At 41.7% G+C, this 288358-nt stretch overlaps 4 protein-coding genes, 1 long non-coding RNA gene, 1 other non-coding gene and 1 pseudogene across 12 annotated transcripts in view; all 7 read left to right on the plus strand.

Annotated features, from left to right (window-relative positions):
* ATP2B1 (ATPase plasma membrane Ca2+ transporting 1) overlaps positions 1-36324 on the plus strand; it is a 123971-nt gene extending 87647 nt beyond the window's left edge. For 2 of the 4 annotated variants that reach the window (XM_059402363.1, XM_059402364.1), the window contains exons 9-22: positions 510-724; positions 3109-3351; positions 4692-4933; positions 7407-7644; positions 11999-12178; positions 12891-12978; positions 13350-13456; positions 20341-20532; positions 20795-21008; positions 21449-21660; positions 25334-25441; positions 27377-27559; positions 27950-28036; positions 33018-36324. In XM_059402363.1, the coding sequence (XP_059258346.1) occupies positions 510-724; positions 3109-3351; positions 4692-4933; positions 7407-7644; positions 11999-12178; positions 12891-12978; positions 13350-13456; positions 20341-20532; positions 20795-21008; positions 21449-21660; positions 25334-25441; positions 27377-27559; positions 27950-28036; positions 33018-33329 (2621 nt within the window). In that variant the 3' untranslated portion in view covers positions 33330-36324. Of the gene's footprint in view, positions 1-509; positions 725-3108; positions 3352-4691; positions 4934-7406; positions 7645-11998; positions 12179-12890; positions 12979-13349; positions 13457-20340; positions 20533-20794; positions 21009-21448; positions 21661-25333; positions 25442-27376; positions 27560-27949; positions 28102-33017 lie in introns of all 4 variants that reach the window. The other 2 variants (XM_059402366.1, XM_059402365.1) reach the window with 2 other exon arrangements.
* An 11070-nt stretch (positions 36325-47394) lies between these two features.
* Positions 47395-63234, plus strand: LOC132020254 (small ribosomal subunit protein eS12-like; annotated as a pseudogene).
* Positions 63235-98443: 35209 nt separating this feature from the next.
* POC1B (POC1 centriolar protein B) lies at positions 98444-196212 on the plus strand. Of its 4 annotated transcripts, none has more exons than XM_059402370.1 (12): positions 98444-98961; positions 99552-99636; positions 120619-120790; positions 125229-125408; positions 143500-143607; positions 143736-143851; positions 144992-145125; positions 147186-147254; positions 147962-148114; positions 156060-156137; positions 190393-190614; positions 194636-196212. In XM_059402370.1, exons 1-12 carry the CDS (start codon positions 98890-98892, stop codon positions 194738-194740), a joined length of 1494 nt encoding a protein of 497 aa, XP_059258353.1. In that variant the 5' UTR covers positions 98444-98889; the 3' UTR covers positions 194741-196212. The 4 variants fall into 4 exon arrangements, with proteins under 4 accessions (XP_059258353.1, XP_059258351.1, XP_059258352.1 ...); XM_059402368.1 differs by having other exon boundaries at positions 98760-98904; XM_059402371.1 differs by having other exon boundaries at positions 98915-99204.
* GALNT4 (polypeptide N-acetylgalactosaminyltransferase 4) lies at positions 99905-105258 on the plus strand. Its single transcript, XM_059402367.1, has one exon. The coding sequence runs from the start codon at positions 100167-100169 to the stop codon at positions 101901-101903; it is 1737 nt and encodes a 578-aa protein (XP_059258350.1). The 5' UTR covers positions 99905-100166; the 3' UTR covers positions 101904-105258.
* Positions 196213-212762: 16550 nt separating the features above from the next.
* Positions 212763-215522, plus strand: LOC132020527 (uncharacterized). Its single transcript, XR_009405013.1, has 3 exons — positions 212763-212806; positions 213404-213513; positions 214553-215522. It is a non-coding gene; the product is annotated as an uncharacterized LOC132020527 (long non-coding RNA).
* Positions 215523-232944: 17422 nt separating this feature from the next.
* On the plus strand, positions 232945-233049 carry LOC132021022 (U6 spliceosomal RNA). The gene has a single exon (XR_009405205.1). It is a non-coding gene; the product is annotated as a U6 spliceosomal RNA (small nuclear RNA).
* An 18252-nt stretch (positions 233050-251301) lies between these two features.
* On the plus strand, positions 251302-255662 carry DUSP6 (dual specificity phosphatase 6). The gene is made up of 3 exons (XM_059402372.1): positions 251302-252001; positions 252608-253045; positions 254140-255662. The coding sequence occupies exons 1-3, from the start codon at positions 251602-251604 to the stop codon at positions 254445-254447; spliced, it is 1146 nt and encodes a 381-aa protein (XP_059258355.1). The 5' UTR covers positions 251302-251601; the 3' UTR covers positions 254448-255662.
* The last annotated feature ends 32696 nt before the right edge of the window (positions 255663-288358 follow it).

The following is a 288358-nucleotide window of genomic DNA, read 5'->3' on the forward strand; positions in this document are numbered from 1 at the left end:
GATAACAATTGAGAGAAATAATTTTTTTAATAAAAAACATAGGGTTGAATATATTTAATTCCAGATCTCCCCATCAATCAGATTTCTACCAGCTTCACATTCAGCAGTAAGCAGTTACTAGCACATGAAGTACCCATTCATTCTAAGCTTTTGGTATTTCTTTGTCATTACCTGTTATTTTGTCTTAGCTTTAGTAGAAGGCCGAAGATACAAGTAAGTCTAGGAAAGAATCATAAACACTTTTCTACCAGTTCTCCTGGGGACAGGGCTATACTTGGAAGCAGAAATTAAATCTGATAATGCCAAATGATGAGTTAGTTGCAAAAAAAAAAAAACAAAAAAAGTAACAATTTCTCAGAGACATTAAAGTAAGTATTTTCAAACCAGTGGTAATTTCTTCCAGTTGCTAATACATAATTGACAATGGGGAGTGTCTGGACTACTGAAATAATGACTTTTTTTTTCTTTTTCTTTCTTTCTTCTTTTTTTTTTTTTTAATATACGGAAAGGTTTGTTGATGTCTGCCATCACAGTTATCATTCTAGTATTATATTTTGTCATTGATACATTCTGGGTTCAGAAGAGACCATGGCTTGCAGAGTGCACACCAATTTACATACAGTATTTTGTAAAGTTCTTCATTATTGGAGTCACGGTTCTGGTGGTTGCGGTTCCAGAGGGTCTCCCCCTGGCCGTCACGATCTCCCTGGCTTACTCTGTCAAGGTAAGCAGAAAACGGTGAAGTCGATTTACTAAGTTTAAAGCTTTAGTTGGTGGAGAAAATTGACACCTGTGGTGCCTCTTTTCTTTCTGATTCTGAAAGTAGGAGTCTTCCAGAAATGCATAGTCTCCTTTAGAAATGCTGTCACAGGTCCTGCCCCTGCCCAGAGTTGAAGGTCTCTGACACTTCCGGACGTATATGTTTCCTTGCAGGCAGCCTTGACCCAAACTGAGCACAGCCCCGCTAGGCAGTGTCTAGCTTAAGTTTCACTGTATGGCCTCCCTTTTCCCCATCTGTAAAATTAAAGGAAGAATGCATAGCATTGACCTGTAGAAACACAGCATAGAGGCGTCTCTTAAGTCCATCTTTTTCAGGGCTTCTTGTTTCTGCTCTTCTAACCTCATCACAACAAAGCCAAACTTCTGCATAGTAGGCGGACGCCAGTTCCTGGAATAGGATTCAGATCTGTCATTTCCCTGTGTAAAATGCCAGTGACTTCTCGTCACACTTAGAAAAAAACCCAAGCTCCCTCTGTCCCTCAGGGCCCAGCCAGTGTGGCCCTGCAGACCTCTCGGTGCTCCTCTGGTCCAACCTCACCAGCCCCCTGACATTGTCACATAGTCCAGGGCCAACTCTCTCTGTCCTGTGAATCACCGGCTCTTCCTCTTCTGTCTCTTCTGGCGTCAGTTCCCAGTTGCCGAGTAGAATGCTGAAAACGAGCTTTGATGGTTTTGCTCACTACTGTTTGCTTGAAGTTGTAATCTGGTTAAAAATTACTAATTTATTTTAATTAATTTTATATCTTATATGGAAAAGGTGAATTGGATTTTCAAAAAGGATTATTAGCTTTTTGGGCAATTTGGATTTTTCAAAATGGCTTTGCAGGTAAAATCATACTTAACGGGCAGAATGCCGCTCTTGTCAATTTTCTGGTGTTAAATGAGCAGTTCTTAAGTAGTATTCCTGATGGTGCTGAGCCGTATGAACAGTCACGGTTTCCGCTGGCGCCCTCTGATCCTGCGAATTCCAGCATCTTACACAGTTAACCTGTCAGGATAAGAATATTTTTTGCTTATTGTTATTTTCTTTTCAGGCATTTAACATTTTCATTTCAAATGGCAGATGTTTCAATATGATGAAATACAGTGCAATACCTATTTGTCTTTTTTTTTTTTTGATGTTTTGAAATAATTAGTAGTAATTGGGAGAAACAGTTATCGTTTTATCAATACTGTCCGTTCATCTTGAGTAGTCATCAATGACATTAATTTTTCAGTGGATCAAAAAAAATAGGCAGAATTAATTTACATTCATAGGAAATAGATAAGAGCATTTTAGCTGCTGTCCTTTAATCTCTTTATTAAAAGTGTTTAGCCCAAATGTTACCACTTAACGTTGTTCTTCTTGGAGGTGTGTGGTCTTTCTGGATCCTTTATTAGTACTTTGTGAAATTGAGCGTTTTTCTTTTTTCACTATAGAACTTCATTCTTTTAATCTTCAATATTCATATAAATCACAAGTAATTTGAGAGGTACACCTCTTCCCCATATTTATTTCTTCAAAGGAACCAGTTTCTGCAGTATCTTGTGTATCACTAGTCACAGGCCACACTTTATAAACTAGCTCTGTAGTTTTTTAACCCATTCTACATTTTTGAAAATGAATATCAAGCATTTTAACTTAAATGCCTTTTGGGGCTACTGTGAAAACTCTTCGGAGTTTTTTAGAGACTATTTTGTTCTTATAAATAAGAGGAAGAAATTATCCTAAGGATGAGAATGCCAGGTGTATCAGCATATGGAAAAGATAAAAATGACCCATTCTGGTTTTGATACATTATCTTAGTCTATCAGAGTAAAAAAAAAAATCAGATAACTGTATGCCTATCAGTTCTGTATTTTAACTGATAAAAGCTATTTTTTCCTTGGTGATTTGTCTTTCATCTTATAAGGAGAAAATTTAATCCTTAAAAGTCATATATTTTTACAATGCCATAAGTACCTCTGTAGGTGGAATACAGATTGTCTTTGCTTTTACATAAGGTGAAGACACTTCACAGAAGCTTTTGGAGGAGTATAGTCAACATAATTTGCGTATGAGTACAAGTATCTATATTCATGTACTAAATTTATGTTATGCATTGGTTAAAAAAAAATGTAACCCCAGAAAGCTAATATGCTCTTCAGCTTATTCTAATAGGTTAAATATACCAAAATTCTTCCGGTATTAAATTTATAAATGCTTTATACTGTATATCTGTATATAGCTGGGAGTTTTAATTCTTAATTTAAAGTACTTTGCAATTTTATGTAATGAGGTGATTGGTTTTGTATGTGTAGCCTAACTAGGTTGGTTTTTTTTGTGGTTTTTTTTTTTTTTGTCTATAGAAAATGATGAAAGATAATAACTTAGTAAGGCATCTGGATGCTTGTGAAACCATGGGAAATGCTACAGCTATTTGTTCAGATAAAACAGGAACATTGACAATGAACAGAATGACAGTTGTTCAAGCTTACATAAATGAAAAACACTATAAAAAGATTCCTGAACCAGAAGCTATTCCACCAAATATTTTGTCCTATCTTGTAACAGGAATTTCTGTGAATTGTGCTTATACATCAAAAATATTGGTAAGGTTTCTTTAATAATTAATTTGTATATGAAAAATTTTATATAATAGATTATGTGTAGTTCTTCAGACCTATCCTTATTATATATAAATTGGAGAACTGAATCTGTTTTTAGAAGTTACATAAGTTAGATAATGTATGTAAGTTTCTGTAATACAATTTGTGTCACAAGTAAGACTTGTTGATCAGCTTACACCTTGTTTACTTGCATTTTCCTCCTCCTATATTTTGAATTTCCTGTGTTCAGAAACTCTCAAGCCTTATAATAAGTTCTTAATTTTTAATTCTTATTAAATTTATTTTGTGAAAGACCAGGCTATCTTATTGTAGAAAGTCAGCTCTCAATTTTCTAGAGAAAATTTTGAAGCCAGATTTCAACTTAAATGAATATGTTCTTATCTATGCTTGCTGTATGCTCTGTTTGGTTTCTCAGTATACCCTGCCAATGCCATCATCCTTAGACTTTTTGAAATTAACTCAATAAACTAATTCTAGACTTTGTGCTGCCTTAGAATAAAATATTTTTAACTTTGCAAGTTAAAAGTCTTACTTGCAATATAAAGTATGGAGTTGCTTGAGTTGATACGTGTTCTGGTGATTCATGGGTCAAGACCATGAACCAAATTAATACTACAAATTGAAAATGTGCATGAATTGGATTATTAGACTGGAAAGTTATGAATCCCGGTTCTAGATCTGGCTTTGCCTTTTACTAGCTGAAAGTCTGAGCTTTACTTTCATCAGTTGTTAAGTAAAGATGATCACATCTGGCCTTATTACTGTAGTGATAGTTATATATAAGGTGGTATTTGTGAAGATATGATGAAGGAAATAAAGCTTTTGTATATGTTTAAGGCAACAGTGCTTTATTTTAATGCATATACTTCTAAGTTTAAAAACTTGTATAGTTGATTTAATTTTGAACTGTGTAACATAAATGTTTAATGAAAATAGGAAGAGAAAAGGAAAGGAATTAAAATTTATTAAATCTCACTGTGTGCCAGGAGCCAACTTTAAACTTGACATGCCTTATCTCACTTAATTCTTGGGTCATAAGTGTACCTGTTTTCCAGATGCTGAAGCCAGGGACCACAGCAGTGGGGTAATTTGCCAAAAATTCACGTAGCTAGTAACGGGCAGGGCTGAGATTGGAATCCATGTCCTTCTCGCCCCAGAGATCATTTCTACCGTACCTTTTTGTGTCCCTCTTTGAAATGCTGATATTACTAGAAGTTTCCTATGTAGTTTTGTTTTAGAATGTCACATTCTATTTACATTATAAGTTAAACTGTCATAGAGAAACAAGATGATACTAGTTTCTAAACCTTTTTCTCTTATAGCCACCAGAGAAAGAGGGTGGATTACCTCGTCATGTTGGTAATAAAACTGAATGTGCCTTGTTGGGACTTCTTTTGGATTTAAAACGAGATTATCAGGATGTTAGAAATGAAATACCAGAAGAAGCACTGTACAAAGTCTACACCTTCAATTCTGTTAGGAAGTCCATGAGTACTGTCCTGAAAAATTCAGATGGAAGTTTTCGAATATTCAGCAAGGGTGCATCTGAGATAATTCTGAAAAAGTAAGAGTAAAATGCTTAGATGAATAAATTGCTCACTGTAGTTGCTTTATGGAATACCTACTATGTTGTTATTGTTGCTGTTTCCTTTTTTGTGAACATCAGGCATTTGATAGGACCTCAGAGCTTTTCAGCATATTTTAATTGTATCTAGGTATTCGCCCATGGTATCCTGCCATTTCTGTACTTCTGTTTCTTTTATTTCATAGTTTTTGCTGGAGGGAAAATGTGCCCATTACATTAAGTCTGATAGACTTAATAAAATAAACCTCAATCTTTGCTTTTAGACGCGTTGATTCCGTGGTTACAAAGGATCATGAAAAATAAAGGCCTCCTGGGAAGAAAAATTCAAGTCTAGATCTTCAACACCACATTGTAGATAGTGAGCTCGAAAAATGTGATGAATGAATTATAGATAAGTTTTTAGAATAGCAGAGCATTAACACTAGATCTTTAGAATTCTCCTTTTATATCAGAATGAGGTTTTTTATCTGTGCTGCTGCATTATGATACTTAAATATCTTCCTGTCATTTTAAATGATCATATTTCTCTTTTACTGTCCTTTTACAGACCAGTAGTTTCAATTTTGACATTACACACTTAAGTAAAATTTCTCTGATGTTTGTATGTTCTTAATAGGTGTTGAAATTAATTTGGTTTCCCTAATTCCAATAGAGAATTTAAAAACGTAATGTAAGAGCAGCCTTGGAGAATTAGAGCTCATTTGAACTTAGGCATTTAAAGTATTTTTACTTTTAATTTGCTTATATGTAGATTATAATCCAGTGTTATCTTAATGAACACTTGACAGATTATATTCTAATAGGTTTAAGAGACGGGTCTATAAATAAATCACTGAAACGCAGCACATGACAGATGGTTACAGAGTCTTAAGATGAGATCATTGTCATATGAAAGATGTGGCACTTCAGCTAGGTTTTGGTATGAAGAACATCAAGGTGAAGGAAGCCACATCAAAGGAAAGGAGGTGGGAATACACAGCCCATATCGGGGAGGTAGCTGGTCGCATAGTTCATCTGGGTAGTAATGGGCCTTTGTGACACACAGACCACATAGAGCCTTCTTTTTATTGAACATTTGGTTATCTGATGTCGGTGTGAAGGTTAGAAATCTGTCTCATCCATGCGTTGCTGAATGGCAGATAGGTGATCCAGGGAAGATTTTTGTACCAAAACCAGTCAAGCCTTTTGCCCACCAGCTCTGAGACAGTGAAATGAAAGGACACATGTGAAACACCTAGCTTGGGGTCCAATAGCTAGTAGTCCCCCAGTAATATTTACATTTTGTTGTAGGGGTTCTTACACGTTAGGTAAGTGGGTCAGAGGATACAACTGGAGTGGTTTCTTTCATCAGGTGGTAGAGGAGCAAATCTGTGATGGAAGATAATTCTTACATCAGGATGAAAGGTGGGTTGGCAGCAAGGAGAGGACGGACTAGAGACAAATGATTTAAAAAGCTATTACAGTAGCTCTAGCTTGAAGTAAGAGCCAGGAGAAGGCAGTAGCGGAGTGGGAACAGAAAGGAGAGGCAACATTGAGGAGACTGTTAAGAGGTCCAATATGTGGGACTTAGGAGCTGATACTGTGTAGGTGATGGGAAAAGGAAGTGTGCAGGTGGGATTTTTAGATTTACGTGGAAATGAGTGGGGCGGGTGTTGATACGGAGGAGGCAGCGTTTAGACTTGCACGTGATAGGTCTAAGGTGTTGCTCCAGCATCCCTGTGGAGCTCCTCAGCAGTAATGGAGAGCTTTGGAAAACCATCAAAACAGAAGACGTGGATTTGGCCATCACCGCCTAGAAGCAGAAGGAGGTGGCATCACAAAGGAGAGGGGCAGACAATGGAGTCATAAAAAATAAACTTTAGGGAAGTACATCATGTGACTTCTGTTCACTACATAATTAAAATTGTGTAGTTAGTGTCACTGAAGATAATACTATTTTGGCATTATGTCTCTCGTTTCAATAGAATGCTTACTTTAACAATAAGTTATTATTTTATTTCATGGCTAAAACAATATAGGTGATGAAACAACATCTCAGGTAAGGGGTTGATTGAATTTGGTATTTTACTTTAAAAGAAGAATATTTATGAATTTTGTGTTAATGCCTGATTCTGTACCAGGATGGACAGTTGTGTAATTTATTCTCCTCTGCCACTAGAGGTTCTTTGTGAAATTTTAAAAGCATTGCATTTCCAAAAGAGAAGGTTTAGAGAATATCTAGAATAACTGATAAGGCGGAGAACTGTAAAACGAGAACCATAAAAACTAGATCTGTTGTATAAAGGGAAAGGTAAAAAGCCAGTGTGATTTAAGTCTGTGGAAATGCAGCATACATAATTCTCTAAATTCCTAGTATCAGATCCCATGATTTCTAGCCCTTCCAGTTCACTTAAATGGCATTAACCATTATATTTGTTAATTATTGATGTTTGGATTCAACATTTCCTTTTAGGTGTTTCAAAATCTTGAGTGCTAATGGTGAGGCAAAAGTGTTCAGACCAAGGGACCGTGATGATATTGTAAAAACAGTGATTGAACCGATGGCATCAGAAGGCTTGAGAACCATATGTCTTGCATTCAGAGATTTCCCAGCAGGAGAACCCGAACCAGAGTGGGATAATGAAAATGATATTGTCACCGGCCTCACGTGCATTGCTGTTGTGGGGATTGAAGACCCTGTGAGACCTGAGGTGGTGAAACGTTCTGTGCTCTGCATGTGCGCAATCTCTAACCCTAGGGGATCGAGGCACTGGCTGGGACCAGCTTTCTAGTAACATTGGTGTTTGTGATTTTATTGTTTTTTCTTGGGTGAATCCAAAATAGGTGAAAAAAAACAGTGCTTGCGATGTATATGCTACTTACTGATGGTTTTTAATTAGACTGCTTCTCTTTGGGATTTTATGTACTGATAGCACCATAACCTAACACGGTGCCTTGAGCTGGGTAGGTTTTTCAGTTGATATTTATATTAAGTAACAGATGTATTAAGTTACTTGTTTTCATGGTCTCTAGACCAGTGTTCAGTAGAACTTTCTTGTGATGATAGAAGTTTTCTATATGTTAAGTTTTCTATATGTTCTCTACAGTAGTTCTTTGCCACATGTGACTTCTGAGTTTTGGAAGCATGGCTAGTTCAACTGAAAAAAAAATGAGTTTTCTGTACTTTATTTAATTTGAATTTAAACATCCTAGTACCATATTTGACAGCATGCATCTATACACTTTGCTTGGCTTCTTTAAATTGTTTATTTTAAAGGTTATTGAGCAACTGCTAAAAAAATGCGCCAGGCATTTTACTAGGGTAAAGATTTTTGAAATCCAGTCCCTGGCCTCAAAGAAGTCACTCTTGGGTGGGGATGCACAAACATGTAAACATAATCCAGGATGTTAGTGCATTGTTAGGTTTATCCAGAGCATGTTATATGGGCACAGAACATGAGCCCCCAACTTTGTTTAAAGCAATAACATCTTTTTAATGAATTCTGTGTGCCAGATACTAGGCCAACTGCCTTACATATGTTACTACTTTTAATGTTTACCTCTGTGACATTACTCTCATTTAACAGATGAGAAAAAAAAAAATCAAGGTGTATAGAGGTTAGCTCTAGACCATAGAACTAAACTATTATGTTTAAATCTGGCTTTGTCTAAAAGGTGTACTGAAAACACTGCTATGCTCTGTGAACCACTGAAGGGGTCACGTAAGACTTCTTGGAGGTTAATTACCTATCTGAGTCTTAAAGGATGCGGTGTTAGCTGAACCTCGAGGGACAGTTGTAAGCACATTCTGAGCAAAGCAGCAACATGAGTAAAAGCACAAAGGCAAAAGCAGCTTTTGTTCAATGACTCTCAGCTAACTGATTCAGTACCCAGTGTATTATATTAAGTACTTCTTTTAGGAACTGGAAATAGTGCAGTAAACAAAATAGTCATGATATTTGTCTTCTAGAGAAGACAACCAAACAGACAAAATGATAAATTTTTGGACAGTATGCCAAGTGAAAATATATTCTGTAAGGAATAAGACTTGGTCCCTGCCCTCAGTGGTTTTACATTCTGGTTGGCATATGGGGGTAGTTGGGAGGGTGATGCCAGATACGACAATTACAAGAGTGAAAAGGGCTATAAAGGGTATGCTCAGGGTGATGAAATTACGTGACTTAGACACATTAGGAGATCTCTGAGGATATGACATTTGAACTGAGATCTGATGGCGGAAAGGGAGCCAGCCATATTAACAGCTGCAAGAAGAATATTCAGGCAAATGGAACAAAAAATTCAGAGAGAGCAAATTTCAAAGTTAGAAAGGAGGCCAGTATGGCCGTAAGTGTCGACAAGAAGGGACAGATAAGATTATCTTTGGTCTTACAAAACATATGGGTTGTGAATTTTATTCTAAAACTCAGTGGGAAGTAATTAAAGAAATTCAGGCTGGGAAGTAACACAATTTGTGTCATTAAAATACTCTTTGAGGTACTGTGTAGGAAATAGAAGAGGAAGTAAAGCAGAGAAGGGATTATCACACTGATCCCAGGAAGAGATGATCATGGCTTAGCACTACATACAGTGTGGCAGGGAAGACAAAAAGAGAGGGATGATTTCAAAGTAAATGGAGGTAAAACCAATAGGAATGAATCTGTTGGGTTTGGATATATGATTCTTGACATTTTTTAGGTGTCTGAATCACCCTAATGTACATCCTGTAGGCATTTGGACCTAGTAGCCTGAAAGGAGCCTAGGCTGGGAAATTCACCCGAGGGGCTCCAGGAGCTCTCCTGAGGAGAGTCTAGCTCCACAAGTAGATGTCTTACAGAGGAGAGACAGTCAGTCTTCCATTACTAGCTGAGGGGTAGATGATATTATTGAAGGAGTAGGAGAACCAAGCTGCCATCTGTTCAGAAATGATGAAATACCCAGGTGGGTGATGTTTGCCTTTGGTCAAAAGGAAACCAAAGTTTTAAGCATTGATTTATGGCTTAGCTCTTACCTAGATGTAGTATTAGATCAGGGTGTCTATAGCTTTTGTCCTCTGAAAGTAGATTGCTGTTCTCATGCTTTTGGCATTGAGATTGATTAAGAGTTTCATCTTTTTTTTAAACATGAAAGTGGCACTTAATTTTTGTTTTTAGTATCACAATATGAGATGGATACTTTGAGACTAATATGAAACAATGTAATATAAAACAGCTTTCTGTGAGTGGGTATTGTGGACTGCATTTCTGATACAGAGAATTTTGATTAGATATCTAGAATAAATTCAGCTTTATTGAATTTGCGTAGGTACTTGAGCAAGGTAATTGGCTTCTCTTCAATTTCTTATTGTAAAAGTGGAGATGGTTTGTGGGCTTTATTTGAAGATATTTGGTATGGTTAGTGGGCCATTCATAAATGTTAGTTTGCCCTTCTTTAATATTATTTGCCGCATGGTTTTAACCCGACACCAGTTTCTGTCTTTTATTCATTGTCCCCCTATTCCAAGTGATCTCAGGATACCACCCAATTATTGGACAATAATAGTGGACAATTTTGGGTTACTTTTCATCCAAATGAGATATCTGGATATACATTACATTTTTTTGCTAAGCAATGTTTTCAAAATCAAATGTTGATTTTTTTTTAAAATAATAGATGCATGTGCTGTATGAAGACACAATTTTGTCTAGGTAGGCCATGAAAGCTGTTCAGAGACATTACATTTAAACTGTATTTACAGTAGAAGTCATAAACCATCAGTCTGCAAGGCCAAATTTAGCCTTCAGTCAGATTTTCCTTGGACTCTGTGTGTGTGTGTGTGTGTGTGTGTGTGTAAAAGTATTATGTATTGAGAGAGCATACACAAATGTAGCTTTCTACTTTCTCTTAAAGTCATAGGTTCTATCAACATTGGGCATTTATTTCATCATAGCAAAAAAAAAAAAAAAAATAGGCTAAAGCCAAGTAGCTTTCTCATTAGGCATTAGTTTGGGGTTCTGTGTTTTTCTCATTTATGTTACCCACATGGCTCTATAGATGTTTGCATTTGTAGCCTCTGCTCCAGAGGAATCAGTATGGATATCTTGATTAGAGAAGAGCAGGAAGTATTCTCTAGGCAAAGGGAATTGCCAGAAATAGAGAAACAGAAACAATATGTATTTAATTCATCCATCAGACTGTCTTGTAGAGAAAAATTTTAGATAAATTTAGAAATTACTTTGAGGTTCAATGTGAAACTCTGTTATACTAAGAACTTTGCGGCTTAATAGTGTAACAGTTGAGAAATTGTCATGTATTTTTAAGAAAATCTATTAGAAAAATATATATCAGGTGTTATATCAGATGTTTTACAGGAGAAACAAACATAAAAACAGGGATACCAATTAGAAAGCTATTTTGGTAGTTGAGGCAACAAGCAGGGGAGACAAGGTGCAGGGAAGGTTTGAGGTAGAATCCACAGGACTCATTGTCATTTAAAGATGGGTAGAATAAGAGATTGGAAGAGCTCAGATGACCCCTAGGTTTCTGTTAGGTAGGTTTTAAAAAACCTGGTCTCCCTGTCTTTGGACTCCCAGATTCCTCTGTTCACTTCTCTGATGAAATTATGAACTCAGCATTCACAATGAGGTGGGAGAAAGATGTAGATTGGGAAAATTATTAGCACAAACAGGACAGTTAAATGTACAAGAATAAGTAGGGTAATCCTTAAAAGATACAGAGTGGGAGGGGAAAAGTGAGCCACCTTAACCCTAAAGAGCACACCCCAGCATTTTACTCTGGTGTTGTCTGGGCAGTAAAACCAGAAAGCCAACCAAAAAAGAACCTCATAATAGTTGGGGGGGGGGGGCATTTTAATGCAAACAAGTTAAGTAGGATCATAACTGAAAATGAAGCCTGAACTAGGACTGTGGCAATGGAAGAGGATAGAAGAGATTATTGGGAGTAATTCAAGAAATATTGAATATCTTGAGATGAAAGTAAAATGGTCATTGTTTGTGGAACTATGCTGTAATGCATTATTTGGAAATACTAATTTTCTTTTGTAATATGAATTTTTTTTTTGTAAACCAGGTACCAGAGGCAATAAAGAAGTGTCAGAGGGCTGGAATTACTGTGCGGATGGTTACTGGTGATAATATTAATACTGCTCGGGCTATTGCTACCAAATGTGGTATTTTACATCCGGGGGAAGATTTTCTATGCCTCGAAGGTAAAGATTTCAACAGAAGAATACGAAATGAAAAAGGAGAGGTAAGGGCTTCTTTAGTTTTTGTGTTGATGTATTTTTCATATATTAGGAATTTCATTCAACCAATAACATATTGAATATGCACTATGGGTTATGTATCACAAATGAGGGAAAGCAGCCTACACCTAAGAAGCAAAACGTTTTAGCACGTGAAAGAGATTAGTGATAGAGAAATTTGTCCTAAAGGGAGTGAGCACTTCTTTTTTTTTTAGTCTAGGCCAATTTCAGAAGTATAATATATATAAGTGAGTATGGGAGGAAGAGTTGGGAAAGGCTGATACAGAGCATATTTTAGGACACCTCAAATTCTTTGCTTTTCATACTGTTTTAAGGTGTTTTTATTTTCATAGGCAGTGGGAAGATTTTCAAAATTTGATCTTATAATGGTGTGTGTGTGATATATAGATATATATATACATATACATATATATATATATATATAAAATAGTGGTTCTCAACCTGGAGTATACATTAGAGTGACCCAGAGAGCCTTTTAAAAACTGATTGCTAGGCCCCCAACCCAGAGGATTTGATAAAATGATAGGCTTGAGGCCTTGCTTAAAAAGTCTGCATTTCTGACAAGTTCCCTTGAGTTGCTGATGGTGCTGGTCTGTTAACCACGCTCTTGAGAACTGCTGATACATATGCCAGATAGCTAATTTGGGAATTATAAAACTAATTTGGGTACATTTTAACTTTCACGAATATTTATAGATTGAGCAAGAGCGGATAGACAAGATTTGGCCAAAGCTTCGAGTACTTGCCAGATCATCTCCTACTGACAAACACACACTGGTTAAAGGTGAGTGGATTTTATGGCTAATTCACCGTTTGTTCATACAGAAATGTGTTCTGTTTCCCAAAGTAATAATAGATACTGAACAGTAGATTGGATCTTGGATATTATCTCTTCCAGTAAAATCTAAATACATTTCCTTTTGACACCTTCCGTGAACTGTGTTTATCCTCATTAAAACAGGATATTGCTCTTCGTGTAACCTTAGTTTCTGGACTTGGTCCTTGTCCAACACCTCAGCAGTTTCCATTTCTCTGTATTTGTTTGTTTATTTTTAACATCGAGTCTGTAAAACTGGCTGGTCAGGGTCCTCTGCAGAATCACCTTGTTAATTAAAGGGGATATTTTTACAGCACAAATATTTACTTTTTTTTCAGGTATAATTGACAGCACTGTGTCGGAACAACGCCAGGTTGTAGCTGTAACTGGTGACGGTACAAATGATGGCCCAGCACTGAAGAAAGCTGATGTTGGATTTGCAATGGTATGAACTTAACCTGTTTAATATTCAGAAGTAATTTACTGGCTAAGTTGTTTGTTACTAGATTGCAACTTTTTTCACTTATTTGAGAGTGAGCGCATGAGTAGGGGAAGGGCCAGAGGGAGAGGGAGAAGCTGCTTCCTGCTTGTGTGAAGCCTGACACAGGGCTGGATCCCAGGACCCTGAGATTGTGACATGAGCCAAAATCAGGCGCTTAACCCACTGAGCCACCCAGGCGCCCCACTGTTGATTTTAAACACTGTCCTTTAAGATTTGAGTGAAAATAGTATGTGCCTAAATTAGTTTGTAAATCTGAATAGTTTGTAACCATGTTCATTTGATGCAGTGAAATCTGGCTAGAAGGTGACTCTTGAAGAACTATAACATCAAGCATTTACCTTGTACTCTGCAAAATATATAAATACCTGTTGTCTGATCTGAACCTTACAACAATCTTCTTAAGCAGGAGACAGGCTTTGAATAAAAGAGAGAGAGAAAGTATATGTGTGTGTGTGTGAGTTAAAAATATAATTGAGAATCTTCTGTTCCACTGAAGATGTCTGTTAAGAGTAACTGAACATCATCATTTCATGTATAATAGCTATAGTCCTTTTTTGATTGTAAAAAAAACCTGCCCCCCCAAGTCTTCTATTTAGATTCGATTATTTAAAGTGCTAGAAAACTTCAGCATTTCATTTTTATATTCTTTTACACTAGCCATAGTACTGATGAAGTATTTATTATAAAATTGATATCATGAAATACAGATGCTACATAAATGTTTAGTGCCTGAAATTAGGTTGTTTTATATTTCTGAATCGATTTCTTATAGCTTTTCAGTGTTGGAATGAATCTTTGTACCTTCAGTGCCATAGAAAACAAATATTCTAATTTTAACTTACTTTTTTGAAAGTACAGGTCTATAATCACAATTCCCAAATCTAAAAATCTGAAAACTGAAATTTCTTCCCTAAATTTGCAACACTCTTTTGACATCAAGACATAATTCTGAATGGATGTGAGGACTTTTTGTCCCACTTACCATGAACAATCATAGCCATTGTATAGATACTAATGTTTTTATGGGGTGCTGATCCCCTCTGGGAAAATTTGTGGTGGGATATAAGTGCGTCATTATCTTTCTAAAATGTGGGAGACTTGAATTCCGAAACATAGTCTGGGCCCACAGGTTTCAGATACAAGAAAACATGTGCGTACCAGGATTTATTTGTATAGTTTGTCCCCCTGTTAGTGTGTTGCTAAGATAGGGAGGTAGCAGAACCATCACCATGGTGGCAGGCTTTCAGCAGGCATGGGAGGGATACAAGGAGGAAATTATGTGGGTGAAGTGCTCTCAGCCCCTAGCCGTGAACCCAGAGCTCCCCACCCTGCCCTACTGCAGACTCATTACGGCTGGCAGCACATCTGTCTGAACTTCTGAAGATTTGTGCGAAGTAGCTTAAGGGAGAAGGAATACTGAGGTCCTGTCCCTTTGGCTGTGGGCACGTAGGATTCTTGTTCATTGTAGGAACACACGATCACTCTCTGCTGCTCTGAGCACTTAGCAGGACTCTGACTTTTCATTGGGACAGCTGACCAAGAGGGCATTGATTTACAGTTCATTTTAAAAAATAAAAAGCTTGCTTCCTAGACCTTCAGTGTTTTAAGGCAGATGCTAAGGACTTTCAGTGCACACAGGTAAATATAGTATTACAAACAGAAACACAGTACAGTGACTGCCTTGTTTCACTTGGAAGCCCTGACGTTTTAGGCCCGTGGTACCACCTTTTTTTAAAGTAGCACGTCAAAAATCTAAATCTGTTTTAGAAGACAGAAGGAATGACTTGAATGTCAAAGCACTCAGTCAAGCCTGGGTTTACTTTATGTATTTATTCAGTTGTCCAAATTCATATTTTAAAACTGCAGGACAAAATTATTTGACTTGAGTTTTTAATAAATACCTGCAAGAAATTGCTACTGGTTAGTCCCTATTAAATTTCTCTTCCTTTGCAGGCAGAAATAGCATTTTAGAATACTATCTGTATATCCTCTGTGTGTGTGTGTGTGTGTGTGTCTGTGTGTCTGTGTGTATATTTATACACACTATATATACTTAGAAAAGTCAACATTGAAATAAAATTTTTGACAATAAAATAAGATTTGCAGAAGGCCTCTAATATAAGTATATGATTAGGTTGCAAAGAGGTCTGGCTTTATCTCTGTATAGCCGCTTGCCATAGATTCCTTTTGATTTGCAAGCTTTTATGGGTACATTTAAAATAATGACTATATTATGTTATTATATTATTCTTACCAAAATTCAGCCAACCATAACATACAGTTATCTCTGTCTTCAAAGCCTGAATTCCATGATGGATTTCTATAACCAAATACATCTTTGGTAGTATAATCTTCCCTAAGGTAATTAAAATACTGTCTTTTTAAACTTTGGATTAATAAAGGATTTGTTTGTTTATTCTCCACATATTAAGAAGTAGTTTTCAGTATTCTGGTCCAGAAACATTAGAAGTGAGTAGTTGTCTCCTCGAGGTTCAGCACACAGGGGAATAAGTAAGTACTCAGAGCATAGTGGCAGCCAGGGAAGGACCAGACACAACACAAGGTGTATGTCAAGGAGGGAGACTCTGCCTGGAGAGACTGGGGAAAAGGTTAAGGGACTGAGAAGAGGAAATGGAGAAGTACAGTGCAGGGACCCTCGTGAGCTACAAGAAGTTGAACTTGTCTAGAAGGGGTGTGCTGTTGGAGGAGAATGGTCCATGAAGTCGGTTAGATCGGCAGGCAGCACCTGCAAAGAGCCTTGAATACTGACATAAGGAGTTTGTTCTTTTATCCAGTACATCAGCCCCACCCAGACAGTCTTCTGATGGAGTAAGAGAAGTTTGGAGACTTCCCATGCATGGTGGCACACAACTCAGAGCTCATAAAAAAAGCTATTTAACTTTTTCTGGTGGAAGTTCCCCAGACTTACTTGATAGTGGAACTCATTTTTATTTGGACACCAATTAACATCTCAAAATTGCTTCTTATATTTTGAAGGATTTTGAACAAGGGAGTGATGAGATTTGCATATGAAAAAGATGGGAAATGATTAGAGGCAGGAAGACCTGTGAGGTTTAGATGTGTTAAATATGTTGTACATTAAAAGTAAAATATTCTGATTAGAAGCTAGAGGCTAAAATTTTAAATTTAAATTGTTCCCTCATGGAATATTTTTGAGAAAAACTTGAGCTTTGTTTTTGTGTCATCAATACACTAAATGGATTTAAAAAGTCAAGCCATTTTATAAGACTTATTGCTTAAGCCCCCTACTTCTTCCAGTTTTTTGTTTTTTGTTTTTTGTGGGTTTTTTTGACAAAAGGAAACCAACTATTTTAGCTCTTTGTTTCCCTTAATTGTTTGCCTCCATATATTTAAATTACATGATGGTGCTTTTTTATTTGTTTACAATAAAGCACTTGCTACTGACATCTCACTGGTGAAGACAAATATTTGACACTTCGACAGGCACACCAGGCACAGACCGCTTCCCCTCCATAACGCATACTACACAGGACCTACCCTGTCATTCTTGCTCCAGAATTAGATCATAATTTCCGATAGACCATACAGTCCTTATTGCGACTGTAAATGCTGTTCTTTTTTTTTTCAATATTTTATTTATTTATTTGAGGGAGAATGAGTGAGAGAGCATGAGAGCTCTCCAAGGAGCTGGGAGCCCGATGCGGGACTCGATCCTGGAAGTCCGGGATCATGACCTGAGCCGAACGCAGTTGCTCAACCAACTGAGCCACCCAGGCGCCCTATAAATGCTGTTTTTTTTGTTTTTTTTTTTTTTTTTTTTTTTTAATTTTTTTTTTTAAGATTTTATTTATTTATTTGACAGAGATCACAAGCAGGCAGAGAAAGAGGAGGAAGCAGGCCCCTGGCTAAGCAGAGAGTTCGATGCAGGGCTTAATCCCAGGACCCTGAGATCATGACCTGAGCCGAAGGCAGCGCCTTAACCCACTGAGCCACCCAGGCGCCTCTATAAATGTTTTTCTAAGCTGAGCTGTGTAGTCTACCATCCTGACTCTTACTTCCTTGAACAACAACTTGTATTCCCTATAAATTGTCTCATTCCCTTTTTAAAACTATTTATTTTAAATGAGTTTTCTTTTTTAAATGTGTTCACATTTGTGCTTAGTTTTTGTAGATGCTTAAAATGAGCTCATCACCAAATTCTCCATTCTTTACATCAGAATCATCTAGCACTTCTACATTTTTACCTCCTTAGAGATTCCTCTCCCAGACCTTCTGACATGCTTGAGTGTGGCCTCTCCCAGGCCTACTACCCAGCTGTCTTGTTGTTCTCCATACCTGAGGATTTCCTTTTCCTCTGTCATGTTGGATCTGGTCTTTCCTGGACTCAATGTCATTGTCTGTTCTGATTTACTCCCTCGTGGAGTAACTGTCTCCTCCATTAGCTTTCTGAGAAGAAAAGTTTATGAGAGTTAAACATTTTCGTAACTTTTATGACTGAAATCTCCATCCTCTTTTTACTCTTGAGTCTTAATCTGACTTGGTATAGAAGTCTCGTTTGAAAATCAGTTTTTCACTCAGAATTTTGAATTCATTCCTCCATTATTATTACATACCATTCTGAATTCTGAACCTCTTATGGGTTTCTTTTTTTTCCCCCCTTTCTGGAGATGCATATGTCTTTCCTTCGTTTCCAGTCTTTTGAAACGTAATGATATTTTGTCATAGAACAACTCTCTACTATGAAATAAACTCATATTCTTCAGTTTTGTGAAATTTTTTGATGCTAGGCTTACTTTGTCTCCACCATTTCTTCTTCTTCTTTTTTTTTTAAGATTTTATTTAGTTATTTGACAGAGACCACAAGCAGGCAGAGAGGCAGGCAGAGAGAAAGGAGGAAGCAGGCTCCCCGCTGATCAGAGAGCCCGATGCGGGGCTCGATCCCAGGGCTCCGAGACCACAACCCAAGCCCAAGGCAGCGGCTCAACCCACTGACCCACCCAGGCACCCCTCCACCATTTCTTCTTTTGGAACATCCACCACCGTCCCCCATCCCATTTCTTGAACTGCTTGGACTCATTATCTTGTGGTGTTTGTTTTTTTTCCAGCTTACCATACCTTTATCATCTTGCTATATTTTCAGGGACATTTCCTTAGTTTCTGAGTTGTTGTTGTTGTTGTTGTTAAGTTTCTGTGATCATATATTTATTCTCCAAGAGTTATTTTTCGATCGCTGACTTTTTTGCCGTTGTTTTAGTATTGTGTTCATGTTTCACTGATGTGCCTTTTACCTCTGTAAGGATTTGGCTTCTTAAATAAGCTTTCATCTCGGCAAAGTCTGTTTGGGTTTCGTCTTTCGTCCGATGTCAGGGGGTTGATTCTTGGTTGTCTCTGCGTATTTACCGGTGGAAAGCTGGAAAGCCTCGGGGCTATGTGTGGGATTTGTCAACGAGAAGCTTCTCGGTAAAGTGATCTGGCTTGGCTATTTCACTTCCTTAGTGTACCTTGAATTGTAGTATTTTCAGGTCTTTTCTCTTCAGATGATCAAATTTCCCAGAAAAGAATCTTCAAATCTGTTACCTAGGGGGCACTCCTGAATACTGGTGTTCTAGAAAACAAGTAGGGAAAAGGAGGTGGTGGTCTCAATACTCATTAAGCAGACTTAGCCTTAACCCCCTTTTTTTTTTCAGTAGCACACCCCTGTACTCAGCAGTGCTTGGTACTTCCTCCCCGCCTCCCCACAGTCTGCACTGTCTTTGTCATACCTTCTCGGATAAATTACCAGGCAGTCTTCTTCCAGGTCAGAGGGCATGGCAAATTGCCACTTGGTTGCATGGACCTGGGAACAGGCCTTGAGAACTTAGCTGCCTTTTCCTCTAATTTTGTGGTTAACCTAAAACACACATACAGAAAACCCGTAAGTCATAAATGTACAACTGAATGGATTATCACAAGGGAGCAAGCCTGTTCTGTGTAAGGCGAGAAATAGATTGTTACCTGAAGCTTCAATCACGCTGTCTTCTAAACATTGCCCTGTCTCTCTGCGAAGATAACTAGTATTCTGAAGATAACTTTTGTCTGTTTCCAAACTGTGAACCTGAGAATCTTACATGTATTTTGAGTCCAGCATCCTTTCTTCATCATTATGCTTATGAAATTCATCTGTGTTGTGTATCACTGTAGCTCACTCATTATTAATCTACAGCTTGCTAACCCATGCTATTCTACTCTTGATGGACAGAGTTGTTCTTAGTTTGGACCTTCTGGGTACTTCTTCAGTGTCTTTGCTAGACTTTTAAGAAGTCCTTCAATTTTTATTCACACTTTTACCCCTCCTTCCAGTGCTGCCTGGTGCTGCCAAGTACTGAGCCTTATGTAGGAAAGTCTGTTGTCCAAAGAAAGTTTCCTCTGCTTTCCCTACTCTTGGCGTGGGATTCCGTTCTGTGGGGTCTGCCAGCCTACTTCCTATTTGCTTATCTCCTCTCCGGCCTCTTAAGATTTCCTTGCAGTATGTCCTTTCCCACTAACTTGGATTTTGTTAAGTTTTTATTTTAATACACCTTTTTGTGCGACTTTTAGGGAAGAACTTGGGTGATGCATTCTTTTTTTAAACCCAACTTGAACTTTATTTCCCATACCTTACTCTTTGTTCGATTTTGGTTTAGGTAAAATCGCTTTCTGAGAGATACTGTAGAATAACTAAATTACCTTTTTTTTTACAGTGAATGTCAGTCATTAGTCATTCAGTATAATGGCAAATTTTGGTTTATCGCATACTGCTGCCCTTTTGGATACTTAAGCGTGGTATTTCAAACGTTTAGTCTAATTCACAGCATTTTTCTTCTTAGGGTATCGCTGGAACGGACGTAGCTAAAGAAGCTTCTGACATCATTCTCACGGATGACAACTTCACAAGCATCGTTAAAGCGGTGATGTGGGGACGAAATGTCTATGACAGCATCTCCAAGTTTCTTCAGTTCCAGCTCACTGTTAACGTGGTCGCAGTGATAGTTGCTTTCACGGGCGCCTGTATTACTCAAGTAGGTTCACGGCTGTTCTTGTTGTAGTTATTGTTGTTGTTTTTCATTAAAACATGTTTGTTTTAAAGCAAAAATGTGTGTATAAGCTACCGTTTTAAAGTACTTAAACATTTGAATAACCTGAAGCTTAACAATGTAGGTTAATTAATATGAAAATGTTATCCTGTTCTGTTCTTTGAGTTTTTAACTACAAAAGGCTTCCTGAGAATTGCTGAGTCCCTGAATAGTTGTGAATTTCTATTAGGAAACCTATCTTTTCTAGGATTCACCGCTTAAGGCTGTGCAGATGCTGTGGGTAAACCTCATAATGGATACGCTCGCTTCCCTGGCTCTGGCAACTGAACCCCCCACTGAATCTCTCTTGCTTCGGAAGCCTTATGGTAGAAATAAGCCTCTCATCTCACGCACCATGATGAAGAATATTTTGGGTCATGCATTCTATCAACTTGTAGTAGTCTTTACACTCTTATTCGCTGGTAAGAATTCAATGCCTGATAAAGCTTCGGTTGTTTTTGTTCCAAGCTAATACCGTCCTAGATGTTTGAATGTTGCAGATTCTTCAAGAACAAAAGTTCTGTTTCTGACTGCCCATGTATCTTTCCTTTCTCTTCTTTGTCAGTGGATGTTGCTTAGGGAAGCACTATGATAGACAGTGGGAGGAAGTAAAAAGATTCCTGATTTTTTTTTTGGTCCTGGCTCTGCCACTAACTTAAATATCGTAGTTTTGGGGTTTCGACGTCCACATCTGTAAAACAATGGAGTTGTACTAGATGACCCCAGGTTTCTTCCAACTTAACCCGTGCTGTTATTCAAGATCAAATAAAGCTCTGGCTAGGTTGTATTATTGCATACTTTTCTTGAAATGTTAAACTGTTTTGTATGATAATTACAAAGTAGTAATTTTTCATTCTTTCAGGAGAAAAGTTTTTTGATATTGATAGTGGAAGAAATGCTCCTTTGCATGCTCCTCCTTCGGAACATTATACTATTGTTTTTAATACCTTTGTGCTGATGCAACTTTTCAACGAAATAAATGCCCGGAAAATTCACGGTGAAAGAAATGTGTTCGAAGGAATCTTTAATAATGCCATCTTCTGCACAATTGTTTTAGGCACTTTTGTGGTACAGGTGGGTAATTGGAAAAGATAGTTTCAAATTTGATGATCATGTAGGAGATATTAGATAAACAGCTTGTTCCCAGAAATTGTTCGCTGCATGTGTGGGGCTTCTTTATATTGTCTTAATGACACCCTAAAAGATTTTAAATACCATACGTCAAGTTAAAATATGCTGTATCCTGAAATCCCACGTTGAGTAGAGTATATAAAGCTAATACTATTTTAATTGCACTACTGATTCTGTGGTTGTGGTACTTTACACATAAGCTGATACCGATTGTTTATATCATTATCAAAACTCTTATAATTTTCATGTTACTTACTTAAGGCAAATCTTACTGTTTACCAGTTTCTAGCCTAGCTAGAGTGATCACTTATTGGCTTCGAGCAATTGATAGTAATTGTATCTACAGTTACATTTATTAAATAATAGTACTTGAAATGAATATTCTAAGATTCACCTGATTCTGAATGCTGCTTCCTGAGTTGGTACATGCTAGTTTTTGATTTTGTAATACAGCTGACTCTTGAACAACACGGGATGGCGGACCAACTCCCACCCCCTCCCGGCCCCAGCCCACCCCTGCACAGTTGAAAATCTGAGGATAACTTTAGAACTTCCCCCAAAACTCTTAATAGCCTACTCTAGACCAGAAGCCTTACAAATAACATAAAATAGCCAACACATATTTTACATGTCATATATATATTCTTATAATAATGGAAGCTAGAGAAAAAAATGTTACCAAGAAATCATAAGGAGAAAATACATTTACAGTACTGTACTGTGTTTGCGGAAAAAAATTTATGTATAAATGAACTTGGGCAATTTAAATAGTGTTGTTCAAGAGTTCCCTATACCATCAAAACAAGATTTAAAATTAAACAGTGAGCTTGAAGGGGTCAGGCAGTGATGGAGCTTGTTTTGAAATGAAGACTGAAGAATTGTAAAGTTTATTCAGCCATGGCTTATGTACTCTAGGTACCAAAACCCTAGACTTAATTATTTCTGTTTTAGCTTTCAATTTCCATAAACTTTAGGGAAAATGTTGCTTACTTGCAACAAGTATTTGCTGGAAGTATTTTATTCAGGTTGTAAAAAAATATCGTTCATGACATGTTAAAATTGTAGCTTTTACTTGCTATAAAACTGGATTTATTTTATCTTCCTAATATATGAGGACTGCAGAAAATTTAACTGCCTCTCTATCAAGCAAATCTGGTAACTTGGTTCTCAGCAAAGATTGATATACCCAGAAGAGTTTAATGGGAGGGTATCATTCATCAGTGCCTTATATATAAGCCAGTACTACTCAAAAGTATAGTCTGTGGACCAGCTCCTGGTCCGTTTATTACAAGTCCACAGTGAGGTAAGAAGCATGTGTCAGACTATAAATCAGCAGCTTCATTAATCACCCTGTGTTTCAAGGAGGGTTTTTGTTTCATTGCTGGAGGTGTGTGTTTGTAAGTAATAGCAGCGGTGATTCTGCTAAGCAAACATGCATCGATTTGTACACTAGTGCCTGTTCCTTATCTTCTTATCATGGGGTGGCACTTTGAATAGCACTTTTGTAGCCAGTTTTAGCTTGGTAGGAAAACATGGACCTTGATATACACATATCTCGTTCTGTTTACTTCTGAAACAGTCTAGCCAGAGTCTTGATTGTAGAGCAGAGGTCCCTGAAGGGCTTCCTATTATAAATTGTATTCAATTTAATTTCTGTCTCTTTCACTTACTAGCTGATTTTTCTTCTTGCCTTTTTTTTTTTTTGACAGATCATAAAGTACATAATAATCCAGAATTCTTTGTAAATATTTTATCTCCTACTTTCTAGCGATTAACACAGAATCAGTGTTTTCAAAATAACGTTTCACGAAACATTGGTTCCTTCGGTTGCTCTTACATCCTCAGATAAGTATAGGAAATATTGCCTATGTTACTACCTGTTGTAGTTTATTAAAGCAATATACCATTATAGTAACAAGTACAAACTGACGAGTCAGTCATGGGGTCAGATCGTTGCCTCTTAGTAACCGTGTGACTCTCTGACAGGCTGCAGCTTCTTCATCTGTGAAATGGGGATAATACATATATGAGGCCGCATCACAGAATTACTGAGGCATTAAGGGAGACTGTACACTCGGGAAGATCTGAGCTTACTTCCTGGGAGGGAGATATTCAAATGCTGGCTGCTTTTTTTCTTTTTTTTCTTTTTTCTCTTTTCTCTTTTTTAAATTAAATCAAAGGCTTTGAGAAATCCTACAGTTAAGAAACTTGTTGAACTCTGTTTAATGCTACTGCTTCCAAATTTTAGAAGGTAGCACCTGATGCAAGGCTCCCTGAGCACTCATTTTGGAAAATGGATCTGTGCACACTTACACAGTTCTGTAGTATCCTGTTGATCTGAGGGATATATTAAAAGTATGTGGAAACTTAGTCCTTGTTCTTAGAAGTAAATGCCCTAAGTAATTAGGAAGTTTTATTCCTTACAACTCTAAAATAAAAGATTATTATTTCTTACAAAACTCAATCAATACAGTCATATCAGTCATTGATCATTTGCCCAGCATCTTAATACACCTTTCACGTCCTTATTAAGAATACCAAAAGATAAAGTTTAAATTTAAAAAAAAAAAAAGAAGAAATGGAAAACACTCAAATAAATAAATGTTGAGCTTTTGTGCTTGTTTTCTTGGTTTACCAAGGAAAATTATTTTAGTTTGATATCTCTATTAAAATCCAAGGAAGACTGCCAAATTAGTTATGATTGATTGGAAATCCATTGGTACAAGTGTAGAAATAATCCTGACTAAGAAAAACAGTGGAATTGACAAATACATATCACTTGAATTTGAAGTCTAGTACCGCTACAAAGATCGGAGTCCGTACCTTAAAAGTTTTAAAATGTTAACACCAAATTGATTCTCTTTTACTTCAGTATTAGGCAGCTACTCACTGCCATGTCAAAGAGAAGCCTGTCAGACTCACAAGAGGGTGAATGTTGGTACTTAATTCTTAATATTCCTATGTATGGTCTTAGGTCTTTGAAAGTAAGGAGAGAAGCATAAGCACTGGATTAAGGATTTTATCTATGCCGGTCATTGGACTTCCCTCTTTATTTATAAGGGGGAGCAAATTTCTGAGAGTGTACCACCTAAGTAAGCACCGTATCTCATAGAATTTTACGGATCACTTGTCCTCGTCCACCATTCCTGTTTGTCCGGACATCTAAATGTGAACTAAGAATGAACAGCTGTGTAGGTGGGAAACAAGAAAGATTGACTACCATGTTCCCTTTTCATAATATCTGGTCTTTTCCACAAAAGCGCACTGTCTTTTACGGAAAAGCATAAATTATTCAAAGAATTATATAATACAAGGGAATATAGTTACTTGAATCATACTGGAAACAACGTAAAGTTATTTTCCTGATCAGGAGAATTTTTTTTTTTTTTAACTGAACATAATCATGAAATATACATGCATTTTAAATTTTGATCAGAGATTTCAATTTATTTTCATCTGTCTTATTTTCAGCTGTGAATATGACAATACACGTCACCATCAGGATAATCATTATTCAGCTTGAGTTTTAAAGGATACAGATTTGGGTAATTTTTGAAGTGTATGAAATGTCAAGTTTAAAAGATTTAAATAAATTTACTCTTGATTATTCCTCCAGATAATAATTGTGCAGTTTGGTGGAAAACCTTTCAGTTGTTCAGAACTTTCAATAGAACAGTGGCTATGGTCAATATTCCTAGGAATGGGAACGTTACTCTGGGGCCAGGTAAAAAGCTCATCATTTTTTGTTCAAACCTATAAAGTGATTTTTTTTCTTTTAAATTTCCAATGTGTATTTTCTTTAATCAATTCTGTTGCTTAATTCTAAGTAGTTGCCATTCTGGGTGAAGAAAGGGCATTCAGGGATATGTTTTTTTGTTTTTTTAATGTAGTATCTGTTCTCATATTATTATTATGGTTATGCCTATGTAATAAAACACTTCAAATTTCTTACATAGTTTTTTAATTTATTTTTTAGAGCAAGTTTTACAACAGTTATTAAGAGGATGCATTTTTAACTGCTTAAGATGCTGGTATCTCTGTCTTTTGCTCTATGACCTATGTTTGCATTTTCAGAGAAAACATTTTTACAAAAATATTACGATGTTATACCTGAGACGTTTCATCGTTTTATTATGTAATTTAACCCAAAATATAGCTAAGAAAAAAAAAGCTCGCGTTTCAGTTCACTTAGAGGATGTTTCCATGAAAAAATAGTGGTATCTGGGTAAATGGGCCACAAAATGACATTTTCAGCTCTTTGGATTGACTGTAACAATATACGTATAAAGTACAATGCATGAAAAATAAGATATAGTTCATGTTTGGTATAGACAGCTGACACGAAGGCATGTCATTAGTTTAAAAAGATAAGTGGTGTTGGTGTGTGCAGTGTTCATTTTAAGTCCATTGCCATTACTATAAAAGTAACTGATCGTCTACTAACATTTTCATAAACGAAAGTTAACATATGTTATGATGTGTACCTGGTGTAAGTTTATGCACTGTCATTCTGCAAGTCAGTCTAAGTGAATGTCCAGGTTTTACTGAAACTTAACTCAATCTTTATGTGCCTTACCTTTTTCTTAATTAAGTTTCTAGGTTCTGAGGTTTCTCTTCTTACTCCTATTGCATGACTCATTAATAGAGATCTTCTTTTAAGTATTGGGATCCATACTCGGGCCACCTTTCTTAATTGATTACCATTCTAGTTATTTCATAATGTTCCCGCATAGGCAAAACAGAATCCCACAGCCTCCCAGACCATCTGGCTAATTGCAGGAAGAGGAAATTCAGTACAACCAACATACCCAACGGGGATCAGCTCCTGGCTTTGGTTGACATTGCCTATTGATTTTACGTGTGTCCTGGTAGAAGGAGCACTGATCTTGGTTGTCAGGAGACCTGTTCCACCTTTGTGAAATGAGCTGGTTGGACTAGAAGGTCTTTAAGCAGTTCTGATCCGGACCACGTGCTTGTTTCCTCCTGATAAGCCTGACTTCCTAAAGGAATGGCTATTAACACTCACAATTTAGTACATATTTATTACTATTTCTTGTCCTCTTCATGTTTCCTGGGGCATCTGTTCCTGTTTGGTATCATGATCAATCAGTACTAATCCAGTTTTAAAGAGTTTCATCTTGTAAAAAAAATAAATAAATAAATGCATTTAAGAAACAGAAAAACTATGTTCAGTTTAACCTTCAAGATTTTGGGGGGGATTTTGGTATGTTTTTTCTCATGGAGCTCTTTCAGCACTAATGAAAAATAAACTTGTTTTGCATCCAGTGAAGACCACCTGCCATTTGGTTTTATTTTAAATAAATGTAATTAATTTGAGTTTAAAACTGAATATGTGTTTCAGAGCATGTTTGTGCACTTGACTGTCTTGAATGTCTCTCTTAAAATATGAAAGCTGTAATCAGGTTATTTCCACTCAGGAAAACTTCTTACCATTCCAACTTCAATCTTTTCTGTAGTTAAGAAGAGAACGTATTTTGTTGTTGTTCTGTGAAAGAAAGCCTAATGGACAGGATCTCACTGCTTCGTGGTAACAGTAGTGGGCCACACTTGCGACTTCTTAAGCCTTTTGTATTGCGGTTGGTTGGTTTAATTTCATTCGGTTTTGATTTATTTCTAAGTTCTTTCCCCTGTGTTGTAGCTAATTTCAACAATTCCAACTAGCCGTTTAAAATTCCTAAAAGAAGCTGGTCATGGCACACAAAAGGAAGAAATCCCGGAGGAGGAGCTCGCGGAGGATGTGGAAGAGATTGACCACGCTGAAAGGGAGCTGCGGCGCGGGCAGATCTTGTGGTTTAGAGGTCTGAACAGAATCCAAACGCAGGTATGGGCCTGGTAGAGAGGTAGGAACGGTGACGGGAGCCGGGGGCCAAGGGCTCTGGGACCTGGGGAGGAGGTTTGAATGAGCTCCTTAACTTCCTTTCTAGCCTTCCCAACCCACAAAACGTATTCTTTTGAAAAAAATAATACTGGTGCCTGGAATGAGTGAAAATTTTAACTGATGGTGAAGGAATGTGTCTATATGCCCCCTCAGCTCCTTTTTTCCTAGCTTTTTCCCCCCACTCCATCTCAAAATGCTACTCTTGCATATTTATCTGCTCTGTAAAAAGTGCCTTTTTCTTTACTTTTTATATGTTGATAGATGGAATGGTCCTTTCTCTTGTTCTCTCTCTCTCTTGCTGAGCAAGCTGTCACAATCTCTGATTCCTTGCAGATGGATGTAGTGAATGCTTTCCAGAGTGGAAGTTCCATTCAGGGAGCTCTAAGGCGGCAACCCTCCATCGCCAGCCAGCATCATGATGTAACAAATATTTCTACCCCTACACATGTAGTGTTTTCCTCTTCTACTGCTTCTACTACTGTGGGGTGTGAGTGTGTGTTCCTAAGTGCATGAAATTAACATTTCCTACTTCACACACCTAACGTTTCTCATTTTCTCCTTAATGTTTGAATTCATCGTTCAGGCTTTTCATAAAGCTTTCTTTTCGTAAAGTGGATTGAGACCTCAAAGTGTTGTCGTTGTTGTTGTTTTATTTCTTAGAGGGTTAGATAGGAGGTGGAACAGTTCAACCAAAGATTAGATAGGAAACCCGTGAGCTTGTCTCTCTGCTAACTCTGATAGTTAATACGGGGAATAAAACTGTAGCTTAGAATTTGTGAAACTACTATAAATTTTTGAGTATATGCCTTTAAACATGTTTGTACTGCATGGTTTCGAAAAGCATGTGATTTGAAACTGATCTGTCAGAACCAAGGAATTATATTTTTAAAGCTAAAAATGACTCTAACATTTTTGACTTTTCATCTTGTTTAGTTGGCAAAGTTAAGTTGGTACCGTGAAGAAATGATCTCAGTATATGGCCCGTTGTTTGCCTTCTTAGCCTAGATTTTGTGGCCGTGCTTTGAATTTACTTATTTATTTACTTACATATTTGTTTTTGAGACGGGGTCCCTGTGTAAGCTTCAAAATTCTTTGGTTTTTTAATGGGGTTTTTTTTTTTATCTATATTACCAGTTTAATTTAAAATTACATCTTATATAGAAATGTTCTATTAAGTTTTCCAAGGAAGTAGAGAAAGTATACCATTGATTGATTCTTAAATCTTATGACATGTCATAATTTCTGTTAATTGACTAGAATAATACATTTTCTTTCAGGTTTTCAGTAAATGGCAAATTCCCCAAAAGTCTTCTAACCTCTTGTCATCCTTACTGTGCACAGTAGATTCTCAGAATATTGGAGGCACTAACGATACAAAGCCCACCCCGTCATTCAGCCCATGCCTGAAATCCGCTGGAATACTTGTGCTTAATCTTGTATTTGGGCAGAGCCCCGTCTTTTCCATCTGGTCCTCTGCCAGTTAAGGACTAGGAAACATGAGAAAGCTAGAGAGAGGGTAAACTGAAGAAGAAAGCAGAGCTGTTCTGAGGAGGACAGTTTACTCGTTGCCTGTTTGTTCACTGTTTGCATAAGCAATTTTCATTGGTCATTTCTGACAGTGTTGTAAAACAGGCAGAACAGGAACTGTGTCCCATTTTGCAGGTGTGAAAACTGACTTGGAAGTCTAAATGACTGGTCCATGGCTAATAAGCAGAGGCAGCATGATGTAGAGCAAAGAGTAATCAAGTACTCCTAAGGACAAAGGACTCTGTTCAGCTGGGCAGGATGTTCCGTTTACATACGTGGACAGATAGGAATCTTTCTTTTGAAAATTACCCTGCTTCTGTGCCTGACCTAAATGAAATGGTGTATGTAAATTGCCTGGCATGATGCCTAGGACAGCTGATGTCAGGTATACCCCTCCCTCCCTGGATCTGTGGATCTCCCATCGTTCCTGGCTCTTGAGGGTTTATTACCATTCATCCTTTCATCTACTATTAATTAATGTTTCTGTGGTTGCAACGTGTAAACACGTACAGAAGGCCTGCCGTATGCCAGAACTGCGCTTGAAGCCCCAGACTTCGCAGTCTTGTATAGGAAACAAGCAAGCAGCTGAGGATTTCTACATGGTAATGAAACATGGAATTTTACAATAGAGTCCTTAACCCACTTTGGGAAATCAGGAAAAAGTACCCAAAGGAAGTAACCCAAGCTGACCTTTGATAAAAGTTTACCAGTTGAGGAAAGCAGGCCTCAGTGACAGGTACTAAAAGTAATAAAATGTCAGGTGTTGGCGAGACTGGAGTGGAAAGCAGGGATAGGGCTTCTCTGGGTACCCTGTAAGAAGGATGCAAAATGAGACTTTGTCCTGAACGATGCCCCTCAGAATTTTATTTTTCAAAAATTTCTAAGTGACAGACAAGTAGAAAGATGAATACCTGAATACCCTTCACCTGGATTTACCACTTAATCGCTTAGGATGTCTGCTTTATCTGTCTCTATATATTTATACTTATATTAGTGTATACATGTTTTCTGTACCTTGAAAGTAAGTGACAAATATCCTGACATTTCCGTCTCTTAATCCTTCATGTACCTCCTAAAACTAAGTCTCCTATATAATCATACTGTATTATCACATCCAAGAAACTTAACATTGGTATCTTTCTGTTGTGTGCAGTCCCTATTTGGATTTCTCCATTTGCCCCCCCAAAATGTCGTCTATTAGAGCGATTTTGATCCTTTTTCTCTGTATGTATGTATGTATGTTTTGACATTGATTTTTTTGAAGAAACCAGGCCAGTTGTCTCATCCGGCATTATGGATCTAATTGTTTCCTCATGATTACTTCGTCTTAGACTTCCTAGACAGATGTAACTCGTGGGTGCTGCGTATTCATTTTTATTTCAGCAAGATCTTGGATAATTGACTCTTCCTTTGGAGGTTGTCACATGACCTTAGGTGTGCTCTCTTTACTGTATTTCTGTATAATTGTGTTCCAGACTTTACATTAACTGTCAGATCACCGAAGGCCCCTCCTGACTCAGAATCTGCAGTTTAACAAGATCCCCAGGTGCTTCGCATGCACATTAAAGTGTGACAAGCCCTGGCATGACATTGATACTTGTGCACTAACACGGTTTTAAGTTTGTACTTGTATTAACTCACTAATGACTCTCCCGTGACAACCCTGTAAGGTAGGTACCACTGTTACTTCCCATTTTATAGTTGAGGAAATCGGTTTGTCCAGGGTTCCTCAGCTGGCAGGTAGCAGAGCTGGAATTCACACCCAGACCTTTAACCTCTGTATTCCTCGCTTCACCATGCTACACTCTTCCTAGAGCTAAGTGAGCAAGAAGTAAAGCAGCCTCCAGCAGGCAGGGCTTGGTAAATGCAGGAAGATAGCTTTGAGGAGAGATATTTTAATCAGTTTTAATCAGAACTGAGCGTATGTTGTGTTGCAAATGGTAGAATTCCCTTCTTAAGGCCGAGCAATATTTCCTTGCACATAGGGACACCTGGGTGTGGCTCAGTCAGTTAAGCATCTGCCTTCAGCTCAGGTTGTGATCCCCAGGGTCCTGAGATGAGTCCCACATCAGGCCCCATGCTCAGTGGGGAGTCTGCTTCTTCCTCTCTGCCATTCCCCCTGCTTGTGCGCTTGCTCGCTCACTCTCTGATAAATAAATAAAATTTTTTAAAAAATTCCTTGTATGCATATATGCCACATTTTCCTTACCTGTTCATCTCTCAGCTGACACTTAACATTTCCATATCTTGGCTGTTTATAATGCTGCAGGGAATAAAGGAGTGCACGTTATCTCTTCAAGAACCTGATTTTATTCCTGTGGATACATTCCCAAAAGTGGGAATCTAAAATAGTGAAACTCCTAGAAATGGAGAGTAGAATGCTGGTTAGGGGTAGAGAGACATGTGGAAATGTTTATGAAGGGGTACACAGTTTCAGTTCACGCAAAGACCCGTAAGTTCTAGAGATGTAATGTATCTCATGCTGACTCTAGGTAACAGTACTGTACTTAACATACCTGTAATGTGCTAAGAGGACAGAATCCTAATTATTCTTACCACATACACACAAATGGTGACAATGTATGGTGATGGATTATGTTAATTAGCTTGACTGTCATGATAATTTCAGTGTGTATATGTCTATCAAATCGTCAACTTGTACATCTTAGATATATACAATTAAAGAAAAGAAGTGGGCCTAAATAAATGTTACCATTTAAAAAAAATACATTCAAATATCATTTGAAGAAATGTGTTAATTTTTTCATCACCATTGTCTTAGAGATGGTTCCGATGTGATGGTCTTTTTTCTGGAATACCAGTATTCATGATTTCTCTTAACCTTATGATAAATGATGTCTTCATTACTAAACAAGATTCATTAGAATCAGTGCAAAAGCAAACACTGTGTTTGAATTGATACTGAGTAGATACTCAATTCTTTGGATTTTGCCCCTTTTTTTGTTTTGAAAGTCTGTATGACACTAGGTTAATGAGACCTAATGTCAGTGTATACAGCACTGTTTTTGCGTTAATTGTCCATTAACCTCTCTTCCTCTGTACAGCAAACTTTTGTATGGGGGGGCGAGTTATTGGGCTGTATGTTTATGGGCAAAAATACCAAAAAACCTTGTGTTTTTGCGAGATTGTTGACAGACCAACAGCAGGGGATTTGGACTTCTTGTTTTAAATCTGTTCTTAGTGAACTCTAGTATATAAAGTGATTCAAGTTTTAATGTATTACAGAGAAAAACACTAATGCTTTATAAACAAATGGCATATACTCAAATATTTATAGCTGTTTAATGGCATTTTATAGATACTTATTTGGGTTTTGTCTTTTTTTATTTGGTAATTAAGGGAATAGCGGGGTAGATGTGAGTTCATTGTGGCATTCAGCTTATATTTGCTTGGCTTTTTCATAGTTGGTGACACCCTGATTCCTAGCATGATGAATAGTAACCCTCTGTGCTTGACTTTGTTTAACTTATTTGAATTGTTTTCAAGACTTACTTTTTTTTATTATTTTAAAAATCAGCTAAAGCTTGTGTATGATGAAGTTTCTGTTTCGTTTGTTTGTTTTTGTTTTCGTAGGGAAAAAAGGCTATTAAATTTTTAGCCAGTGACAATGAGATTTTCTCAGTATTACTTTGAATTCTATAACTCTTAATTCTTAGCGTATGTGGTTTTGTTGTTCTGTAGTGTCCTACTAAAATATTCATTTTTTTTACAGTGTATTGCAAGTTCCACTGCATTACATGCAAATATGATTCACTCATACCTAGCTGTTTGTGGATTCAGACTCATAAATGAGCCACTTTTAAATTAAGCGAATAGTATCCTGACGTCTTTCTGTGTTTTCTGATGTTTACAGATTCGAGTGGTGAATGCATTTCGTAGTTCTTTATATGAAGGGTTAGAAAAACCGGAATCAAGAAGTTCGATTCACAACTTTATGACACATCCTGAGTTTAGGATAGAAGATTCAGAGCCTCATATCCCCCTTATCGATGACACTGATGCCGAAGATGACGCTCCTACAAAACGTAACTCCAGCCCTCCACCCTCTCCCAACAAAAATAACAATGCTGTTGACAGCGGGATTCACCTTACAATAGAAATGAACAAGTCTGCTACCTCTTCATCCCCAGGAAGCCCACTACATAGTTTGGAAACATCGCTCTGATTGTAAGCCGAATGTTAACACACTAGCTGCATTGTAAAGAAACAAATTGAAACTGGGTCTTTTCACATATTGTGATGGACAAGATCGTATTCTTGTCTTTGGACTTCAACAGAAGACACACTTGTACGAATGTAGATTTATTTTTTTAAAAAAAAAAAAAAGCAAAGCTTTCTGCCAGACTGAGGGTGCTTTTTGGGGGGTGGGAGAAATGAACTGACAGATAAACAGTAACAGCGTATGCTGCTGACCTGTGGATCATCAGTAGTACCCAAGAGTGGTCCTGACCAGTGTATTAGCAGACCTTTGGTTTATTTCAGTCCTTGATGGGAGAGGGGGAGGAGCACAGCTGGGCAGGCAAGCAAAGAGCCCTGGATCATTGAATTGATACTTTAATTTCTGCTGTTGGCTGTTAATAATTTCGATTATTTATGTTTATAAATGATACAGATCTGTTTACAAGGTTTGTAGATACTTTTTTTGTTCCTGTTCATAGATGGGAAGCTTCCTTATAACTGATGCAGAGAAAAATTAGTCCTTCAAATACTGCTGTATTTTCAGGAAAACAAAAAAAGGGGTGTTTCTATTGAAACTGTACTAAATTTTTGCCTACAATTTACCTTGTTAAATACTGTAGATAAATTGCTAAGACTCATAGCCAAATAGATAACACTAATGCTTTGTTTAAAAAAAAACCAAAAAAAAAAAAAAAAAAACCAAACAAAACAAAAAAAAACATGAGCAGTGGTGTTTAATGAAGTTACGGCATCTGTCCTAATTAGTTTCTTAAATACATTTACTACTTAATGGTTTTGAAACAACTGTTTAATTTTTAAAATTTTTGAAAACTTGCTAATAACCTTTGTTCAGAATTTAGTAGACTGTTTAATGTGGGACATCAAGTACATAATGAAAGATGCTTGAAATGCTTTTGTTATTTCAGGCAAATCAAATTAAATCAAACTATCAAACTACAAGAGAACCTTAGTCCTTTTTGTTTTTGTCTAAACATGTTAGCTCAGTGATGTCTTGGTGAACTGTGAGTGAACTGTATTGATTTTTTCTAATAAATCCTTAGAAACCTTCATACAGCATGAGGGCTGTTGGCATTTTGAAAAAGGTTAACAGGTAGAAGCATACATGTTTTCCTTTTGTTTTTGAAACTTGTTTGTAAACATAAATATGCCCTTTTATTAAATAAATACATGGCAATTTTTTAAAAAGAAAAAATAAATTTCAGCTTCTTTACTTAATTCTGCATATTTGGTGCATCAGTCTGTTCTCTTTAACCACAATTGGAATAAATTTCAAGATGGTAACAGCCCCATGAAATACCACTTTAATTCCCCTGGTGGTAAATCTAATAGAATCACATTAAGAAAATCATTGCAATTTCACTGTTTGACATACTCTTCATAGAATTTGGTTTATCTAAAGTAGTCTCATGGTCTAAAAATAATAATAATAATAATAATCACCATCATCATTGATACATCTATTTTAATTTGTAAGTGGCCAAATAACAAATTAGGTAAAGTGAAATTATGTGGAATGGTGGAAACGGTCCTAAAATATGTATATTTAGATGTAATAATTCACCATGTGCTTTCGGAATGCCCATCTCTAAGCCAATTGGGTTATTTAAGTCTTTGTTTCTTTCTTTCGTCGACCTTCTCCCCTTTTTTTGCCTGTCTTTACCTTTTAGGAACTGGCATTGTGTTAGGGCCCAGATTTCACCAGGAATACGGTCCTCAGGCTGACATAAAGTTTATGAGGACTACGACATCTGAGCATGCTGACTGAGCAAAGAAATGTTTAGTTGATGGTGCTTGGTATTTTTGGTGGGCGGGGGAAAATCTGTTTCTCTCCATCAGTGCTTTGCAGTAATCTTCTGCAAGTCTTAGAAACACATTGGCTCTGCCAGCAGTTTGTAATTGTACATTTATTCATCAGGTATCTATAGCAAACCATACTGTAAAAAGAGGTAGCATGAGATGCTGGAACGCATACGGGACTATAGGAGTCGCCACCTGGCTTCTGGTCTCGGTTTTGCCATTAACGTGCTGCATGACCTTGGGAAAATCATTTACCCGAAATGAGGGTGGTGGACTAGACTATCTTGAAGAACCCTTTCAACTCTAGAAATTGACCCTAGCAACTGGAGAAGCCTACAAGGCATAGGGAATAGAGAAAAGGGAAATGTTTTCAGTTTTCTTTTTTATTTTGGTGATGCTTAAATATGAATGTAATTTCCAAAAGATTTAGACGTGCATGTGCTTTGGAGGATTTGTATTGAGCTTTTTCAGTATTCATTTTTCAACTCAAGGCAATGGCTTTTTACACCAACTCTAATCCATAAACGGGTCTTATGACATCCATGAAATAGTAGCAAGACATGCTTAGTGTGTATTTCTCCCTTTGAGACACTGTAATTTCTACCAGAAATTTCCAGAGCATTATGTAAGTAGAAAAAAATGCAAGCAAGCTGTTAAAGATCTTGGATCCCATTATATAGTATGTATAGCTGAAATCAGCATCTGTAATTCAATCACTTTTTCTCTTTTATCCTCTAACCAAAAAATTGTTTAATTTTGCATCCCAAATGTTTTTAATCTTTGTATATTTTTTAAAAATCCTTTTCTCCTCATCATTGCCTTTTTTGTGGTTGTAAATAGACTTACTTGCACTTTGAAGATGAGTTACTCCTTGTCATCTTACAAATATGTGATATGGTAATTTTCATAACAGATGTCAGTTTTGAACCAAGAAATGGTGATTTGTTTATAAGAAAAAAAAAAAACTGGCTTCATTTCTGTGAAATTGCTCTTTGAAAATTTCTTTTTACACGTGTAAGCCAACTGAGATACCGTGATGGTGTTGATTTCTTTCGATGATGCTTACCATCTATTTTAGCCACTGAGCCTTTTATTATTTGTCTATTTGTAAAGTTTATTTGTCTTAACTCATTTAATAAATATACTGTTTATCTGTTTCTGAATGGGGACTGAACTTTTTGAATATTGAAATTGATCAGAACATCATATTTTGGAATTACTTTTTTCTACATGAAATTTTAAAAATCAGGTGGATGACAATTCTATAATGTACTTGAAATGTTATGGCTGTATTATAGTGAATCGGTGTCCTTAATATGCATGATCTTGCCCCTAGACCTAAAGTGGGTATATTGTTGTCACTTTCTTTCCCATAGTCTTTGATCTGTACAGCAACCCTAGATCATTTCTACAGTCTTCTGAGCATGTAATGTTTTGGTCTTAGAAGAGATTTGTTTTTCACAATAATTGTCAGAGCTGCTGCTTTTTTTTTTCCCTTCATTAAATGATCCAGACCTGTCAATAGCAATTATCTGAACTCTGTGGTAACAAAATTAATCAAATTACCCTTAGTTGGTTTTTATAATAAATTATTAATATAAATTAGCAACTTTGTTGAAATACTGACTGAATTTAAGTGATTATGAATACCATATTTTTCCACTTAGCAAAAGTTATTAGTAAATTATCAAGTCTGTGTAAGTACCACATATATGACATGAGAGATGTTTTCCATTTCATTAAGTGGAGTTTATATATGTATTATGTATTAGGATTAAATTTTGAATGAAGCTCCCTTTGTAAAATGAACTGCATAAGAGTTTCTGTAAGACTTTGCTCGTTGCCATTTTTCTTTCCCCATGTGTTGAGAGGACTGTCCTATCGCAGCTCTGCTTTCTTCCAACCTCTACCACCGTCCAGACTCTTGTTTCCCAAACCCTGTATCAGCCTTTATGTTTTCAAAACACGGTGTTGCCTCCATATACCAAAAATAAAAAAGATTCTTTTATTAGCATAATTAATGCCACCTAACTAGAAGTAATCTTTGAAACATTCTTGAAAGATAATCTTTCTTATAAAGAATAATCATTTTAATAATACCATAAAGAGTGCTTCATGCAGGAAGGGAAGTTTTGACTGTATTCCTGTATTTCTCTCATCAGTACGTGTCAAAAAGAAAATTGTCTTTATCCTTATAATGTAATTTCCTTCTCACCAGACTGATAATTTTGTACCTTAGACTCTCCATTGGGTGTTTACGTTCGTGTTTTTTGTCTTAACTACTTTAACACTTTCCCTTTTTGTTAGAAAAAGACTTCGGCCTACCGATGTTACACTAAATGTAGGCATAGCTAGTCTGTATTCTCTGAATTCAAAGTATATCATTATTGAGCTGTATAATATTAATAGTTCCAAACTGGAAATTAAAGTAAGAAATGTGCATATATTCTTATACAGTCCTTGACACAGCTTTCTTAACCACTGTATCCTAGGAAAACTGGTTCCAGAATCAGTAACCCAAGTCCCGGTGTGGGTTCCCTGCAGGAAGATCCTGAGATTCTCTTAATTTAAGGCAAAGTTGCAAGGACCGCATACTATCCAACATTAAGTATAAGCACTGATACTTTCCTTAGGCGCTAAGAGGAATATTGTCACAATAAATTACTATTTACAAGTTACTGGATACATGCTAAGCGCTTTGTGGAGATTATGCAAATAGCCCCGTGTGCTGCTGCTGTCATGTTCTGTACAGGGAAACAGGCTTAAGGAGTTGAAATAGCTTGCTCTGTCTGGGTCCCAAGACAGAGCTCAGGAGCCCAGGCTGGTAGCTGGGTCCCAAGACAGACCTCAAGAGCCCAGGCTGGTAGCTACCAGTCTTTTCTGCAGTCTGAGCCCCTCACCATCTTGAGTCAGGGCCCCATACCTGAAAATCTCTACTTGCTTTTAAGCCTCCTTCATTGTGCTTTTCTGATAGCAAATGCTTCAGAGAGAATCTGAAGAATCTTCGTGAGCTTCCTGGAGGACAGCTCAACCAGAGACTGAGGCAGAGGGTCCCCGACTAAACTGTGTAACCCAGGCTTTCCTGAGACCTCCCACACCTGAAGTGTCTCTGTTAAACTCACTAGAAGGGTGTTTTTACTAGCATACTTGATTAGAGAATTCTGTGGTTCATTAGTCTTAAAATAGATATATATTTATTCTAAGTTCTGTAGATAACCTATAAATTTAACAGGCTGTTACTTTATTTCCTAAATAATTTGAAATGAAAATCAATTTATCACAGGATATAATCTGCATTTTTCTTGAAATCTGTGAAAGAATAGGACCTACCTAGTTTTGCGTTTTTTGAAAAACTAGTTTGTCCTTTTAAAATGTGCAGTAAAAATTGCAGCCAATATTTCACTACCGTTTTAGTACAGCTTTACATCGATGATGTTTATGGTTTATGAATAGTCAACTGCCTCCCTTATAGTCTTAAAAAGGAGATACTTGCTGACCTCTATAATCTTTAAGGTAAAATGTACCTTAGTGAATAAAGATAGAGTCTATTAAAGCAATCTTTCTCTTTAAGACTACTTTTGAGATCATAAACATTTAGTCTAAGTCATACTTTCATGAATAGCTTGAGAATGAGTGTGAAAAAGTAAGAATGAGACCTTAGGGAGAACTGTGATATCTGAGGCTAGCAATTCAAGTAAAAATGCTTCCTTATTTATCTAGTATTTGAACTCTTTTAACCAGTAAGCCTGCTCCTCCCTTTCGCTTCAGACCTCTGAGAGGGTAAGTGTGTACCAACTAAAATTTTTAATCTTTCAACTTTCTCGCTGCTGCAGACTTAGACAGGGTAGTAATAGTTCACAGCCTCAGAAGTGTGATGGGACAAGGGGGAACAGTAACAGGTGTAGCCATACCAAGTTTCTGGAGTCTGAAGGCTGCTACTAACGCTACCTTAGGGTTCCCCTTTCTCCTGTACTCAAAATTACCGAACTGCCAACTGCTTTCATGCCTTTTACTTGTCTTCCCTTGTCCTCCATTGATTCATTCAACAAATACTTGATACCTGGCCTGGGGAATTCATACTGTTCTGGACTCAGGAGAACCAAGCACTGTCCTCCTCCTCAGGTAGTGTATGTTCTAGTAAGATGGAGACCTCGGTCACCTGGTGGAGGGGACGATACTATGTTATCTATTTAGTTATTTAGTGTGGTCAGGGAGGTTCTCCGATAAGGTGACTTTTCAGCAGAGGCATGATAGAAGTGAAGGAGCCAGCTGCTTGGTTGTCTGAAAGAGTCCAGAGAGAGGTTCCTGTAAATAATGCTTAGCAGTTTGAGGGACATAGGAGGCTATTGTTGGGAGAGCGTGAACCAGCAGGAGACTAGTAGGAGACAAGCTTAGAGACCTAATGGGAGACTTCGCTTAACTCTGGCTTTTATGCTGAGTGAAACGGGAAGCCAGTGGAGGACTTTGAACAGAGCAGCAACATAATCTGACCTCTGAAAGGATCATGGGCTGCTCTGGAGAGACAGAGAAATTGGAAGTTAGGAAACCAGTTAGGAAGCTAACGTTTTCTGACTCATTTCGTTACAATTTAGTTTCTTCTGCTTTCTCAGTAACCCTTTTTTAAAGAGCCTTTGGACCCCTTTGGACCCCTTTAACTTCATGCTAGTCCTGCTCTTTGAGATGACACAAGACTGACATTTTTATAGTCAACCCTGAAAAACCTACCTACTCTCATTTGCTTCAGGCTATATGCAGTTTCCCACCGGGATCACAGTGGCCTCTGTGTTTGCTCTGTGTTACTCAGCAACATGGTCCCAAACAGAAGATGGCCATTTGTCAGCCGTGGGTCTCCAGGATTATAGTTGGCACTCTAAATTTTCCTTACTTTTAGAAGGTCTTTATACCGCCTAACTTCTTTATACTAATCGGTATGATTGCTGGTCTCGTGATTTCCTTCATCACCTTCCAGTCTTTGAGCTAATACCCTTCACTCATTCCATCCTAACCAAGGCCCTCAAGCTGGCCCCCTCTTTCCTGTTCTGTCATTGTGGTTTGCCTCCTGGCGTTTCACTACCTTGGTACCCAGATCTGAGTCACCATTAACTTCCTATCTGTCCGGAGTTGTCAGAGGGCTCACAGACCCGCTGGTGGCCGAAATCCACACGCATTTCCCGGCTTTCCTCACTGATATTCAGACCTTTAATTTGTATCTTGTTCTCTTCAGGGTCATTCTTCATTGCATTCATTCTCACCTTTGCATTTTTCTCAGAACCAGGATTCACAAGCTGGTTTGTCTGACTCGGTCAAACACACCTTTTCCATTCTGCCTCTCACAGTCAGTCCTATGGGGTCTTTTCACATATTTTATAGGGGACGCCTGCCTATCCTAGTGCTTTTCTTGCTGGTTTTGGGTCCCAAAGAACAAGAGATTACATCTATCTGCACTAAACTATTGCCTTAGCCCCTATTTGACTAATAATTTTTATCATCTAGTTTATTCTCAACCCTTCCCAGCAGTGATTTGCTTTCTTTCTGCCCCTTTATGGAAATCGCTATTTCACAACAAAACCAAAAGACATACATAGGACAGTCTGCCAACCACCCTTGGCCTCACTTTGCACTTTATACTACCTATTAACATACAACAATGTACATTTAATCAGTCATTCAACTAATTAGGGATCACTAATTAAGTGTTTTTCACCTGGAGTGCCTGACTGGTGCAGTCGGTAGGGTGACTCGATCTCAGGGTCACGAGTTCAAGCCCCACATTAGGTGTGGAGTCTACTTTAAAAAAAAAAAAAGTTCTTTACACACAAATACCATCAGATCTAGATGTCCCATTGAAATGCCTACTACCTCTCCTACTTTGCTATACATAGTTGTTCCTTGGTTTCAAGTGCTTTTTTAATAGGTTTTTTGTTTTTGTTTTGTCTTTTTCACTCTTGCTGTCCTAGTGTATTGCCTCTTTACCTCAGATGCACAGCATACACTTCGGTTTCTCAGTGGCTCTCTCTACATCACTACCTTCCACCTCCCTCATCGCCAACACATAATCCAAGCCTTCCCCAAATCACCACTTGCCCACATCATCTCTCCCCTCCTCAAAAAATAGATGAGTAAATAAACTTTTAAATGGCTTTTTATTTGCTTCTTAACAACTCTTCGGCCTCATGTAGTTGTCCCCTGCCCCGCTCTCAGCCACGGCCATGTTGTCTGTTTCTTCCCTTACCTGGAAATGCCTCCTTGAAGCCCGTCTTCTTCTTGGCCCCTCTTTTGTCTTTCTCCCTCTTCACAGTGAACACGCCATGCAGCCTCCCTCAACACAACCGACATGCAAGGGGCAAATGGTGATGTGGCTTATTTTCAGGGGAAAATCGCCTGGCCGGGACCAAGGGCTGAGGCTCAAACCGTGGCTCTCTCTTTAGTTAGAGGCAGTATTATATCCAACAGCATTAGCCTATGAGTCAGCAGACCTGGGTTCTGGTCCCAACTATGCCTTGTACCAGTTTTTAATACTTCAAAACTTCATTTTCCCAACAGGATTGTATTACAATTCCTGCCCAGCTTTGGGTGTTCAGGTGACCTTGGAAACTTAAAAGCACTTTACCAATTATAAAGGGCAATGCAAAATGGTACTATTCACTCAATAACAACAGAAACAATCCCAGGAAAATCCGTTCCTGCTTCCCCCCAAAACTGATTTAAGTAGACATTTTCCAAGTCGAAAGGACCCTTAAGCCCCAGCTTGATTTGTAAATACCCAAGGCTTTATGAAGATTACCCTGGAGAGTCATCTCATTAGCAATAAGTGTTTGCTTCTGTTTCCTTTCTGACCCTGTGTTTTTAGTCAGTAGAAACATTTTCCCTTTTTTTTTTCTTTGTTTTTTTAAAGATTTTATTTATTTATTTGACAGACAGAGATCACAAGTAGGCAGAGAAGCAGGCAGAGAGAGAGGAGGAAGCAGGCTCCTTGCTGAGCAGAGAGCCCGATGCGATGCGGGGCTCGATCCCAGGACCCTGAGATCACGACCTGAGCGGAAGGCAGAGGCCCAACCCATTGAGCCACCCAGGCGCCCCAACATTTTCCCTTTTAAAGAGAAGCGCCTTGCTTATCTCTTGCACATCTGGGAAGCGGAGACCAGATGAGTGAGCTAGTGACCCAGGTTCTTTAAACTACGTATCATTCAGCCAAACGCACTGGATGCTCCGAAGGTGAGGACTATTACCTAGTTTTTTGTTTTATTTGACGGAGATCACGTACATGTAGGCAGAGAGGCAGGCCAGGGGGGCTGGGGGGGCAGGGGGAAGCAGGCTCTCCGCTGAGCGCAGAGCCCTATGTGGTGCTCGATCCCAGGACCCTGAGATCATGCATGACCTGAGCCGAAGGCAGAGGCTTTAACCCACTGAGCCACCCAGGTGCTCCTGTTACCTTTTAATTGCTTTTTTTGTTCCTGGTCATATCTATATCCACAGATTGGACCATAGGATAAATGCTCATTTCCCAAATGGCCACATACTGGGGTCACCTGAGGAGCTTTATTTAAAACACACAAACTCCAGACTCTACCCTGAGGCGGTATGGGCAAGAATGTGGCCAGTCATAGGGATTTTTTTTTTTTAAACTTCCCAGATGATTCTAATATGCAGCCCAAGTTTGGGAACTACTGATTAAGCAGAGGGAAGCACTGAGAACCATGATGCTAAAATGCAAGTAGTTAATGAAAAACATAATAATTTTGTAAATTGGCTTACTAAGATGATGGTCAGTACAAGAGTCTGTTTACTTGGACTTCAAAAATCAGGTTGATTTTAATATTTTGAAAATCAACATTAAAAAAGAGTGTATAGATTATATTCAGTTTAGTGTTTTAAACTTACTTCGATTAAAAACTAACTCAAAATGTATATTTTTGGAAATGTGCTTATTAATAAGCTAAGAAACCTCTTTATCTCATTATTTGAAAAACAAATTATAACCGATTCTATAATAAGCTAATTGGTTTTGTGAAAGCAAAATGAAAGGATTTCAAATATTAGGTCTTATTGCTTACCTGTTTTGAAATTCCTAGTCTTTACTTGTAGACAGTCTCAAAATCAAGCAATATGTCATTTTAAAATGTATTTCTAGCACTTTATGCTTTTTGTCTACATATTTGAAAATAAACAGCATGTATCATGACAGGCAACTGTCATTTATGATGAATATTAAATTATAGTATAATATCTAGGAATATACCTTTTTAAGATTTTAACTAAAATCACCTTATACCTGGAAAAAATTTAATTGATTTTTTTCTATTTCTAAGAACAATTTCTAAGTTAAATTAGTCAAAAAATGTTGCCTCCAACCATCATTTAGTTAATCCCTAAAAGATCCTATAACATTACCCACTTGGTGGTCTGTTCCTGTGCTTGAATATTTCCAGCATTAGGTACAATGCATACATTAACATTGATTGAGCCTCTCTTCAGGGTGTTTACCTGAGGTAAACACTTTCGTGTTTACCTCAGTAAATCACTACAACTCTATTCCCCCTTTTATAAGAAAGAGGTTAAGAAACTCGTCAATGGCCACAAAGCTACTTGGCATCATCTGGGTTTTGAATCTGGAACTGCTTGACAACGAGACACACAGACCATTGCATGCGACCGTAAAGCCTCTACGGCATGGTCCAGGCACTCCAGGTGTCAAGGAATTAGGATCATCTCAAGCCAGTTCTTCATGGAGGTCTTCAGATGCCTCAAGGCAGCTTGCGTGTCCCTCACCTTCCAACCTTCCCCAACCTTCCATGCTCAACCATCTCCAGTTTCTAGCACTGTTCTTCACAGTAGGGTAACCATATGGACACCCCAGGTTAGCAGGGTGTCTGTGTACGAGCCCGCCACCCCAATGTCAGTGTTCAGAGCCCCCCCACCGCCACCTTTCACTCAAAAGTGTTCTAGCCTGAATGATAAAAAATTACATATTTTCAAGTTGCGTTATCATCTCAGTCCTCTTCCGCTCGTGTTTATGTCTGCCTGTGTCTGCAGCATGGCGGCTGTTACTCAGAAATTGTGTTATTTGGGGTTCTACTGCTCTGACAAGTGGAATATTGAGAAAAGATGCAGAGCCATTTTTTGTCCTCCGTAGAGATCACAGAGGGACTGCAAAGTATATCCTGCTAACAGGATAGCTTTCAAAGTTCAGTTCATGGATCTCCAAATCTCCTCAAGTTTCTAGCTGAGGAGCCCACCGTTGCACGTTGTGCCGTTCTTCAAACCAAGCTGTCTGGGGGAGCCTGCCTTCTTTCCACCCAGGAGGCTGAGAATGTCCTTTGGGACCTAACTACTGATGCAGGGGGAGATTGCTTAAATATCATAAAAATTCACATAGCTGATCTGAATGCCTATATAAAGTTCAAAGAAGCTCTATGGCTTTTAAAAAATATAAAACTCACTTACCAGCCGCATTATGAGTCAGAGACCCCTTTGGGCACAGCATCTAGTAAAGTGACTGACGTATAGGCTGTCAGCTGATGATCCTAAATAAATGAATGAAATCATGTGATTAAAAAAAAAATTTCCCTACATGATTTTAATAGCAATTCAAGTGTTTAACAATAGAGAGTTCTATTAGCATATATTCATGATAGAATAGTCAATCATTAAACATGTTTTTAAAAACAGTTTGAACATCATATATACTTTATATAGCTGCCCTTTTTTTCCATTCAGCCTAATATTGTAAATGTTTCCATGTCAATATTTTAGATGTGATTCTGTAAGAAAAATAAGTTGTGTGAGTAGGACATGTTATTTGGTCTCTAGGAACCTTCCTTCATTCTGTAAAACTGGGATCACAGTATATCTACCTATCCCTCAGGGTTATTGTGACAGCCTAGTAAGATGAAAAGTCAAAGTCCTGGGCACAGAGCACTGCCTATAAAAAAGAGCTTGGTAAAAATTCTGTGGATTATGATAGTAAGATTAAAGTGGTGTGATTAGCAAATTATGCAATATGGGCTGATCCCAGTACAGTGAGGAAGACAAAGCAGATCAGGTATTGTAAACTGGTAGCCTACACCCCCTTCTGACCCACCAAGGTGTTTTGTTTGACCAACGGTAATGGCCCACGGGGGTTTTGTTTTCTTTAATGTTTTCAGTTGATTACCTGCACTGACCATTAGATTTCACTAAAAACTCCCAAATTCTTGGCATCAGACATTAGACCCTCAGTCCCATATGATAATATGGGACTTTACCCTCTCTAGTTTGCCACGGTCCCCACCAATCCCTATGGTCTCTACACCCCTGTCATTTATTAGTGTTGGTGACCATTTATTACTGTTTCTTTTATAGCAAAACGAAGAAGGAAATGAAATATTTTTATTGATATCAAGTGTGAAATAAGGAAAGCTTGCTAATATCAGGATTCCCCTGCAAGAAAAATTCTTCTCACTCTATAGTCTTTTTCACTGCTGTATATTACCTGCCTTGACCAGAGGTCTTGGGGTGGAACCCTTAGCCTCTCAAATTCTAGCACTATAAGGAACAAGCACGCTGGACCAGACAATCCTATCTTCTCTTCATTGTATAGATGAGTGAGTTAAGACCCCCAGGAGATTGTGATTTGCCCAAGGTTCTGGCTGAAAACAAAGTTGAGGCTGAATCCAGCTGTAAAGTGTTCTCACTCTAATATTGGGCTTTTCAAAGTTTTATTATTGTCTTAATTTTTAAATAATGGAAATGAGTGTAAATTAATTTCCTTTGGAGTAAACGAACCCTCAGTACCTCTTCCCTCTACGAAACATGTAATTCACAGTTTCTAAATGCAGATTTTCAGCATATTCTGTTAACTTCAAGCAACTTTTTCTCTTCATATGCTTTAGTTTTGCTACAATGCTTGTAGCAAATTTAAAGAGACCATTTCTCTGAAAAGTATTTGTGTTTGGCATACTGGTTTTCCTTTTTTAAAGAACGGAGAACTTTGACAGAGTCTGTCGCTTGAAGTCCACACAGCCTCGAAACATGCATGTTGATCTGGAAAAGTCTGCAGTGGGTCTTGATTACTTACAGAACTGGAAGACCCAGGAATAACAGTTCCATGCGTATATACGAAATTTAACTATTAATTTCAAGCTTTTCCAACACATTGCTTAATACAAATAACAAATGGCTGAATTATATCCTTTTATTTTTATGCTCTTTTCTTCTCCTCTCCAGTTTCTGGAAAGGGAGACAGTGCAAAAGAGTTGGAAAGCAGATGACATGTGTAATTCACAGTCGGATCTATACTGAATAAATGAGGCATTTTTAGCCTGCATAAAAATATAAAGGTCTTGTCGGATTTATCGTGTGACGGAGTTAATTTGAAGGCAGAACAAAAGAATGATGGCTGGTCGTGTTAGTAAGAAAACAGCACTCATGCTTTTCCTTTTGGAACATTACCTCTTATCGTTGGATTGGAAAATGTATATGGGATTGGAGATTCTATTTGTTATGAAACGTTTGCAAATATAAATAGCTTTGGTCTTCATTTTAAATCCTGAGAATAATCCACGCTCATTATTAAATAAGGGAAGCACGTAGTGACAAGGAAAACTACCCTTAATCCTATCACCCAGGTTTAAGAAGAAAAACAACCCCATGGAGAAGGCGTGAGGTAGGGCACATCCGTCTCCGTGACCGGCCGGCTGAGGGGAAGGGAGCAGAAGATGTGGGTTCACAGGAGGCCCCCCCCTGAGGAAGAAGGAAGAAAAAGTGCAAAGAGCTGTGTGATCGAAGGCCCAGCAAGGAAGCGGTAGAGAGCCTCCCTCGGGAGGCCTGTAGAGTCAAACAGCAACGGCCCAAGCCACTCTTATGTGCGACCTTCTGAAGTTGGGAGAAGGACATTAGCAAAAACGCCATTTCTCCCTCAGTTGGAGAGAAGGAGATGGAGGTAGGCCTATAGGGAAAGGTTCAAGTGATCAGATCCCCAAGACGCAAGTGTGGAAGACCCAAGCCGAGCAACAGTGAGAGAGCAGAGCAGTGCGGCGGTGATAAGCAGGCTCTTCTTCACAGGAGTAGCTCGAAGTCATGCTCTCAGTCCCAGTCCAGAAACCTCACTGGGCATCTACCCTACGCAGGAACTCTTCTAGGCAGACTTGCTACCAAGATGAAAAAGACACCATCCTCAGTCTCTGCGATGGACAAAGGAACACGGAGAATAATGCAGGAAGTGCAGTAGCCATGCCGGACAGGTGTGTTGGAGGATGGATTCCAGCAAGAATGGGAGATCCGGGATTAAAGAATGCGGAGTGGAGAAACCGCTAGGAACCCAAGACACGGACAGGGCTCCGCCAGAGACAGGCCATCCTGAGAAGACAGCTTGGGACAAAGGAGCAGTGCAGACAGACAATCTCTCCATGCTCTGCAAGCTCATCAGGTAAGCAGTAGGTCTCGGTTCACCACCCTTTAAGATTAATTGAATTACAGACGTTTAAAATACACTAAGACTCTCCCTAGAACAGGCTAATGGGAAAGGCTTATCTCGATGAACTAGATGCTTTTGAGATGTGGGGTTGTATTGTAAAGGCATTCAGATGAGAATAACTGTTGGATAATAGTTTTTTTTAGAAAATGACAGTGAATGCTTCTAAATGCATGCTTTTAATGTGTTCCATTCTACTATTTAAATCTTTCCCCTTGCAATCTTGATTATACTATGAATTTGCTAACCCCGCCTTCCTTTTGCTACCACCTAAAGCAACATAAATCCTGGGTCAGAATAATAAATACTTACTGTACAATTTTGTGGGGAAAAAATTGGGGGAGTTACAAAAAGACGTTCTACTCTTTAGAGAGTACCTTACCTAGTAAATATTTTCTCATGGTTTGATTTGGTGACAGAAAGGACAAGAAGACTTAAAGATAAACATCTTCAAAGTTATTCCTGCACTGCCAACAGTACAAATTCGTGCTGAGATCTAACGTAAATACAAAACATAAATTCTCTTTCTTATGCCAACATAACTGGTTCCATGAACTTTGAATTATCACTAGACTAAAACTGTTCCATAATTTCTTTTATCCAGGCGTTTTAACTATACAGTACATTTTACTGCATCCTCAGTTTTATGGAATGTGGAGGCAGCATCTGATTTAATATTTTCTATTCGGGCTGTTTACTTTGTAGTCAAACATTCTTCAGAAACATTTTAGTCCCCCGCACACCACCCCCCGCCCCATTTTCCATCTACGGCTGTCAGTTCTTATTTAGAAAGGTTAATTGAGACTTGGAGTCTCCAAGCCTCTGATACAGAAGCAGCTTTTTCTGGCCTTAATAGTTTTCTTTGAATTTACTGCCAGGTCTGATTCCACATGTAAATATTTGCTTGAATTCGTTAAAAAAAATTTTTTTTCCACAAGAGTGGGGAAGGGAGGTTACCATAATGCAATTCGTGATATGAAAAAACTAACTTTCATTTCTACCCACTTCTTTTTGCTAATTCCTTTGGTCACCGTCAAATCTGCAGATATCTTCATTACTGCTTTCATTAAACTTCTAGCCTCCTTTGCAACTGCTGAATCAACCAGGAAGTAACACAGCACATTAACAGGAGCCCATGCTGTTTTAATTAACTCCCCTTGAAGTCACAGAAGAGGCTGGGTCAATGAGCCCTTCGCCGTGACCCTTAACTCTTGAAAAGCGAGCATCTTCTTATGAGAGCCGGCTTTGAGCCACAGCGCATGGACTGCTGACACGCTCCTTTTTCACCTCTGCAAAAAGCAAAGCCTGCCTTGGAACATAGTGGAAATAACCCACCACAGAAGAAAGAGTCTGTGAGCCCAAAAACTTGCTGTGGATCTTGGCTTCTTGCTACAGCCTTCTGCCGGGAAGGAAGAAACCTTGTCTCTTTCCACCACCTCACATCCTCTTTCCACCCAGAGGTCACCCGCCCAGATGAGACAGAGGAAGGGAGCTGATGAGACAGGCCCTGTGCTCCCTGATCTGGGCCTGCACTGTCTGACAGGCATATAACGTGAGCCACTTTGATCAATTTAAATTGTCTAATAGATACATCAAAAAAAAAAAATTAAAAAAGGTAAAAAGAAACAGAGGAAATTAATTTTAATAATATGTTCTATCCCAACATACCCACATATTATTTCAACATGAAATCAGTAGCAACTTTATTGATATTTTACCTTTTTTTTAAAACTGGGTCTTCAAAATGTGCTGTTTATTTTATACTGGGAGCCTATCTCGACTCTGCATTGGAGAGAGATGTTCCGTTAACTACATTTCACAAAATCCACAGCCGAAAAGAGAGATTTATAAGCTGTTCCAAGTATACTAGAAATTCTTTTCCAATAACTAACCAAGTATCAGGGTTCAAAAGTTAATTGAAATTAAATAAAAGTATGCCTTCCACTCTTAGCTGCCCTACCCCGCATTTCAAGGGCTCGAGAGCCCCTGTGGCGGGGAGCCACCATACTGACAGCACCAAACTCCGACCTTGCTAAAACGCAGTCCACAAAATGACAGCGTCAGCATCAGCACCACCAGAGATTTTATTAGAAATGCAGAATCTCCGACCTCATCCCAGGCCTAGCAATTCAGAATCTGCATTTTAACAAGATCCCCAGGTAATCCGTATGTGCAATAGAAATTGGAAAGCATGGATCTATTTAACACGACCAAGAAATTTGGTACTTATTGCATCCATTTTACAGATGCACATATATATACTGCAGCTCAGAGAGGGTACAGAATATGCCTAAAATCACAGGACTAAGAAGTGCAGGGGCTGAAATTCAAACTCAAACCTTGCTCATGTTTAAGCCCACGGTCTTTCTAATATTTATCACCCCGAGCATAGGTTACTAACTTGCAGTGGTGTAGAAGTTAATTTTAAATGGTGCCCAGAAGGGCGCCTGGGTGACTCAGTGGGTTAAAGCCTCTGCCTTCAGCTCAGGTCATGATCCCAGCATCTTGGGATTGAGCCCCGCATCGGAGCCTGCTTCCTCCTCTCTCCCTCTCTGCCTGCCTCTCTGCCTACTTGTGATCTCTGTCTGTTAAATAAATAAATAAAATCCTGAAAAAAATACTAAATGGTGCCCAGAGAGTGTCTAATAAATTAATAAATAAATAAATAAATACAAAGATTAAAGATTTGTCCCTTTTCTACTGCCTTTTAATTTTTCTAAGATCAAGGATGAAGTCTCTGATTGGTGCCTTCATTTGCTCAGTACCAACCCCCGATGAAGCCAGCCACAACCTCAGAACCTCCAGCACAGTCTCTGGCTAGATCCAAATGGCTTTGTTTCCCTTCATTGTATTTATTCTTACTTTCACCTGTTATTTATGGCAGATGATGCTGACTCTCCATTCACAAGAGTCCTACAAAAAGTAGATGTATTTTAGTAGAAGAAAGTGGACATAAATGCAGGTGGCATGCAGGTATGGACCCGTAGGGGAAGAGGCAGAGGAAGGACTGAGGTGTGGGAACGGCTCTGGCTGAAGGTGCCTCCCCAGGAGGCGGGGGGTCCCAGCAGCTCAAGCCCTAAAGACGACGAGGGATCACCAAGAATTTTGTGCCCTTCTGCATAAAGCACTTTAACAGTTGTTATTCCTCTTTATTTCCATGTGTCGTCGATGTGAACTGTATTTATTGGATTGGTTGTCCAGCATTTCCTACTTCCCAGCACAGAAAACAAAGTGTCTTCTTGTGAGCTCCTCAACTTGACGTCAAGGCTGCGGGCGTAAGGGCAGCCACTGGGTGCTTCAGCTCCTGGATGAATGTAGAGCAGGTGCCACGAGGAAGCTGGGGCAGCTTCGGGCTCATCGTGGCCGTGGTCCTGTAGGGGCAGCTGGGAGGCCCTGACCCACCTTGGACCTGGATCAGGAGCTGAGGCTCCCTTGGTAACTCTCTTTCTACGAGCAGTGGCTCTCCGGGTCTCCTGGAGTGATCCGTGGGAGATGCGGCATCATTCCAAGATTGCCTCTTCCCTTTATGATAACAAGAGTTGGTTTTTGTCTTTTGCAAATAAAATCCCTGGTTGTTACAATGGGATGATTTGATTATCCACGGAACCCACCAAACTACCAAGTCCCATGAGAGGAGAGTCTGTGTCCTCTTGTACAAGTGGCCCAATCCCTGGGGCCATTGTTTCCAGCAAGGCCGGAGCTCAAAACTTATTGATGAATGAATGAGTGTTGAGCAGGTAGGAGATGCCAATAAACAATGTCAAAAGGTCATACTGCGCTTTCTCAAAACAAGCTAAAGGTATTCTAGCTTTCATTCTTATTTAAGACAATCTAGCTATGAAAAATTCAGTTTTCGGAGACGAATAATAATAACCCTTTACTTCCTCAGCTGATTCACCCAGGGTTCCTTCTCTTACTTTCCTAGTGTGAAGTTTTGCTTCCTAGCCATAAACTAGTAGAGGGACTTCAACACAAGAGAGCGTGAAGGGAAAAGTTTGTACGTCGTGAATGTGTAATGATTTCAAAATTAAAGGAAATAAATCATCAAAAAATAACACATTCAGAGCCACCGGCAAGAAGACACGGTTCAGCTACGACACATCCGAAATGGAAACGTCACTCAGAATTTTCAGGAATTGGTATGTGGTTTGCTAAATCACAAAAGCACGCTAAGCCATTTACCAACATGGTTATGCTTCACAACAACCGGAGTTACGGACTTCTGTGGCCCTTTGCCAGATGAGGAAACTGAGACACAGCAGAGAAACTAAGCACTTCACCTAATTTGCCTTAAGTCAAAGACCTCAGAATCACAGTTAAAGAGCCAGGATTGAAACGTCAGCCTGACTCCAAAGCTTAAGATTTTAAGCACAGGCTAACCCCATTGCCTATAGATTTGTGACGTGTATTTGTAATAAAGACTTTGACTTCATTTTTGATGTTTGACACCTGACAACTTTCAGGTTCCCAACCCTCCTGCTGCTTTTTGCCTTGCATCTGGGCGAGTCCTATGTGGAAGTCTGTCCCTTTCCTCTCTTGGTGCAATCAGGGGAGATCCCATCACTCCAGCCGGAACTCCGACCTCCTAATCACACACACAAAACCCACTCCTTCCTTGCTTCTCTCCGGCCAGCTTCAGCCCAGCTTGGGTGGCTCCTTGATCCCCCTAGAAAGCCTCAGTGTGTGAGTAATAAGTTTCTTCAAATTCTCATCCAAACAAATTCTGGGGCAGGGGGTGTTGATCCCACCCTTCATGGGACAACCACACTCCGGTATTAAATTAAAAAAATAAAATAAGACTATCTATGAAACTCCTTTTTGCGTTTACTGCACACACCGAGAAATTCATTTATTTCCTTGTCTAATTTTTGTGAATATTACCGTCAAGGGAGGGGTAGGTCTGTCTTCTTTCCCACTTCAAGCTCATTTCTGTTTTCCCCTAGAAAGCTTTCCAGCTCAACGAAATAGGAATTAGCTATTGCGTATTTATTAAGCTGAAGTTTATTAGTGGGCAGGGTCACTGGAGTGTGAAAGTTAGCCCGCAGGCACAACACTCTTCTGCTTTTTGTCCGCTGAAACATTCAGGGCAATGATCCTACAAAGTTTGTGTTGTCTTTCATCCCTTTGATGTCTCCTCACTACCTTCCCTGCTCAGTTTGAGTTCCAGGGCCAGCCGTCATAACCCTCCCTTGCTTACATCTACAACTCCATTACCATGTCTCGCTTCGTCATATCCTGTTTACATCCACCTCTCTGCCTCCTCATACCTGTCCTTGAAGGGGGCTGGAGAACCATAAAACAGGTGGTGCTGAGCAAAGCACAGGTTGCTGAATGTAAGACAACAATCCTCAAATGGTCCCCTGGTGCTGCCCGGAATTCCTACCCTAGGTCCCTAATGCATTCACTCTCCCATTTGCTGTAAGATACTTATTCTATACCTTTTCCTTTTCCTCAAACCTCTAACACACCCTCCCACACTTTCACTCTTGGCTGATGATCTCCTTTCCTGCTTCACCAGAAACATTGAATCCGTTGGAAGAGAATTTCAACTGACCCTCAACTGGCCCCCAATCCTGCGTTGATGTATCAGCATCTGCATCTACACACTGTGCCTTTCTGCCTAAAATCAGAGGAATAATATGTGCTCCCATGAAAACCCCTGAGCCCCAGACCCCGTCCCCCTCACCTACACAAAGACATGATGGCAGCCATTTACCACTTCTCTCCTAAATCATCAGTCTTTTACTTTTTACTGGCTTATTCCCATGGGCATGTAAATCTTCTCTTGAATTCATTTCCCCTGATGGTTGCCCCAAAATTCTTTTACTCCTTTTTGCACTGAAAATCCTCAAAGAGATAGCCATGCCCTCTCTAAACCCTCTCCTCATGCTCTCTCTTAAAACCACTACACTCAGCTTTATGATTCCATCTAAACTGCTCTCATCAAGAAAAACCAATGACCTCCATATTGTTTAATCCAATGGTCAGATTCTGGATCCTTCTTTTACTGAACTGAGTGACATTTCCTCCATGCCATACTTTTTCATTTCCTTCCCAGACACAACATACCCCTCCCTTTTACTGTTACTTCCTCTCTGTCTCTTCTGATGGTTCCTTCTTAATGTGGGAGTACCCCAGGGATTGGTCCTTGATTCTCTCCTCTATCTTTTTTTTTTTTTAAAGATTTTATTTATTTATTTGACAGAGAGAGATCACAAGTAGGCAGAGAGGCAGGCAGAGAGAGAGAGAGGGAAGCAGGCTCCCTGCTGAGCAGAGAGCCCGATACGGGACTTGATCCCAGGACCCTGAGATCATGACCTGAGCCGAAGGCAGCAGCTTAACCCACTGAGCCACCCAGGCGCCCCTCTCTTCTATCTTTATTCACATTCTTGGTGATGTCATTATGACCTGAAATACAAATCTACGTGCAATCATACCCAAATGTCTATTTCCAGCCCAGACCCCTTTACTGAGCTCCAGATGTGTATACCCAAGGCTTTCCTGACATTTCTACTTAGATGTCTAATAGACATCTGGAAATCAGCATTTCCAAAGATAAGCTTCTGATCTTTCCGCCATCCATAGTCCTCTCAATTGACAACTTTATGCTTGCAGTTTTACAGGCCAAACTTTGAAGTCATCCTAGGTTTTCCTCTTTCTCTGACACTCTATTTTCATTCCAGCAGGAAATTGTGTTAGCTCTAGCTTCAGAAGTGTTCGGAATCCAACCACTCTGTATTACCTCCATGGCCACCACCCTGGTCCAGACCACCATCACTTCTGTGTAGCAGATTACTGCAATAGCTTCCTGACTGGTTTACTTCCTTCTACCTTCATCCTCTGAAGTCAATTCTCAACAGGATAGTCCTGTTAAGGGAGATCATTTCAAAATACAAGTCAGATACCTTCATCACTCCATGCTCATTCAAATTCTAGCCATGTCCTCTGGGTTCTTTATAATCAGTCTCATCTCTCCTCCCTTTACCTCACCATCCTCTTCTTCTATGACTCTCCAAACCACTCCTCCATTAGCTATGATGGTCCCTTTGCTGTTCCTTTGAAACACTAAGTATGGTCTCATTTTAACATCTTTTCATTTGCATTAACTATTACCTCCAGCTGGAACATTGCTCCCACAGATAGGCCGACTTCCTCACCACCTCTAAGTTCTTGTTCAAATTTTACCTTCTCATTGAGATACCCTGATCACCTGTGACAACTTCTGTTTTCCAAATGAGGCCATAACGATACTCTCATCCAGAAACTCTTACAGTGTCATCTTACTACTCCTCCATTAAGATATGGAGTCTATGTCCCTTTTGCTTTCAACCTGGGTGGACCTTTGTGACTCAACCAGCAAAGAGAAACTACATGACTTCAGGCTATGTCATAAAAGGTGATACATTTTCCAATAAAAGAACCAGGGCTCCTTATGGAATGACTGATATTAGGGGATAGGGTAGAGAAAATACAAGAGGTCCTGGAAACATCCATTCCAGAATGTAAGGAAGTATAAATCAAACAGATACACAAATACACAGAATGCTAAATGTCTCTGACAGAATTAGTGCCCAATAGATGATTTACCTTGGTCTTTGCCTGTTACTTAGTTTTACTGAGAATATTAGATGGCTGCAGTCCTCTCCATGTTCTACACTGACAGATTCCAGTAAATGGCACCATAAGCAGAATAAACACTGTTGAATCCCCTATTGCCATTGGTGTCCATTTAAATTAGAGGTGGGCTCCAACAGGATTTCAAGGAAGCCTTGCCCTCTTTGACCTGGGCCAATCTGTTGAGTATACTACAACTGTGAGTACGAAAAACTGGTCTCCTGTGGTATGCATCTTGAAGAGGGAATGAGAGGACCTTGTCAAAATCATACCACCGGTCAGCTTGAGGCTTAAGGGGAGAATATTTATTTGCTAAATTGCTAGAGTGAACTCTATACATTTCTGTAACTCCAAGCCTTTAGTTTCTCCTAAAACAAATATATCATCAGCTTGTTATCCCACAAGGTAAAATTCTACATAGTGGAAAATTCTTGTTCTTTGGTCGAGTTGTTTTATGAGAAAAATAAGAAACCTTGCTCAGGCTGTCAGAATAATATAAGACAGCTTGTGGGTTTTTTGCCTTGAGTTTGCGTGGGCAGGAAATTTATTCTTTGCTTGGTACATCTTTGAGCTGCACACAGCTGTGTGAGATCCCAGTTCTTTACAAATTGCTAATAAAGAAGATAATGCCAACATTTGCACTCTCCTCAAAAGTCAACCACTGAAGATTTAAATCAAGATTTCTGGATAGAAAATCTTAATCTTTTGAGTCATGTTGCCATCCTTTTAAATTCGCTTCCTAACACTGAAGTGAACTAAAATTAGAATTTGAGATAAGGCAGAAGCAATGCAACAATTTTCTCATTCATGTAACATGTACTTAGGAGCATTTAATCTGTGTGTATGCATTTAGAAATTTTTTGAAAATCACAAAATGGATTTGATCTCCAAATACAAGGATTCTGTTAAGTTCTGCCAAAGAAAAAGAAGGTAATGAATATTTGGTTAGTCCTTACTACGTGTCAGCCCCTTTGCTAGGGTTCCAGAACTGTTGTGGTATGAACATTCTTGATCCCATTTTACACATGAGGATACTGATGCTATGTCAGTAGTAAGTAAGCAACCAAGTGGGATTTTACCCTCAGACGAATTGATTCCAAGGCCCGCTGTATCACCTTACCTCCTATAATCCCAAGTTTCATCCTGACTAGAAATTTTTTTAATTTTACTTTTTTTTTAAATTTTTTTTATTTTTTATAAACATATATTTTTATCCCCAGGGGTACAGGTCTGTGAATCACCAGGTTTACACACTTCACAGCACTCACCAAAGCACATACCCTCCCCAATGTCCATAATCCCACCCCCCTTCTCCCAACCCCCCTCCCCCCAGCAACCCTCAGTTTGTTTTGTGAGATTAAGAGTCACTTATGGTGCTTAAGTGGGTAGAAGAAGAATTTTACTTTTTAAAAAAATGTCCTCACAATTATTTTCTTTTCACTTAAAGCAAATGTGATTCATTTGAAACCACAAAAAATAAATGACTCTGAAATAGATGTTCATTTTCTCTAAGTTAATGTGATATTGGCTGTGGGTGTGGGAAGTTGGGTCAGAGGAAGCACTGAAACGAAGGCCTCTGCTCACCTGAGGTCGGTTCAGCGCTGACCCCCCCACCCTTTCTCTCCTCCCTCCCTCCCTCCCTCCCTCCGTTCATCCCCTCAGTTTTGCTCCCCTTTCTAGGAGCTGGGGCCGGGCACTGGAATAAAAAGAGGAAAAGAAACGTACTTCAATCCCAAAGAACTTTCAGGTTAATGGGTAGGAAAAACAGCTGAAGTAAGCAATTTAAATACAATGTCCTGCTGCGGAAGGAAGGATGAGAGGCAGGGGATCTTGGAAGGAGGGATGCTTTTGGAGGAGTCAGAAAAGGGTATTTGAGGTTACCTCTGAAGGAAGGATAGAGATGAACAGAAGACATTCTGCTTCCATAACAAAGAAGTGGGTTTGGACGAGACCAACTCCTACATCCATGATGACTCACGCGTCAGCAATCCCCACTGTAACTAACCTGAGGCTAACGGCTTTGCTTACCTTTCACAATCCCAGCTCCCACATCCGGATGCCAACTGGTAGGACGGCCAATTCATATCTTGTCCAGGTTCAAGGCAAGCTTTACACTCCACCCTTGGGGACTTATTCATTTTCAAATGCAGGCTGGAACATATCCAGGAGCTCAAAAAAATCCTGATCCAAGAATATTCCAAGAGTCTCCCAAATTCATGGGGATACCCATGCCAACGAATGTGGTGGTGGTGGTGGGGAAAGGGGAGAATGGTAGAGTTGTGTAGTCACTCTCAAAAGTGATGCTTCTCAGCTAAGTTCTGTGGACAGCCTGACTGTAAACACACCAGGGTGCTTCCTAAAGCTGGAGTGTCCTGGTCCTACCTGCCACTGAGGTAAAATCTTTGAGCATGGGACCCAGAAATCTTCCCAGACCCATAGCATTCTGAGCTTTTGGGTCCCATGTTTCCCCAGAACTAGTATAAGAAGACTGCTCATTGCCACCATGTGAAACTGCTTATTCATTAGAAAGAAAGAAAGACAGACCAACTCATTATATACAAAGTGCTGTAGCTATGGCATGGCCCTTCTCTCAGGGAGCTTGTGTCAGGGAGCAGATACCATGGCAGAGTCAGGGAGCAGATACCATGGCAGAGGCAGGAGTCTAAGCGATCTGCTGTGGGTGATGCCTATGAATGATTAAGGGGAAAGGAGATGGAGTCACCAGCGCAGGCCTTTCCACCACAGAGCAAGTCTGAGGTCTCCAAGTCTCCAAGTCTCCAAGTTTGGAGAGAGTATCTTTTCATGTCGTGGCCTCAAACACTGTGCCAAACCCCAAAGTTGCTGCAGCTGGAGGCCATGGCCTGACGGCACCCCTGGTGACCGTTCCGTCCTGAAGGGAGTTCTGAGAGGGGCACCTCCACAGCTGCCCCAGAATGTGTTCCCAAAATAGAGATTGGGGGTCCGAGTCTAATCAGTGGAATGCCAGGAAGACAGGATGTGGCAAAGAGTGCGGACTCAGGCATGTCTCTGGAGCCAGGCAGGCCTAGACCGGAATCCTGCAGGCTCTTTGACTTAGTGTGTCACCTCAGGTAAGTGACCTAACTCTCCATAACTGTCTCCTCATGGTCAGAGTGGGCTGGTCTATGGAATAGGGTATTTGGGGATGGCTAATGACAGTACAGATAACATCTTTCTTATTCCCTAATGATACACACCCACACACTCATACATACACCACAATTGGCTTCTTCATTTGGATGCAAGTTTTATTTGCTAACAGGGAAGAGAAACCAGAAAACAGAAAAGGCAAGCCCTGAATACGGGCACAAAGCTTCTTGTTGACCTGGTCCAGACTGGATTTGCATCTCCTGTGATTGGCACGAGGTTAAGAGGCTCACGGGCATGGCAAGACGTGGTATTTACAGAAAATGGTACTGTAGGCCACAGTAGGGTTCATGATATACGACTACTCAAAGCTGGATGGCAATGCTGGGGCTCATCACCCCAGCCCCATCAGGGTGTTCCAAGGACTGGGGGACTTGATGTGCTGTGTAACCTGTGTTGAGGGACACAGCTGGGAAGCTCTACCATTAGTTCTTGAATCTCCTCAGAGATTACAGAGGCTCTGGCCACACGGAGAAGTGCTAAATGACCAAGTTGACACAGAGGGAGAGGAGACTGTCTTTTCATCAAACACAGAGATGTTTGAGCATCCTGAGGACAGAACGTTTGGTAGCATCCGCGGATGGACGGTTGGAAACAGCTGTTGTCATTTCACGGTATGGAGTGACGTCTGTGATGAAGAAAAAGAACAGAAGAGACTGTGTGTGGGGACTGGGGCCAAAAGACTGAGTAATGAGGAAAAATGAGGGCAAGGTTGTGACTCACAAGAAATACAATACGGTCATCCGGATGACCAAAGATCTATTTCTCATGTGAGAAATAGATGTTTGGTCTTTGTCCATGGTTCCTGGCTCACAACAACCAAAATCTTTGGAATTTCCTGAATGATAAGAGCAGTAGGAGCATCTTTTGTCATAATAGTTGGACTTTTGTGCTTTGTTCCTGAAATTGCTTCAGACAGTAAGGTGAAATGGGTCTCTTGTTATCTCTAAGAAGCCCCTTTCCACCACTACTGGGTTTATGTTAATAAGGTGACTTTTGAAAAGCATATGGAGGAGAGGAGAAGGTCTGGAGGTTGAGTTCATCACCAAAGATGAATGATTTAACCAATCCTGCCTGTGTAATGAAGCCTCCACAAAACCCCAAAGGCCAGGGCTCAGAGGGCTTCAGGATTGGCGAGCACGAAGAGACCCAGGAAGCGGCACACTTGGAGAGATGATGGAAGCTCTGTGCTCTCTGCCCAAACTTTGCCCTGTGCCTTTCTTCATCTGGCTATTGACGTGCCTCTTTTAAAATCCTTCGCAATAAATTGGTAATCTAGCGAGAAAATGGGTTTCCTGAGTTCTTTGAGCTTCTGTAACATATTAATTAAACTCAAGGAGGGGGCAGTGGGAACCTCTGGTTTCAGTCAGAAGTCAGTCAGTCAGAAGTACAGGTTAACCACCTGGGCGTGCTGCCGGTGTCTGAAGTGGAAGGTGATCCTGCAGGACTGAGCCCTCTGTTTGTGAGATCTGCAGCTCTCTCTGGGGGTTGGTAGTGTTAGAATTGAGTCTCATGGTAGGACACCCAGCCTGTGTCCAAGAAGTGCTTGTTGGTGATACAGGGAAACCTCCACTATAGGTAGTTGGCGATCAGAAACTCTTTAATGAGGTTCTCCTTGGGGAACACCCAGAAAAAAACTGAGAGGCACTTAGAGGGAGTTATTGAAAAGAACTTTTAAGTCAAGAAAAACTTGGGTCACAAGAAAACAAACTTCTCAGAGTAGTTGCGAACATTAAACGAGCTAAGTCCTATGGAGTCGGGCACACACACCACAACTCTATAAGTGTTAACTGGGATTATGGGTATTGGGTCTTCTCTTAGTTAGGTGTCTTTGGTTGTAAGTAACAGAAGATAACTTGAACGTGCTTAACCCAACAAAACTGTGTGCTTGTGCATGCATTCGCGACTGTTGTGTATGTGGTAGTTATTGAAGAAAATATAGGTATCTCGTAGGAACTGAGGACAAGAATCTACTTGGCTCTCAGAAGGAACTAGAACCAAGGACTGAGAAATCATTAAACCACACAACTTCCAGAAGTGAATGTCACCACAGACCAACTGTCTCTGCTTCTCAGTCCACTTCCTGTGCAAAAAAACCACAAGTCCTGAGTCCATATGAAGAATTTCTTAAAGCAGACTTCTGTAAGATATCTGATTGGTCTAATTTGACTCAGGTATCTAAACATCCTTCCAGTAAACTTTGGCCTAGAGTGTGGGACCCCAGAGTATAAAGAAAGGCCCTTGGTGTCCCTTCCGGGATAGAGGTGAGCAGATGCCCGGTGCATCTCTTGCCCTGGTCTGATGGAGTTCAGGGCAAGGAGAATACTCTTATTTTTGGAAAACTTGAGGAAAATGCAATAAAAGGATTCTTTACAAAGACATGGCAGGGTGTAGGGAATAGTGTCAAATAGGATCAAAGAAGTACCCAAAACAGACTCTTTGCACCCAACCAGAAGAGGAGAAAGAGCTCAGAACCAAAGGCTGGAAGGTGCTGTGAAATTCTTGTGTGGGCTGCAAAAGCCCAGAGGACCCTGGAAGAAGGAAGCCAGGCAAATAAACTCCCTCTTCATGCACTCCTTTCCGTGGATCTTTTACAGGACACCCTACTGGACAAACCAACAGGTAAAGAGAAGATCCTTGACAGTAGTCTCTACAGGACTTCCTGCCAGGGAGGAGAGGAAGAGAAGAAAAGTGGAGGGTGTGTCTGGAGGGCAGAGAGATATATCTGGCACTGATACTTTTCACATTATTCAGTGACAGCAAAGAAAATCGCCCTACCTAATTTTTTTTTTTAAGATTTTTAAATTTATTTATTTATTTGACAGACTGAGATCACAAGTAGGCAGAGAGGCAGGGAGAGAGAGAGAGGTGGAAGCAGACTCCCTGCTGAACAGAGAGCCGAATGGGGGGCTCGATCCCAGGACCGTGGGATCATGACCTGAGCCGCAGGCAGAGGCTTTAACCTGCTGAGCCACCCAGGTGCCCCCGCCCTACCTAATTTTTAATGGCTCTCTTTAGAAAGCAAACCAGGGAGCTTATAGCATCACGCTATCATCGAGGCCAGACAACTGTAATTTCCACTTCCATCAAAATAGGCTATTGCCCATTCTACTTACTCCAAACCCCTATTCCTTGACCCCCTCCCCTGCCACCTCACCCCACTTACCCATCCAAGACCAGATCCAAATCCCGCCTACTTTCTAAGGGCTTCCATCTAACACTCTCTCCCCTCTCTGATTTTTGTAAACTTTGCATAGCTTGGCCCTGACTCATTCCCTAATTTGTGTTATAATTTTTGTTCAGGTTCATGTTCATTCATTTCTGGATCCAATGGAGAACTTGCACAGACCATTGCCCATAGAAGACGCTCAGGAATGTCAGATGAGTTGTTGAAGGAGGTAGGAAGAGTCTGGCAAATCTCACTTTTCCTAGGGCGGTGTCCCTTCTTTTAAGATTGCTTACTGGAGCCTTTAAGTTTAAAACTTGGAAAATACACAGTTCAACAAGTTAGAACATTTGTGAAAGGGTTTATGTTTACCTCACAAGGCTGGCACAGTTCAGCCATTACCCTTGGGTTACTCTTGAAGAACTATTATTTACATTTTAACTATTACTGAGAAAGGGTGGATATTAAGTAATACAGAAATGAATCACTCTTCTATTTCTTAAAGAGATAAGAGATGGAGCTAAAATTATTAAAACCTATGTGAACTACATCTTAAGATGGTATTAACTTAAAAGGCAAATCACACAAGATAAAATTGAAAGTGATATAAAAATAATCTATTTTATATCTTTTAACCTTATTCCAATAATTCATTTGGGGTCTGGAAAACTGCCCGATTTTCCAAGTGGGACACTAGAATCAGACAAGAGTTCATCCTTTCCAGTCCCATAGTCTCACGATCACCCTTGAGATTTCTATCTTTACACTTCGAGACCCTTCCCTGAATGCGTAGTTACGATTCAAGGCAACACTACTAAATTGAAGTCCTTAGCCTTTCTTGTCCAACCCGTCTTCTTTCCGTCCTGTTGCTTCTGCTTTGAATTCATTAGTGTTGATTCTCCCTACTCATCTCTGCTCCCACATGCAATCAAACACCACACACATCTCTCCTGTCTGCTTCCAAGGTATTGTACTGTCTTGAACCCAGATCTCTTTCCCTAAGTTGGGAGTAGTTAATGAGAAACCACAGGAGAGTCAAGTAGGAGTTCAGTGATGCGTGTAATGATACCTGGAAAGTTTTGTGAAAAGGATTAAATAAGATGAGGAGCTCTTCCCCTGCTGCCCCCCCGGTAGTGCACCAGGAGAGGTTTGGTGTAGTCAAGATTTCGCTGCATCTATAACCTACCATCACAGCCAAGGAAGGCATAGCTGCTGGAGGTATAATGGACATTAACACTGCTGTCCAAGAGGTAAGGAAGACCGCCCTCATCCATGACCACCTAGCACATGGACATCCCCAGACTGCCGAAGCTTTAAAAGAACGCCAAGCCCATCTTTGAGTGCTTGCATCCAACTGTGATGAGCCCGTGTGTGGCAAGTTGTTGGAGGCCCTTTGTGCTGAACTCCAAATCAACCTAGTTAAGGTTGTTGACAAGAAACCAGGGGAGGGTATGTGCTATGGTGAGAAAAAAAATTTTTTTAATTAAAAAAGAGAGAGAAAGAGAGAGAGAGAAACCAGGGGAATGGGCAGCCCTCTGTAAAACTGACCGAGAGGGAAAACCGGGTTGTGTGGTGGTTGAAGATTATGGCAAGGAGTCTCAGGCCAAGGGTGTCATCGAGGAATACTTCAATCCAAGAAATGAAGGAATAAAAAATTGGGTTCTTTTCCCTCAGTAACTAGCTAAATAAAAAAATAAGATGATGCATGCAAAGCAGCAGCCCCTAGGGATACATGGTAAATTCAAAATCAACAGTAGCTCTATAGTTCTACAAATAACGAGAAACATGGCCTCCTTCCCCAAGAGTACTCATCAGTGGAGACCAGACATAAAACTGGCATGGCAAGCTGTAAGCACTGGGATCACTTAACACCTCCTCTCTATACTTCTGGGCAGGACTGGCTTGGTTGGTGAATAAGCAAGTTTGGAAAAGAACAACCTTGGACTCCGTGAGCTCATGTTCTTTTGCATCACCAGCGATAACATCTGAAAAACAACAGTAGTCACCTCCTACATATCCCCACGAAAACACTTAGCTGTTTCTCACTGACAGATTTCTTCTCTCTCCCAGGGTTCTAAATTCTTAAACTTTTGGGGTCAAGCTTCTGCTACAATCCTAAAGTTTGCCTAGGCAGCCCTACAGAGAGGTAAACAGTGCTAGAATAAATCGAGAGACAGGTGAGCAAGGAAACTCTCTTTCTGGCCTCGGGAACCAGTCTTCCTGGAAAAATACCAGACCACTACAGAAAAACTCAATCCTGAATCCCCAGCTTATAAGACATTTTGTTTCTTCTCTTTGAATTCTCCAGTCCCCTTCAAGTATGCCACTGACCTTATCTTCCCTCTCCCCAAGCCCTAAAATCCTGTCATGAGTTATAATAATAACAGTATATACCACCGATCACATCATAATAAACTCTTGGCATACACTGTCCCATTTAGTCCTCATATTAACTCGATGATGTAGGTATGAATATTATTCCTATTTTATGGGTGGGCTACTGAGGTTCAGGGAAGTTAATATTGTTCATCAAATCACTGGCAAATGGTGAAGCCAGAACTTAAACCCATCTCTGAATCCAAAGCTGGTACCTTGAATCTCTGTACCTAACACTTCCTGGTACCTGCCTTCACCCTAACCCTTTATTGTCATGGGGCCAGTTTGGAGGATGTCTTTGGCTATACTCATTTAAGTATATGCTTCTGTCTTTTAGTCTACATTCATATTTAGTTCAGTTTTTTTTTTAAATTTCTTTTCAGCGTAATAGAATTCATTGTTTATGCACCACACCCAGTGCTCCATGCAATACGTGCCCTCCATAATACCCACCACCTGGCTCCCCCAACCTCCCCCCCCCCCCCCACCCCTTCAAAACCCTCAGATTGTTTTTCAGAGTCCATAGTCTCTCGTGGTTCATCTCCCCTTCCAATTTCCCTCAACTCCCTTCTCCTCTCCATCTCCCCATGTCCTCCATGTTATTTGTTATGCTCCACAAATAAGTGAAACTATATGATACTTGACTCTCTCTGCTTGACTTCTTTCCCTCAGCATAATCTCTTCCAGTCCTGTCCATGTTGATACAAAAGTTGGGTATTCATCCTTTCTGATGGAGGCATAATACTCCATAGTGTATATGGACCACATTTTCCTTAACCATTAGTCCATTGAAGGGCATCTTGATTCTTTCCACAGTTTGGCAACTGTGACCACTGCTGCTATAAACATTGGGGTACAGATGACCCTTCTTTTCACCACATCTGTATCTTTGGGGTAAATACCCAGTAGTTTAATGCTATGTTGAGCTATATAATAGACACAAAGAGTTCTGCTCTTAGTTTCATTTAAAACTTAGCTTTCTTTCACCAAGTGAATTGTAGGTCCATTTGGATAGTAAATCCTGGCCTTACTTCCTTCTCCATACAAAATTAGTGGACACATTAGTAAAGCACTGGGCATGGGGCATTAATCCTGAAAAGCCCACCAAAATAACCTCTTGGTCAAGCAGAGCCAAGTTCGTGGCTTATTGCAATAAGGGAGAGTCCATCTTGACAAAATTTTAGTGTGTTTCAGAAAGCGGACTTCAGGAATGAATATTTATAAGGTTTAGGCAGTCAGGTTTAAAGTGGGATTTTCGGCATGGGGGCCTGCTTGTGACTGGGTCAAGTTTGTGATATCATAGTTTAAGACTGGTGAACTCAGCAAGGCTTTGGTTTTGAAGGAACTCTTGATAAGTAAACAACACTTTGATAAGCAATCTGGCTTTCACAGTTGGACAGTCTATTCTTCAGATAAATGAATTCTCAAGATGTTCTTGAAACAAATATTTTGCAACTGTATCTCCTTGGGCAAGAACTTCCCATTATAGAAAGTTATGCTAAGGTAGCCTGTCTTATTTCATGTAGTTACATGCGGCTTTTGCTCAGTTCTTTATGTCTCCTCTCTCTAAATAGAGATGATTATAGCACTTACCTCACCGGGTTATTACGAGGTTTAATGAATTAATGGAGGTAAAGAACTTAGAAGGGTGCCTGGCACCCAGAAGGTGCTATGGATGTATTTATTATCATCTTTACATCTTCTAGGACATTTTAATTAGCCTTGCTCTTGCCAGGCTGAGGAAGGCTTTCAATCTAAATGGATTTTTGAGGATTTTTCTCTAATAAAGTCAGATTTATAGCAATGATAGTCACACAAGAGCTCTGCATTACTTTGATTTTGAAGTCATTCTGAATAAACTAAATTCACAAAATGTACTTATATTGCCCTAGCTTTTATCGCCCCTGAATTCCAGATGCATATTTCCTGTTGAAATTTAGTTTTCCTACTCTTCTTTCCCACTTTAACGGGACTGAAGACAAAATACAGCTGACCCTTGAACAGTGCAGGTTTCAACTGCACTGTCTAGTCTTATGCCGATTTTTTAAAAAAATGCTATAAAGTACTGTAAATGTATTTTTCTCTTCCTAATGAGTCTCTTGTCCCTAGCTTACTTTATTGTAAATATGGTGTGTAATACGTATAATCTACAAAATATGTGTTCATTGAATGTTTGTATTGGTAAGGATTCTGATCAATAGCAGGCTGTTAGTAGTCAAATTTGGGGCAGTCAGAAGTTATATGTGGGTGTTCAACTGTGCAGGAATGTCATGCCCCTGACCCCCACATTGTGCAAGAGTCAACTGTAATCTATGATTTCTTCTCCATTTTCTCACCCAGCCTCCTGTCCAAGGGTCTCAATCATTCAGCAAATATTTGTTGACTACAGTTGCATTCCAGGAGCTGTAACAAGTATAGGGAATAAAATGACAGGCAAAACAGACATGGAAACCTTCCCTCACAGAGCACAGAGTCTACTGGCAGAGATGGACATTAATCTGATGTAAGTTGTGCTGCCACAAGAGGTACCAGGGAAGGGGTGACATAGCATAGGTATATTGTGAGATCTGCGATTGCTTGTATGCATTCACCTTCAATAGGGACTAAGAACTAAGGCCACCTATGTCAACATGGCTTGATTATTTGTTTCAGGAGTGCTTGTCCAGGGACCCGAGGCTAGTAAAGACTCTTATTGTTTGCTTTAGGGACTTTCTAAAAACCGATGTATCTGAACTTCAGATGCTTGAACAATTTCTCAGGGCAATAGATCATGTAAATGGCAAACTGCTCATTCATCAAATACCTGTTTACTTATCTTTGAGATTTACTTAGCTTAGAGACTCCTTTTACCCTAAATTCACTGATCCTAAATTTTTGTTTCAAGAACTTTGCCTGAGCTCAGTCAGATCCTCTTAAAACAAAGTTGAGTCTGGACCTCAAAACCCTTTAAATATCAGCTCCTGATTTCTGAGATATTGCTAAGGTTTACTGGATCAGCAGCTTATGTTAGTGGTCTTTTGGAGAGTCTATAGTCAATAACTGAAAACTGATAGGTGCCGTGGAATGAAAACACAGGAACAAGAGTGGATAGCAAGGGGTTTGATTTAGAATGAGTGGGGAAAGAGAACTCAGGGAAGGCTCTGGACGAAATGATACTGGAACTAAGAATTTAATATTGAGGAAGAAGTAACTGGACAAAAAATAGAGGAGGAAGAGTATTCCAGGCAAAGGCCTTTAGTTGGTAGACAACTGTATTTTTCTAAGATGAAATGAAGGCCATTATGACTAGAATGGAGAATAGGAGGAAATGAACCCCTGGGATGAGGGTGAAGTCAGACCTAAGGACCTGGCATGTTATGTTGAGGATTCCAACTAGAATCCTTGAAAGTAAAGAGAAACCACTGGAAGGCTTAAGGCAGAAAAGTATTAAGTTCTGATTTGAGACCATAACAAGATCATTCCGGCTGTTGATTGGATAGTGGATTATAGAGGAGCATACATTGATGGGAGAGATGGTTAAGAGGTGCTGTAAGACTACAGAAAAAAAAAAAAAAAAAGCCTAAAGTGGATGTGACACTGGTATTGTAATCCAAATTCATCCTATTTACCCTGCCCGATGTAATATAATTTAGGCTTTTTTCTTTTCCTTTCTCGTTTATTTAGGCTTCCTTTAGGCTTCCACCATAGCTTCTTAACTTAGTCCACGCCAACCCAGATCTACAACCCATCTGGCTCTCTGCTCACAGTCTCCTGTTTTATAAAATGGGGTAAGTGATAACACACATGTTGCTCACTTCATTCAATAAATAGTTTTGAATACCTGTTATATGCCCAGCATGTGCTAAGTCCCAGGAATTTACTCATGAGCCAGAAAGGTGTTTTTTGGTTTGGTTTTAAAATGTCAAAACATCATAATAAACAGAAAATTTGAAAATCTATATAATCCCTAAAGCTTTACAGTTTTCAAAGAACTTGTTATGGTCTCAAATCAGGACTCACCTGGGAGCATGCCTTTGGTATACAAGCTAACCAATCCAGACCCATACCTCCTCTATCTGGCCCTAGACCCCAGGAGACAGTATGCTTTTGCCTTAATCATCCCGGGGCCAGATGTTGGGCAACTTGAGATCATCCAAATAGTTTAGAGCCTGCTGAAGTTATTCAAACATTGTAGCCAATCCTAGACTGTTTATATACTTTGCCCAGCCCTTCCTTTTTCATGGAAAGCCCAAAAAGTCTCTAGCCTCAACTTTCCCTTTGCTCTGGTCTGGTCTTCCAGACCAAAACCTGGTACTTCCTCTGTGACCCTATGTGGCAAGAGGTGACCTTGCTATATGATACATATTATACATATAATATATATTATACATATCATAAATATATGGTAAATTTTGTTTTCTGTATATATGTCCCATATATATATGTATGTATGTATGTATGTGTGTGTGTATATATATATACATATGTATATATATATATGATAAATTTTGTTTTCTTGTTCCTTTTCTGTGTTTCCTTTTGTGGCTATACTTGACTGACCATTGCATAAAAGAACACAGACCACCACACTGGAACTCTTGATTTCAAGTGATAGAAGCACAAATCAAATGACACAAACAAAAGGGTTATTTATTAGCTTATGTACCTGAAAAGTCTAAGAATAGCCTGATCTTAGGGATCTTTGGATCCAGGAGATCAAGCAATGACATCAGGGACCCATATCTTTCTCCATCTCTTATATAGATACTTCCACATGGCAAACGAAATGGCCTCTTGCAGTGCAAGAATGATCTTTCAGAAAGGGTCCATCTTTCATAGAACTCCAAGAGGAAAGTTCAGGGTAGAGTTCAGATTGGCCTAGCTTCAGTGATGTGCTTATTCTGGCAACCTGAGGCCAATGCCAACCTTGATGTAATATTCTGGCCAGGCCTGGATCATGTGCCCACTCCTGGAGGAAGGAATTGGGGCAGGGGGAGTCAGTGCTCCTGAAACATACATCCTCAACATTGTTTCTACTGGTTGATGTGGGAGAACTTTGGACCCCCAGTGGAATGTTTGCTGAGCAGAGAACCACAACAACATGTGCCGAGAGCGAAGATGTTCCAAACAAATAGTAGGCTCTATAGTTAAGACCCAAATATCTGACGTCTCTCTCATGATAGCTTTTATAGCTCTCAACTCTAAATACAAGACGGGAAGGAAAAAGAAACATGAAGACAATAAGAAAAGTGGAATAAATTCTAGAGGATGACACAACATGGGTGAACCAGATGATTTCAGGATGAGAGACCTGAGATGTTTTTAGTCTGGGAGAGGTAGAGTTAAAAACACCAGAGAGAAAGGAAAAACCAATGGAGAAAATCGAGGAAGACAGAATAAAGAACATAGGACAAGGGTTTTAGTCTTGGGGAGCAACAGCTCATCTTTCACCATAGGAACAAAAGAGGTTCTGATGGGCGTGGATTACCATACTTAAAAATGGTCAAGTGTTGAACCTTGAAAAAGGTTTATTTTCACCTTGAGACATCTCTTGTGTAGGAATTGTCTTTATATTGTTTCACAATATTTTCTTAGGGTTATGTGAAATAATGGTGTTTCTTACAATCAGTCCTCTCGTCGAGTTGATGCAATTTGGTCATTACGCCAGTAATCGGAGCACCTCCATGCTCTCAGTTTTCTGAGCGAATGAAATAGGGGATGAGATGAGGTAGTTTGCCCGTAGGGATGGGGCTGGAATGTGGGCTTGGTCAGTACACTAGTGGGGAGGGGCTGACTCTTAGCTCACCAGTGACTAGCATCAGGGTGCTGGGTCACATGGCTTTCTCTCTCGAAGCTTCAGTTCTCTCATCTACAGAAGAATAGTACTTAACCCCTATGTTTGAGACAAAGACTAACTGAAGTGGATGTGGTGGGGGAGGGGAAGAAAAAGAACTTAGCACGTGGGCCTGGGCCATCGAACGTGTGAATAAAGCTCAGTCGTTGCTATTGTTGTTCATATTAGTTTTGGCTCAGTGAGGTGTGAATGTTTGGAAGAGCTGCCATGGCAGGGCTGAGAACCCCTCTGAGAGGTGAGACAAGAGAGCCACAGTCTGCCCCTTGGCGGACATTCCTCCAGCAGAATTCAACGGAGCAGGTGTAAGTGTGGGGACGGCGGGCTGTACCGCCCGATGTTCAGCTGGGCGAGCGCCCCAACATGCCAGTCCTGCTGCCGCTGCCGGGCTTTTGCTTTCCCTGGTCTCTCGCCAGGAACACTGTTTCCCTGTAGCCACATGGCTCACCTTCTCATTTCACTCAGATTCTTCCTCAGATGTCACTTCTCCAGCAATGTCTCCATGGCCAGCCTACCCCAAGTGGCATTCTCCAACCCACCCTGCTTGGTATTTTCATGAGCACAGGCTGGCACCACGGGAGGAAAAAGAGCTTACTTCTACCCTCTAGGTCTGGCAACAAAAGACAGATTAGTGAGAGGAAAACAAACAGAAGTTTTTTAACAGGTATGTCTCATATATACAGGAGAAACTCAGGGAAGAGTAACTCCAAGAGGTGGATTGAGATATGGGCTTAAAGCCTCGTCCTCAACTAGCACAAAGGAAGAAAGATGTGGAGGCAGGGAGAGGCGAGTTATGGGAAAGTGACCAGGATAAGTATGATAAACAGGGGTGGATTTTGTTATGCAGATTATGTTGGTGCTCTCTGCCTGGATGAGAGTCTCTTGTGATTCAGAATCTTGTGATTTTTTTTTTTAAAAGACTTTATTTATTTGACAAAGAGATAGAGAGCACAAGTAGACAGAGAGGTAGGCAGAGACAGAGGGGGAAGCAGGCTCCCTGCTGAGCAGGGAGCCCAATGTGGGGCTCGATCCCAGGACTTTGGAATCATGACCTGAGCTGAAGGCAGCTGCTTAACTGACTGTGCCACCCAGGTTCCCCTGGAATCTTGTGATTTCATCCTTCTTTTCCCGGATCAGAGAGGGAGACACCCTTACAAATGGCGATGTATTTTATAAATGCAAATTTCCCTAACAAGAAGATAGCTTCTATTCTATCTGCTGTTTTTCAAAATGATCTGTTCAAAATAATTCTTATGCCAAAGAGGCATATTTGGGGGCGTATTCTGGTCACCTAACGTCATACTTTGGGGTGGCTTATCCTGGTATCCTACAGTACTTAACATTATAGCACATTTTCCCTCGTTTATATATTTATTGCCTGCCTTCCTGGCAAGTAAGGAAGCAGTTACTGAACTGTGCTCCTTGTTCTATCTCCAATGTCTGGTACAGAACGGACACATGAATAGTTGTCAAACAGACAAATGAATGAATGAAACGGGTGATTGGAGTAATTATCAGAAGCTGAGTTCACAGTGGAAGGGAATGAAGCCAACAGGCAACTGACATACATGCAGTCATTCATTCCAAATGATTGTTTGAACACCTACACTGTGCCTACACTGTTCTAGGTGCCAGAGACAGATCAATGAAGAAAACAGACAAAAGTTGCATTCTCCAGGGTTTCTATTCTGCTGAGGGAGAGCAAAAACAAGCAAGATCAATAATTAATTATGCACTGTGTTAGAAAGGAAAAGTAGAGCAGGGCAAGCGGAATCTAGAATGCAGGGGAAGAGTGAGAGGTTACAGTTTTAAACTGAGCCATCGGGGAGACTTGACTGAGACGGTCCTCTTTCAGCACAGACTGGAAGTCGATTGTAGAGTGCATCTTGAACCTACACGGCTGAAGCTTTTTGTAGACAGAAGGTACAGCTATTGCAGGGGACCAGGGGTATAAGCACACCCACATCGGATGAGAAACAGCCAGGAAGCAAGACGGGGAGATGGCCTGGAAATGAGGAGGGTACAGACACTGTTCAGGGCACTGGCAGCTATTCAGGACTTGGGATGTGATTCCGAGCAATGGGAAACCAGGTGGAATTTTAGGTCATAGAGTAAGAAGGTCAGGATTTTGTTTTAAACAAGCTGAGAGATAATTATCTTCATTTCATAACTAAGAAAACTGAAGTTCAAAGGGCAAGGTTATTTTACTCAGAAATTACAGAGCAAGGGGCCATACTGGGATTTAAACCCAAGACAGCCTCATTCACATTCTTGGTCAACACATGCGCTAGCTCCCCCCGCAGGGTGCATATAGCGCTGGTCGGGCGCCGCAACCACCAGGAGAGCAGCATTCTCTCTGTGTGTGCCACCTGAGGGTCAACAAGAACTACCTGCTACAATCTTTCTGTGTGAGTGTGTCCCTCCAGCTGAAAGAGAGCCACTTCTATTGCTTTCCCCTGTACCTGCTGTGTAATATGAAGGAATAAGAAGAATGGCACCAAAGCACTGTCAGCCCCAAACTCTAGATGTCAACTCCTGCCACGCACACACTTGGTGAAGGAAAAGGCATCACTCCCAGCCCCCGATATTTTGTGCTGCATTCGTGCCTTGTGATCCCAGATACAGGCATTCATGACCCAAGGGTAGCCCATCCATTGGCTAGGCATGATATACTACCCTAGGCCCATAACATTCTATAACCCATGGGAACTAGAACATTCTGAGAGATCTGTTTGTCAGTAATGTGAACAGGAACAGATGTATAAGCAGAGGACACTATTAGGTAGAGAGAGGGAGCAAATACCTGAGCACAGCAGATACGCCGAGACAGCGCTGGTGGTATCTCCATTCCTGAGCTGACTGTTCTCTGAGATAATGCAACACTGTACTCTTACAAAAGTGCCCCCGCCTTTCCTGAAGTAACACAAAAACCAGTTGAGCCAAGATAAAGCAAATTGGCAGGTCACTCCCGATGTGTTCAAAAGATACCGCCTTCGGGTCCCCATGAAACCGGTGAGTCTCCGTCTCCACCTGCCGGTTCTAGCCCCGGGATGTCTGCTCTGTGGGCGCTGGAGAGCCAGACCCCAGACTGGGGTCAAGGCCAATTCCCCCGACTTACATTGGTGGGATTCTGGATGATGCGTCTCTTTTCTTACTTGGAAGGTGACATTCTTACCATGAAGAGCATTTCACCAAAACCCTCATTTTTTTTTTTCTACCAGGTATCTTCCTTCTATTTTTACCATGGCCATTAACCTGGTCTGGAACTAAGGATCCTAAAATAATCTTAGCCAGTTAGAACTACCATCTAATATTCAATTGGATCCAATAAACACTGAATGAACACCTATTATGTGCTGGATATTGGGACCAACCACACATAAGGTAGATAAGATCTCAGGAAGCATTAGTCTATCCAAAAACAAAAACAAAAACAAATACAAAACACCACACTTGTAGTCTTGTTTTGAGTCCATGGCACAGTTCTGTTGCATACAGAGATTTGCTTGAGGCACATAGAAAGGTAATGATTGCTTCCTTGTGAGCTTAAGAACTTGAAGTTAGTCATTTGCAGACCCAGCACTCTCTTAGAACATCTTGCAGGAAAGGCTGATTAAAAAGCTTTAGCATGTCTCCTTGTCTCATGGACTGAATACTTCCATTAAGTTTGAATGTCCTCCTTGTTCCTTTAAAAGATGGCATTAAGCCAAGTCATTAACTTTCTGATAGCCTGTCCTTTCCCCCAGCTATCTGCTCCAGATCTGTACTTGGTGACTCAAGTTTCATGGATACTTTGATGGACGTTGGGAATGAACAAACATGTAGAGTATTAAATCTGAAAGTATATTGCCTAAACTGTTTTCTATCCAAGAGAAATGGAAAGGGAAAATTGAGTAAAATGATGATTTTCTGCCTGCTTTTTATAGCTCTGTAATCTTCTCTGTTTTTTTTTCTAGTTTTTTTAATTAACACACAATAAAATTTACATTTTCTGTATGTGTGACTCCATAAACTTTAGTACGTGTATACATTCAAGCAACCATCACCAGGATCAAGATACAGAAGAGTTCCATCAGCGCCCCAAAACTCCCTCTTGTTATCCCTTTGCCATCACTGTCTCCCTCAACCCCTAATCCCTAAAAGATCACTGATTATTTGTCTGCTGTCCATCATGGATGGTTCTGTCCATTAGAGAATTTCACATAAATGGGGCTATTTCGTAGGTAACCTTCTGAGACTGGCGCCTTTCACCTGGCTTAATGCCTTTGAGATTTATCCAAGTTGTTGCATGATTCAATAGTAGGTTGCATGGTATTGTTGAGTAGTCTTACATTATTTACATGTACTACAGTTTATCTGGTTATCAGTAGGACATTTGGGTTGTTTCCCATTTGGGGTGATTATGACGAGAGCCGCTATACTAACAATTTTGGACAAAGGGGTTTGTTTTTGTTTTTGTTTTTGGAAACGCATTTATTAAATACCTAGGAGTGGGATTGCTAGATACAGTGGGTGTAAATATGTTTACTTTTATTAGACACTTCCAAATTCTTTTCCAGGCTGCTGGTATCATTTTGCATTCCCACCAGCAAAGTAAGAGAGTTTCAGTTGCTTACCACCACTTGGCATTTTATTTTTATTTTAGCCACTCTAATAGATGCATAATTATGGTTTTAATTTGCATTTCTTTAATGGCTAATTTTGTTAAACATCTTTTCATGGGCTTATTTACCATGCTTATATCCTCTTTGGTAGAGTATTCAAGTTTTTTGTCCGTTTTAAAATTGGATTGTTTTCTTATTGTTGATATTTGAGGGTTCTTTATATATTTTGGATAAAAGTTCTTTGTTGGAAACGTGATTTGCAAATATTTTCTCCAGATTTGTTACTTGTCTTTTCATGCTCTTAATGTCCTTTGCAGAGCAAAAGCTTTTAATTCTGATAAAGTCCAATTTATCAATTTCTTTCTCTATAGATCATAGTTTTGGTGTTTTGTGTGTGTGTGTGTGTGTGTGTGTGTTACTCTTTAGACTGTTAACATGGTGGATTGGTGGATCGTGTTTACTGATATTCAACCTTGAACCAATCTTGAATTTGCAGGATAAATTCCACTTGCCATGCTATATTATTGTTTTTACTTATTGTTGAATTTGATTTTGTTGAAGATTTTTGTATCTATTTCCATGAGGAATATTGGTCTCTGGTTTTCTTTTCTTGAACTGTCTCTTTTTTCATCAAAGTAATGCTGACCTCATAAAATCAATTAGGCAGTATTATTTCCTCTTTTGTTTTCTGGAAGAGATTTTGTGTGATTGGTGCTGTTCTTCTATATATGTTTGGTAGAATTCACAGTGAAACTATCTGTACCTGGAAATTTTCTTTTTGGATGGTTTTTAGCTAGGAATTAAGTTCTTAAATAGTTATAGGACTATTCAGGTTACCTAGTTCTTCCTGGCTGAGTATTGTTGTTGTTGTTGTTTTTTTCATTGCTGTACTATGAATTAATCAATTTATATAAAGTGCTGAATTTATATATGTAAAGTTGCTCATATTATTCCTTTATTATCCTTTTAATGTCTGCTGAGTCTGGTGTTACATCTTTCCATACTTGATAATGATAATGTGTCATTTTTCAGTCATGTTAGAGGTGTGTGTGTGTGTGTGTATAAAATATATTAAAAAATATATATCTAAATATATATCTAGTCTTTGTAAAGAAAAAGTTTTGTTTTTTTGGACTTTTCTATTGCTTCTCTGTTTTCTTTCTTTTAAAAAAATATTTTTAAAGATTTTATTTATTTATCTGACAGAGATCACAGGTAGGCAGAGAGGCAGGCAGAGAGGAGGAAGCAGGCTCCCCACTGAGCAGAGAGCCTGATGCAGGGCTCAATCCCAGGACCCTGAGATCATGACCTGAGCCGAAGGCAGAGGCTTAACCCACTGAGCCACACAGGTGCCCCTGTTTCTGTTTTCAATTTTATTGATGTGTGCTCTTATCTTTATGTTCATCCTTTTGATTGTTTTGGGTCGATTTTCCTTTTCTCTTGTTTCATGAATTAGACATTTAGATGATTGATTGGAAACCTTTCTGTTTTTCTAATATAAATATTTACTACTATAAATTTTCCTGTAAGTCCTGCTTTTGCTGAATCTCATAAATTTCAGTACACATACTTAACTTTTCAAAATGTACTTAGAATCGATATTTTACTACTTGATGTGGAATATAAAACATTTTCCATCATATAGATATCTTTCTTTCCTGATTTATATTGTAGCTGTCTTATATATTACATTTATATACACTAAAACTCCATCAGTATTATAATTTTTGTTTTCAACCTCAAGCATATTTTGAAATATTCAGTAAAAGAATAGCATATATTTTCCAAGACATTTATCAACTGTGTTGCTCTTCTTTCATGACTGATGCTATAAGTTTTCCTCAAGTAGCATTCCACTCAGTCTGAAGAACTTCTTATAGCTGTTATTCTAGAACAAGCCTACCCTCAGGGGATTCTCTTATTTTTTCTTCATCTGAAAATGTTTTTTTTCCCCATAATTACTGAAGAATATTTTCACCGGTTATGGAATTCTGACAGTGACAGTTCTTTTCCTTCAGCACTTTAAAAATGTTCCATCCCCCCCACCCCCGCCCATGATATCTGGTGAGAAATCTATTGTCATTCAAATCATGATTTCCTTACAAATAATGTATATCATTTTTCAATGATATCCTTCAATACTTGATCTTTGTCATCAGCTTTCATGATTTTTAAAATCTTTAGCTTCTTGATTCTACCGTGTCTGGGAGTGGATTTCTTGGGGGTTATCTCTTTACAGGTATGCTAAAGTTCTTGAATCTGTAAGCTTACATCTCTTGATAAATTTGGGAAGTTTTCAGCTATTATTTCTTCTAATATTTTTCTGAACAAGACTCTTTCCTTCTCAAACTCTGACAATACAAATGTGAGACTTTTGGATTTTGTTCTACAGACCCCTCTTCATTTTTTCCTATGAAAAAAGTCTGCGTTATTTTTTTTTTCAATCTTTTTGTTGTTGTTGTTCAAACTGGATACTTTCTATTGATCTATCTTCAAGTTCACTTTTTTCTTTGTTAACTTCTTTTGCTGTTGGGCCTATCCAGTGAGTTTTTATTTTTAAGTTGTTATATTTTTCAGTGCTGACATTTTCAAATGGTTCTTCTTTATATATTCTATTTCTTGGCGGAGTAATTCTATCATTCCATTTATATAAGAGTTTACTTCCTTACTTGGTAGAGCATTTTCACAAGAGCTCCACTAGTCTTTGATAATTCCAACATCTATGTCATCTTGGAGTTGGCATCTCTTAACTGTCTCTTCCTGAATGAGTCATGATCTTTTTGGTTCTTTATATGCTGCATACTTTGGGATTGTATTCTAGATATCTTGATTACTATGTTATGAGATTCTGGACAAATCTTACAAAGAAAGTTGATATTTCTATTTTAGCAGACAACTGACACAGTTGGGTTTAAGTGGTAAATTCCAACCAGCCACATGTGTTTTATGATTCCAATGTCAGTCCAGTTTATAAAACCTTTGTAGTACTATTCAGATCTGTCCCCTGTATGTACCTCCCAGCTTCCAGTCCAGGATCTGGGCAATAGTCAATCCTGTTGCTTGGTTCTCAATGTTCCTGTAGTTTAGAGTCAGATCCACATATGTGCAAATCAGAAGTAAGCTCAGAAGTTCATAAACAACTTTAGGGAGTTGGAATCCTGATCTCTTTCCTCTTTGTCAACTCACTGGTACCTTCTAGATTCCTGGGGCTCTCATCTTTGGTCTGTTGGCCAGAAAGCTGGGATTTTGGTAACTTTACTCTGTTGTTCACTTTCTGCAACTGACCCACATCTAAGGCCAACTGATAAGGGAACACGGAGACACACAAAGCCACAGTAGTTTGCCTCATCCCCTTGGGATCCCGGCTCCTCCAACTGGAAAGGAATGTGCTCCTTTCTCAGAGTTTTTGTTTCCACATGCTCCTGTTACTGCCACTACTGCAGGATTTCTTGGAGATACAAGTGAATGAGAAAAAAAAAATGGAGAAAAGAAAAAAATATATATAATAATGGCTTCTGCCAGCATCTCTGAATACTAGGAATTCCCTTTCTGACTATTTGAGCTAGAATCAGAGAACCTCTCCTGGGGCTCTCTCTGTTCGTCCCATTGTGCCCACTCTGGGTTTTCAGCGGCCCTGAGTTCATTTCAAGGGATATCAGAAGGGTAAAAGTGACAAACTCACCATTTTGGTTGTCTTCCCCAATCTGCCTACTACTATTTACTTTCAGAGTCCTCAGATGACCCATGTATTTTGTCCAGACTTCATAGCTGCAGTTAGTAGGAGGGACAGGGTGGAATGAATGTGTTTACTCTGTTGTACCTAGAATTGAAACTCTTCGATATTTCTAAAGAGAATAAGGCAAAGCTCCTTATTCTGAATTTCCTGCCTAACTGAATGTTTAGACCTATTAATGCTAGGAAGAGGAAAAATGTAAGTGTGGGTGGATGAGGTGGGACTATCATGTAGTCATGTGAAACATTTCAAAGCCAAAAAAAGAAAAGAAAGTCTTTTAAGATTTACTTCTTTACAGGCATATATTTTACCCAGTACCATCTGTGGGGAAGGAAATAAGAAGTGAAAGGCAAGAATTAAAATAAGTTTTGGAATCAGTAAAGGACTAAAGAAAGTTTTACTGGGCAAGTTAGTATGGATTCAGGAAAGAAGGAAATACACTATACTTACTGAGGTTTTTTTGTACCATCTCCAAACCAGGGCTTGCCAGGAATTTCCCTTTTTCCATTTACCCTGCTCAGAAGCCCACCACAAAGAGCAGGACCTGGGTTTGCCTAAGCCTACGCTTGAGACAGAAATAAAACCCTTTACCTCCTAACAGGGGACTGAGCTGTGAGACTCTGAAAGCTTTTCTTACTGCTTGTTATCATCATCTTCCTCTTCTTCTTTCTTCTTCTTCTTCTTCTTCTTCTTCTTCTTCTTCTTCTTCTTCTTCTTTTCTTCTTCTTCCTCTTCCTCTTCTTTTCTTTTATGGGTTCATGGATCCATAATATTATTACATTTTCCCACACACATAGCTAGTTTGGGCTCTCACATCCACATCCATGGAGTTAGGTCACAATAAAGATCAACCTCTACACAATGTGCTACTGTGTTAGTTGGTTTCCGTCTGAACACAGTAATTCATGTGTGTGTGTGTGTGTGTGTGTGTGTGTGTGTGTGTGTATACTTTGGGAACTTTTCAAACACAGAGTTTAACCAAGGATATCAGATCCTGAGACCCTCCTGACAAGGGAATCGTGGATTTTCCTCCAAACCCTTTCCTCCAAGTGGCCTTATAATAGATTCCCGTCCTATAACTTGTTTGGTCAGAAACACCATTTCCTCTACCCTTCAAGGACTGAGGTTGAGAAAAGGATTGCTGGCCATGATTTATACAAAATACAGACGATTCATCTCAAATGAGGAGCTAAATTTACTTTGAAAACCTGCTCTGTTTGTCCGGAGATGACTCTCATGGAAAACACCCTGGAGCCTCTGCTAACATGAGGGCTGTTATTCCCCGAAGCCCTGCCCCTCTCCTCAGGAGCCTGGCGGGAAACAAAATTTGTAGTTGGAGGAAGTGAGTTGCTATCAGCCTACGAGAGCAACCTAACCCAGAGCAAATGGACTGCAGGCTTTTCTAGGGCTGGCATCACATGTTCTTCACTTTGACTAATGCTGAGCATAGATCTTTCCACATGGTGGGTAATCCATATAATTATTTAATTAAGTGGTATCTTGACCAGATCTGAGAGAGTGGATTCATTCATCAAGACTTAATGAGTTGCCTGCTATGGGCGTGGCTTTGTTCTAGATCTCTCCACTGAGGAAAAAGAAAGAACAAAAGACTTTACCTGCTTTAAAGAGACTGTTTTAGTGGAATAGGTGGGAGGTGACAACTGGCTTAGTCAGCTTGGGCTACCATAGCAAAATACCATAGACAAGGTGGCTCAAACAATAGACGTTTATTTCTCACAGTTTTGGAGGCTAGGAAGTTCAAGATCAAGGTGCCAGCTGACAAGGTTTCTAGCAAGAGCTCTCCTTCTGGCTTGCGCAAGGCTGCTCTCTCACTGTGTCCTTATATGGCAGAGAATGAGCTGACTTTCTGGTGTCTCTTCTTAGAAGGACACTAATCTTACCGGATCAGGGCTTTACCCCAGGAAGGGGTGACCTTGTTTAACCTTTTTTAACTTTAAATATAGCTCACTGGGGATTAGGGCTTCAATGGGCAAATTTTAGGGGGATGGGGGATGCAATTCAATCCATAGCACCAACCAAACAAATCAAAATCATTATATTACATAATGGCAGTTAGTGATACAAGGAGAACGAAAAGTGGAAGAGACTAGAGAGTTTGAGGTGGAAAGGTGATAGTAGGCTTCTCTGAAGAGGTGAATTTAAGCAGAGGCTTCAGGGAAGTATGCTGTTCAATGTAGTGAGGGTCCGGACTGAGAGACCCAGTGAGACAGAAGGATGCTTGGTTGCTGCAGGATAAATGTTCAGGACAAAAAAAAAAAAAAAAAAGAATCCAGGTAAAGTTCATGATCAGGGATGAACAACAGACACTTTGCAGCTTGTAGGTTTCTAGCTAAGTCCCCAGTAGGAACCACCTTTACCCATCTAGTCCCCCGTGTGCCTAGAAGGCAGATAGAGGGAGGAAGTCTAAATATATTTAAAATACCAGGATTTTCTAATAAGGGGTCAAGTCTCAAGGGATTTGGCCAATCTCCGGAGACTTGAAATAATTCATTCAACAATTTGTAATAATTAGGAAGTCCTTACTATGTACCAGGCACTGTGCACATACTCATGAACGCGTCTTGGCATAGAAACTGGAAAAATGTCCTTGGACTTATTTTTCCTGGGAGGTAATTATTACAGTGGTGAAGTGGTGTTAGATCGACTACTCCTGTTCCAGGCTTGGAATATCCTAGGACAGAATGGACTGTTCCTTTTTTCTCTATTGCTGGGTCTTTCTCTTAGAGGACTCTGGGCCTTAATCATTGGTTCTCTTCTTTATTTTATGCTTTCTCTTTGGTTACTTCAGCCTTATAAATACAATCTCTATACCTATTAATCTGAAATTTATATTTGCATCTTCACATTTATCATGGACTCTAAATTCATATATACTTGACTGTCTATTTAACCTCTCCATTAGGATGTTTAATAAACACCTCAAATCTAATGTGCCCGACCCTGAACTACTAATCTTCCTCCTCACTCCTGCTCTACCCAGTCTTCTTCATCTGAGCTGATGACAGCTGCACCCTTGTTGGAGCCCCAAGCCTCAAAATTGTCCTTGACTTCTGTCTTTTCTAGAATCTCATATCCAGTCCTTCAACAAATCCTGTTGGCTCAATCTTCAAAATATATCCATATTCTGACAATTATTTACACCTCCACTGCCTCCAGCCTGGCCCAAGCCATGGTCACTGTTCACCTGGATCGTTGCAATAGCCTCCTGACTGAGCTCCTCCATCCTCAGAAATCTATTCTCAGAATGGCAGCCAGAGTCTTTGAAAATATTAGTAGCTTATCCCACTCCCTGCTCAAATTCCTGCAATGGGGCTGCATTTCATTGAAAGAAAAAAATCAAAATCTTACAATTATCCAATTATCGTTCCCTTAATTAATTCCCGGACCTCCTTTCCCCTTTGCTCTCCTAATCACGCTGGTTTCTTTGCTTTCATAGTAGAGGAAAAGTCATTTTCCTTCTACTCCTGTAGGTTCTTGTCTGAGACCCCCTGTAACAAGAGACAGATTAACAGGAGAAAAACAAACAGAAGTTTAATAACGTGTATACTTCCTATGTACTTGAGAGACATCCAGGAAAACTAAGTAACTCCTTCAAATGGTCCGAACTACCACCCTAAATATGATGTCTAGCTAAAGACAAAAGATGTTGGGCAGATGAACTCGGTTTTCAGGCAAAGCCCAGTAAACAAGCACATGGTTGTTATGCAGGGTTAAGTCTGCACCTTCTCCACTGATAAGAGTTTCTAGAGATTTGGCCATCCTTCTTTTTCTGGTGCAGAGAAGGGGACACCCTTACAAATAGGGATTTCCCTTATACTGGGAAATGTCTCTTACGAAAGGGTGACTTATTTCAGTTTTCAGGGCTTCTGCAATTTATTTATTGCTGGCAGTCTCTTCTCAGCAGGCCTCGGTTCCATGAGGAGAGGACTTCTGCCTGTTTTGATCACTTGTATCATCCCAGGCATCTAGATTACTGACTGGTATGTCGTAGGTGCTCAATAAATCTTGACTTTGTGATTACAAGACTACAATCTATATCTAATGCAATTTCTTCCATTGCAGGCCTTTAATAACTGATTTTGAAGGTCTGACTGTTTAGCCTGAATTGTGCAGCAGTTCATGAACTTTTCTAACATAGTTTCCAGTTCCTGGAAACTGGCAAGAAGGTCATCCGTATACAAAACACGTCTCATTTTTTTCTTCTTGTTGAAATATAATGTACAGATAGAAAAGTACATCTATCACAAGGGCACATCTTATTGTAATGTCACAAAATGAAGTCTCCTGCAGGACCAGTACCCAGAGGAGGACACATGAGCTGCTCCCTCATGATTCCCTTCCTGAATTCTAACACCATGGGTTAGTTAAGCACATTTTATTTTAAAGACTCCACATTGGGATTTCAACAGTTTCGATAATGTTCGGTTAAAACCAATCTAGTTTTTCTTTTGGGGGGAGAGAGAGAGAGCATGTGTGCATGGGCGAGGTTTGGGGGAGTGAGAGGTGGTAGGGAGAGTAAAGAGGAGGAGAGAGAGAATCTTAAGCAGGCCCCCTGCCCAGTGCAGAGCCCAATCTCATGACCTTAAGAGCATGGCCTGAGCCGAAATCAAGAGTGAGATGCTTAACCAAGGCAGACATCGAGGAGTGCCAAGGCTAAAACTAAAATTAATCTGATTTTTCCCCGAACTGCCGAAGAAAATATAAAAATGGAACTTGTTTTATTTTATTTTTTTAAAACATTGTATTTATTTATTTGACAGAGAGAGAGAGAGAGAGAACACAGTAGGCAGAGCGGCAGGCAGAGGGAAGAGAGGGGAAGACTCCCCACTGAGAGGAAAGCCGGATGCAAGGCTCGATCCCAGGACCCTGGGATCATGACCTGAGCTGAAGGCAGCCCCTGAACCCATTGACCCACCCAGGAGCCCCTCACACTTGTTTTTAAAAAGCACAGCCTGGCGTGACAAAGCTTGGGTGGCTCAGTAGGTTCAGGAGCCAAGTCTTCAGCTCAGGTCATAATCTCAGGGTCCTGGCATGGAGCCCCACATTGTGCTCGACACTCAGTGTGGAGTCTGCTTGAGGCCGTCTCTCCCACTCCCTCTACTCCTCCCTCCAGCACTCTCTCTGCCCCTCTCTCAAATAAATAAACAAATCTTAAAAAAAAAAAAAAAAAAAACCCATAAGGAATTTATCAGAGGCTCACATTTCAAAATAGACTTTCTGGGAAAAATCAATCAAACATAGATGTTAGATGCATCTCCCTTTACCTCATGTGCATTTAGGAAGGACTGTGAAATATGATATTTGCCAGAAATATATGTCGAGCGCAAGGATAGTTCTTTATTGCCTTACTGGCTTGTAATACTGATGCTGTTGTAATGGCAAGGATTTTCTCACAGAAAGTAAGGAGCTTGCTGAAGAATCACTCCATTGAAACTTCAGGGTGAAGAACTTGCACACGCGTGGGTGAGCTATTATTCTTTCTCCCTCACAACCCAGCTCTATTCTCAGCACTTCTCTTCCCTGCAGAAGCAGATGACTCAGACTCCCTACTGCTTCCCGCCTTTCCCTCAAACCAGCCCTCTGGCCTCGTGGGGGAATTCCCCATGACCGATTCATGAGAAGACCGGGGACACTGTCTGGTTTAAGGATGTATCCTCTGCAAGTCAGAGGGAAATCTCCCAGTGGACAGAACTTCGGGTGCTACCTCTGGTCGGACACTTGATGTGAAAGAAGAGATAACTGAGTTTCCCTGAAATCGGCTGATCCGTGGGTTGTAAACTGATGTGTTGGTCAACTTACCAAGGACTTGGTGGGTTTTTAAATGTGATTGGAGGACTGTTGCCAAAATCACCTAAAGAGAAATTACATTACGGACTTCTGAGAAGGCCACCAGTCTTTGAAACTATCTGGGCTCCATGGAAGTGTCCCCTGGGGGACATCCACAGTGTAGAAGGATAAAATAGGGAGGTCATCAACATGACGTGTACTTGGTTATAAGTGAGCCTCCTTTCTGGCCATCTGTATACTTGCACAAATAGCCCGGGTACCAAGTGGCCATGGAAACAGAGATAGAAGCAATCAATGTGAATAAAAACACAGACTTCCTCTTACCACAATTATTCTGATTTCTACCGGTATGAATGCACAACTTTGTAAGAGAGCAGCCCATACGGAGCCTTTATTTGGTACCATTGCCCAGGACACCAGCCATCCAGGCTGATTGTTTTGGACAACTCCATTACAGAAGGGGCTCTTTGTCCTTGTGGGAGTAGCTGCATATTCTGCAGAGTGACTTCCCCTTACTGCCCATGATGCTTCTGCCAACACCACCAGAGATGGTTGATAAATTGTCTTATCAATCCATGGCATTGCAGTGACCAAGGGCAGGCTGCCCCAAATGGACTGTTTTGACAGGAAGACTGTTTTGAGTTAAAAAACCATTAAAACCCAGAAGATTCAGGAAAAGCTCTTTGTAACACCCCACAACAGCCTAAAAAGAATTTAGATAGAGGACCTGTTCCAGGAAGAAAACTATCACCATGAAGAACTACATTATACTATGAGCTAGTTATGGTGGAAAGGGAGAAACCGAGCAAGCGTGGCCCAGCAAACATTTGTTTGCTAAATATTTACTCTTTTTTGTCTCCCTGTGAATTGCATTTCTTCTCTTTGAAGTTCCAGATACCTGCCCCCTTCTCCTTAATGCAGAATGGCATACATATTTCATGTTGCCTGCCTTTGGAATGTCCATGTCTGTGTGGATTCCCTGTACATATGAAATCAAACTTAATTTTCTCCTGTTAATCTCTCTCTCTTGCCAATCTGATTCCCAGTCTAGCTAGAAGGACCTTAAAGGAGATAGGACATTCTTGCTTCCTAACAGTATCACACACATTGTTGCCTCTGATTGAGTGAGGAACTCCTTTGCAGTGAAACAACTACGGCTACGGCTTTGGGCTCACATGATGGAATTCATTGTTCTTACATCACTTGGAAGCAGCTGGCTTGACGGGGTAGCGGAATGACGCACTGAGGTCTCAGTTATGGTCCCCGCTGGAAGATAGCATCTTGTGAGGCCAGAATATTGTTCTCTAAATGATCAGGTCAGTGGTTAATAGAGGCTGTTGAATGCGTTGTTCTGGAAAACTACGAATGGAGGAGGAAGTGGCTTCTCTCAGTTACACTTAATAACCTGATTCGAGAATATTTTCGTCCTGTCCCTGAAACATTGTAGCTAGTGAACTTGCGGTCCTGCTGCCAAACCGAGAGGATTACTTCCACCAGACGACACTGAGAATGCCCCCCCCCCAGGCATTTCCGGCTGTTCATGAAGGACAGTGTGCCCTGGGTGTGCATATGGGGCAGTGTGATTGATTCTGCTTATCGTGGAGAAATTGGATTGTTGCTGCAGAATGGGGCCAACATTATCCACAGCCCACGGGATTGATTGCACTCTCATGTCCAAGAGCAACGGGCAATGGAAAACAGCAGCCAGTCGATAAAGACAGAGCCACAGAGCACCAGGATCCTGTGGGTGGGAAGGTTGGGCTCACCCCTTAGGATAAGAACATCTTCACTTGCCGGGGTGCTAGCTGAGCGTGAGGGGGTCACGGGGTGAGTGGTGGGAGAAGGACGTCAGGAGGGTCGGTGTAGACCCATCTTACTGCAAGTGTTTATCCTTCTCCCTTTCCTTGCTGCTTTACTCCTGGGGGGTGTGGACAGTCCAGGTTCCAGGAAGGAGAGTGACTGAACTCTGACGCCTCTCATGACACACTGGTGGATGAGAGGTTGTGTATTTCCCCGTGTGGGAGGGCACAGTCTCTTAGCTAAGGAAAGGACCGGAGCAGAAGCTGGGTGACAACAAGGTGGCCTGGGCTGGTTCTTCTCAGCCTTTCCTTGCCACACCCTGCGGCCTGCGAGGCTGAGCGCTACTAAACTTGCCATTTCGCTTGCTTTTCCCTGTCCTCTGGCAAGGAGACACTGGCAGAGGCCCGTGCGCGGGAGGAGAGCAAGGTCAGGGATTTTTCCTCCTCCCTCCTCACTCTTCCTGGCCTCCCCACCGTTCAGCACAGGCCCCGAATCCCAGCCAGATCCCCAGCCGCAAGCCTGCCTTACTCAGCTCTGCCTCTTAGTAGGCTGGGAACAGCATTTCCTCACCTGTCCAGGTCTCCAGGGCTGCAGGCTAATCCCTGGGTGTTTCCCTAGATCTTGTAGCTTCCATTAACCTTGATCATGCCTCTGTAAATAATCCCCGCATGAAGTGCTTTTCCGTTAAAGCCTTTTGGGGGGTGCCTTCGATTCCCTGCTGACACTTTGATGGCTAGAGCAGGGAATGGTGCTGAGAAAGGAGAAGGCAATGCCTTCTGCTGTTGTGACGGGGTGGGGGGCCTGGAGGGTATCTGGCCGGCATATCGCAATGGGATAGAATACGGTGCATCTCACAGGCTGAAACTGGCTGAGATTAAAAAACAAACAATCATCTCTACTGGTCAGAGTTCATAGGTTGTTTATTTTTTTAAAGGGTGGCATAAGGGAGAAAAGTTTGTGAAGCAAATTGTGGGGGGGGAGTGCTCAAGACTGAGGGGTTTCCTGGGATGTGGGACCTCAATGCTACAATCGGGACCATCCTGAACGAACTGGGACAGCTGGTTCCCTTAGTCTGTGACTATACTTGGGACCTCCGAGTCCTGCTCAGATGCTCCTGCTGAAGAGGCATTCCAGGCAAAAGAACACTATTCTAGAACCACATGCTGATTCCTTTCCATCTTCTAGCAATGGCAGATACATTTCCCTCTCGTGGCATTCGTTCTCATTAATGGTAGAGGCAGTCCGAGAATCCCTCTAAACACAGTGGTTCAGGCAGCCGGTATCAATGGATCAGAGTTGGAATGCCAAAGAACCTGCTGCCTCTAATTTAGAGCTTTGACTCCGGATCTAAGAACTGAGCTGGACCAAGTAGAGCCTCCAAAACTCCTTTTGCCCTTATAACCCTGGATCCTGCTGAACTTGGCAGGCAGTGTGTGGCCTTTTTGGCTCCTTTGCACTTGACCAAGAACCTAACCTTGTCTCTCCGTGACTCTCCGTCTAAGGTAAAGTTTCAAAGGCTGACAGTATGGGCTGTAAGAATAGCAGATCATACCTTTGTAACATTAACAATACGCCTGGATTGGCTCTACAGGCTTTGTGTGTATTTATGACTTATATTTTAGGGAGGAGGAAACAAACGGAAGTGAATTAAACGACTTGCCCTGAGTGCCACAGGTAGTGTGGAGTAGACACGGGACTCAAGTCCGCTCAGTCTGGCTGGGAAATTTCTTAAGCACTGCATTGTAGTACCTCTTGCCTTGGCCACTGGGGATCCCTGGCTCCTGGCTCAGATCTTGGCATGTAGCCAGTGCTCATCATTAAATCTCTACTGGAAGCTACTAAATACAGACAAATCCTAACAGTATGTTTCCTTTTTTCTGGTCTCCTTGTCATGGACACTGCCCTGGGTCTTCTAAGTAAGGGCAACCTTGGATCCAGCTGACTAAACCAGCAGGACAGAGGACAGAAGAGCAGAGACCCATCCAATGTCATGTGGGTTCAAATCCCGACTCTTTTAGTCTCCTGATCTATAAAAAGACAGTGACAATGGAATTTACCCCACCAAGTTTGTGTACTAAATGAGAGCCAAGAACTTGGCACACAGTGAATATGTAGTGTTAGCTTTGGTTATTTGGATCATTATTATTAGAAATCAATCCAGGGGTGCCTGGGTGGCTCAGTTGGTTCGGCAGCAGACTCTTGAGGTCAGCTCAGGTCTTGATTTCAGGGTCATGAGTTCAAGCCCAGAGCTGGGCTACACACGGGGCATGGAGCCTACTTAAAAAAAAAAAAAAAAAGAAAAAAGAAAAATCAATCCAAATGTAGTACATGTAAGTGCAAAGAGGAAATTTCTTGTACCAGGAGCAATCTCGTGACCCCTGCTAGTTCCATTCCCAGTGGAGAGCTCTCCTCTTGGGGTCTTTGGCCCTCCCCTTCGGCATCTGCTCCTTCTCTGCAGCGGGGGTGGAAGAAAAGAAATCCTTGGGCTCCCTCTAGAGGCCAGCAGCGCTCAACTTTGAAACTTTCAATGACCTCCCAGGAACCAGAGGATGTTTTCTGAAATTCTCTGTTTTTGTTTTTGTTTTTGTTTTTTTCTTTTTTCCCCCAAGTCCCTTCTTCTGTGCTGGGTGTTTTCTGTTTGTCCCTCTGAATCTACTCTCCCTTCCTTTCCACTCTGCTCTGGGTCCCAAGCATCCCAAGATGCTTGATCTCTGTGGACTGAATCTGGGGGCTCCCTTGCCCACTGACTTCCAGGTTATTTTAACCAGCAGAGATCACTCCTACTGAGGAAAAAGAGAGAAAGACTGGGGTATTATTATTTCCTCAGACCCCTCCTCGCTGAGTTTTCTTAGACTTGACAATTCCCTTCTACCAAAGACTAGAGCTCCCATCAAGCAGACCCTAAGATCTTTGGGTCTTGATGCTGGCCTCTTTATCTCTTCAGAGCAAGGATGGAAGTGGTCCCCTGCTGTTGTGAGCCCCAGGACATGGCACCATCTTGTTTTCCCTTAATCCTGCCCACACCTTTGTAAATAGTCCCTTTATTAAGACCTCCTCAGTTGAGTTGCCATCTGTTTCCAGCCACATTCTACTCATACTGTGTCTAAATTCCTTGGCTTGGCAGTCTCATCTCTGCCTCACTTCCCCTGTACACCGCGTTCCCACAAACCAACCACTTATGGTTTCTGCAGTATAATCACGTTGCTTAGTGCCGCAGGATTCTGACATGAATTCCTTCATCAGCAGAGACCCGACACATTCCATGCCCTCCCCTCTTGCATTTCACTCTCCACCTTGACCCCTCTGCAATCCCAGGCACTCCCTCTTCTTCTTTAAAGAACATGGTTCAATGGCCTTGTCTTCTATTCAGTCCTTCCTTATCTCCTGTGGTGCATGTTTTGTCCCTCATCTCGCTGGCATCCTGCCATTTCTATCCTATTGGGTATCAACATTGCGTTTTGGTTGGATTGACCTTTTCTCTGGCGTCTGTGGAGGATCCTGGGTAATTGCATGGCATTAATTGGATTAATTCCCATAGTCCTAGTCCTACCAGTATCTGGCACTTCCCTGGCCATGGGGATTTCTTTACAGGTGTTCCACTCAGCAGGAAACTGAGGAGTTTCTGTTTGTTTTGTTTCAGGAACTGATGCTGTCCCCATCAGAGTGAACAGGGAGACTGTAGTTACATCTGCTACTGGCAGCCATGTTGTAACCAAGAAGAACGCTACACTGAGCAAGAAGGTGGCATAGAGGGAGAGAGGGGTCAAGAGAACCACTGAGAAACAGTGCCCAAATCTGTTATGCCAGTTTGAAAGGGGGTCTAGTGATACAACCTAAAAATATCTGTAGCATTTGTGTTCACGAAAAAGCAAAATTCACAAGGTGCTCTTAGAAAGCAACTGGATTCATTTCTTCTGCTGCTCATTCAAGCCCACCCTAAGGGCTACATCTTCAGCTGTCTCTGGATGACATACTGGTGAAGCCCAAGGTTGGGGGAGGCTCTATGACTTATCTCTTCTTTCACTGGTGAAAAAAAGATCTTCTAGCCACTTCTAATTACAAAATAGTTTCATTTCGGTAATTAAAATACCCATTTCTAAGTGATAGTTAAACCTCTGTGATTCATTCAATACAAAGCTTCCCCGCTCCCCAAACTCCAACCACTAGAAGCTGCAGCGGGTGCCAGGTGATGGGGGAGGGAAGTGTTTCTATTTCTCCCATCCAACATCGGGTATGGTGCATTTTATTCCCCATTTCCCATTCCTTCTCATTTTCTAAGAGGTTTCTGGCTCCTGGTTTGAAGCACAGGAAAGAGGAGAGGGAAGCAATGAGAAAGATCTCACCCGTACGGACTCTCCAAAGTGATATAGTGATGGTTCCTGCTCTTCAGATGTTTAAAACTAATTTTTCCTGGCTTTAAACCCAGGCAGAACTATCCCCATGGGCACTTCTGCGGGTTCGCTGAGGACCTCCCTGGCACACTGGGCCGGACTCCCTGTGATGTGAGCAATGCGTTTTTCTCTGTAGGTCACTTTCGGGTCCTCCCCAGCTCCTGGGATTCTGGAAGTCTGTCCTCTTACTGGATTTATGGCAACAGTTCAGGCTTTCTCGGGCTGCAGTCCTGCCTACCTCGCTCCCTGCCCTCTCTTCCCCACATGGGTCACGTCTGGTTCTGGAAAGATACTGTTGTATCCTTTCCCCAGTGGGAAGAGTCTGCTCAGGGCAGCCTGGTCTCTGCCCTCAGAGTAGTCAGCCAACCATAACCTTTTGCCTTTTGATTTTACAGGCATGTGTCACATCGCATCACTGTGCTCAGCAGCCCCCAAGGGTTACATAACTGGAAGACAGCCTAATCTCCTCTCGGCAAGTTTGAGGGTAGGGAGAGAGATCCCCTACCCTTCCCCCACAGGCATGGGAAGGGGGGCTGGGGAACAGACACACTGATAGTCTCTCCACAAAAATCCTCTTGTGTCCGAACTCAACCCAGAGACGGATATTTGCTGAAAGTCGCACAACTGGTGGATTGCATCCTCTTTCCAAGTCCTGCACAGGTGTTCCGGCCCATCCCATTGGAATGCGGGGTGCTTACCCCCTTATTGTCTTGATCCCTCAGCAGAAATGGAAAGAGAAAGCGTGGGAAGTGTCCCTCTGTAACACCCTTTTGCTTTCCCTTTCCTGGAATAGGTGTGGGTTTGAGGGGTTCTGGGAAGAGTAGGGGTACAGTCTCCTGGAGGACTGAGAAGGAAGGGGGTCCACTTAGCTCAGCCTCTGCCACCTTTGGCTCTCGTCATATCCTTCTGTCTGAGAAGCAGGCATATCCTGGTTTGCTCTGTTGGCTGTAGGGTAAACTCTGCTTTGTCGGGGTAAAAAGCTGAGCTGGGGGGGAGGAGGGTTAGATCAATTCAGGAGCCTGCTGGCAGGCCTGTTTTGTTGTACACTTCAGCCAAATTCTTCACTGTTATATCATCAGGATCATAACTGACATTTTGACTTTTGTCTGTCTGAAACCCATAGGACTCAGTGGCTTCTCCATTTTGGTGGGAAAGAGAGGTCTTATTTGGGGCTCACTTCGACACCATCACAAGCTATAGAGAAAAAAAAAATTTTTTTTTTTTTTTTTTTTTGCCCACATGAGTGTTTAAAAATTTCCAAATCAGCATACAACTTTTAAAATCAAGGAGATTTTAACTGAAATTCTAGATTTTCTAATTATCATGATAATTTCAATGATTTGGTAACACTGGGGCTGCTTACCTCATGGAAACAATTCCTGAGATACTATGTAGCAGCTCCCCCTTTAGCCAACGCCTGCACTTACCCATTCTCCTCAATTCCCATTTAGCTAGAGTTACTAGATTTAGCAAATAAAAATACAAGACGTCTAGTTTAAAGTTGAAATTGAGATAAACATTGATTTAATTGGTAAGTATGTCCCATGCAATCCATGCAATTTAGGACACCTCATCCTGTGTCTAGCAACCCTACAATCGAAACTCCTTCCCTCCTTCTTGTTATCTGCTTGGGTTTAAAAGATAAGTGTTTCCTATGCTTGTACCCATTTTTGCTTATCTATATATGCTTAATGCTTAATATACTGCCTGGCTCCCATTCATGTGCTCAACAATGTGTGTGGAATAAATATAGTCAGGGGACCAAAATTCTGTCCCACAGAGAATGTCACTAAGTCTCAGAAGAGGAATAAAAAGTGATAACCTCTTGCTGAACTCATCTTGGATAAAGATTCCGCATTTGTGGTGATTCGAGGGACAGTGCTGAACTTGAATTCTGGACTGTCAATGTGTAGGCTCGACTCAGTCACTGGCTAGCTGAACAGAGTTGGGCGTGTCAATGAGCTTTCCTGGAGCCCTGGTTTCCCAACTCTTCCTGGAAGAAATTGATCAGTTTGCTCCCAGGACTTCTACCAAAGGGAATGTTTCTGATTTCTTGTTTTGCATATTCATCATAGAAAAAAGATCAGCATGGGAAAAATCTGACATCAGTATTTCTCAGCAGCACAAGGAGGAAAGTCAATTAATAACTATATAATTGGTAATAATAAATCAGTGTCCCCAGGCACTATTTCAAGAACTTTTGATCTCATACAGAAAATAGAAGCCTAGAACTTTAGACATATATAGTATACTACCTTTTTTTTTTAGAGTTTAAGATGTCATTAACACCCACCATGACTTAGTAACAGCTACTTTGAGGGAAAAATATGTAAATTATCACATCTGATGCCAATTCAAAAAAACTAAAACAGTGATTAGTTTTTTTAAAAAATTGAGTACAGTTGACACACAACGTTACATTATTCTCAAGTGTGCAACAGAGAGATTCAACTTCTCTATACATTATGCTCTGCTCACCCCAAGGGTAGCTATTATGCTAAAAGAATAATTTTTTTTTAAAAAGGTACGTCATATAATGAAGAAACTTTGGTATATTTAATGGAAAGTTTAGGAGATCACTAATTATTTGAAACCTTACGAGCAGCAGCAGATCAGGCCAGAAGGGTGAATTGACATTTACTGAGCATGTTATGTGGTAAGCGCTTTCATTTCAGTCAAGGTTTCTCAACCTCGGCACCAGTGACATTTGGGGCTGGATCATTGCAGAGGCTGTCCTGTACCTGGTAGGACGTTTAGCAGCATCCCTGACCTCTGTCTACCAGATGTCAGGAGCACCATATCCACCCCCTCCCCCCCCCCCTTGTGACAACAGTGTCTCTAGACATCACCAAACATCCCAGGATTGGGGTGGGGGAGGGGAGCTGTCCTAGTTAAGAACTACTGATTTAAATTATCCAATTTTGAGATAAATAGTTCACAACAAAGTAAGGTCTCAGCAGTCTTCACTGTGCCAAGGTCACGCTGTGGTCTGTGCAGACCTGCGTAGAAGCCTCCTCTTTTGTCACTCTGGTTTCCATTTAGGCCCCTGGCTACCAGGCAGTGCAGTGTGTACCAAGTGTCTCAGCAGACTCGATAGTAACACAGTTTCTTCTACTTCCTGCTGTATCCTCTCCTTCCAAGAGACTCAGACTGAGTCTGTGGGGCTGCAGAAGCTGAGATGTCACAGTGTTGCTGTCTGTCCTGCCTCCCTTCTCTGATGACAGGCATTTATTCAAACCTTGAAAGGGTGGAGGAGACAGAGGGATAAGAATCCAACTCCTATCTAGCCCTTACTATCTGCCAGGCAGCAAACGGTAACAGCTGTATTACCTTTGTGTCGCTAAATTCTAAAATGGATGACTCTCATTTATTTAAAGGAAATGAATGAAAAATTTCAGGCCACTGTCTGAGCTCTTGTATGGTATATGTAGGTTTACAACCCCCTCGGGAGTTATCCTGGCGTACGCTGAAACTGGCTCCTATGTGCAGAGAGCAGGGAGAGAATGAAGAAAGAGGCAGGTAGGTGACAGGTGGCAATTTTAATAACAGCAAAGGGAACTTACGTAAGAGGCTTGTCTTGGGTGGCAGTAAGGTAAATGGATCCCCTACGTCGTCTCCAAATCTTAAAAGCTTACCCAGTCAGGACTGGGTTTGGTTACCTGTCCTGTGCAGGTGTTTTCACCATCACATCACCATCTCAAGGCTCTGTCCTTGAAGCAACCTCTGGGAACAAGAAAGAGTGGGATAGGCAAGTAGAACCTACATTCCAAGGACATGGGAGGGCGTGAGGAGCCTCCAAGTGCCCAGGTCCAGCTCACTGGGCAGTGTCCAATGTGTACAGTGTCCAATGTACAATGTGATGATTTGATATTTGGGTATATTGCAAAATGTTTACTACAGTCAGATTAGTTAAAACATCCTTTACAACACATCATTGCTATTTTGTTGTTGTTGTTGTTCTGGTAAGAACCTTAAAGCTCTACTCTCAGTAACTTTGAAGGATTCAATATGGTATTATTTATTAACTATAGCCGCCATGCTGTGCATTAGATCCCTGGGCCATATTCATCTTATAATTGAAAGTTGGTAGACTTTGACCAACATCTCCCCCATTTCCCCCACCCCTTAGTCCCTGGCAACCACCATTCAACTCTGTTTCTGAGTTTGATGGATTTTATTTTATTTTTTAATTTTTTAAAAAGATTTTATTTATTCATTTGATAGAGATCACAAGTAGGCAGAGAGGCAGGCAGAGAGAGAGGGAAGCAGGCTCCCTCTCAAGCAGAGAGCCCAGTGCGGGGCTCGATCCCAGGATCCTGCGATCATGACCTGAGCCAAAGGCAGAGGCTTTAACCCACTGAGCCACCCAGGCACCCCTTGAATTTGATGTTTTTATATTCTGCATGTGAGAGATCACAGGGAATTTATCTTTCTTTGACTTATTTCACTTAGTGTAAAGCCCTCCAAGTCCATGCACATTGCTGCTATTGGCAATATTTCCTTCTTGTTTTCATGGCTGAGTACAATTCCATTATGTATGTCCAATTACATATACCCCATCTTCACCCATTTATCTTTTGATGGACACTTAAATTGTTTCCATGTCTTGGCTATTGTAAATAATTCTGCAAAGAACATGAGAGTGCAGATATCTTGTGTTTTAATTTCCTTTGGTTATATACCCAGAAGTAGGATTGTTGGATCATATGGTATTTCTATTTTTTTTTTTTTTTAAGATTTATTTATTTGACAGACAGAGACCACAAGTAGACAGAGGCAGGCAGAGAGAGAGGAGGAAGCAGGCTCCCCGCCGAGCAGAGAGCCCGACGCGGGGCTCGATCCCAGGACCCTGAGATCATGACCCGAGCCGAAGGCAGAGGCCTTAACCCACTAAGCCACCCAGGCGCCCCTGGTATTTCTATTTTTAATGTTTTAAGGAACCGTGGTACTGTTTCCCAGAGTGGCTACACCAGTCCAACAGCACACATTTCCTTCACATCCTCACCAGCACATCTTGTCTTCTTGCTGGTAGCCATTCTAACAGGTATGAGGTGACAGTTCACTGTGGTTCTGATTTGCATTTCCTTGATGCTTAGTGATGTTGAGCACTTTTTTCCTATAACAGTTGCCCTGTCTTCTTTGGAAAAAAAAAAAAATGCCTACACAGTTCCTCTGTTCATTTTTAAAAATCAGATTTATTTATTTATTTATTTTGCTACTGAAGTATGTGAGTTTTTATCTATTTTGAATATTGACCCCTTATCAAATCTATGTCTTGCAAATATTTTCTCCCATTCCATAGTTGCCTTTTCACTTTGTTTCTTTTGCTGTGCAGATGTATTTTAGTTTGACGTAGTCTCCCTCATTAATTTTTGCTTTTGGTATGAAATTTCCTAGGAGGCAGAGAAGGAAGAGGGCCTGTAGAGAAGCAAGAACCACAAGGACAAAAAGATGGCAAGAAAAATTCTATTGTGAGGATATGGCTGACAGGATTTAGAAACTGAATGTTGATTGAAATGAATTACTGATGGTCCTCAAAACAAAACGAAGTGAAAACTAATGCTTTGATGATTCAAACAGATCTGGAACTTCCTTTCTACATATTCTCCTATGCTCTGGAACAACTGGATCCAGAGGAATTATAGTGCCTGGATACAGGATACAAAGTAGTTTCCCTCCCAAGTGCCACACAAGAATGTGAACAGTAGATGGCACTTTTGTGTTATCCCTAAATTTTCAACCTTTGAAGGGAACTAACCTAAGAAAGACTCCTGTTAACATAAAAACAAGCTTTTATGGTGCTCAAGTGGATACATTTGATTTCTAATTTGAGGGGAAAATTAAGAAAAGGAGAGCTAATTAAAGGATCTGTTTGTCTTAGGTAGTACCTTGCCTCCAATGCTATCTTGTAGATTTCCAAATAGTGTGAAATATCGTGGCTTTCTTCCAGATTAATACATTTGCAGTTTGGAGTGGTTCCAAGTTAACGTAGCAAGTGGAATTATGTGAATTCCTCAGGCTTGAGGTGAGGGGAAAAAAAAAATAGCCCCCACTTTGGCCTTGTTTCCAAATCTCTGTCTCTGAGCTTTTGCTGTTTGCAAAGGTGGGGAATAACAAACAAAAACACAGTCAAATCAAATATGGAAAAGAACCATGGGAGGAGCAGTTTGGACTACTGAGAGAACAGTGAAATGGAAACACAGATGCTTTTTTTTTTTTTTTAAATTTACTGTTAGACTAGGATACAGAATTTTACATGTTTACAATACGCCTGCCATCATGCAAAAGGCATCATGATGTAACTATGTACTTGGAGCAGTTAATTTCACATCTCTGCATATGAATTTCATCATAAAGAAACATGGTAATAGGGATGCCTGGGTGGCTCAGTAGGTTAAGCTGCTGCCTTCGGCTCAGGTCATGATCCCAGGGTCCTGTGATCGAGTCCTGCATCGGGCTCCTTGCTCAGTGGGGAGTCTGCTTCTCTCTCTGCCACTCTGCCTCGTTTGCTCTCTCTCTCTCTCTGACAAATAAATAATAAAATAATTTTTTAAAAAAAGAAACATGGTAGTAATATTATTCTTGTGAGGACTATGTCAAATTTTCTAAGTTACTTAGAGGAGTACTGAGTATGTACCGAGCACACCAAAGGTAGATGCAAAAAAGTTTTTAAAGCCAACTTTTAGGTGATGGGCCAGTAGGTGATAATTTTCCTTCTATTCAGTAGAGAACATGTATTTTTTTTTTTGGTAACTAGAAAGCTTAAAATCTTAAAAGACTTAGAGAAAAATCTGTATTTAAAAACTTCTCTTTTTTTCTTAACTAGTTTCTACATCCTTCCTTTTCCTTTTTCTTAATCTGCTATACCCATGATCAGACATATCCTAGCTATGAGAAATCCAGAGGTCTTGGTCATTCTTCAGAGTTTCCAGAATTATTATTTTTGATTGTAGTCAAATATATATAACACGAAATTTACAGCTTTATTCTTAAGTGTACAAGCCACTGCCATGACATACATTCACAATGTTTTCCACCATCCCTAGTACCTATCTCCAGAACGTCACCATCTCAAACAGTAACTCTGCACCCATTAAACAATAATTCTCCATTCTCCCTTACCCTCACCAGCTCTGGTAGCCTCCATTCTACTTTCTGTCTCTATGAATCCAACTATTTGGGGTACCTCCTATACATGAGATCATGCAATACATGCACATTTGTGTCTGGCTTATTCACTTAGCATATTGTTTTCAAATTTCACTCATGTTGTAGTATGTATCAGAAATTTATTCCTTTTAATGACCAACTAATAATCATTGTTATGTACTTATCACATTTTATTTGTAGATTCACCTGTTAGACATATGAGTTCTTCCCACTTTTTGACTGTTATGAATAATGCTGCTATGAATTTATCTGTACAAGAATCTGTTCTAGTCCCCGCTTTCAACACTTTTCTTTAAAAACCTAGGGGTTAACTTACTGAGGAACTGCCCAACTGTTTTCCACAGAGCTACAGCATTTTACATCCAAACCAGCATCCAGCATTATTTTTAAGAATGCCTTCAAGTCAAACTGAAATACTGAATCTAAAGTTATTTCCTAGCTGCTTAGTTGCTATGTACAGTATTTACTAAAACTAAATTCTATCACTAGGTAACCAGAGCACCTATAATTAAAAGATGCAGCACACCTTTCATCTACATTGAACATGCATCTTGCCAGGTGTGGTCCATTATGCCATTTTTTTGCTGCCAATAATGTTTATCTTATATGCAGTTTTCAGCTCTGAGTCCTTCCTGCTTTGAGGGAGGGTAAAAAAGGATACAGGTTTAGAATTCGAAAATGTGACTCTGGGATCTTTGACAATTATACGTAAAATATCTAGGAATGAAGTTTATAACTTGTAAACCTCGGTAACATTTTGTCACTCTATCGACCTCATAGTGTTGCCGAAGCGCAGATACAATGTGTAAGGAAGCCTGCTGTACCAGGGCTATAGTTACTATGTGTCCTAATAATTTAAACAAGACAACAAGTTTCTTTCTAAGGGTCCCAACAGACTTTCAACATGCTGCCCTGCGAGTCTGGGGCTCTAAAGCAAACGGTAATGCGCAGAGCCTAGAAACCCATTAACAGAAAAAACAGTAAGTGGATGCATAGCATTCCGTCTTCATTCAAGTTCATCCAGCATCCATATTTATACCACAAAGCCTAGTGCGTCAAAAGCAGTGATTCAATAAGTTAAAATGTGTCCTCCAGAGGCTTAGTTCCTGTGTGAATATTAATAACTATCGAGCTGCCCAACTTCAGCTCCAAACTCCCTTACCCGGTCATTAAGCAGTTGCGGACCCTCTTCAAATTCGTGGGCGCTGTCTCTTTAACGTGCAGCAGAACTCCGATTGCATCGATCACAGACTCGTCCCCCTTCCCCCCCCTCGGTCTCATTTCCATCTCGGTAACTGCTCTCTACTTCCCAGTTTCAAGCAGAGGAGAGCGCGTGCGTTAGTAAACTTTGGCTTTCGTGGGTGGTCACACCTGACCCCGGAGCGTCCCGCTTGCCAGCCCGCGGCGGCCCGGCTTCGGGCCGCGCCGGCTACGTCTCGGGGTTCGACTGGCCACGCCTGGAGCGCGGGGTTTGACTGGGCCGCCGTTGTTGTAGTGACCGGGAGGCGCCGCCGCTCTGAGCAGACGGTTCCGGGCGCCCCACGGTCCCCCTTCCTACCCCATCCCCTCCCTTCCCCGGCTCCCCCCGCGGGCTGGAGCCCGGCGCCGACCGCGCCTCCCATGGCCTCCGCCCTGGTAAGGAGGGGCTGGGGGGCGCCTCCCCGGAGCTGGTGTCGCGGGCTGCGGCGCCAGGTACGGGCAGCTTTCGCACCTGGCGGGAGATGGAGGCGGCGTCCGCAGCCCCGTCCCGAGAGCCCCTCGCCCCTCGCCCCGGGGCGTCCACATCCCACTCTCTGCTCCTGGGGCCGAGTTCTGGCCAGACCCCGGGCGCTCCTCCCCCGCGTCCCGGAGCCCCGGACGGAGCCGGGGCAGCCCCATGGCCCCTAGAATTCTCCGAGGGTTTCCGTGGAGCGCCTGCGTCAGAATCACCTGCAGGTTTAAAAAAGTAGCGAAGCCGGAGCCCGCGGCCGGGGCCCGGGAACGCGCATTCGGACGAGCAGCCGTGGGGGGGGGGGGGGGGGGAGCGCCCCGCGGGCACGGCCGACTCTGGGAAGCGCCCGCGGCGGGCTTGGCAGGTTTCCGCGCGGGAGGCCGGCGCCCGGCGTCCCCCGGCGGGGGTCCCAGCGTGTGTCCGCAGGCTCCCGCCGGTGTGGCCGCTCCGGGGCTGGGCTCCGGGGCTGGGCTCCGGGGCCGGGCTCCGGGGCAGGGGACCGCCCTGATCCCGGAACCCCCGCGTCGGAGGTCTGCACCTGCCGGCAACCCTCGGCAACTTTCCTTCCCAGGAGGACCCGGTTCTGGAGCGCTATTTTAAGGGCCACAAAGCGGCGATCACCTCCGTGGACTTCAGCCCCAGCGGCAAACAACTCGGTAAGTGTTCTTCTCCCGTTTTGTGAGGACGGACACGCTCGCCGGGTCGGAAACCGGGCCGCCCGTGCGCCCTGCGCCGCGGGAGCACCCCCGGGGGACCCGGGCGGGGGTCGAGCGCGGCCCGAGACGCGCGCACCTGGGTCGCGTCGGTCCCGCCCCCATCCCGGGCCCCGGCCGGAGCCTGGCCGGCGACTTTCGCGAACTCACCACCAGGAGGAGTGAGTGGGAAGGGGAGGGGTTTGGTCCTCGGCCCAGGGAGGGTGGGGTGCTGGCGAGAGAGTTTGTGAAAAGTTGTGAGAAGAGCAGGAGGAAGCGGGGACCGAGGCGCGGGGGCTGCGCCGGAGGCCAAGGACTGAGAGGTCGCAGGTCACCCCGGGGAGCTGGAAAGGAGCCGCGCGTCTGCGTCAGAGGAGGGACCCGCTTCGGAGTTCGTCCCTCCCTGAGCCTGGAGCTCCATCTGCGGGTCCCCAGCCCTTCTCCTGCGTGGTGACTCTGGTGGCCGCGTCGGCGCCCTGGCCGTGAGGATCCGGATGGCCGTGAGGTGGACCTGGGCAGGCAAAAGCTGCCTGTTGCTGGCGCTTTTAACAGTGGCCTATATCCTGGTGGAACTCTCGGTCTCCACTTTCCATGCCTCCCCAGCAGCCGACCTTTCCCGGGAGCAGGGGCCCAAACAGCTTTCAGACCCCTGGGAAAAGGCAGAGGATTTGTCTCGACCGCTCTACAAGAAGCCGCCTGCAGATTCCCATGCGCTTGGGGAGTGGGGCAAAGCCAGCAAGCTCCAGCTCAGCGAGGGTGAACTGAAGCAGCAAGAAGAACTTATTGAGAGATATGCCATTAATATTTATCTCAGTGACAGGATTTCCCTCCATCGCCACATAGAGGACAAGAGAATGTATGAGTGTAAATCCAAGAAGTTTAATTATAGGAGACTTCCCACCACCTCTGTTATCATTGCTTTCTATAATGAAGCCTGGTCGACTTTGCTGCGCACCGTCCACAGTGTTTTAGAAACTTCTCCTGCAGTCCTTTTGAAGGAGATCATCTTAGTGGATGACTTGAGTGACAGAGTTTATTTGAAGACACAGCTTGAAACTTACATCAGCAATCTTGATAGAGTCCGCCTGATTAGAACAAATAAGCGGGAGGGGCTGGTTAGAGCCCGCCTGATTGGGGCCACTTTTGCCACTGGGGATGTCCTCACTTTCCTGGATTGTCACTGTGAGTGTAATTCTGGTTGGTTAGAACCACTTCTGGAAAGAATTAGTTACGATGAGATGGCAGTTGTTTGCCCTGTTATAGATACCATTGATTGGAATACTTTTGAATTCTATATGCAGACTGGGGAGCCCATGATTGGTGGATTTGACTGGCGCTTAACCTTCCAGTGGCATTCTGTCCCCAAGCACGAAAGGGACAGACGGAAATCGAGAATTGACCCAATCAGATCGCCCACCATGGCTGGAGGACTGTTTGCCGTCAGCAAGAAATATTTTCAGTACCTTGGAACATATGACACTGGAATGGAAGTGTGGGGAGGTGAAAACCTTGAGCTGTCTTTTAGGGTCTGGCAGTGTGGAGGTAAATTGGAGATCCACCCGTGTTCCCACGTGGGGCATGTATTCCCCAAGCGGGCGCCCTATGCTCGGCCCAATTTCCTACAGAATACTGCTCGGGCAGCAGAAGTGTGGATGGACGAGTACAAAGAGCATTTCTACAATCGAAACCCTCCAGCAAGGAAGGAAGCTTATGGTGATATTTCTGAAAGAAAATTACTCCGTGAACGGCTGAAGTGCCAGAGTTTTGACTGGTATTTGAAAAACGTGTTTTCTAATTTACACGTCCCAGAGGATAGGCCAGGTTGGCATGGAGCTGTCCGCAGTATGGGCATCTCTTCTGAATGTTTAGATTATAATTCTCCTGACAACAACCCCACAGGCGCTAACCTTTCCCTGTTTGGATGCCATGGTCAAGGAGGCAATCAATTCTTTGAATATACTTCAAACAAAGAAATCAGGTTTAACTCTGTGACAGAGTTATGTGCAGAGGTTCCTGAGCAAAAAAAATATGTAGGAATGCAAAATTGTCCAAAAGATGGGTTCCCTATCCCCGCAAACATTATTTGGCATTTTAAGGAAGATGGAACCATTTTTCATCCACACTCGGGGCTATGTCTTAGTGCTTTTCGGACACCTGAGGGTCGACCTAATGTTCAAATGAGAACTTGTGATGCTCTAGATAAAAATCAAATCTGGAAGTTTGAGAAATAGAAGAGCACAATGGCACTCTCTTCCTGAGCTTAGAGCTTTGGGAAAGTCAAAGAGCTGGTGAAGAACCTCAGTAAAGACTGTATTTTATCAGAAATCACCCACTGGTCTTCTGCGAGAGTTCTGTGAAAGCTGTGTTTCCTTTGGTATAGAACACTGAGAGTGGGTGCATAGAGAGCTGCTGTTTAATCTCTCAAAGTGCCTTACTTGGGTTGTCTTGTTTAAGGGCTTCATCAATATGGTTTCTTCTCCTTAAAGATGTTGACTGTGAATTGAGATACACAAAACATTTAAGTGACAGACTTAATAGTACAGAATATAAAAGTCCAAGCAGAATGAGTGATGAGTTATGTTGATGGGTAAGTTCAAGGCCCATCCTTTTAAAAACAAAACTCATAAATATGTGGTTGGAGCTATTGCTATTTTGATTGTATATGGGTTTTGAATTTCTTTTAGCCAGTACATTAAATTTTAGGTGTTTTTTTCTTTAATTTTAATTTTCCTTTAATCAACTAGAAATCAAAGAAAGTTGATCTTAAGGAAAAAGGCCTGGCATAGATGTATGTTTCATTGGAAGAGGGCATTAGTTTGAATGTGAGTTTGCTGGTCTTTTTAACATGGAGACATCTCAGAAAAGTAGACCCACATCTGAAGGAAATGGGGAGATACTTACATTCCACGCTTGGTGAACTGGAGCTATTAGACTTCACTGATTTGTATTGATACCTCATATTGTTCTGATTTTGTAAGCTGTCCTCTCTGTGAACTCTTTTTCGTGTGTGGGACATTTTCTGTTTGCACTTCCTTAAGTTATGAATGTACTGGAGAAGGACTCATTCACAATACTGTGCTTCCCTTTGTTAATGCTTAATCATTTAAAGTAAACACAGTTGTTGGCTCTCTGAAGTTAAACCCAACTGCATTTACTGAAATGTGTGAAACTGAAAGTGGATCTCATGCTAGAAAGGCCGTGGGATTCTTCTAGGAGTTCTTCCTAATTAGGACGTTTAAGGATTTATCTTAACACAAAGAAAAAGACTGGGCACTGGTGTCTGCTGCCTGGCAGCCTGTTTTCAGCACCTAGCACCAAGCCTGGCACTTAGGCAGCTTCCAGTAGTGGGTGGGTGGATGGATGGGTGGATGAATGAATGAATGAGTGAATGAGTGAATGAGTGAATGAATGGCTCAGCCATGGAATGTGATTTTCGTCCTGTCCTTTGACCAACTGTTTGGGCCTCAGTTTTCTCATCTGTAAATGTGGGTGCTGGATTTGATCTCAAAGATCCCTTCCAGCTCTGAAATGTGGGTAATGACACGTTACAGTCACTCTTGCAGTGTTTATAACACTTTATATCTCTTCACTTTTAACACAGGTAATGTGAGTGAACAACATTCAGTCCAGTTATGAAGCTGGAAACGAGGGATGGTTTTAAAATAAGTGAGGTGAGGGTCGCCTGAGTGGCTCAGTCAGTTAAGTGCCTGACTCTTGATTTCAGCTCAGATTGTGATCTCGGGGGTCATGGGATTTGAGCCCCATGTCGGGTTTTGCATTAAGTGGGGTGTCTGCTTGAGATTCTCTCTCCCTTTGCCCCTCATTCCACTCTCCCTTTCTCTCTCTGTCTCTCTTTCTCTCAAATAAATAAATAAATCTCTAAAAAACAATTAAGTGAGCTGAGCTCAACTGAAGTGGTTTGGTTTGGATTGAGTGGGAAGTTGTTGTGGTCAGTGTTTGTATTCATTTTATTTTGGCAGTCGTTGAACCAATTTTCTTTTTATCTTTACTCTTCAAACTCTAAAAGTAATCTTCTGGGCTAAGAAGACAAATATTTACTAAAACAAATTATCTGAGAAGTAAGCATATTTTTTTGAAGAAAAAAATATGTTTACTAGTTTTATTTTAGTGCTATATCCAGAAATCACAGGCTGAATTGAGAATTATATTAGTTCACTTTGGTCTAAATTTATGGAAAATGCATACTCCATAGAAAATTAGATGACAGTACTCATAAGTAAAGTTGTTTTCGGTGTGTACATGATGACCAGAGAAGGAACTTTGCAGAATGTGAATTTAAGAAAAGCTTTTAGGGTGACCATTTCAAAAATTAAAAGTGTTATGTATCTTGAACAGCTTATTTCTCTTTTGCTTCTTAAAATGTAAGTGTGTTAATAACTTTCATTAAGTTATTTAGCAACCTTAAAGTTTATCAAAGAAATGTCCAGATTTCATATGCACTGTGTATGGCCATGGGTGTAATTTAAGAAGGAGTTATAAGAATACTCCAGATTTTGCAAAAATGGTTGGTTGACAGCAGTTGTTCTAAACCCACCCTTTCCTCTTGCCCAGTCTACTTTTTAATTTAAATTACCCCTTTTCTTTTTACTCATTTTTTTGTTCTTGTTAGCCTCCTATCAAGTGGAAAGACTAAAATTGATGTATTCTGGAAGTACTTACTGAAATTATTTTTGTTCCAGTGTCTTGCTGCTCCTATCAAAAGGCGAAGGGGGCATTGAAAAGCAAAGTACTTGATTTTTTACCTATTGCCTAAATTGTAGGCTGTGACCCATTAATCTTTTTGGAAGGAATTTTAGGATAGTGCTTTATTTATATCAATAACTTGAAAGTGTCTGGCTCTTCATTCCTCCTGATAGTGTAGGTAACAGAGGAATGAGACTTTCATATTTTTATCTATAGGCATTTCCAATTTAATTGCAAAAACATACTGTAAAATTATAAACAAAATTTATTTTGATTCTCTAATTCCAGTTTATTGGTACCAAAGCTGTCTTTTGCTGTAGACAATGAAGAGTTGACCTTTTAAGTTCTTTAACATACTATTAACAGTTTCAGTGAAATATTTAGTAGACTAGAGGTTTCCATTTTAAATGGTCATTGTCATGTAGTGTCCAATTCTATGAGTAGATTGTCTAAATAGGCATTTCTAGCAGTCATCTTTTAAGCAAATGACAACCTAGTCATCGGCAGGATCTCTGTAACTCAGAATAACTTGTTTGTATGAGAAAATCTGTTTACTTCCCAGGGGTAGGCTCCTCCATATTCATTATATGTTGGCAAATCAAACTTTTCTAGGTTGATGTCAAGAGGTTAAGTTGTAGAGTCTTAGTGGTTTTAGGATCTCAATTTTAATGGATAAAATATTTAGTTTTGACTTGTTTGTCCTTTTAAATTGCTGTTTTAATAATATTTTTAAATGAGCACGAAGAATATTGAGGTTCAATTAATCTCTTTTGAACAATGAATTTTTTTCCTTAGTGATGAGCAGTTTCCATCCTTTTTTTTCCCCTTTTGTTAATGGTTTTTGCAGTATTGATCAGACATAAAATAAAATGTGTGACTAATTATTTTTGCAAATGGATTCTAATAATTTTAGTCTATGGCATCATTGTTTCTATGTACACATTTGTTGATGGTAACAGAGGTGAGTTAAGCTCATAATAGTTTTGCTTGTTTGAAAATACAGACAAAATGTTAAAAAGTCACAATTCCGGAATTATATTGCAAGGTGTCATTAACCAACAAGCATTCTAAAGTGGTGTTAGCACGATTAATGCATGCATTAATTACTCATAAACAAACAGGAAATGATCCGTGAGCTCTGGGACCTATTGGGGGCACATTAACACAAATTTCAAAATGCTAGGCCAAAAAGAAATATGCCTATTCTATAAACCACATTGCCTCACGTTTTCCTTAACCTTCTCTCTGCATCACGCGATCCTAAGTACAATTCCTGTCTACCGGTCATATCTCTCTTCCTCAGTGATTCTGCCTAATGCCCTACACCCTGCCTCTCCTAGCCTGAGACACTGCCTGGGAATCACTATTCTAAGTGAATACTGGGGATTCACTATGCCAAGATGTCAGAGGTCTTATAGCCACGTTTAGGATATGTATAGTTGAGCTAAACAAATTTTTACCTATCTTTTGTTTTGTACGTATAGTCTAAAGTGTTACTATAAATACGTATGTTATAATCTTGCTGTCTTACTAAGTGACGGCAACCCTGTGCAAATCATTTTATCTCTCTTTCAGTTTCATGGAAGTGAGAAAAGACTGGGAAAATCATAGAAACAGTATATAATGTTTGCAAGGGGCTGGGGAAGGGAGACGTAGAGAAGGATTGCTAATGGCAATTTTGTTTTGTTTTTTGGGGTTTTTTTTACATGTGTGTGGGCAGGGGGAGGGGTGTGATGAGAATGTTCTGAATTACATAGTGACAATGGTTGTACAGCTTTGGGTAAAACACTGAATTATACACTACCGAAGGGTGAATTTATGGTATTTGAATTATATCTCAATTATTTAAATAAAAAAATTAGAGGAAAAGAAGAGGCTGGAGAATTTCATGTATCCCAGAAAAGATTTCCGTGTCCCTCTGTGCCTATTAGACTTTAAAACAGGCCAGCAGGATTTATTAACACTTGAGTCATTTTGTAATTCATCAGAATTAAGAAAGCTAATATATATGTGAATTAGGCTGTGAGTACAAATGAGTTTGTATTGGGATGTTTTCCTAAAACTTCAGAGAAACCTCAGTCAATCCTCTTGAACAGGAAGTGGGGATTATTATAAAAAGTGAAATGAGTTCCTGAATTATATAGTTGTCCACGGCAGAACTGAAGAGTAGACAGGTCCTCCCTCACAACTTGCTAATAATCAGACGCTACTTTTCCTTTTGTGCCAAATTCAATCACTTTGTCAGGCTGACCTGAGAGAGTTGTCTGCTGCAGGCCAGCGGTGTCCTTGGCTCTCTGGTCATCCTGCTAACCCTCTCATTTGCACGTATATAATCTTGTTCAAAGAGGGAAATGGGAGGTACTCTATTTATTTAGTATTCCTTTATTTTGTTAATGCTACTGGTGCCAGATACTGGCTTGTGCTCTGGGTATACATACAGAGGTGAACAAAACACGTGTGCTTTCTCAGGGGGTAGGAAGAATTCACAGTCCAATGATAGATACTGGGAAGCACATAAATCATATACCAGTACAATGTGAAACAGGAAAAGAGGGGCATGGTATGAAGGAAAGGAAGAGTGCTTTGAGGAAGAACAGTGGTGACATAAGTTTATGGGGTTAAGAGACACTCCTTTGTTGGAGTTAGATATCACTCAAGACCTGAAGGAGGAGTTAGCAAGGCAAAGGCTGGAGAGAGAATAGCATACGCAGAAGCCCAAGTGGGAAAGAATTTGTCCTTGATCAAGGAAATAGAAGAAGGCCAGAGGCACCTGGCTGGCTCACTCAGAAGAGAGTATGACTCATGGACTCTGGGTTGTGAGTTCAAGCCTGGCACTGGGTGTAGAGTATGTACATATGTACATAACGTACATACATACACAAACATTTAAAAAATTTCACTTAAAAAGAATTCCAGAAGGGTAAAGCCGGAGAGCAAAGGAAGAGAGAGAGCTTTGGTAGATGAGTTTGCAGGGGAAGGCAGAGGCAGCTCAGCTAACATCTTGGAGGCTAGAGTGGGTCAAATGGTAGCCCTTTAAACATGTTCCTGAAACCTGTAAATATAACCGTATTGGGGGGGAAAATGTTCTTTCCAGATGTTATTAAGAATCTTCAAAAGAGATTATCCTGGATTATCTTGGTGAGCCTTCAATCCAGTGACAAGTGTTCTTATGAGAGACACACAGAGGAAATACGAGGAGGCCACATGAAGCCAGAGGCAGGGATTGGAGTCCCCCAGCCTCAAGCCAAAGAACTTCTGGAGGCCTCAGACATTGGAAGAGGCAGGGAATGGAATTCCCTTTAGAACTTTAGAGAGATTCCTGCCAACACCTTGATTTTGTACTTCTGGCCTTCAGAACTATACAAGAGAATTTCCTTTGTATTAAGCCTCTAAGTTTATGGCAATTTCTTTTTTCTTTCTTTCTTTCTTTTTTTTTTTTTAAGGTTTTATTTATTTGACAGAGAGAGAGAGACCACAAGTAGGCAGAGAGGCTGGCAGACAGCGGTGGGGGGAAGCCGTCTCCCTGCCGAGCAGAGAGCCCGATGCAGAACTGGATCCCAGAGCCCTGAGATCATGACCTGAGCCCAAAGCAGGGGCTTAACCCACTGAGCCACCCAGGAACCCCATTGTGGCAATTTCCTATGGCAGCCACAGAATACTAAGAGGCCATGTTTTAGGATTTTGTTCTGAGAGTTCTAAAAAGTTGTTGAGGGGTTTTAAGTAAGGGAATGAATGGCATGATGTGATTTATACTTCAAAAAGATCATTGTGGCTACTATGTGGAGACCGAACTATTAGTAGAGAAATCAGTTAGGAGCGATTTTAGTAATAACAGTAGGAGATGATGATGGTCTTCAAACTAGGGTAGTAATCTGGGAAAGAGAGAAATCTGGGAGTTATTAGCATAAAGATGGTATTTAAAGTTGTCAAAAATTCAGAAATAAGAGGTAAAACCAAGCAATCCCTGGAACAGTTGTTAATAAAAGTTTATTGTGTGCATACCATAAAGACAGTTTGCAAACTGGGAGCAACTCAAAACATGGCTGGCATGAGGCTCAGAGGTACATTATGAAGCAGCTTTTATGGTAAGAAAGCAGTGACTTTAGTCTTCACACTGATTGCTTGTAATATTAGAATTCTCTTAAATGATAGGGTGTTGGTCTGCAGTTACCTTGGGAAAAAGTTCAAGTTTTGCTTAAGATTTCCAGGGACATAAGCAAGAAATGACCCAGGTCAAGTTAGTTTTACAAAATAAGCTACATTAATCTTTGTATGACTGAATGGGTTTTGTCTGCTCAGGGAATTTTCAAGGCTGGTCTCCATTTGTTTTTGATTTTAGCAAAGTCATGGGAATATTTGAGGTCACCTGGGAAGAACATAGAACAATGAGGGCAGATGGGCCAAGGCTGAGCCCTAAAGATCTCCACCCTCTAGACCAGAAGAAGAAATGGCAAAAGAATCTAAGAAGGGATAATCAGAAAGATAGGAGAAAAACCATGACAGCAGGGCATCATGAAAGCCAAGGTCCAGGGTGGGGTAGAATTGTTGAATTGGGAGGAGAAGATATTACATAGTCATTAGCAGGGGCACCTGGGTGGCTCAGTTAAGCGTCTCGGTCTTGATTTTGGCTCAGGTCATGATCTCAGGGTTGTGCGATTGAGCCCCCCATCAGGCTCCATGTCATTAGGAGAGTGGGGAGGGGACTCTTGCAGAATGAGGCACTGCTGGACAGTATGGAAGATCCATGTGAAATTAGTGGTTCTGAATTTACAGTGTTTCCAATCTGTTTGGGGTGCATCTAGCCCTTTTGACGGGTACAGATACCGTCCCAGGAAAGGCAGAGTGATTGGGACTTGGCTGGGGAAATCTGAAGGAGGGAGGGAGGGCCAAGGGGTTGAATATATGTGTAAGAGAAGGATTATCAGTTGGATAAGGAGAGAAATGAAGATTATTAAGTGGAGGGAGACATGGAAAGAGCCTTGGGGAGAATATAGGTCAATGGATTGGAGTTCTTCATGCGATAGAAGTTACTTGACTATGCTGTAAGGAATGCAGGTTGTCAGAGGATGATGGCTTTCGATTCATGATCTGCGAAGTGTTCAGGTTCTGCTGATGACAAGATGCAGGGTGTGCCATGAACAAGGTGCGGAGGAAGCGCGGAAGTAAAGGGCTTTGGAGAGTCTTAGTTATCCCCTTAGTCTGAAATGCTCTTCACTCTTCACTTGGCTTGGCTGACTCCTTCTTGCCCTTGATGCCTCTACTTAAAATGCTACTGATAACTCCATCTGAATTAAGTATTCTACCCCCCCCCACACACTATTCTTTTATTTATTTATTTGACAGACAGAAATCACAAGGAGGCAGAGAGGCAGGCAGAGAGAGAAGCAGGCTCCCAGCTGAGCAGAGAGCCCAATGCGGGGCTGGATCCCAGGAACCTGGGATCATGACCTGAGTGGAAGGCAGAGGCTTTAACCCACTGAGCCATGCAGGCGACCCCCCCCCCCACAATTCTTATTGGGACTTCCTGACTTATCTTTCACATCTGTTAGCAGAAGGTAAAATGGTATGTTTGCCTGTTGTTGGCTTGTTTTCCTCCTCTTCATCTGAATGTCAGTAGCTCCCCATTTAGAGATTTTGTCTATTTTGTTACTTAGGACTTTCCCTGCCCTTGCCACAATGCCTTACGTGTTATGTGGGGGTGAGATATCTTTTGAATGAACTAATAATATCGGGAGTTGGAGAGGAAAACTGTGACCTGGGGTAGGTGAAATGTGAAAGAGAAGATGATTGTCACTTGAAAGGGTTTCAGGGCACTTGGGGTTCCGAAGTTGAGAAGTGGTTGAGAAGAAGGGACTTTCAGGGAGGAAGTGGAGGGTGTAAGGGAGATCATCTAGTGGATGTTCCTCTGGGCAAGTGGTACCTTTCAGAAAGCAGAGAAGGCATAGGTGTTAGGGTCACTAAAGGTTAACTAAGTGGACACCCAAGCATTGTGGGAGTGAGTACATGTGACTGATGACCCGAGGGGCTCAGGGCTTCAACTTCTGGTCATGACTGGGGGAAATAGAACAATAGAACATGACTGGGGGAAATAGAACATTTAAACTTGGCAGTCTTTTAGAAGGCTGGGTTTCACAGGGTGATTTGGGAAGGATCAGAGGAGAGGGGAATGGGAAAAAACAGTAGCCTATGAAGTGTGTCCATTCCTTGTTCTGGATGAAGGTTCAGTGACTTTCTGAAGCTCTGTAGCCTGGCTGGGCCTGGTTTGGAGTCTGATTCTGGAGCCACATTTTTTGCATTAGGCTAGTTTCTCAGAGGGCAGCACTCAAGTTTATTTAAACATTAGAAAGTTTTAAAAGTACTGTCATGTGGTTTGTAGAATCTATGTTGTACTTTAGAAGTTTTTATTTAAACTTGTATAATTTTAACATTGTGAAGTTGTCACTTTTCCCCCCTTTTTTTTCCTTCAAGGTTATCCTGTCATCAACTCAATTCCTATTTATTAGCCTTTGGGCTATTTGTAGAATAAATCATTCTTTAAAAAAAAAACAAGTTAATTTCTTTCTTTCTTCCTTTCGAATAGGAGCAGAATGAAATTTAGAATTTCTAAGTTGTTTTCCTCTTGGTGAAATCATAGTAAAAGTTTGCCAGATATTCTTTTTCTATTAGGGTTCTTGATGTCAATCTGTGTAGTAGCTTTGTTAAAGTTTCTCCTACTGTTCTAGTTCAAAAAATTACTCCCAAGTACTAAAGTAATCTAGTGTATGCCCTGAAAGGCAGTAGCAGAGTGCCATATTTCTCTAGTTTTGAAGTACATCAGACTTAAATGAGAAAGTGGTTTAAAAAAAAAATTCAGATTCCTTGGTCTCACCCCAAACAATGCTTAATTTGCTAGAAATACACATTTTTTAAAAAACAATTTTACTTATTTATTTGACAAAGAGATAGAGAGAGAGGAAGAGCGGGGGCACAAGCAGGAGGAGCAGTAGACAGAGGGAGAGGGAGAAGCAGGCTTCCTGGCTGAGCAGGGAACCCAGTGCAGAGCTGGATCCCAGGACCCTGGGATCATGACCTGAGCCGAAGGCAGATGCCTAACCAACTGAGCCACCCAGGTGCACCTGGAAATAGACATTTAAAAATATTTATTTATTTATTTATTTGAGAGAGAGGGAGGGTACACACGAGAAGAGGAAGTAAACTCTGTGCAGAGCATAGAGCCCACTGTGGGGCTGGATTCACAGCTCTGAGATTATGACCTGAGCCGAAACCAAGAGTTTCGGAAAAACATGTTTTAAACAAGGTTCCCAGTAATTCTAATGGAGATAATCTATAAATGCCCCATGCTTCTCAAAGCACCAGGTTATTGGTTAATTGCCCAGACTTTGGAGTCTGATTGAAATGGGTTAAAAATGGACTCCATTACTTTCTTCATCCATGATCTTGGACAAATTACCTAACCCTGCTAAGGTTTATTTCTTTCCTCATCTATACAACAAGAAGAAGAATATTCACCTGTCTTGTTATGATGGTTAAATAAAATAATGCTTATGAAGTCTTTAAAAGTACTTGGCCCATAGTAACAACTCAGTAAGGGTGCATTCCGTTATGACTGTCCATCCTCATAGAGATGTGGAATTTGAATAAGTTAAATTAAGTTTCTCCAGGTTATCATTACTAAAGATTATTTTTAAAGCACCCACAGCTCCTTTTAGAACAATCTTACACTAGTAAGATAATTACTTAGTGTCAGCTAGAAGGAAAACATGATTAAATAGTCTCTCTTTCAGGGCAGAGGAATGTTCATTTAGTGCCGTCATTTACTTATATTATTACACAGTACTTGGAGAGCACAAACTAATTCTGAAGGTATTAGATAGGTATTAAAGTTGATCTAGCGAAGATTAGAATATTATCTTTTTATTGGGCAGCCTTCTCTCTTTTATCTAAGTTTATAGATATGTGTGCTTGGGAATTATTTATTTTTTTCACTCCTTAAAAATAGTTACAGAAAACTCCTTCTTGTCAATTTCCTTAGAAGATGTCCTTTTTTTATTCTTCCTTGGAAAAGGCAGCCTGGAGTCTCTTTTGTGACCAAAAGGCAAGCACGAACCTGGAAATGCAGAAGGAAGTCCAAATTCAGGGTGCCCTCAAATTAGAAATCTGAGTTTACTTCTGGCAGTGGAGTACAAGTGGGACATAATTAGGGTCCAGAATATATAGAAAGACCTCTGAAATAGTTGAAAGATTCAATAATTTCTATATGGGGGTGCCTGGGTGGCTCAGTGGGTTAAAGCTTTTGCCTTCAGCTCAGGTCATGATCCCAGGGTCCTGGGATCGAGCCCCACATTGGGCTCTCTGCTCAGCAGGGATCCTGCTTCCTCCTCTCTCTCTCTCTCTCTGCCTGGCTCTCTGCCAACTTGTGATCTCTGTCAAATAAATAAAATCTTTAAAAAAATAAAAAATAATTTCTTTTTGAAGGTAACCTGAATTTTTGGGACTCTCATGAATATGGGATAAAAAAGTCCAAGAGGGATATAACCCAAATGTATAAAGTTGTGAAAGATACTATATTATGATCACAGACCTTTTTGTAAGTTTAAAAGCATGTACTCTTAGACCCATTCAAAATTCTTTTGGGAATTAATCATAGTGATATACTTGCACACACCAGAAATGACACATGTACAACAATATAGCATCGTTTGTTGAAAGGGCAAAGCTATACACAATTAGTCTGGTTAAATAAGTTAAGGTGTAGCTACACAATAGAATACTATGTAGCTATTAGAAAGAAAAAGGCATCCTTCCATCTCTAGTTAGGACAGGGTAATTGGTAACTGAAATTGCCCTCCTGCCTGAAAACCACCGAAAAATGAGACAAAATGTCTGAGGCAACTGTATTCAGGCATTAAGCAACAGAGAGTGCAAAACTGTGGTGATTACTACAAGGAGGGAAACACACAAGGTGAGCCCACAGTCAGGTAGAGCCGAAGCTGTGACATCCTAGCTGAGCGGAGGCAACAGAGGTCATAGTTCTAGAAATGATTCTGGAAGGTAGTACCTCAAGAATGAATGACGCTTATTAGAGAAGGTCACAGAGACTAGTTTAAGGGACTCTCGCCAAATTTCAGACAGTGTGAGGGTCAAAATAAATAATGATAGCTATGGATTATAATTTGAGTCCATATTGATAAAATAAGTTAATGAATAAGTAGAGAAACAGAGGAAAAAGGGAAATTCTTCCTTGCAATAACAAATTAATTAATTATATATTAGTTCATTAGTTAAATTATTAATATAATTTCTAATTAGTAAGTTATGGAAAGAAGGATGTGTTAGAAGAGCATTAAGGGTGCTAAAATCAGTTGTGATAGCTTATTAAGGAATAGGGTTTATCTTGTCCTAGAGTATCGTCCCCACAAACCACTTGTTGATTACAGAGGGGAATAATACTAACTTCACTAGGCAAAACCACCTAAACAAAGTGATGAAAGTAAATCTCACCCCTAATATGATAAGGGCACAATAAAATTTGTGAATTTCCTATCAAAAACATATATCCTAACTCTAATCATAAGGAGCACCAAGAAGAAAATTGATGAACACCCCACAAAAATAATGGGTCTGTAGTCTTGAAGAATATCAAGGTCTAATAAATAAATAAAATCTTAAAAATAAAGGGGGGTCAAAAATCTAAGGTGGAAGATACAAGGGAGTTTCTTGTATGACCTTTGTAACTGTTCTGTAAGCTTGAAATTATCAAAATAAAGTTTTATCACAACTAGGGAGGAAAAAAATAAGACAGTTCTATGTACTGATAAAACACGACCTCCAATATATACACTAAGTGGGCTGGTGGAAAAGGAGATGCAGAAGCAGAATGGCCCGAATCACATGTTACCATTTGCATAAAAAGGACATGTGAATAGACATGGATGTGTTTAAGCACACAGAAGGATATTCAAGCCATGGTTAACACTGATTGCTTCTAGGAAGGGGAACTGGATAGCCAAGGTCTGGAAGGAGATTTGGGTAAATACCAGTGTCAGGTACATGTATCACCAATTGAAAAGATAAGACAATTCAACAACAAACTCAAAAACTGGAGGCAGCACCTTTTCTTTCCTGGATATAGTATTTCTGACAGAATAGACTTCTGAATCCCTTCAGCTTTGGGCAAACCAAGGAGTGAGAGATCTTTGGGTGACTCAAGTTATTGCTACTTGGGGTGACACAGGAACTTTTGGACATTGTGGAAAGCAAACATGTTCTCCATTAGTTTGTTCCTTGTTACTCCAGAGACCCGGCGCTGACCTAGGTGAGCGTGGGTTTTGTTTTTTCTTTTGTCCTAATGAGGATTTCTTGAAACAGTGAATTATTGTTATAGAATATAGTTTTTTTTTAAATGAGTACATTTACTAGTTAACCTTTTCTCTTAGCTTCCTGCCTTTGACATTTTATCTCAAAGCAGACCAATCAGATGATGAAGCCTTGACATTTGAAATTATGTAGTAATGTTTATATAAGGTGTGGCTCAGTAGAAATGTATGAAAGCAAATTCCACGTTGACACTATGCAACATTGACATCGATAGTCCAATACCTTTTATTATCATGGTATGAGAATTTGGTGGGAACAGGTAAGGAAGGAGGAAAAATTCAGAAGAAATCTGGAGTGTACCTTGAGCCACACAGTGGCGATCAGACATCTCTGCTTCTGGGGTCTCATAGTTAATAGGGCCTCTGAAGTGCCACCTTGCCCAGAGGTTGGGTTGTCCCTGCCCGTGAAGCACTTGTTCTTTCTGCTCTCTCACTTCCCTTCCCCAGAACAGCAAACACTGCTTTAATGTGGGCCATGCAACCATCGACTCTAATTTTTGAGCACCCACTCTGGTTAAGATGGTCTTTTCCTCTTCTGATGAAACATGTGAAGGCTTGAGCCCTATCCTGTGTCACCTTCTCATTTTAGCTTCTTATTCTTATCCCTCTGAGCCCACCTTACCCCATTGATTTTTGCATCACCATGAGCATCCTATAACACCATTTTTTCCCAGACCTCTTATCATATTGTTAGGGACCCTGCAAATCTTCAGTGAGTTAAAGAATCAATCTCACAACCCCGAGGTCATGACCTGAGCCCAGAATCACGACGAGTTGAACCCTTAACCAACGGAGCCACCCAGGTGCCCCTACCTTTAAATATATCTTAATTTTGACTCCTTCTCCCACTTCCATGGCCTCTAGTTTAGTCCAAACAACCTCCTCCTTCAATTTTGTCTCTCTGCCCTGTGTGTATTCTGCATAGAGCAATCCGAGTGATATTTAAATTTTTTTTTCCCTAAACGTTTCATTGAAGTATAAGATACGTAACCATTGGACAACTTGATAAGTTTTCACAATGTGACATGACCGTCTAACCAACGCCCAGAGCCAGGACCCCAGAAGTCCCCGGTACTCCCTCGCGGCCGCTGCCCTCCCTTCTTGTCCTCCAGTAATCCGCGTACTGGTTTCTAACTCCACTGACCAGTTTTACTATTCCTTGAACCTCATATGAAATGAAACTTCATCATTTAAGAGGTACACAGTGTGGATATATGACGTGTAGGCATCCATCTTTGATGGATAGTTGGGTTTTTATTTTTAGTCTATTTTGGATCCTATTGCCACGGATGATATTATTATGCATCTTTTGCTAAACATACATAAGAATCACTGTCAGGGATGTATCTAGGAGTGGAACTGCTGAGTCAAACGGTCAATGTATATTCAGTTTCAGCAGATACTCATAACAATTTCCTGAAATGGTTGTAACTCTCAGCATTACGTGAGAGGTCCGGGTGTCCCACATCCTCATCAAGGTTCGGTATCATTTCTCTCTTTCCTTGTAGTCCTTCTGACGAGTGTGTAGCCAACTGTGCAGTGCACTGTGTTCATTATACTTGCACTGCTGAGCTACTCATGGAATGGACTCCCTTTTCATATGTTTGTTGACCATTTGGGTATCTTCCTGTATGAAGTGCCTATTTAAGCCCTTTACCTATTTTCTTGCTCTTTCTTATTGATTTGTAGGGCTCTTTACAGAATCTGGGTTCAATGCGGATGTCTTCTTCCACCCTGTGGCCTGCCTTTTTACTCACTTGGTAGTATCTTTCCATGAACACAGTTTCTTAATTTTGGTGTAGTACAGATTATTGCTTTTCCTTTAATAATTTAATCATTTTCATGTCCTGTTTGTTGCCTACCCCAGTGGTCATGAAGGTATTCTCTAATGTTCTAGTCTATTAGCCTGTCGTTTTACCTATCCCATTTTTTAGATCGATACTCTATATAGGATTATTTTTGTGTTTAGTATAAAAGGTAAAAGTCAAGATACATTCTTTCCCCTTATAATATCCAGTTGACCCAACATCATTTTTTGTGAAGACTACCCTTTTCTTACTGTAAAAGTGGTAATTTTCTTAACTCAGATCATGAGTCCTCCTTGCTCAAAACCCTTCAAAGTTTCCCACTGCACTTAGCATGAAATAGACGTGTCTTCCAGTGGCTCTTTGCCTGGAATTTGCTTTCTTCTCAGCTTTTGCCCCACTGTTCTCATTGTCTGCTCTCCACAGTGGGCATGCTGGTCTCCTTGCTGTTCCTCAGTCTCTCAAATACGTTATTGACTTGGGCAGTCAGGCATGGGGTTTGTTCTGCCCACACGTCAGACTGAATTCCTCCTCACTGCGCTCAAGTCTGTGCTCAGATGCCCTTTCCAGAGGCACCTGGGCGGCTCAGTTGGTGAAGCGTTGGACTCTTGGTTTCAGCTCAAGCCATGATCTCAGGGTCTGTGCTCAGTGCAGAGTCTGCTTCAGATTCTTTCTCCTTCTCTCTTTGCCTTTCCCCACTCACACACACTGTCTCTCTCTCAAATATATAAAATATTTTTTTAAAAAGCCCTTTCCCAGGGAGGATCACTAACCACTCCACGTAACACTAAGAATGAAGAATATATGAAAATCCTCTGAACGTGTATGATATTATTAGTGAACTCTTTCCCCGTGATATCAATGCCTGCCAGGCGGCCTCTCCATTCTGTGTCAGATTCATCAGATCTCACTGGATTTGGAAGTAGGACTGATCATCATCTTTGCAACAGGCAGCAGCTCTTTTAAGCCAGTGCAACTGTGCTTTCTTCATTGTTTTTAGAATTTGAAGAAGTGCTTTTGAAGACTTCCATTTTAAGAACTATGAAAATTTTGCTTCCAAAAACCTTCACTACTGTGTGCTTAAATGAATGTTAATTTCTAAGGTTTGGAATTTTGTGGATTTGCCCCCTCTTTTTCTTTTCTTTCCTTTTTTCTTTCTTTTGATGTTATTTGCTGTACATGCTGCACATCCAGATTGTGTATCAGAAGGATATGGATTATTTTTATGCTTTCTTAGTGATAACTGTTGTTAGAGTACCATTGCTGTCTGTCATTGCACTGTTTATTCTCCTGAAATCAACTACTTCTAATTCCCAGTTAAACAGATCATTTTCAGTTTTGTCTGTTGTCTTTCTAGCCATTACAGTCATTTGGAATAAAAATTCAATTTCAGTGAAAAAAATGGGCTAAAGACCTAAATGTGAGCCCAGAAAGCATAAAACTCCTAAAAGAAAATATCGACAGTAAACTCTCTGACATCAGCTTTTAACAACACTTTTCTAGATATGTCTCCTCAGGCAAGGAAAACAAAAGCACAAGTTAACTATTGGGACTACACCAAAATAAAAAGCTCTTGCACAGTGAAGGAAACCACCAACAAAACAAAAAGGCGACCTAGTGAATGGGAGAATATATTTGCAAATGATATATCTGATAAGGGATTAATATCTAAAATATATAAAAGACTTATGCAACTTAACACCCCTAAAACAAATAATCTGATTGAAAGATGGGCAGAGGAGCTGAATAGACATTTTTCCAAAGAAAACATACAGATGGCCAACAGTCATATGAAAAGATACTCAACATCACTAATTATGAGTGAAATACAAATCAAAACCACAACGAGATATCACCCTAAAGCTGTCAGAATGGCTAGAAATGAAAAGACAAGAAATACGTGTTTTGAGGATACGAGGAAAGAGGAACCCTCATGTACTGTTGATGGGATCATAAATTATGCAGCTACTATGAAAAAAAATATGGAGATTCCTCCAAAAAATTAGAAATATATGATCCAGTAATTCCATTACTAGGGATTTACCCAAAGAAAATAAGAACACTAATTTAAAATGATAAATATACCTCTGTGACCTGTAGCATTATTTGTAATAGCGAAGATATGGAAGCAACCCAAGTGTCCACTGATAGATGAGTAGATAAAGTTGTGGTACACACACACACACACACACACACACACACACACAGGAATATTACTCAGCCATATAAAAAGAATGAAATCTTGCCGTTTTTGACAACATGAATGGGCCTCAAAGGTGTTATGCTAAGTGAAATAAGTTGGATAAAGACAGATACCATATGATATTGTTTGTATATGAAATCTAAAAAACTAAACAAATGAATGAACAAATAAAAAAAGAAACAGACCAATAAATACGAAGAACATAATGTGCTTGCCAGTGGGGGAGTGGGCACATTAGATAAAGAGAGGTTGGAGCTACAGAAAATAGAATGAATCATTTGTAAAAGTCGTCTGAGCATGTATATTATTATTATTATTGATCTGTCTCCTCTATGATGTTGTGATTTCTTGAGATTAGGGATTGTGTCTTATTTCTTTTTGTAGATCTTATTTGCGGCATAATACTTTACATTCGAACAGGGTCCTTAGTATGATGCGTGTGATAATACATTGTTTTCCCTATTTTGTCTATATTAGCTCCAGATCATTCAGATTCTAATATAAATATTTAATAATCTTACGAATTGAGGTGGAACATGAGCTTTTTGTATTTTTTTAAAAAGGGGTTAGTATACAGCATTATAGCCTGAAACTTTAAAATTCACTTTTAACTATTTTATATGGGAGCAACGCATAGGCCAAGTCCAGGCAAATGTTATCTATGGCTCAAGAAAGTAGAAGGTTTTCAGTGACTTTGTATTCTCTTCTAACAGCAATAGTAGTTGAATTTCACGTTTATAAAGTTGCATTTTTTTCTAGAATTCTGCAGTCTAGACAGTACTTCTCATTGATCTGGTTCCTATTATTGGTGCAATTTGGGGGCTACATGTATATATAAAATTTGATTTGGGGACAAGAGTTAGATTGATCTTTCATTTATTTATTTGTTCATTCTTTGTCTGAGGCATTTATTTCCACTATTGGTTGCATTTGTTTTTATTTTCTTAAAGCCTTAAGCTATGGCTTAACATACACGATTCTTTGATTAATTGTAGAATGTCATACCAGAGCAGAAAGAGACTTTCAAGATCACCTTATCCATCTATAAAAGAAATTACGGGGTCAGTTAACAGAATGGGAACACTGTTGGTAGATTCAATTATTATAAGTGATCAGCTTCCTGAAGTTGATAGTGTTACGGGCATATAAGAGAGTATCCTTATTCTTAGAAAAACACAATGAAATATTTAGGAATAAACATGCCATGATGGTGTATTTACTTCCAAATGGGTCAGGGAAAGGAAAGTGTGTGTGTGTGTGTGTGTGTGTGTGTGTACAAGCTCACTTGCATATGGAGAGAAAGAGGGAGCACAAATGAGCAAAGAGTCAATTATAAACCAAATGGAGAATAATATTAACAACAGGTAGATCTGGCAAAGGGTATATTAATCTTCTTTACACTGTTATGTGTTTCCTCGTAAGTGTGAAATTCTCTCCATCTAAACAGTTTTAAATACTCATCTCAGCCAGCCCTCTCAGGAAAAGCATTCAGTCTCTGTGACACAGAGGTTATGTAACTTTCCCAGTCACCCCGAGAGTTAGAGATGGAACCTCTCCGAGTCCCGCGGGCCATGTTACGCTGTGCTGCCACCTTCTAGTAACTTGTCATCGCGCTCCAACCAGATGCAAGGGCCAGTAATCTCGACTTGAGGTTTCATCGGACGCAGCCAAACTTGCACAATAATGATGTAGCTCTGGGTGACTTTTAAAAATACTTTTTCCATCATCTGGTCAGCCCTACAACCCCCAGCCCCTGTGTTACCTGGACATCTTGTCACTAGATATGCTGCCCGCTGTAATGAGACATGCCTACATTCGCATATTAATAGTCATGGTTTGTTCTTCTCTCTCCTGATAGCTACTGCTTCTTGGGATACGTTTCTCATGCTATGGAATTGCAAGCCACAAGCCAGAGCTTTCAGATTTGTGGGTCACAAGGATGTTGTAACCAGCGTGCAGTTTTCCCCACATGGAAACTTACTGGCCTCTGCTTCACGGGACAGAACTGTCAGACTGTGGATTCCTGATAAGTAAGAGAAATAAAGAAGTACCTGATGTGCTCTGGATTTAGGAATGTGAACGAAAATGAGCCTGGCCTTTCCTTCTGCACTTCTTGAGAATGCCGGCGCTCCCAGTATGTGCACCGCACCTAGTCTGAGTCACGTGCAGACGTGGTGCCCTTGTCGTAAAGTTGGCAGACTACCTCATATTGTTTTTTCCCCATTTTAAACTCATAATTATCTCTTCTTTTTGAAATCTATGTCTAACCATGGAAATATACTTAAGGTTTGTTTTTTGGTCTTTTTTTTTTTTTTGACAGGGACCTGGTTTTCTGTCCCTTTATAAATCTATTGTAAACTTCAGACTGTCTCACCAGAGAGACACATATTGACATTATAACTGAGATTTCATAGTTTATTAGCCTACTATCACCCATTTGTGGATTTTTGGGGGGCCTTTGGATATCTGTTAATCCCTGTTGCAGAACTGACTTTTGGTGCATATCATATTATTGGGCTCCGGAGTTTTCTGGCTAAAGAAAGTTTCTGACACTGTGTTTGTGTAAAGTCCTATTCTAGTCTAACAAATCCCTCTTTAAGAGGCTTTTAAAATCCTAGCTGATAGCTTATCTATTTTAAGCAATTATTGAGCCATGTTTTTTTAAAAAAAAGTCTTTGAACTCTTTTTTTGAACTCTTTTAATTATATGTTTTCAAACACACATGAAAACAGAAGGAGTAGCACAGTGATCCCGCCCCCCCATATTCCTCCACCACGCCCAGCAGCTTTCGGTGTCAGCATTTATCAGTGGTTTCACCCATGCCCCCGCTCGCTCTCTCTCCCTCTCTCTTTTTCAGCGAGAGTATTTTTAGAACAAATCCCACACACCATTTCCCGCCATAAATAAGAGTTTGAGCATTTGCCTTGGCGCTGCTGTGGCAGGACGGGATTTGTGGTGCGTGACTGAGCAGTCCCAGGCACCCCCACATGGACGTTCGCAGGGCATTTTCCTGCCAGGAGGCACTTTGTTTTCACCACCACCCAGGGAAACTCCGTGCTGAGAAACTGCACATCACCCTGATGGTGAAAACTACCCGAGAGAAACTGCGTGTTCTCTTGACGCTGTGGGTGGCAGGGCGCAGGGTAGCTGCGGGGGCGGGAGACTGGCTCGGAGTCCAAAAGGGAGAGTGTTTTCTAAAATCCTTAACTTTGGGGATTTAAGGCCAGTGGTTGTACTTTCTTCAGCACGACACCGCTCCCGTCTCCCACTACTAATTCAAGGAGTTCTCAGTGAATAAGCGCCCTACAAGGGTAGAAATGCTTACCACGCACGGCCGTTAGTTGGTACGGGCTGATAAAGTGCCGCAGTTCAGCCTGGGTAGATGTCTCTGGTTCCTCTTTCTACATCATATCCTCGTGGGCCAGCGAAATCGTGGGTCATGGCAGTGAGATGGAGACTGATTGCTCTGTATTGCTGTATAATCATCCTCAAAACTTAGCCGAACACAGTAACTGTCCTTTCCCATAATGTGTGGGTTATCTGGATGGTTCTTCTGCCCCATTTGACGTTAGCTATTACTCAGTTTCACTAGGCCAGGGGGTCCTGCACCCCACTCACACCTGTGGCCTGTGCCAGCTGTTGGCCAGGGCTCCGTGGTCCTCCGTATGCCCTCTCTGCGCCCAGATAAGGACTTCCCTACAGCCTGGCAGCTGTGTTCTAGGACAGTAAAAATGAAAGCGGCTAGGCCTTTGAAGGGCGAGGTCTGACACTGCCACAGTGTCACTTTTGTATCATTCTGCTGGTCAGCATAGGTCACAGCTAGCCCAGATGTGAAGGAGGAAAAATGGGCAGATTCCACCTTGTGTGGGGGGTGCTGCGTGTGGTGCAGTGATGAGAGGGAGTAGGCAGGGGCCGCACTTGCAAACAGCACACCTGGTCACTGGCAGGCCAGGGGAAGATAGTAGGACCAAGCGCGGAGGCAGTTCTGGCCCAGAGGCCATCACCATGGGCAGTCACGAGAATGTGGGCAGAAAGGGGACGTAAATGTGTGTGGGCACAGAACCAGTGTCAAGGCAAGGTGAGGACCGATGGAGCCGTTAAGCAGCAGCACAAACAAGGCACTCCTACAGTGGTTTCTTACAGGCTTCCTGTTGAGACCAGGTCCAGGGGTCACAGCAGACGAGAGCCAAGAGGCGGGCCCTTTAGAAAGACGTCCAGCCAGATAGCCTGATGGAGTGTGGAGCATAGAACTAATGATCAGGGCGGATTTGAATGATTCCAACTGTCTCCTGGCTTCCTGGTCATAGCGGATGCCAGTCTAGTCTTTGTCTTTTCTGTGCTGTATTCTTTGTTGTTTGTTTTGTTTTGTTTTAAGATTTTACTTATTTATTTGACAGACAGAGATCACAAGTAGGCAGAGAGGCAGGCGGGGGCGGGGGGGGGGGGAGCAGGCTCCCCGCCGAGCAGAGAGCCCAATGCCAGGCTCGATCCTAGGACCCTGAGATCATGACCTGAGCTGAAGGTAGTGGCCCAACCCACTGAGCCACCCAGGCACCCCTCTAGGCTATATTCTTGAATTCGGGCCAAACTATACTCCTAACTGCCACCCATAGAACTTTCCCTTGAAATTCCACTGGACTAGAGCCTGAATGCTCCTTCCTATTTAAAAAAATATATATCAATTTTAGTTTTTCCTGGTATAATATCATGTATCAGGTGATGGAGCTTTATTACAAAGTCACTTTACATTCTACAGACCACTGGAAGGATAAGCCAGGATGGATCTAAGAACCTTAAGTAGTGAGTCTTCCCAGTGGAATTGAACAAAGTGTATTGAGCTCTTTTTATATGCCTGATATTTTGCTAGATGCTGATCTTATAGGGATGAATAAATCATCATTCCTGTCCTCAAAAAAAAAAAAACTACAAAAAAACACCCCCAAACTTGGGGCTTCATACAAGAGAAACAGGTCTATTTTTTTTTTTAAGTACTGTATAATGTAATACGTAAAATAGATACAGCAGACAGGGAGCAGTTAAGCCTGCCTGGGTCGGTCAAGGCGGTGAGGGGTGCGTGGGGAGAGTGTTTGAGTGGAGGAAGTAATCCATGCTGAGAAAAAGCAGCGAGTGCAAAGCCAGAGGTGTATTTGAAGCTCGGGGATTGTTCTGAGTCCAAAGTTCAGTGTTGGAGCAGGATGCCTTGCTGAAGAGCTTGGGCATTGTGCCTTTTCTTGGAGCACAGCCAGTGACACGTTTATACTAAGATTTACATGCACAGAATGGCACTTTTAGGGAGGTAATAAGCACCGTATGTTGGGGACTAGAGGGGGATAGCAGATTAGAGCAGGGAAACCAGTTAAGAAGCTTTTGCGATAATCTCGGTGAAGGATATGGAAGGTGTATCTCCCTTAATGTGAGCGTAGCTGGGATAGAAAGAAGAGGTCCTGAAAGGATATTTGGGCAGTGATAGCAAGATCACTGTCAGTAGATCCATTTGTTGGCCTACTGAGTGTGGGAAGAGAAGGGGAGCCGTTGAGTATGACTTCTCCCTCTACAAATTCTGTCGCCTGCTGTTTTTCAAACAGTTACATATAAATGACTTTCTGAATGGAAAGACACTTGGAGGTGTCTTGGGAACTTTAGAATGCTACCACAAAGTAGTATTTCCCCAGTGCCACCTTGGAACTCCAGCTCTCTCTGCTAGCCTGCTCCTAACTATTTTAAAGTTTTTTTGTTTTTTGTTTTTTTTCCTGGTGCTTCTCCTTAAATAGCACACATCATTTTCTCCATCTCTTCTTTTCCTGTTCTCTTTTGCTCACCCTAGTCAAGAAAAAGAAGCAGCATCTGAAATTCCAGTGTTGAGAACTGTGTTATTACCATTTGTCATTTGTTTTGCTTATGAGCATAAGATTGGGCCTGGCCTGAGCATGGCCTTGGATATACCCCAGGGGTCTCAGTTCTCATTGCTGGTGGGTGCAAACACAAGTGGAAACAGGAAAGTCAGATCACCTAGAGCTACGTTCTGGAGAGGGGAAAATGGCATAGGGGCCATCTCTTCCCTCCCAACCCGAACTGCTAGTCCACACGTGACCTTAGTCCGAAAGCACTTCCTTGGAGCTATTCATTTAACCTGTCTTAGCTTTTCTAGGTTGCAGGTTCTTTAAACTATTTTTCTCTTTCTAGAGGAAGAACAGTAACTTAAAATTCATGGTCGAGATTTGTTCAAAATATTATTCTCTAGCTTCCAGTTAAAACAGCAACTGCATTTCTGGGTGGGACCACCAGGGTCTTTCCTGTTAAGTATCAGTTGTGACTCTAATACAACCAGCTATAAAGAGTGTTGATGAAGAAACTTCTCACACTTTTCTTAATTTTTTAAAATTTTCATATATTTCAAAGTCTGTATGCTGGTTAGATGTTGATAATATTGAAACCCAGAGTTACAAATATTGAACTATTTATTTCCAGGAGAGGGAAATCCTCCGAATTTAAAGCTCATACAGCTCCCGTTCGAAGTGTAGACTTCTCAGCCGATGGCCAGTTTCTAGCTACAGCCTCTGAAGACAAATCCATCAAAGTATGGAACATGTTTCGCCAGCGTTTCTTGTATTCCTTGTACCGACATACGCACTGGGTGCGCTGTGCCAAGTAAGTATGAAGTTTCGTCGTAAGGTTTCCACATTTTTTTCCCTGCTGTAGTTCATGTATACCCTCCCCCCTCCAACCCCCAGAAAAGGGGATTGAGGACAAATTCGTTCATTCATTCATTCAGTAAATATTTATTGTGTGTCTGCTATGATGTGCTGGGAAGAATAGGAAACAAAACAGTCAGAACCTCTCGCTGTCATGAAGCTGATATTCTAGAAAGGGGAGACAAACAACAAACAGGTAGGAAAATGGATTGGAAGGGGGGGGCTGCAGTTTTAAACAGGGTGTTCAGAGACTGCGTAACAAAAAGGGTGGCCTTTGAGCTGAGACCTAATAGAAGGGGAGGGGGCAAGGCTTGAATATATTTGGGAAAGGAAATGTCCTGGATACAGGAAACCAGTACAGAAGCCCTGGGGTGGGAGCCTGGGGGCTGTTCGAGGACCAGCAAGAAGGCTGGTGTGGAGCAGAGTGTGGGGAAGGAATTGGAGAGGCCCCAAGGGAAGCTTCAGCCAGGTTGGGAACAGCTGACAGGCACTGAGTGAGGCGAGATGCCCCTGGAGCGCATTTCATCCCCCTGACCAATGTGTTGTAGGGTTGTTCTGATTTCTGTGTGGAAAATGGACTGTCAAAGTCAGGGCGGAAGCAGGGAGTGTTGCTAGGAGGTTATATGTAGTGGTTCACATCCAGGCTTGGACCAGAGTGGTGGCAGTGGAGACTTCAAGAAGTGGCTGGAGTCTAGACATAGCTTGAAGGGATAAGCAACGCTACTTGCTGTCACATAGGATGTGAGAGACAATGACCACAGTCTTTCTCAGTAGTTTATTGGGACAAGTGCTATTGTAGGTGTCCCTTTCTGTTCTTAAGAACAGAAAGTACTTAAGAAACACACTGCTGAAGTACTTAAAATATTTCCCCAGCTGCCATGGGAAGATAGGGCTATTACTGTTTTATTTTCCCAGTTTTACAGATAGGGGAACTGAGTTTCAGAGTTAAAATTAGCACTCATCTACTTGAAAGTGATAGAAACCCAAAGAAACTATTTATTTTCCTCTCAAGGTGGTTAATTAGCTGATGTTTGATAACATTGGAGTGAAGACAGGGAACACTAGAAGCAGGGACTCCAACGCCTCCAGTGGCTCTGTAGGCCTCCCTACATGCCGGCTCTATTCTCTCAAACACCCCGCTGCTGAGGTCACTGCCAGCTCTTGGCAAAGTCCTCACAGCTCTGTGACTGGACAAGAAAAGCTCCTCCTAACACCAGTTAGAAAAGTGCCAGGGGCAGCTCTCAGCTTGGATCCCGTGCCCATCCCTTCAGGCAGTGAGACACTGGTTGCGTCAGGTTAGGCAGGCGCCCGATGAGACCAGTGACCCTGGCTGGCTGAGGGGTGAGAGTACATACCAACCATGCATTCTGGTGGTGGAGAGAGAGGACAGCTCGCCAAAGGAGGGGGCTAGCATAGTCATGGCCTTTAGGGGACAATGTGTGAAGCTTGCAGCCAGCAGACTTGGTGCACGCTGGAGGAAACAAGGTGTGACGGCATCTCCAGCCAGGATATGGGGCAGGGGGAGCCCAGCCCTGTCTGTCTCGCCTTACATCCCGCGTTCCTGTTAGCATGCTCTCCGTAGAACATTATCATTCAGGTGTTGATTATAATCTAGGGTAATGAATCTAAGGAAAATAAAAATAAGGTCATACTTTTAGTCAATAGTTTGTTTTTGTTTTTGTTTTTTTTCCCTTCAAAGGTCTCCAGTACTTTTGGCTCTGGCCATCTCAGTCTTCTTTCTGTATATGCCAGAGAGCTGTGTGGTCAAGAACCTGACCTTGCTTAGTGCACATCTGGCAGGTCTAGACTGAGTTTCCTGCAGCCAAGGTATTAATGGGATGATGGTGGCTGACGTACTTTTGTATTCCTACAACAAAAAGAAATCCTATCAAGCTGTTCAGATAAGACAAAATTTTTCCTGTAGTAAATTCTAGGAGGTATTATTCCTTGCCCTTGTCCTGAATCATCTAGTATAATATACATGCAGAAGAAAAGTTATTGCTAATACAAGACAGAAGCACTTAGGAAATGTTGAAAGGTCACCAATAATGTAAAAATCTGGTTTTCAGAATATTCCTTTAATGAGCATAGCCCTGCTATGCACTGCACATCTGTGCTGCGTGTTAGGTAGGTAGAGATCCACAGTCTGGGCCTCAGGGAGCTTTTATATTCTATAGTTCAATAGGAAAAATGGATACAAATTATACTTTTAAAAATTATAAACTCAATGTACCCTGTGGGAAGGTGATGCACAGGTGATAAGGGAGTGGGCAGTGGGGCACTGCACTAGACCTGCATGAGGAGAAGCCGGGGAGGCATTTCAGGCCCAGCACCGACGGACGGGCAGGAGAAGAGGCAGCAGCGTCTTGTCAGATGGGGAAGGGTGGCAAGCCATTCACAGTGGAAATCGGCCAGAGGACACCCTGTGGCCTGGGGAAAGGTTTTGTGCTCTGGGAACATGAATTATTCAGCTGTTGCCAGGTGTGAGGAGTGAAATGACAAGTGGGGAGGAGGGGGGAGAGCTGGGGAAGGCTCATTGTCATGGATGTCATGAAAAAGACTTTGGACTTCATCCTCCCGGTGACTCCGAGATACTAGAGAGCTTGGAATGGGGAGGAAGCCTGATCTTTCCGGAGCTCTCGGCTAATTGGTCTTACATCCCACAGCACCCTTGCTTTAGAGCGTTGGCATGAGCCAGGCCAAGACTCATAGGCCTCCCTGTGCCGCATCATTACTCTTCAGCAAGTCAGTCTACGCTCTCAGCCCAGTGGGAGGTGAGGGTAATGGGGCATCTCAAATAGACTGTTGTGGGGATGAGAGAGACTGTGCAGGGCTGAGTGATGCCAGAAGGCTGCCATTCCTCCGGCTGGACAGCACTGGTTAGGGAGAGACTTAGGCATTGGGGAAGAGCCCCGAAAAACATTCTCCCTCATCAGTTAGAGAGGAGGAGGTGATGGTTGAACCCTCCTTGTCTGTCTGCCTAGCATCTGTTCTGTTTTCTGGAGACGGTGCCAAGTTTTCCCCGAGGAACCAGTGCTCCCCCGCAGTCCCTCATGTGATGTACCATGCTGGCATGGCCTAATCTCCAGTCCCAGCGGAGGGTATTGAGCTCAGGCTTGCCGCCTGGAACAGGGCATCTCCTGCCTGCCGGAGTTAGTGAGTCTTGTTAGAACGGCAGGCCCTTGCCTTGGGATTTCTATGTCAGGCTTATTTCCTTTTTCTTTCCTTCTTTTTTTCCTTAAGTTTATTTATTTGTTTTAGTAATCCCTACACCCCAAGTGGGGCTTGAATTTATGACCCTGAGATCAAGAGTCACATACCCTTCTGACAGAACCAGCCAAGAGCCCCTTAGGCTTATTTAAACCTGCGGCTGCTGAAGGACAGTGTGGGCAAAGAGCTGACTTGGGGCATTAGACTGTGAGCTGGAGAGAGAGAACATTGCTGTCTAATTACCTCTGCGGTTTCTGGAAAGGGTCATACCTGGTTTTATGAGCATGTGTTTGCATGTGGGCATGTATGTGCGTGTGAGAAACCAGCCTTAGAAATTCTCACTTTATTTTTTAAAGGCACTTTTTATAAGATGTGATAGTGGAACAGCGTTTTGGAAAAGTGGGAGTTATTGTGGCACCCGGTGATGTATCCTCTCCACAGATTTACCTTCCTTCCCCACTCCACCCCCACCAGCTCTGCAGTCTCCATGGAGACCCTGGTGAAATGCAGATCCGGTCACACGGCTCCTCAGGTTAAAACCACTCAGTGATTCCTTGCCCTGGCGCGTCTGCTCTGCCTTGCTGTTACAACCTTGTCTTTTGTCCGTGTCACCATCCCCTTCTTGACTCTATGCAGAGTTCCCATGTGCGATGTTCTGTTATGTTCTATGCCTTTTCCACATGCTGCCTGCCCTGTCTACAATGCCCCCTAAATCCACGCTCCCTTCACAGTCCTGTTCTGCATCTCCCCCCGCAGGAGAGGTTTCTGACTCTCCCAAGCCCAGCTTATCTGAAGCCCTTTGTGCCACTGCATTGTCCCTTTGAGGAGATCTGTCTGCTTCAGCCTCTCTTCCCTGTCGGACTTTGAATTACAAGTATTTTATTCCTGTTGTATTCCCTTGACAAGCACTGTTCTAAATTCTGTAGCTACCATAGAAAGCAAACCAAAATTCCCAGTCTTGTAGAGTTCCTTCTACCAAAGGGAGGTAGACAATTTAAAAAATATGTTAGTGATACGTGCTCTGCAGAAAAATTCTCTAGGGTAACCAGATAGAGAGTGCTGGGGTTGCAGGGTGCTCTTACATCCCAGTGACAAGGCATCTCTGCTCAGGTGACCTTGCTTAAAGGCGGGAAGGCAGTGGTGGGGGAGGGGCAGGGGGCAGAGATGAGTGTTGGAGATAGAGTCTTACACAGTATGAGAAGCACCGCCATGTTAGTATGGAGTGGAGAAGGCTCAGAGGAGGTGTGTAAAAATGTAGGTTGAATGAATCAGTGAGGGGTGTGCAGGCAGCTTAGGTGGGAGTTTTCATGGGCTTCTTCAAGGAAGAGTCATTTCTGTGTATTTTTAATATCAAATAAAAGAGGACTATACATGCATGTTGTGATGGAGAATGTGTATGGGACTTCACTTTTTTTTTTCCCATTTTTTTCCCAATCCCTGTTCAGATTGATAATTTTGTATTGAGCTCACCTGCTCTTTTATAGAATGCCTTATTCTCACCTTGTCTACCTTGTTCTGAGGTGGATTTCTTGTTTTCTTTTTTACCTGGCGTTTTCTTTTTAATTTATTTTTTTGAATTTCTCTTTTCAGTGTTCCAGAATTCATTGTATATGCACCGCACCCAGTGCTCCATGCAATACATGCCCTCCATAATACCCACCACCAGGCTCCCCCAACCTCCCACCTGCACCCCTTCAAAACCCTCAGATTGTTTTTCAGAGCCCACAGTCTCTCATGGTTCGTCTCCCCCTCCGGTTTCCCCCAACTCCCTTCTCCTATCCATCTCCCCATGTCCTCTGTGTTATTCCTTATGCTCCACAAATAAGCGAAACCATATGGTAATTGACTCTCTCTACTTGACTTATTTCACTCAGCAGAATCTCTTCCAGTCCCATCCATGTTGATATAAAAGTTAGGTATTCATCCTTTCTGATGGAGGCATAATACTCCATTGGAGATATTGACCATATCTTCTTTATCCATTCGTCTGTTGAAGGGCATCTTGGTTCTTTCCACCGTTGGCAACTGTGGCCATTGCTGCTATGAACATTGGATTACAGATGGCCCTTCTTTTCACTACATCAGTATCTTTGGAGTGAATGCCTACTAGTGCCATTGCAGGTCATAGGGTAGCTCTATTTTTAGTTGTTTGAGGAATCTCCATACTGTTTTCCAAAGTGGCTGCACCAACTTACATTCCCACAAACAGTGTAAGAGGGTTCTCCTTTCTCCACATCCTCTCCAACAGTTGTTGTTTATTGTCTTGTTGATTTTGGCCATTCTAACTGGTGTAAGGTGGTATCTCTATGTGGTTTTGATTTGAATCTCCTTGATGGCTAGTGATGATGAACATTTTTTCATGTGTCTGATAGCCATTCATATGTCTTCATTGGAGAAGTGTCTGTTCATGTCTTCTGCCCATTTTGGACATGATTATCTGTTTTGTGTGTGTTGAGTTTGAGGAGTTCTTTATAGATCTTGGATATCAGCCCTTTGTCCGTATTGTCATTTGCAAATATCTTCTCCCGTTTCGTGGGTTGCCTCTTTGTTTTGTTGACTGTTTCCTTTGCTGTGCAGAAGCTTTTGATCTTGATGAAGTCCCAAAAATTCATTTTCACTTTTGTTTCCTTTGACTTTGGAGACATATCTTGAAAGAAGTTGCTGTGGCTGATGTTGAAGAGATTACTGCCTATGTTCTTCTCTCGGATTCTGATGGATTGCTGCCTCACATTGAAGTCTTTTATCCATTTCGAGTTTATCTTTGGTATAAGAGAATGGTTGAATTTCATTCTAATATACATAGCTGTCCAGTTTTTCCAGCACCATTTATTGGAAGAGACTGTCTTTTTTCCACTGTATATTTTTTCCTGCTTTGTCGAAGATTATTTGACCATAGAGTTGAGGGTCCATATCTGGGCTCTCTACTGTGTTCCACTGGCCTGTGTGTCTGTTTTTATGCCAGTACCATGCTGTCTTGGTGATCATAGCTTTGTAGTAAAGCTTGAAGTCAGGCAATATGATGCCCCCAGTTTTGTTTTTCTTTTTCAACATTTCCTTAGCAATTCAGGGTCTCTTTGGATTCCATACAAATTTTACGATTGTTTGATCCAGCTCTTTGAAAAATGCCAGTGGAATTTTGATCAGAATGGCATTGAAAGTATAGATTGATCTAGGCAGTATAGACATTTTAACAATGTTTATTCTTCTGTTCCATGAGCATGGAATGGTCTTCCATCTTTTTGTGTCTTCTTCAGTTTCTTTTATGAGTTTTCTGTAGTTCATTCAGTACAGATCCTTTACCTCTTTGGTTAGGTTTATTCCCAGGTATCTTATGGTTCTTGGTGGTATAGTAAATGGAATCAATTCTCTAATTTCCCATTCTGTGTTTTCATTGTTAGAGTATAAGAAAGCAACTGATTTCTGTACATTGATTTTGCATCCTGACACATTACTGAATTGCTGAATGAGTTCTAGTAGTTTGGGGTGGAGTCTTTTGGGTTTTCCATATAAAGTATCATGTCATCTGCAAAGAGAGAGAATTTGACTTCTTCACTGCCAATTTGAATACCTTTTATTTCTTTTTGTTGTCTGATTGCTGTTGCTAGGACTTCTAATACTATGTTGAATAAGAGTGGTGAGAGTGGGCATCCTTGTCATATTTCTGATCTCAAAGGGAAGGCTGTCAGCTTTTTCCCATTCGCTGTGGATTTTTCATAGATAGATTTTATGAAGTTCAGGAATGTTCCCTCTATCCCTATACTTTGAAGCATTTTAATCAGGAACGGATGCTGGATTTTGTCAATTGCTTTTTCTGCATTAATTGAGAGGATGATGTGGTTCTTCTCTCTTCTCTTATTGATTTGTTCTGTCACATTGATTGACTTGCGAATGTTGAACCACCCTTGCATCCCCGGGATAAATCCTACCTGGTCATGGTGGATAATCTTTTTAATATACTGTTGGATCCTATTAGCTAGGATCTTGTTGAGAATCTTAGCATCCATATTCATCAGAGATATTGGTCTGAAATTCTCCTTTTTAGTGGGTTCTTTGCCTGGTTTGGGGTTCAGGGTAATGCTGGCTTCAAAAAAGAGTCTGGAAGTTTTCCTTCTGCTTCAATTTTTTGAAACAGCTTCAGGAGAATAGGTGTTATTTCTTCTTTGAAAGTTTGGTAGAATTCCCCAGGGAATCCATCAGGTCCTAGGCTCTTGTTTTTTGGGAGGTTTTTGATCACTACTTCAATCTCATTACTAGGTATCGGTCTATTCAGGTGGTCAGTTTCTTTCTGGTTCAGTTTTGGGACTTTATAGTTTTCCAGGAATGCATCCATTTCATCTAGGTTGCTTAACTTACTGGCATATGACTGTTGATAATAATTTCTGATGACTATTTCTATTTCCTTGGTGGTAGTTGTGATCTCTCCCTTTTCATTCATAATTTTATTAATTTGGGTCTTCTCTCTTTTCTTTTGGATTAGTTTGGCCAATGGTTTATTGATCTTATTGATTCTTTCAAAAAACCAGCTTCTAGTTTCATTGATGTTTTCTACTGTATCTCTGGTTTCTATCTCATTGATCTCTGCTCTAATCTTGATTATTTCCCTTCTTGTATGTTGAATTGGCTTAATTTGTTGTTGACCCTCCAGTTCTTTAAGGTGTAAAGAGAGCTGGTATATTCTGGATTTTTCAGTTCTTTTGAGGGAGGCTTGGATGGCTATGTATTTCTACCTTAGTACTGCCTTCGCTGTATCCCATAGGTTTTGGACCGAAGTGTCTTCATTCTCATTGGTTTCCATGAATTATTTAAATTCTTTGATTTCCTGGTTGATCCCAGCATTCCTAAGCAAGGTGGTCTTTAGCTTCCAGGTGTTTTAATTCCTTCTGAACTTTTTCTTGTGGTTGAGCTTCAGTTTCAAAGCATTGTGATCTGAGAATATGCAGGGAATAATCTCAGTCTTTTGGTATCGGTTTAGCCCTGATTTGTGACAGAGTTTGTGGTCTATTCTGTAGAAAGTTCCATGTGCACTCGAGAAGAATGAGTATTCTGTTTTTGGGTGGAATGTTCTGTATTTATCTATGAGGTCCATATGGTCCAATGTGTCATTCAGTGCTCTTGTTTCTTTATTGATTTTCTGCTTAGATGATCTGTCTGTTACTGAGAGTGTTATATTAAGATCCCCTACTATTAATGTATTCATATCAATATGACTCTTTATCTTGATTAACAGTTGTCTTATGTTACCCATTGTTTTCTGTTTGGCATGAGTGGTTCATGGGAAACTCTGTAGAGGCCTCTCTGGAAGAATGTTCTTTGATAAATAATTTGGTTAAATTTAATGAATAAGGATATCATCTTTTGGGCAACTTTCCATTTATGTGCTTACAGCATACTTAGAGATTCTTTCTCATGCATTTATTATGTTTTTTTTCTTGGTTCATGCTATTGTAGTTAGATTAGAGGAACGTTGAGAGGGCCCAACTGACCATTCAAGCCCAGCCTCTGCAGTGTTTATGCAGCTTTCTGTGAGAACTTAGCCTTGCTAGGGTCAGCCCAGTCCAGAACTTTATTCCAAAGCTCTGAAGGACCAGAAGTTCTATTTCACTTTTTAGTCAGAGGTGAGAATGTTCTGAGGCACTGAGTCATGCATAATAAACTGGAGGAGAGTCGAAACACAAGCCACATGCCACTTTACTTATTTTCAAAGGGACTAGAATATTTGCCTGCTTCCGTCAAGGCCTTCCCCCTTAGCTGACAAAGTCAGGATAAGGGCTTGAAGTGTCCTGGAACTAAAGCAAGGAAGTTTGTTGAAAAATTATCTTGATGAATAGTTTTCTTGGGTTCGGACCGTGTGATGGGTCATCTCGGCCACATGCACACACCAGCCCAGGAAGCTACATGATCAGCTGGTTGGGTCCTCGACCCACTTCCCAAGGCCAGGCAGGAGACACACTGACCACTCTTGCCTCCTGCCATTACTGGACACCTCCTCTCTGGTGACAGGGTTACCTCTCAGGTGCAGCAGTGTGGTTGGTTCAAGTCTGCGGAGAGGCAGAGGCTCCCTGGCATGCGATCTGCTAATTCCAATGTCTATGCCGTTTGGGTCAAGATTCTCTGCCGCTTTGTAGGTCTTGTAATTTTTTATTTTTAATCGTGTGCCCAAACACTGCTAAGTGTTTGAGATTACTCTGTCATCTCTAGAAAGTGATGAGTTTTGTTCTTGTAAGCAGTTAGCTTTCTGCTGGTTCAGCTAGATTCTCTTGAGGCTTGGATTTGGGCTCTTTTAGGGTATATCTAGAGTAGCATTTACATTTGGGCTGTAGTACTAGTGGCCTTTCTAGGGCCTCAACCAAATGCCTGAAGCATTTAGCAAGGTCTGCCCAGAACTTGAACATCTTTGAGTACTGTGTAACATCTGGCATCTCTGTTCAGCTCTTAGTCTCCAGTGGTTGCTCGCTGTCAAGCCTTGTCAGAGCATAAGCAGCTTTGTATTTGACTAGACTCAAGGGGGGTTGGAGGCAGATTTTTGGAGGGTTTCTGCTCTTTGTAGCTCCTCTCTCACACGCCTCCAAAATTCTAGCCCTTTAGTCCAGTTCTGAATTCTGATTTCTGTTTCCTCTGCTCAGTCAGACTGGACGGTCTCCTTGGACCCTATGTTCTCATGCCATGGTTTGGAAAATGCTTGTAGGTACGTATGTGGGATAGATCTCATCCCATCTCATATTCCTTCTCTCGCAAGATTCACAACGCCGTGAACCTTCACTGGTGCCTAAAAATAGTTGCTTCATATATTTTGCCCAGTTGTAGGTTTGTTTATAAGAGAATAAGCCTGATAACCATTACTCCCTCTGTCTAGAAGTTCTGCCAAATGAATTTAGTGGAGCCTACCAAGCCAATTTCAAAATTCATATGGATGAGTTATATGTGTAAGAATAGCCAAGAAAAAAATGAGAAGAAACTTGTCCAACCTGCTGTCAGAACACAGTATAAAATTATACAAATTAAAATATGGTGATAATGGTACGCTATTAGGTAAATAAGCCATAGAAAGTCTAGAAGCAGGCAGATATATGCCTTAGATGGTGTTTCCAATAACTGGGGAAGTGGATGGACTATTTAATCTATAGTTATAATTGGATTTCTGTTTGGAAGAATATAAAGTGGGATCTTTATTGTATACCATCATGTACAAAATTTGTAGATGAATTAAACAGCTAAACATTAAAAATGGTCCAAAGATACTGCTTTTCCTCCTAATATGTAAGAAGTATATGTAAACAAATATAGAGGGTCAGCAGAGTTTTTCTCCTAAGTATATTCGTTTTAGTGTATGGCATGGACTTAAGTAATTAAAATTCTGTGTCTGTCTATGCTTGGTACTTACCATAATTTTGTTCTTAGAGCCTCTGTGTGGCATAGAGATGGTACCTATTCATGTAAGAAGTGATGAATACCTTGCTACGTTCTTTGAAGTAGCTGCTGTTTATAATCATACATTTTAATTCACAGAAATATTTTTAAGGTACTCTCTCTCTTGGGAAATATATTCATGCTCTTAAAATATAAATTAGTATAGTCTTTTTAGAAATCAGTTTGCAAAATCTATCAGGTATCTTTGTTGCAATGACTTCACAATTGGAAATATATTCTATGTAAATACTCTTTTATGTGCAAAAGAAAAAGCTTTGTATTCCAAGATACTGCTTTCAGTATAATTTATAATCGTGAGAAGTCGGAAAGAATGAATTTTTCCCCAAAAATCTAGTTAAATAAACTTAAACTATTGTATAGCCATTAAAGGGGGACTATATATAAGTAATGACATGAAAATATTTATGTGAGGAAGGGAGAGCAAAACTCAGAATTCATTATAATATAAAAGATCAAGTAGCTATCATACATACAATGTTAAGTGTGATTTTGAGTGATGGGACGATAGACTATTTTTACTTACTGTATTTCCCATTTTTTTAACATTCAGTTTTTCTTTAATGAGTATTGAAGAAAACAATTATCATTTGATATCTATATCTATATTTAAAATATGAGCAATATGTTCTCTTTCCAGTGGCAAAGAATTTTTCTAATAGGTAAAACTTATTGTACCCCCCCCTTTTTTTTTTTAAGATTTTATTTATTTATTTGACAGACAGAGATCACAAGTAGGCAGAGATGCAGGCAGAGAGAGGGGGAAGCAGGCTCCCCGTTGAGCAGAGAGCCCGATGTGGGGCTTGATCCCAGGAAGCTGGGATCATGACCTGAGCAGAAGGCAGAGGCTTTAACCCACTGAGCCACCCAGGCACTCCTGTAGCCCTATTTTCTTAAAATCATGTGTACTCTAGCATTCTGTATGCTTTTCTATGGTATCCTCCATTAAAAATAAACATAGCCGGGGCACCTGGGTGGCTCAGTGGGTTAAGCCGCTGCCTTCGGTTCAGGTCATGATCCCAGGGTCCTGGGATCGAGCTTCACATCGGGCTCTCTGCTCAGCGGGGAGCCTGCCTCCTCCTTTCTCTCTCTCTGCCTCCTTGTTATCTCTGAGTGTCAAATAAATAAACAAACATTTATTTAAAAAAATAAATAAACATAGCCTTTTGAGATGTTTCCAACATTATCGCTTTTCCAGCATTACTTTTTAGGGGGAAAAAAATCTACCTTTAATTTTCACTTGTTGGTAGTGTTACAAGTGATCTTTGACCACCTGAACTACAGAGGTTTTTTCCTTCACAGTGGTAAGATACATATATTATAGAGCTTACCGTTTTAACTATTTTAAAGTATAAAGTTAAGTGTCATTGGGTATATTCATGCTGTGCAACAAATTGCAAAGATTTTAAACATCAGCTTTCATTGGTTAAAATATTTTAAATTGGACCCAATTTTCTTTAAAAAAAAAAAAAAGTCTTTTAAATGCCTGAAATATTTACCTAGACCTACTCAGTGCCATCTACTGTGTCTGGAAGTGTAACAGTGAACAAGACAGATGTGGTTTCTATCTTCTTGGTGTTTACATTTGTTGGGGAAGACGACAGAATGTTTGGTTACAAGTGTGACCTAAGTGCGACTCTGAGCTACTCTAAGGACCCACATTGAGGAACTAAGCTGCGAGCGCAGGGGTGGTCTAGAAGACTTCCTGAGGAAGTGATGCTGAGCAGGAGGCTTACAGGACAAGTAAAATCCTCTTAGGTTTTTTAAACTAGGTAAAGAGTAGGGGGCAGCATTTGAGGCACAGGGAATAGCACGTGAAGACACTTCCTGAGACAGGGGCAGGGACCTGAGAAGAGAAACACACGTGTCAGGAAGAGTACGCAGGATGATGGTGAGACAGGAGGGGAGACTCTTGAGGACCTGGTAAGCAGTGGGAAGGATGCCAGGCTTTTCCTCAAGGGAAATGCAAAATCATCAAAGCATTTTAATCAGAGGAACTTAATTCAGTGTTTAAAGATCACTTTTATTGCCTGCGGAGAATGGAAGACAGTAGTTCCCATTATGGTTTGAAGTGACAGGCCTGATAATGGATTGGAGTGGGGGGGGTGTGGAGGAGGAGAAAGAGGCACAAAACATGACTCCTAGGCTTCTCAGTATTCCTTTTAAGGAATACTGAGAAGGAGCAGTTTGGGGAGGTAGACGATGAGTTCAGATTTGGACAAGTTCAGAGTTGGAGGAACCTTCAGGGTATCCAAGAGGAGACACCCAGTAGGCAGTTGTATTTATGGGTGGAGATCCCCGGAGAGAAGTCTGGGCATATAAGCGGTAAATGACCCAACGAGTAATTAGCATGTTCCATGGCATAGTTACATCTTTTTATATCTCTTTCATCTGCTTTTTGTCTCTCAGCAGCTGTAGGAATAAATCCTGTTCCTGTCATTAACAGATGTGTTCTCTTCTGATGCTGACCAGCACTTAAAAAAAAAAAAAAAAACACCGCACACACACAGATGTTTTGCTTATTTCCTTGAACTTCACCTTCAGTATGCAAACACAAAATCCCACCAAAGCAAACTCTGAGACTGCCAATATATATATTTTTTAATGAGTCTATGAAAGTTTAGGTCTGAATGCAATCCAAACTCCCTCATTATACAAATAGAAAACAGTGGCCAGTGTGGTTTTGAATTTCACAAGGTTACAGAGCTGGGCAGTTGCAAAATTGGCCCTAGAATCCAGGACCATGTACTGACAGGGCAGTCTTATTTCCACTACTTTTTACTGCTTCCCTCTCCTATTGAATAGTTGCTGACTTCAGAGTACCAATTACTGATTATTTGTTTCTTAAGGGACATGGAACAGTGCCTACTCTGGTGTCAGAGCCCTGAGGGCTGGAATGGTCATTTTATAGAGAGAGTATTCATTCCAACGATAAGAAATTTCCAAAGGAAAATTTTGATTTCTTAGAAACACTGAAACTTCTCATGATTCATGAACCCCTTTGGCTCTCTAATGAGTTAATAACTCTATGGCTATACATATAATAATATAATTCTACATACAGTTTTAGGAAATCCATAGATTCCAAGTTAAAGAACTTCTGTGATATTATTGGGCTATTCTCAAGGACCTGTGAACCAGTTTTTCTAGAAAGAAGTCCAGTAATTTTCTGATTCTCTCAAATGAGTATCACTATGTTGAAGTAATTTTAGTTCAGTTAATTTCCCAGGTACCTTATAGATAATTCATGTGTGCTAATCCAGTAGTCACTACTAATTAATGTCCATGTCAGTGACACACTCTAGAGGTTTTATTTATTTATTTATATTTTTATTATGTTATTCACCATAAAATACATCATTAGTTTTTGATGTAGTGTTTCAAGATTCATTGTTTATGTACAACACCCTGTGCTCCATGCAATACGTGCCCTCTTTAATACCCACCACCAGGCTAACCCATCCCCCAGTGCCCCCCTCCCCTCTAAAACCCTCAGTTTGTTTCTCAGAGTCCACAGCCTCTCATGGTTGATCCCCCTCTGATTTCCTCCTATTCACTTTTCCTTTCCTTCTCCTAATGTCCTCCATGTTCTTCATTATGCTCTACAAGTGAGTGAAAACATATGATAATTGACTTTCTCTGCTTGACCACTTCACTCAGCACAATCTCCTCCAGTCCCATCCATATTGATGCAGAAGTTGGGTATTTGTCCTATCTGATGTCTGAGTAGTATTCCTTTCCTGATTAAAACTCTTCAGAGTATAGGGCTAGAGGGAACATTCCTCAACTTCATAAAATCCATCTATGAAAAACCCACAGCGAATATCATTCTCAGTGGGGAAAAGCTGAGAGCCTTCCCACTGAGATCAGGAACACAACAAGGATGCCCACTCTCGGCACAGTTGTTCAACATAGCACTAGAAGTCCTAGCAACAGCAATCAGACAACACAAAGAAATAAAAGGTACTCAGATTGGCAAAGAAGTCAAACTCTCTTCACAGATGACATAATACTTAATGTGAAACCCAAAAGACTTCACCCCCAAATTGTTTATTTTTATTTAAAGATTTTATTTATTTGAGAGAGAGCAGGGGGAGGGGCAGAAGCAGAGGGAGAAGCACACTCCCCGCTGAGCAGCCACCCCCCCCCTTCTAGGTTTTAAAAGGTAGTTAAATGGTGCTAAATTAGGTTGAAATCTGTTGATATTTCAGTAGAAATTTTATATACTTTTAACATTCTTAAAATTAATAACCCAGTTAGATGTTGTTTAAGTCCTGATAAAGGAAAGAACGATCCTTTGCCCCAAAGTCAGGGCAAAGAGAAGCCTGTTTTATTGGGGCTATCCTCTTTTCGATGTGACTAATTTAAAATGAAAGGGAAGAAAAGAAGATACAAACCACTGTCCTCACTTTTAACCCCTCCCAAGGCAAACAACAACAACAACATTTTTGAGAACATATGTCGGGATTATAATGTGGTATCCAGAGGAAGGGGACAGCTTCAACCCTGAGTCCTCTCTGGTTGTGTTGAGCTGGGGGTAGAACCCCTCGCTCCCTGCCCCCGCTGCCCTTCACTCTAGGCTTATCTGACTTCTCATCCCCTTCGTTTCTTTAGCACCTGGAAATTCTCCCAGGCTCTAGGTCCTCTGGCTCAGGATGAATTTCTAGCCAGCCAAGATCCCTTCTTTAACTTACTAGTGAATTTCTTTAAAGTCCCTTTGCTCCATTCTAACTTCTACCTACAAATTGGCACCTTTTTGTTACAGACTGTTTTCTTAGCACTATCTAAAATGCTATTATTTGTGTGCCCTTCCTAGAATGAAAAACCTCATGAGGGCCAGGATCTTACCAGTCTCCTTCACCACTTAATCCCCATTACCCAGGACAATGCCCAGGTTTTGGCAGGTGCGCAATAAATATTTGAACGAAAGGATCAATATTTTCCCCATAAACTCCCCAAGGACACTGACAGTGTCTAGCAGCACAGACAAGTTTTTATTAAAGGATAGTCTGATGGCTAGCCTGCCAGTTATAGCTCAGTCACATAGCCTCCTCAGAACCCTGCCTCATGGTTTCCCTTCACCCTAGAACTTTGTGTGATTACCCAGAAGCCACACTGAACTGTGCTATAAATCATTTAGCTGGTTGAAGAAAGTTTCCTTTCAGGGACTTCAGCAGAGTGGCTGAGAGGTTTGGCTGTGGAGCCAGACTGCCTGGTCAGACCTTCCTGTCTGTGTGACTCTGGCAGTTTCCTGATCCTTTATGGGGCCGGGCATTCTCACCTGTAAATGGAGGATACCAGTAGCACCTGCTCTGTAGATTATTTTGAGGATTAAATGAGTTGCTATACGTAATGTGTTAGGAAACATTCTAAGACATATGTGCTCAATAATGTAGGCAGGATAATGACGATAATGGAAGTGGTGGTATTTGGCAGGTAATGTCAAAGGGTGAGTGTTTTTAGACTTTATTTTTAATCTGGTCATTCCATTAGCCATTCTTTAATCATTGCTTTCTTAAAATGTATGAATCAAGTAATCTCTTAGAAATACTTTTTAAAATATTCATAGTAAGTGATTTTTGAAACATAAGTTATTAAGAAACAATGGATTCCTTATATTAGTTGCATTATTGTGCAAAATTTATTTCTATGAGGATAGTGAGTAGGTGTTCCTTCCCCGGGATCTGCGTAAAATACATATCTGTTTGAAGCATTTCTATAATACTGCCTTTCATATGTGAGTCTTCCTGACATATTTTCTGGAAGAAAAGATTAATAAAATATTATATTATCATAAAATCAAGTGGTGCCTGCACGGCTCAGTGGTTAAGCATCTGCCTTTGGCTCAGGTCACAATCTCATGGTCTTGGGTTTGAGCCCTGCATCAGGCCCCCTGCTCCGTGGGGAGTCTGCTTTTCCTCCCTCTGTGCATGTGCTTTCTCTCTTTCTCCGTCTCAAGTAAATAGATCAAATCTTAAAAAAAAAAAAAAAAAAAAAAAAATCAAATCAAATCAAGCTGAACTACCCAGCATGGAAGGCATTTCCTTGCAAGGTTACTTTCCAGAATTTTATTTTATTTTTAAAATGTTCTTTATTTATTTGTCAGAGAGAGAGCAAGAGAGCGAGCATAAGCAGAGGGAGCAGCAGGCAGACGGAGAATCAGGCTCCCCACCGAACAAGGAGCCCGATGCAGGGCTCAATCCCAGGGCCCTTGGATCCTGACCTGAGCCAAAGGCAGATACTTAGTCCACTGAACTACCCAGGTGCCCCACTTTCCAGAATTTTAAAAGATTACTTCACATAGAACTGAATTATGCTTCTACGCCCTTTTTAAAAATATGGTAAGTCCATAAATGACAGATTCAAAGTTTCTGTCAGGAAGACTTCTTTTTAGGTCAGTCTTAAGAACAGGGAGGGAGGAGAGAAGAGAGTGAGAGAGAACAACAACATCAACAAGAAGCTCTTCAGTTACAACCCACACCCTTAATTAATGACCTTTACAGTCATCTGGGCATAGAGGGAAAGTACAAAGAAAATTGAAACATCATTGGTCTATGACCTAAGTCCTTTCTTCTTTTTTTTGTTTTTATTATTGCTAAAGTATTAATAATAAAAATACTATTCATAGTTTCCTAATAGTCTAATTTTTTTTTTCTTGGTCATCTTTTCTTCTGTTTTTCCCCTACCACTTAGAAGAAAAAGAATAACCTCGAGAAGGTTCTTAAGGGAGGAGAGTGCATAAAAGCAGTAGATGAGATGTCTGAGAATTGTCTCATTTGTTTTTGAGTGGGTCATGTGGATGATAGGTGTGTCCATGAATGAGCATCTTCAGTTCTGTATAAATAAGCTATCCACTGGAGATTTCCGGCCTCCCAAAGTCCAGGAAGTTACAGGCTTAGGGAGGTGATTCTTCTGTTGGTGGTATCATTTAATTTTAATCCTCAACATGCCAATCCTTTTCTTCCAGAAAGCTTCACTACAGGTTAGTGGGATGAGTAGTAAAGGCTCTTGTGGGTCATAGGGATAGTACCAGAAAATGACAGAAGTAGAAGAAAGAAATAATGAATGCTTTTTGTTAAAATAAGGTATTTAGCTTGGGAGGAGTGAAGAGTTGAATCAAAGACCTAGAACAAGTGCCATAAAACTAAATCATTTAAATCAACTAATAAAAGGAAAAAGGAAAGTTGGTTGGTCGGTATAGTCTATTTTGATATGGTCTGTTATTGTCATTTGTCCTGCTTATTTGTAGCTAGAAAGATGGTTGTAGAATATGACCTTGCTACATGGTGTGGTAACTGTGGTCTCTGGTATTTAATATGTCCAGCCTGACGTGTGTGTGTCGGGGGGGTAGGGCATGTGAGTGACTGTCAGCAGCCTTTCACAAAGGCAGTCTTCTTTCTTGTGCTTTCCAGATTTTCACCTGATGGAAGGCTAATTGTATCATGCAGTGAAGATAAAACTATTAAAATTTGGGATACCACCAATAAGCAGTGTGTTAATAACTTCTCAGATTCTGTAGGGTAAGTCCATTCCCTTTGTGCATTTATATGGGTTGGTTTGCTAAGGCGACATTTCATTATTAAAATTCAAATAAAGAAATGAAGGGAAAGAAATCAGAATATTAGGCTACCTTATTCTTTCCTCCTAGGTTTGCAAATTTTGTGGATTTTAACCCTAATGGTACATGCATAGCATCAGCAGGTTCTGATCATACCGTGAAAATCTGGGATATAAGAGTAAACAAGTTGCTTCAGCATTATCAAGGTAACAATTTCCATGACAACAAAATCCAGTTGACGCCTGGCCCCTTCCAGGAAACCCTTAAGCCGCAGCCCATGCTTCTCCCTTCTTCAAGGGAGGTAGGGGGCTGCCTTTGAATGGACTGGACAGCAGTTAGCTCCGTCAGCAGCATGGTGGGAAGCTGGGACAGGTGTCAGAGTGGAGAGGGGTGGGGAGGGGCCTCAAAAGTGATGCCAGGGCCGCTAAAAAAGAAGCTGCAGTGAGATGTTCACAGGTTGGTTCTCTGCATAATAGGAGAGATAGAAACTAATTCTGAATTCCGAATCAGAAGTTCTGTGAGCACAAATAGGTGTTATAAGTGGTGGGAAATGGCGTCTTCCTGTGCCTATGTATTGCAACTAGAAGAGAAATGAGTTGATTTCTTGGTTGATACTGGATTTATATTAAATTCACATTTCCCTTTTAAAATAAGTATAATACTGTGCTAAATCCTTACAACAACCCTGGGACATATTATTATTATTATTACTATTATTATTATTGTTACTGTTATTATTGCCCCCATTTTATAGATCAGTAAATCGAAGCTTAAGGAGCATAAGTAACTTGCTAAAATAATTGCTAGAACTAGCTTAGGGTTATCTGTTTATAAAGTACGAGGAAGAACAGCCTTCTCATGGCTGTGTCATGCTGCCTCCTGTTGGAAAGATGGTGTCCAGGAATGAATTCTCGGAGAAGCTAGCAAGATTGCACTTCTGCAAATAGACTGCCACACTCTTCATACCCAAGCCTCAAGTCACTAATCGGTTATGAAATTTCATTTAAGGCTAGATTGTATGCCATATGTGAGCTCGTTACAATCCATTTTTGGTTATATTATATTGGTAATGTGTCTGAAGACTTCATAGTTATGGCTAACTAGCTTATCCTTCCATGACATACTTCCAGTTTTAAAGCTATTCAGTCTCATTGCTGGAAGTTGAATCTATGATCATAAGCTACTTACTTACTTGTTTTAGTGACCTATGTGGAATTTTGGTATCGTGGAGACATTGGCTTTAACGGATTATTGTTTCCAAGCTAATATTGCTAACAGAGCAAAGAGACATCTCTAGAATTAGAAATTGTTCTCTGAACTTGTTGCTTTTCTTTCCCATGAATTAGTTCACAGTGGTGGAGTTAACTGTGTATCATTCCATCCTTCGGGCCACTACCTCATCACGGCCTCTTCAGACGGTACACTTAAGATTCTGGATCTCTTAGAAGGAAGGCTCATATACACCCTTCAAGGACATACGGTATTAACACTAAGATTTGTGCTTTTTAAATAACATATATTTTAAGGCGTTGGCCCAGTTTATTATATATCTTTTTGATCTTTCCAGGTATAGCACACGTTACCATTATGACTCACATAGAATGTTTGCTTTCAGGGCCTTGTTTTTATCCTCTGGAAGCAACTCTTAGAAATATTACTTATTATAATTCTTATCAAAATCAGTGTGTATCTTTCAGTAGCCCTGAAATTAATCCTCCACTGCTGGCTTCCTCAGTATGTAACGTAGATTTGCCTGGTCTGATAGCGATGGAGAAGCATTTTCCTGACTTCTGATCTTTCCCCTCATGTGGAGGCTGTCCACAGCTCTGCCACTTCGCCTTGCACACCCTCTCACTCATTCCTTTTCATTAATCTGATTGGTGAGTTTAGAAGGAGAAAGTCAACAAGGAGAGCCCAGTGCCTTCTGTTAGGAGCCTGTCCTCAGTGTTTTTCTCTGGTATTTCTTGTGGGCATGCCTGCCTTTGTTCAGTCTTGCCTGTGACAGGGTACTCAAATGTGACTCATTCTGGGATTCAGTTCTTCAGCCCATTTGCCCACAGATAAAGCCACATTTTTTCTTTATAAGCCTTCAGCAGCAAGAAAGATGACATTCCTATGTGTTAATTTTTAATTGACTTAGAACCCAGTGAGGGAGAGGCTTGTTATTTATTGAGCCTGTTCAATCTCACACACATACACACAAACACACCCAGCATACAATGCACTAAACAAAAACAGCTTTTAAGTGTAAACTATTCCTTCTTTCTGGGTAAATATTCAAACTTCTTTAAATTTTTTAGAATACATCCTGCATCCTCTTTTTTTTTGTTGTTTTTTGTTTTGTTTTGTTTTAAGATGTACTAGGTACTTCCTTTTAACCAAGTATGATCTGTTTATCTCCATAAATAGAATAGGCTTTGTGGTTTAGGGGAGAAGGGGTTCTTTTCTGCCTTCACATATCCTGTCTGGCTTCCTGCTTTGCTTTATCATTTGTTCTGCAGCTGTGTTAGAGCAAAGCAGGAATAGACACTAACTAGTTCAGATACATGTATATCCATGGATTCAGGCTGAATAAACAACCAATAAAAGTGGTCAAGGGTTAAAATATTCGTAGAATAATATAGGGTAATAATAATTCAGAATAATAGGAAAAATATATTTTAGGAGGAAAACAATGTACACAAAGATGAAAATTTTCAGTCTAGAGTGAAGATGTTTAAGAGGCTATAATAACCCAAGTCTGTGTGATGATCTACTTGAAAAATACAAAATGATCCCCCCCCCAATGTTGCTTACACCAATTAAGGACATTAAGAACAAACCATCTAGTAATATATTTGAGATGAGAAAGAGTTACTCTTGATGGAAAAATTGACCTAAAGGCCATGCATCTTGTGACTTGCCCAACTCCACAGTCATTGCTTAATTTCAGGTTCTCCCTACCTCTCACCTCGATAACTGCATTCATTTCTCAATGGGCTCCAAACGTTAATTCTTGCCCGAATTCATCATTCTGACAGTCGTGATCCCAGTGTTCCACAGTCACAGCTCTCTGCCTGTCTCCCGCCTGTTGGCAAAACTCTCAGTGACTCCCTATTCCCGCGTGAGGGGAGAGCTCTGCGAAGCCCTTTGTGGTCAGGAAATGGCCTTTGTCCAGATTACCTTACACACTTGTCCTTCGGTTTCTGCTAGTGATCTGATGAACAAAGAGTCCAAAACCAGAAAATCTTAACAGACATTCTTATTCACTTACACGTTTAGAAGCTTTTCTTTAAACGGAAAGAAAGTGTATTTTCATAGTTGTATTAGTATTGCCTTTTTAATCTAGTATCATTGGTATGTGTTTTGATATAATTGGGTTGGTTCCTTGATTATCTTTACTCCGCCTACATTAGTTGGCACTGACTGGATACGTTCTATCAGACTTACTGCTTACATCGTCTACATAGATTAGGATGAAAAATTCATACAGTCTTTCTGGCTATGAGAAAACAATACCAAGTGCTTTTTTTTTTTTTCAAATCTCCATTTATTTCCTAGGGACCCGTCTTTACTGTTTCATTTTCAAAAGGTGGAGAGCTGTTTAGCTCAGGAGGTGCAGACGCACAGGTTTGTAAATCTTTCAGCTCCTTCTCTGATTTGGTGAGGGTAAAGGGATCCAACACGTTGGCTAGGATTCTTAGAACCAGCTCCTTTGTAGGTGTTAAGATGATTATCACTGAGTTTATATTTTACTTTAATGCCAGGAAGTCTGCTGTCTCATTGCTGAACTAGTACCGGTTCTGACACTTTCTGGAACTCAAATAGTGGTTATTTCTTGTGCTCTTCTTGACACTTAATTATATGTGGGATTTCCTGAGGTCCCAGTGCGGGTGTGGCACTTCCACTTGAACTCTTGCCTCACCTTTTATCTCTAGGTCTTTTTTTCAAATGTTAAGCCCCTTGAGGATGATAAATATAAATTGTTCATGTAGCAAATCTGCATTTTTGAGGAAGTGTCCAAAGTCATCCATAGGCAGATGGACTGAGTGAGGTGGACTGCCAAGAACATGATTTTGAACTTTGAAAACATGAGAGTATTTTAAAGGAATACGTTACTTTCTTAACATAAATTCTAAATTGGACACGAAGGCAATTGAAAGTGCTAAATCTCTCTCACCCTTAGAAAAGTAGTAGTGGGAACTAGTAGCACAGTTGAAATGTATATTTCAGCCTTCCTAGTCTGAGGAACAATCATGTAAACTTTTTTTTTTAATTAGTTCTGTTGGTTTTATGTGCAAGTCAATTTTAAGTGCCAATGTATTAATTTTTTATAGGTCTTATTATGGAGGACTAATTTTGATGACTTGAATTGTAAGGATATGATAAAAAGAAATCTCAAAAGGTTACATTTTGATGCGTCACCTCATCTTGCTGATATATACCCAAGGACACCACATCCCCACGAAGGGAAAATCGAGACCATTGAAGTGAGTACTTTGCACCCCAGTCAACTGCCTGTTTGCAAGTGTACATTTTGGGGCAACTGGTCAACTAGATGCTTGAAATTATACTTTACTATATAAAACTTAATTATGTCTTAAAACAGCAGGTCTTTGAGAAACACTTATTTTCAATAATACAGCAAAACTATAAGTAATTATAGTGTGTAATTCTGTTGAAGCCTCAGATTCACGGCTTGAAGGTCTAGAAATAAAGCTTAAAAGTTGTGTCAGTGACACAAAAAATTTTGTAATAGGAAATGAGAAATCAAACCTAAGGCCAGAGTTGACCGTGTAGCTTGGATTAGCTCATACTCTTCATGTGTTTAGAGAGCATCTGTGATGGCTATCACGAGAATGGGGATGAAAGGCAAGAGTTTTTATAACAGTTCCTGGAATAGGTATCTTATAGCCTCTTTATGACCATAGGAGAAAAAAATGTTGTGGACAGTAAAAAGAAGAGAATTTAGGCATTAAGCCTAATCACTGAGAATCATTTTACTATTTGCCTACTTGGTCTACATGTATTTTCAAATATGCAATTATCTCTTTAGCTGTAGGTCATTGTTGACAAGTTCCCCTAGGTCCTATAGATTTAAATGTTCTACTCTCTTCAGAGTCAGAATTCATCTTTGCTGGATACTTGGCTAGTATTTGTCTGTTTCTTCCCATTTTGCATAATTATTCTTAAGCCTCTTTCTCCTCCCAAGAGCTGATATTGGAAATCACTATTACCTATTTATCTGAATTGTTTTTCCATCATCAACAGAGCCTTGCTTTGCTTTGAGAGTAGCTGTTTTGAGTTCTTAACACTTACTCCTGAGTGGAAACGCAGTCACCCCACACACTGTTTATGTAGTGGGTCCATACTTCTTTCCACGATCCCCATGCCTGCCCCCCAGTCCACGCTTTGATTTTGGTTTTGGTTAGTCACAGTGTGCGTGTGTATGTGTGTACATTTACATTTTTGAAACTTTTTTGAGTTTTTTGGATTATTTTCTAGATTTTGTTTAGCCTCATTTGGGGATTTCTATTCTAGTTTTTTCTTGGTTATAATTTTTGTCCTTCTGTCTTCTGACCATCTTTCCAGTTCTTCTAAACAGATTATTTACCATGTCTTTACTTCTTGTTACTGTATCATCATGATTATTGATGATTATTGTATTTTTTTTTTATTTCTTTGAAAGAAAGAATGTAATATAATTTGTGGTTCATCACATTTTTGTTTCAGTTTCTACAATGGTGTATGTATTTGTGGATTCCCTGGGATCACATGTGTTCACATAATGTATATGTAAAATATATTTGAAGTTCCCTTTTCTTGTTTTACCCCAGCTGGTTATTGACTCGTGGTATTTTTTACTCTAGCATTTCTGGGGCTTGGCCTGGCTTGGTCCTCAGTGTCTATGCTGCCCAGTCAGCCAGTCAGCCACCTTTCCAGAGTCGTGGGGGGTAGAGCTGCAGGCTGAGCCCAGGTCTCCTGGCTCCTAATTGAGTGATATTTCCATGACACCACACCACCCCTGCAGTAGACACCCAAGTTATTTTCTCTGTGATTTGCTGTCAGCCCCAGCCCACTTAAGAGTGCTGGACTTTGTTGAAAATGTCAACAAGTTGTCTGAGAAGCTCAGCTCTGACAGCAGCCAGAAAGCAGTAAAAGTGGCTGGGCTACTTTACTTGGCTGGGTCAAGATGACCCCAGTCATGCAAAGTCACTCTCAACCATAATTTTCACATGTACACTTGAAAAATCTATTAAAAACCAACCTTTCCTCCTGGAATTAGAATTCAGTTATACTATAAAGAATGTCGAGCAGTATGACTGAATTATGTTTGTGGCCTTAAGAATGTCCGCCTCTGTGCACCTCGTTTAAATGATCTATCAAGCACTCACGGCTGCTTCAATTAAGTACACAGAGTGACGTATATTTGTAAAACATCCACAGACCACGTGCTATAAAATACCAGAAAAGTGATAGGATGCTGCATATGAACAACCGTTTGCCTTTTTTTTTTCTTTTTCCTTGAAAAGTTCTTATAGTAAGCAAGGGTGTAAAGTTTTCTGGACAGAGGATATCTTTAATATTAGAAATAAATGGTAAATATCAAATTTTTTTGAAGGCTTCAAGTTAATGTCCAAGGATCCCTCCTAGAACCAAAAAACCATTAATTTGACAATATCCCCTAGGATGGAAGGAGATGAATCAGAATAGATGTCATACTGCTGTGTCCATTTATGATCAGTATATTTGACCTTGAACTGCTAAATGTGCGGGATTGATTTTCCTCCCCTCAAAGATTTAGGCAAGGTCAGTTTATATATGATCGGCTACTCTGGAAATATTTGAAATTAGAAAAAAACTTTTTGAGGTCAGAATTCATGATAAAAACGTATAAAAAGGTATTATTGAAAGATGTAGGAAAAAATGGCTCCTAAATGATTTAGTTAATTTTCCTAATTGGCTCTTTTTATAGTAACCATGAGTCTTCTGTTTCTGAGTTTGAAGCAACAGAGAATTCCTGTGGTTTATATTTTTGTGTGTTTTCTGTGAAGCTCATTTGAGTGGCATAATCCCAGCCTTCTGGGTGACAGAGGCCCTTTACGAAAGTGACCCATTTGCCAGCTTCTGTGCTTTGCTTGTTTGAAGGTGGAGTCTTAGACCTGGGTTCCAGCTGAGGAAATGTGTAAATTACTAATTACTACATGGATAGAGAGGGTGTTAGCAGGTTGCTTTTAGAATGAACGAGAGAGAGAAGGCCACGTGAAAGAAAGCACGCAGCATGCAGTCCTAGCTCCAGCTGCGCGGGACAGGTCCCCCCCATGTGCTTCCCACTGGTTTGACTTGCAGATCTTTGTTGTGGCACTTCTGGCTCGGCCACTCCATCTTTTGTTTTTTCTTTTAATATTTATTTTTATTTATAGTTATTTATTTATTCATTAAAGATTTTATTTATTTATTTGACAGAGGGCGACACAGCGAGAGAGGGAACACAAGCAGGGGCAGAGGGAGAGGGAGAAGCAGGCTTCCCGCTGAGCAGGGACCCTGACGCGGAGCTCAATCCCAGGACCCTGGGATCATGACCTGAGCCGAAGGCAGACACTTAATGACTAAACCATCCAGGTTTTAATACAAATAATAATTTGTGACAGTCTGGCCATGATCCATTGTTGAAAAATGACCAATTTAAGTCTTCAGGTCTGAGATTGGGTTTTTATCTCAACCTTTTCTTAAGGTTAGAAGCATAATTTTGGATAAAAAATGATCACTTCTCTACAAATCTTGTATTTTATTTCTAATCATGGCATATGTTTATGTTGTTTCGGGCCTCAATAAATGTTCTTCAGAGATTACATAATATTAGTAAAAAATAGCAATATTAAGTACATACAGAGTTACTCTAATTAGCCTATATAAGTTGTCATTAAATCTTCCTTTAAAGCTCTATGAAGTACTGTTTTTGTTCCTTGAGAAATTGAGGCACATGTAAGTTAAAACTTAAAGTTAGTAAATGGCAGTGCTTGCATTTCAACCCAAACACTCTGGTTCCATTTTGTGCTTTTAATCATTTTGAGGTAATGCTTCAAAATAATCAAAATTAAATGCTGCTGTGTTAGCAGTAAGTACGGATGTGCTAGATGTTGTACTAGCTTTGGAGTATGCAACAAAGAACAAGATAGGCATATTCCTGTCCTTCTGAATTTTGTTAGTAGCAGTCCTTGTGCTTATGGACTCCTCATTGTGGCGGTACACAGGGCTTCAGAATGGGATGCTGCACAAGGTTTCTGTCCTGCACAAACCCCTCAATGACACGGTCAGTGATAGAGAGAACTCAGCCCCTCAGAAGGCAGTCTACTCCACGTCAAGGCGAGTGTAGTTATGATGTGGTTCTTTCCCTTAATAAGGACAAAGAGCTAGGATGGACTGTTGATATTCCTGGAGGTTAGCCGGTGAAGAGCCTTACCAGAAGCATCTCCCTGCCCGCCACCGCCGCAACACACACACACACACACACACACACATTCTCTTTTGGAGAAGACTGTAGAGTTTTACTCAGTAAGAACGTTCTGCTCCATTTAACGTATGTGGCAGCAACTTGTTAGTCACATCAAGAGTTTAACACCTTGGAGAAGTTTACGGATTGCTCTGTGAGAGATGCTGTTTCCACGGGATTTAGATTTTCTGAGCAGTTCCAATTTCAGAGGGTAAAACCAGATTGTATTTTTCATAGGTAAGTGATTTCATGTCTACACTAGGTGGCAGTAGATAAAAGAGAATAAAATATCTGCAGGCACTCTCTGGCCAGCTAGGCTAAGATTGGAAGGGAGGTGTTTCATCCTCAGGTTTCTTATTGTGGCCTACCCTGTGGACTCAGAGCTGATAGGAGGAGGCTGTGTTTTCTGTTATCTGGAGCAGCCAGGAAGAAACAGAGGTGCTGATAGGCCCTGGTCCTCATCCTGCATGGTGCTAACTCCTTTCCTGGGACACAGACACTCCTGGGCACGTACCTCTAACACAAGTGGCTGGATAATTATAAAAGTCTCTTATTGTCTCCAGAACTCTAGCTATACCCATCAAACATGATAAGTGTTTTTAAAATCATTCTGCTCCTCTGTGTGTGTATACACACATACACACACACACACACACACACACACACACACATATTTATATACCACATCTTCTCAGCCATTAAAAGAAATGAAATCTTGGGGCACCTGGGTGGCTCAGTGGGTTAAAGCCTCTGCCTTCAGCTCAGGTCATGATCCCAGGGTCCTGAGATCAAGCCCCACATTGGCCTCTGCTGAGCAGGGAGCCTACTTCCCCCTCTATCTCTGCCTGCCTCTCTGCCTACTTGTGATCTCTGTCTGTCAAATAAATAAATAAAATCTTTAAAAAAAAAAAAAAAGAAATGAAATCTTGCCATTTGCAATGATGTGGATGGAACTAGAGGGTACTGTGCTGAGTGAAGTAAGTCAATCAGAGAAAGACAACTATCATATGATCTCTCTGATGTGAGGAATTTGAGAGGCAGGGTGGGAGGTTGTAGGGGGCAGGGAAGGAAAAAATGAAACAAGATGGGATCAGGAGGGAGACAAACCTTATGAGACTCTTAATCTCACAAAACAAACTGAGGGTTGCTGGGGGGTGGGGGCGTAGGGAGAGGGTGGCTGGGTGATGGACGTTGGGAAAGGTATGTGCTATGGCGAGTGCTGTGAAATGTGTAAACCTGATGATTCACAGACCTGTACCCCTGGGGCTAATAATACATTATATGTTAATAAAAGTAATTTTTTAAAAAAATCATTCTGCTCCTCTTTCCCTGGGCTCAGCCCTTATCAGCACAGTCCTGGAACAGCTGTAGCCGTGTTCTCGCTGTTACCCGACGTCCTTCTTGGTGCTCTGCAGGCCTCTGTCAGATTCACCTTGCTAAACCGCACTGCAGGCCCCAGCTTCTCTGTGTCTTCCCCAGTTCCTTCACCCTTCCCAGCTTGCCCCTTGCCAACCTGTCTTATTGCTGCCCTCTCCAAAAGGGTCATGTCAGCATTCTGCCTCTGTGCTCAGGGATGCTCTTCACCTCATTTCTGTCTCCGGTTTGTTTCCTAAACCTTTGTTTTTAGGGATCCATCTTAAGCCCTTCCTATGCTTCCTCCATAGAAAAGGTTTTCTCCCTAAGTGCCCAGTCAACAGTTTCTTCTTTGAGGTTCTTGTATACTCATTGCTGGTACCATTCATTTGATACAGAGTTCTCCTACCTTTGTTGCCCTTTGTTAACTAATTTATATGCACAGTCTTTATAAGTATTTGGTGATGATGTGGTTTTATTTTTAATTTTTTTCCTTTGGTCTTCTTGAATTCTGAAGTAACCTCCTTCAGAAGTAATCACCAATCTAGTTAATTATTCCCTTGCTTTCATTTTTTCATATACTATAACATTTTAACCTATAACTAGATGTTACTTAGTTTTAGATGGTTTTAAGCTTTATAGAAATGAAATCATACTGAGTCTATTTCTCCATAAACTGCTTTTTTTTACTTAAAATCCTGTGGGGTACCTGGCTGGCTCAGTAGATTTAGCTTCGGCCTTTTGCTCAGGTCATGATCTCAGAGTCCTGGGATCGAGCCCCACGTAAGGCTCTGCACTAAGTGGGGAGTTTGCCTGAAATTCTCTCTCTTCCTTAGCCCCTCCTCACTGCTCATGTGTGCTTTCTCTCTCTCTCAAATAAATAAATAAAATCTTTAAAAAGAAATTAAAATCCTGAGAGTCATACATTTGGATTCTGAATTTGTACAAACGTATGTTGTACATAGTTGTATTTCATTTATTTTCACTGCTGTATAGGATTCCAGTGAATGTAATTACCATGACTTATGTGTCTTTTCCGCTGTTGATACACATTAGGGGATTTGGAGCTGTGGCTTTTGTTTTGTTTTGTTTTGTTTTGTCCTCACCATTATAAACAGTACTGCTATAAAGAAGGCTGGCATCATTGAGCTTTCTCATTTTCAGAATCTAATAGGTGTCAAGTGGCATTTTGCTTTAATCTGGTCTAATTACTAATGTTTCTGTAAACCTCTCCATATTGCTGGTCAACTGTTAGGTTTTCTCTTCCATAATTTTTTTTCTTGGGATCACTATCTTTCACAGTGATTTGTAGCTGTGTAAGAAAAACCTACTTTTTCAGTTTTAGACCGCACAATCTGTTTCCTTTTCCATGATCAGATTATTAACTTTGTGGTGTCCATTGTTAAACAAATTGTTAATTTTGATGTCATCAGATGCCTTAGGTTTTTTAAAAATTTGGTGTTGTTATTTTTTACCTTATGGCTTTGCTTTTGCGGCTCTTGTTAAGATGTCTTTCTTGACCCCATGTGACAAAGATATTCTTATTTACCTTATAGTTTATAAGTTCCTAGTTTTAACATAACATTTAGGTTTTGTAATCTATCTACTGTCCACTTTTGTATGTCATATGGTGAGCCAGTTTTCTCAACTATAATCATCCTTCCTCTATTGATTTGTTGTGCTATTTTTCATATACTATATTTATTTTTTGTATTTATTTCCCATGTATATAGGGTGCCGTTTCGGAGCTTTTGGTGGTATAGCCTTCTATTTATTCAAGTCTTTTTAAATATCTATCGTGTTAGTTTTATTATTTTTCCCATGAGATCTTACACATCTTTGTATGTTTATTGTGATGTATTTAAAATTTTTATAGTGTTGTAAATGATGTCTTTTTATTCTTTTTTAAAAAAATGTTTCTTACTGTTTTTAAAGTAAGCTCTATGCCCAACATGGGACTTGAACTCACCACCCCGAGATCAAGAGTCATATACTCTACTGACTGAGCCAGCAGAGCGCCCCATAAATGATGTCTTTTTCAAATTTACATTTTCTGTGTGTTGAAGTATAGACGTGAATTTGATTTTGTGTATGGATTTTGGATCTCATGAACTCTCTTGTTAGTCCTAATGATTAACAGTAGATTCCCTTGGAATTAATCCATAGATAATTACATATGAATGACAATTTTATTTCTTCTGTTCTAATTCTTACATCTTATCACCTTTTATTCCTTTTCTTGTTTTAATGAACTGGCTAGGACTTTTTTCTGCATCTCTGGAGGTGGGTCATTTTATTTTATTTTATTTTAAAAATTCCTTTATAAAGGTGAATTATATTGATTTTCAAATGTAAAATCAACTTTTTATCCCTGGAATAAATTCAGCTTGGTCCTAATGATCTGTTTTTATACATTGATAGATTTGATAGGCTAATATTATGTTTAAAATGTCTGCATCCATATTCATAAATATGGCAATATATTCAACTTTAGAATATTAGGAAATACCCTCTAGGTTGTTACAAATAGCATCCAGTTTCTTATGGTAGAAAAAACTAATGTTAACTTTTCTTATCTATATACACAGATTAATCCAAAGCTTGAGGTAATTGATTTGCAGACTTCTCCCCCTGTTGTGGATGTCCTTTCTTTTGATTCTACCACAGTAAGTTTTCTTTAACATTTAAGTGGCATTAAATTATTTGGCAAAATACATTTTTCTTAAAAAGTGTGTGGGAGGGGCGCCTGGGTGGCTCAGTGGGTTAAAGCCCCTGCCTTTGGCTCAGGTCATGATCCCAGGGTCCTGGGATTGAGCCTCCCATCAGGCTCGCTGCTCAGCGGTCAGCAGGGAGCCTGCTTCCCTTCCTCTCTCTCTGCCTGCCTCTCTGCCTACTTGTGATCTCTGTCTGTCAGATAAATAAATAGAATCTTAAAAAAAAAAAGAAAAAAGTGTGTAGGAGAGGAGATAAAAAGTGGTCTAAATAGCCTAACATTTTAGTATTAAAAAAAAAAAAATTTGTACAGATTCATATTTACAATGTGCCTAAATAGCCACAAGGGGGAGCAGCACCAGTTTCTCAGAAAAGCCTTCACTTCTGATGACCTTAAACTCAGTCTAACCTGTACTCACTGTCTCATTCCCTATTAAAGTGCCATCCAGGTGACATTTCACTTTGTTGTCACAGAACAGATTTTCTTCTCTGTTAATTGCCTTTCAGAGATGCTAACCTCACTTATAGTTTTCTCCTGAGAAGCTATAAAAAGGGCGGTCCTTTCTCTTTGTCCATCCCTCTTGATGGTTTATGTGGGGATTAAGAATTTCTAGTACTTGAAACTTTGTTTATAATGACTATATACATATAATTTACTTACTCAGTGTAAAGTCATACACTGAGAGTTTCAGCCTTTCAGTCTGAGTCTGTTGGCCTTTGCAAGGCAGATCATTACTGCCATCAGTTCCCACTAGTCAATGCAAAACTAGTCCTAAGAATGAGTGGGAGGAACGGCATGCACGCTCTGTGGTCACACTGCTGTGATGGTGTCAGTGTAGTTGAGTATTTTGGAGAAACTGTTAATGGGTGGCCAAAAAACAAACAAAAATGCTTGACATTATGACATTACACCTTTTCCAGCAGATCTCAGGAATGGTGTTTTTGGTAGAGGAATTCTGTAGAGGGACTAGTCCACGTTGAATCTATCCTGTACCAGAAAGAACTGTACTTCTTGGGGCACCTGGGTGGCTCAATTGGTTACCTTCAGCTCAGGTCGTGATCCCAGAGTCCTGGGATCAAGTCCCACATCAGGCTCCCAGATCCGCAGGGAGCCTGCTTCTCCCTCTGACCTTCTCCCTCATGCTCTCTCTCACTCTTTTTCTCTCTCTCAAATAAATAAGTAAATCTTTAAAAAGCAAGAAGAACAAACAAGCAAAAAACCTGTACTTAACCCGAGGCAGAGAAGACTCATAGATCACTCAGGAGAAGTTTCACAAAAAGACATCCCTCTGGGTTGGGGGAGGGAGGGTAACCAACAGGCTGATTGTCATGTAGAATTGTCACGGAATCTCGGGCAGGTCCGTGGTCCTGTCTTTTGTAGTATTCATGTTTATAAAATATTCCTCTTAGCACTTCTGCATTAATAGCTTACTTATGGCATTAAAAATTAAGTGGACATCTAATTGTTGCCACATGGTTTGGTGGCTTATAATAGGTAGTCAGTAGATGTATAGTCAATGATTTACTTGAAAAACATAAATTCCAGTGAATTAGGTTTTTGCCTCTGCTGTAAGAGGACCAAAAGAGAGGTGATGCCTTCTGATGAAGCTGTTATTCTACAAGATTTGTGTATTCCTGGCTTAGAAGTTATCCTAGATCATCAAAATTTGGTCTACATTTTGAGACTCAGGCTTCCTGCTGGTTCCGTTGAAGTTTTGCAAAGTCTCATGATCTGAATAACCCAGCTTTTTTTTTTTTTTTTTTTTACAGTTTGCTGTGCAAGTAGCCTAATTGCCACCTAGCCAGTGATAGCAGAGTATCTATTCCTTGTTGGTGATCCAAAGGTGCCCAAGTCAACTAGTCCGTGTTATAGTAGCCTAACTCAGGGACTGCAATGTATGTGAAATTCTGAGAGGACAGTTCTGTGTGATGAATACATGATAATTTGCAGCTATGCTAGTAAACCTTTAATAAGACTGAAGAGTACAAATATGTCCACATAAGGGATAATATAAGGTTGGATTATAGGAAATTGCCATTTTGTAGGCAAAAATAGTCTAATGTCAGTGATTTCCAATGGTTCAACCCAGTAGTGACTATTATAAAAAAGTCTCTACTGTTACTTTGAGTTATGTGCTTAATGCTTCATAAAAATAAAACAGACAAAAAAAACACAGGAAAACAAAAATATATTTGCCATAAACCAGTTTAGGATTAGGCTAATGAAGTCCCATCTAGGTAGATTCTTTTATAATCTGGAAGATAGCTGGTTGCCTCGAGGGCAAGTTATAAGGATTCCTGATTTTATTTATTTTACTAGGACATTCTCTAAAGATATAAATATATGCTCATAAAGCATCTTTTTTATAAAGAATATCTCTAAAACTTTTCCCTTTAAATTTTCAATATACATATATATATGTATCTTCCTTTTAGCTCATTGGTAGATAATTGGGTAGAAAACTAAAGTGAAATCACTTTAAATGTTCATCTTCTCATTAATCTACTGATAAGTAATTCTTATTCTATAGTCTCTGTACCTTCGCTACTTTTCTTTTGCTTCTGTACAACAAACCAGGCACAACTGTAAAGGAGATTTGTTTCCAGTCTGGCGTGAAGCATAACTGCGTTGAGTATTTGTGATTTGAACTTTGCATGTGATTATAATTTTAAAACCCAGAGAAATACCAGAAGCCAAAAACAAACAAACAAACAAACAAACAAACAAAACCAAACAGTATTGGTAGGTGGTTTTGGTTTTTATTGTGGTGGTTACTCTTTATCTGGGGGATTTATTTGTTCGGTTTTCATAGAAGACTGGAAGAAATTTCCCTTGGAATTCATTTCATCAAGATGGGACATAAAAAAGATTTCTCTTCAAGCCTTAATTTGTCATATTTCCTAGTAGGACAAAAGCCAAGGTGGTTACGATAGAAGTAGTTGCCTTTTATTCCTACTTTGACTTGATTTTATATTACATTCAGAATGATTCATAGATCTGAGAGTACTGGTATCTGGGCTCTGATGCTTTCTTTCTTTTTTTTTTTCTTAAAGATTTTATTTATTTATTTGACACAGAGAAAGAGATCACAAGTAAGCAGAGCAGCAGGTAGAGAGAGAGGAGGAAGCAGGCTCCTTGCTGAGCAGAGAGCCCGATTCGATGCAGGGCTTGATCCCAAGACCCTGAGATCATGACCTGAGCCAAAGGCAGAGGCTTAACCCACTGAGCCACCGGGGCACCCTGCTCTGATGCTTTCTTATTACAAGTCATGGCATACAGTATAACAGTTGGAATCTTCCCGGCTTGTACTTGTGCCTCTAAAAGCAGGCAGGACATCTGATATAATATTTCAGGATCAAAATAAGCTGTAACCAATATGCATTTTTTTTTTCAGATTTTATTTATTTGAGAGAAAGAAAATGAGAGAGAGGGCACAGGAGCAGAGGGGGATGGGCAGAGGGAGACGGAGAAGTGGACTCTCACTGACAGGGAGCTGGATGTGGGGCTCCATCCCATTAGGACTTGAGCAGAAGGCAGACACCCAACTGCTTGAGCCATCCAGGGGCTCCACCAGTCTGCATTTTTGAAGTTTTGCTATAAACAAACAAACAAACAAAAACAGAATTGGGGGGACAGTTTGTAAAGGGACATACTGGCTGTCAAATAGATGTAATTTTTTAAATGTTGATCTCGAATCCCTAAATCTCCATTCTGATTGCATTCTTACTCATTATTTACTGATTTTTTGAGGGTTTTCTGGGATTCCATTGGGTCTTTTAATATTTTCATTTATTCAGTTAGAACTGGACCAACCATTTTAACATCATGGTTGTAGAGCAGCATTTAGCATTAGCACTGACATTGGATGTGGCCCTATGGGATGTTCCAGACCCTCCCCTATTCTCACCTCTCTCCTATAAAAGGCAGGCAAGATAGGAATTTCTCTTCTGTATCCTAACAAAGTCTTTTTTTAAAACAATACTGACTATAGACAAAATTTATTTTAAAATATTTTAGGATTATTAAAATGTTTTATTCTAGGTCAACTGTATTCCTACGTTTTGATGTATTAATTTTATTATTATTTGTCCTACAAATGAACAAAATGAGGTTGATAATCTTGCCAGTGTTTCCTCCGACTGATTGTCAAAACATGGACTCTTCACTGAGAGAGAACCAAAACAGTGTTCTCATCTTCATTCTGGCAACTGTGTAGACTATGAACATAATGTGGGTGTCTTTCTTTAGAATTGGGGACAGTGTTTCAGGTCAGATTAGTTCTTTACAATTAATGAGAATTTGCAATTATATTATAGGAAAAAAATCATGGGTTTACAGTCTTTTGTTGCTCCATCAGTCAAAATATATAAGATTATAGTACATGAAGACAGAACATGAGATGCTCAGTGAGCTGACTTCAAGAAACTTAGAATCTAGCCCAACAGAAATAAGAGTTTAGGGGCCCCTGGGTGGCTCAGTGGGTTAAAGCCTCTGCCTTCGACTCAGGTCATGATCCCAGGGTCCTGGGATGGAGCCCCATGTGGGGCTATCTGCTCAGCAAGGAGCCTGCTTCCTCCTCTCACTCTGCCTGCCTCTCTGCCTACTTGTGATCTCTGTCTGTCAAATAAATAAATAAAATCTTTAAGTAATAAGAGTTTAAGAAATAAGCAACACTTGGAGTATAGTAGATACCAAGTGTATGTGATTGTCACGAAAGTTTATTGATGGAAGTACTCAGAAAATATCATTAATGGGCTGGAGGAAACTAGAGAATTTCTCTGGAAGGAATCTTTTGACGAGTTCTTGACCTGACCAGAATTGGATAGGATTTTAATAGGGACATTCCAATTGGGGAAAGAGCAAGGTGTAGGTAGATGTCTCAGAAGTAATTGAAAATATATACCACAGCAATCAAAGTGCATCAGTCTAGTTTGGGATCTTTAAGTTGCTTGACTCAGTGGGTAGCAGATGTGGCAGAATGCCAAGAACATGCCTACCCACAACATATATGTCTCTTAATCCGTATTGTTGAGTAACTGTTCTGTGTCATTCATCGTTCTTGATTTTAGAAAAAGGGAATGAAACAAAAACACCTGCCCCCGAGTAGCCTGCTTCCTACATCCTAGTGGGGAAGACAGGCAATTCCCAGATTAAAAGATAGACCGTACAGTATGGTAGGGCATAGCATATATAGCCCCCCCCCCCCCCCGCCCCTAGAACGCAAAGGTATAGAAAGTGCTGAAGGCAGACAGGAGGAGGGATGTGCTTTAGGTACGGCCAGGATGAGACTCACGCGAGAAGGGACATGTGAAAGTGAAGGGGATAAGCCATGTGGATATCTGGGCAGGTACCCCCCGCAAGTGGGAGCAGTGCTGGAAGGGCAGATTGGGAGTGAGAGAGGAGCCAGCAGAGGCTTTCCTTCAGAGGCGGAACTTGTTTGACTTGGGTTTTAGTAGGTTCAGTGCAGCTATGACTGTGTTGAGAACCGGCCCCGGGGGTGGTGGTGGAGAGAAGCAAGCAGACTGGCTAATTAGGAAGCTACTGAATAGTCAGATGGCCGTCCGGAGTTCCTTGACCCACAGTGGTAGCGGAGGAGGTGGTGTAAGTGATCTGATTCTGGATGTGTTTTGAAGGCAGAGCCAAGAGGATTTCCTGACAGGTTGGATGTCAGCTGTGGGATTCCCTACCTCCTTTCCCCAGGGATGGGAAGGTGTAGCCTTGAGTAACCTCAGGATAGCTGGGATTATCTCCTGGCTCTGCGTCATTTTGCCAGCAGGATTGCTGAAAGAACTGTGGCTTTACCACATCCTTTTTTAGGCTCAGGAAAGCGATCAGATCAGTTGAATCTGATACTCTGCTGTTGCTGTGACTTAGGGAAGCACAGTGGTAAAACACTCCTCCCTCCTAGACGTCATTGAGATGGGTGTTCTTTCAGCAAAGCGCACTCGTTTCCCTGTTGGAAAGACTTTTTTGTCTCAGCGTATTTTTAGGAAGAAAAATGTTGCACGTTTCCATGGAGATAGCCATATGGTGTATGCTCTCTGAAAAATATTAATGCATTGATAAAATATATGGACATACAAAGAGTAAACTCGCAGATACAGAGGGAATATTTCCATGGATGTTGTGGCAACAGTTTGTCCTGGTTACTGAACAACATTGTGTAACTAGTTCAGTTATTCCAGTTCCTAACTGCTTATGTAAGCAAAGATTTGGAAAGACTTACTCAAAAAAACACCGTGTATGCAAACCTAAATGTCTCAAAACTAAAATTTATAACTTTAAAAGTGTAAAATGGTAATATGCAATTTATTGTCCTCAGACTCCCCATTTACTTTTCCAGGAAAATAAGTAAAAATCAGGTTGCACAATCCTCCTGCTTTCCTGTATGCTAACATTGCTGGATTTATGTATATAAACCACCTCCAAATTTGGAGGTAGGGGAGATTCTTTTTGAAGTTTTTAAACTTTGCAGTATCTTTTAAGATAGCATTTAATTTGTAAGTTTAGTGCATATGATTTCTGAAACTAGGTATGTTTGTAACTTTGTTGCTGCTTACTAAGCTTTAAGGAAACAGACATGTGAACCGTATCTGTAGACATTGGTTCAGTGGCCCTGTGCTATCTTTCTCCTGACCCTTGGTCTAAGCATTTGAAGGGAAATGAACATAGATATTTGTAGAATCTATATCCGCACTCACTAGCTGGTACCTTCCACATTTTGTCCACCTTTTATTAAAAGACTTTTAGTCTTCATTTCAAACAATAATGAGCCTGTTAAGTAGGACACAGTGATTTTTTTTTTATTATTTTAAATCAGGAACTCCAAAAGTTAAATGTAACTCTTGAAATGCTTAGTAGGAATAAAAGAGGAATTCTCATCTGGGTTGAGAAGTAATTTTAAAACGTTGTCCTTCGAAATTGTAAGAAATGAAGTAATTAAATTGTCAGACATTTTAAAAAGAAGATATACATGATAATCAATGGAAGTAATGAAGAAAAACGTTTTCCCAGAACTATTACCATTTAGACGAAAACAGCACATTTTTTTTTCAGATACAAGTTATTTTAGAGATAGGAAAGAAAATATTAGAGATAGAAAGAGACTACTTCCAAGTTAGTTGTGTCTTTGCTTTTGAAGTATATCGTGACCCATATGTTAGAAAACTACCAACAGTTGTGGATGTGATAGCTGACCTTTAAAAAAACGTGTTTTTGGATTGTAAAAAGGAAAAAAAAAATCCAACTAAAACTTTTTAACTTTTTAGTCTGTTAAAGGAACATGACTTTTTTCTTTTTCTTTCTTTTTTTCTTTTATTTTTAGATGACACAGATCTGATAATCTGTAAAGTTTACCAAGATAGTACAGCTAGAAAAAGAGATTAATAGTGTAGATCAGAGGCTTTCTTTTTTCCTTCAAATAAAATATATTTTTAATAAAAAATCATAATGATTTTAAGTTCCAAGGTTTGACTTAGCTATATTGAAACATATATTAATTTTTGAGTTTTATTCACAGTTTCAAGGTCACAGAGAAAGAAAGCTTACATTAATGTTTCCTTTCACCAAAAAAAAGTTACACAAATTACATTTCAACAAAAATGATTTAAGACTTAAATTCTTCTCTATTAAATGTACAAAAGAAGAAAGAAAAAAAAAGGAGAGGCTCTCCAAAAAGATTTTATAAAATACACTCTCTGGCAGCCCAACAGGGTACTTTTTTTACAATTTCCTTTAGAAAATTAGCACGTTTCTGGGAACTGGAGGTGTTGAAGTTCCAGGTATTATTTCTGCCTTCTAGCTCCCTGAGATATTGTCTGTCTAAGCCGTGACCCCTAACTGCTCCAGTACCACCCGGGGTCCCGGGCCTGGGAATCTCAGCTGCACCCCCAGTTCCCACAGCTGAGCCTGAGGCATGCTGAAAATGCCCCACAGCTCTCTCCGCCCACACATCCAGTAACAACTGGTTCCTTCCTCTTCCTGTGGAAGAGCAACATCCTCTGAGATGAGAAGAAATGCACCCTGAGGAATGCAAGAACAGCAGTGAGCTTTTCACACGGGAAATTACTCCAGTAGCGCTCTGAAAAGTGCCTGTCTCTTGGACTGTCAGCCTGGAATGAGCTTCCTGTGGCTGACCCAGAGGATGGTTCACTGTGGAGCTAAACACCACATGTGGGTCTCTCAGAATTTCGTGGAAAATCGTGAACTCATTGTTCTGTCCATCCCTACCTATCTGGTTTTGAGTTATTTGGTGCTGCATACATGGGAAAGCTAGTTGGCTTTGCCCTTCTATTTAGACACTTGATTGTTAATTACTTGCTGGAAGTAATCAATAATCTGCTAATAGAATTTTCAGTCATTTCATTGTACTTTATGAAATCAGGATTGGTAAAACATGTTAGGACTTTAAAGAAATTAAAACCCTTACAACTGGGACGCCTGGGTGGCTCAGTTGGTTAAGCAGCTGCCTTCGGCTCGGGTCATGATCCCAGGGTCCTGGGATCGAGTCCCACACCAGGCTCCTTGCTCAGTAGGGAGCCTGCTTCTCTCTCTGCCTCTGCCCGCCTCTCTGTCTGCCTGTGCTCACTCTCTCTGACAAATAAATAAATAAAATCTTAAAAAAAAAAAAAAAAAAAACCCTTACAATCAGTGACGTGGCTATTAAGGCCAGTGCTGGTCCTTTTCTAGTTCCTCCTGTGTCTTTTCATTTCCTTTCTTTTACTTTCTGAAGTGTAGGCATCAGTAGAAGGTAACATACTGTGTGCACAATCATGCATTCTCAAACACCAATACAACTGTTGCTTTGAACCAACCAACCAACTCCTATCATTTACATTTCAAATGGATTTTTACAGTTGAAGAATGTTTTAGTGTAACTTGATTTTTTTTTAACTAACTCCTATAGCATTTTCTCTTTGCGTGAGATAATGATGGCCACTACAAAGCCCAGTTTGTATATTACATGTACATTTTAAATTGCTTTCCAAATCATTGCAGAATTTTGCTAGGTTTCAGTGCTTATGGTCACAAAATTCTTTTACTTTTCGTGTGTTTGTTTGGATTATTTTACTAAAGCACATACAAGTCAACTTGTTTGTTCTAAGTTGAAGGGGAGATGGAGAAGGAATGCCAGGCATTTCCTCTTCCTTTTCAGAATGTCTTTTTAATGAACATTCCTCTTCTCTCCTATGAACAAACCATCTCAAGTCAGCCAGGGGCCTCTAAGTGCCTAGGGTCCAATAATCCAACACATTTCCTTTGTTCCTCCAGCGCTACTGAGGTCCTTGTTCCATGAATTTACTATTTCTTCTTCCCTCTGTGCTTCCTTTCAGCCTTTACAGACTTCCAAACCTGCTTAACCAGCTCCCTATATTAAATTCTCTCTGTTAAAATAACTCTTGTGGTTTCTGTTTTCCTGTTGGATCCTAAATGATCATTCTAAAGATCCTAAATCATCTTTAAAAAATAATAAGACTGACAAAGACTTCTATTCAAGTACGTTTATTCCAGCATGACTCTTAATACCAAGAGGGTGGACACAAATCAAATGTCCTTTATGAGAGGAGTGAGGCTTAAATAGAAGGATAGTATATCCATGAATGGAATATTATGTAGCCATACCATATTTAACAACAACTAAATACAATGTGTGTTATTCTAGATTTGATCCTGGGTCAGTGGGGAAATTGCTACCTAGGACATGATTAAGACAGTTGGCAAAAATGTACTATCAATATTAGATAATAATATCAATGCTAAATTTCCTGATTTTGATGATAATACTGTAGTTGTATGGGAGAATGGTCTTGTCCTTAGGAAATACCCACAATAGTAATTAAGGTAAAGAGGCATAGTGTCTATAGCTTTTCTCAAAAGATTCCAAAAAAAATTAGATAAACAGATACTGATATAGAAGATGTGGCAAAATGTCAGCACACGAATCTGCATGAAGGATGTATGAGAGCCCTTTTCATTATTCTTACCACTTTTTTATAAGCTTGAAATTATTTCAAAATGAAAGTTAAAAAGCACTTATATGTCTATTAGGGGTATGATTTTTATTTTTTAAAATATGATTTTTGTTTATCTTTTTATTAAGTGAAAAAAGAATATCACAAGCAATATGATTCTAATTTTATCAAGGGACACAAATATGTGTCTCCATTCAGTGGAATTCTTTCTGAGCGTCTTATATGTCTTGGATACTAACCTGGGCTTTTGAAATTTACCCAAGGTCATCCAGCCAGTAAGTAACAAAGCTGGATTTTGAACTCTGTCTAGTTTTACAGAGTGTGCTTTTAACCACTTTGTAATGTGCATGTGTATGTTTTTAAAGCAGTAACTTTCCTAATTATACAAAGAATGAAAAACAAGGAGAGAAAACACAAGAAACAAAAAGTTACCAGGAGACAACTGTTGTGAACATTTAAAATATTGTCTCCCAGGAAGAGGTTGCTGCTGTTAGATGCTAGAGGCCTGGAGAAGAGGCCCCGCCCTCCAGCCTCAAGAGTTCAGAAGGCAGAGCCTGCAGACTGAACCCAGACTTCTGAGGGCCAGTGGTCTCCTGGCTTGTGTGCTTCAAACTGTTTTCATGACTTCCGCTCATTCCTATTTCTCAGCGTTGCTTTTTTGTGTGTTTGCCCATTTTTCTTATTGTTTTGTTCATTTTAAAATTGATCCTTAAGCCATTTTAACTGATGAGGTTGACCATCTTTGCCATGTGCTACAAAGTTTTCTTTGCTATTTCTCCTTGAATTCTCTTTCTGATTTTTGATAGGTTTAGTTGCATTAACTTCTTGAAAAGTATCATTATTTTAATTTTATGATTTCTTCAGTGTTTTTGCAAAGAAAGTCTTTCCCTACTTCCCAGATACATCCCTAGCTACTCTTATTAAGTGTTTTTTTTTTTTTTAATTTAATTTATTTGAGAGAGAAGGGGGCAGGGAGAAGCCGAAGGAATGAGAGAATAAGGTGTGTGCAGGAGCTGGAGGGGCAGCAGACACCCCACTGAGCTCAGAGCCCGATGTGCTGGGCTCTATCCCAGGACCCTGGGATCATGACATGAGCTGAAACCAGTAGTCAGATGCTGAACTGATTAGACACCTCTTAAAGTTTTATTTTTAGCAATTAAATCTGAAATTCTAGATGAATTAATTTTGGTGTTATAAATCGCATATTTATAGTTAACAAAGTCATCCTCCATTTGTATTGTTTCTTTCCTCATTGATTTGAACCTCCTTAAAACTAAATCCTTATGTACTTGTCTATGGGGATTTTGTCTTCTTATTGATCTGATTGCTCTTGATCTATTTTCATACCTTAATTATTGTAACTTCAAAATATTTCATTAAAATACAGTGCACACGCTTTCCCTTCAAATGTTTCTTGGATATTCTGACCTAGTATTTATCCATATGAACTTCAGAATTATTTTGTCAGTTGTCCAAAAACATTCTTTTGGAACGTTGATGAGAGTTGCATTTTATTTATAAAATAATTTGAGGAGAATTGCCAACTTTACCATCTTATTTGCTTATCTAGGAATATAGTATTCTTGGTCTGTATTTTAAAGTTTCACTGAATCAAGTTTAGGAGCATTCTCCTTACATGCCTGTGGTATTCACAAAAATAGTCACCATTTCTTATGCACGACTAAGCATGTTATCTCCTTACTAAGGATGCACATAGACTCTATCCACAAATTAGCTCTAAAGAGGTTAAGGAAGTTTGCCAAGGGATAGCTGGGTGGTTCAGTCAGTTAAGCATCTGACTCTTAATTTTGGCTCAGTTCATGATCTTAGGGTCTTGAGATCAAGCCCTAAATCAGGCTCTGTGCTTAGTAGGGTGTCTACTTGAGATTTTCTCACTCCTTCTTCCTCGGCCCTCCCCTTGTTCACAAATTCATGTACTCGATCTCTTCCTCTTTCTCCAATAAATAAATAAATATTTTTTTAAAAAGAGGCTGAGGTAACTTACCCAAAGTCACACCAGATGTGAAGTGATAGAAGCAAGGGCTCGAGTGGGACTAAGTTCTGAGCCCACACTCACCCCTGCACCCTACCACTCCCCAAAGAGTTCAGCTACCCACATCACATTCATTCTAAATCCTAGTTTTAGCATCCTTAGTATCAACGGGGCTTATTCTCCGTAAATATTTCTTCACTGTGGTATAATACAGTAGCCAAAAAGCCTGACAAGTATTTGTTTGGGGAGAAAAAGGGGACAAGTTTTGAGGATCCCAGTACTTGGTTAGGAACATAGGGAGAAATGGGCCCTAGTGTCAATGCTTACAAGTAATTCTTGTGGAGCCTACTTTGGGATTCCATACATCCCCCATTCCTATTTGCCAAGTACTTAAATCCTCGGCACATGCCAGGCTTTAACAAGCACAGATCCTTAACTTAGTACTGGAATCCTGACGGAGAAGAATTTTGTGTAGCAGATGCACTGTCTCTGACTGACTGTCCAGGAAGCATTCCCTGTTGTGTGCTGGTCACAGGTTCTTCCCACCTAGCTGTGTGGATACAGCTTCCTGGTAAGAATAGTTATTGAGGGGCACCTGGGTGGCTCAGTGGATTAAAGCCTCTGCCTTCGGCTCAGGTCATGATCTCGGGGTCCTGGGATCGAGTCCCGCATCAGGCTCTCTGCTCAGCGGTGAGCCTGCTTCCTCCTCTCTCCCTCTCTGCCTGCCTCTCTGCCTACTTGTGGTCTCTCTCTGTCAAATAAATAAATAAAATATTAAAAAAGAAAAAGAATAGTTATTGAGCTCTCCGATCTTTAAGTCTCTTTTCCAACCATAGAATGGCTTAACCTCCTTAACAGGGCTTTTTCGTTACTTTTCTTTGACTCCTCGCCCCAGGAGCCCAACCTTATCCTACTAGGATATTTTTTGTTGTTGTTGTTGTTGTTTGTTTTGTTTTTGTTCGTTGCTTTTGAAGAAAGGATACTCTTTGTGGCAAGGATCGTGAGTGCGTAAGTTTTCTTTGGTGCTGTCATTGCTGTTTGTTCTGGCGGTTGCAGGTTTTATTTCCTTTGTAGAGTGGATGATAACTTCGGTTTCCATCAGATTTGGTTATGTGTGATTTCTATGAAGTGAATCCTGTTTTCCACTACCTTTATTTTTAAACAGAGCTATGTTTTCTTGGTAAGTATGCTTAGTTTGCTGGGCTGGAAATCTTGTGGGCAAGGCTGGAAAGCTCACCCGAACTCATACTTTCTTTGTTTCTATTGATTTGAGGCATTTTTGCAAATATACATCCATTTGCAGAACCCGGGTAAGTCTCCTCCAACCTTTTTTTCCTCTTGCTGTTACTATTGCTCAGATTCCAAGTACTTGCCATTCCGAAGGATCCAGTCCTTCCATGTTCACTGCTCCTCAGCCTCCGCTGGTATCCCCTCTTTGGGAGCCATTATGTAACAGAGCTGTGTTTCCATGTTGTACCTTGTCCCCATAGGTGGGAACTTCCAAAGACATTTCCTAGTTCACTTGATCAAGTTCTGTTTGAAGCTTTAGGTTCAGTAAAATGGGTCTGTACCCACTTTGTCCATTCTGTGCATAATTAATATTATGTAAAATGAATTAATTCTAAATGACATCTAGCATCAGGCAAATTACCGTGCTGAGGAATGTTATTCCAATTAATAACAATGAAATTTGAGAATGGTAACTAAAATAATTTCTCATCTTAAATAGAACTGGAAATGCATTATTAAGACAAAGTGAAGACATTTGTGTGCTTTGGAAAACCAATTGAAAATCTGAAAAATTTGACTAAGCAATGTACTCTCCCAGATTTGTACTTTTAGAAATTATACTTTCTGTATAATTCTGTACACAGTAAAATTACTGAAAAAAATTCAAGATGTTAATGCTATTTTAAAAGTTGTTCTTTCTTTTTCAAGAAATCACTTTTATACTTATGTGTTCTGTGAATCATGAATGCATAGAACTATGCCTGTTTACATTTTGGACACTGATGTACCAGAGAGTCACATCCTTTTCTCTCACCTCTAGAAAAGCAATTACTTCCTGGCCTACAACTAGATGACATGAACAATTGCACACAAATAAGATTATTTCTTTAAAAAATTCATCACCATTTTTCAAGTTGAGTATACTAGTAGGTTTACCAAACAGAATTGGGGGGGAAATTGTTTTAATTTCAAAATAAATGATCTCTTCCCTTAAGTATACTTAAAACTTGTTATTCAGAGAGCAATAGTTATCTCTAAGGTATACTAATAATATTTTAATCAAGTGTTAATATCTTTTTATTTGTGCTACTATGTGCTTTTGACTATTTTTATGTATTTATAAGTCAAGGGAATTGACATTCGTGGAGTTTATATCTCAGACTGTGTTTTGCTTATTTTTAGTGTTCACTTTGGCACTCCTAGGCAGTTCTCTTGGCAACAACAGTGTTTCTACCTGTAGTGTGTCTATGCAGTTAAGCTCTTCCATTAGCCTCCCATCACAGCTTACTTCATGTAAATGTTCTAGATGTTGTATCCAGCCATTAACTTATACAATTTTCCCTATAATATTTTTAGTCAAGTTTTTTTTCCCTAAACACGAGAAAGAATAGATTTTATGAGAATCTAGGCAGTGAATTTTAAATGGAAAACAATCGGAGTGCACTAAAAGTTTTTGTCTTTTCCTCCTGCCTCATTCCCTCCTGGTGCCAAAATATTTCTCACACCAGGGTAGGAGATTTGAATCTGGCCACAATAAGTAGAATTTACTTGATAAACTCTGCTTCTTATATACCCAGCACAAAGAATCTGGAGTACCTAGTAGACGATACACAAAGACTGTGTCCAACCGTGCTTGTTATAAGGAACAAAAAGTCCTATGCATGTGGAATCATTTACTCTCTGGCCATAGCTCAGCAGACCCCAGACAAGTGAATCTTGGGAAGGAATAGAAAATCCCTCTAAGAACGAACGATGGACGAGTTGGATTTCTGTAAGAGCTGAGCTCAGGGCAGTGAATCTTGTTGTGTTATTGTGGTTTGGCCTGTCAGGAGAAGGCTCAACAGACTTTGTTCATTCATTTCTCAGAAAGGATTGTGCCAGGTCTTAGGTGGGAACTGGGGAGAAGGATGCATGTAGGTTGTAAATCTAAGCAAAAGCTATTGTGGAGAGTTACATGATATGGTGAGAGTCTATATTGGGGACATTAGACATCATTAGATCTGTGGATGAGGTGGAATCAGAGACAGTTCTTCTGGAAAGATATTTGAACAAGATATAAAACCTTGCTATTCAGGGGCACCTGGGTGGCTCAGTGGGTTAAGCATCTGTCTTCAGCTCAGGTTGTGAGCCCGGGGTCCTGGGATCAAGCCCCTGAGGTGGGCTCCCTGCTTCTCCCTCTCCCTCAGCCACTCCCCCTGCTTGTGTCAGGCTCTCTCTCAAATAAATAAATTCTTTACAATATTAAAAAAAAAAAAAACTTGCTCTTTAAAATGTAGTCCATGAATAGTCTGCTTGAGCATCATCTGGGACCTTATTAGAAATGCGGATTCTCCAGTCCCATCCTAGACCCTCTGAATTAGACTCTGCATTTTAATAAGACCCACAGTGGTTTACATGTACATTGAAATTTGAGAAATGCGATCTAAAGCTTCAGAGACAGTTGAGATGCGAGGGTTAGGAGTACTGGAGTGGTCTAGACAGAGAGAACCTTGTGTGCGAAGACCGTCTTGCAGGGGGGCTGGGTATTCCCGAGGGATTGAAAAGAGGGGGCTGGAGCCCAGGGATGGGTGGGAACATGTAGTGTCCTGGCAGCCAAGAGAGGAGTGTTTCAAGGGCTTGGGTAGCAATGTAAATGAAAGCCAGGAGAAGGATGAAAAATGTTTGGTGAGTTTGGCAGAGATTTTTGGTTACCATTTGGAGGGCTTTTTTGATGCAATAATACAGGTGCAAGCCAGTCTGAAGAACAATGAGTGGAAACAGTGTCTGGGGGAAGGGTGAGCAAAGGAGATGGCTAGAACAGAACTTTCTTTCTTTCATTCAGTACATTTGCTGAACACTGTTATATACCAAGCAGTGGGAATGTACAGATGAGGGACTGTGTCCAAAAATAGCGATATATGCCTAAGTTGCTATGGGAGTCCAGGAGCAGAGTGGCTAAATAAGGAACGTGCGTGTGTATGTGTACGCATATGTGTGTGCAGACTAGAAAAGTAAAATGTGGAACAAAAAGTTAATCAGAAATAGCCTCCCAGATGGGTTGATACCTGAGCAGATTCTTTAAGAATTTGCCTGATTATATGGGAAGCAAGGACAGAGCTCAGTTTGCATACGCAGGAAGGCTTGAGAGGGCATGATGAGTTCAGAATACTGTGGGCGTTCCTGATTGGCCACAGCACTGAGGGAGGGGCTTGAGGGATAGCAAGACTGGAGGCCCCAGAGAAGAGATGAAACTGGGTCATGAATGACCTTGAATGCCCTCTGTAGGTGTTGGGATTCGCCCTGAGAAGTTCAGGTGGACCAGTGAAGGATTTTAAGCAGGAGAGTGACAAGGGAATTTGAATTTCAGAATAGGTACTCCGAAAACATGATAACGGAGGGGTGACAGGGAGGTGAGACCGGAGGCATAGAAAAGTGGGGGCCAGCTGCAGTAGTAGTCCAGCTAGAAAGCAGGGCGTGCTTGATCGAGAGCAACAACATAGGGTATGGCGAGGAGGTGACTGACCTTAAATTTGGAACTGCTGAGTAAACAGTTTACCAAGATAGGACACTGAGCTTGGGGATAGAGCCTCCGGTCCAGATAGAGATGTGAGAGTGCAACTGATTGATCGAGGCACCAGGTCACACAGGATGACCCCAAACTGCAACCCGTGGTACACACTGTAGCAACTATGATGAACTGATGGTCCACATGCATCCTGTCCCGTCCAGCGGGAGGGACCATCAGAAGACGGTTTACTTGAGAAATGCTGGTTATCTGGTAAACGCCGTGACTGAAATAGGAAGCAGCTAAAACTGGGTCTGTTGGATGGCAGGAAATATTAGACATATTTTAGCGGTAGCGCGGCTGCTCCTTTCAGAACTGCCTGCCTCCTCCTGGGTTTGTGTGCCTGCACAGCTTATCACGATTGCTAACCACTCTTACGGAGTTAGAGAATCGAGTTCATATTCTCTCTGACTCATGGCATCTGTGAAAAGTATGTTTGAATTTTTATGGTATAATTTTTTCAAGAGGATATTAAATCATTTATTAATTACGTGTACTATCTGTAATTTTATCTGATACCGTAATTCAGTTTAGATTTATTGCATAGGCTGTGCCAGCGATCATATTAATAACCAGAGAACCAAATAAAGTCCTTCTGACCATGAACTCCAGGTGCCAACATATTAACTTGTCAGTTCAGTCATACCAAGGTTTCCGGAGACTGGCTTCTGTGCCTGAGCAAGTTGCAAACACATTTCAAATGGAACCTGGTATCCCCTTGAAGGGATGCTGACTTCACACTGTGAAGGTAGTTTACCAAGGTGGCTTCAGAGTAGACTGACTTTACACAGCACATTTTTTAAAAAGACACATTTATTCAGCACTACGATCAGACTATCTCATTTAGCAATTGGCAGCATGGGTAAAACCAAAAAAAAAAAAGAAACCTACATTAAAACCCTTTCTTGGAGTGCTTTACATCTTCTGCAGAAAAGAAGCTAAAATAACCCATTATACAATTAATCATGAGGGTTTTTTGTCCACACGCGTGAGTATTATCTAAAACACGTCTTCTTTGTGGCAGCTTGGCTCTGCCACCACTGTGCTTGGCCAAGTTCACAAACCTGTTGTGACCTGTATCTTCGCTGTCACATCTCTGGCTCTCCTGCTCAGCTTTGTTTCCTGGCAGTCATGAAAACCTCTGCCACTACTTCTGCTGGAACCACCGTAGCCACCTTGGTTTCATGGTCTGGCACATGTTGGCCTCCACCACCCTAGCGACCGGAGCTTCAGCCTCCAAAATATCCTCCTCTCATGGGTCCAGATTTTGAAGATCGATTATTGCAACTGCCAAAATCATTCTAGCATCCACCACCTCCAGAGTTGCGTCTAACATTACCAAATCCATTATAGCCATCCCCACTGCCACCATTTCCACCACCACCTCGACTCCCAGCAAAGCCCCCTCACCACTGAAGTGTCCTCCATGACCAAAATTGTCATTCCCACCAAAACCGCCTGCACGACCACCACCAAAGTTGCCAGAACTACTTCGACCTCTTCAGCTGAATGAAACCCTAGCCACCTCTTCCTTACACAGGGCTTTTCTTACTTCACAGTTTTGACCATTCACGGTAGGAATTTCTCAATGACAGCCTTGCATACAGAGTCATGGTCATCAAATGTTATAAAAGCAAAGCCTCTTGTCACCACTGCCTCGGTCCGTCATGACGTCAGTCACTTCAGCTTTCCCTTACTGTTCAAAATCATCTCTTAGGTGATATTCTTCAGTGTCTTTTTTAATGCCACCAACAAAAATCTTCTTCACAGTTAAGTGGACACCATGTTTTTGAGAATCTTCTCGAGAGGCAGCCATCTTTGGCTCCACAGCTCTTCTGTACGCCTGTGTGGCCTTGCATTCATGGCTGCCTCCTCCTCCTCCACAGTGGCATTCGTGGCAAACCCAAAGCCTTTGGAGTGCCTGGTGTTTGGATGTCTCATGACCACACAGTCTGAGAGCATTCCCTGTTGTTCAGAATGGTTCCTGGGAGTTTCATCAGTTGTTTCAAAGCTCACACCTTCGATGAGAGCTTCGACAGCTGTTGGGGCTCTGGGAGACTCTGACTTAAACATCATGGGTCAGGAGAGGAGACCTTAATGATAGTAGTAGTATTTGTAAGTTATTTTCCTAGACCATCTTTCCCTATGGTAATTGATTAAAAAGAAAGAAAAAAAGGAAAATCTTTCATTATAAATGCAGTCATTTTTATTGTCTTTGGTTTCTGGGTTTCTTCCACCAGCAAAATAAGAAAGGGAAAAATACCTACAGCTCTCTACACACAAAAATCTTGAAAAGGAAAATATTGTATTTCTATCAAACATACACTATTATCATAGCATCTTGTTTTCAGCTATTTATAATGAAATATCTGTTACTGAAATTCTACTCATAAGCTGTTCTTCCTGGAGGCTTTATGCCCTAATTTTTAACTGTGTCTATATATATAATCTTCATCAAGGGGTTAAATATTTCAGATGAGATTCATAGATTTAAATGCTTGATGTTAGATTGGCTTCCTGTATTAATTATTAGGAAACCATTTTTATCCATGAAAATGACAAGATCAGAATTTGTTAATAGCTGTTGGATCTTTGTCTACTAAATGTCTCTTTAAAATATTATGTACATTTTTCAGGAACCTGCCTGAAAATGGAAACCTTGTTTTTTGTGTGTTTTTTTTTAATTACATCTGAAAATGTCTTAATATTTTATTATGGATTTGTCAGTGGTTTTTATTTTAAGTGTGTATTCAGTGTATACTTCTTTACTATCAGCATTTATTTATTATGGTTCATCCATTTATTTGTTGAACTACACCTGCATTTTATGGCTTATGACCTAATTTGAGAAAATAGACATATAAAGAGGAGAATTAAAAAACAAACAAATTTGGGATATACAGCATAGAGAAGTACCTTTAATTCAACAAATTTCATTAATTATGTTATGTGTGCCTTACACATAGGAGTTACTCAGCAAGTTGTCAGCTGTGTGAAGGAAGGTAACCTGTAGCTTCTGCCCTTCTAGAAACTTGCAAATTAGATTTTAGAGGACTTGGGGGAGGACACAATATGATGATACTGATGATGGTAGGTAAGTGATTACAGACTCTACATTAAACTCTTTCAATAAATCTACATTCTCACAACAGCCTTATAATGTAGCTCAATATCATTTTCTTCATTTTATGGATGATGGAACTAAGGGCTCTCAGAAGGTCAAGTAATTTGTCCATGGTCACATAGTTACTGCATAAAAGATACAGGGTTAAAAGTCTGTGTGACTTGATTTCCCATTCATATATGTCCCATTCATATTCATATATTATATGAGAGCATAGAAAATTATACGATGTCACAAATAGCGGAAATGTAAGGAAAATTGATAATTGCCTTAAGAAGCAAAAGCTAGAGATTTAGATGATGGGCAAGTTTCATCTATTTGGGGACGATAAGGAAAGACTTCATTATTTAGCAAATGCAAATTAAAGTCAACTAATACAATGTACACTGTGTATATTGAATTCTAATAGAAAGCTCTCATTCTCTGTTTTTTGAATGATTTAATGAATAATTAATAGACAGAAGGGTGGTTTTCAAACCCAGCTGTGAATATATATTACTGTTACAATCATAGTTATTATTAATTGTTCTATAATATTCACATTATGCTACATGATGAATAGAACAATAAGTAAATACAATATTTGCTCTCCAAAAGATGTTCTGTAAAGCTTGCCAGTTTTCTGAATGTAGCTTTGTTAAATGATTGGATAAATTCTTGTCTTAAAATTGCCTCTTCATAGCACTAAAACAAATACAGCAAGGGAGCTAAAGTCTTATTCAGTTGACTAAAGCATGATATACTTTGTGTGTACAATTTAAAAGAATTATCTCATGATTTTTAAGCTCACTTCTTTCGAATCTGGCATTTGAAAAGTTTTGAGGAATAGAAAGTAGGCCCTCCAGGAAAGGCTAAGAAATGGTATTATTTATCTGAAAGAATAAGCAAGCTCAGGAAATAATTTTTCAAAAATACATTCTAAATGATGTCCCTGATTCTTTGATAACTTTATGTTTCACAGAAATACTGAGGATAGTTATTTGAGGATTTATTTGACTTTGGATTTAGTTGGCTGGCTGTGTACCGGTCTTCCTTAACTTACAATGAGGTTACATCCCAAGATCCTGCATTTAAGACACCTAACCTACCAAACGTCACAGTTTGGCCTTGCCTACCTTAAATGTGCTCAGGGCATGTTAGCCTATAGTCAGGCAGAATCATCTAACACAATGCCTATTTTGTAATGAACTGTTGAAAGTCTCATGTGAGTTATTGAATACCGTACTGAGAGTGAGAAACCGAAAAGTTGAAAGTATATTGATTGTTTACCCTTGAGATCGTGGGGCTGACTGGGAGCTGGGGATCACTGCTGCCGCCCAGGACAGAGAATGTCATATCCCATGCACACTGCTAGCTCAGGGAGAGATCAGAATTTAACATTTGAAGTGTGATTTCTACTGAGGGTGTATTGCTTTTGCACCACCATAAAGTTGAAAAATTATAATTTGAAACATCAGGGTAAGTTGGGCTCTGAATGACTATTACAATGCTAACCTGGTGGCGATGTGTTTGCTTTTATTTATTTATTTATTTGATAGAAGACACAGCAAGAGAGGGAACATGAGCTGGGGAAGTAGGAAAGGGAGATGAAGAATTCCTGCCGAGCAGGGAGCCCAGTGCGGGGCTCAGTCCCAGGACCCTGGGATCATCTCGTGAGCCAAAGGCAGACACTTAACGACTGAGCAACCCAAGTGCCCCCAGTGTGTTTGCTTTGAAAGCACATAGACTAAAATTGAAATGATACAGAAAGTATAGAGTTTAAGGCCTTCATGTAAGGATAACATGAAATTTAGAAAATATTCCATGTTTTTTGGAATACCAGGTTTGTAGATCAGGTGGCTCAATGTCATAAAGATGTTAGTTCTCCTGAATGAATCTATAAATTCAAGGCAATTCCAGTAAACATTCTAGTAAGATTTTTAATGAAACCTAAAAAGTTGATTTTAAGGCTCAAATAGAAAAGCAAAGGGCCAAAAATAACCAATTTTTGGAACAGGACAATTTTGAAGAAATATGGAGGTTGGAGGTTCGTTAAGCTTAAATGTGGTGCTATTACAGGCAGAGCCAGAGCCCACGATTGGGAGCACATAAACAGACCCACACGGAAATAGATGGTTGGTATATGAAAGGCCTGGCTTTGCAGACCCATGAAGACAGATTAGTCACTGAAGAGACTGTTCAATAAATGTTGCTGCGACAACCAGCTAATTGGAAAAAATATATAATTATTTTCATACTTTTAGCCACAAACAAAATCAATACCAAGGGAATTAGAGGTTTAAATGTGAAAATACTTCAGAACCTCTAAAAGAAAACAGAATGTATTTATACACTCCTGGTAGGCGAGGATTGCTTAAACAAAATACAAAATACACAAATTACAAAGGAAGATTTGAACAATTTGACCACATTTATAACAAAAATTTGTACGAATAAAGAAAATCCCACTAAACAAGTGAAGACAAACCACAAAGTGGAAGATGTATTATACCTATTATCAACAAAATACTCATATCCAGAATATACACAGAACTCTTAAATTTAAATTAGAAAAAAGAGATGTAGACCCGTTAAAAAGTGGACAAAGGATTTGAAAGGCAATTTACAGAAGAATAATATACAGATAAAATACGCTTGTTAGCAGTAATCATGGAAATGCACAATGAAATATTACTGATTTTGTAGAAAAAGGGGAGACTGCCTTCTGCTCATACAAGAGTAAGTTTGGACAATGTCTGGACAATATTTTGGACAATATCTAATAAAACTTTGACTTAACTTTCCCATTCTAGAGAAACTCTCACACTCGTATCCAGGAGACATAACACTGCTCATTGTAGCATTTAATGCAAGTTAACAATAGACAGAATATATAAACTGTAGAATAGTTTTCAATGGAATACTATTTGGCAGTGAAAATAAGTAAGCTAGACTTACCTGCATCCCCACAGACAAATCTAAAAACGATTAACAAGAAGTTCTGCAAGGATACACTACAAGACCGTTTTATGAGCAGTTCTATACATGCAAAAACACTACTGTTGTTCAGGGATATCTAGAGAGTGATAAAAGTACAGGGATGTGAACTGGGATGATGGATACCACATTCAAGATGATGCTGTTCTTTACAAGGGAAGGGGAAAAAGATAGATCCAAAAATGGCACACTTTATTTCTTAAGATAGGGGAGAGGACTGCTTTATTATTCCTTATACCTTTTAATTGAAAGTTTTAAAGCAGAGTTGGAACTTAAAGAAAAACCAGCTCTTAGATAAAAAGAGAGAAATCACTGATTCATTCAAAGATGTTAGAACTGCAGTGAGTTTGCATTTCTTACTCAGTCACATATTAATTTCCCTTGACTGCTGTTGTGCACACAGAGAAAGGGGCAGCTTTCTGAAAGGTGAACAGATGGCTCTTTTGAGACACGTGGGTGAAACTAAACCAAATATGGCTTTCCACGTCAAACTTCCATTTTTTCCAAGATATAATACTTACTTGAATATAAAACATCTTCAAGAAATACATCATTGTGTAATATAAGCTATTATTTGCCTCAAAATTTAGATATACGCATGCATGCACCTTTTTTTGAACAATGAGTGAAGAAGCACCATGCTTTGGTTTTGCCTGATCGCGTAAGAAATGAAACAGAAGGAAATTTTTGTACAGATTTTATTTGTCATACTTGTATTCTGCACATTCATGTCTTCAAAATTAATAAGCTTCTCTAGAGATGAGAATAAAGATGAAAGACAAAGACAGTTTGTTGTGGCAGCTGCCTTTTTCAAGGGGACTGAATTAAGCATTCAGATGTTATAGTTGATAGCTGCTTAAGAGTGTGTTTTTCAAGTCTTCTGACAAAAACGAAATTTCCAATTTGGTTTGAAGAAGAAAAATCAAAGCCCTCTGTAAAACCTTATCCCTAAAGCCTGAAGGCTCTTTCTTTGAGAAAAAGATGTATGATTTCTCCCAAGGGACAAACAGAAGTCTTTTTCAGCTCAGCCAGGGTAGTGTGAGAGACACAAATTTCACATGACATTCTCTGATTTTATCCCAGAGATATTTTTAGATCAGTAAGACTTAAGCAGGTGGGTATGTTTTTACAAGGATACACGGTACGTTGTGCAGATATACGAAATAGAAGACTTGCGGTTTTCTTCAGGATTTCTTCCTAATGATTTTAGAAATTGGGACTGAATCTTTTGGTGTGGTCCTCTGACAATCCCACATTGGGTGAGTGTATAGCTCCTTTTTCTGTTTTTCCTGATTGGTTCACCCATTCTTGGTTAACACAGGATTCTGACCTCAAAGAGAGAACTAAAGATAGAGCAGCAGTGAGTCACTTTGGAAAGACAGCCATACTGTCTCTCTGTCAGGATTCTCAGATGAACTCAGTGACTGTCTGAATCCTTTGTGCTGATGGTAAACTCAGTGTAAAGCCTGCTAGTTTTTGCCACCACTTACTTCCTCCAGTCCTCGAATTTTGATATTTCATCAACCCCAGAAGGGTCTCCAATCCTGGTGCCTTTCCACTGCCCACCTCCTCTGTCTGTGTCCCTCTCCTCTACTTTAGGTTCTGTAGTCCACCATGACAGCCATGCCCTTATCCCTTCCTACCGCTGTTGTACCCACCTGAAAAATTTGAACCTGGTTAAATCTATTTCTTTGCCTACTGTACACCAACACCCAAGCAACTGATTTTGAGTAGACAGCCATGGTGACTGATTGCACCTTAAATTTATACAAAGTTCCAGGGCACTTAGTGCTGCCTAGCCAACCCATTAGCTGAGAAGTTATCCCCTCACTGTCCTATGACATCAGTGCTCTCTTTCTACCAGAACTTTTCCATTAGCACACATTTATACTGTATCTGCCATCTGTAAAAAGGAAAACTTCATTTGACCCCCTCATCCCTGTCCAGCCCCGGTCTCCTCACTCTGCGCCCCTTTCAAGCACAACTCCCCAGAGGAGTTGCCTACATTCGATCTTCATTTCTTCATTTTCCACTCTTCTGAATTCCCAGGTAAATTTTTGTCCCCACCATTCCACTCATGTCAAGGTCCCAGTGCTTCGTTAAAATCAGTGTTTCTACAGCACTTGCTCCTGGTGATCACCCTCTCCTCCTTGAAACTCTTCTGTCCCTTGGCTTGCTGGGCCACTACCTTTCCCACCTCATGGGCCCCTCGTCACCTTTCCTGCTCCTTCTCTTCCTGCCTTTTGAAGTCTTTGCAGCTCTTTCCTTGTTTGACTCCCCCTGAGTGATCATAGGCCCATGGCTGTAATATTTACATGTTGAGGACCCCAACTTCAAGGCAACAGAAGTTCTTATATTTGGGACTTTTCCAGACCTTGCTCTGTGTATCTCTTCATCTGGCTCTTCATTTGTATCCTTTACAAAAACTGGTGAATAGATAGTTAGATTGCTTCAGATAACTCTTCACAACTTCTCCACAGAAATCTAGAATTATATACGTCTAGTGACAGTCATGACTTTTCCCTTTGGAAGTCTAATAGGTATCTCAAACTTAACATGCTTAAAATTTATTTTCCACCTTTCCTGTTTAAAAAAATACAGCTTCGAGGGGTGCCTGGGTGGCTCAGTGGGTTAAGCATCTGCCTTCGGCTCAGGTCATGATCCCAGGGTCCTGGGATCGAGCCCTACATCAGGCTCCCTAATCAGTGGGGAGTCTGCTTCTACCTCTCCCGCTCCCTCTGCTTGTGTTCCCTCTCTCTCTGTCAAATAAATAAATAAAATCTTTAAAAAAAAAAAAAAACATCATCAATGAAGCTGTATCATAATATCATGTTACCCGCTTTATTTTTCCTTCATAACCCTTGTCATTACCTGACATTATATCACATATCTGTATATTTATTTTCCCGTTTCACCCACTTGAGTTTAACCCTGTGACCACAGGATCTCTCTTGTTTATTCATTCCTTATAGTAGGCAGCCAATGGTCCTTTAAAGATGTCCATGTCCCCATTTCTAGAATATGTGAACGTGTTTTTTTTTTACATGGCAAAAGGGACTTTGCAAATGTGATAAAGTTAAGGATCTTGTGTTGGGGAAATTATTCCGGATTATTGGGATGAGCACAGTAAATCACTAGGGTGGGAAGGAGGGAGGTATGGGAATTAGAGAAGGACTATGACAATGGAAGCAGAGATTAAAATGATGGGGTTATGAGCCAGGGAACACCAGGACCTCTAGAAGCCAGAAAAGGTAGGAACACAGCTCTGCTGGCTTGTCGGTTTTAGCTGTGTAAAACCTATCTTGGACTTCTGACCTCCCGAGCTTTAAGTTCATATACTTGTGTTGTTTTAAGCAACAAACTTACAATTTGTTGTAGCAGCACTAGGAAACTAACACAGTTTTGTATCTCTGCTGTTTAGAATTTTTTTGGCGTGTAGGTGCTAAATAAAATGTCATTTGAATGGGTTTTATGACTTCATTATTTTAGATCCCATATAGAGATTATTAAGTTCCGAATTCATACTCTAAATGTTATTGAAAATAAATGACCCATTCTTTATTTGGAAAATAATATCTACCTTTATTTTTATCCAAGCAAAAGATATTCTTTGTTATCCTAGTCTATTTCAAGGAGGCATTTCGTGTGTGTGTGTGTGTGTGTGTGTGTGTGTGTGTGTGTGTATAGTAATTTAAAAATCTCAGAATATCCGGAATGGAGAGGGCTTTGAAGGGCATTCATTTGAATTTCCTGACCTGATGTTTGTATATTTTTCAGAATATCACCAACAAATGACCATCCCATCTCTATTTTAGAATTTTCAATGATAGGAAACTCACTTTAGCTGGAGGGGTCAAAACCACCCTTAGAAAGGCTTTTCTGACTTTTGTCTGTTTTGTTCTCTACTCACAGAATTAAACCAAGACTAAAAATAGTAGTTCTAAGACCAAACTGACTTATTTTAACCCATTCATTAAAGATATATCTGAAGAGCAAGTCATTGATTACCTTTACATGTGAAATGCCTACTTTGCAGAGTCTTTATGCCAGGCCATCAGAAACCATCAGATACACTGTAGGGGGAATGGTGAGGAAAAATCAAGAAGGGATCTGCAGATTTGCGGTTACGTGCTAAATGCTTCCACTGCTCCCTCAGAGGAGGCACCTCAGACAGTAATTTTTAATAGAGAATGGGATTGGCTTAACTTTGGGTTTTTACTTGTCTCTCAAACTATCAAATTATTAATAATACTATTTTGTTGGTGGTTCACCTGATACAGGACAGTGAATTCAGTGAATTAGAACCCATGATTTCAGCTCAGTAACTGGGGAGTCCTGCCAGCGTCTCATGGACTGTGCCAGAACCCTGAGGGAAAAAGTTGGGAAAGTGGTGGCTCCTGCCCTCAAGAGACTCTCTCACAAACTAGTTGGGAATGTAGACGTGTAAACACAAATACAACAGGAAAGGACAGCGCCATGGTGAGGGAAGAGGCGCCAGGGATTAGTTCTAGCTGGCTCTCCCAGACGGGGAGTGGGCGAGGGCCGGGCGAGGGCCGGGGCAGGGAAGAAGAGGAAAGGAGGAAGGAATAAAATGATGCCTGAACTTCTGTGTGGAAAGAGCAGCACAGTGTCGTGAATGTCCCGTTGTTAATTACATAAATAGTAATAGTTTAAATGTGGACCTTGATTACATCATTGAATGGTTAATTTCCTGATGAAAATTTGCTTGTAAATGCCACCATTTTCACTTTCTATTAATGTACTTTTAAAAATTCCTTCTCAGGGCGCCTGGGTGGCTCAGTGGGTTAGGCCGCTGCCTTCGGCTCGGGTCATGATCTCAGGGTCCTGGGATCGAGTCCCGCATCGGGCTCTCTGCTCAGCGGGGAGCCTGCTTCCTCCTCTCTCTCTCTGCCTGCCTCTCTGCCTACTTGTAATCTCTCTCTGTCAAATAAATAAATAAAATCTTTAAAAAAAAAAAATTCCTTCTCAGGGCTCCTGGCTCGCTCAGTCAGTTGGGCATCTGCCTTTGCTCAGGTTGTGATCTCGGGGTCCTGGGATCAAGCCCCGTGTCAGGCTCCCCACCCACCAGGGAGTCTATTTCTCCCTCTCCCTGGGCCCCTGCTCATGTGCTCACTCGCTGTCTCTCTGGCAAATGAATAGGTAAAATCATTTTTAAAAAATCTAAAATATTCATTTTCTAATGTACGTGACAAATGAAAAATTACGCATTAATTTTTCCATGGCGTCTAAACAGTCTTTTAAGAGTCAGTTTTCCAGGGGCGCCTGGGTGGCTCAGTCAGTTAAGTGTCTGCCTTCGGTTCAGGTCATGATCCCACGGTCTTGGGATTGAGCCCCGTGTCAGGCTCCCTGCTCAATGGGGAGCCTGCTTCTCCCTCTGCCACCACCCCTGCTGTGTTCTCTTTCTGCCAAATAAATAAATAAAATCTTCAAAAAAAAAATTTCTTTTAAAAAGAGTCTGTTGTCCCCAGAATGTCAGAGGTTTTGTGTCTAGCTCTCAGGACTATCAAATTGTTGGCAGTCGTCAACTCTGTATCTCTTACTTTGTTTTGTATGCTTAAAGGGAGCGTTTTCTCAGCCACTCAGATTTATTCTGCACTTGGCGCATTTTCTGCATATTCTGCATTTCCTATCTTTGACATGGCCACCGTTTTCCTGTGCTTTAATTAAAGCCCAGCACAGGAGGCCTCTGTTTGCAGAATCATTCAAGGAATGAGTTATTCTTACCTCACTGTACTTCAAGCGTTGGCAATAAAAGTAGGAGCTAAGGGAACAGAGTGTGGTTTCTTCCTTTCAAGGAGCACCAGAGGGTCGCTCTTTTTGGCAGTCTTCTGGTCACGGGTATGCTCCTGTTTCTTTTCCATTGTGCCCACCAGGGATGCGCCCAGCCCTGTGGGCGTTCTAGGTCTCACTCTGTCTTAATTCTCTCCCCACAACAGAATCCTCAAGAGCAGGCCTTGCACCATACTCCTGTTGAACCTCAGTCAGTGCTTGCTGGAGTGTCGGCGCTCAGTAGGCATTTACCCAGGAGAAGAGTAGAAGCCACTTGGAGAGGGCCAGAGTGCGTTGGGAGCAGGGGGACAGCAGCCTCATCTGCTGGACTTCTGATAGCCCAGAATCTTCAACCTATTTTTTCCCTTCTTGATTGCTTAAAAAATTTCATGAATGAGTGTTTTGAAACTTCCCTAAGCCATGCATCCTTCCCTTTTCCTGTACAAGCAGGATGCAAAGTCAGAGTTGGTTGGTGGGAAAGAATCTGCTCATTTCGAGGTTCCAATACCTCTGAGAGTCGGAAAGGGAGATACGTCAGTTGGCTAACGTTGTGGGATGTGGGATGGAGACCTCGTACTTTCCCCATCTCCCTGACCGTCCCCTTGGCTGTTTTTCATTCACCTCCACATGTCATATGATAGTAATTTATTTGTTGCTGGTCCCAAACAAGAAGACCATTATTAAGGCTGTATTGAGATCTTTTATGGCTTAGACTGAGGGACTTAAATCTTTCCTTTGTCTATTTCCTATTACCCTTTATTCACTAACCACCCTGACTGTAAAACCCCAGAGTTCAAAGATGGTTGCTTAACTAGCCTGAGGCCTTTTCCCATGGGTGACCAGAACAGTTGCTGCAATACCCCTAGTGATACTTGCATGTACACTCGGAGGTGTGTCATGCCCCGTGTAAAAGACTGTCTTGGTTATATGGAGCATTTGGTTTCTGTCAGTGAGAACAGTAATAAAATCTGTATACAGGTGGTTAACGTATTACTCAAAAATATTCAAGTTCCTGCTCAGTCCAGGGTGTACAGTGGTAAGGGTTCTCACTGCTCAGAGGGGTGCCTAACAGAGCGAGGCCCTGGGACCATGTGCTGAGAGAACAGAGAGACCGTGAGCAGACACACTTAGCTAGGTAGGAGTATGAAGGCGTGTTTTGTACATCCTTTTAAAATAAACTTGAGGGCATCTGGGTGGCTCAGTTGGTTTGTCTCGGGTCATGATCCCGGAATCCCAGAATCGAGTCCCACTTCGGGCTTCCTGCTGAGCGGGGAGTCTACTTCTCCCTCTGACCCTCCCCCCCACCATGCACGTGCACTCACTCTCTCTCTCTCTCATTCTCTCTCTTTCAAATAAATAAATAAAATCTTTAAAAATAAAATAAATTTGAATTGCAGATGATGGATTTTGAGTTTGTTTTTATTATTTTCAACAAATGGTGAATTTATGAAAGAGGGAAGCTTGAAAGTTTTCATCTTCCTAAAAACTGGCTGGGAACCTCATGGGGAAAGTGGCTTTGATCCCAAAGTTACACACCTAGAATATTTCAGCATCTCTGAGATGTATGCTTGGTTATGGTTCATACATCTTTCCTATGTGTATAGGCTATTCAATCTCTCTGTATCTGTTCCCTCGTTTGTAAAATGGGAATACTAGTAGAACCTACCTTATGGGATTATTGTGAGGATTAAATCAATTAATAGAGGTAAAGTACTTGAAACAGTGCCAAATACATAGTAAGTTCTGTATGCTAATGGTCATCATGAACCATCATTAGAAGTATACTTCCCATGTTTGAGGGAACCTCACTCAGGAACTCTCCTATGATAGCGAAAAATGTGAAACTGATTAAAATATTTAAAAAAAAAACCCTCTGTAATGTGTGTATTTATATTTTTGCTTGTTTTCATAATAGTTTTAATAAGATAAAATTCACATACTATAAAATTCGCTTTTTTAAAGTATATGATTCAGTGGTTTTTGGTATATTCACGAAGTTGTGTAACCATTACCACTACCTAACTTTTGAATATTTCACCATTGCAAAAAGAAATTTAGAACTAACTCCCTTTTTCCCCTCCCCCTCCCTCCCCCCCTCTGCTCTCCTCTTTCTTTTCTTTCTGTCTCTGCGCCCAACATGAGGCTTAAACTCATGACCCTGAGATCAAGAGTTGCATGTTCCACCAACCAAACCAGCCAGGTGCCCCGGAATTTTAGAATATTTTCATCACTATCGTAGCATTACCAGTATCTCCCATTAGCTCTCTCCTCCTAGCTCCTGGCAACCACGGATCATACTCTGTCTTCATATATTTATCTACTATGACCATTTCATGAACGTGGAATCATACAATGTGTGATCTTTATATATAGCTTCTTTAACTTAAAGTTTTCAAGACTTATCCACATGGTAGCATGTATTAGTACTCCACCCCTTTTGTGAGTAAATAATACTCATTATATAGATATACCACATTTTGTTAAAACATTCATTACTACAGCATTTGGATGCATATGGAATGTTTTCATTTTCTTGGCCATCATGAATAATCCTTCCATGACATTCATGTACAAGTTTCATGTGGATGTATGTATTCATTTTTCTTTGGTATATACCAAGGAATTTAATTGCTAGGTGTTTTGGTAATTCTATGTTTAACTGTTTTCCAGTGTTTACACCTTATACAATCTCACTAGCAAATATATGAGGGTTCCAATTTCTTTATATCTTTACCAACATTTGTTATATTCTGTCTTTTTTGTTTCAGTCATCCCAGTGGGTATGAAGTGATATCTCATTATGGCTTTGATTTGCATTTCCCTGATGACTAATGATGTTGAGCATGTTTTCAATGAGCTTATTGGTCATTTGTGTTTCTTTGGAGAAACATCCATTCAGACCCTTTAACCATTTTAAAATTATTTTTCTTTTTATATTTGAGTTGTAGGAGTTACATGTAGATTCTTCAAAAAATCTCTTATCAGGGTGCCTGGGTGGCTCAGGTAGTTAAGTGTCTGCCTTCGGCTCAGGTCATGATCCCGGCGTCCTGGGATCAAATCCCACACAGGGCTTCCTGCTCCACAGGGAGTCTGCTTCTCCCTCTGCCCTTCCTCCCACTCATTCTCTCAATCTCTCTCCTTCTCTCTCTAATAAATAAATAAAATCTTTTTTAAAAAAGCTCTTACCAAATTTATGAATTGCAGATGTTTTCTCCCGTTCTATGGGTATTTTTTTTCAGCTTCTTGATGGTATCTTTTGAAGTACAAAAGTTTTTAAATTTTTTTTTTTAAGATTTTATTTATTTATTTGACAGGTCACAAGTAGGCAGAGAGGCAGGCAGAGAGAGAGAAGAGGAAGCAGGCTCCCTACTGAGCAGAGAGCCAGATGCGGAGCTTGATCCCAGGACCCTGGGATCATGACCTGAGCTGAAGGCAGAGGCTTTAACCCACTGAGCCACCCAGGTGCCCCAGTTTTTAATTTTTATAAAGTCCAATTTATTTATTCATTTAGTCAGTCATTTGTACTTTTGGTGTTGTATCTAAGAATCCTGTGTCTAATCCAAGGCCAGGAGAGTTTACTTGTATGTTTTCGTCTAAGAGTTTTATAGTTTTCATTCTTATTTTTAAGTCTGTGATCCATTTGAGGTAATGGTGTGAGGTAGGGTCTAAATCCATACTTTTGAATTTAGACATCTAGTTTTTCCAGCACCATTTGTGGAAAACACTATTCTTTCCCCATTAAATTGTCTTGGCAGTCTTGTCAAAAATCAATTGATCATAAATGAAAGGGCTTAGTTCTGGATTCTCAGTTCTGTTCCATGGATCTATATGTTTGTCTTTATACCCATTGCCATACTGTCTCGACTACTATAGTTTTGTACTAAATTTTGAAATTGGGAAGTGTGAGTCCTCTAAGTCTATTCTTCAGTATTTTTTTTTTTTTTTTTTTTTTTTTTTTTTGGCTATTCTGGGTTCCCTGCATTCCCTTCTGGATTTTAAGATCAGTTTGTCAACTTCTGCAAATATGGCGGCTCGGATTTTGATAGGAATATTATTGAATCTGTACATATCAATTTGGGGACTATTGCCATCTTAACAGTATTAACTGTTCTGGTCCACAAACATGGATGTGGATGCCTTTCCATTTATTTAGATCTTTAATTTCTTTTAGTGATGTTTGCAGTTTTCAATGAGCAAGCCTTGCGCTTTTGTTAAATTTATCCCAAGTATTTCATTCTCTTTGAAGCTGTTGTAAATAGAGTTGTTTTTTAAATTTTATTTTCAGATTGCTTATGACCATATGTTTGGAGGGCTTTTTGGCTTTTTATTGTGATAAAATATACACAACATAAAGTTTACCATTTTAATCACTTTTAAGTGTACAGTTTACAGATGGTAAGTATCACAGTGTTGTGTAATCATCGCCACTATCTATTTTGAGAACTTTTTCACCATTGCAAGTAGAAGCCCTGTCCCCATCAGACAGTAACTCCACCCTCCCCTCCTTCCAGCCCATCGTGACCTCTACTGTTTCTGTGTCTGTGAACTTGCCTGTTCTGCACACCTCTTATTAGTAGACTTGTGCACTATTTTCCTTTGTGTCTGACTTATTTCCCTTAGCATAATATTTTCAGGGTTCATCATGCTGTAGCATGTATCAGCATTCCAGTCATTTTTGAGGCTGAACAATCTCTGTTGTATGTCCAGACCACATTTTGTTTCTACACTTACCTGCTGATGGATATTTGTGTTGTTTCCACCTTTTGACTTTTGTGAGTAAAGCTGCTGTGAACAGTGGTATATAAGTGTCTTTAAGTGTCTGCTCTCAGTTCTTTTGGATACATACCTAGGATTGGAATTGCTATGTCATATGGTAATTCTGGTTTAACTTTTTGTGGAACAGCCAAACTGTTTCGTACAGCAGCCACAGTGTTTGCTGCTCCCCCAGCAATGCCCGAGGGCTCCAGTTCCTCCACATCCTTATCCACACTTGTCGTTTTCCATTTTTAAAAAAATAATGGTCATCTTGATGTGCTTGATGTGGTATTTGTTTTAAATTAAGAACTAGACTGCATTGGGGCTCCTGGGTGGTTCAGTGGGTTAAGCCTCTGTTTCAGCTCAGGTCATGATCTCAGAGTCCTGGGATCGAGCCCCATATTGGGCTCTTTGCTCAGCAGGGAGCCTGCTTCCCCCTCTCTCTCTGCCTGCTACTCTGCCTACTTGTGGTCTCTCTCTGTGTCAAATGAATGAAATCTTTATTAAAAAAAAAAAAAGAAGAAGATTTAGACTGCATCTAAACTATCGTTTTAGTGGTAAAACACCTCATCTAGCTCCAGCAGATGGGTACATACAAAGTGTATTTTATGTAAAAAGTCAAGGAAAATTGGAATTTTATCTCTTCGTTGTTAGCTTTATTTTCTCTCTGTAATTGTAATTTTTATAATACCGTAGTTGGTAAACAATTAAATGTAAGCTGGGTATTTAGAAGGAAGATTACTAAATACTTTATATCTATCTATCTATCTATCATGTTGAGGTTTGGAAACTATAACTCTTCCTATCTTTTCTGTGATGTCAAAGACAACAGATACCACCACTGTAAGAACCTTAGCAGACAAGAGCGAAGAGATCAGTGGATATTTCTTGAACCCTTCTTTACTGTCAACGGAATGTTGCCCAACGGCCTTGAAAAAGAAAACAGAAGACGTGAGTGACTTCCCTTCTGAGAGCCAAAGAAGCATACCGCTCGCTCTGACTGACGCTTTAGAGCATATTATGGAACAACTCAATGTTTTGACCCAGGTAGGCCAGTGTGCTTTGTCCTGAGGGGTAAGTTATTCAAAACAACCCAGGTTACAGCACCCTGCAGAACTAGCAGAGCCAGGGGGAAAGTTCTTAGAAAGGTAAGCTCAGGGTGGTAATCAATACAGCAAGGCAAGCTCTGCTGAGCTGCTCTGGTAAGATCTTGTAGAGGTCAGATCAGAGTCCGCGTGTGCATATGCATGTATGCATTTACATGCACACATGCACACACGTGTGCACACAACACTGCCCTTGTGCTCTCTCCACCATCTGGAGGCTGGAAGGAACAGTGGAGACTGGGAAGAACAGCAGTGTTACTCCATGCTATAAATGTAATATGATTCTGCTCGGTAAGGTTTTACCTGAAGATTTTTGATGTAGTGTGCTCAGATCAGTGCATTATCAAAGAAATATCCAGGGCCATAAGAAAAACGATTAACAATTTCTGGCTAGAATGAAATTTTGGCAGTGCTTATAGTTCTTCACCTGAAGATATTCTTATTATCCAGGATATAACTTTCCTCATTCCAGAGCTTATTACGTTGATGCTGTGTTCTTCTGGAGGTGATGGTTTTTGCATACCTGTTTTAGAATGTTACCTCGTCATTTGATGCCTTTTTACCTTTGCAAAGAAGGTGTAGTATGGATCTTTATATATCAAAGGTCTTCCAACTCTTGTCATAAGATACAGGTGTCATGTAAGGGAAGTGGTTGTTGAAATGGTTACCTCAACGGTTTCCCCTCCAGCTCTGCTGATTCAGTGTTTCCTTTGAAGATGTCTTATTGTTCCTGTATCTCTAGAATGAGGTTGCCTGTATCTGTCAGAGCAGACCTTGCTACAGGTTATCCAGAAAGAGAGGCTATCATGTGAGCTAGAGAGATGTCAGTTCCTTTTCCAAAATACATATTTCAAGTTCAAATAGCTCTTGCATAGAAATCCTCTCATTCTCTTCTCAATACTGGCTGTGTATTATCATCACTGGGGCAGTTGTAAAGCTACAGATCAGGATGGCCAGTTCTCTTCTCCCGACAGCACATTGCCATTGGTCTGGGGCAAGGCCCTGACATTTGTCCTTTTAGGTACCTCATATGATTCTATTTTATAGCCAGGGTTTAGAGGCAGTCATTAAATGAATACTAAAAACCTGTAGATGACATCTCAGGGCCTTTAAGAGCAAGGGCCATGTATGTGGATTTGGGGTCCTGACAGATTGTGGAGAAAGGCCACGTGAGCACTTGGAGTCATCACAAGATTTGTTCGGTGAAATCATATTAAAATCACTAACTTTCACTTTGCAGTATTCAATTGGAGGTGACCTTCTCTGTATTTATCAGACATTTCTTCCCTTTAAAGACATCTTCCCTTTCGGCCTCATGCCAGCTTTAGTTTTGGTTGGCTTATTTCCCATATGACTTCCTCGCCTGCGCTGTCCTAGTCGATGTCAGGTCCTTAGAGCCTCTCACAAGTGAATCTTTCCACCTCTTTTTACCTGATTCAGGGTTGAATGAATCATTTAAGATTTATTGAATGTCTCCATGATTTTTAATTCTGAAAGACTGGCTTTCTCTTATAATTAAAGAGGTTAAAGCAAGCACAACACACTTGCAAAATAAAAACAGTGAATTTCTGGGCAGTAGCAAATAAAAGAAACATGTTCTGATTCACTTTAATTACAGATGACTGAGCATCTCCTAACTCATTCACAGTGTTTTAACTTATCTGCACTGAACTATAATCAGAAATCAAGTAAAAGAAAATTACATTTTATGTGGTAGATAAATGGAATTAGCCAGTGTTAAAGATGTCCCTCTTATACACCTCAAAAGCTTTAGCATGTGGGATTGTGATAATGTATGCAAAGTATATGGCAAAATGCTTGCCCCCTATAGGTACTCAAGAAAGGATAGAAAATATTATTAGCATCATTTTTAATTAGCCATAGTCTATAGTAGGAAATACGAAAGCAATAGCTATTATATTATGATATCTTAAAAATTATTTACCTTCAGAGGATGATAGGGAATCAGTTCATTTTCTTGACACTTGCTGACTAAAATAATCAAGTATTTATCTTGCCTTTCCTATATGAACTCTACCACTGGATAACCAAGGAGTAGATGAGGAAAGCATCTCTTATTTATAAATTATCCCAGCTAATAATTTTCTAAATGATGGAATTAGAATATCTTCATTTATAGTTCACAAGAATGAATAGTTGTAGGCATTGAGCAGGTCCAACATTATGAGAAAAGAAATGATCAAACCTTATTACATGCGTTCTGATGAAATAGAAGTCTACCGATAGCTTTAACTTTCGGTCTTGTTAGATCCATAGTCTTACAGATCTCATCTGAGTCCAATCAAGCCTTTGAATCCAGCTGCCAATTTGTAGAAAATACAGAGAACAAATCAGACTGACCTGCACCCTTAGCGCGTGGACTTGAAGATTCAGCCTGGTGGAAGCTCTGCAGGCAAAATTCTGTTCTCCGTGGCCTGAGTTTATCAACAAAGTGTTTTATTTTATTATTTAAAAAGATTTTATTTATTTGATAGAAAGAGAGTAGGCAGAGAGGAAGGCAGAGAGCGAGGAGGAAGCAGGCTCCCTGCTGAGCAGAGAGCCCGATGTGGGACTCGATCCCAGGACCCCGGGATCATGACCCGAAGGCAGAGGCCTTAACACACTGAGCCACCCAGGCGCCCCAACAAAGTGTTTAAAAAAAAAAAAAAGTAAGAGGAGAGGGTGAGCAGCTGTCAATTAAAAGGAACTTTAAATGACATCTCAAACTTTGAAAATGGGTAAGACAAAATTATAGTGTCTAAGAATGTACATTTGAAAGATAAAACCTTAAAGAATGTAGGAAAGAAGTTACTATAATGGTCAGGATGGTGGCGGTTGTGGGGGTGGGGCGGGAGTGGGGATTCTGAGAGGCCCATGGAAAGAACTTGGGTGGCTGGCAGAGTTCTCGTTCTTTTTTTTTTTTTCTTTTAAGATTTTATTTATTTGTCAGAGAGAGAGCCCACAAGCAGGGAGAGCAGCAGAGAGAGAGAGAGGGAGACGCAGGCTCCCCACTGAGCAGGGAGCCCAATGCAGGGCTGGATCCAAGGTCCCTGGGATCATAACCCGAGCTGAAGGCAGACGCTCAACTGACTGAGCCACCCAGGCACCCCCAAGTGCTAGTTCTTGATCTGGGTGCTAGTCATCAGGGTATTTTTCTCATAAGGATTCATCCAGAGACATGTGTTTTGTGCAGCTTCTTGAATTCACTTTATTTTATAATAAAACGTTTAAAAGAAATCTAAAAGATCCAAGATGAAGTAGTCAGTATCAAATTAGATTTGCGGAATTTAAAAGTAGCCGTGTGTGTGTGTGTGTGTGTGTGTGTGTGTGTGTGTGTGTTCATATGCTCATTTATTAGCCACAGGAGGCAAAAGGGCTAAGATTCCTCAAGCCCTATGTGCCAGACACTTAGGTAAGCATTTTATGTGCATTACTTCGCTCAGTCTTCCTAACAACCCTGGGAGGTGCTGTCATCATTTTTAAGGTGTGGTGATGCCGATCATTATAACAATTTAAGGGTAACTAGGGATCCAGCTGGTATAGAGAGGGTCCATCATGGTTTGGTTGTGACAGAGTGACAGAGCTCCTGGGCTGGGCATGTGGCATCCCCCATCCCCCCATACTGCCGTGTAGCGTGTGGGGCTGCGCACAGGCTACCTGGGGCCCCTTCCTGGCATTGGTGCTTTAGGAGACCAGACAAGAATGGTCTATACAGAGGCCTCATCTTTTACTCTTTTCTCACGAAAGGCATCACTTCTTCATCTTTTCCTCAAATTGCTTCACAGCACATTTTGCCAGTGGTAGTGCCTAGAAGCACAACAAGTTCTGGGGCTAAGTTATGGCCCCTTCCTGGCAAAGGGGTGGACATTCCAGTTGCTGAGAGGATCTCCTATGTAGAGATGACTGTCATTGTCCTCACCATTGGGTCACCAGGCATTGATTATTTTGTCCTCCTTTTACAGACTGTTTCAATCTTGGAGCAGCGACTGACTTTGACAGAGGATAAGCTCAAAGACTGCCTTGAAAATCAGCAAAGGCTTTTCAATGTTATCCAACATAAAAGTTAAATAGAAAAATATGAACAGAGGCTTGATAAATGACCACATGTACCTGTGCTCAGGAAGGCAGTGCAAGATGGTTCCTCGACTGTGTACTCACTATCATGGCCTTTCTTAGAAGGGCGAGCAACAGAACAAAAGGCAGAAAAGGCATAATTAATGACCAATTTAAATACACAAATCAATGTCAAGGACTAATTCAGATCATTAACATTTATGATTGCAGTAATAAAGTAATAAGTATCCAAGCGGCTCTATATTTCCCCCCATATTATTGTAAATGCCAGTTGTCATTTATAGTACAAATCCTGCCAGGAAAGTAACCAAATCTCCGAATTTCACTGTTAAATCATTTCAACTGACCACGTTCAGGCGATTGCTTAAAGCAGTGGATGTGTTCTCTTCATGAACAACACGCTTGGGGTGAAGTAATACAGTTACCTCTCCTGCATCCTGGACGCAGGGAATGAGCCAGGGAATGAGCCAGCGGTCTGGCCCATGGGTCTGTCAGCTCAGAAAAAACTTACTCTTCCTTAACCATGTCCCGAAATGATGATCTTAAAAAATTCCTAAAGCACAGACTTTCCACAGCAAGAACACACTTACATACATGACACAGGCCCGTGGGTTTTTCATTTATGCTGTACACGGCTTATCCTTTGCCCTCGTGGGTGAGTGCCCGGAATGATTGGGGTTGTGCCCAGAACTGTGACCCCAGGTTACAATGATGGCGTCAGTGGGATTTCCCTAGGCTCTGGTGCGTCAATGAGGCAACAGTGATACTTACAGACGCGCGCGCGCGCACACACACACGTATGTCCACATGCTTCAGAAATGTTGCTGCTCAGGGTGATTTTGGTGGCTGGGTAATAAGTACGTATAATATTCACATCATTGTCTTCCTTTTTTTTTTTTTTTTTTTTTTTTTTAGTGAATTGTGATTTAAAACAAAATGAAAATGAGCCTGACATTCCAAAAAATGCTCAGGGTGATCTGGTTACAAATGAAGAATTCTGTTTTATCTAAAAAAAAAAAAAGAAAAAGAAAAAAAAAGAGATTAAATTGAAGAAAAATGAATTTTTGCTTGCTTTTCTGTTAACCTAAATCAAGAACAAAGGTGGGAGAGGGCAGTCTGTATTTATGCTGTCTGTAGGTAACATGGGGAAAATGCTCTCTATGTTTTGAAAAAGAAGAAAAGGTCAAGTCCTATTTGTGTAGGAGTCTGTGTTGATAAAATTTTCCCAAGCAATTTCAATCATATCTATAAGGTGGTTTTTTTCAAAAAAAATCATCTGGTTGTGTGTTTTAAGTGCCTTTTTATATTATACCAAGTGTGAACTTCTAGACATTTTCAAAAGTTTATAAAGACTAAGTGGCATTGTATTTTTATAACCTCATTCAAAAGACTAAGAAATGAAATGTCATACCGATTTTTGTTTACCATTTCTTAAGTTTCAAACAATAAAGACATTTTACCTTTAAAAAAATTGTGCCTTTCTTTCTAGGTGGTTAAAACCTTGACATACGAAACTTCTTATTCAGCCCAGTCACCTTTCATTGTGCATAATAGTCTCCTGGAGCATTTGTCCAGGTTTCTTGGGCCCTATCCAGTTTGTAGGATCATGGGGGTCAGTCAGGGCCCATCATCTGCATCTCTAAGAAACTCACAGGTGCCCTAGCTGCTTGTCGGCCTAAGGCCCACACTCTAGAAACCCACGATGGAGCTATAGCCACTTCTTAGAATGTGTGGTTGCCACATTTTTGCAGGTATCGTGGACCTTTATAAGAGATCTAAAAACAGTGGTGATAGAAATTAAAATGCCTTGAAACTTTTTCAAGAGGGTCATTTTATAATCCCCCCCCCCTTTTTTTAAGCGTTTGCAAATTCTCTTTGCTTTTCCTCTGATTTCCAGCCTCTCCTCCACCCCAACCTGCATATTCAGCTGCCTCATCAACATCTCCACTTGGTGAGTAGGCGGCTCTGAATCTGTCCTAAACCAAACTCGGCTCCCCCCTTCCGCACCACCTGCCAGCTCCTCCCCTAGGTCTCCTCCTCTGTCTCTGCGAGTGGCAACTCTCCCGACAGGCGCTCAGCTCAGGCTGACCACCTCAGAGTTAGGCTTGCCTGCTTTCTCTCACACCTCACATTCTATTCGTTCAGAAGATCTGGTCAGAATGGATGAAACCTCCCGTCACGTCTCACTTCCTCCTGTCACCTGCCGGGGCCTAAGCCACCGTTCTCTCTTACTGATGACGACCCCCACCTCCCCGCAGGTCCGTCTGCTGTCCTTGCAGTAGGCCAGAGTACTCACTGAAGAGCGAGTTTACCCATATGGCCCTTCTGCTCCAAACCTTCCAGGGCTTCCCATCTCAGCAGCGTAAAGGCTCAAGCCTTGGCAGTAGTAATGTGACCCCTACCCCCTTCTTGTGGAACTCCTCTCCCCCCTGCCTTGGGTCACCCTCCCTCACTGCCCTCTGGCCTTAGGGGCTTCTTCCTTTGAAGAAGCCAAATCACTCCTGCCTGAGGGCTTTTGTACTTGCCATTCCCTCCACCTGGAACTCTCCGTCCCCAGCCCTCCTAACATTCCAGCCCTGCTCACAGGTTGCCTTTCCAAAGATCTCTTTTTGTAAAAATATTTTATTCTTGGGGCTCCTGGGTGGCTCAGTCAATTAAGTGCCTGCCTTCGACTCAGGTCATGATCCCAGGGTCCTGGGATGGAGCCCCGCATCAGGCTCCCTGCTCAGCGGGGAGCCCGCTTGCTTTTCCCTCTCCCTCTGCTGCTCTCCCTGCTTGTGCTCTCATTCGTTCTCTCTCTCAAATAAATAAATGAAATCTTTTATTAAAAAAAAATTATTCTTAAGCAATCTCCACACCCAACATAGGGCTCGAACCCACAACTTCATGATCAAGAGTTGCACACTCCAGAGACTATGCCAGCCTGGTACCCCTACAAGGTGCATTTTCAGAGGTGCCCTCCGTGACCACCCAGGATGAAATCATTCACTTCCATTCATTCCCTGCATGTCTCTGGTCCAACACAGATGGCAATACCATTGCAATTCTGCCCTTTCCACTGTGGCTCCACCTTCTCAAAATGCAAGTGCTGTCATCTCTAGGTTCCCCCGCCAACCACATAGCAGATACTTGTTGAGTAAATGGGAATTTTCATTTATTTGAGGGCTTTAAAAACATTTGTCAATTCACTTCCAGCTGAAAGTAGTTAAGACTAGGCTGAGTGGACTGGCAGAAGTAACATAGGTAAAAATTTAGATGCTTGGGGCAGAGTGGGTATTGCTCTGGCTTACTATGTGTTGTATGCTCATAGGTACATGGACAGCCTTCTTTTTAAGACACCCCCCCCTTTATAAAAGATTTTATGTATTTGAGAAAGAGAGAAAGAACATGAGCAAGGGTACAGAGGCAGGTATCATAAGGAGAGGGAGAAGCAGATCCCCTGCAGAGCAGGGAGCTGGACGTGGGGCTTGATCCCACCACCCTAAGATCATGACCTGAGCCGAAGGCACACACTTAACCAACAGAGCCACGCAGGCGCCCCACATGCAGTCTTCAAAGCCAGAAACGCCTGGGTGTACATTCCGGCTTTGCTTTTCTCTAGCTGTATGACCTTTAGGAAAGGTATTCACAGAGCTTCATTTTCCTTACCTATAAAAGGTTGAAAATAATAATCATGTTTGTGAAATGATTAGCACAATAGCTGTCAGAGAATTAAGTGTTCAGTAAATGTTAGATATTAATGCTCTTTATTAATCATCTTGATTCCTTGGCCTGTATTTTCAAGTAATATGATTTCAACTGTAACTGTGGGAAGGATACAGGTATTAAGTGCTAATGAATGAAAGCATGGTATTTAATCCAGAATTAATGTTTTCCTTATTAAAAGTACAAATAGAATACTATGTAAAAGAAATTAGCCTTCCATACACAGAAAACCTCAGGGTTCAGGCCAAAAGCAAGTCTCTGAGCAACTTCAGAGGGATTCAGCCCAAGCATACAAATGCCGTAATTATCCTAAATAGAGGCAGGGCAGAAATGAAAAGTGGGAGAAGGGACTGGATTGTGAACCAAGTAAGTGCCAGTGAGACAAAGACTTACCGGAAATTCATACGGTCCCTGCCCTTTGACATTTTGGAAAACAAGTATCATTTGCTTTCTGCCTTTTCTTTTAAGACAAAGCAATCCAGAACCTCACTTAACCTTTCATTCACATGAGGAGCAAACTTGGTCTGTTGTTCTCAAAATAAATTCTGTGCATCTAAGAGGATTGAAAGATAAGCCCTCTCTCCATGGGTAGAAATATTTGGCTGCTGAGAGAAAAAGGACTCCAATATTTGGAGGTTATGGACAATCATGTTCAACTCATGAGCAAATTCAGTAATAAGTATGGATGGGTCTGTAATAGATTTTCAAGTGGAATTATAGCTTCAATACATCGTATGCTTCATATTCCGCTATGGTTCATACAATGTCATTGCCTGAGCAAGTCACGCGGTTTTGGACTTCATGCACCAGAGGATTTATGAATGTACATGGAATCTAGAAACACTGTGTAATTGTCAGGTTGTCCTCCCTAAGTCCCAGCTGGGACTCTCGGTCCCAATGGCAGCTTGGGCTCACTAGGAAAATAGGTCAGTGGCTTGCCAAGAGGCAGAAGTTAATGGGGACAGAGAGGGTGTGCACAACTACTTTTTTTCTTTGCAAAGTACAAAAGTTGTCTTTTGGGCCAAATCTCAAACATGTTCCTATTAAAAATAAAGGCTCTGCTTTGAGGGTCTTCTAATAAAGTAGATTTCACAACAAAAGCAGCAGGAGAACTAGCTCACTCATCTAAAATTTCTGAATTTATAAAGCAAAACATGTATGAGAGGAAAAGATGGGCAGAAATGCAACATAAATAATTGGGAGTATCCACAGCTCAGAAGTAGAATTTTAGTAATCCATGATACAGTCTTACACAAAACTAATGGGGCAGACTTAACGTATGTACAAAGAACTACATGGAAAGATAAGCAAATTTTCTTTTTTGGTCAAGTGGGTTTTTAATCAAAATTTGACCATGTTCTAGATTACATGATATGAAGGAAGTTCCAATGCTATATTCCATGTATCCCACAGAGCAAATCATAAAGTTAGAAATAACCAAATGAAATGCTCAATCACACAGAAAACACGGAAAAGAAAACTTAAAATCCCATAATACTCGGGGCAGTGAAGAAATTCCAAAATGTAATGAAGAGTATTTTTAAATGCAAATAGAATGTAACCCATGAAATTAGATGAGATACCACTGTAACCATGAAAGTATGAGCCAAGGGTTTTCCTTAAAAATGTAAGAAGTGGGGGCACCTGAGTGGCTCAGTGGGTTAAAGCCTCTGCCTTCGGCTTGGGTCATGCTCCCAGGGTCCTGGGATCGAGCCCCACGTCGGGCTCTCTGCTCAGCGGGGAGCCTGCTTCCTCCTCTCTCTCTGCCTGCCTCTCTGCCTACCTGTGATCTCTCTCTGTCAAATAAAAAAATAAAATCTTTTTAAAAAAAATGTAAGAAGTGATCATAACAAGGTGAAAGGAAAATATAACAAAGTTCACATAAAAAATGGGAAAAATAGTTGGCTCTTTGAAAATTTTAAAGTCAAGCATTAACCAAAAGGAGAAGAAAACTTATTTTATTTCAAAAGTAATTAATAAAAATGTCGCTAACTTAAACTTTGGTCCTTCGGGTTACCGTGAACATTTTTTTTTTTTAAGATTTTATTTATTTATTTGACACAGAGTTCACAAGTAAGCAGAGAGGCTGGCAGAGAGAGAGAAAGAGGAGGAAGCAGGCTCCCCACTGAGCAGAGAGCCCGATGCAGGGCTCGATCCCAGGACCCTGAGATCATGACCTGAGCTGAAGGCAGAGGCTTTAACCCACTAAGCCACCCAGGCGCCCCCCGTGAACATTTTTAAAGTAAATGTCAGTCACTCATCAGAGTGGAAAAATCGGGAAAACAAATGTAATAGGAATGTGATTTATGTAATTGTTCATTTCAAGATTTTTCCATGGCTCTCGGGTAGCGGCGTGTGTGTACTTTTTATCTAGCCTTGTGTTGATGGATGATGGGTATGTCAGGCTGCTGTAACTCCTTTGACACAAAGCCTTTTCTTGACTGTCATACTCCAATCCTTCTGCAGACTCCTGGTTTGGCATAAAAAGTGTGGCTAGGACAAACTTGTAGAGCGGCACATTAACCTTCTGGGAGCAGGAAGAGTATTTTTAAGAGCCCTGTGATGGGTATTAAGGGGGGCACGCATTGCAAGGAGCACTGCGTGCTATATGCAAACAAGGAATCATGGAACACTAAAAAAAATTTTTTTAATAAAAAAAGAGTATTTCTCTTTTGTCATATTCTTGGTACAAATGTATGATTAAGAAAATTAATCATCTGCCTCATTCTAACCTCTGTTCCTTTCAGTGACTCAAAACCATGACCAGGTAGATAAGAAGGGCACTTAATGATTTTTAAATATCTTTTCAAAATGATTTTGTGTTAACAAAAGGATACCTGTAAAACCTTTAAAAAAAAAAATACAAAAAAAAAAAAAGGCAGCATGCCATCACTTTGGGATGAGACACGTCTGTGTTTGCCCAGGATCCTCCTGTGGCCCAGAGAACGGACACCGCAAAACTCAGATGGGCAGAAGCTGCGGAGCTCTCTGCTGGGAAAGAGAGAGAAGGTCCGAGACGGGGGTGAAGGGCTTCTTGCTCAGTCAGACTCCAGGATATCTCGCATCTCATAATTCTCACTATCTCCGCCTTAGGTTGTTTCCTCTGCTTAATCCCCAAAGGAAATCCCTTTGCTTTCCAGAGATAAAAAGTTAGTAGAACAAAGAGAAAGTCAGGGGAAGTGCCTGGGTCCCTTGCTCTAGAATTTCACTGAAGCCTTTCCAAGCCCCAAGGATAGACCCTGAGGGCCACACTGTTTATTCCTACACCTGGATTGAATATCAAGGTCTGTGAGAAGATGAATCATTTAGAAACCTGATGTTCTTGTAGCGGGTTGTTGCCTTTTGAGAACTCACTTAATAATAACTGTGTCAAAGGCAAAAATCACGTAAAAAGTTCAAAGTCGTTAAATCCTCTTTGCACTGCTTTCAGCGAGTGAGAGTAGTAAGTGCCAAGCGCAGGGGGAGGGGGGTGTCTCCCTGTCACTGTGATGTTGTGATGTTGATCACTCTTTCTCTGAAAAGAAGAGATTAAAGACCCACGGAGTGGGGGGGGGGGGCATTGAAGAGAACAATTAATGTGGCTTAAGGTGGCAGCTTTTACTCTGGGGAACACCTGTCTAAGACTTTCATCATTTTCCTTTCCAATTTCTCCCTAAACCGCGAGCGTCAGGCAAATGACGCAGGATGGGATCTTGCTTGGACCAGGTGGGATCATGAAAGATGCATATAAGAGGAGTTGTGGCCAAGGAGGGTCCTGACTCTTTTCCAGTACACTGCGTATTCAGGAGAGCGTCTGTAAGCTGGTGGGGAGGGGGGGCACTTGCAATGGGAAGAAGCAATGGAAGTCCCTATCTGGCCGATGGAAGAAACCAGAGGCGATAAAATCCTAGACTCCATTTATTCACCATTAATATAAGCATTTGATGTCTTAGACTTTGGGTAATAATCCAATTGCTGTCCTAGAAGGGGCTCCTCAGAACACCCCTCTCGGTGTCCGTGTACCTGCCATTGGTCAAGTTGGTCACTGGTGCAACTGGCATTGCCAGCGGGCGCCGGGCATACGGGTTCTGTTCCGCCTCTGCGGCTTTTTGGTTTAGGTACCGATATATTTTTTTTTTAAGATTTTATTTACTTATTTATTTGACAGATAGAGATCACAAGTAGGCAAAGACGCAGGCAGAGAGAGAGAGGAGAAGCAGGCTCCCCGAGGAGCAGAGAGCCCAATGCAGAGCTTGATCCCAGGAACCTCGGACCATGACCTGAGCCGAAGGCAGAGGCTGTAACCCACTGAGCCACCCAGGTGCCCCCAGGCACCGATATTTAAAAATGAAACAACTGCTCATGAAAATCCAAGCTTCTGGGTTCTGTTCAAAAACGGGAAGATCTGGTACTCTATGATGGTCATTTACTCTGGATTCTACGTTCTGTTAGTCCCTACAGGCGGCCCGTGTCACGTAGCGTCCCCTTCCAGACACCTTGTCTGCTTGTTTCTGTGGCCGGTCACTGCTCTGTCCAGTCAGTGTCAGAACAGTGTGCCTGTGTGGCTCAGAGGGCAGCTCTCACGATCCCGTGGACTCGGAAATGGGAGAAGTGAGGAAACAGCTCCTCATCTTGAGGAAACGGAAACTCAGGATAAATGTGTGCCAGGACCCAGGCCATAGCCAGCCCCTCTCCGGCCCTGAGCCAGCCCTCTTTCCACTGGTCTCTGCTGCCTCCTTTACTTTGTATTTTAGTTCAAGGCAGTAAACATATTTCAAAAACCATCAAGCTTTCAAATAATCGTATGTTCAGTGGGGAAAAAAGAAGAAAGGAATATCCTTCTTTATGTACAATAGGATTAGAACAGTAGTACATAATGCATTGAGAGAAGACGTTGGGTCTTAGGAAATGTTTTTTTCTTCGGTTTTCCAAACGTTCTTAAATAATGACGTATTAACTTCTAGAATAAAATACAACTCTCTTGTTAAGCATTCTGAGCTCATTGAAGCAGCTGCCTTACTGGTCCTAACAATCCCGCTTCCCTTGGCCAGAAACTCCCTTCCTCGCTTCCCTTATAGCTCCGATTGGCCCACGGGCCGCGGTCCTGGCTAACGACTTCCGGTCGCTCAGGATTCTCAGGACCTGCCGTCTGAAACACAGTTCTGTGAAAATGTCAAGCAAAATTCTGGAGGCAGAATTTTATCTTCTGATCTTGAGGGAACAGACCCTAAACCCAGTTTTAGATACCCCAGTGAAGAATGTCCTGTGGTTTATGTAATTAGTATGATTTTTATTACTTGCAGCCAAAGAAAGTGAATATTTGAACCTTTGAACATTTGCATGTACATTTTCTATGAACATTGACATTTTCTTTCAGTTAATCCATGTAGACACATTATCCAGAGTTCAGGGGTTTTTTGTTTTGTTTTGTTTTGTTTTGTTAATTTCCTTTCCCAATACTATCTAAGTAAATTGAAATGAGAGCCAGTATTTCCGATAATCTCATCCAGTGAGAAGGAGTTGTCAGGAGATGAATAGAAGGCTCTACGCCGTATTCCGTTTAAGAGAATGCAGATAATCGTCCGTTTAATTCAGGTCACAGGTTTGGTTCTAACAAGCTTTGGGTTTCATGGGGCTGATCAAGTAGGAAAATCTTTCCATCGATCATTCCGAAAATGGAAAGAAAATAGACATTTGATTTCCTACAAGTATTCGCATGAGGTAAGTCACCCTGTGGATAAACGGACACAGGCTGGAAGGCAGAGCTGCGAGAACAACCAGTGTCCTGAGGCCTCACTACCTTCAAGTGGTTCCCTTCAGCCTCCCGAATGGCTCACACAGCCCTGGGGAAAAAGAAAACCAGGAGAAACACAAGTGTCACCGGAGGGCATGGAATCAGCGATTTATTAAGTGGGAGGGAAAGCCTTCCATGGCCAAAGATGTCCGCCAAATACCAAATTACACAAAATGCAACCATCTGTAAAACATTTATAAACTAATGCATACTCTAAGTGTCCCGGAAGTTTGTCAACTATACTTAAACAACAACAACAAAAACAAAAACAAAAAAACCTACTTAAAATAAGGAAATGAAGGGGCGCCTGGGTGTCTCAGTGGGTTAAAGCCTCTGCCTTCGACTCAGGTCATGATCCCAGGGTCCTGGGATCGAGCCCCACATCAGGCTCACTGCTCAGCAGGGAGCCTGCTTCCCCCACCCCACCGCCTGCCTCTCTGCCTCCTTGTGATTTCTGTCTGTCAAATAAATAAATCAATCTTTAAAAAAAAAAAAAAGAAAAGAAGTAATTGTCCAGGAAGAAGTTAGGGTAGGAAGCATGATATAGACTTCTTCAATCCAAGGACCAGATGGGGTTTGGATTTTGTTTTCATAGAACACAAATGTCTTTGAGGAACACGGTTTGGGAAGCTCTGCCGAGTCATTCATTTTCAGGTTTTACACCTTGGTGAGTGAAATAGCGCACAAGAGAAGACAGGAAGCAGAATTTCTTCCTTCCCAGACCTACCGAAGAGCTCTCAGAACTGGCAAGACTTGCTTAAAGGGAACTGTGCCATGCTGGCTGTGAGCTGTCCTCTCCCCTGGAGCTTCTAGAAGCATCCTCGTGTTCTGACTCGGCAGGTCTGCCAGATCCCAGGCAAATCGCACACATGTGCATATACACGGTAGATAGATGCTCCCTATCTATATCTTCTATAGAATAACATAGATACAGATATTTGCCATTTGTCTTATGGTGATTGTGAACATTCTCATTTTAAGAATAATGGTAAGTAACCTAATGACTCTTGGCTTTACAAGACTCTTTAACATTTCTCTTTTTTTACTTTTTATTTTGGAATAATTTCAAAAGTTGAAAGAGTAACATGAAGCCAGATACTTTTATTGTTAAGATTTTATTTTTGAGTAATCTCTTCACCGAAGGTGGGGCTCGAACTTACAGCCCTAAGATCATGAGCTCCACCGACTGAGCCATCCAGGTCCCCCAAAGCCATATCCTTTTTATCCAGGTTTCCAAGTTGCTAACACTTTGCCACTTTTGCTTTATTATCATCTATGGATCTATCGTTCTTTCTATATCTATCATCAATCCATCCATCTTCTGTCCGTCTGTCCTAGATCATCTGTCCCCCCACATCTATTTTCCTGAAACAATTAAAGAGTTGCAGACACGACGCCCAATCCCACTAGAAATGTCAGTGTGTATTCACAAGAAGACAAGGACGTTTCCCCCGTAACCACAGTTTAGCCATCGAAGGACGCTCACACACAGAACCACCACGTAATCCACCTACCCCTATCTGGATTTCACCTGTTGTTCTGGTACGTCCAGAAAAACACTTTTCTAATCTTTTGGCTCCGGTCCACCATTCTGTGTCACATTTCCTTTTGATGTCTCTGTAGTATTCCTCAATCATTCTTTATGTTTCATGACTTCAGTGTTCTTGAAGATGTCACACCTCTTTTTTTTTTTTTTTTTTTTTTTTTGGTAGAATTTCCCTGAGTTTGGCTTTGTAGACTGGGTTTCTCTATGATACTATATGCATTTTGCCAGGAATATCACGGACGTGGTGCTGTTCCTCTGTGCGTGTCATACCAAAGGACACGTAATGTCAATCTGTCCCGTTATTGACAACGTTCATCTTGATTTCTGGTCAGGGTCAGGCAGGATATTTTTTTTTTTTAAGATTTTATTTATTTGACAGAGAGAGATCACAAGTAGGCAGAGAGGCAGAGAGAGAGAGGAGAGAGAGAGGAGGAAGCCGGCTCCCTGCCAAGCAGAGAGCCTGATATGGGACTCGATCCCAGGGTCGGGCAGGTATATTTAAAACAACACACGAGGTTAAATGCCACCATTCCGGGTGTAAGGCTGCCTTTGCTCCAGCCCTGCAGGAGAAGATGAGAGAAGAAAGGAACACAGGCTGGAAAAAAAACCTCGAGAAAATTTGCTGAGGACAACCAGGTTTTCTCGTTCAAGAATTTCCTGGATCGTGAAGGAGAAGAAAAATAGAGTTTCCCTTTTCTCCCTGCTAACAAAAAGGGGTGTGTTCTGGTTGACACATTCAGGAAGTATCAAGTTTGCTGTTAAACAGATTATAAGACATGTTTTTGCCATATCAAACCATGAGATTATTCTGGGTCATGTTTTTACTGCTGACTCAGTCATCCATTTACATGAATCAGTTTTAACCTCCAAATTCATCCAGTATAATCCAAACATTAATAGTGCATAAGTTACGAATGGATCAGAGAAATGCCAGCTCGGGGCTGGAATTTGAATTCTGGAGCAACTGTTTCAAAGGTAAGTGGTATGTTGTGGGCAGAAGAACTACCATGGGGTTGAGTGGGGGGCTGTGCCAGAGCAGGGGTCTGGGGCAGCAATCTAGTTAAAACAGGGATGGCTGGGGGTTGTTTTAAAGGTAGGTCATAGGCAGCGCACTTTTAAAGCTTAAATTTTGTACACAGGTCCAAAAGGTAGTAAAATTGTCCAAATATGCTTTTTTATCTACCTTATATACTACTGAGAAAATGTCTATTACATATATCAAACAAGAGGATTATTTTCACTTGTAGTGAATGGCACAAGTCAATATGATCAACAGAGATTGTGAAGTTCTTCCTAGTAAATTGCAGTTTCTTCCAACTAGCCAGTCGCCATTATTTGAGCCCAACCACTTGGTGGGTCATGATCCAAGCAAGTCTCAGAGCAAGTAGGTCAAATATATGCACACAGGGGCACCTGGAGGACTTGATCGGTAGAGCAGGTGACTCTTGATCTTAGGGTTGTGAGTTTAAGCCCCGTGTTGGGCATCGAGTTTACTTAAAACACAAACAACAAAATCAACAGATGCACACATTTTAGCTAGCTAATGCAAGGCAGGAGCCCTCATGGCTCTGGACAGCTCCCTAGCTGTGGCCATACAGGTCAACCAGCATTTTACCAGACAATCATCTTACCTGGGATCTGCTTCCTGACACACCCACAGAAGGATTGCCTAGGTAACATCTGAGTGAAACCAGGCAGGAAGGGTCATATGTGGAGTGGAGGGACCCCGGGCTTAAGAAACTCCAGGTCTGAGTGGGCGTGTGCTGCTGACCCCCTGAGAGTGTCGCCCGTGCAAGGTCAGTGGGTCCCGTTTCACCGCTGCTCACTCATAATTTCCCTACAAACCTTGTTTCTAACACTCTTATGTTCATCAACTACCCTTAATTGTTGACCCATAGAAGCAGGCTCCCTATGCTAAGTAACCAACCCCAAGGTGCTGATTTCAATTAGGACTCCTCACATCTAATTAATCTCCCCTTGCATTGATTTGAGTTAATGCCCCCACCCCAACAAAATGGCCTATATTATTTTAAAATAGATTACAGATCAAAATATCACATCATTTTTGGTGGAAGTGGTTTTAGGGGTCATGGTGTGGCTGGTGGGGGCTGTAGGTAAGAACGTCCCCAGCCTGCGTCATTAGCAGGGTTAAGTTCCTTCGGTGTAAGGAAGCTCAGGGGAGGCTGAGGCTGCAGGACACCTTCAGTCACAGACACACTACAGGTGCCACATAGCAGAGATACAGGGGCACATCCCCATGTTGTTGCTTCCTCATTACAAATCTCTCACTCCGCTTTTTACGGAAAGGTCAGAAAACACAACCAACAAAAAGAATCAGCCGTCCATTATCCAATTTGGTGGGGGTTTTCAATTTTAAAACAGAGATAACATAGGTAGATGCAAATTAATATTTGTTTTCTTACAAACATGGAAGCTATCCTTTTTTTCTAAATATATGGTCAGTAGTTTTTGATAGCAATGTATACCTTTGAAAGGCTGCACTAATTAATAAATTGGTTAAATTTAACCAGTCTGCTGTTGTGAGTCTCTTAGAACGCTTCTAACTTTTTGCTCTTACAGACAGCCCTGCCAAAGAATATCCTGGCAAAGTTCCTTGATCATTTTCTTGTCTTTCTTTCTCTTTCTTTCTTTTTAAGTGCTCTCTACACCTTGCACGGGGCTTGAACTCACGACCCCAAGATCAAGAGTTGCATGCTCTATGGACTGAGCCAGCCAACTAAGCCAACCCTGATCATTTTCTTAACAAAAATTCCTGGAAGTGATGTTGCCAAGTGAAAGAGCATGCATATTTCAGTTGTCTTTCTTTAATTCCTTGTCCTGAACGAGTATCAGTTTATCTTCTTAATACTTGCTTCCTGTTTCAGTGAGAAATAGATGCGACCAGATCGTTTCCACTGCCCTCACCACTAGATCCACCCACCTTGCAATATGGCCATAAGCCTCGCCCCCTTCCTTCTCTTGCAGGAGACCTGGCCACCCAGGGGGGCAGAGTTTGGATACCTCTTCACTGTTTAAACTCAGTCCTTTGGGGATCTCTGGTCTCGTAGCCTTAATACAGACGTGTTGACAAACTCACAGACCAATGTCACCCCAGTCCCAGGCTCCTTCTCCTACCTTCCCCCCGCACCCCAAATCCCACTGCCCCTTGACACTGCAAGTCTAGCACGCCCCAGTCTTCCTCCAGATCTCCTCCTCCTACCGGGGTCCCTATCTCAATCAGTGGCAACTCCACCGAGGCCAGAAACCTCAGAGCCTTGCTTGGTCTCTCAGACTACCCACGCAAACCTGCCGCAAATCCCATCAGGCACACTGTCAGAATAATTCTGGTCCCATACCACGGTCACCACTGCCCTGCTCTGAGCCCCAAGTGCCCGGATGAGTGAAAGAGCCTCACAGCTGGTCTTCTTGTTTCTGCCCTTGATACCCTGCACCATCAGAGGGATACCATTAAAGAATGTGCCAGATGCTAAGTCTTCTGCTCAAAATCAGACAAGGCTTTCTGTGTCAGGATAGAACCATACTTCTTGTAAAGACCTTTGAAATCTCACATAATCAGTCCCCTTGCCTTGCTAACCTCAGGTCCTGTTACTTCCCCTGCTGTGCCTACTCTCCCCCAACTCAGGCCTTTGCAATGCTGTTCCTTCTGCATGAAAAGCATTCTCCCCTGACACCGAAAGCTTTCCTCTCTCACTTCCTTTCAGTCTTTGCTTAAATACCGCTTTTCTCTGAGGTCTTTCTTGGCACTTACTCATTAGCCACCCCCTCCCTGGGACCCTCGCTAGACTTCTCTATTTTTCTCCAAATCACTACATATTTTATGTATTTCCTTTGTTGCCTAGATCCCCTCATTAGAATCTAAGTGCCATGAGATTGGCTGCTGTGTCTCCTGTGCTTGGAACAACCCCCAGCATGGGACAGGTACTCTATAAATGTTTGTTGAGTGAATACAGTTTTCAAAAAGAAAACGAAAAAGTAAAATAAGAGAATTTGGGGGAGGGGACCCCATAAATTTAAAATGGCATATTAGTCAGCCATGAAAAGGAAGGGAGTGCGGCCATTTTTTTAAAACGGGGATGGACCTTGAGGCCATTCTGCTAACTGAAATAAGTCCCATGGAGAAAAACAAATGCTGTATGAGATCACTTACAAGGGGAATCTAAATATGCTGACAGAGAGACGCCTGGTGGCTCAGTTGGTTAAGCATCTGCCCTTGGCTCAGGTCATGATCTCTGGGTCCTGAGATGGAGGCCCACATCACACTTCCCTGTCCAGCAGGGAGTCTGCTTCTCCCTCTGTCTCTGCAGCTCCCTCCCCTCTTGCTCTCTCTCTCAAATAAATAAAATCTTTAAAAATAATAATAATTTAAAAATAAAAATGCAGGTAGAAGAGGGAGTAGAGGGTAGTTACAGGGACTAGTGGGCGGGGGAAGTGGGGAGATGTTGGTCAAAGGGCACAAACTTCCAGTTATAAGTTCTGGGGATCTGAGTGCAACGTGGTGATTATAGCTAATAGTACTGTGGTGTATACTTGAAAGTTGCTAAGAGAACAGATCTTGAATGTTCTCGCTCCCGGAAAGAAATGGTAATTATGTAACATGATGATGTTCGTTCAAGTTCTAGTGATAATCAGTTTGCAAGATATATATTTATCTGTCATTTTGCAAATCAACACGTTGTACACCTTAAATTTATACAGTGCTTTAGATCAAGTAGATCTCAATAAAGCCGGGGAGGGGGGTAGGAAATCACCCATAACCACACTATCCAGAGAACCATCATTTAAATGCATACAAACACCATTCTTTTTCCTAGACATAGTTTTAAAGCCTGCTTTAAAATTATTTGTATGTGTATAATTTAGATTTTAAACACATAGCCGCATATAGCCTTTTAGAAATACCAGTCTTGCTCGGGGTTTATGAGGGTCTCTTTTGACATCTTCTCCTCCAAAACTTGATCTTATCAGATTTTTTGTATGTATAATCCAACCAATATAAGTTTGACTCTGATCTTAAAGTCTTTCAGCTGATGGCTTTCAGTGGCTTCCTGGATTCCCCTGTCACTTTAATGGCTTGTCGTTGTACACACACGCACTTCCTTCGTCCCTAATAATTACAAGGATCCAAGGGAATGAAAGTTGAACACTCTCGCCAGAGAAAATTTTCAGAATTTGAAAATCTAGCTTGCTAAAACGGAAGGAGCCTGATAGTTTGAGTCAGGATGCATGGGTTAGGAAGCCTGAATTAGCCAAATACGGACAAGAGCTATTATTTCCTAGCGGATATTTAGGCAACTGTCATAAACCATAGCTGTGTTGTCAATGACTAGGCATCGTACGACTCCAAAGGGTGCCACTTACACAGACCGCGCGGAGAGGTCGCCCCCTGGAGCTGGACGCTGTGATGCCCTCCACCATGGAGCGGCTCACTCTCCTTGCCTGGGTCTGCTAGAACCGATTACTCCATTGTTGTATAAACTGGCTGTTTTCTTGTTCCTCATCCCTCTGAGGTTCTGTGCCCTCTGAGGAGAAGGATCATGTCATGCTCAGCTGTATCCCCAACATATTAAATACACAGTAGACATTTAACCAACCTTTTTTGAGTAAAATGAATGGAGCCAGAAACTACTGGCCATGTTTTTTGTTTTGTTTGTTTTGTTTTTTTAAATGTGGCTCAACCTCCAACAAGCCTATGATCTTGGGCAAAACATAACATCCCTGGCTTCAGCTTACTCATCTGGACAGGAAAGACGTGGCACTCTCGAATGTCCTTCTGTACCTCTCTCTAGAAGTCATTCGTCTGTAGAAGCCGGAGTCTTCCCCGACAGTCCCTGCCTGCACTTATCAGTAGCAACACGGCAGCTGCGAGCGTGCTGGTCTTTTGTACAAGATGTGAGAGCAAAACTGTGCAGCTCTCTGTAAGATGCCCTTTGGGCCAGATGATGGGTTTTGAACTTATATTTTGCTGGGACTGAACCTAAACGGCCATTTAGAGGCGAATTTCTCTGGTAATGCTGTCCTGATTGGGAAACACAGGCATTGCCCTCTGAATAAATCAACATATGTTAAAAAATACTTTTCTCCTTCTGGTTCCCATCCTGTTGGCCTGTTGCCTTTAAATATGGGGAAAGATGGTAGAAGTACAGAAAAGCACATTATGCTTTCCCACTGATGCAGCGTCATTGAGTGCAATGGTCAAGAAAGAATTCTTGAGACTTTTTGGGGGCAAAAACGTGCTTTAACTATAGCACAGGGACAGGATCCGTGGGCAGAAAGAGCTGTTCTGTGATTGTGCGGGGTGACTGATTATATATTTGGGGGAAGTCTCTGAAAGGATTCCTCTACGTTCGAGAAAACTTCCCAGGTCCTGGTGGTCTGGCTCCTGTGGCCTTAAGGTTGCTTTTAGTCTCCAGCAAAGCATTAACTTTAAGGCAGCTGTGAGTCCCTTGAGGAACGTCCCACGTGGCAGGTCTTGGGTATTCATTCATGGCCTGCCAGTTGTAAAGAAATTGAATTTTACCTGCATTTCTCTTGCCCTGGTTCTCCTCATCACCACTACCCAGGCTATGTTATCGAGAGGGAGGAAAAATCACACAAGACTGAAGCAGTTCATTGCAGGAATGGAAAAGCATGGCCGCTGCCACCTAAGACTCTCTCCTCTGTCAGAGAGATCACCTCAGCGGGGAGTGCCGCCCACACCGTTCCCGTCCTCAGTGAGTTTTTAGAGCCTTCCAGGAGAGAAAATGAGAGCCAGTGCCCTGGGTTTGTTATGTAATCAACCCCGAGTCAGAACGGTGGCGGTGGGGAGGGGTGGCATCTGAAGGCCGACTTTGACAATCGTCCCTCTTGGAGTCTTTGTAACTATCTTGCTGGGTTAGGTGTTAACATCTCTAAAGCGCTGAGGCCGGGAGCAAAAGCCAATCAGAACACGTTACGGGCTTTCCCAGAGAGTTCGCACACAAGTTCTACTGTGTTTGAAAGCAATTACTTGACCTGGGAACGGTGAAGTTCAACTGGGTAAGGAAATACTTTTCTCTGCCTTTCTCCCCCTCACGTTGCAGGCCGTGGCTGGGCACCTGGCTTTATCGCACCGTCTCCTTCAGGAAGTGTCTGCCTGTTAGAAGATCTCACCCGGGTTTGGAAAGTCCAGTTGGGGAACTTAAAACAGGCCACTAGTTTAATTTTCACACAGAATACGACTTGGGCCTTGCCAGCGAACCATCAGGAGCAAAGGTTTCCGAGTATTATGTGGTCGCTCCGAAAGCCCTGGTTTCATGGCCAAAATTCGCCACCTGGCTCCAGGATTTTTCTTTCTTCTTTCCAGAGGTGGGCTAGCTCCTCGCTGTTTCTACCCCAGGGCTCAGGTGGAAAGCTGCCTCCTCTGTCCTTTTAAAGCCATAACCTTGAAATGGCAGCTTTGAAGCAGCAAAACCTGTAAAACTTGTTTGGTGTTTCCTCTCTCCCTCGCTCCCTCTCCGGGTCTTTCTTCTTTCTTTTTTAATGAGTTCGCCCTGTTGTTGTTGTTCTACCGCTCGTGCCTCCTCCACCCTTGACCCCAGGCGGTGGGAAAAGGGGTTAGGATTTAACCATCCGTGAACAATGGCAATTTTGCAGGCTTGGAATGTGGAGGTCGTTTTCCATAGAGGTCAAATAGGAGGCCAGAGCCAATACCCACAGCTTGTGTCTGACCCTCCCTGCGGAGGACCTCCACAAGGCTCGCAAAGGTTTGTAAGATATTGCCCTGTGTGCCCACGAGGTATTTCTACGTTTTAATAAAATTAAATGGCTCGAGAGACAACAGTAACCACCCAACATTTGCCGTGTTTGACGTAGCTAGCAATCACATCAATATCAAGGAGGCATTTTTAAAAAGTGACTTTGTTTCTGTATGATGATGATTAGAACTTCTCTTCCAGAATTGCTCAGTGAATTTTGTTATTATCCAATGAAATCATGATGGAATTACTGGGGCAGAGATTTTGAATATAAAAGGCAAATTATCATCGCAAAGTTTAAGAATGAGAAATAGCAGAAAGATGGTATTTGATGAGGACCGTGGAACTTCTATGTAAGTGATCTGGATGGTTCCTTTATGCAAGCAGCCCATACTTACTTTGAGTCAAGGGCATGTTTGTCTGCCTGGGTCTCGGGTCACAGCAGAAAACGCCATGCATGCATCTTTCCACGGCCACACAATCTTGCTAGTGCTGGTGGACGGAGCGCACCCGGGCTGACCAGTGAATCAGCAGTGTCCCCCACTGTTTAGAAACACTCTTTAGCATTTCAGCGAACCATAGGGACAACAGCAGACCCCTGGGGAAGAAGGCAAATGAAGAAGAATCTCTGGTCCCTAGAAAAGGTTGTAATTCATTTGCACAAAAAGAAACCACCTTCAGGGGTGCCTGGGTGGTACAGTCATTAAGCATCTGCCCTGGGCTGGCTCAGGTCAAGATCCCAGAGTCATGGGATTGAGCCCTGGATCAGGATCCCTGCTCAGCAAGAAATCTGCTTCTGCCTCTCCCGCCCCCCCCCCCGGCTTGTGTTCCCTCTCTTGCTGTATTTCTGTCTGTCAAATAAATAAATAAAATCTTTTAAAAAAAGAACCCACATTCAGAGAACTTCTCCCCGGCTCAAGTAGAAGATTCCTAAGACACCCAAGCACGGGGGCCGGAGTGGGGGATCTCGGGGGCCGTCGTATCTGTCTCTGACCTGCACCACCACTCATACAAACCGGCATGCCTCTCCCCACCTCCCCTCATCTAGGTAACTTCCACGTAAGCCAGCTTTTCCAGGAAACCTTCTGACACCCCAGAAAATGATGGTCTTTGTGCTTCTGCCCGTCTCTCTCCACGCTTCCCCTTAGTGCCTTTTATCAGGCTCTCCTTTGTGTGTGGACTGTGACCTGCATGAGGGCAGTGCCTGGGGACTTACTCATCACGGAGTAGCAGGACTGAGCCTGGTGCCGAGCACAGGAAGAACCCAGCAACAATCAGAGGTTATCAGGGGACACTTCTCAGAGGAGTTGAGTGTTGAGTAAAATTTTAAGGGTGTGGAGCATTTATGGCAAATGGCAGTAGCTGCATTGGGTGACTCTCAGAGACCACTGTCCCGGACATTAAAGAGAAGAGGATCAATCCACGAAAGAGGAGGATCGTTGGAGGACTTGAAAGTGCTTTGTATTGTGGATTTGATGGGCAGACCGTGTAATTCTTTCTGCTACTGCAGGAGAGGGTGAGCCACTGCCAGTGTGCCCTGATCAGATTCTCACCAGAGAGTCTATATTCGGCTTATTTAAATCCCTCTGTGCTTTCTGTTTAATGCAGCATTTCCTTCATTTCCTGCTGGAAATCCTTATGCATATTTCAGCGGTGGCCGTGGCCGGCTTCTCTGCTCTAGTAAACCTATCCGCATAGAGGTCCAAGCCGATTCAAGTTTTTCCTTAAGGATGCACGTTCTTTATCCGCAAACAACCTTAATCTCACATTTACTATGGCTCAAGCATCATTTCTGATGTACTCTCATGTCACGAGAGCCTAACTTGAGTCCTGCAATCACAAGGGCACCGTCAGGAAGAGGAAATGACAGGGTTGTGAACCAGAACACGCTGTACCTTTTTAAACATTAACCATTGTTCAGGTCTGCAGACCTGGCTGCTAAAGGAAATGATGGGAATCAGGAATTAAATGCAAAATAAGATAATACCTATGGAAAATTTTAGAGTTCTCAGATCTGCCTTGATTCCCTAAAGTTTTATTTTATGTATATTATATGTAATATACATATATAACACATATATAATATATGTTACTTGTAATATGTAACATATGTAATACATATTATCTGTAACATATATAACACAAATGTTAACTATAATATAATGATATATATATATATAATTTACATATTGAAGAAATAAAAGTATAACTAAATTGACTTCATCTCTGAAAATAGCTCTGTGTGACCCATGTCATGTTCCAAAGAGTAAAGTCATTCCGTGTGACAGCATTCAAGCTTGGATGACATCGTGGCGTTAGAACATTACTATGGAAAGGGCTTTTGTTCCAGGAGGAACTTTGCTTTAGGAATTAGAAGGAATTTGGTAATCTTCGCGATTAGCCTGGGCATATATGAGTCCCCGTTGACGTCTATCATTCAAGGAGCACTTCTGGTGCTGTTTTGATTTTGTTTATTTTTTCTATAAATGGGCATCATGGAAACTAGTATTTAAATTATTCTATCAGCCATGTGATGGCTGCAGTCGTCATCATTGTTGTCTGCACTGTGCTGGGTACCATGCACGTGATTTCGATGACTTGGTTCATAGAACCTGGGGCTTATTTCTGTTATTGTACTTCTCAAGGTGGACTAAAATATGTCGTCTAAGCATCTGCCTCCATGCTATCCCGGCTCCATTAACAGTCTCGCGAACACAAAGCCTGTATCTTCTTCATTCCAGTATCCTAGCACCATACACGTCTGGGACACCCAGTAAATGTGTGTTACATAAAGAGAAACAACCGAGGTAACAAAATCATAGTGTTTCCAGGCTCTCAAAAAAATTGTTTTTATATAGGGTTGTATTGCTTTGATCCAATGGTATTTTTAACAACAAAATCTGGAAGCAAACTATTTTCAAGCTATAGGGGAATAGTTAAATACAAATAACAGCACAACTAGTCTGTGATATTAGAGTGACTTTAGAAATAAAAATTTCTGGAGAGAAATCTGGCAACCCTGAAAAACTTGGGGAAACCTCAGGTAAAATATGCTCAGCTATACATACAGTTCATATACAGGTGGTATAAAGGCAACCCTGTGAAAGAATATTATTTGTAGAGATGGAAAAAATACCTGAAAAAAAAAAACCCACACCAGAGTTCTGATAGCAGTCATAGTTGAATAATTATAGGTGCTTTTTTCTTCTTCTTCACATTTTTTTATTAAACTTCTATATTAAAAATGTTAATACAGGTTTTTCTTCCATTTTTTGTAAACACAGTTTTAAAAGAAAAAACAGGAAGGTTACCATGGGTTAATGAGATAACAGTTGATATTTATTTAGCTGGTCCTCAGCTGCCAAATCTGTCACCATAAACATGTCTGTCTGATTAAAAAGTTTCCCCAAATAATACAGCAAGGACACGTGGCAGTAAAACCTTTAAAATCCATGTCTCCTCCCTGACCCCCATGAGGGGCTCAAAAGGCCCTCCTGTGTCAAATGTATCAACATCTCCGTAAAATCCCTCAAGATCAAGTTTGGTCTAAATGACAGCTTACATGACAGCTGTCACGGTAACATTACAATGAAGACCCTGGAAAATAACAACACCAAGAGTCTGGTTGTTTAATCCAATCTGGTTGGGTTTATAGGGAGATAGGAGATCTAAGCACCACAGAAACACATTTACCGGGAAGGTGGCCACTATTCAGAAATATAAAGGCCTGTGTGTTGGGAGAGCTTTGCCTTCTGAGCCCCCATCAAGGTTTCAGGTCAGAATGTCTCCAGTCTTTGCCCCTTCAGGGGGTCTCTGCATTGAGGGTTCTTTTCCCCTTCACTCCACATGGCCACTTGCATTTTATTTTATTTTACTTATTGTATTGTTTTAATTTATGCAAAATATATATATTGCTTTGCTTCTTTCTCCCCACTACTCTTAGGCTTCCCAGGCACCATGCACCCTGCGTATTTGTTCCCACAGTTCTACAGAAAACAGTGGCATCATTCACAGCAAGGTGTCCTGTTAGCAGGTAGTCCCTGTCTGGGTTGGAACAGTCCTTTCTTGTGTGTACTTTGTGCAGCTCCTGAATTCAGTTGACCTTCATTGTCCAACAAGAGAGCTGTCCAATTTTTGGAATAAAACTGGACCTTCCCACTGAGTAACAACAAAATAATAATAAATAAACACACACCCTAAGGAAGCAGTTGTTTGGTTCTGCACAAATTCTAAGAGATTATTTGCACCCTTCGGATTAATGATCAATGAATTAGCAGAATTCCTGATCCTATTAGAAATGCTAATCTTGTGAGAACAGAGAGTGCCATTTGCAGAAGGGGCTGAGCTGTCCTGTGCCTGTCTCCGTTGTCCTGGCTGTGTGAGAAACAAAGAGAAAGGGGAGGGAAAACAATATTTGTTCAGCACCTACTGTATTCCAAACTTGGGCAATGGGCTCTCGCATACTCTGGGTGGTTAATCTTCACAGCAATCCATCATAGCAGGATAATGACCAGTCTTGTTCCTGATGAAAAACCTGAAGATCAGTGAGATTAAGTCACCTGAGCTGGGCCACACAGCTAGGAAGGGGCGAACTTGGATGTGCAGACTTGAACTCAGGATTTTATGAGTCCAAAGTCTGTCATATCCTCATGGTAGCAGTTGCAGAAATTGGTTAGATAGCTGGCGGCAACAACCTCAGGCTATTAAAGACCAAAAAGCAAGGTACAAGTTGACTCTGCAAGGCTGACCCCTGTCCCCTGATGTCACGGACTCCAGGACTCACTCCCACACTGACTGGATGGCACGTAGCAAGATGAGAAGTCATGTTATCCCTGATAGACTCCAGGAACTCATGACCTTAGGAATCGGGACTTATGGCCGCTACCGTAATTCAGACTGACTGAGGTTGTGTCATTTGAGTAGTGTCTGGCCCAATGAGTAGAGGACCAATGGAGCCATCCTTTTTTTTTTTTCTTTTTCAGTGTTCCAAGATTCATTGTTTATGCACCACACCCAATCAATGGAGCCATTCTTTATCCTTACCCAAGTTCTTCTCAGTTTGGAAATTCTACCATTAATGAAATCATTGGATGAGGCCCATAATGCCAGGTGCTTGGGTGGAGAAGCAAAGTGAGGAGTTCTGGAACAGAAACTTTACCTTTACCATATGAACCCTCACCTTGTGTTCAGTCCTATCTCTGTGTGTCAGTTTTCCACTTGGTCCAAATATCAGTAATAATGGGAGACTGGGAATAGGAGTTGAAACCAACCAGAAGTGGAAACCTGTAATTGGACTCAAATGACTGGTTTTGCAGAGCAATGAGCCAAACTAACTTTTAACCTTTAATTTTTAATAAACATTTAATTTTAGAATAATTTTGGAATTATAGAAAAATTGTGAAGATGGTACAGTAATTTCCCATATCCTCCATGCCTGGTTTCCCCTAATGTTAACATCTGTCATCAAACATGGCACATTTGTCACAGCTGCTGAATCAAAAAGAATACACCATTATTTACTGGAACCCACAGTTGATTCAGACGTCCTTAGTTTTTACCTGGTGTCCTTTTCTGATCTGGGATCCCATCGAGGACACCACATTACCTCAGTTGTCATGCGCATCTTTTGGCTTCCCTAGACCTCAGACTCTCTTTGTTTCTGATGACCTTGACAGTTTGAGGATTACTGGTTAGGTAATTTACAGGATACTTTTCACTGGGTTGCTGGGTGCAAACTATAGGGTGTCTGATGTCTTTCTCATGGTTTGACAAGGATTATGGATTAGGGGGAGGATGTCTACACAGGTAAAGCCGCCATCTCTTCATATCAAGAGTCCATGACCTAGCGCTGTTGACCTAACATGGATGTCTAAAGAAAATAAATCACGTGGCTAGCCAATCTGAACCGGAGCTGGACCTGTACCTTTTCTAAAATGACCCAACTGGTGCAAAATCGAAAGGAACCAATGTTTCATTCAGTCCAAACCCCTGGTGACAGTTTATACAAACTCCTTTTGCGACATTTGGAATCCCTAAGGAAAAACAACTATCTTAAATACAGAATGTAGCCAGGATGCCACGTAGGAAGAATTTTGCGGAACTGAGAGCCGAGTGAACACTGTGGGTACAGAGCACCTGCTGTGGACCCCGCTGTTTAACCTCCAGGACTCCAGTCCCTAGAACACATTAGCAATGAGCCAGACTCCCACATTTCCTGCCTCCTTTTACTTGGAAACATTTCCTAGGAGCCTGTGCTATTACCTTGTAGGGAAGGCACGGGCAGATTCACTTTTCATTTGTGTTGCATAAGGACATGATCATCATTTCAATGATTTAACCCTGATTAAATTTAGCTGTCAGCCTTTAAAGTTCTCTGAGAAGCTTTCAGACTAAGGAAGGGAAGGGGCAAACCGGCAGAAGGTAGTCCGTCCTGCGTCCTGCGCCTGCTGGGAATGGACTGTCCCACCCAGCAGCTCTGTGGGAGGTGGGAGCCCTGCGCTGCCTGTTACTTTTACACTGTTTTACATTTTTCTTTTTAAGATTTTATTTATTTATTTGACAGAGAGGGTGGGGGGAGTGCACAAGCAGGGAGAGCTGCAAAGGGAAAGGGAGAAACGGGCTTCCCGCTGAGCAGGGAAGCCGATGTGGGCTCCATCCCGGGACCCCAGGATCATGACCTGAGCCAAAGGCAGATGATGCTTAACTGACTGAGCCACCCAGGCTCTTTTTCTGCTCTTTCTGTTTTTCCTTTCTTGGACAAGGCATCTTGTGTTTTCCCTCCTTTTGTGCCCCGCCCCCATCCGTCTTCAGCCTCCTGTTTTCACTGAACACAGAAGGACTCTTCCCCATTCCACCCGCCCCCAGTGCCTTTCTGGTGCTTTCCTCCTTGCGGTTAGGGGGAGTGAGGAGTGAAGAGTGAGGAGGTGGGACAGGAGTTGGGATGCGATAGCTCAGCCTTCCTCCCAGGAGAGGGCCAGGCGGGCCCGTCTAGGGTAGTACACACAGTGCCACAGGCCTCCTCCCACACCCCTCTGTGTGTGTGTGCGTGCATGCGTGCGCGCGTGTGTTTTGAAATAGTTGCAGGGGCCCATTGCATGTCAGTGTTTGCATCTCGTGCTTTCTGTGTGCTCACCATGTGGAAAACTAAGCAGAACTACAGAATGACTTGAAAAAAGATCCTAGGAATCCTTGGAGGGGATTGTAGCCCTTATGGATAGCAATGCCATCCACTTATCAGCATCCTAAGAGGATGTGTAAGAAGGTGTTTTTCATCAGGCCTATGGACTCCAGACTTGATCAATGGTCAGGACAGATATTAGATGTTCCACAGTCACCAACTGCTTTGATCTCCCTACTAGTCAGAATACCCAGCTGGATAACTGGCATTAGTCTAAGCATAGCTTCCTGGACAAATGGTTAAAATTGATAATGTCCTACATTTTTTTTTTTTTTTTTAGAAGCACAGTTGTTTCAGATCAATGGGGCTAATCTTGTGGAAACAACTAAGACTAAGCCTTTTTATAAGACAAAGAGCTTTTGTGTTTACAGGTTCAGATTTGGGAGGTAAAATGATTTTTCTGGGAACTAAAAATGTTCCTTTTAGAGCTAATGGATTGTTAACATCCAGCGTGGTTATTGAGCTCTTTAAAAGAAAAAAAAAAAAAAGGGAAGAAAAGGAAGACAGCCCCAACAACAAAAATAATAGAATCTGCATTATCACCATCAGCTTATTACAAGTTAACTTTCTGCTTGTGAGTTCTTCAACAATGACTCCCCTGACAGCTTGAGAAAAATGCAAGCTCTTATGAAACAGATAACCATTCTCCACCTGCTCTTCTCAGAACACAACCAAGTGGGATCGGGACTCCTGCTGGAAAACGGCTCCTTTACGATTGTTTAGAAGTGTTTCTTATAATTGAATCAATGCCCCCATCATTAGATTCTTGAGTGGACGGCATGGACTCAACTGTCTAAAGATATTCCTCTGTAAAGTTGGAGGCAAATACCGAAGACTCATTCTAGCTTTTCTTTAGTTGGGAGAAGTCCCGTGGAAGCAAAATCTCACTTGGCTGCTGAAGACCTGTTGTGTGACTTGAAGCAGACCCTTCCTCCACCAGGACCTCTTGTGCTTTGTGCCTAAAGTAGGGAGTCGGGTGAAGGTTGCCTTGAGTAGTCTGTGCCCTTAATTAGAACAGTGGTCAGGACCGAGGCTCCTGCAGTCAGATAGCCCCAGGGTCAGCCCCTGGCTCTCCCCTACATAGATTTTATGAGTGAGCACACAGTTCACCTTTGGGGCCCCAATTTCCTCCCCTGTAAAACTGTTGTAATAATAGTTCCTACCCGAACAGGTTGGGATAAAGGTTAAAGGAGAGAATTACATAAAACACTGAGCCTAGGCGTGGGCTCACAGTAGGGGTTAGATAAACTTCATCTTTCATTAGCAGAGGACGTATTGTCCTTATATGTGCTGCCAAAGGGAACACAGTAGAGGCTGTGTTATCACAACAAAGGTTTATCTGTGTGCTCTTTCTATCCTACTCTCATTAAATTAATCAATGTTATAGGAATGGAAGAATCAAGCCAATGGGTCATGGAGGGCCAAGGCTCTCACTGTTACAAATTTGGAGGAAGGGTTGCGGGGATTAATATGACAGCCCCTAGTGTATGATGCAGAACAGTATTTGAGCTTGTAGTGTCCTCTCTGGATTGCTCTATGACCATCCCTGCTGGGAAGGCCAGTGACCCACTGGCCATGCGACTCTGTTCCTAGGTTGTTTCTGAACCAGGCAGAGAAAGCTTGAAAAGAACAATTTTTGACCAACGATGGCAGCCGATTATGGGGGTATATACTTTCTAGGAACGTGTGCACACCGGGGGATGTGTTCTGTGTCCCAAATCAAAATATCGTGTCCAGTCCCGATCAGACCCCCAGTAGCAGAAGACTTTGTGCCAGATGAGAAGGATGGCGGTGAGACAGGCAGAAGAGAAGTGCGGATGGTTGCATGGGCTGGAAAAGGGGACAGCCTGGCTGCAGGCACCCTGAAGCTAGCTGGGAACGATGGGAAAGCCACGCGCGAGCCTCTGTCTTATCTATGAAATCAGGGGAATATGGTGCCACCCTCCTCTCGGGACCAAATGGAAGGGTTTTGCACAAATCACAGAGCATTCTACGAAGGCAAGGAACCTGCTAGATTCCAAATGGGCAAAACAAAGAAATACTGAAATATGTCAGCGGAAGTGAGACCTTTCCTGAAAGATGTTCTTTCTTTGAACTTGGAATCAACAGTTTCCTGGGTGATATTTTCCAGTCTGAAGTGTTTGTCCTGACTGCTCCTTCACAAAAAGAACCATTTCTACCTGGAAAGTCAGGACGTCAGGCTCCCCTTAACCCGCTGGTTAGTTGCAGGGGCTGCCCTGGAACCGAGCGGGTCTGAAATTGTGTTTGGTTCCATCTCCCTCCATTGGATTAGAAACTCGTCAGGGGTAAGCAGGGGTAAGCCCCTTACCTACCTCGTTTGCCACTGCCTGGTACAGATTATAGTGTTTGGCACTTAGTAAGTACTCAACAGATGTTGACAGAAAGATTTACAGAGACGCTGGATGCTGAAGTGGCACCTGCAGGGAAAATAAATTTTAAAAAGAAGAAATTTCAACCAGTTGAGGAGGGAGGGATCTGGTAAATGTTTCCGGAAACTCCTCTCCTCTCGACGCTTTCCCCCTCCCTCCCTAAACTCTGTGAAGAGAAGGCTGGTTATTGCTAATTTAGGATACTTCGCCAACGAAAACTGAAAATAACTCCAAAAGCATGTGACATCTTAGGGATACAAAATGCCATCGCCAGGAGATGTTGCTTATAGGAAAGTAAAATATGGTCTCTTTTCCAGTCGCTGTCGTGCAGAAACAGTGGTTCCAGCTGACTGAAATTGCTGCCTCAAAGAAGGACTGAGGAGCTTCTGGGAACTTTAGGCCCCTAATGGAGGGTTGTGGTTTGAAAAGGTTCCCACGCAGTGATTTTTTAAATGCCTATTGACCTAACTGCAGTGGCTGCTTTCCCATCATAATCTGTTACATAATTACCATGCAACCTTGGCTCTGCCTCTTACAAGACTGATTTAAACTTACCCACCTAGAGCAGCACCACTGACCTGCTAGAATCTGTGGGGCTTATTGGAATTACATTGGCAGAAGTAGAGAATCTGGTGATTTCAACCAGATTAATCCCGGAAGAATGGGGCTCCTTCGCCTTCCCAGGCTTGTGGGGATTGTCACAAAGCCAACGTATGGGATTTGAATGGCTTGAGAAAAAATTGAGCTTGGTGCCTTAGTGAATGTTTGACCCCACGTGACTCCTTCCACCTTCCAAATTTTAACCTTCAGCATTGCATATTGGAACCTGTAGCGTTTGAGAAGCTATTTTAGTCTGAATTCTGTTATGGAAATAACAGAAGCTAAGTCTGGATATCTTCAATAAACAAATGAATTTATTAGAAGGTTAGAGAGTAGCTCACAGAACAGGAGAAACTGAAGATATGCTTCATGAGAGTTTAGGATAAGCTCTAGGAATTTCAGGATTAGGGATAATGCAGGTTTCCTTGGCCGTTGCTACCAGAGTGAATGATCTGGGACCATTCTGAATTTTCGTGTACTTCTCTTGTCATCAGAATTCCAGATCAGGAGTATCTGATAGACCTACTTTCATCACGTATGCACCCTCCTCTTGGCAGCGTTAAGAGGAGGCACCATGATTGACAGGCAATTCTCCTATCAGGGAAGAGTCCTTCTCCAAAGAAAAATCAAGCCTCTCTGTCTTCAGGCTACTGTGGCACCATGGCTCCCCTCTGAAAGGAGAAGACATGGTGTAGTTCTGCAGGGAGAGGTGTGGAGGTGGCTCATACTATTTTTAGTTCACTGTCTTCCAGCTCGACTTCATACCTTCTCTCTCCTCCAAACCATGAATTAGCACACTCGGCATTCCCGCACCAGGAACTCTTCCCCAGGAACAATCTGCCATGTGTGAGCAGCTTAGAATTGGGGAGAACAAGAAAAGTGGGCAGGAGGAGTTATATTGGAGATAGATGTGGGGATCATGCCCTCCTTTTGAGCTGTTGAGCTGATTTTATATCTCCTCAGGTCAATATGTTTTTTTAAATTATTGTTATTATTATTGAATTTGAGAGAAACTCAAATTATCTTTCTACCGCAGTACCTTGAGTTTTTGGTGATTTCCTAAATGAGAAGAGAAAACAAAAATACAGTCATAGTCAATGTTTCTTTAATTCCTTTTTCTAGAACCGACCTCAGTATAATTTTTATTATATCACGTAATTAATTATACTGTACCTAATTTAACATGTTCTTTTATTGGTAAGATAAACCAAAAAAGAATGAGCATTCCAGAGGAGAGGAAAAAAGTTATTGAGCGGAGCCCCTCCCCCACTCCGACCCCACCAGGCAACGTGCTCATTTGAATGGTTGCTGACTCTCCCATCCTAGATCTACTCTGTCCTGGGGTTTCCATATGAGTGACCTCTCTGCTGGTAGTAGCTAGCAACTTATAATACACTCAGGACTTCATCCCATGTACCCTGGAGTGAAACAAAAAACAATGCCACACACTAGAGAAGAAATCTCTTCCAATGTCATGCCTCTGCATGTTCTAGTTTGGGGAATAGCCGATTCTGTAGCTTTAGAAATATATATGGGTTTGTTTCTCCCTTAAACCCACTTAAAATTTTTAAAAAATATTTTACGTATTCATTTGAGAGAAAGAGTGGGAGGGTAAGGTAGAGAGACTCTGAAGTGGACTCCATGCTGAGGGCAGAGCCTAATGTGGGGCTCGATCCCATGACCCATGAGACCATGACCTGAGCCAAAACCAAGAGTCTGACACTCAACTGACTGAACCACCCAGGCACCCTTATCTTTTTTTAAACTTTGGTATGTTGTATGCAGTTCCGTGAAAAGTTAATAATTGAGCTTGATTCATGTTAGAGCCCCTCATTGCTTTCATTCTGCTTTTCTCTCCTTTTCCTTTCAGTTCAAATTACCTAGTCTAGCACTGCAAATTTCTCTCATGCCTGTCACTGTAAGCCACCAAAGCAGAATGGAGCTGATGTTCCCTGAACACCTGTCACATCACAAGCATTTTGACAAGTGTTTTTGCATATATTATTTCATTTACCCTTGTAATATCTTCAGTGAACAGATGTGTAACCCAAGATCCAGAGCAGTTTGAAAAAAAAAGTATCCAGGGTCACAAAGCTAGTAAATTGGTAGGTTCATATTGGAACCTACATCTGTTTGATTTCAAAACACATTCTTTCCATTTACTGTTTTATGTCAAGTAAGATAGTGAGATATCAGCTTATCAAGAATTACTCAGCATCCCAGGAACAAATGCGTGTTAGGAGTTCCTGAAGATCAAATGGTGACAGAAAAGATGGTGGAAGGGAAACAGAAAGAATCTTGTATTTGGCATATAGTCTCTTGGTTCTCTCTCTCTCTCCCTTTGGGAACACCAAGGGGGTGAGTGGACTGAGTACTATTGAGTTCAGTGTTGAGAGGTTAGGTTAGAAAGAAGGATCACCGAAGGCTGGAGGACAATAAAGTAATTTCAGAAGCTGATAGACTAGACAAAACAAAGCTTTCATTTAAATGGACATTGATTCATTCTTTCATACAATGTACAATGAATATTTACTGTGTGCCTCTGCGAGAGGCCAGGCATACGAAGATGAGTAAGACATGGTTCTTCCTTCAATGACTTCAGTGTCTATTGGGAAAGAGAGATAAGTGAACAAGCTTACATCTTGTTAATTTATAAGTTAACAAAAGGATAATAGATACACTTCCATTGCCCTTGGGTGCCCCTTCTACAATCAACATATAGTAGGCACATGCTGATTTTTGATCAATCATTATCTACTCCCTTTAAATTTTTTTTAAAGATTTCATTTATTTATTTGACAGAGAGAGAGATCACAAGTAGGCAGAGCAGCAGGCAGAGAGAGAGGAAGGGAAGCAGGCTCCCTGCTGAGCAGAGAGCCTGATGTGGGGCTCAATCCCAGGACCCTAAGATCATGACCTGAGCAAAAGGCAAAGGCTTAACCAACTGAACCACCCAGGTGCCCCTCCATTAAAATTTTTTTTTTCCATTTAAAAGTTTTAAAAAAGATTTGTATTTATTTATTTGAGAGAGAGAATATAAAGGAGGGGAAAGGGAGAGGGAGAAGCAGACTCCCAGCTGAGCAGGGAGCCTGACATGGGACTTGATCCCAGGGCCCTGGGATCATGATCTGAGCCAAAAGCAGACACTTAAATGACTGAGCTGCCCAGGCACCCCTATCTACTCCATTCTGATTTCCTTTTGAAGGATAATATCTCCATCATTGGAAAGTGTGTTGAGAGTGTTAAATCTAGGTGCCCTGAGCCCTCTACTCACCCACAAATAGCCACCTGACCAACTTGGAACAAATGTTCACTCTTTGGAATCAAAATATTGAAAAGAGGAGAGAGGGCACCTGGGTGGCTCAGTCAGTTAAGCGTCTCCTTCGGCTCAGGTCATGATCCTGGAGTCCCGGGACTGAGTCCCACCATCGGGGTCCCTGCTTGCTGAGGAGTCTGCTTCTCCTTCTTACCTCTCCCCTCTCATGCTCTCTTTCTTTCTCTCAAATAAATAAAATTAAATAAATTAAAAAAAAAAAAAGAGGATAGAAAGCTAGAAATTCCCCAGAAATGATGGAGGATCATTCATTTTGAGCAGGACACTGACAACGCTGTTGAATAGCTCCTACACCAATCCTATCCCACTCCCACCACTTTCTATAAATTTCTGAGTCGTCTTGTCTATTCTGAGGGTTGAATGAAATACTCCCAATAAACTCCCATTATTAAACAATAAAAGATCCCCTTGATGAGATATGGGTGGTAGGGGGAAGAGGGAAAGCAGGAAGACCAGTTAAGAGACTACCAAAGTAATTCAAGTGAAAGACGGTAACAGATTGAACTCAGTGGCTGGAGGAATGGAGAAGGTGAAGATGGATTCCAGACTCAAAGGAGATAGAGCGAGTGGGACTTGGTGACTACTGGATGTGGAAAGCCAGGAATATGAAGAGTAGGATGAGGAGTTTTTCAGTGAAACAGAGTAGGACAGCTCCCCTCACCTCTTTTCTGTTGGTCTCGAGGGTATATTCTGAGTCAGCCTTGGTTTTGGCAGCATTTTGTTACTCGCTAAGGCTGTCTTCTTCCCACTCCACCCTCCCAACCTCAGGATGAATATCATTTCCTCCTAAAAAAGGTCCTCCCCATTATCTAGAAATCTTGGCAAGGGCACCAAATTCCTCTTTTCATCTGATCTCCTCAGCCCTGTTCTTAGAAACAGTCCTGGACAGCACGTAGTAGTCCAACATCAACAAGCAAACTCTAATGATGACTATATGTCACAAGCATACCTACTACATTTGTGATCCCATTTACATGCTCATCTCTGCAACCACAGCCCACGCAGTTCACACAGCCTCACCGATGGGGATTCCCAGAGTGCTCTGCACTTACAGGCTTTGCTACAGAGGAAGGGTATTCCTGTGCTCGTGGTCATGTGGAAAGAATCTAACAGCACTCAAGTGTGCAGATTTGGACTTGATGGACTGTCCTGTCCCTTCCAAAGGGACGGGCAGACTGCGACCTTTGTGATTCAGTGCCCTCTCTGACTGCCTGTCCTTTGCACCAGTCTTTTGGGCCAATAAATATTGTGACACCCATATCTACAACCTCTTATCTGCTGGAAAAATAAGCTGGTAGGTAAGATGTGTGAGACACACAACATCTACGAGACGTAGAAAGCCCTAGAAAGCCCCTAAGCCTAGATTTGGGGAGGCTCACTTTTGAGATGGAAAAGACGAATCGATAGTAGCTCTAGCTGGATCTTTCTTTGCTTTCTTTTATTGGAAGATACTTTGGAACTTGAGTACCTTCAAACAAAGAAAGATATAACTAGCATTTTCGCAAACATATTGCTAGTACTTGAAATATCCCATTATTTCCTGAGCAATCTTCTGAAAAATAAAAGCAAGGTATTGGTGTGTTCTAATAAGTTTTGGATGCCCAGCATTTTCCAAACTGGGCTATTGAATAGCTCCCATATTTAATGCTGTCTAAGTAAACACTACGCTATAGACACTCTGATTATAAAGGAAATCTTGATGGAGAGGAGAAGCAAAAGAACAACATCCCATGTACAATTTCTGCTGTAAGGCAGTTTCTGCTGGATGATTAGATTATTGTATTTGTTACAGCTTGATCACCTGTGTTTCATTTCAAATAAATTCTCTTCGGTCTCTTTGCCAACAAAGCGCATGTGAGAGAAATGCCTCAAAATCAATTTATGCCACTTCACCAGTTTTATGCATTTTAAATTTAAGGAAACAACAATTAGGATATTTGCAATGATGAAAAGAACTCTATTAAGCTGCCACAAATGTCAAAAGTTCCTGGCTATGCTAACACTTATGTAATTGTTCTGGAAACCCCACGCACCGGAATAGACCTACAACACTAGGTATGACTCACCGAATATTTCTATGCACATAGAAATTTAGAGCATCTCTCTAAAATGCTCTCCAGTTGGGATTTATTTTTTTCAAAGGAAAAAAAAAAAGACAAAATATGGTACATCAAATCCCAAAGTTCTTTCTGTAATTTTTTCGGAAAATACTACCTCAGACAAGAGAATTGGAAGACGTTGCTAGTGTCACTAATAAAGCAGCCAGATGAGCTAGCATTAGAACGGGTTGAAACTTTGCAATCTTTCCTGAAAAATAAATAAATAGATAAATAAAACAAAACATAACCCCCGCCCCCCAGAGGACATGTGGGCTCTCCAATTTCCAAATGGTCCCTGTTTCCTCTTGTGACTTTATTCCCAAGTTTGTTTTTTGGAAAGTTGTGGCTGGTAGTGTATGACCGATGTCCTCATCTCCTGAGCAATGTCAAGGAAAATGGGTCATGACATGAACAGCTTAGCAGGACAGACAGGCTTGCGCCCACAAAGCCAAGGCTCACTGGTAGCATATGTTCTGATAGTTTCTATGGGACACCTTGTGCAAGTCCAAATTCTTACGGGGATTTACAAAAGCTTTGTATCCCCCAAAGCTGATGTTTGGTGGGACTTTGAATATCGAGTTAAAGCACTCATCATTAGTGATAGTCATGGAATTGAGCATTCACTCAGTGGTGAGGCAAGCCAGTTTTGTGGGTGGGAAGGTTTCAGGGGCCATTCCCCCAGGCAGGTGGGGCAGGTTGTAGACGGGAGTTTTTCTTGAGGCAAGAAAGAGGCAGGTCAGCCATTTGCAGACCACTGGCAGGCCACCCCAAAGAGGGTGAAGAGGAAAATCTGGCGGGCAATCGCCTTGGATGGACCAAACAAGCTGGGAGTGAGGCCCCCAGCCAAGGACAGGGCTTGAGAAGAGACCCCGAGCGCTGGGGAGGGCCGAAAAAAAAAAGAGCAGAATTCCGGTTTTAGAGAAACTTCGAGGGGAAATGTGGAAGAAAGAAGAGGCAAACTCAGTTGCTAGGACTGGCACACCAGGCGGAAGCTGTAACAGGAATAAGGCAGACACCTTCCAGCTGCGGGTGAAACAGGAGCTCAGAAAGGCCAGCGGACCGAAGGATGAGCGAGGTGAGCTACTTGTGTTTCCAGGGCCCAAGAGCAGACAGGGGCGGTGCCTGGGCAGGCGAAAGGTGGAGCCTGAAGCAGGGCGGGGCCCCAGGCAGGTGTGGGCACCGCCCACACCAAAGTCCTCGTGGCCCCCAGCCCTTTTGTTTTCTTTCCTTTCCCTTCCTTCTTTCCTTCCTTCCTTCCTTCCTTCCTTCCTTCCTTCCTTCCTTCCTTCTCCTTCCTTTTCTTAAATCTTTTCAGATATACTCTCTCTGAACCCCCCCCACCTTCTATTAAAAAAGGTTTTATTTATTTGACAGAAAGCACAAGCAGGGGGAGCGGCAGGCAGAGGGAAAAGCAGGCTTCCCATGGAGCAGGGAGCCCAACACAGGACTGCATACCAAGACCCCGGGATCATAACCTGAGCAGAAGGCTTAACTGACTAAGCAGTGCAGGTGTCCCTCTCTCAGCAACTTTCAAGTATACAATACAATACTATTACCTGTGGTCTGGAAGTTTGTGCCCTTTTGGCAAGCTGTTTTGTTACCTGAAACTCACAGCCCAGACTCCTCAGACTGACCATCTTTCATGGTTCCAGTTCTGAGAGCATCTTCTACACACAAATGGCTAACAGACACAGAAATAGATGTTCATCCTCATCAGCTATCAGGGAGATACAAATCAAAACCACATTGAGCTTCCACCTTCCACCAGTTAGAATGGCAAAATTGACAAGGTAAGGAACAATAAATGTTGGAGAGGATGTGGAGAAACGGGAACCCTCTTAGGCTGTTGGCGGGAATGCAAGCTAGAACAGCCACTTTGGAAAACAGTGTGGAGGTTCCTCAAAAAACTAAAAATAGAACTACCCTATGATCCAGCAACTGCACTACTGGACATTTACCCCAAAGGTACAGATGTAATGAAAAGAAGGGCCATATGCACCCCAGTGTTCATAACAGCAATGTCCACAATAGCCTAAACACGGAAAGAGCCAAGATGCCCTTCAACAAACGAATGGATAAAGATGTGGTCCATATACACAAGGGAATATTACTCAGCCATCAGGAAGGGTGAATACCCAACTTTTGCATCAACATGGACAGGATGGGAGGAGATTATGCTGAGTGAAATAAGTCAAGCAGAGAAAGTCAATTATCATATGGTTTCACTTCCTTGTGGAACATAAGGAATAGCGTGGAGGAGATTAGGAGAAGGAAAAAATGAAGAGGGAGAGAGGTACCAGAAGATACAATGGACTCTGAGAAACAAACTGAGGGTTTTTTTTTTTTTTAAGATTTTATTTATTTATTTATTTGAAAGAGATCACAGGTAGGCAGAGAGGCAGCCAGAGAGAGAGAGGAAGGGAAGCAGGCTCCCTGCTGAGCAAAGAGCCCGATTCGGGTGCTCGATCCCAGGACCCTGGGATCATGACACTGAGCCACCCAGGCGCCCCCAAACTGAGGGTTTTTATGGGCCTGGTGGTGGGTATTAAGGAGGGCACGGATTGCATGGAGCACTGGGTGTTACACGCAAACAATGAATCATGGAACACGACATCAAAAACTAATGATGTACTGTATGGTGACTAACATAATATAATATAATAAAACAAAACAAAACAAAACAAAGAGCATCTTCTGTGTGAAGCCCTTCCTGGCTCCTCTGGGTTCCAGGAGCACTTCACACAACTCTCTGTTGTGACACTTAACATCCTTTATCTTGTCCTGTTTTCCTTTACTCGTTCTTCTCCTAACTGGCCTTCCAATTTCTTTCCAAATGAGTTCTGGCATCTCCTGAGCCCGGCCAGTGCTCAAGAAATATTTGATGATAAATAAATAGGGTGAACAAGTGTTTATTAAATTCAGCTCAATCAACCGATAAAGAAGGTAAGGAATGAATTTATGGTTAATAATTCTATATATTGACAAAAAATATAAAATATTAACCGTAGCTAACATTTGTGCACTGCTTGCTGACTGCCCTGGGCTTCTGTGCTCAGTCCTTCATGTAGATTATCGCATTCATCTTCACAACCACCCAAGATGTAAGTGCTATTATGACACCCATTATACAGATAAGAAAATGGAGGCATTATGCTAACATCTTTAGGAACTCAGTCTGAACCGGGATATGTATATTCTACTTAGCAATAGAATTCCTCGTTCCTGGGGCCTTCCACTTGCCACAGGGGATGTGGGGGCTGTTGGGGGTTGGGAGGAAGGTGGGATCAGGCTCTGCTTGTCTCTCTGCTCCTCTCCTTCTTCCCCATGTCTTCCACTTGCAAGCAGATGATGTCCCATGCAGTCCTACTTCTCCTTTGATTTCTTTCCCTTGTTAGCTGTAAGAATGCGGCTGAAACTGAAGCGAAAGTATAAGGAGTTTTCTTCGGCATCTGGTATTTACATATCTGTCCTGTGAGGACCACACAGGACTTTACATACCTTACTCTCTTCCGTCCTTAACCTGCCCCAGGAACAGGTGTCCTTGTCCCTCAAGGTACATGGGAACCACCTGAGATTCCTAGAGGTTTAGCAACTTGCCTTACGTCCCCAAATCTAGAAGCAGAGCCAGGATTTGAACCTCCAATTTCATACAACATAGCAAAGAGCTATAGATCACCTCTTTTTGGATGCTCACATCCCCTTCCCACACAGCATGTGGCCACCAATACCATTTAGTGTTGATGACATGCCTATAATCACCGTCTCTGGCTATGGGTCAGGGTCTCCTTTAAAGTATGCCGTGGAGGCAGTTTTTTTAATCGACCCATTTAAAAAGTCCCAGGGCTTCCGGCGGCAGCACATACACTAAAATTGAAGCCGTCCAGGGAAGATTAGCGTGCCCCTGGGCAGGATGGCACACAAACCCATGAAACGTCCATGTTTTTCCAAGGAGGGCACCTGCTGTGATCAGCTCCAGGTCTCACTTGGAAGTGCTGAATCACGACACTCTCCCCCTGAAACTGACATTACGCCCTACGTTAACGAAGTGTAATTTAAATACAAGCTGTAAAAAAAAGTCACGAAGATCCAATTCATTGGTGTAAAATTAGTGATAATTCTGAGACCAAAGCCACAGATGACAGTGGGTATGAGGAGCGGCGTCTCCAGGTAGAAAACCCCCCCATCTCTCTCCTGACTTCTGCCCTTCCCTTCGTCTCCGGCAGCTCCCGCCCTGCCAGTTTACACACAGCCATTTCTGTTGACCTGTTCGCGATGGGTGCTGATAACCTCTTACGAAACGATGCCCCCGTGGGAGAGAGGAGACCCAGAGCCCACGCCCGCATTGCTTGCTTTGTGAAATTCCAGACTGTTTAATCGGCTCTACCTCATCCTAAGAACTCTGGATTCCACTTTTCTTAATGACTTTCCCCCTCCTTAAATGCCTACACAGTTATCTTAGAAGAAGGAGAGAAAGAATAGATGAATCACTTGCAGGAAACGGGGGGCAGAGACATGTGGTTGGAACGGCAGATGGCTGTGTGTGTGGGCACATAGCTGTCTCTGTTGTTCCTTCCACCACCCTCTGGAGATGAAGCCTTTGGAAGAGGACATTCATTCCAGCGTGCGGGACGGCGCCCGCTTTCAGGTGCTGACATGCAAACCCACATCCACACGGATTCCTCTCAGACATCACAACTCCAGGGAGAGCGGAAAACTCAGGCTCTGGTCCAGGCTGGACAATGTAGCCTCTCCTCCAAGTTTTCACATTAAACCTTCTAAAGATAGGGGTCCCTGGGTGGCTCAGTGGGTTAAAGTCTCTGCCTTCAGCTCGGGTCATGATCCCGGGGTCCTGGGATCGAGCCCCACATCGGGCTCTCTGCTCTGCAGAGGGTCTGCTTCCTCCTCTCTCTCTGCCTGCCTCTCTGCCTACTTGTGATCTGTCTGTCAAATGAATAAATAAAATCTTTAAAAAAACAAACAAAAAACAAGCAAAAAAAAACCCCTTCTATAGATAAAGTAATAAACTACATATAATTAGTGGCAATGAATTTCTCATGCTGTCTTCTTCGTCCTGCGGGATATGAAGTAAGTATGTGAATATTCTCTCTATGTCACAGTGCAAGTTCCCGACTGACAGCAGAGGGCATTGGCAGACAGACGCCTGTAGGGCAGCTGGAGGGAGATTTGCATTCAGATAAAATAGGCATTAAGCAGGAAAACACAAACAGTTCTTGGTGGGGTTTTTGGTGGTGGGGGCATGAAAAGGACATAAAAGTAGGACGATCTCAGGGACAAGGGCCCATGTGTTGTTCCCCGTCACAGGTTAGCTTCTTGCCAGATGTACTGAGATGTCACCAACGGTCGCTGTTTCACTTGGAAAACTGAAATGTTTCTACAGTCCCAAGGATTCAAGAACATGCAGTTTGATAACCTTTTCTTCACCAAAAGGCTTCATAGAGGCCCCCCTATTACTTCTACATAAATAGCCAAGGGTCGTCCAGATGCATATGCCGGGTAAGTAATTGTTATTTTATATTCAGATGTATGAAGCTCACTTCCCTGACAGACTCTTAAGAATCTTCAGTCACCGCCATCTGCCCTCTCTACCCTAGACCCCTGCCACAGGACCTTGTGAGCACACAAATGTGCAGGAAGGTAAAAGCTTGTCAACTTTTTCCTGGGTGCATTAGGAGTTTTGGTAAAATATGCATTGAGAAGTTGAAATATAGTCCTGAGCCCAGATGACCTACTATTTGGAACAAAGCCTTGTGGTTAAGAGCATGTTTAAAATTAATGAACACTCCTTTAAAAAGGTTATAATAAAAACATCATCTGATTAAGAATGAGTAAACTCCATCCAGAAACCAATCTGAAGAGCCATAAAAAATATTTCATCAATCATAAATCCCATTAATAATAGAATTTCTACCTCTATACTCATTATGATTTGATGACTCATTTATCTGAAAGTCATTCATCTTAACCTTCACGAAGACACTAATTCTTGAATCCTAAAATGCTTTAAAATTATCTCCCATAATTTTAAAACAGGATCATACTGGACTAATTTTTGTGCCTCTCAACATTCCCCAGCCCCCACCCGATTCCCAGGCTTCAGCCTCCTCCTGAACAGACGGACTCTGGAGGGTACAGCTTCAGAGCGACCACATCTCAACCTGCTCCAACAATGGCCAGGGCCTCCAAGGGCTGGGTCTGAGCTGATAAGGCCCCTGGACCTTAAGGATAGTCGATCCCCTACTATATCTTCCAGGCAGTTCAGCACCATCTCCTTCCTGATGAACTGCTTCAAGGTGACCTGTAGGACAAGCAAGGAAATTTGCATATTTCCTTGTGAAGTTCCTTCACACGCCACCTGGTACCCGCATTCCTTCCTTCCTGGCTTCTCTCTCTTTCTCTCGCTTTTGGAAGCCTTGGGATGGCACCTTCCAACACAGTCTTAGCAAGAGATCTTTCCTTCAGGTTTTATTTTCTAGACAATTTGACTAAGACAACGATTTTTTTTTTTTTTAAATCACATGTTGTATCTTCATCTGGCTTCCTGCCTACAGTCTGTTTTCTTCCCAGTTAGAAGGACGAATGGAGATCTGTAATCCCTGTTAAGGTTAACCAGAGCTGCTCCAGTTAAGTGTCCTCCGGTTGAGAATATGTTTCCTAAATCTCACCTAACTTTCCTCTAAGTGAGTTTTGTTCTCACTGCAGTGGGACTGGACATAGTAGCTCTTTTCTCGGATTGACTGCTTCCGCCCGGCTTGGTGTGGAGAACCAGGACAACAGATAGTGGCTTGTCCTACATCCCCCCCTGCTATTTACAAACCCATTTCCTGACCTCCATTTTATTATCTCGGGTGCTATCTTCTACGTTCCTGGTATCCTTACCTCCTGTTTCACTTACAGCGAATTCCTGTTACATACTTGTGATAAGGCCATTTCAAAGTAATACTCAAAACCCTTTTGACTTGGAATATTCCGTTTGTGTAAAATATGTTGTTTTTTAAAAAAAAAATTTTTTTTTTTAATTTATTTGACAGAGATCACAAGTAGGCAGAGAGGCAGGCAGAGAGAGAGGAAGGAAAGCAGGCTCCCTGCCGAGCAGAGAGCCCGATGTGGGGCTCCATCCCAGGACTCTGGGATCATGACCTGAGCCGAAAGCGGAGGCTTTAACACACTGAGCCACCCAGGCGCCCCTAAAATATGTATCTTTTAATCAGCAGCTGAAGAGCATCAGCTGCCTAGAGCAGTGGATGTGTGGGGACAGTAAACAAGACCCTGCCGTGTCACAAGTCTTCCCCAGACTGAAAAGAAGAAGTCAAGGGACTTTTTCACATTTCTGTTTAATGGGCCAGATCATCTCTCTTGGAGAGGACTGGGGGTGAGGAGAAACGCTTTTAGATATTTGGTCATATCATTCTTTCCTTTCCGCTTGGGCAGGAGGCAGGTACTGTGAATGCTTGGAGAGTCCATTAAGGCTGTTATTTTAATGAGTTAAAATTCCTTAAAAGGTTTGCATAGATAATAATGGCTGAGGCAGAGCTTAAGACAAACAATCTGTCTGGGATCAAAACAAAACAAAAAACCAGGGCTCCTTAACCCTGCACAATTCTAAGGAGTGAGAGCAGTTTTAATTACAGCATGAGATTTAGAATGATTTGAAAAGGAAGAAGTCAGGCACCGCTGAGTTTTATAACAAAATGTGCTTTGGGATTATCAAGTGCCTCTAGAAGTTTTCTGTTCGAAACTAATGATTGAGGGCGCCTGGGTGGCTCAGTTGGTTGAGCCGCTGCCTTTGGCTCAGGTCATGATCCGGGGGTCCTGGGATCAAGCCTCCTATTCGCTCCCTGCTCAGTGAGGAGTCTGCTCCTCCTGCTTCTCCTTCTGCCGCTCCCTTGCCCATTCTCTCTCTGTCTCTCTCTAACAAATAAATAAAATTAAAAAAAAAAATTATCCTGCAGATACACTCATGTGTAAAGGGGATAAGTGTGTAAAAAAGACTGTATTCATTGCAGTCACTGCTTGCAATAGCATAAAAGATTCTGCACAACCTCAACATCCATCAACAGTAAGATTAGGTAAATATATGATGTGCGCCCACACAGGGAATACCACCGAGCCATTAACATGGATGAGGAAGCTCTACATTTTTTGATATGAACCCATCTCTGAGAGGAGTTCAGTGAAAAAAATCCAGCTGCACCCCTGTGTGTTTAGTCTGCCAGGATTTTGTAATAAGAACATCAATAATACTAAATCTATCACTTACATATGTGTAGGCTCTCTCTAGGCAGATCCACAAAAACTAGTTAACAGCGGTTGCTTCTAGAACTAGGTGGCTAGGTGAGCCTACCTCTACTATATGTCACTTCTTTCCTTCTGAATTTTATTCCATGCACAAGTTCTCATGTGTCCATATGTAACTCAATAATGTCTTATCCTTTGAGAAGAAAAAACTCAGTAACACGTGTAGACATTTAAAACCTGGCTCTCATCTAATACATGGGAAAACTGCATTTTGTAATTCCAAGTCTGCTGACAGCGGCATACACATTGTTGTTTGTTTTGTTTTTTCAACAGACTTTTATTTTTTAGAGCAGCTTTAGGTGTTATTGAAACTGACCAGAAAGTACAGTTATTTTTTTTTTAATCCATCCGATCCCCACACATGCACAGCCTCCCCATTATCTCCATCCAGCCCCAGCATGGTTCATTAATCCTGAGGAGCTTACATCAAAACATCACCCAAAGATCATAGTTTACATAAGGATTCATTCTTGATGGTATACAGTCTATGGATTTTGACAAATGTATAATGACGTGTCTTCACCATTACAATATCATACACAAGAGTTTCGCGGCTGTAAAGATCCCCTGTGTTCCTCCAGTTCATCCTTCTCTCCCACTAACCTTGGGTAGTCACTTGATTTTTTTTTTTATTTTATCTCCACAGTTTTGCCTTTTCAAGAGAGTCCTATAGATGGAATCACAGACAACGTAGCCTTTTCCGATTGGCTTCTTTCATTTAGCAGTAAGCTAAGTTTCTTCCATGTCCTTTCATAGCCTGATAGCTCATTTCTTTTTAGTGCTGAATAGTCCATTGGATGAATTAGTTTGTTCATCCGCTCACTGACTCAAGGACATCTTCGTTGCTTCCAAAGTTTTGGCAATTCTGAACAAAGCCAGTATAAACATCAGTGTGCGGGTTTTTGTGTGAACATGTTTTCAAGTTTTGGGGTAAATACCAAGGAGCATGATTACCGGGCCATTCGACAAGAATATGTTTAATTTTGTTAAGAAGCTGCCAAACTGTCTTCCGGAGTGATTGCACCATTTTGCATTCCTACTAGCAAGACGTGAGAGTTCCTGTTGCTCTACATCCTCACCAGCTCTTGGTGTTGTCAGTGTTCTGGGTCTGGGCCATTCTAAGAGGTTGATAGTGGTATCTCACTGTTAATTCAATTCACATTTCCCTGATGACATTGGAGGTGAAGAATCTTTTCATATCCCATCTGTAGATCTTCTTTGGTAGGTGCCCATTAAGATCTTTGGCCCATTTTTTAATCCGGTTGGTTCATTTTCTTACCAGTGAGTTTCAATAGTTCAGTTACAGTCTTTTACCAGATGTGTCTTTTGCAAATATTTTCTCCTAGTCTGTGGCTTCCACATTTTTTTTTTTTTAAAGAAGTGAATGTTACCTTTGAAGACAGAAACAGATACCAAATTTCAAATGGCCACGTTTGTAACAAATGGATAAATCTTCATAATTTTTGCTTTATAACTGATTCTTTGTTGTCAGTACAGCCATATTTCTAGATGTTTCTTGAAGCTGTTGTAACAAAGCAATCTAATAAGTAGTGGACGAGCAGGTATAAATGTAGACTGTGATACTGTGGTATTTTAACTGCCCTTAAAATATGATCTAACTTGCCTAAGGATTAAAAGTTCTTTGTCTTTTGTAATTTGTAATCTCTCAATTTCTTCATGATGAATTTTGCCTGTAACTTTTCCAAGAAGTTCATGTTAAGAGAGAATTAAAGAATTAGAATAATTTACTGTACCAGAGCAAGTATTTCATTAGAGAGAACTTATCATTTAATACTTAGGTGAAGGCACATCAGGAAGTAGTACATATTTCTTCTCTTTATGTGTTCCTGGCATGTCTCTTCACTCTATTTCTCTGAAACTACTTAGTTGTCATATATACAGTGAAGGACTCTGGATGGATGGACTATTAGTCAGTCTTCTAACATGACCATCCTTTTGGATATAGAACTTTGAACTGTTCTCCTAGCATGCTGGATGTTACCTTTGTAATATTCTCTCTCATGTCACAGTCCCACCTGTTAGCTTTTGGAGGGGCGTGTCCCCATGTGGCTTGTCATTTTATCCCCCAGAATATCTTGCATCAACTCAGCAGGTATATCGAGGATCGATTTTTTTTTTTTTTAAGGTAGAAGACAAAGTGATTTTGGCAAAATATAAAACATTTTCAGTCTATAGTGCTTTCTGGGATAGAGACCCCCGTGTTACTTTTCCAGAGAAGCAAGGGGTCCGATGTGGTCCAGGGTGGTGGATTGGAGATTTAGCTGTGAGAAAGGGCCAGGTGGCAGATGGAAAAGGCGTGACCAGGTGCCCTTTGCTCTGGCCAGAAGGTGAGCACAATCGGAAAGCCTTATCCCAACTCTTAAAGGACCATGTGTAACCCTATCTCTGAAAATCAGGTGCTCCCCACTCCCACTGCCGCAATAGGAACCCCAGGAATAATACTCCTTACATTCTTGTTTGTAATGAAAAACAGTGGGGTGACAGGCTTTCTCTACAAAATGTCACTTTTGCAGCCCAACATGTTGCCTTGGCATTTTCATCCTAAAGCTGATGGACCCTTTTATCAGAAATACCACTTCCTGGGTGGTGAGCACCTGCCATTTCCGCCGCCTCCTCCCTCCGTGCAGTGTTTCTGATGCTTTCTGCTTCTCTGTGAGGCTGCAAATGTTTTTTTTAAGTAGGCTCCATGACAGGGCTTGAACTCACAGCTCTGAGATTGAGACCTGAGCTGAGATCAAGAGTCAGATGCGTAATCAACTGAGCCACCCAGGCGCCAAGGAGGCTGGAATTTTTATAACAAAAAGCAAGAGGCAAAAGGCAGTTTCTCTCCTGCAGCGGAATTATACCACTGGCATTTAGAATAACATTGCCCCCTCTTTCCTGGCTACAATTATAAGCATCTCACATACCTCCCTATGTGAGGTAAGGTAAGTATTTTGTCATCTTCTATTAATAGGGAGGGATTCTGAGTCACAGAAGGGCTAAGTGATTTTTCTAGCCCCAGAAATAAGAGGAATAAAATGAAGCAGGATGATGAATACGTTATTTTAGGAACGTGCTGGTATAGCATCATTTTCCTGGACAATGGTAACTGCTTCTTAATTGGCTTTCCCGTCCCTGGTTTTTCTCTACCCTGAAGTCTGCTCACCTCTCTCTTTTTTTTTTTTTAAAGATTTTATTTATTTATTTGACAGAGTGAGATCACAGTAGGCAGAGAGGCAGGCAGAGAGAGAGAGAGGGAAGCAGGCTCCCTGCTGAGCAGAGAGCCCGATGCGGGACTCGATCCCAGGATCTTGAGATCATGACCTGAGCCGAAGGCAGCGGCTTAACCCACTGAGCCACCCAGGCGCCCTGCTCACCTCTTTTATTGTTATCAGAATCATATTCTGAAATCTTGTCACACCCTTGTATAAATACCTTTGATGACTTCTCGCTGCTTAATGAAAAATTCCAAACTCCTTAGCACAGCATCCAAAGTCCGTTTCCATCTGGCTTTAACTACTTTTCTTATATTCTTTGCTGCCCTGTGCCCTTCATACGGTTGTCAGGCATGTGCATGGCTCCAGACCTTTGCTTCATGTCACCCGTCTATCTAGCCTAGAGTGCCTTTCTTCTCCTGCCTCTCTGGGATGAGGGAGAGGGGAAATCTGCTTATCCATGGGATCTAACTCAGATACTGTCTTCTCTGGGAAACTTCGCAACATCTGAAGCCTCTGAACGATTTCCTCCTTTTGCTCCTTCCCACGGTGCTTCCTTTTTGTCACAATGATCGTATTTATTGTTACTTCTAGCTATCTGGACAAGAGTCTAACCTATCCAGTCAGACCTTTTTATGATGGCACGGCCTGACCCTGACTGATTTCCACACGACCTAGCCATCATTTTCAGTTCCAGACACACGGCTGATGGGTGCTCAAGAACGTGATGCTGTTTTCAAGAGAACCCTTCTTTTAGACAAATCCACAGGCAGTTTTGGATACAGTTTCAGGGCCTGTGAAAGGAAATCAGGGTGCATGCCAATCCAAGCATTGAGCTTTCGGGGAAGAGCAGGTTAGTGATGTTTAACACTGCATTCTTCTGTTACGAAGTTCTGATGTTTATGGGGAGAGCGTGATGTTTGATTCGGGGGAACCATCGAAAACATTTCTATACTTCCTGACTCGAGCTGATGGGAGGGCAACCTGGCTGTCTGGGATATCATTCCCAGCTTTCCAAAGTCTGGCCCACCTGTAGGAGCCACGCCCGGCTGCTGGATTACAAGACAGTTGCCCGGGGCCCTCTCTAGACATCCTTAATCGGAGTCCTTGAGTTAGAGACCTCTGAGGCCTCTGGACTGTGAGCAAGTACCTCCGAGGTGTTTCTGAACCTTTGAGAGCCCTGGTCTGGCTGGAGACCTCTCCCTAGCCAAGGGGACTGATGGGGGACGGTGTGGGGACCCATGTAATCTAGTGGTTCTCAGCTCAGATGGCATATGAGAATTCCCTAAGGGATTTTTGAGCCCTACCAATACCTAGGACTTCCCACCCCCCGCCCTGCCTTTAAATCAGTTAAATTGTAACTACTGAAGATGGGATTTAGGCATCTATGTTTTTTGCAACCTTGCATCTGAACCAGATTGGTGGCAGAGTAAATGTCAGGCTCCTCTGACAAAACTCAAGGTCTCTAGTGGTCAGAGACCACTAACGTTGCTCTCAACCTCACTCTCACTATAGAAGTAAGTCTCGTACCAAAATCTTTTAAAGATTTTATTTGAGAGAGAAAGAGAGAGAAAGAGAGGGAGCACCAGCAAGGGGGGGGGGGGGAGGGAGAGAGAGAAGCAGGCTCCCCGCTGAGCAGTGATCCTATGCGGGATTGGAGCCCATTGAATCAAAGGCAGGCGTGTAACCCACTGAGCCACCCAGGTGCCTGCCGAATTTAACAAGTAAAAAAATATATATATGTTTTAGCGGCTAAGTACAGTTATGGAAACTGCGTGTGGCTGAGAAAGGTCTTTCTCTCTACGCCAGTGTTTTGAGTCACAGCAACCTGCACGGAAGGGTCCATCCTAAAGGAAAGGCAGCAATGTTCCAAAATCAAAAGGAGCAGTTTTGTAATCTCCTGGGGGCGGGATCCTCGGTGAAACGGGGCTGGACGGAGGTCATAGGGTGCAGGGCGGAGGCTGCATGGTCACACATGCAGACGGGCTGTGAGTTCGAGGGTCCTCTCACACTTCCCTCCCGATAATCAGCAACTTCAGCAATAGACATGATTTTCTTTAGAAATAATGTTTAAGCACCTCTTACACTAAAGGGAAACAACAATAACAAAAGCAAACTCCTCTGGTCACTAAGCAGAAAGTGTTGCTACATATTAAAGAATGTCCCAGCTAGTATCCATTCCCAAAGCGTTAGAGCGCAGCAGCTCTTACTTACAGAGTTAGTTCAAAGTAAATTACCATAAGGACAATAGAGCAGAAGTCAGAGAAATCCCATTATAAAGGTTTTTCCCCTGGGAACTGATTGAGCAAAACATCAGAGAGAAGAAATGGGGTAAATGGGGCGATGACTTAGTAAGCATTTAGACTTCAGGGGTTTGGGTCAAGAATCTAAAAGTTTGGGTGCCTGGGTGGCTCAGTGGGTTAAGCGTCTGCCTTTGGCTCAGGTGATGATCCCAGGGTCTTGGGTTCAAGTCCAGCATCAGGCTTCCTGCTTGGCAAGAAGCCTGCTTCTCCCTCTCCCACTCTCCCTGCTTGTGTTCCCTCTCTCTCTGTCCAAAAAAAAAAAAAAAAAAAGAAAAAAAAAAGAAAAAAGAAAAAGAAAGAAAGAAATAATCTAAAAATCTAAAAGTTCTGGTAGGTCCAGAAAAACCTGATGGGAATACACCAAAAGATGCACACTTGTCAGATGGTTAACAAAAATAACCTTTAAATCATACACGTGCAAAAATCACTGCAGAAACTGTGCTAAGCAGCTGGTCTGTTTCCTTAGGGGTGTTTCCATGAGGTGTCCTCTAGCAGAGCATCCTTCCCCCACAGAGGGAAGACTCCTTTCATATCACAGCACAGTGGCTCTCTTACCAGGCTGTGACCCACCCCCCTTTTCCTCCCGCATCTGAAAAGCTCCTGCTGGGCAGGAAATCAGAGGAAGGAAGGAACTTCCCATAAGATAAGTTTTCTTTCTTACTTTTAAAAAATTTTTAAAGATTTTATTTATTTGAGAGAGAGAGCGCCTAAGTGTGCAGGAGCAGGGGTGCGAGGGAGAGGAGCATGAGGCACGATGGCGGGGTCCATCCCAGGACCCTGAGATCATGACCTAAGTCCAAGTCAGATGCCAAAAAGACTGAACCATCCAGGAGCCCCAAGATGAGGTTTCTTAGATGCAAGGTGGTCTTAAAATCTTAAGGATCCAGTGTATAAACAGGGCTCCCATCAGAGACAGAGAAACCAGATCACTGAGAGATGGTGGTTCCATCGTTTGGGCCAGTAAACTCCCAAGTCCCCTCTTGCAGCACAGGAAGTTAACAGGACTGGCTTGAGGGGTACCTGCGTGGCTCAGTCCAGGTTTAGAATGAGACTCTTGATTTTTGTCATGATCACAGGGTCCTGGGTTGGAGTCCCACATTGGGCTGCTTTACTCTCTCTCTGTCTGCCTACTTGTGATCTCTCTCTGTCAAATAAGTAAGTAAAATCTTAAACAAAACAAAACAAAACAAAACAAAAAAACAAACCCTCAACTCTGTGTGTGCGTTGAAAATAAAAACAGGTAACTGTCAATGAATTATTATTGACTCAGGACTGTTCCCGCCCCTTTACAAATAGAAGTCATCTATTACAATAGCCCTATGCTACAGTATCCCCATTTTACAGATGAGGGCACTGAGGCATGGGGAAGTTATGTGATTTCCCCCAGAGGCACGTGATTAGAAAACTGCTGAGTCAGGATTAGAATCCTGCTTGGTCTGACTCTGAAACTCCCAGTCTTGAGCAGCAAAATAAAATCTAACCAGTTAGGGAGAAGCTGCAATTTTATAACTCGCTGAATTTGTAACAGGCTGCACGGGGTACATGCTTGAGGGCTATTCCTACGATTAGGGAGCAAAACATACTTACTCCAGAGGCTTTCAAAGAGATGTTAAGTTTGGATTCCTGCGTAATTACCTGACACCTGAGCCCAGGCTTCCCCACAATAAAACTATGGTAATGGTGTATCTGCTCAGCAGAGTTGTGATGGCAGTAGTTAGATTTGACATATACAAAACTGGATGTAAAACAGATTGTAGCCATTATGTTTGTCTGTTGGTGTGACAGTATATCCAAGTATATCTTTTGTAATTAACGCACCAAATGGCCTAGAGCAGTTCTGCTTATGGAGTTTGGAGGCCTCTGGGGTTCCCTCAGTGTATTCTGGAGGATCTGTGAGTTCTTAAATTCAACAGTTAAGCTAAAGCATGCCTTGTATTGTGGACACACATACACACTTTCACTGATTGCTGAGGCAAAGGGGCTGACAGAAACGAGTACCTACTTAGAAAAATAATTCGTTCTCTTACACAATAGCCATTTGCATTCTCACATCTGGGTAAATAAAGGAACACAAGAGGAGGAGAAAAGGCACCAGAGGAATGGTGGCTCACACAAGAAGGCAGAAGGCAAATCTTCTGTGTGGAGAGACAGCATGGCTAATGCCCAGGGAGCATCCATGATGCTCACGATGTGACTGGGGAGCTTCTGGAAGGATGACGGCAGGTAGTTTTCCTTGCCTTCCTGGAAGGCAATGTAAGCCTAATCTCCCACTGAAGGTATTGCTGGGCGTTGGGAATAATACAGTGGGAAAGAAGGTGTTATTGCACCTTTTCCAAACAAGGACAGTAACAAAAAAATAGTAAGTGGGCTTAGCTGTACTTGGACTTAAGCTTCCTGAAGACTTCCTACATATACATTTACGTATGCTTTCAGATTTCTTACTTTTTGAAAATAAAAGATACGAGGAAAGAATCAATGAATGTTTTCCCACTGGAACGAAAGGGACAAAACCATCTGAAAGAAAGAAGAAATAAACTTTAGTATTTTTAAATGAATTTCTTTGCTGGACTGTCTGGCTTCAAAAGAAAATTCTAGGGCACCTGGGTGGCTCAGTCAGTTAAGCACCTGCCTTCGGCTCAGGTCATGATTCCAGGGTCCTCAGATCGAGCCCCACATTGATCCCAGAGTCCTGGGATGAAGGCCCACATCGAGCCCAGTAAGAAGCCTTAGCTTCCTCCTCTCCCTCTGCCTCTCCCCCTGCTTGTGCCCTCTCTCACTCACTCTCAAATAAATAAAATCTTAAAAATAGAGAAAATTCTAAATGATGTCTCTATGGTTTCCCAAATGTACATTAATGGGCATTCCATCAGGTGATGGGAAACAAAAACACAAGAAAGTTGATGAAGCCCATAATTTGTAAAAGCTTAGCCTGATCAGGCTGAGCAAGGTCTGAATTTCACAATAGTTTCTACTTTTCTTCAGGTCCTATCATTCTGGCAAGGGGTGAGGATGCCTTCTTGTTTATAGGAAAGCTCCAACCACTCCCTACACATGACCGTGGCTGCATCATTCTGGCTCTGCTGCTGTCTAGCTCCGTGTTAGTTGCTGTCTATCCTGGCCTGTCTCTCCACCAGCCCCCAAATGGTTTGGGAAAATCATTAGCCTGCACTTAATAAATTAGACCCTGCAGCTCCTCACGAAGGGGCAAGCTGTTCAACTGCAAACCAGGGGCTCATATTTCCCTCTCTTTGGTGCCTAAAATGTGCAGCACGTGTTTCCTACTGACAGTCCTCGGGGCCTCTTGGGTTCCACGATTCCTGCTGTTCAGACATAACTCGCCGTCTTTTCGAGGCACCTGCCGGAAGAGCTCAGCTTGAGTTTTGTGAACCCCATCTGCCCTTTAAGTCAGATTATGTCAGACACGTTTCTCAACCGCACTGAAATTCTGTTCTGAGATGTAGCTGCTCAGAAAGCCACTGGCTGTCACTTTGAGGGCTCCCTGGGACTTCTGAGAGGGAATCCTGAATATGTCACAAGACTACATTTTAAGTGAGACCTTCCAAAACACTCTCTCCTTATGAAGGGAAAACCGTTGAACTATTTTCACATGATGTGTTAATAAATGTTATTGTATTCACAGAGATTACTCCAAGAGGATTAAAGGTCATGCTAACCCTTTGGGTCCTAGTAAATTGCAAGTGTCCTCCAACACAGGAAAATTTCTGTGGAGTTGAAATGCTTCTCCAATAGGCGAGCAAACCTTCATAAACAAAAGACTTAACTTTTAAGGAGCTTTCCAGGGAGAAACACCTAATGAAAGAAGGAAGAATTGAAACACTGGTGCTTGGTGTATGCACAGAAATACATATACACAGAGAAGTTAGGATGTATAACGTTGATTCTGTGCACTTATGAGGAGTAAGGGATGACCTGCTTCACTCTCTGGTCTGGAAAGTTCTCTGGATAGGAATGATACCTTCAGCAGGGACCTGGGGCCTCTGGAAATGAGGAGGGCCATGATCCTTCCTGATGCTAGCTGGAACTCTTCTGAGCTTTTCCCCTTAACACCCCGGGCAACAGGCCCAGGATAATGAGGTTCCAGGCAAGATCACTAGCAGCAGGGAGTCCACTTTCTGCAGGAATGAGGCAGTGAGTTTTAAAAATCTCATCTTTTGGGAGAGGGGGGTGGGGTTATGGACATTGGGGAGGGTATGTGCTATGGTGAGTGCTGTGAAGTGTGTAAACCTGGCGAAACACAGACCTATACCCCTGGAAATAAAAATACATTATATGTTTATAAAAAAAATAAATAAAAGCCTCATCTTCTGAATTTGTGCCTTACACTTTTCTGTACATCTCTAATTCTCCTTGTTCTCTGAGGAAGGGGTAACTATTCCTAATTTTACATACTGCTGAATTCCCTTCTTTGCTTTTTTTTCTCCACAGCACTTTACTTCCTAATATGCTCTATAATTATTTTGTTTATTGTCTGTCTTCACTAGAATGTAAGCGTTGGCAGTGTGGGGGGGGGTATTCTTGTGCGTTTTATTCCCTGCTGATTTCCTGGAACCTAGAATAAATAAGTGAAGGAAGGAAGGAAGGGAAGAAGAAAGGAAGGAATGGAGACCCAGAAAAGCTAAGTGATTTTCCCTTATCCAACTACTAGCAAGTGGCAGAGCCAAGGTAGAACCCAGGCCCACGTGCTGTGCTGACGCACTAGATTATAATGGCCGTGGTTAGGATTAAAACCTAAGATGAACTCTCAGGAAGAGAAATATGAAGCATTTAGTGAATGGTTGACTAAGAGAGGTGCGCGCAGAGAAAATCACCAGATTTAAAGGAGCGGGGAAGTAAGTCTAACTTGTGATCTTTGACATTTATGGGGACAGTGCAACAGAATATGTAAAGCTGGAAAAGCCCTGGTGGTTAAAATTCAAAACACAGAACTGAATCCTTCAAGTTTTGGCAGGGAACAGTGCAGTGCATGGTCTCCATGATACCTTATAAAATGTGTACGTGGTCATCCCTAATGGTCTGAACAGGGTCTGGCCTCAAATCCCACCCCCACTGTTTGTTACTGAGTGACCTCATGCAAATTCCTTAATCTCTGTGAATGCGGATGACTTACATGGGTTTTCTGAAGACCAAAGTTATGCATGTAAATACAGAAATCGAGAGAAAGCCTTCCATGTTGTAAATGCCCAATTTATGTATTATTTCTACTCCAATAATTCGGTGTGGCTGGAGAAGAGCGTGTTGAAAGGGGTCCAGTTAGGGAGAAGTCAGAAGGGTAGCCGGGTACAGTGCCCTATGTTAAAGGACTTTGACCCTGGTCTGTAACAGCACCTACTGTGACATCTGAATTGGGACGGCTTAAACTGCCTAGGGGCTTCTCTGCAGTCTGGGGAGTTCTAGGTGGGCTGTTAGGCCTCATAGGGCATCTAGATAAGGACCCAGAACAATGTGCAGTTTGGGAATTCAGAACAATAAAAATATCATTCTAGAGCACTTCACCCATTTCACCATCACAGAGCTCCTACGAAGAGATTATTTTCATTATATTCATTATGGCACGTGGAAGACGCAGTTCACAACGGATTTAACCAAGGACACACGCTTAGGACGGGACAGGGGCACAATTTCAACGGCCACCCCGTTCCAGGGGCCCCTTAGCTTCACTTCTTAGAACGGAGTGGTCTGAATGCCATTTGATAAAAGGTGCTGAGAAGGACCGACATTCTGTCGCTGCAGGGTTCCGAAGCGTGGGTCCAACTAAGTGTCTCTATCTTCAGGTTTGAGAAGAACTGCGAAAATCCCTCCAAATCTATGCACAGGCTCAGGTAAGTGCACTTTCAAAATAGCGAAGTAACAACGGATTTCCCTCTCTGTCTCTTCTGTTAGAGATCCTGGGCTGCAGGATCTTGGTCTTCGCAGCTCCCCTGCAGGGTGCCCTGCCTCGCCCCCAGGCCTCAGTGACTGAAACATTTTGGGGTGGGAACGCCTGTAACAGGTGGGGGCGGATCGGAGGCGTCAACTCCAGCGCAGGCCTCCTCCAGTTGGAACTAGATGATATCCAGTGAAATATGGGGATTTTGTTCCAAGGGATGCCCAAAAAAGGCTCAGGGAGAGCGCGCGGCAACCCCCACCTTCGTCAAACACGCTCCTCCAGGGGCGGCCTGCTAGCAGCCGAGCTCCAAAATTGGCAACCTGAGCCTCGCTACCGCCTTTTTTTAGCCTACATTCCCCAAACCAGGGAAGAGGCGGGTGACTAAAAATGCAAATTGGAGCCAGGGCGTCAGTAGGCAGACCCGAGGGTGCGGGGCGTCTGGCTGGGGGAGACCCCGCGACCTCAGGTGCCCTCTGCTCTACTCTCGGTGGGCGCCGGGGGAAGACGCTCCCCGCCGAGCCGCTGCCCCCGCTTCCGCCTCCCCGGCCGCGGCGGGACAATGCGCGGCCTCTTTTCCGCCGAGGGTTAGGGAGGGGACGCCGGATTAGGGCCCGCGCTTTCCGGCCGCAGCCTCCGCCCCCCCCCGCCCCCGGCCCCATCACCGCGCCGGCCGCACACAGGTGGTTTTCCGCTCGGGAGGGGCAGGCCCCGGCGCTTTTATATAACAATAGAGCTCTGCGCGCCGGGAATGCGCCTTCTCGCCGCGGCGGCCCCCGTCCGGCCACGCCTCCATCCGGTTCCCCGCCGGCCCGCCCCGCGGCGCCTCGGCGGAACCCGGCGCGCGGGCTTAGCCGGCACTTTCCCAGTTACCTGCTGGCCCTGCAAGGCGTCGGAGACGTTCCCTGCGCCCCCACCCCCCAGCCCTCCCTGCGAGCCACTGGGTCTTGGCAGGCACTTCTCCTCGCTCTTCACCCACCCCAGGACGTGACGGAACCCCAGAGTCGTGCCTTTGGTTCCGCACTCCTCCGCAGGGTCGCCCCACGCCCCGCACCAGCTGAGCTAGGAGGCGGGGGCGGCGGGGCGCGCGGCAAGGAGCGCACCGCGCAGGCGCGGCTGGTGCTCGGCAAGGGCCCGGCGACCGGCAGGGGAGGGGGTTGCGGGGGTGGGACAGAAGGCTCCCCTCTCTCGGGTCTCTCTGTGCAACGCGACCAATCCCCGAGACTGCCCTAGCCCCCGCAAGCCTTGCAGGCGGACTTCCCCACGCCTCGCGTCTGGTGGGGACAGCCCGCCAGGCTCCCGCGCGCCCTAAATGCACCTAGCCCAGGCAGCCCCGCCAGACCGGCTCCTCTGTCGGAAGCCGAGCTTGCGGCCCAGAAATGATTAACGAGCGCAACCCCCCAGCGCGCAAGTGGGTGACCGCGGAAAGGCAGGGGTGGGGAGGGGGGAGGACTTGGATCCCCGGAACAATGGCTCATAACGCCCCAGGCTGCTGGAGAGGAATAAAAGCATCGGACTGTCCAACCAGTTTGTTTCTGCAGGCTCCACTGTTTAAAAACAAAATAATTTAAATGCTATTTAAAAAACCCCTTTCTTCCAATTATCTGGACAACCAGGCATTTGTTTGTTTGCTTGCTGTAAAATGTTTCAACAAAATCCTAGTTTGTTTCGAAAGATGTTGGATTAGCATTTAACACCTCATCGGTCACTAAAGCGCAGGCAGTTCACCAGCCCCAACACAGCCTCAGCTAAAAGAACATCAGAGCAAACAGAGCTGGGCTTTTTAAACTGGCAAACAAATGCCACACACCGCCTAAAGGAGGGCGGAGAAGGGGGGTTAAGGCGAACTCCGGTCCAAATGAGTTTAAAGGGAATAAAAAGGGGGAAAAAGCACAAGTTCTCTTAAAGCTAGCCTGCGAGCGCAGGCGTCACGAACAAGGGCTTTTGTGCCTGCTAATTGCACCATTTGTGCGCAAAAGTTCCGACGCGAAGTGTGAACTCTCAACAGAAGGAAACATGAGACAACTGAAGTGCCCTGGGTTATGTGCCCTGCTCCTCCTCCGCCGCCGCCTCCTCTTCTTTCTCCTTCCTCCCGCCGAGCCCGCTGTTGCAGCTTGTTTGCACTGGGGCTTATCCGGAGCGGAAATTCCTTTCCGTTTTTGTGAATGACAAACTCATTAACAATTCATCAACACAACCTGTTCCAGCCGGCCCGTCCCCACGGCAACAGCCCCTTCCGCAGCGCGCTCATTGGCTGGCCGAGAGAATGTATCCATTGAGACGCTCGCTGTTTGTATCCATTGAGGAGCTGCCTCGCGCTGGGGGTGTGCGAGGGCTGACTCCAAGGGAGAGTGAGCAAATCGAGCTTTGAATAATTCGAGGAGAAAGACTCCGGGCGGATTTGAGGTGCAGCCTTAAAGGGAGGGATTAGGAGCCGCTGGACTTTTTTTTTTTTTTTTTCCCTTTCCTTCCCTCCCCTGTTAGTAGCAGGGAGTCCGAATTAATTGGATTTCATTCACTGGGGAGGAACAAAACTGTCTGGGCAGCTTCATTCAGAGATTCATTGACACCAAGAGCGAGCGACTGCAGCCGGGAGCAGAGGGAACCGCCGGCTTCACTTCTGTCTCGCTTTCCCCAACCGCTAACCCGGTCTGGGAAGGGCAAGGTGGAATTAAACCCCCGCTCGGACAGCGGCAGCTTCGTGCGGCGCGCTCGGCCTATGCCTGCCCCGAGGGGCGTCTGGTAGGCACTCGCCCTCTCCGGTAGCGCGACCCCCATGATAGATACGCTCAGACCCGTGCCCTTCGCGTCGGAAATGGCGATCAGCAAGACCGTGGCGTGGCTCAACGAGCAGTTGGAGCTGGGCAACGAGCGGCTGCTGCTGATGGACTGCCGGCCGCAGGAGCTGTATGAGTCGTCGCACATCGAGTCGGCCATCAACGTGGCCATCCCGGGCATCATGCTGCGGCGCCTGCAAAAGGGCAACCTGCCCGTGCGCGCGCTCTTCACGCGTGGCGAGGACCGCGACCGCTTCACCCGGCGCTGCGGCACCGACACGGTAGTATTGTACGACGAGAGTAGCAGCGACTGGAACGAGAACACTGGCGGCGAGTCGGTGCTTGGATTGCTGCTCAAGAAGCTCAAGGACGAGGGCTGCCGGGCGTTCTACCTGGAAGGTACGAGCCGGGCGGGGGGAGCCCCGCGCGCGGGGCCGGGCGGGGGTCGCGACGCTGTGGGTGCCGGCGAGCACGCGGACTGCAAGCGCCTCTGGTGCTTCCGAGTCGCGCTGCCGGGCCGGGGGCCCTCCGCCGGTTCCCGGCTGCGAACCTCGGGCGTCCCGCACCCGCGAGCAGGCTCGCGCAGAATCCACCAGCTTCCGGCCGCAGGCACGGGTCGTTTCTTTCTAACGAGGTCTTCTCCTGCCTACCCGTAATATCCTCTGCCTGTCCTTGCTTTTTATCGTTCGATTTTGAATTAGGATTTGCAGGACAGCAGAGGTCATTGGGGGTGCGGATTGCATTCCCTAGCCCCTCAAAATATTTAGAAAAGTTGCCATTTTGTGCATTTCCGGATTTAAAAGATGAAGGGTTTCCAGGGAAGGCGGGCCTGTTCGTTCCACTCCCAAGGGTACCCATTTAAGTGTCTTTCTCTTATAATTGGCTCTGTGTGTAGGGGGTTTCGTAGGGTGCTGTGGTGTTTCCTGCGCCAGGCTGCGGCTCTCACAAGCTGTGAAAACTACTACGGGATCTCAGGTTACACGATTGCTTTTCTCGTCCTGGCAGGTGGCTTCAGTAAGTTCCAAGCCGAGTTCGCCCTGCACTGCGAGACCAATCTAGACGGGTCGTGTAGCAGCAGCTCGCCACCGTTGCCAGTGCTGGGGCTCGGGGGCCTGCGGATCAGCTCCGACTCCTCCTCGGATATTGAGTCTGACCTTGACCGAGACCCCAATAGCGCAACGGACTCGGATGGCAGCCCGCTGTCCAACAGCCAGCCTTCCTTCCCCGTGGAGATCTTGCCCTTCCTCTATTTGGGCTGTGCCAAGGACTCCACTAACCTGGACGTGTTGGAGGAGTTCGGCATCAAGTACATCTTGAACGTCACCCCCAATTTGCCGAATCTCTTCGAGAACGCAGGAGAGTTTAAATACAAGCAGATCCCCATCTCGGATCACTGGAGTCAAAACCTGTCCCAGTTTTTCCCCGAGGCTATTTCTTTCATAGGTGAGACTAACATACAGTCCTTCCTCAGACTTTTAAATGCAAAATTCTTAGCCGTTTCTAGAATTTAAGCTGTTAATCACTCTCATTGCTTGCTAGCCTGCCGGAGTGCAGGTCTCTACTGTTATAAGTAGTTCTTATAAGGGGTTCTTAATTCTGGTTTACCTTCTCACCAAGGAAAGAAAAAGTGCCTTTTGACATGGCTGCAGACCACAGGTGTATTTGAAACGGGGTTTCCTGAGTCTTTGAATTCAGTCATTTGAAAGCAGACCCTACCTACATGATCAGACAACAGAATTTTCTCAGTTTTTGGACTTGGGGGCAGCTAGCTGGAAGTACTCCCTCCTGACAGGAACTTTAGCATTGCTTTATAATTTTTAAAAGATCTGGGAGTTTTTATAGGACATGGGGTTAGTTGTTGGAAAGCGCTCTGAATGCTAGATGTTGAAATCCAGTTGAATGTTACTATGATATGGGTTAGCAGTGAGACAGTGAGGGTAACCTGAGCCCAGCAGGAAGGACTGTGGGCTGGAAGCCTGGAGAAGCGAATCTCCAGGCATTGTAATGCATTTCCTATTACAAAGGAACTCATTTTCAGGCCATGTCGACATCCTGTTCCTCCTAATGGGCTGTCCCCTGTGACTTCCCTCTCTCTTTTAAAACGCCTGAATACCTCTATTGTTAGCTGCACAACAGTTGGAGAATAATTTAATAGACCCTTGCAGTCTGCTTGTCTGTATAAAAGGCATTCAGGACCATATTGCAGGGTTTCTGGGATTCACATGCTGAGGCAAAGAATGCACACATTAAGAATTTTTTTGTTGTTGTTGTTGGCAGAAACTTAATACAAAAGCTCCCTTTTCAGAAAATATCTGAAATATGTAATTGTGCCCAGTGTACATGTTTTATCGCAATGATACATTTGCTGCTGCCTGTGGGGCTCCACTGCCACACACGATTCTTTTTTCTTTCCTTCCATGTCTTCATCAGCTTTTTTTTTTTTTTTTTTTTTTTTTAATTCAGTTTTTAGACTGATCATTCACAAAGAGTGGGTTTTGGTTCTACTGAAATTTTGCTTTTCTCTTTTGTGTTTACAGATGAAGCCCGGGGCAAAAACTGTGGTGTCTTGGTGCATTGCCTGGCTGGTATTAGCCGCTCGGTCACCGTCACTGTGGCTTATCTCATGCAGAAGCTCAATCTGTCAATGAACGATGCTTATGACATTGTCAAGATGAAGAAATCCAACATCTCCCCCAACTTCAACTTCATGGGCCAGCTGCTGGACTTCGAGAGGACGCTTGGACTCAGCAGCCCCTGTGACAATCGGGTCCCTACGCAGCAGCTCTATTTCACGACACCCTCGAACCAGAATGTCTACCAGGTGGACTCCCTGCAGTCCACGTGAAAGGCCCCACGCCCCTTGGTGGGATGGGTCTGTTCCTTCAGCCGTTTCTCTTGGCAGCGTCAGCTGGGCTGCTTTCTTTGTATGTGGCCCCAGGGGTCCAGTTGTCCGTATTAGACAAGGTTCCCACATGTGGAATTGGTTATTACAATGGGAGAGATTTGCTCCACTCTTGTTGGAAGAACAGAACAGGCCGCGTAGATCCAGGCCATAGGTTTGCTCCATACCTTCGTGTACAGCCTACCCATGCAGGGACTGGAATTTGAGGGTTTCCAGGTAGATAGGGTAGGACCAAATGGTAGGGGTAGGAGCGTGTGTTCTTTAGGGCCTTGTGTGACTGTTTCCTTTTGCATCTGGAACTGACTCTATATTGTCTTCAGTGAAGACTGATTCAATTTTGCATATAGAGGAGCCAAAGAGAGGTTTCAGCTCTGTATTTGTAGTATCAGTTTGCAAAAAATAAAAAAATACAAAACAAAAATAAATAATAATACATAAAGTGAATCTGATACTCCATTTGATTATTGTAAATATTTGATCTTCAATCACTTGACCGTGTTTGTTTGAACTGTGTGTGTTTTTTCTTTGATGGGTTTAAAAGAAATCATCCAAAGGGAGAAAGAGCAGTATGCCACTTAAAACAAAAAAATAGAAATGTTTGCTCTTTCCTAATCCAAAGGATATATTTGCAGCATGCTTGACTTCACCAACTCTGAATGATATTTTCATGGACGCTGTTATCACTGAGACCTTGGTATGGTGCAGCCTTTAATCTCTTTCATATATCTTCCTTGTGATTTTTTTTTTTCCTCTTAATGTAGTTTGACTATGCCTTACCTTTGTAAATATTTTGGCTTGTGTTGTCTCAAAGGGGTATCTTGGAAAGACACCAAAATCATGGGCTCACTTTTTTTTTTTTTTAAACTTCAGCTGTGCTAAACAGTATATTACCTCTGTACAAAATTCTTCAGGGAGTATCACCTCAAATGCAATACTTTGGGTTGGTTTCTTTCCTTTTTAAAAAAAAGAAATTTGTATAAAACTGGAAGTGTGTGTGTGAGCATGGGTCCCCGTCTGATGGGTGAAGTAAGTGCACATGATTGTGAAAAGGGAGAGTTCGGTTGTTCCATATGTTCGTGGTGTAAAGTTTTGAGCTGAAATTTATTATAAGAATGTAAAACCTTAAATTATTAATAAATAACTATTTTGGCTATTGAATGTGTATTTCTTTTCTTTTAAATCTCTCCTTCATTGTACCTACATGTGAAATGATACTTCTAAGGAATCTTGGAGTGGGGGAGTGCCAGTGCCTTGTAAAGTCCTGTAGAAACAGTGGGGCAGAGCTCCCATATTTTTAGCAATTCCAGGAATGTTCAGGTGGCTTTGGCTTCAAATAAAGAGGACATCATAGAATGAACTGCCTGTATCATGTGTCCCCAAAATCCTTTATGAATGCAGTTACGGCTTCTTTAAGAAAATAGAAATGCTACTGAAGAAAAATGAGGCCGAAGAGCACATCTTGCTCAGGTATAAGGTTTGGCTGTTCATAACTGGTCATAAACGGGGGTACCTGAATAGGAGGACAGTGTTAACCTCTCTCCTTCCCTGCCAGGGTCTTCTACACAGGAATACACATGCCAGGGAGGACAGAGGGATAATTCTCTTCCCAGTTTGTTCCGTGGCAATGCTACCTTTAAATTATCCTGGTGTCAGAATACCAAATGAATCAGGAATGATGACAACCCCCTTCCCGCCCCCCCCCCCCCGCCCCGCCACTTGCTTTTCTCATATACGTGGCAAGGCAGAGCCGAACTTCTCACTGAGCCTGGATGTGGGTTTTAAAATCTCACATTAGCACTTGAGATCACACTTCGCTAGTCCCGTTCTAATGTGCTTTGTGCTTCACTGGTTTAGCATGTGGGTAAGAAACCACTGTCGAACCTTTTGTCAAGGTTGTTTCGAACAGTTCCTTTCAAGATACAGGCTTCATACCCTGTCATTTTCCTTGGGACATTCTCTCTCTTTGTCCCAAGTTAACACCAAAATAAAAGGCAGGTGTATGAAATCAAAAGAACTAGAACATACCTACAGTCCAGGCGCTTTTCAAATGACCTGAATCCCTTTACCTGCCCGGAGGAGAAAAAGGAGCTTTTCACCCACAGGGCTCAAGTTCAGATGCCAAAGGGATGGTTTAGTGATCGAGGTTCTAGGAGGCAAATGGCTCCGGTATTAGAGCAATCCTATCAAACCGTCCAGAGTGACTTCCAGCAACTAAGTGTGCATAAAAAGCAAACAGAAACAGTGCAGGAAAAGACCAACTCAGTTTTTCTCGTTTGGGTGCCCCAAGTCAGTCAGAGCTCAGAAAGGAGAAGTGGGTTGCCATTCAACTTGGCTGCTGTTAATCCAGCTCTGAACGGTTTCCGCTCCTGGCATTCCCTAAACTGCCTGTTCAAAGTGAGGATTTGCAAGCAGCGCTCGCAATTTCCTGTCCAGCTGCAGCTCAAGTAGCTGCGTGCTTTCCTCCCCCACCCTCCCCTTTCTTTTCTCTGATTTCTTTTCTCTTTCCTTTTTTCTTTCTTTTTTTCTTTACTCAGGGCGGTGGATAATTTTAGTGCGTTTCCTCTTTGCGGATTATCATCTCCTTTCCTCCTGGAACCTGCATACATCGGGTTCCTACGGCTGGGCTCCAGCCGACAGCTGGTCTTCCCAGCACTTCCTCTCATTTCACTGTGGGTTTGTTGTTTGTCAGTCCACTTCTGAAATTAATAATGTTTTCTGGCCGAGTGCCACAAGCCATTACCACGAAGGGGAAGTAACACATATGAATAGCAGGAAGCCATGCAGGGTCACAGTGTGAGCTGAACCTGTGGGGGGAGCATAATTGAGCCTGGCCCATTCAGCAAGTGTCTGACAGCGATTTGGGGAGAAGGAGCTCCCCGCATTGAAGCGGCTCAAGCTGTGGGAAAAAAAAAATACACAACAACAAAAAAAAACCCAACTTTGCAATAAATTGGTGGCAAATGGTCTTTGTCATCAGTGTGAATGAAGGAGCCGGAGCAAGAAGAGTTTAGGGCCCCCATAAAGTTGCAGTGTTTGGGATTTCTCTCCCCCCACCCCCCGCCCCCACACCCCCCCCTTTCTGGCATATTGTTTCATAAGGCTGGTAACAGAGGGGTGCCTGCTTCCCTCTATGGCCACAAAAGGACTCATATTAAATGGGTGGTTTTTACGGTTCACTCGGGCCAGAAGATTCAAAGAGCTATTCTCTTGCTTTCTTTTTCTTCCCTGGAAGGTGGAAGGTTGTAACTGACAGCGTGGGCCCCCACCTCGCCCTGAGCCTGCCTTTCTCCTGGCCTTACCTCCAGCTCCTTTGTGCCTGCAGGGGGCTGGGGAAGGCGATCATTTTGCATCTCGGAGTTGGGCTAGCTTCCTGAATGGAGCCCGGCTGGTTACCAGGGCAACCTTCCCCAGCAGCTGCGGCTCCCCAGCCAGCCCCCCTCCTCACCTGCTGTCCTCGTTAGTGGCTTCCTTAGGTCTCTTCCTCAGGAGAAAGCCTTACTGCTCCTGGCCTTCTGCAGGGGCTGGGGCATGCCTTTCCAGAGAGGAGCTTATCTTTGGGGTCCCTTGGGGGCTCTAGGACACTTAGGGAATGCACGGGTTTACGGGATCAACTAGTCTTAAGGTTAAAAATCAGACAAAGAGTTATCTGGAGATAGAAAGATCAGCACAGCCTCTAAAGAAGTGAACATTGGAGACTGGCCCCAAGCCAACAATTAGGAGGCTTGAACTCTGACTCCCGCTTTCTCGCCCAGGCACCGGATAGCCCTGGGCCAGTCTCCCGGCCTCACTGGTTTCTTCTTTCTTGTCCGTAAAATGAGAGCCTTCCCCTGTCATTCCAAGATTCTCTTATAATTCCAGCCTTCTGGTCATGGATTGGTGACACAAGGTTTGATGACAAAATGAGGTAGAGAGCCGGAGGAACAGGTAACATCTATGGAAGGTATCGGACACTGAACTCTGTGCACAATATCAGCTCATTTCATGCTCGGAAGAGCCCTGTGGCGTGGTTCCTATTACCATCCTTAGGTTGCAGGGAGGAAACTGAGACAGAGAGAGACCCACAGCTCCCGAAGTCATCTAATGGGAAGTGGTAGAACTGAGCTTGGACGCTTCTTCTCTTCTTGTTATAAATAGCAGTCTTTGCTCGTCTTTACAAGGTCTCCCGGTGTCGACTAGGAAGTGGTGACACTGTTTTATAACTGGGGAAGCCTTGGCAGAGATTAAGCGACCTGCGAAATCAAACCCAAATTCGACATTAAAATCACGAGAGAGCCCCAGGGCCCACACGGCTGTGTCACCAGAGAGATGGAGGCTTCCATCTTCTCTCTCTATGAAGGACTTGCTCTATCTTGGGGCCCATGAGCACATAAATTACAAAATGGATTTTCCCAAGGCTCTCTAGCATGACTAGCCTGCTGTCCCACTGGCCCCGGGCCCCCGGCCCGTCTAGCCTTTCAGGATTACACAGTGAGCTGACACCAAAGAAATTTACTTCCTCACTCTGCTGGGGCGCGCGTGCACACACACACACACACACACACACACACACACACACACACACACGATGGAGAGGGTGAGTGAGAAAGAGAGAGAGAAGGAGGGAGGAGGAGTCAGAGAGAGGGAGGGGGAGAGGCGGAGAGAGAGAAGGAGAGAGAAGGAGAGAGAGAGGAGAGGAAGAGACGGGGGGGGGGGGGGGGGGGGGGCAGAAGAGATGGGGAAGGAGGTAGCGAGAGAGGGAGAGAACACTCAGCAAGGTCTACAGACAAGGAGAGGCAAATTAGAAATCAGTGGAGAAGTGAAACACAGCATGGGCACATGATTTGGTAGCTGGCTGTTAAGTATTCTCGAAAATTCATCTTAAAAAATCATTCTTTGGAGGGCACCTGGGTGGCTCCGTGGGTTAAAGCCTCTGCCTTCAGCTCAGGTCATGATCCCAGGGTCCTGGGATCCAACCCCACATCAGGCTGTCTGCTCAGCAGGGAGCCTGCTTCCTCCTCTCTCTCTGCCTACCTCCCCCCTACTTGTGATCTCTCTCTGTCATATAAATAAATAAAATATTTTAAAAAATCATTCTTTGGATTAAACTGCTTCAAAAGAATTACTTTGGGGGCGCCTGGGTGGCTCAGTGGGTTAAGCCACTGCCTTCGGCTTGGGTCATGATCTCGGAGTCCTGGGATCGAGTCCCGCATTGGGTTCTCTGCTCAGCAGGGAGCCTGCTTCCCTCTCTCTCTCTCTCTGCCTGCCTCTCTGCCTCCTTGCGATCTCTGCCTGTCAAATAAATAAATAAATAAATATTAAAAAAAAAAAAAAGAATTACTTTGGGTACACATTTGTTGGCAGGTGCTCACACAGTAATAATCATTTTCCAAAAGATCCTGCAGACTTTCAAATACCCTTACTTCTCCTGTGTTCTTACCGCAACTGGCCCTGAATCAGTCTAGTTCTGGTGTTGGGATCCTCAAACTTCTTTAAAGTCCAGAACTGATTTCCTAAGAGTATTTAGGGGCACAGAACAAAGTTCAAACAATTCACAAATATTTATCCAGGCCTTGATCTGTGTTGTACTGATTCGATGAAACAAGGTTAAAATAAAAGGCAATGAAGACTTATCAACCAAGCCCTTGGGGGCAGGGTGGGGGTGGTGGGGAGGGACAGAGAGAGATTGGCAAACAGATTCCATGTCCAGCATGGAGCCAGAGCCCACACAGGGCTAGATCTCACAACCTTGGGATCGTGACCTGAGCCAAAACCAAAAGCTGGATGCTTAACTGACGGAGCGGCCCCCACCCCCAGGCACCCCGGCAATGCCACACTTCTAAGCGTGATTGCTTAATCTCTCTGCTCGTGCCCCAAATCAAAGCAGAACCACCAAGGAACTATGGGACAGGTCCTTGTATGTCCTTACGTGCTGCAGTAGTCAAAATAACATTTGAGACATGGTATTTTATACAGGAGAGGATTAATAGGCCACATGTATGCAATTTAGCCCACCCACCTCCCTGTTTTGTCATGGAAAATACCTTTCGAGAATATATATATTGCCCAAGCTTCTTAGTGAGGAGAAGTTCTGGACCACCTTATCTTCAAAAATGAACCCTCGGACGCACAAAGGAAGAAAGAGGAAATATCATTCATGATTTGATAACATTCTAAAAAGCATCAAGCAAGTCTGAGAAAAGTTGCTTCTCCTAAGCTAGAACTCCCTCTTTCCTGCTTTTGGAGACAACCTAAATATTTATTAGATTAAGCATTTTTCATTAGGTCCAGTGTAATTCCTACAGCAAATATGAACAGGAGAAGGAAGAAAGAGGAGAAGGAACAGAAGGGGATTTGGGGGAGCCCATAGCTCCCAGGACAATTAGAGCTAACCAACGGAGCCACCCAGGTGCCCCTTAGCAGAAATGCCCCTTGACCTTATGTTCCAGTCATTATTGCTATATTAAAAGTCACCCCAAAACTTAGTGGCCTCAAACCATGATAATCATTTTTTTTGTTCCTAAGTCTGCCTTTGAGCAGACCTCTGCAGAGAAGGCCGCTCTCTATTCAGTGTCCTATTATCTAGAGCAGCTCTACGGTGGGCCAGAGGATCCATTTCCAAGATGGCTCTTTCCCATGGCTGGCAAGTGGGTGCTGGCTGTCCGCTACCACTCAGCCAGGGGTTAGGGCCAGGGATTCTGGTTCCTCTCCACGTGGCCTAAATTTTCTCACAGTACGGTGTCCGAGTTCCATAGGTGAAACTCCAAGTGTGAGTGAGAGCCAGGTGGAAGCGGCCTTGACTTTTAGAATGTAGGCTCAACGGTTACTTGGGCTGTACGCCAAGATCTACCACCATTCAAGAGAGGAGACGCAGGAGGGGCAGGGTTCTGGAGGAGAGCATGGGATGGGAAATACTGTTGCAGCCATATGGGGGAAACACAGTCTGTCACATCTTACATGGAAACTCTTTGAATGTAAGACCATAAGAAGCAATAGTGAGGCCCCAAATTAGTCTCAGGACCCCCATCTTAAAAACATTATAGTTGTCGATAACTGCTGAAATTATTTTTCCAATCCAGCCCTCTTTCATCTGCCCCTGACATTTGCAACAGAACAATACCATCAAAACAATCATTAAGACTGATGCATAAGGGGCGCCTAGGTGGCTCAGTGGTTGGGCCTCTGCCTTCCGCTCAGGTCAGGATCTCAGGGTCCTGGGATCGAAACCCATGTCGGGCTCTCTGCTCAGCGGGGAGCCTGCTCCCCCCACTCCCCGCCACACCACCTGCCTCTCTGCTGGCTTGTGATCTCTCTCTCTCCAAAAATAAATAAATAAATAATAAAAAATCTTTTAAAAAAAGGACTGATCCATAAAATAGAATACAAAATAGTTTTCAAAAAGAATACTCATGTTTTCATTTCGGAAGAGAAAATGTTATGTTTGAGATAAATGCACCAAAGTTATCGAGTGCTGTGAAGTTCATTGTTTTAACGCCGAACAGTACTCTAGGGTATTTCATAATATTCCATTACAGTAGACCATTCCTACTTCCAGAGGCATTTGGGTTTTTTCCATTTTTAACTACTATGAGCAATACTGCTAAGAAGACTTCGGTGCATGTACCCTGATGTACATGTGCACATGTTTCCCTGGGGTATAAAGGAAGTAAAATAGGCATAGACTGTGTAGATCCCCACCTTCAGAGAATGACAAGTTGTTTTCAGGGCGGTTGTGCCAATTCGCGTTACTAGCAACAGTATTTGAATTTCCATATTGTTCCATATTTTTGTCAACACTTGATACTGTCAGGCTTTTTAGCTTTTGCTTATTTGGTGGATGTGAAATGATTATTTACTATGATTTAAATTTTTACCCTCTGATTCCTCAAGAGCGTGAGTCTTTGTCTTATGTGGATTGGCCAAAGGATATTTTATTTTGCATAGTGTCTACTCAAATCTTTTGCCAAGTTTTCAATGGAGTTATTTATGGGTTTGTTTGTTTGCTTGCTTCTCTTTTGTATTGATATAAGGAGTGCTTTGATAGTCTAAAGACGGTTCTTTTTTGATTACCTGCACTGAAAACATCAGTGCAATGTTTTTCCAACTTTGTTCCTGTTCCTCCTCAGGGAAGGGCATAGCTGCATTCTGAGGCAGGTCATACCCTCTATAATTCTAAAGGGTGCCAATCAGGAAGACAATGACAAAAACGCACGGCCAACGTGCAAAATCTTACATGGATGTCTTAGAGGCCCGAGGCTTTTGTATCAAGGGACTTGTGGCTAAAAATGTGTGAAAACTACTGATTGAAACTATTAATACCCATGAAAACAGCGTCAGAGAGATTGAGTTGAAAGGAGCTATGTTTGATGATTTAGATTAAGTCCACACTTAGTCTAAATCTAAATCTAAATCTAAATCTAAATCTAAATCTAAGAGCTGGTGTAGAAATGTTTTGGGGTGGACTAAATCTTGAAAAGTTTGGAAGACAGGGTGGTTTTTCACAGAGGAGCGAAAAGCATGCCAGAGTTGTAGGTGATGAATTGTGTCTAGTTTTGGAAGAGGAAAAGACAAATTCCTTAGAAGGCCTGGCAAAAGTATTTCTCAAGGTATAGAACAGAGAGGAAAAAATCAGAATGCTCAGGGCTACGGGGGATGACATTTAAAGAGGGTTTGCAGAGTGTAGAAATACTTGGGGTTTTGGTCAGCCTCTCCTCTCAGTTACATCCGGAATTGGAAACACTCCAGTTCTTCCTTCCTGTGAGTCTTTCTTCTGTGTGTCTCCTTGACTACTCACACAGAAAACTTCTCTTCAGACACTTCTGGTCACTAAATGTGTGGAGGTTTTTCCCACATAAAGCAATTCTCTCGATGACAGCTGGGTGTCCTACAATTTAATTCAATTCTAGCACCATGTACCTGGAGGTGGTGTCTGAGCCCACAGGTTAAGCACTCAGTCCCCCAAGATTGCTGCCATCCTATTTCAGATGTCCTCAGCAAGTAGTGGGTTCCCATGTTACACACAAATTCTGTCCAACTTGGCTACAAATCAGAGGTACCCATAACCCTCTCCTCAGGTTTCATTAATTTGGTAGATAAGCTCACAGAACTCAGGGAAACACGTTTACCAGTTATGAAAGGATCTGTTAAAGGATACAGACAAATGAAGAACTATACAGCTAGATGAAGATGCAGACAGGGCAAGATCTGGAAGGGTCCCAAGTGCAGAAGCTTCTGTAACCATGGAGCTGCGATGTGTCATACTCCCAGCAGGGATGTGTTCACCTGCCTGGAAGCTCTCTGAACCCGAAACTATTGGGATTTTTTATAGAAGCTTCATCACACAGGCATGACGGATCATTAACTCCATTTTTAAAAAAAATTTTTATTTTTTTAGTCCTTCTCCCTTGTCAGGGGAATGGGAGATAGAACTAAAAATTCTAGGCTTCTAATCATGACTTGTTCCTTCAAGGGAGCAGCCCTCACCCAGCAGCCATCCAGGATCCCACCCAGAGTCAGCTCATTAGAATGAAAGACACGTCTATTACCCAGAAAATTACAAGGGTTTCAGGATTCCTGTGTCAGGAACTGGGACAGAGACCAATACATCCTATTAATCGCAGTATCACGCATCTGGTCACAGAATCCTATAGTTTCAGAGAGAACTAGGTTCAGAAGCCTAAATTAGGGACCAAAGACTAAAAAAATCAGCAAAACTAATGAGGGTTTGCTGTCTTCTATAAAAGTCAGGAGGTGGGAAATCCTGGCCTGGCCTGGTAGGACAACTACATGGGAACATCTGAAACTCAAGCTTATTCTAGCTTGGATTCCCACAGTCACAAGATGGTAGCTCTATGCTTGCCATTGTATCCACATTCCAGTTAGGGGGAAGGAGGAAGGAGGAGAGAAAGAGCACACTTCTCTGCAGAGTCAGTTCCCTTAAAGAAGCTTCCTGGAAATCCTATCCCAGACTCTATGCTAGGTACCCAGTGGCCAGAATCAGCCACATGGCCACAGTTACAAGGGCTGAGGAATATAAATATTTAGGTGGGCATCTACTTCTCCCTAATATAATTGAGGTTCTGTTACTTGGGGAGAAAGGGAGACTGAATGTCTGTTACCCACTTTCTTAACTGGGAGAACCCTACTCTCACCATCCTGGATCATATACAGGATCTCTAGGGCAAGAAGAGCATCTCATTTTCCCTTCTCAGTGATCGGTTCAGGCATGTGGCGTGATTCAAGTCCAGCCAATCAGATTACACTCTGGATTTTTTCACGGAAAAATTTTCTCTTAGAGTTGCCAAGTCCCAGATCTACTGAATTAGACCTGGGAATCTGGTTTTTGTTTTGTTTTGGCTTTTGTTTTCAAAGATTCCCCTGTGATTCTTTTGACTCATCAAGTTGGGAATTACCAGCTATGCTATATGGATTAAACCAGTAGTTCGTTTTATCCAGCATGTCCTCACTTGGGGTCTACAAAGACCAGCGTGAAAGGGAGCTTGCTGGATATCTCATAACATGGACATCAAAAGTTTGAGGATACAGTTTAGCCACAGCTGCATCAGAAGTTATCACGTGCTTCCTACCATAGGCTCTCTTAGAGTTTCGAGTTTTTTCCTAGTTTATTACCTGATCTATAAAGTAGCATTTGAAGCATAAATTGCCCTAAAAAGATACTTTATTTGAATTTCACCAGGGCTTCTAAGTCTGCTTTGCTGGGATTTGGCGTCCCAGTCTGTGTTGTTCCCTTATAGACACTGGCCCACCAACTCTCACATTTTGTCTTTTCAGGCTGAAGTATTTTTAAAGTCTGTCTAGTTTCTTTATAAACCTTAATACTTTTGAGTGACCTTCTTTGGATACTTTCCAGTTTCATTATGACATTTTTTGAGGTCGAATGAGTGGAACTCTACCCAGTGCTTTGGGAGCAGATGAATTCTGGTGTCTCCGTTGGTCCCGGTGTGTGCGTGTGCGAGCACTCGTAACCCTGTGCTTTCTATTTTGTTTTTAACATCCTTCCTGATGATGCTTGCTTTTGTAACTGCCACAATACTTTGGACCGACTTCTTCAGGGAATGGTTTGCAATGATGCCATCATCCCCTTCCTGGATCACGTCTGCACTCAGAAGCCTTGGTCTCCCGAGAACAAGGTGGGTTCTCTCCTTTCCTGTTGGCATTGCGTGAACCGCCTCTACCGAGCGTAAATGCTCTTTGCCCACTCACACAGCTCTATGAGATCTTCTTGATGTTTGTTGTTACCAGGGTGGCTTTGCCATTGCCAGAAAATCTTGGTGTCTTTTATAAATTTGAGACTTCACTTTATTTATGTCCAAATCACTTTTTATTTATTTATTTATTTATTTATTTATTTTTATTTATTTATTTTTAAAAGATTTTATTTATTTATTTGACAGAGAGAAATCACAAGTAGACAGAGAGGCAGGCAGAGAGAGAGACAGGGAAGCAGACTCCCTGCTGAGCAGAGAGCCCGATGCGGGACTCGATCCCAGGACCCCGAGATCATGACCTGAGCTGAAGGCAGCGGCTTAACCCACTGAGCCACCCAGGCACCCTGTTTAAATCACTTTTAAAAGTGGTAAGCAAGACGGGTCCACACACAGATTCATGGAATACACATGTAAAAATACACCCTCAGACAGAAGAGCAATGATCCCTTTGGTATGCCCCTATAATATCCATTGGCAATCCACAGTAACAGTAGAACCTGATTAAAAAATAATAAGCATCCTATGAAAATATAGCTTTATGCTAATTAAAAAAAAAAATCCTCGCCCTTCCCTTCCGGTCTACCTCAATTGCAATAAAATTGTGATTCCCAAACCCTTCCTATAAGGAATTTAGGAATTCCCACTAATCTCTACCCTAAGTTTCACATCTTAGCCTCTCTAGCTCCTCTACAAAAGTAATTAAGAGTTTAAAATGAGTTAAAAATTTTGTTTGTTTTTTTCTTTATTATTTATTTTTAAGTCAGCTCATGACCTGAGCTGAAACCAAGAGTTGGGAACTTAGTTGACTGGGCTACCCAGGCACCCAGACCAGGTTCTTGACCTCATTAAATTTTTCCTCTTCTCATCTGTGAAAAAATGGAGATAATAATAGTACTAACCTCTGAGTGTTATCGAGATTAAATGAAAAAAAAAATGCATGTAAAGTGCTGTACACTGTCTTCAGCACATAGAAAGCCGTGTCACCTATTTCCCCAAAAGAGATGGGAACAGGAATTCAAAGGAGTATACAGCAGGAATTCAGAGGAGCAAGGGGATCGTTTTTTGCATGGGGAAGGAAAGAATCATGGAAGACTTCCTGCCAGTGGCTGACAAATCAGAGAGCCAATTTATAAATTTACCAGAGACTATGCATTGAGCCATTACCATGAGGCTGACCCAACTCTCCTGGCAGATTGATTTTATACAGAAATTCAGAGTTTAAATGAAATAACTTGCCGACGATTTCCCCAGATAAGTTGTGGAGAAGCTGGTATTTGTTCATAGGCCTGTTTACTTCAAAACCCGAGGTTCTTAACATCTGCTTTCCATTCCTCTACAGTTATGTGGATACTGCTCATCTCATGGGCCACTCCCTTCCCAGGATGAGGGCACGGGGAGAGCTGAATCCGTCATTGCTAGATGGCTGACATGACTGCAAGATGGAATCACGGTTCAGGGAATTTGTGGTATACTTCATCCAGGTTATATTGGGGTCGAGACAAATATTCCTCTTCTGTGATAAAACAAGAAAACAAAACAAAACCAACACCTTTTTTAGTCACTGGAATGTTGGGGTCCATTGAGTGGTGTTGGATAATCCTGACAGATTTTTATCTGCTGACTCTCTTGTCCTTGTCCTTCTTCAGGAACTCCAGACCCCCCACACTGCCTGTCAAGCTATAGCCAATTGAAACAAAATAGTTAATATTACTTGTAGACTAGATTCCTTGTTCTGCCCGAATCCCTTGATGAGAGACAGGAAATGCTCTAGGTTCATCAACAGCACATGGACACATCATGTTTTTCTCATAGTAACAATGATATCTACTTTTTTTGAGCTCTTCCTTAGTGTGAGGCTGGATGCTATACACAGCATTTGGTATCCTCTTGTGAGGTAGAGAGGACTCTCACACGGTGCTTATGTGCACTCTGGGGCTAGACTGCTGACTTCACATCCTGACTCCACCACTTACTAGCTGTGTGGCTTGAAGTAAGTTGGTTAACCTCTTTATGCCTTAGTTTCCTTATTTCTAAAATGGAAATAATAAAAGAATGTGGTGGGAAAAAACGAAACAATGCATTAAATGCTCTTAGAACAGTGCCTTCCTTATTATAAGTAGCTCTGCTGGGGAGGAAAAACTTTTTCTCTGACCTTTTAGGTTTAATAATCAGAGATCAGAATTGTGTGGGACTGATGAATCACAGACCTGTGCCCCTGAAACAAATAATACATTATATGTTAATAAAAAAATAGAAATAAAAAATTTTTTTAAAAGAGGCAAACAAAACAAAACAAAACAAAAGCAAACAAACAAACAAAAAAAACCACAACAGAGACCTGCAGGTTAAATTGACCAGAAACAGACTGGCAAGAGAAAAGACAAATTCTTAGCTATACTTTTTTTTTTCTTTTTAAAGATTTTATTCATTTATTTGAGAGAGAGAGAGATTGATCACGAGTGGGGGCAGAAAGAGGTAGAAGGAGAGGGAGGAACAGGATTCCTGACATGCGGGGGTGGGGGGGGTGGGTCTCAATCCCAGAACCCCGGGGTCATGACCTGAGCCCAAAGTAGACACTGAACCAACTGAGCCACAGAGGCTCCCCAGAAAAGACTTAACTCTTAATCACTTATGTTTGGTGGGACTCATAGAAAAGCATGTCTCAAGAAGGTGGTTAGTATTTAGTTTGTATATACCATCTTCATAGGAGAAGGGGAGAGGAAGAAGATTACTACTTACAGGAAAGCAAATGACTTTCAGGAGAATAAATGGGCCCTCAGGAGAATAGTTGGGAGGTAGGATAATTTTGTGACAATGTCTGTTGAGGTGATTTCTTGTTGATGACTTCTCTCCAGTGACAGGAATCAATCTTTCTTGGTTGTGAAAGTCCAGCAAGGACATTTATGACTGCTGAATTCTTTTGGGAGGCTCTGTTTTAGGCAAATAGGAGTTAAAAACAACAACAACAACAACAACAACCCACAAAACTCTTCACAGTGGTGTATTCTGGATCTCTCCAACTCATACCATCTCCATTTTGTAGATGGAAAGATGGAGGCTTTGACAAATTAATTGACCTAGGATCACTAAGGCAATAAACGGTAACTCCAGGATTTGAACCCAGGCCCATCTGGCCTCAGAGCCTTTGATCTTTTGAGTGGGAGAGATCAGAAAAGGAAAAACTCTAATCTTATCTCAAAATTTCTCAGGGAAAATAAGTTCTTTGGAAGAAATTTAACATATCTGGGCCTCAGCTTTATCATTGGCAAGATGAACTGTTGAACAGTGTACTTTCAATGGCTTTTCTGTCCCTCCCCCATTATTTATTTTAGGTGTCTTAGCATAAGCCGTCATCAGAGAAGAAATTATAGTCATGTTTCTAAGAATGTGTCAGAGGAGACACTGCAATGTGTATTTGCATGTGTGCACACACCTGTGTGCCTGTACAGGCGTGTTCATGTGTGCACAACTGTGAATGGGTTTCCATTGCTCTAAAAAGAATGATTGTCTTTGGAAGGAAAAGGGAAGATCCCAAGATGTCGATGATCTCGTTGTTTGTTTCTGCCAAACAATCCATTGAACTAGGAGATTCTGCACGTCCTCAGGGAGTGTCTCTCCCAGACTTTTTCCAAAAGGTGATTGGCAAGGGAAGTCCTTCTAAAAGAGATAAGTGGCTTCTTAAAGTAAACTCAGAATAAATAGAGTGCAAAGGCTGTTTACTAAGTATTTCCTGGTTGACGGGATACTAACGTGCAACCCCGCAGGGCGTGTTCTTGAAGGGATGGGAGGGATGAGGCGGACTTCGCCTTCCAGATCATTCGGGAAAGATCATTACAAGCTGCCCCAGATAGAAGATTCCATCATTTCAGAGCAGCAGAAACGCAAACCTATAGAAATGGTTGCTACCTTTTTATAAACCAATAGGAAAATATATTTTTTTTAATGTGAAAAAAAAAAAAAAGAGAGAAATGGAGGCTACCGTATGGGATGTTTGATTACTTTAGAGACCATGGAGAGATGTCAGGCTTTTGAAAACTCATTATAAAATTTGTCACACGTATTCTTTGTAGTTTATTAAATTTGTAGAGTTTTTTACACAATGACAAAACTTTCTGTGCGGTGTGCTTCTTTTATGCCAAATACACTTGGCGTTTCTCATGGTTCTAGGTCAGAATCACAGAGTTTGGGGGCTGGTGGTTCTGTTCACTAAAGCGTTTTTCCTGACCCCTGTCAGGGTGGATAGGAAGGCCTCAGGCTTGCACCAACTGAGCCAAACATTTCCCAATTCTTTTTTTCCTTTTCTTTCTCTCTTTAAAAAAAAAAACAAAAAAAAACCCACAAAAAACATATTTTTAAAGATCTTATTTTTTAAAGTAATCTCTACAACCAGTGTGGGACTCGAATTTACAACCTGGAGATCAAGAGTCACACGCTTTACTGACTGGGCCAACCCGGTGGCCCCCCCAAATCTTTTCTTTTTTATTATCTTCTCTTCAGGGCCTTAGTAATGTTAATGTAATAATAAGTTGGGCCTTAGTAATGTTAATGTAATAACGTGATGCCTGTATTGGTTCTGACATTTCAAGATGATTTCTTCAGCCTAAGCCTAGTCCAAATTAATCCCCAATTGTCCCATCTAGGGAGGCCTATGATGAAACTAAAAAAAACAAAGGCTCAAATAGGAAGAGCAGTCAAAGGGTTACTAGCTGACACCCAAAGTCGTAAGATAGTGAAAGGAAAACACCGTTTGGCTTTTTACCCACAGGAGAAGGAAAAACAAAACAAAACAACCAAAACATAAGGAGAACTGTAAATCAATCCACCCCCATGGGCCTCCAAGGGGCCTGCCTGCTCCGGAGGAGAGGTGGGTTATAGCCTCTGAAGGCCAGAGAAACAAGAAAGGAAGTGGGTGGGTTTGCTAAATGGTTCTAAGGAACCATTAAAGGAAAAGGAAAAATAAATCCCACTGATGTGTAGATTGGAGGCCTGGAGAGGCCCTCACAGAAGCAGGTGGGACTCTCAGGTCATCAGTAGGTCACAAGAAGACTGAGGAAGCTCAGGCCGCTTCAAGTTCCACCTTCTAAGGGAAACTAGAGTTGGGTCAGTCGTGACTTAGCTTAAGGAGTGTGAGTAAATCATTGCTTCTCAGCCTTTTGGCTAAGATCAAGTGAAGGATTGTGAGTGAATCAACTCGTAGGGGAGTTGCTGTGGAGAAGGGAGGTTTAAGCAATGAGTTTTTTTGTTTTTGTTTTTGTTTCTTTCTTTCTTTTTTTTTTTTTTTTAAACATTTTGGAGTCTATTTCCTAACTTGAAGTGATGATCAGCATTTTCTTAGGATTTTATTATTTTACTTCAGGTATATCTATGATTTATTTTGGTGGGAAAAACAAGGTTCTTGACATCTACCTAAATAAAAATTTTCTCTCTTTCTTTCCTAAAGACACTTCTCCTTAGAACCCAGGACTTTGGACACATAATTCAGAAAACTTTTACAGAACCTACTGTTGATCTTGGGAGTCAGGCTGAGCTGGGACTGTAGCCCAGCTTCACTACTAAGGAACAGGATATTGCCAAACTCTAGGCAAGACCCGGTAGTGGCAGCAGTGATATCAGTGGGGGGAGGGTGGGGTGTCTGAACCACAGGGTTGTCGTGAGACTGATGGCTGTGAGGTGCTTGGCACAGAACCTGGCATATACATCGTGACTGTCTGAGCCGGGGCAAGTCATTTCATTGATCTTGACCTCAGTCTTCTCATCCACGAAAGAGCCATAATGGCCACCCTCCAGGGTTATTGTGTAGCTGAAATGTGTTGATGTGTTTGCCAACCTTCTTGGCAAACTTTTCCTCTTCCTTCAAGTCTCAGCTCAAATGCCACTTCCTCTGGAAAGCTTTCTGAATTCCTTCAGTAGATTTTTAACACGCTCCCATGGCAATCTGTCTTTATCTCCATTGTACAGTACCTCATATTCCATTATAAATGTTGGTTCAACTGTGTCACTTCATTTTTGTAGTGTAGTTGAAAACTAGGCTTTGAGATGGGTTGATTCAACCAATACTTTCAGATAATGAGCTATTGACTTAACTTCTCTGAAACTCCATTTTCGCCACCGTGGAGTGGGAGCAACGATACCTAGCTAATAAGTACTCTTGTTAACACATCATCTAGAATAGTGCTTGGTACATACCAGATCCTCAGTAAATATTTTAGAATGCATGAACAAATAGGAATGTTGTGCCTATTAATTAATGCAATGCATATGTAAAACACAGTGTCATGTACTTTTTAGATACTTAATAAATATTTATTATGTACATGTTTGTAAAGGGTCTCGGTGCCTACATTTCATTTAAAAAATATATATATATACACGTACATATATACTTGCTTATGTTCTAGGGGGTACAAACAGTATATGAGCTTACACAGGTTTTGCCTAGGGCAAACATGCAAATTAATGAATGTTTGCGAAATAGAATGATAAGTCACCCAAACAGAGATAGGAACAAAGTCTTTTGGAATCCGATATTCTAAAGACACATAGAATTAAATAACTTTTTGAAAAAAAGGGATCTTCTACTTTATTAATTTTTTCTTTTGTCTGTTTTGCATTTCTTTGATTTCTGCTCTTATTTAAATCATTTCCTTCCCTTTATTTACTTTGGATTTCCTTTGTTCTTCTTTTTCTAGCTTGTAATGTAGGCGCTTGAGATCATTGATTTTAGACTTTATTTTATATAAACATTCAAAGCTATAACTTTCCCTCTAGTCACTCTTTTAGCTGCATCCCACAAAGTTTGATAAGTTTTATTTCTATTATTATTATGATTAAAATATTTTAAAATTTCCCTTCTAAATTCTTCTCGGACCTATAGATTACTTAGAAGTGTGTTACTTGATTTCTAAGCATTTGGGATTTTCCTAGTTGGTTTGTTATTGACTTCTCATTTAACTCCACTGTGGTCAGAGAATATACTTCATATAATTTCAAACTTTAAAGAAAAAGGAGATTCATTTTATGGCCTACCATATGGTTTATCTTGGCGAATATACTGTATTCACTCGAAGAGAATATGTATTCTGCAATTGTTGGGTATAATGTCCTATAAATATCAACTAGTTCAAAATAGTTGATGGCGTTCAGATCTTCCATATCTTACTGACATTTTTGTCTAGTTGGTCTATTAATGACTGAGAGAGGTATGTTCAGATTGGCTACTTGATTGTTGAATTGTCTATCTTTCCCTTTAATTCTGTCAGTTTTTGCTTTCTTACTAAGTACATACTCCCAATTCTTGTATTTTCTAGATGAGAAAGGTTGAACTTTGTAACACCCTGAAAAAAATGAAACATTTAAAAATTTTGTTTGGATGATTATAAATGTGTAGGGGTTCAAATTACAAAATTCATATGATGCCTAGGTTTATAAAATATTTTTTAAAAGTACTCATAATCCTCCCACCAGAGATAACCACTCAAAAATTTGAGAAATCATGATTTAAGTTTTACAAATGCTTATGTAAATATACATAAGAGCTTTTTGTATCTTTACATAAACAGGATTATATTCACATATTTTTCTGCACCCAGCTTTTTTCAACTTCAACAATTTACAGAGGATTTCTTTCATTTCACTAAGCATAGCTTTATTTCATTTTTTTTAGAAAAAATTATTACATTGTATTCAATTGTATGAATGTACAATAGTTTATATGATTAACCTCCTATTAGGGAACACTGGCTTGTTTACAATTTTTCACTATAATCAGCAATACTGTAATGAAAACCATTGGTTTACACTAGTTTAATTATTTCCTTTGGATAAATTCCTGGAAGTGGAATGACTGGTTCAATGATCTCACACATTTTATATCTGATTCATATTGCCTGCTTGCCCTATTTCAGACCAGCCATTCTAATCTCATTGGACATTGTTACTCCTTTTATTATCTGACTCTCAATCAGTAGGTTAGCACCCATTTTAGAAGTTGGGGTTCTCTCCATCACATTAGAAGATCATGTGATGCTGGTCAAAGTTGTTGAGGGAAACAATAGTGAAGACATATAAAGTAAAGAAGAGGAGAACATAATGTGGCATCTACAGGATGCATGAATCTGGCTTAGACTATTTTAACCAGAGCTCTGTTCTCTTCAACCCATTGCTCTTCAGAAAACAACAGCCCCAATTTTGTGCCCTAAATTTAGAAGAAGCATTGCAGGAGAGAATATTCCAGTACAGTAATGTAGAGGACGGGGTGGTAGCGGAAGATAAGATGGGTATTTCTTGAGCTCCTCCTCCCTATGTGCTAGGTACTTCACATACATTGTCTCATTTTATCCAACCAACAACCCTATGGGTTAGGTGGTGGCATTGCCATTGTTATCCTAGACTTACAGAGGAAGAACCCAAAATTCTTAAAGGGCAAGCACACGCTCACACGCTATTAGAAGAGGTAGAATCTGGATTAAGTGCCCATCTATCTGTGTGAGGAAGCATGCTTTTCCATCTCTCCGCCTTTGCCCCAGGGAGTGAGGGAGTGGGTGTGGGGTGGGGTAGAGCAGGGGGAGGAGGATGAGGCAGATAGCTGTCCTTGGGGGACAAATGCCTTTGTAAGCCTCAGGGAATCTGCTGGCTGTGACCCATGTTCATAGATCAAGACTTGGAATTGTCCTAAACTGCCCCTTGCTTTTGGCAACAGTGGAGTCTATGTTTGTTTCCAGAAATCACAGTCGTGATCACAATGAGGCTGTGTTCATATGTAACCGGGTTTGACAGAAATTAATTTTTAATAAGAGGTTCCATTCAGTCAAACAACTGCCCTTTGGGGGCCCATGTCAGGCTCGGTCACCCAGGGCCAGGCAATGGCACAGTGTGTGCTCTTGGCTGTGGCCTGGGAGTGTGTGTGGGTGTGTGCATGTGCGTGTGTGCATGCATGTGTGTGTGTGTGTGTGTGTGTGTGTGTGTGTGTAGAGTACAGTCGGTGTTGGAATGGGGGCTTTGGGGATGTGGTTACTGACTTAGTCAGATCTTACTGGTCTATCCAGAAGTTGGAGGAGGCAGTTGAGGCATTTATTTGATGGCCAAGAAGAATCTGTGTGGTATCCCCCAGAACCCACCCCCCCCCCTTTTGGGAAGTATTTATTCTCTTAAATAATCTCTACACCCAGTGTGGGGCGTGAACTCACAACCCTGAGAACAAGAGTGGCATGTTCTTCCAACTGAGCCAGCCCAGTGCCCCCAGAACACCCCTTCTGTTTCCACGTTGTAATTGCCCCTTTGGATGAATTTAACTTGGCAGTTGCTTAGGGTGTGCCCATCACTGTGGTTCTCATTAAATAGGCAGCCCTGTCAGGTACAATGTCATCCGTCCCGTTTTATAGATTAGGAAAACCAAGGCTCAGAGAGGTTAATTAACTAAAAGTACACACCCAGTTAGAAAGTGGGGGGGGGGGTTCCATGATCTCTCTGCCAAAACACTTTGCACCCTCGCCGTAGAGACGAATTTCTATTTTCACCATTTCTCTGAGGACCAGGCATTGGAGTAATAGAGGAACTAATGTTCAAATTCTGTCCTATTTGCTCTTTCTCACCGAAATTTGCATCTTTCTCACCAAAATTATGGTCAACAACCCCATTTATATATGACCCGCTACCAACTTTTCTCCACGTCACTCAAACTCTGTGGCCCTCGCATCTCTTGCTGGTTAGCAACACTAACAAGGTGATGTTCATACCCACTTCCCAAGATCTGGGAGTTTCGGTGTTTTCTCTTCTCTCTCTCTCTCTCTCGTTGTTTTTTAAATTTTATTTACTTATTTGAGAGACAGAGTGAGAGAGAGAGAGAGATGGATCATGAAGAGGGGGAGGGACAGGCAGAGGGAGAAGCAGGTTTCTCCTGAGGGACTGGATCCCAAAACCCTGGATCGTGACCTGAGCCAAAGGCAGACCCTTCACTGACTGAGCCACCCAGGCGCCCCTGTGTTTTCTCTTTTTAGAGGCTGCTTCCATTTTACTCAGGAAGTGTTTACCTTTGGTTTCCTTTCTTTTCTTTCTTAGTCCTTCCTTCCTTCTTTCCTTCTTTCTGCTGCAAAAAGGCAGAATCTCAAGGCTGGTACTTCTCAGCGTGGGCGGCACTGCCATTTCCAGTACCGCAAACTTATCTTCTTAGCCGCCCCCAAAAGCTTTATTAGGAGATGTGGTAACTTCTCTCCGAAATTACATAGGTTGGCTTAAAAATAGAGCGCAGGGTTTCCCTGTGAGGAGCGCTGTCAGACTGCCCACTTCTGACACTCACGTCCACCTCCCTTCTTTGTTACATGTCACAGCATTTTTATCTTTATTTAAACACTGTTCAGCTCAAGTGTTCTGGAGCCCTTGACCAAAAAGTGTCACTTGAAGCACTGAAGAGTGCTTTTAAAAGATGCTTCTGTTTCCTGACGAAGAATCATGCACAATTTGATTTGTTATGCTTCACCGTCTTTGCAGGGGCGCTGTTACTATGAAAATGAATTTTAAAAATATAATCTAGCGAAGGCGAGTGCCCTGACATGACAATTCTGCTCCGTATCGAAGCAGACTAGGTTGGGGGACGCGGAGTGGCTTTGGTGATGGGAATTTACCAGCTTACATTGTGAGGGCAGCGAAAGGAAATGAAAAATTAAACAAATAAATAAAAACAAAACAAATAAACGGAACAACTAAAAATAAGGCCTGGAAGTAAAAACTAATTAAAACAGAACAAAACAAAACAACCCCCCCCCTTCCCCCACCAAACCCCACAAAAATGCTGGGAAAGAGAATGGCCGGCAACTTGGGTAAATAGTCTAGTTAAATCGTTTCCAGAATTCTAGGATTTGTTGAAACATCTTGTTCTTAGTGTGGCGGAATGCAAAAGTCTCTTCATTCTTTTCCCGTAACCTTTGCCTCTCCTTTCCTCTCCTCTTATCCACACTGTCTGTTCCTCCCTTATATGGCTGTTCTCGGAAGTCCAGGAATTTGAATGTTATGTGAAAGGCTAATTCTAATTGGGCTAAGTGACATTCCTGTCAAACTGGAGACGTATGGGGTCGCCCAGGGAAAGGTCAACAAGGACCTGGCATCTGCTCTTCTGGATTGCTTCTTTCATGTGGGTCTTTAAATACCAGTCCTTTGCTCAATGGCCCACCAGTCCTGGTCTCCCCTCCACAAACCCTCCACCCCTGGTCCCCCTGTTGCCTTACTTAGCCAGGCAAATACAAGGCCCTGGCATTTCTTAACATTTCAGCTTTGCAAGACCATGTTTACATTTATTGTCTCATTCATCACAGGCAAAAACCTGTGCGATAAAGAGGGCAGGTATTATTAAATCATGTGCACTTTATAGCTGAGGGATTTGACGCTCTAGGAGGTTCTAGTTACTGCTTATGATGGCACAGCTCATTAAAGGCCGAATCCATTCTCCAGCCCCAGGCTCCCTGGCGCCCTAGCTGGGTGGTTTTCTTTTCCCTAAGGAGAATGCCTCCTGACTTTGGACATCAGACACCGTTTGTAGATCCATGTTAGAGATTATTTTGTAATATGAAAGCTCATCCAGTTTTATGTCTCCATATATAAATAAGTTTTCTTATCACAGTCTAAATGACTTCAGATTTTAGGAAGTGTATTAACTTTATTCATCCAACAACTATTTCTACTGTTCTAGTTTGAGTATATCGCAGTGAGTAAAACTGGCAAGTCTCTACACTCCTGGAGCTTACAGTCCAGTGGAAGAGACCAAGAATTTAATTAACTAACTAATTAATTAATATATTCTCTATACCCAATGTGGAACTGGAACTCACAACCTTGAGATGAAAAGTCACATGCCCTGCCAACTGAGCCTGCCAGGAGCCTTGAGACCAAGAATTTAAATAAAGACATACATACATTAAGTGAGAGGCCCAGTGATGATGGGTACTAAGAAGGAAAAGAAAGCAAGGTAAATGAAGTATTACTTGTCTAGATGAGGTGGTCAGGGAAGGTTTCTTTGGCACAGTGACATTTGATAAGATGCCTGGATATGAGGAGGTGGCTGTTCCAGATATCTGGGGGGCAAAACATTCTAGGGGAGGAGATGGTATATGCAAAGGCCCTGGGGTAGGAGAATGCCCAGCAGGTGGGAAAATCCAAGTAGGATAGCTTGGTTGGAGCTGTGAGAACTGGTGAGGGGGTGGGAGATACAGTCGGAGAGGTGGGCAGGGAAGGCGTTGGAGGTATAGAGCCATAATGATAATGCTGGCTTTCACTCTGAATGAGATAGGACACTGGAGGAGTTGGAGTCTGGGGTCTGGCGTCAAAGACCACATTTAGACAAATGTCTACATGCGGCTGGGCAGTGGCCCGGCTCTGACACCCTCTAGCCCAGCCTCTATCCCACTGTCTCTTTTCACTGTTTATTGGGGATGGCTATGTAACTTGCATGGCCTAGTCCAGAAAGAAAATACAGGGCCTTTTGCTCAAATAATAAGAAAAAATATACTGCTAAAGATACAAAAATATAATTTTTTCCCTTTCTTTTGCAGCTTCTCTTTCAATTTATCATAGTGTTTTATTTTTATTTTTTTAAATTAATTTATTTATTTTCAGCATAACAGTAGTCATTATTTTTTCACCACACCCAGTGTATCATAATGTTTTAGATTTGCCATTTAATACAATTCTAAGTAAGGAGACATTAACATTTAAAATTGTTAGCATTAACTTTACCATTCATTTCTGTATTGTGCAATGCCAATGCAAATATAAATGCAAATATAAGAGCATTTTACTTGTATACCAGAATCACAAAATGACATTTCTATGTTTTGTAGTTCATACATGCATATGGATTTTGTTCCTACCAGAACCATGGAAATGCTGCACAAAACGAATCCAACTGTTTCTGTTTCTTGATCCGCAGCATGTACCAACACCCTACCTTTTGCTTATTGATGAGTAAGAAGGGATGACAGGGAAAGGAGCTATTGGTCACCCTACCTTTCCCTTTTTTTGAGTCATCTTTTTCAAGGTAGGTGGTAGGTTCATACAGGGAAGTACCAGAAGTAACAGAGGATGTAATGGTTTCCTTGGTTGTTTGGATCTTTTCCAACCCCATTGCCTTCCTGCCTTTGTAGCAAGTTCCGGGTAGAATAGAAAGCATGATCCCCCCAGGTGTGGTCTGTACTCCCACTTATGCAGCCACAGAAGGAACGTGCTCACCTTGTACCTGCTTCCAGTCCTGCGGGTCTCCCAAACACGATAGAGTCACAGGGCTCCTGGGCTCCTGGGGCATGGCAAACTGTGACTCGGATGGCAATCAAGGCGGACAGGCATGGTGCTGTCTGCTCACAGGAGCAATGCCTCATGATGCCCTTGAACTTCACTTATAAGAAAATCTCAAAGATAAGATTACGAAGAGTTTTAGGATGGTGAAAACTGAGCCTTAAATCTAGCACATGGCCCAGAAAGCATGGGCTACAAGTTCACAAAACTGGCCCTGTTTTTCATTCCACTCTTTCTAGAACTGGCCTGGGGTTTGTGTGGGAGATGTTCAAGGGCTGACGGAAAGAGAATAAGCCTGCTGCCTGGGTGCCTTCCCTATGCCTCGGCCTGGTGACAATTTATACTGCCCGTGAGGACGGATCTTAACGGGTCCTGGCCGAGAAGATGGTACTTAGAACAGAGAGAGTTCTGCCGGAGCGCATGGAGGAACAGGAGAGACACGGATAAAAGAGAGGCCACTTACAAGAGTGCGTGAAAGGTGGCCCCAAGCCGGCGGGGAGTGGCAGAGGCAGTGGCTGAAGGAGGGGAAAAGACTGATGGCAAAGGCAGCTGCCTGGGGGGTCTGTGATGGCCTTTGTGCAGAAGGGTGAGGAGCACCCACTGGGCTCCGAGGAAGGCAAGCCAGAGCCGTACCCTCGTTGTTTCGGGCCGAACTGATTTTAGTCTTAGGGCTATCGGGAGGGATAACCTTATAGGGAAGGGGACACTAATAAAATCAGGAAATAATCAAGGCCCAGAAATGAAGAGGCAAAGCTGGAGATCAGTCATTATTAATTGAAAAGAAGGAACCAGGCCTTAGTCTCTGTATTTCTTATTTCTCTGGATTTCCTGCTTTTATGGGAAGCGAGGGAGACGCGACGACTTTAAGATGGTCCTGGTGCCGTTGCGAGGCGTCTGTCTTGCGACATAGGTAACGAATGAGCAGAATACCCTAGAGCAGGGTAAAATGTGAAGGAAAGATGAGCTTTCTGAATTTTCAGAAAATGAGAAAGTCGGGTTTCAGTTTGAGACCGAAGAATAATGTCCAAAGGGTGACATTAGGAAGAAGCCTGTTGCTTGACATCTGTTTCTGATTTGTGGCAGAGGCTTTGGGAGCAGAGGTGAAGGGCAGGGAACTTTCACAGAGGCCGTGCGTCTGTGGAAGAAGGTGTGGGGGACTCTCCCTAGGGGAACAGCTCCTGGGGCTAAGGTCTGAGGAGATTCTGAGGAAGCTGTGTTCTCCTCAGTTTTGCTCCCTGGTCAAGGCAAGAGGTGTCTCTGGCCTGAGTGCCACACACAGCAGGTCCCATCTGGCTTCCTTGGGGTGGACTGAGCAAGGAGTCTGAGAGGTCGCGGGGACACACACCTGTCTAAAGTTCATGGTCTTGGGTATCTGGGGGCTCAGTTAACTAAGTGTCTGCCTTCCGCTCAGGTCACGATCTCAGGGTCCTGGGATGGAGCCCCGTCAGGCTCCCTGCTCAGAAGGAAGCCTGCTTCTCCCTCTACCCCTCTCCCGACTTGTGCTCTCTAACTTTTTCAAATAAAAACAAAGTTTATGTTCTTTTTAGAGAACCTGTCCCAGATGCCCTCAGGGCTCTTGACCTCCCCAGGCCTGACCCCAGTGCCTGCATGGGCATCTGTCCTGGGTTTGTCCTCCTGGCCTCCGACTGTTGTGTACTTTTAGGCCTATGTGGTTGCCAAAGGCCAGCTGTCAGAGGGAGTTTGAATGACTTGGATACATGGGCTTGGTGACCCCCAGGTGTGCCTTGGGCTGCTTGTAGTGCTGGATAGAGCCAGGAAATGGATATGGGGTGGGCAGGGGTCAGGCGACGTCTCTCCCCAGGTCACCACGTGACAGTGTGGAACTCCAAATTGCAACCTGGTCTTCTTTGTTAGTAAGGGTCTAGCTGTCAAAGCAGGAAAATAGAATTTATTTTATTTACCTACTTCTTCAGCTGTTTTTATAGCTTTTAAGTATTTATTCATATGGTATATGGGCATTCCTTCATTTTCCTGCCTTGGACCTGCTTCCATATAAATTCTTTCTTGGGTCTACTGGCTTGGATGAAGGTGGAGGTGATGAGGTTGCCCCTGGGCCCCACATTGCTATTGTTTTTTTGTTTGTTAGTTATTATCCTTCGTAATTCCAGCAGAGACCCCTCAGGATTGAATAACAGCCTTCCTGCCTAAGTTTACTCTTGATTATTTCTCATTTTGTGCATGATACAGTTGTGTCTAGCCGAGGAATACAAATATTTTGGTGTTTTAAGCATTATTTGCTCCTTTGATGCCTTGTACACAAGGGGGAAAATTGGAGAGACCAGAATTACTGGTTCCACTGAGTATCCTGTTTCAAGCAGATGCCTGGAAGTTAAAGATACTCTGGGAACTGCGGCTAGGAGAGCCTTCACAAATCAGGGCAGAAGTCAAAGTTTTCCGCACAACCTGCTTTTTGCTTCTTTAAACTCAGATCCTGAATCTCTTTTTCTTTCTTAGACTTGATATTAGCTTTTAAAAAAGGAAGCGAAACAGCTTGGGCAGGGGGAGCAGTAGTTCCAGAATGTTCTGTTGATTGTGGATGGTCAACTTCTGCTTCGTCCCTAGGACATGCAGGCAGAGCTGACTTTGAGGCAACTGTGAGGGGGTCGCTTTAGCATTCCTTTGTGGAACATGTGACCCCATATGACAGCCTGGACAGTGTTAACTGATGGTGTAGGTTCTTGTCAACAACACGAAGAACACTTCCTAATGTGCTAGACTTGGCTGACTATGTGATATGCAGTATTTCATAATTACCAGATTCTCATACAATTCTTGTTCTCATTCTACAGATGAGGAAACTGAGAATTCAAGACACTTACTCAGGACTCTATAGCTCGTCAGCTGCTGAGCTGAACCTAAAACTGGTTCAGTGTTCATGTTTTTGACCACAAAGCTTTACTGCCCAGCTTTCCAATATGAGCTGAGCATTTAACTTCTAGAAGAGCAACTTTTAGTCACAACCCCTAGTCTGACCCTTTCAGACTAATGGTTGTGAAAGCACAGACCCAGAGGGGTCAGATAACTTAACCCAGGTTCAACAGCTGCTTAGGGGCAAAATGAGAATCTGGGTGTCCTAGTTCTCCTCAGCATTTCTTCTGTTACATTCTGATAGAGGCCTAGTTTGGAAACACAGTTTGAGTAATGGTGGGTGGGGAAGGTGGGAATGTTTCCTTTTAAAATTCAGACTTAGAGCCGAGTTCCCAGCCTCTCTTATTTGCCTGCTTTTTTCTTTGTGCTTCAATCTGTTCTATGAATTCTGAGAGCTTTCATAAGGAAATACATTGCTTATGGTTTGGCCTTAATAGGTCATCCTACGTCGTTTCTTAAGTCAACCGTGTGTTTGCTTTTGTGGTAGTTCCACTGAACCCTCTCTCTTCAGACTTCTGTCTTCATGGGCACATTGGGTGCACAAGAGGCAGGGAGAGGCTTGCCCCCAATTTCAATCACCAAATTTATACTTGACTTCCATGAGAGAACAACCCTCTGCTTTCCAACCTGCCTAGAAGAAATTGCAGGGGGAGGTCACATGAAGTCTCTAAAATACTTCCACATAAAAATATAAGAGGAGTTTTAAAAAGGAAACTGAAAAGTATTTTGGAACTTTTACCTACCTTATGGATTCAGAAGTTGTTTCTGTTAGCTTTTGCCGTCAAACCCTATTATCCAGATTTTGTAGCCTAAATGGCAATCCTGTATTTGCTCACAATTGTGTGGGGTCAGCAGTTTGGGCTGGGCTCAGCTGGGTCTGCTCCTCTCAGCTTTCACTGGGGCCAGAGAGGGAGCAAAATGGATGGTTTGCAAAGAGCCGTGAGGATTGCCTCCCCACCCCCTTCATACCTGCTCCAGTGTAATGTGACTTTGCTGCTCTCCCATCAAATGAGAGAGTGTATTCCTTGCCTCTTTGAATTTGAATTTAACCTTGGGACTTAGTCTGCCCTGTAGGATATTAGCATGTGTGACACAGCGGATATCTGAAAAGTACTCGTGCACTGGGGCTTGTTGTCTTGCTGCTGGGAACCAAGAGACCACCTTCTGAGGAAGCCTGAACTTACTTCCTGGAGAAGGAGAAAGCTCCTGGAAAGAGGCCAGTCATCTCCGCTTTTCTGGCTGAGATCTCAGACTCATGAGGCCATTGGCTTAGACCTTTCAGGCTGTGGCAGGTTGAGCCCATCAGAAGAGCTGAGAGAAATAATAAATTATTGGCTCTATATGCCACTTAATACTCGCTTTTTAGTTAATTTGTTTAGAATGTTATTTTTACCACCCAGATCAAAAGGCTTATATACTACAGTGATTAAAAAAAAAAAAAATCTGTTTTTGCATGCTTCAACAGTCTGAACGATTAGCTAGCAATCTAAGGCAATTTTAGTAAATTTTGTTCCACGGAATGGTGTTACTGATATTGTTGCCTGACGGAAAGCTGCGAAACTTGTAAGACAAAGAGGTCCGGCTGGCAAAGAAATTTAATCAATGAAAAGGAAGTCGAGAGCGATCCTCTGAGACCAGGGATTACGGACAGGCTCCAAGAAGGCTGTTTCATCCCCTCCTCCCAGAGGAGGAGCTCAAAAGCTAAACATACCTTCAAAAAAAATCAAGCGGCACCTGCAACACCTTTCTAAATGGATCAAGGTCAAGTTCATAAACTGGATTAACAGTGTTCATGGGTGAAAGAATTAAAAATCAAGATGCAATTTGGTGAGTCTTTTTGTTAGGCCTAATCACATCAATGTCTCAGGAAAAACAGTACCTTTTGCTTCGGACAGATGTTAGTTCCATAAAAATCCACAAGAAATACTCTCCGCTGTATGCCCTTCATTGTGATCTAACAAGAAAGTGTTTGTTTTGCCTAAGGCTTTCCAGTGCCTCACTATTGCTCCCAAGTCCGCTGTGCCAGAGCTCTCTGTGGTGGTGCACAGCTTCTAGAACAAAGCCATGCCCCCGACACACCATGCATGGCCAGGTCGGAGGTAGCTCCCGGGACACAGAAGGACCCGGCTTAGCACACAGAGAACACAAGGATTAGAAGGACTACAGGCATAGCCCTGGGACTGGTGGGTCAGAAGTCTCCTGGGTCACAAAAGGCTTAAGCCATTCAGTTTTGGAGTGGTTTGTTTTTCAATAAAAACTAACCATATAGAAATAGAGAAACTTTGCAAGACCGTGTGGGACAGTTTAAGAAAATATGACCAAGTTATGATTGAGGTAATGATGAAAACAATGCCTACTGGATAAGAATAGCATAAAAATGACCATTATTGTTATTTTTATTGAGATTAATTGACATATAACACGGTATTAGTCTTTGGTATACAACATAATAATTCGAGAAGTGTATATATGTGAAATGATCACCATAATAAGTTCAGTTTACATCCATTAACACACATAGTTGCATTTTTTTTTCTTATGAGAAGGTGTGTGGAGAGGGCGTCAAAGGTAAATTCTTCAGCTGGACTTCATTTCTGAAATTGTGGAGAAAACTTCCTTTTCCTCTTCCTTTCTATTCCTCAAAGCCTATCAGGTTGGAGCTCCTAGCGTAGTTTGGGTACGTTATGACGTATGATGGTATTTTCCCTCGTGTGTTCTTTGTAACATTAGTTCCCCAGGACGTGCAGGATGAACGTTTGATACAGATTAGATCTCACTTTTTGTCATAATGCACATGAGTGCAGTATTTTGAGGACTTTAAAAAATATGGTAGCAAAGAAATTATTCCCTATTTTAAAAAGCCCAGTGCTTGTCAATCCTATTTAAAAGTAGAATTATTTCCCTTCCTAAAATGTTTTACATCCCACGTAAGTGGCATTCACTTGAGACATGCTGAATTAGCGGGCTTAGTTCAACCCGTAGTCATGTTTAGGGATACAGGTGTATATGCTAAACCCCCTGGGAGGATGCACAGATAAAGTCAAAAGGTATAATGGGCCATATGAAGCTGGGATGAAAATGATACGAAGTAGAAAGCAATAAGGACTGTATCAGTAGGATGGTTTCACTGGAGGGAACAAAAACCCAACTCAGCGTGGCCTAAATGATAGGAGGGAATGAAATTTTCGGTTTATGTAATTGTCAAGTTCAGAGGTAGGTCAAGCTCAGGGAGCTTGTTCTATCAGTATTCTGGCTCCCATTTCTTTATGATCCCCTCAGTTCTGCCTTCCTCTGGGAATCAACTTCATGTTGGCTTCCTTCATGGGAACCAAATGCCAGGCCACTGGAGAGGGAGCCATATAATCCTCAACTTTCAAAGCCAGGAAGAGAATGTTCCCACTCACCACTGTTGGTAAAATGTCCCAAGATTTGTACTTAGGCTGAATGGACCTAAAGCCATCCACGTGGCCAAGAAAATGCCAAATACCTGTTGGTTTAAGCCTGGATTACCTGAACCAATGTCTAGGTCAAGAGAGATGGGATTATCCTTATTGGCATAGACCCAGGAAACAGGAATGGGATTGATCTCACCCAAACCCTGTGATGATTACCACAGATTGGATGGGGTGGAGGGTAGAACAGATGTTAGAGGAAATAACCACAATGTTTACTACAGAAGGACCAGGAAGGGCCCTTGAGTTCTGAGGATCCAGTGATTGGTTCCATCTGTTGAGAATCTTTATGGAGTAACATTTAAGCTGGTTGTCAAGGGTATGGGTTGGCTTTGGATATGAAGGAGGGGGGTAAAGGGCATTCAAAGACGAGAGAGCTACATGAGTCAAGTCAGAGGGGCAGGGCTTAGGAGGAACATGAATGAAGGGCTGTTAGGCAGACCCCTTTGGATGGAATAGTCATAACAAGGTTGCCATGGGAAAATGCATTCTGTGTTCCAAGTACTTAAAAAATGAGGTTTTGAAATACAACCAGTTAGTAAATTGGGAACTCCTTGTTCTTTTGGTTATAGTGGAAGGCCTACGATAGTTGAGGATATTTATGTTCCAAGAAGTGTGCAGTTGTCATATCCCTGCAAAACCTCTCTAGAAAAACTACAGACTTGTTTGAAAAGATATGAGATTAGTGCAGATTTGATCATAACCTATTTTATATAAAAATATTTCTTGACAGGAATACAAAGCCTTCTTTTCCTTTCTTTAAGGACCCTATGCTTATTGTATAAGCACTAATTTAATTTAGAGGTAAAATGCAGTTTTAAAAGTCAGATTTCAAAAGGAATGCTATGAAATTCCCTGACCTAAGTGTTTTATCATTTGGAGTAACTAAAAAGACCATCATGTTCTTGATTTAATGTAAATTGCTCGGACAAAATTTCAAAGCTGTTGATAGATTGAAGTTCATTAATGGAGCAAATTAAGAAAAAAAGAAGAGGGGCATGAAATTCTGTATGGAGAAACCAGATGGGCAGTTGCCCACAGACCAGTGGATGCTCCAGGATATTTTGGGCCTTTTAAAATGCCTCCCTGAATTTTTCTTTTTCTTTTCATTTCTTGTTCATTTAAATGTATGCATTTCTCCTTCCCTTTAAAAATCTGGCCTAGGGTTGTGTGTAACTTCTTGTGTAGCCACAGAGGACATTTTTAAGGGACTCCAGTCAGTACCAATCTTTCCCTTTGAGGCACAGTTCCCTTCTTCGCTAAGTAGCTCCGAGCGTTGGTAGTGGTCATTCTGCTCCTTTGCTGGTTGATTTGAAATACGTAATTACTTCTACGTCGAAAAGAGAGGATTAACAGACCTTACCCTAATTGCTTGTTTTTGTGGGGTTGTTAAAAAAGACCTGGGCTCCAGAAACAGAGGGTGTAGCCAGACAGAAGGCAGCCTGGAGTTCAAAAGTCTTGTAATCTTTGGCTCCACAGGCCTATAAAATTGGAGTGTTGACTGAATGCAAACAGCCTGTAGTCTGGAGGCCCAGGACCCAGAAAGGACAAGAGGCCCATCAGTCATTTGAAAAGGCAGGGGGTTTCGTAACAATTCCGGACTGACCTGCTAATGGATGGCCCCCTTTGATTTCCCCTTCCCATGAATGCCAGATCCGCAGCTCGCTGCCACACAACAAAGCTTTTCTTAGCTTCTGTGTTCCTGGAATTTGGGAATAAATAAAGCCTCTCACCAAGGCCTGGCACGAAAGGAGTAAATTGGAAATATTAAGGGATGATGGTGCCGTAATAATACACTCTTGTTTCCTGGTGCCATTCTTGAGGTAATGATTATAGGCTTGTAACTTGTGAGCAAGGAGATTGAGCTCAATATTAAAATGCTATTACAGACAAGTAGGAGCAAGGGGCTTTTTCGGGAAAGGGTGAGTGGTCAGTGACCTCCTCGCCTCTAAGCAGTAAGGGTTACCTAAAGTTATAAGATTTAACAAGGATGGAAGTTTTTGAAAACTTAAGCTGGAAGCTCTTTCAAGGGACTTACTTGACAACACACAATGTTTACTCACCCTCCCTGAGTTTGTAAGAATTCACTGGCGATCTCCACAGAGGAAAACTTTGATGCGGGGTAACTTTCATGTTATACCTGATTGATTTTTGGAATAAAAGACAGATAACTTATTTTGTTTAAGAAGATGTAGTGTAAAATCACATTAAAGTTGGTTATAAAAAGATGTTAGACCAATGGAGACAGACTTTTTTTTTTTTTTTTACCCCCAGGGAGCCATAAATAATAAAGGAACAATGGTTATGAGTCTGTTTTCTTTTCTTTCTAAGGTTCATTTTGGTCAGCAAGCAACTCTGAAATTATTTTAAGAGAGATCTGTTTCATACAACTTTGGAAAAAGTAGAAATAGAAATACATATTTTAAAATGTATTTAAATTTAATGAACCTGCATCTTTCCTCTTCTTCAGAGGAAAAAAATCTCTTAGTTTCAAGAGAAATATAAAACAAGAAAATCCTTGTTTTATAGTATTTTCACATTTTGCTTAGGTATAGGAACATTTACCTTATTTTATCTGAGTGTTTGGACTTTCATTGTCAGGAGATTTCCTAACATCACACCTACATTGCTAACCCTTACTTATTACTGTATCTACGTTTCTCTTAAAAAGAAACATGCACAACAAGGTTTGATACTTGAGAACTTATTTTTTATTTATGTGCTGAACTTGCTTGTGATCTTTTAAAACCAAGAAATGAAAATAACCTCAGGTACAAATTTATGAAAAGAGATACTTGTTATGAGGAGCACTGATTATTCCCATCTATTTTTTCTAATGAGCAAGTGCTTTTGAATCTATTGTATTTCTAGAAGATGCTGGCTCTTCGACGATGTACAAGGTCCTGACTTTCTGATCTCTGGAAGAGGTTTGTCAAGCAAGACCTGTTGAACAACTAGGCTTCAGAAAGTAGTTCCTGCCTTATGTATTTAGAAGGAATCTCTTGGGGTGCCTGGGTGGCTCAGTGGGTTA

Source organism: Mustela nigripes, chromosome 6 (genome assembly GCF_022355385.1).
Source record: "Mustela nigripes isolate SB6536 chromosome 6, MUSNIG.SB6536, whole genome shotgun sequence".
In the NCBI taxonomy this organism is placed as follows: Eukaryota; Metazoa; Chordata; class Mammalia; order Carnivora; family Mustelidae; genus Mustela; species Mustela nigripes.

Bases quoted from the DNA above. Each gene is read 5' to 3' on its own strand.
- POC1B (XM_059402370.1), top strand. From the start codon at position 98,890: ATGGCCTCCGCCCTGGTAAGGAGGGGCTGGGGGGCGCCTCCCCGGAGC. The intron at 98,962-99,551 runs GTACGGGCAGCT...TTTCCTTCCCAG, and splicing joins GTCGCGGGCTGCGGCGCCAG to GAGGACCCGGTTCTGGAGCG. The intron at 145,126-147,185 runs GTATTAACACTA...TTTATTTCCTAG, and splicing joins ACACCCTTCAAGGACATACG to GGACCCGTCTTTACTGTTTC.
- GALNT4 (XM_059402367.1), top strand. From the start codon at position 100,167: ATGGCCGTGAGGTGGACCTGGGCAGGCAAAAGCTGCCTGTTGCTGGCG.
- DUSP6 (XM_059402372.1), top strand. From the start codon at position 251,602: ATGATAGATACGCTCAGACCCGTGCCCTTCGCGTCGGAAATGGCGATC. The intron at 252,002-252,607 runs GTACGAGCCGGG...TCGTCCTGGCAG, and splicing joins CCGGGCGTTCTACCTGGAAG to GTGGCTTCAGTAAGTTCCAA. The intron at 253,046-254,139 runs GTGAGACTAACA...TTGTGTTTACAG, and splicing joins CGAGGCTATTTCTTTCATAG to ATGAAGCCCGGGGCAAAAAC.